General features: G+C 38.6%; 3 protein-coding genes across 3 annotated transcripts; 2 read left to right on the top strand and 1 right to left on the bottom strand.

Moving 5' to 3' along the window:
- Positions 1–14,819: 14,819 nt before the first annotated feature.
- Positions 14,820–204,602, top strand: LOC118789364 (glypican-6-like). The gene is made up of 9 exons (XM_036545752.1): positions 14,820–15,281; positions 47,481–47,639; positions 99,829–100,220; positions 120,432–120,597; positions 157,641–157,771; positions 161,307–161,450; positions 198,452–198,588; positions 200,916–201,091; positions 203,361–204,602. The coding sequence occupies exons 1-9, from the start codon at positions 15,131–15,133 to the stop codon at positions 203,564–203,566; spliced, it is 1,662 nt and encodes a 553-aa protein (XP_036401645.1). The 5' UTR covers positions 14,820–15,130; the 3' UTR covers positions 203,567–204,602.
- A 7,465-nt stretch (positions 204,603–212,067) lies between these two features.
- Positions 212,068–220,869, top strand: LOC118789510 (integral membrane protein GPR180-like). The gene is made up of 9 exons (XM_036545974.1): positions 212,068–212,247; positions 213,918–214,058; positions 217,031–217,231; positions 217,570–217,750; positions 218,214–218,263; positions 218,528–218,685; positions 219,241–219,432; positions 220,064–220,141; positions 220,255–220,869. The coding sequence occupies exons 1-9, from the start codon at positions 212,109–212,111 to the stop codon at positions 220,405–220,407; spliced, it is 1,293 nt and encodes a 430-aa protein (XP_036401867.1). The 5' UTR covers positions 212,068–212,108; the 3' UTR covers positions 220,408–220,869.
- A 19,242-nt stretch (positions 220,870–240,111) lies between these two features.
- On the bottom strand, positions 240,112–242,029 carry LOC118789443 (transcription factor Sox-21-B-like). Its single transcript, XM_036545865.1, has one exon. It carries the CDS (start codon positions 241,547–241,549, stop codon positions 240,806–240,808), a length of 744 nt encoding a protein of 247 aa, XP_036401758.1. The 5' UTR covers positions 241,550–242,029; the 3' UTR covers positions 240,112–240,805.
- Between the last annotated feature and the right edge of the window lie 46,329 nt (positions 242,030–288,358).

Below are 288,358 nucleotides of genomic sequence, written 5' to 3' on the forward strand. Positions count from 1 at the left end.
GCCACAATATTCTCCGTATATACCCAGTTTTCATGACACAATACTACATCAACATGGAACATTTTATTCATATTTTACTCTCGCCAGATATTCGAGTTTTATCCCCTTTGGGAAATGCAGTTGTGTTTTTTGTCTTAAAAGGAGCTATTCCAGCAAATTGCAAGGGTGGTGGGATCCCCAAGTTAATCGGTTTGAATGATAGAGGTATCAATGTGGAGTAGGAGTCAGAGTATTAGACATCTGTCCGAAAGGAGACATGTTCAAATCACAGGTCAAGGAATCTTAAGCTTGACCCTTAAGCAAGCCACTTTACCTCAGTCGCTGCTCTTTTTTTGCCCACATCTGATGCAATGTATTGCTATCTAAAACCATCACAGGAAATTGCAACAAAGGTTTTCTTTGCAAGCTGCTAACAACTTGATTTGCATAAGATCAAAACAAAAACACTGAAATTGCAATATCTGTGAAATGATCTTACGATCGCATTCTCTCCTCTGTCTGTTGCAACACTCTTTTGAAACATTTGTTAGTTGTGATTTAATTAATCCCATGTTAATACAGTTCTTGTCTGACAACAAACATTATTGCTCATTTAACAGAGGAATGTCTGGGGTGACTTGAGTTTAATTGCTTCTCAATTGACCTAGCCTGCCAGCAGACAGATTTCTTGTGCTGGCATCTTAGTCTGGACGTAATGAGAATCACCCATTTTCAGTTTGGGGTAGAATGTCGTAATGGTTCAGCATAGTATGGCCCTTTAGAGCCACGGTCTGACCACAACATTCAAATTTTGCAGCCCTTGCCAAGATTTGCATGTGCCTAACAGGAAAATAAACAGTCAGATACTTCTCATGAATACAAGCATAGAGCAAGCAGGGAAGACAAACTGAATCAGCAATGACATCATGATGTCAGTAGCCCAGGCTACAATTGATCTACATCCCACAAATTGGGATGGAAATTTAAAGATACAGGAAAAACCTTAAGAGTGACAAACAGCTACAGATACATTTAAAATGTATTTAGAAAATGGCACAGCTCCTATTTCAACATAAAATGTTATCATGGAATTCACTGAAATGTAAGGCCTGTGGACAGCCTTTTTTTTCTGAGTATTTGGCCTTCTGTTGTCTGTTTTTTTGTAACTGCAATGCTTTTGGTATTGAGTGCACATTTTAACACTTTGTATACTATTTTGTATTCTTTCTGTGAAGATGCTGTCAAACCTAATGAAAGGGTATATACAGTATATTCATAACATAAGAAACACCTAAATTATTGACGTGTGAATTACGGGCGATGACTTCATTCAGCAGTAATTGAGTTAGAGACCACTGTTTCAAGTTAAAAATCATGATGTGAGCTGTGTTAACTTAATATTTCCATCAAAATGCATTGTAAGATACTGAAGGGGGCAAAAGGTTCTTACATGCTTCAGAATTACAATTACCTTACAATTAGTTACAAATATGGTTAGTCACATTTTAAAATGGGCTATACATATAAAGTCAAAACAAATACACTTGGAGTGGGGGTTAGGCTGGGTTTCTGGAAACTAGAATTGTGATGCTGTTGTATGCTAGCTATAGTAATTGAACCCATTGTCCTAGCACAGGATTAATGTACATAAATGAAGGGCATTAAGAGGGTAACAATTGGGACTACAAGAGTGTACACAGCTGGGAATTAACACAGATTTTTGAGTGGATTTCTCATGACTGAAGAAGTCTGATGTTCATTAGAACTGGGATCAGGCGTGAAAACTTAAGTAGAAACTAAGCTGTGGGTGATCCATGCTAAATCACAACACACAGATGGGAAAAGGGTCTTTGCTGTTGCCCTCAGATGTTGCTATGTAATCATATTTTTCTACTGCATGGCATGACTGCAGCTTTGTTTATGCTTTTGACAAATTATTGATTCCCTTTAGATAGAAGGAATACTGAACAATTATCCTGAAATCACTCTGGGAATCAGTCATATTATTCAGCTTAACACCATTTTTAGGTGTCCTTAATTATTCTTCTGCAAATGAATTTGATCTCCAAGAAGACTCACCCTTTTTGTTCCCTTAGGTCATTTTTAATTCTGACATTACGAGCAATGAGCTCAGATGAAGGTTTGAAAATGCATTCTGTTCGTCTCTGCCGACTGGCGCTCTCAGAATTAATGATTCCACATGCTTGGTCTCTTTTTCTCTTCAGGACATAAAATGAACGTTTTAGGTAAGACAAAAAATTGCCTTGAGGGTAAATCTGCCTCATGGGCCCTGCCGTCCTCTGACAATATTGATTTAAAAGGGGAGACAGAAGTCTGATTTTTTAAAGCACCTTTCACTTTTTATTTTACCTTCAAGCAGGGCTTCTAATTTTACATCAGATATAGGTAGAATGTTGGGAAAGTCCTGTACTTCATCAATTCAAATATTGTAAATATTGGACATATGATGTACACTAAATGGATTATATGCAAAGTCATGAAAACATTATACAACTTCTACCATCCTTGGATCATGGGACCTTCACTCTTACCAATGGAGCTGACTCTCATCTGAGTCTCATGGGGGGTCACAATGGACATGGTACAGAGGGGTATTTAGAGTCTCCCACTGAAAGGTTTCAGTTTAAGCTCTTGCCAAGTCAGAGTAGCAATGCAAAAAAAAATTTTAGTTACTTTTTACTCACTTACTTTTCTTAATATTATTATATTTTTACATACTTTATGTCAGGGCACTTCAAACAGCCATCTGATACTGTCAGATTTTAAACTAAGTAAAAATACTTAAAAAATTTACCAAATGGCATATCGCTACAGTGAAGTAAGCACTACTTGGAGAAATACAGTAGCTCCTTTAACAACATATGAGCAGCTCATTGGTACCTTATGAGTTGCAGGGTGCCTGACAGTGGTCAAAATGAGAAAACCCTGCCAACAAACCCATCTCTATCCTGGCAAAACAAAACCTATTTGTATCACTGCTGTGGAATTCTGGTCATTATTAGTTGATGACAAGACTGAGAGGCTGTAGACTTCAGTCTGCACTCAAAGTTGAGTGCCATACCAACTTGGGAGTCCTTGTTGAATGTTCAAACCCATTCCCACTGTCTCTACTCCCAACTGTTGCAGTAAAGGTGAAAGTAGCCTGCTTCTTTTATACCACAGGGTCATTCCAGCACATTATGGAGTCGATGGAGTCTAAAAAATGAGCACATTAGCTTTCCTGTCTCATGCAGCATACAAGAACAACTGAAATGGGAGATTATGGCTGTGAACCTTTCCCCTGTGCTATTGCCAGTACCCACATGCATTATAGTAAGTACCTTCTTTTTCTGAACATAGCATGTGAAACAATTATTTTTCATGCCTTTTGTAAAAGGGAGACATTCAAAGACTGGTTCATTCATTTGTGGTCTTTCACATGCAGATGACATCTTTTCTTCGGGAAGGATGGGTGGGACATCAGATTGAAGGGGATGTAGGACACTATGTAACGTAAAGTGGCATACATCCTCATTGGCCAGCACATGATCACACCTTCCTCACACCTCCAAATGAGTAAAATGACTATTTTTTTTCCCTCAAGCCAAATTCTGCTTGTGGTAGTGTCTATAGCAGGTTGTATATCAAAATACCACAACTGCACCAAATTCCACCTCTTTGGACCTGTGCTTGACCATTGATTTTGGAAGTGAAAACTGTGTTTAAAACTCAGAACTCAAAATTTGACTCTGAATTACCTTTTTTCTTTAGAGGTTGCTGCCACAGTCTATAATGAATAAATCCAATTAACCTGCAGAAATGTAAACAAGGACTCTACAGACCAAAGTGTCTGCAACCATTGGAATGACACGCTATTTGTCCCTCTAAGGAGCTTCTGTGCTGTGCTGCTGCAGCTCAAGTTGTTAATTTCAGTGTCCAATCATTGAGGGCCACTTATCTGCTGCTGCACAAGGGGACCAGATGATGATTATTACTTCCAGGTATCAACAACAACTAGGTAAGAACAAGCTGGATGGACAGCCAAGAGCTACAAAAAAAGTTTATTACACTGCAAATTAAATTAACACAGAAAAGGGAGAACAAAAGGTAGATGTAAAGGGATATAAAATTGAGTGAAAATTAAATCAGGGGGGTGAAACAAACAATGAAAACTGCTACAGAACACAACGATCAAAAACCAATGTTTAGAAATAACATATAACACTCAAAAGAATAAAAGAATAAAAAAATTCACACTGAAATCTTCGCATACAAATGTGCAATTAATCCCTCTGTATTTTGTATCAACTGTTACCAGCACACAGATTGAATGTTGACACTTACTATTGTGCACTTAATAGGCAAATTATGTTCTGTAACCGCTTTTCTGTCTCCAGTCTTTCTTTGTATGGTTATGGTATGACTCTTTCTGCATAGACTGGGCCCTTACTCTGTGAGGTTTAGTCATCTTCATTGGTGTTTATGTTGACCAAGACTGCCATTTTCCATCCGTTCCAGCTGGACATGGGGACTACACAACCTCTTCACATCTCTCACAGTTCATAATTTCTGACATTCTGAAATTTGCGTTTGGGAAAGAGAAAGTTTGCAAAGCCTATACATATACTATACATATATGTCTATACATACACATCAATCATTGATGTGGCATGCCTGATTCTTTTTTCCATACTTGATCACATTGAAGGGTTATCATAACTGATATTTAGCTGTGTCATGGGAGTGGCAAGTCTTATGCACACTGTTAACAGTAATATGGTTGTTGTAACACAGACAGTACACAGTATAATACTAGACTGGAGATAATTGGAAAGTATAGTCAATGTGCATCCTCTCTTGAAAATTAAAGATTTCAGTCTTATGGATTTTCTTTCCTCCAAGGGCATGAGATGCCGGTATAACATGATTCAGGCAGAGATGTATTATAATTTGTGCAAGCATGTATTTTTATCAAAGCAGTCATTTTAGCACAACAACAGCTGTACAGCAGAAATCAGCATGTCATCAGAGGAATCCTGTCATGCTGTTCTGCTTAAAAAGACCAGTTTTGGGCACAAGTACAATCCAATACTCAGCGGATGTGGGTGTAACATGCAGTGGTGTGTAAGTTTCACTTACCCCTTTTGGTCAAATTTGATTTTTTTCTCCACATTTACATATATTTTACATTTACATTTACTCATTTGGCAGATGCTTTTATCCAAAGCAACTTACAAGTGAGGTACAATATAACACAAGCAAAAAACCATACAGAGTCAATAATATTAGAAGTACTGCATGACGAAGTTCCAAAGGTTGCCCAGGTGTGAGGTACCAACTAGCAGGTAAAGCTAGCGAGTGTGTTAAGCCTTTACAACCAAACCTTTATGTTTAAACCATTACAACCAAGCCATTACACTGAACCATTACGTTAAACTATTACAGCCAAACCATTATTTATTTATTATTATTATTTTTTTAATATAGTTTAATAGGAGATAGGGGGAAAGTGTTTCAGGTGCTCAGGTGAGAGCAGAAGAGCTGTGTCTTCAGATGTTTCTTGAAGACAGAGAGGGACTCAGCAGAACGGGTGAGGTATGGAAGTTCATTCCACCACCAGGGGACAATGGCAGAGAAAGTCCTGGATAGTGATTTAACGCCACGATGCAACAGGACCACCAGGCGCTGTGCGGTGGCTGAGCGTAGCAGTCGGGAGGGAACATAGGGTTGCAGCAGTGAGTTCAAGTACTTAGGTGCAGTTTTGTTGGTCACCCTGTACACAAGCATCAAGGCCTTGAACATGATGCGGGCAGCTACAGGGAGCCAGTGGAGTGAGACGAAGAGGGGTGTAACATGAGCCCTTTTTGGTTGGATGAAAACCAGACATGCAGCTGCATTCTGTATCAACTGCAGAGGTTTAACAGTGCAGGTAGGCTGGCCAAAAGAGCATTGCAGTAGTCTAGTCTTGAGATGACCAGTGCCTGGACAAAGAGATATATTTATATATTTATATATTTCCAAAGCATTACTTCAAGTCAATAACTTCATCTGTAACATTGAGTTTAAATCCTTTTTGAAATGTTTAATGAGACCAGTTCATAATATTTCAGTCAGCATTAATGTAAACAGATAACAATAATGAGCCGTGAGAATGTGTAGTAGCTTTCAAGGTTACATGCAAATAAACTTTTAGTACAAGTAAAGTTTTCAAATTCAAAACCTGAGCATTTCTGGTAGGCAGTGGGTTATGTTCTGCTGAAAAATAATACTGTAGAAAAGTTTACACTTGTTCACCAGCAATACACCAAAGACCTTATACATGTACATGCACACATGCTCACAAGCATGTTTTGAATGTTTTTTCTGCTGCTGTATATACCATGAAGTGTTCTTATGTTCCCAGAAGTAGACAGTCATGTGACATTGTTTCAGTTTGGTCATATAAAGGGATGTCATGCAGGTGACAGTGGTGGCCAAATCATAACCTTTGTGTCCTCGTCCTCTCGCAGTACGCCTTCATGCTGTGCGCACAATGACGCTATCCTGTTTTCCAGTGCTTCTGAATTGCTCTGCCTACACTCAGGAAAGGTTTAAAATTAGTCATGCATTTCAGGCCAGAATGCATTGCTCAGTATAGATAAGTATTTCTTTATATGGTGAGTAATTCCTTTTGATTGAGTGCAGTATATTTCTGGTGGAACTGACCAGTTTCTTGTTAACTTCAGTGTCATTCCCATTTCCTTTTCAGTACAATATGGTGTGACCTTAAGCTGTTTTACAATGTTTTTTTTTTTTTTTTAGTATAACATGTCACGATAAATCAAGTCCATTGGTCTGAGCCCAGTAGTAAAACAAACCAAGTGTTTATTTTGTTGTTTATTGTTTTTCATTATTGTATAAGATTTGCCAATGCCATCAGTTTTTTATGGAGACATAAACAGAGGTGTAGGTATGCTTGACATATGTGATTTTTTTTTTTTGGTGATTACAAAGACAACATTTTAATGTAATTAAATTTTATTGCATTAAATTTTATATTTACACATATTATAAGCAAGATTATTTTATACTTAATTAATTTTCACACTAAAAAAGCAAATCCATTGTAATTTGAGGCTGCTTGAACATTGGATTTTATTGCTGCTTTAAATTTAAAGGTCAATATGACTTGCAGTACAACGTATGAACCTACCGAACAGAAGTCATATAGTTTGCAAACTCTTATATATGCGGCAGATTTCTTTGATTGAAATTCTTACTCAGTTGTTTTAAAACAAACATGTTTACTAAATTGTTCATACAAGTACAATACTTTGCATTTAGCATTTATACGTGTTTTATTTGATCTGACATATTATATTAAAGGCATAATGTATATCTGAGGAATTTAATAGTTACTAAGAAAAAGTAATGCATCTCCCTACCTCTGCACCATCCTTTAAATGGATTCCAACCAATAGCTTCACAGTCAAAGTCTATGAGTAAATGCTGGAAGTGATATCATCCCAGTATGTGAGCAAGCTCTGTTTTGGTATTGTAAAAAAGGTTCCCCACTTAGACAAAGATACACACACAGACCCACACATTCACAAACAAAAACAGGTCTCAGACTGGAAGTTCCCACAACATGTTTCAATGGTAATACACATTTCCTTTGGAGAATGTCACTGTGTCACACTGCAGCTACTAAACAGGAAACATGGCAGCCTTTCCTTGACATCAAAATAAGTTTAATTCAGGCTGTTGGTGTATGCCAGTTTTATTGTGCTGGTGCCAGAAACCATCCTTTAAGGAGCTATTGAAAGAGCTTTAGTGGCTGCAGTCTTAGTCTGGGTGTGCAGCCATGCATGGCATCTTTACCTGTTACACAATGTAGCCTGTTTTTCTTCAGCATTATTTGATTTATCAGAGTAACACTTCCAGAACCTCTGCTTTGTCTCATTCTTGGATTCAAGAGTCCAGCCTCTAAATTTTCTAAATATTTATTCAAATCTTAAAATGCAATGCAAGTTTATGTTAAACAACTACTCCAGACTTGCATATTTATGATGAGCACATGACTCATAAGGAGCATATTGACTGAACATACTCTTTTAAAGTGGGCTGAAAAAAATGTGAACTATAGAAAGCTGCCACATGTTGTATCGAGTCTGTTATCTTAAAATCCCTAATACAACAGATACTTACAGAAATCTCAATTGGGTAACATGGATATTCACAATTCATTAGAATTTTTTTCTGTATTTTTGTATGATAGCATACCATTTTGTTAAGATGTTCCTTTCTACTTTTGGAATACAGTTTTTTCCTATTATGTTTTCTACCAATGTACATATTATATCACCATCACACACAGAAGTTGAGTCTTGTATGAAATATTAGGATTACAGTGCAGCGCTGTTTTTAAGTTAAACAAGTTTGCTGCCATTTTTGACAGTGATTTGTGCATTTTCAGCTCACCATGTCCTAAAGCAATTGTCCACGCCACCAGCTGTTTACATTTCACTCTGCATCAACTTTGCAAAATATGCAGTGTATGTTTCCATGCTATTTGTAGCATTTTAATGTGCTGCTTACTACAGTTGCCTTGGCTCAATGGCTGCTGGGAACTTCACATGTGGTAATGAGTCAATGGTATTACCACATCACACTCTTGACATTTCATCTCCTGAGTATTCTGAAGAATCGTCTTCAGAATAAAATGTAAAATTTATTGTGAAGACTCACTCAATTTTATATCCCTTTACATGCACCTTTTGTTCTCCCTTTCCTGTGTTCATTTAATTTGCAGTGTAATAAACCTTTTATGTAGCTCTTGGCTGTCTGTCCAGCTTGTCCTTACCTACTTGTGTAAAATAGCTGTTCAGTTTTTGATTGTAAAATATCTGTTGCATTTTTGATTTGTGTGTAGAAAACATTCTGGTCATATCAATCTGTAATGTTTATGGCTGTTCTCATTCTGCAGCATCTATTCAAGTTGTCTTTAAAGCTTTGCCTTGGGTTGGGCTCAAAGGGGTGTAAAGTGCACTTATGTTGTGTTTTAAACCTGACATCATTAAATATTATGTAACATGAATGCCACATTTGTACGTATTTTAACCTTGTATTGCATTTGTAAGCTTTCATTGGTGTACAAGGCAAGAGCATGTCATAAAGTTATTAAACTTATTGTAAGGTATTGTAAAATTTGTACTCTCTTTAACCTTCTTTGCAAAATAAAAGCACTTCATCTGTGTATTACGCAGTCAGCTCAAGGAGAGACAGAAGTGCATATATCAAATATGTGTTTCACTATTGTATTGTGTCAGATCCTTGTCATTATCCCTTTTGTAATACGATGTTTTTTTTTTAATATATGAAAAAAATGTTGGGCCTTGAAAATAATTTTGTTGAGCCTGAGGAGACACATTAAATTAATAACATCTCTTATGCAATCTTTGGCAAGGCCAGGGTAATGTTATTGTAGTAATTGTTATTGTGGTAATTGTTATTGTAGTACAGTATATAACATTTTGCATATAAAAAGATCAGTGCTTAGTTTTATAATTGTGCGTGTTAAAAGGTCAGCCTTGAATCCTACTTCCAAACACATAGAAAAATCAGTAGTGTTAATTCAACAATATAAGTGTTCACTTAACTCTGAAAACACTTTTACGCATATAGTGTTTAATTAACAGCATTGGTTTTGCTATGTATCACATAGTTATTCGATAACACTTCATAATAATATTTTATAAGGCATGATATCTTTGATATTGCCTGATTAAGAATCAGTTCCATGGAAAATCGAATTACCATATGGAGCACACTGACAACATGGAAGCAATCAAATGTCTTTTGTGACATAACCTGGTAGAGACTGAATACATGAATGAGCTGTCACATGATCACAAAAAAAAAAAACACATTCATTGTGGAGATGGAGTTGTAACATTTTTCGCATCTAGTTTGTTAATGGATTGGACTGCTAGCTAGCTACCTAGCAACTTAAATGGTCTGAGTAGTCTTCTAACTGACAGTTGTGTCAGCTGTAAAATGTCCTGTCTGGAAGGCACTTTAACCTTTTTTTTTTTTTTTTTGCACAAGCCTTTATACAATGGTTTTATTGTGATCCTAAGTACAACATATTCACCATAGCTACCATTTATACACTAGTTAAGGTTATTATATGCAATAGGAGTCATTGAATCAAAATTTTGCTTGCCCCTGTCAAACATGACAGCGTTAAAAAGAATACAAATTCTGCACACTTTAGTTCCATCTTGTGTCTGTATATTTACACTGGCTAAGCAGGGTCCACATAGTCTGGAGCACCACATTCCTTTCAGGTAGTAGGATGAAAAAAATGCATTTTTAATGCTTCCTCTTCTTTTTCAGATTTTTCAGTCACCAATTAGGCTCTTTTCTCCATGGCTGTTTTTCACTGTGGAGATCCCGCAGGGCAGAGTGAAGTAGGCTTTCACTGAAGGATTGGTGCCCACTCCATTGACATCATCCAAGCAACAGTTATGACATAAACATAGAGTATGCTTGCATTCAATTTATGCACTACTTAAACCAGAATATTTATCATTTTAACTTTCATCCAAAATATATACCAGCAGACAACCATTTATGTTATGGATATTAATTATCCATTAGGCATTTTATCCAGTAAATTTGTGTGTTGCCACGATGGGACTTGGCTTTTTCTAATGTTTGCCATAAGAATTTTTTGTACATCTGACATTATTTGAAAATAATAAATAATTTATTCTGGAGTCTAAAATATTTAATATGCAATTAAACACATCAATTTATTATCATTCTTATTCAGCTAGGGTCAATTAATAGCTCTGTGCCGTGTCCAGAGTCTGTATGCTAATTAAGGAGAGGTTTTGCTGATAAAGACACCACCTTCATGCTAGGATGTGAACTGTAAGTGATTTCTCATGCCATGAACAACAAAACAAATGTATTACTTTTTTATTTTGGCAGCTGATCTGTATTTTCACTGTGGCAGGTGCATGTTTCTGTGTATGTGTGTGCGTGTGTGCATGTGTGCGTGTGTGTGTGTGTGTGTCGGTCTGTCTGTCTGTATGAAAAATAATTTCCTTAATGTATTCTACATCCCCAACACTTTATCTCAGTTACCAGAATATTTTATTGGAATCATTAGTAAATTATAGTGAGGTGTAACCTCCCTTTGGGCAAATTAATTTTACAGAGCACCTTTACGCATATATAAGCTGTCATAAAGCCTAGCTGTAGTTTTGTCATATAAAAAGGTGGGCTAGCCTCCACAATCCTGTTACCATGCGTCTTTCCCTCGCCTGCACTGTGGTATGTTGTTAGTTGTTAAGATGCACTGCATGACATCCCTCTTTTAGAAGGTCACTACTGTATTGCTCTGTAGTTCTCATAAGCTAAAACAGTTTTTCAGCCCTCTCTGCAGCCCAAGGTGTTGTGGTGGACATACTGTCTGACACATAATTACACAATATACCATTGTTACACAAAAGCTGATGGAAACACAGATGCCAAAAGACAAAATGCCCCTGTTCCTAATGTAGTGATGCATAATGATATTGCAATTAACATTTATCACATGGCCACAACTAGTCATCTGGTACACAAACCTTACATCTTATGTGCTTCTTGCACTAAATCTTCAAGGTAATTGATTGTTAACAGTACATGAAAACAGCTCTAACCCAAGTAAACAAGGATTAGCATAGCCACTGTTACTGAACACAAAACACAGGGCATTTTTTTTTTGTATCGGTATTACTTAAGGTACTTTACATACTTTAACACTATGCTACACACACACACACACATCAGGATTGGATGGATGGAACGTCAGGATTATTACTTGGTTTGCCATGTTGATCTTCCTTATGTCCCTATTGAGTCCAGGTAGTTATTTTGTTTCTTTTTCAGAGTTATGGAAAAAACAGCTTTGGCAGCTTGATACTGCAGGGTTTATGCATGCAATCCATTAATGTACAGAGAGACAAAATCTGATTTTACAACACGCTAACATCAAGCAGGTTTTGCCAGGTTGTCTGACACCAGGCTATACTGTATTTACTCGAAAAACTCACAAACGGTTCTTCTGTTTTGTTTGTTCTTACAGTTCCTGCTCATTTACGGTATGTTTATTCATTACTTTTGTGTAATGCACAGTTTGCTGTCTGTGGGTGGCAAAAAGGCAGACATTTTAAGATACTGAACTAGCTGCCCAAGGGTGGCAGTGCTGAAATCCAGGGTGGCGCATCACTGCTGTATCCTGAGCCGTATACTTAAAAACTCATTTCAGTTTATGTCTGGTGCTTAAATGGATAATAACCTGTGTAAGATGCCTCAGATAACAGCATCTGCTAATCAAAAAATATATTCTTAACATTTTTTTTTTTCTCATGAATACTGTCCTGTCAGGCATTGCTCAAAAATAACTGACATATTAATAGGATTACAGGTGAACTCTCCTTCCCACCCTCACCCTGTAACCATCACAAAACCTGTCTCCGATTTAGGTGCCACACTCTGAAAATCCCGCTTCCCCTCAGCACAATGAGAAAGTGAGTCATGAACACCTAGCCGAGATTTCCTCTGGCTCTTTATTGATTCCGTAGAGGATGTCCCTCCAGCTGGGCGCTTACTTTATATTAGTGTGGGCCTGGCTGCCAGTCTGTTTCAGGCCACAGCCTGAAGGGCTGCTCACAATCACTGCACTTAATTCACACAATAACACACAAGCTCAGATGTCAGGCATTGCTGCATTTGCCCTGACGCAGTGGGGGTTTGTGTATTTCAGGCAGTCTGACGCATTGATCATAATCACACATGGATATGACTGTGCTCAGTAGTATTTAGTGCCTCCATGTAGTCACCACAGGGACCAGAAGCATGGACACTTTGTCTTAGGAAAGCCTTTACTACAGCGTAATATTTGCGATCACCAACTTCCTTGTGGTAAGGGACAAGAGAATGATTTGTCTCCTGTGCCCTTGCTCCAGATCAGCGATCTCCAGGTGATGGGCCTGCCTTTTCATTCAATCAATACTTTTAAGACATTTCAAAAGCTTTTTACTGTGACTTTAACGTCAAGTCGCACACATGAATTGCAACTAGACATATTTTCATACGTTAGTTTTTTTTCTGAGGTACTCTGGAGATTGGCTGGACTCAGGATGCCCCAGTGTGCAACCAGCTGGGTATCATGAACTGAGGCTCCACACAGTGTCAACCTTAATTAGGTTTTTTTGGCTATCTTTTGACATACCCCACAGGGATCACATTACAGTACTTTTCCATCTCATTTTAAAATCTGCACAAAATGTCTTTGTGATTTTCTTTAAAATGCAGTACTTTGTTACAGAACAGTATACTGAGAGGAGTGTGCTCTGACCCAAAAAAAAGTGTACGTCTTTAATGCCTTAAGTTAGGCATTAAGTTAGTTCTATTTGTTTTTGATGCCCTGAGTTACAGTGTCATACTGTAATCAGCCATGATGAAACTAGACAGCCTGCTCTTTATGAAAGAAGAAAAAAACACTTTAATGTGGATACTTTATAAATGTTGGTGCTGATCTCAGCGATGAAATTTGTTATGAAGGCACTGCTATAGCCAGTGATTTTCGATGTTCTCCTGCACGTGTGATTGGTATCTCCTCTGGACCATTTTGCAGTGATCAGGAGGGTGAGTCTCCAATAAGATCCCCAACCAGAGAACAGTCCCGTGAGGAAACGAAGAGTAATAAATCACGCACAGCCACATGCAGATAAAGGAGGCTATTCACGTCTGCTCTCTAACGACTTGCTGTTCATCACAGAAGATACAGGTATGTATGCTGACTTCAACGGTTGAAAAAAGAAATGAATGAAATATGAAATTCACACAATTCCCACGTTTCCCCCGAGGGAAGCATGTAGAATATAATAAGAACGTCTATAATTTCCAAATAACATTGGGAATTCAATTAATAAATCAAGACGTTTTCTTATGTTTATTTTTGAGAACGCAGTTTTTTATGCAAAAGTACAAATGTACGATACCACTTTGTCTTGGAATAATGTAAAACACAATCGAATTCATTCAAAGACAGCCACACAATGCAGCTAGTCCATAAAATCCAAACTACTGCTGTAGCTCTTCTAATATCAGTCATTTCATGTTTTTGTCTTAATAATGTGCCCAGTGTGAAAATAAACATGATTGTGTTTCGTCAATAACCAATTAAATCATGAAATTATTCACCACTTAAATTGTCTGAGCCAGTAATACATCATAGTTAACGGCATTGGAACTTCAGGTTCAGAAGACACGGAAACAAACATAGATCTACAATGAGGTTACATTGAAATGTGGCCAAGCTCAACATTTGACATGACTTACGGAGATGCTGCAATTGTGCATTAGCGTTGTAAATTGAAACCCTGACGCTTGCATGCGGGAAAGTGGCGTGCTGAGAATACCTTTACTAAGAACGAGTACAACATTTGCCACTTTACATGTGTAAATAGTTTCGAACTGACACGCTTTTTCCGTAGCTTTGTTATGTTCCAACACATTTTCATGTTCGGGTCATAAGTTTGAATGTCCCTTTTAGAAAGTAGAATTCATAATTGAATATGCCCATATCTGATAGAAAATACACCCAGTATAATAACACTTTTTTGTCTTTTTAATTAATCGAATTAGGCTTAATGACATAAATTAAGGCTGTTCTAACGTGCGACGTAGCAAACGTGTGTCAGAGGAAGAGAGCGGTGTGACATCTAAAATATTCCATTCCGTGTTTTGCCTAGCGCTGTGAGTCGGTGCCTTGCTAATGTGCAGTGTGTATATAGTTCTCTCTGAGATTTCTGCTTCCCCCTCGCAGATGGTAATACAGTATCTCTGTGTGTATGAGAGAAGTCGACTGGACATATCATACGGCGCTACTGCCAAAGCCGGATTTACGTGTCTGAACTTGGGCTCAAAGCGTGTTTTCCGAGGAGAAGCGGGAGAGTGTTGTGTTCCTTGCAAAGTAAAGTGATTTCTCAATCGGCAGTGGAAGAAAAGTGGAAACTACGGGGCGCTGTATTATCTACGGAGTGCTTAGCCGTCTGGGTTGTTTAACGGGGGATTCGCCGTCGAACGTATACGGATTAATCACAAGTATACGATGTTGAGAATACAAGCCTTGTTTTGCACTTTCTCGGTGCTGTCTCTTTCAGTTGGAGCTGATCTGAAAGCACGAAGCTGCAGTGAGGTCAGACAAGCGTACACAGCCAAAGGCTTCAGTCTCGCGAATGTCCCTCACCAGGAAATCTCAGGTAGGGTAAGGATAAAATTTAGCAGGATTTGCCTGCTAAATCTGACTGTCACTTTCACAATGTTTTTTTTTTTTTTTTTTCGGCCAAATTATTATTATTATTATTATTATTATTATTATCATTATTATTGGCGTCTCAATCTCTGGTTCAGACAGAAGATTCATTTTCGGAAAGTATTGTAAATTCTATGAAAATGAAAACCGTGATAACAGGTATGAACAAGGTATAAACAAAGAATTAATTAATCAAGTGTACAACTTGTTACATGGCAAGATCATTTGCAGGGTATTCTACTCAAGAACACAGAACAAGACTTGCTTTGCATCCAAGCAGAATACACTGCTGTAGAGAATTGATTGAAGCTCCGTTTCGACTGGAAAACACAGAACGCATTTAATTGCTTAAGCGTCACACGATCGTTCTCTCCTGGTTTCGTTTAGAATTAAGTTCAGCTTTCAGGCATTATCCATTTTCCCTTGTGACATTTTACTTTATTTCCCCATAATCACATTCCACAAAGCTGATGAAAGGCCATTTTGAACTTCATCCTCTTTATTTTCATTTAGGGCAACAGTTTGTGTGTGTGTGTGTGTGTGTGTGTGTCTTCTTTCTTTTACATTGCATGGGTTATCAAATCTGACCATCTTTTTATTTATCACAACTGCCACAACTGAAGTTTGGCAGGAGAAGCCAAAGTACTACATTGACATGCATATTCATTAGTCCTGCTATTGGCACCATAAGCCACTTCACCGACCCACTGTTAATCATGGTTTATGGATTGGTCCATCAGTAGAATTGTTGCTTTGTCAATGGTGAGAGAACAGTTGTCAGTGTACTTAGCCCCAAAGGGGGGAGTGGAGGAAGGGAGGCCCACTGTGAAGTAATATTACACTCTTACATGGAATAAGAAGTTCAGTCCCAATACAATGCCAGTGAAAAATGCCCACATTGCTCCCCATTAGACATGAAAAAACACTATATAGCATAAGAATGCAAGCATCTCTCTGCAATTGTTTCAATAAAGTATTTCATAATGACCGTATGGTTTAATAGCTGTTGGATAACTATGCTGCAGCCTGAAAAGATCTCCTCAGATAATTACAGAACTTAGGCAAGGTAAATTCTGTGAGTTTTTGAAATTATTTTTAAAGGCCATTAAAACCTGAACATGTTTTCAAACAATGTTTAATATTTCTTTCACTGTAATTATCTTGAATAATGCAATACATTTTTGAATATATATTGCATTTATACTTGTAGTTCTTTGCACTCATAAAAGATTTTTGTTTTTTAATGTCACTTAAAAATGGCTTGCAAATGACACATTCTATGACAAGCAATCAAAAAAGTTCTCTGGCTGTGTTGAAAAGTACTGACCAGAATTTCCTTTCTGTGAGTAGAATGTCTGAAATCTCTAAGCAATATCACATTCTTCTGGTATTTATAGAGAACAAGACGTACAGTACTACATTTGACAACTTTGGAGTTGTAGATAAATAATAAAGCATTTTTCTTACCATCATTGCAGTATGTTTGGTAATAAGTTATAAAGGAATGCAGAAAAAGCGTTAGGTCCAGTTGTGTCACGTATATGCAAGTTCATAAAGAAGAATGGAGCTGGTTCAGTGTACCATTGAGAGCGAAGGCAAATTGTATGGCTAAAACCAGACAAATAAAAATAATAAGTTAGAGGCAGTTTTAAAACTCTATACAATACATTACAAAGTACACCATGCTTTCACCCCAACTGAAATATTGAGGATAAATATCATTGAATAAATGCTTTGCAGGCACTCTTAATTAATACTTATGGTTAATACTAATATTCTTTAAAGATGTGTAAAAAGTTATGCTTAAATAATGAATCATCATAAATGGTCAAAGGTTTTAAACAGACTGTCAACTTTACCTCACAGGAAAAAACATAAGGTGTATTTGTTACTGAGCTGAGCTGCAACATTTGATAGTTGTTATTCCTGGAAAACTTTTTAAATGCATTAGTTTGCATGGGCACTTATCTGTCCAGTAGGGGGCTCTGTGTCTATAGTTGGATAGACTGCTGTTTGCCATACACTCCTTACAGCCGCAGCTGTTCATGAATGTGTTGCAACGTGTTGCATGTAGGGGTTTTATCTGCCATGTAGTAAACACATTCGTGGTTAAACCAGGATCGGCATGCCAGTTGACTTTTATGAGCAGATAAAACACATACTGTAGCCTCTACTAATTCAGCCATTGCATATATGTCAGGAATGTAGAATGCAGTGACAATTAATATTGCATTACATTGAATATGAGAAGTGTAGTCGTTAATGTTAATTAAAATAGTACAGAAATTCTAGTCCTTTGTTGGTGATAATGTTTTCCTCTATGGTGCACCCTGTAAGAGAGTGTAATTATCTATTCCTAAAGCCTGGTAGCAGTAGCTTTCCAGGGAATGAGCACAGATAAAATATTCATTTTCCAGAGACATCACCAATTCTCCACAACCAGTGCAGCTGGAGTTGTAGTAGTTGTCCCAGAACAGAAATGATGTCTGTTAAAAATGCATTTAAAAACAAAATCCATGGAATGGTAATTGATGCTCTTGGATTTTTGATGGGTAAAAGGCTCTATAATAATGAAATAGGGGTAAGTGTTTTCAAGTTGTATTTTCAGGCAGACTAAGTGCACTAAACAAATGTATTAAACAAATGCATTAATGTGGGAACAGATTTAAGACAGATTTAAGCAATTAAACTGCATATAAGGACATACATTTTCAATTTGTACATTAGAGTGAGCTGCATTTCTTGTCTCTCATGATGTTATGTTGTTAGTGCAGAGAGGCAGAACAGACAGCAAATTCTGATGGCTATTTCAGACTATACTGGAAAGTGTTACATACAAAACAGTTGACCCATTGTGAATACAAAAAGGCAAACAGATTTCCATTTATTGACAGGTGGGGGCCATTTTGCTCTTTGAGGCTTTCTGTTTCAGGAAATTACCTTCATTGACTTTGACTCGGCATTGATACACTCTCAAGAATGTTTTTGAACATGATTACTGGTGTATTTCACTTATCAGAAATCTATCTGTGGGAAAATAAGCTCTTTTTAAAAAGATACTGTAGAAGTGCATGGGATATGCCCACCTAGGTGCCTATAATCAGGGGTCTGTGCTGGTCTGAGCTGTATCAGTGTATTCCAGCACTGCAGTTTCATTATAATATACACTGATACAGCTTTTTGATTTCATCTGTTTTCAAACTCTTGAACATTTGTATATGTCTTTCAGCATTTGCCTACCTGCTATCGTTCTGTAATAATCTAATGTGGTATTTTTTTTCATTGATACCCGGTCATTTGTCCCCGCCAGCTAAAAATCAGCTGTTGAACTGTCTGCTCCACAGTCTGATATTTAACTTGCTGTGCAGCCTTTGTATTACCTTACATTATTGTGATTTAGCAGACAGTCTTGCCCAGGGCACAGTGCATCTAATAAACTGGCATGAAAAGTTGCACAAACATGGCACCACCATGAGCCATTGTTAAACATTGTGTTGAGATCACAAATGTCTGCCTAGATTGACATGTAAGTGCAAAGGAATATGTACAATTTATGAGTCTATCGTTCCAGATATAATGCTAACACATACTACAAACATGCAAGTAATTCTCCACATGCCCAATCACACAAAATTGCACAGCTTGGCAGACTTAGTTAGGCCTATTTGTCATGAGTTTCCTCTATAGTTAATACCATGCTATAAAATTTAATGCCACTTGCAGCCTTCAGTTCTTGAACTCAAATAATAGAAATTTCACGTATGTATGTTTCAGCTCTGGAAAATTTTTTGAACTGCTTTATCAACCCCCAGGTAATTAGGGAAGATGACTATTGGTGCATTCTAGTTTTTATGTTTTATTCAGTGCATAAAAACAGGCATTAATGTGCATATAGTATGCCTGGATGGCCTTATTTATAGCCAGGTGTGCTGCTTTTATTTTTTGGTAGATCCCTGCTATTCACCACTTCAGAATGACAAGAAAATTCTGTGGCTAACACAGAGTGTTTCAAAGGATTATTAATTGATTTTTACTTTTGCACACATTATTGTCTTAGAATAAGTATTATAGTTTTTTGAGTGCATTGATTGAACCCATGCTTTCTAAATTTTCTAATCTGGAAGTTGAGCGCTAGGCTGGAAAGGCTGCATTTGATTAATTGTACTTCTGGAATGCAGAGTCAGTTGGGGCTGTATACATCAGTGTCCTTTATTTCTCTTTGTATCAGGGTTAGTTCATGGCTGATCACTCTGTGGAAGTATGACTGTGAGCCTGTGATTTCTAAAGCTTGCTAATGATATTACTCTGTCAAAGCTGACATTTTGAATGCTCATTTTGCTTGCCTTGTCAAAGAGGCCCTACAACCATAGTTGGCTACAGAGCTGAATTTGGTGGCAAGGCGAACTGAAACATTGCACACGAATCATTGGAATTGACGAGTCATGCAGATCAATGCTTTAAACAGTCTTTGTAGCTAGTTCCCAGGTAACTTCTAGCTACTTACATGGTTTAATTATGTTAGGATTCCACAGACATATTTCTAGTCTTAACAGGAAAGCAACTTCTCTGCCAGGAAAAGAGAAGTCAGCTTTTTTCATCTTATTTTATTTCCCTCGAAGTATGGGTTTTTGGTGATTCTAGGAGTCTCAGGTTTATTATTCATGGTATGTTGCAGTGTGTACATTTCAGATTTACTGTTCATTGTAATTCATTGTGAACTGCAGTTGCCCTTAAATTCTGAAGGATAGTCATATTATAACTTCAATCTTAGCAATGATAGTAAAAGTTTTATTATTCAAAGATTCAAATTTTTTATTATTTAAATATTCAGCCTTTATATCATTGATTAATTACATGGATTTCTTTTGAATAAGTAGCTATTAGTGTTTAGACTACTATGCACCAACAAATTGTTCCTAGCACATTACTGGATATTAAGGCACTGTCAAATAAAGTGTAATGAAAATAGAGGAACAAAAAAAGAAAATATGTAAATAAACAAATATCCACTTTCTAAATTTGCCATATTATGACATGTTGGTGTTACTTGTGTAGTATTTGTGTCCATTTCCCAATAAGCATTACTTGATAAAAATGTCTGGAAAGATGTGACATTTAGATCTTGCCGTTGGCTTTAGGCAAACCTAACTAGAAATCACAGAGCTGCCACAAAACGTAATTGGATTTTTAATGTCTCCAGATAACCTTTATATAGATACTTCAGAAACTAGTTGTTGCCCCAGGAGAACTTGTTGAAAAAACACCCAATTATAGCTAATTAGCAGTACCAACACAAGCAAGTCAGGTGCCACACTTCAGGCTGTGTAATAGTTTGTGACATGAATATTTATCCTTTCATCCTGGACCAAAAAGTTCTACCTTCACTATCATAATAATTTCACACTCAAAATTAATAACATTATTAATTATACACAGAATTCCCTCATTTGTATGGGTCTGTAAGTTAGAGTATTTGGGGACCACACTTCTGAACATGGCCATGTTAGAGTAGGTTACATGTAAATTATCTGGTAGGGTAAAATTAATAGAACTTCTGGAAATGACCACAATGGCTGCTGCATTTTTGTGATAAAATGCCCACACCATTCATGTTGTACTGTATTTGTTGTGTAAATTCTGACATCACAGCATTGTAATACTTTAGCAAGGGCTTTGTTTTTAGTATGTGTCACACACAGGGCTGCACCAATTATGAAGGAATTTGAAAAGGGAAACATAACCCTTCCCCAACACACACACTGAATCAATAAATAACCAATAGATGGAATGTCACAACAAATAATCACCACTGAAGTGTACTATGGCGGTTTAATCTTTTGAAACAAATTAACTGTCAAAATTTGGCATCGTTTTATTAAATATTGACCTTCACAAACAGCCAACTAGATGTTTTCATTTTTAAATTCCTTAGAAACTAGAAATGAGATCTCAGTTTATTGAAATAAAATTGGAGGTGATTCTGTACAAAATCAAGCATGTGAAATTGATTATTATGCATTGTATGGTTATTTGCACATGGGCCCAGATGAAAGTGGCAACAACTAAGACACGGTATATCATACATTTATTGACATACATACCATGTATTCCTTATTTGTGTTTACGTGTTGCATATAAATGAGTACAGATTAGTAATGTAGAATTCAGTAGTTTCGGAACATTCTATTGGCACGAGGGAGGCTGAATTGGCAAGTAAGCACGTGCGGGCCTGAATCAGCCAGGCCAGGCTAAATGTCAGCACTGGAATCAGTCCTGTTGACAGCTGTGCTACACTGAGTCTGGGCATAAGGGCCTGGGAATGGATCAGTTGGCAAGGTGAGACTTCAGGACCCAGCTTGCACACTTGTGAGGTCCTGGACAAGTTTGTCAGCATAAACTGTAGAAGGGGCTAAAAAGGCAAAGAAACTGGAAGGCATTCCTGCCTCCAAACCTGGGGCAGAGCAGCCGCCATGAGTCAGGCACATTTTTTTTTATTCTTAGAACTGAGAATTTTCTTAGCCTATTAGTCTTTGAATTGCCTGTTATTTTGCTTAAGCTCAAGGAGCTGGCTCAAAGTAGTTCACTTAAATGACTTAGAGGACTTTCCTGTGCTCTTTATAGAAGAGGTACTATGGAAGATTCCACATTGTGAACACCTGCTGTTTTTAATGAATGAGACCATCAATTTTACAGCGTCTTTGTAAGGAAAAAACGTTTTAGAGCAGTACAGTGGAGCATGTTAGGGTGCCAATGAGATTGAACAGGTATTCTGGTTTCAGCAGACATGGTTTAGGTGTTCTGATGGCATCTACAGCATTTAAAATAATAAAGACAGCACTCTAGACTGAAACGCTAAGATGAGCTTGCATTATTTGACAGCAGGAGGGATTCAAGTGTTAGGTTGAGTCTAAGACTTCCTCTGATGACAAAAGCAATGTTATTAATGCATTCCTAACAGCAACATGAGGTGAGAATATTTTTGTGCGGTTTGAGGCCATTATATTTCAGAATGTACACACTCTTTTTGGACACTGGCCAAGGGTTCTTTCTGCCTCTCATCTCTCAGGCCCATGTTGATCAATCAGTAGTCGGTGAGTTCCTTAGACTTTGGCATGCTGCCAGAAGGGTTGTCTCTGAGCTACTGTGAGACCCACCTTCATACTTTGGGATGGGCACTGTCAGAGCCAGACTCTGTTGTAAGATGGACAAAAACGGGGGCATTCTGCAGGTAGTGAAATGACATAGGATGAAATTATGACACATTTAGTGTTTTGCAAGCAAAAGCTGGATTTCTTATGATTGGAAGACGCCCAAAGGTTTGTGAGGTCAAATTTGCTGATAAGCCTGACATGCCCTCTCCATTTCAAAGTTGCTACACAGTTGCTATTAAAAATGTTTATAGTGGAGCTCCATTAGGACACACATCTTTGGTCTACCATGACTGTCCAGTTCCTGGCCATAGACTGCTATAGAACTAAGCATGCTGATGTGTCACAGACCACACAAACAACCTTATTTCTTGAGGTGAGCTAACCTGAAACAAATCCTTACCAATCCTGTGGTGAATCTGAATTATTGGGGTACAGAGATGTCTTCTTTTTACAAGCCTCTGCAGGATCAGTCATGGACAGTTCTCTCTGATTGAATGGATTGAATGTAGACATGGAGAATTGGCATCTATGAAGATCTTCTCATTGCAGATGTCAAGGTCCAAATGAGAAAAAGAAAGGCAGGGAACAGGGGTTGAACACTGGTCCCAGTGGGAACAATGCATCTCCTTGATTTAAAATGGAGGTCTCCCATAAAGACACACACTGGGGGTCATTGCAAAGAGAGCCCCCATCTCCTCCCCATTAAGCTCTCTCATGAATTTAAAATTGCAGCATGACGGGCCCTCTCAACAGGCATCCCCTGTCTGTGCGGGGAATAATCACAGAGCAGTGTTTCATAGCATAGTGTTAACATGCTGAGCCAAATTGTGGAAAAGAAAAACCCCGAAGCCGAAATCCATCATCAAAGAGCTTGCCTGACAGGAAGGTACTGTGCTATTTGTTTGTTTTCATCCCCTTGTGATTAGAGGACATATGCGTGTAATTGATCACTGCACAGAAACAAGAAATGTTTGCTTTCATCAGAAATTGTCTTGACATATTGATGGTTACTGTATTTCTGCTCCAAAGATCACTGCATATGCATATCTCCACTCTGAAAAGCTCCAGGATCCCTGTCAATATGTTAAATCCCATAGGCACCTGTTGGCATTTTCATAGCTAAAGGGATGTGAGTGAACCACAGACTTTTTTCCTCAGAATGGAATTTTATCTGTTGTTTCCAAATCATGAAAAATAATTACCTGGTAAGTGCTTTGCATTCATTTGTTCTGTTGAAATAACAATGTTCTTTTGAAATACACATCAGTAATGAGGAAGTGCAGAACCAGATTTTGGATGTTGAAAGTTGACAGTCACTGATATCACTGAATATTGTTATACATTTGATTTTTTCAATATTATTATACATTTCACCATGTCATAAGTGAGGATCATACACAATACTAAATGACAGTCAGTAATTGGTTTTATGGTCATAACTCTTTAGTCTATTCATCATACCTTATAAATTGTATCAATGCAGATAGGCATCAATTATTTTTTTCAACGCAGATAGGCATCAATTATTTTAATTCCTGTGTAAAAATAGGGGGTTTACAAACTCTTTATGGCCTGGCAAACAGTTACACCCCAGCTGCAGGGGGAAAGAATGAAAAAAAAATACCTGCGAACAGGTGAGCTAATAGTAAGAATGTACAAATGGTAACTTTCTTGTCTTCTGCATCATCTTTTTTTCTTTTTTTTATTTAACCCTTTTTGTAGAACTAGCCATTGTACATTATGTCCCCCGTCACTGCAACAGCCTCTGCACTCACGCAAAAGCATTGAATCAAAATTAGTGCAGTCCTCTAGTAGCCCATCAGTGGCTGTTTTTCATACTTCACATCACAGTGCACCAGGGTGAAGTGGGTGCTTGCTGGAGGATAGGTGCTACTCCACCGTTGTCATCCGAGCAATTCACAAGCACTTGACAAATGACAGTAAGGGCAGAAAATACTGGAAGTCCTACCCATCCCCAGGGGAACAATCCAGTTTGGTCTGCCATTGTGGGATCTTGAACATTGGCTCAGCCTGCACTCAAAGCAAATGCCATACCAACTGAGCCACTCAAGAGCCGCTAGGTCTGAATTTCCTTGCTACAGTGTTAAAATTGACCAAATGTTGGCACAGAAACCGGAATACCTGCACTGATAACGACTTCTACAGTATACTCTAATGCAGAAATTTGAATATAGTTGTCTACAGGCTGGGTATTTTCAGTGAGGGGTAACTAATATGAAAGATATTGATGACTTGTGGTAACCATTTCAACTGGTCTCAAAGGAAGAAAAAAAAGAGGTTGTGTGAGATTTACGTCTGCAGTACACGGTACGTATAAAGCCAGATGCTGTGGTAGGAAAGACGGCAGGCTTAAGCAAAAACACAGGGAACCGTTTTAGAACTTTTTTTAGTATTCTTCTAATGGCATGGTCCAAATGATGTATATAATGGCAATATCTGATTACAGTACCAGCCAAAGTTAGTATTTGAGTCTAAAGGTGTCTATTACTTATTAATTATATACTATAAATTATAAACAAGTGTATAGGTACTAACCTCCATGGGTTCATATAGAATAAGCTCTTTTTATGGTAAAACTGTTTTTTTTTTTTTCCCCCCAGAGCATATGTGTATATGGCAGCAGTCTATGAATTATGTGAGCTATAACAATGCTTCCACTGAAAGTAATCCGCTTAAAGGTTTTTGAAAGCATAGGTAGTGCATAGACATTAGTACTCCATTTGTTGCATCCTACACAAGCATAATGTTTAAATAATGTCAAGGCAATAGGCATAATAGATCATGCAGGTTTTAAGTGTTTTACATAAAACTCAAAATGGCTGACAAATCACATTATGTTGTATTCAGGTGAGGAGAAAATTGAGGAAATACACACATTTACCCGGTCTGTGGTTTTTGTAAAGATGAAATTCTGAACTGAAAAAAATGCCTGTTTTAAATGCAGTTTTTGCTAAAAGGTGTATGTGTGTCTGTGTTTGGGGCATTTCAAAACAACATGTTGCTGGGGCTTTTTTGAAGGCTGGCTGTAAAATAAATAGGCTAATTGGTTCTAGTGTACAGAAGAAAACAGGTCAATAAAACCTTTGTAAGGTAATAAATGGGGGGCAACTGAAGCAATTGGTATCATTTGCAACCATGGGAAGGATAAAATTCTGTTATATAACATTACTATTTTTTTTCATGGAGAGTTCCAGCTGGACTTTTAATGACATAGGTTATTTTAATCAGTTTGAGCTTTCTCTTCGACACTTGGCCAAAAGTGATGGATTAAAGCAGATCCAAAAATTGCCATATTAAATCTGACAAACTTCTATATGCATCCATGTGTGACCTGCATAAAACTCTGAGACCTGCTAGACATTTTCCTTTATTGTTTTAATGGTACTCTGTTAGCCAACTGCAAAGGCTTTTGTGAGTGCCGGCTCAGTTATTTAATAATTCCAGTTTTCAGCCGCCAGCTTATATCAATCATGGTGCATGGCATGAAAGTATATTCACCATTCACCTTTATTCCCTAAAATAATGGAAAAGGTAAAATAAAGGATATGGATGATTGTTATAAGGAATTGGATTGGTTTTTAAACTGAAGGAACATCATAGCCAGTTTTGGAAACAGAATAAATGAGTGGGCTCTCAGAAGTGGGCTACTGTGATGCCTACAGTGACCAGGTCAAAATATGGATTTAGTTTATTTGATTATCTTTAAAAAAATGTTCAACTGATAAAGCTGAGTTAAAAATCATAATGTTGAAAAATGACAGTGCTGGAATGCTAACATAAAACCAAATGTCTTATTTAAGTAGAACAGTGGATTCATTAATAATTTATCTCCCCTCCATTTTTTGACAATTTTTCAAAAATTACACATTTTTACACATTGCGGGGGAACCCAGAAACTTAAATGCTCTGGTGTGACTGGTTGCTTGTAAAATCCAGACTAATATATGTGTGTGGTTTCCAGTTTTCCTTCTGTGCTCTCCAGATAAAGTACTATATGCTGAAAGAAGGTACTGCATACCCATATGATAGGCTTGATCAAAAAGCTATAAACACTGGTAAGTACAGGTGTCTTGAAGACTTCTAGATTCATTTTTTTTCTAATATGACAAAATGTTTGTAGCGGTATGTTAAATTATTTTGTTATCTGTACAAAATTATAGATTAATATACATACAGACAATTGTAGACAACAAACTAATACAATATGGTATTCTGTTAGATAGGAGTAGACAATAACAAAAAAGTTGAAAACAGCCATGTGGTTTTAAGTTTTGATGTGTCTTTTGAATGAAAGTACAAAAAGAACATGAAAAAGTCCTGCTGACCCACAGAAATGGTTAGTACAAATGACATTTCTTAATTCGGCCTCTGCCCTGAAATCTTAGCTCAACAGAGTTTGCTGTCTGTCTGCTTCTCGGATAACATGAAGTCACAGCAAACGCTGTTATCATTTTGGAATTTTACCAACAAAATACAATACCCCACCCGCTGGGAACTTGACATCAGACACTACCTGAACTAATCATTCCTGTGTGATTGACATTAACTATAACCCCCCTTTCAAGAGCCTCTGCATTATATCACTGTACCATAACAAATTACATAAAACCACACTAAAGGATGACAATGATTTCCTTTGAGCCAAGGCTTGATTCTTCCCAAGGAAAAGTACAGGGAAGGCCAGACATCGTTAATACTTAGAACAACATTCACAGTTAAATTTAATTGGTGTTGTAACTCAGAAGATTGACAGGAAATAAGATGTTATTTATCATTTCCTGCCTTCTGTGAACTGGGAAAACACATTTTAGTGTAGTGTATGGCATTGTGAAAAGAGAGGGTCTTTGATTGTCATTTCCTTTTACACTCACTAACAATATCTGTTGTGTCTTCTGGGGCAGTGTCAGTTGAAATGCTGGCAGCTGTTTGAAAATTTAAAAGAAATTGAAGTGAAGAGCTCAAACTTGCCAAGGTGTTTGAGAGTTTTGTTTTAGGTTTTATAATGCAGGCTCATTTGTAGTGATTTCAGAGCCACTTGGGAAGTGAACAGAAGCATGAACCTGAAAATACATGAACCTGAAAATAAGTAACACATGCGATGGATGAAGAACACATATCAGTACACCTCTTAAGACTTTGGGAAAAGGGAGTGAAAGGTAAAGCAAGACCAAATGAATTCCTTTACATTACATTTTTTCACAAGACATCAGAAAGTACAATACTACTTAATCACATTGCAGTTAAGCCCAAATGGAGCAGAAAATAATCCATTACTGAGATGGGAAAATTATGGCACAAAACATAATGAGTTCCATATAAATGAGCAGAAATGCACTATTATTTTCACATGTTCAAGTTTAGTTCTGTAAATACACTTTTGCATTCATTTATTTTTGCTATAAAATTGACCATGAGTTTTTAGGTGTTTCTCTAAACTTTGCAGATGAAATCAATTTGATAATATTTTCATATTGCTCTGGGTAATTTTTTGAGTACCTAAACAGTCAGCTTTGCAATAAGTATAAGTAAATTTGTGGCATTGAGCAGACTGCATGTATTTTTTGCTTGCTGGAGATAATTAAAAACATGCCCATTACTAGCTAGTAGCACAATTAGGCATGTCACTGAATTCAGTGTCCTGACTACATTTTTATGGTGGAGTAAGCCTTAATTTTTCTATTGAGGTAACACACCAAAGCATAAGGTGTTTTTCTACTTTCCAACCTAATTATTTGTGTTGAAGTTTTATTGTAATTCAGAAAATTACAGTATGTCTAAAAGATCAAAACAATTGCCCTTCTGATATTCCAATACCCTGAACAATGCCTACTGGTTTTGCCCTTGAAGAAAGTGACTAGTGGATCTCTGACAAAAAGTACATTAAAAAAATCCTAATAAAAGCTCTGACCTATGTTCTCAGCCATTTAACTCAATCATATTTCTCTTTACCCTCTTCAGCCTGTCAAAACAGTGTGCTGTCAGGAAATGAAGCCTGGCCCAAATGCTGTCGTTGTTTCTATCTTTAGCTGTGCTTCTGTCATCTCACTCTTGTTGTCAAGTTGAGCTGGACGAGTGCACCTGTAGACACAGCCTTTTAAGAGCTCTCCTGAAAGAGGCGTTAGAGTGCCCGTGGTTTAGAGGCTGTGGAGGGTGTTTGCTCCATCGCTGCAGGTCTTCCCCCCCTCAGCGTAAATCAGCATGTGACTTCTAATTATTGTTTAGAGAGGTTGAACCATGCAACTGTAGAACATCCATAAGAGCGTGAACATATGATAATGGACTTTGAATTAGAGGGTGGTGAAGTGCTGTGATATATGTCGGAGGCAATTCAGGTCTAGCATGAGAGAACGGGAAAATCAAATTGTGAAATGCCACTGAGTTGCCATTGCCTGTAGGTTTTGATGTCCAAATTCAGTGGACCATGTGCATATTGAACTGAATGCTTATGTTCTCTATATGAACTGAGAATTCTGCTGAAAGTCCTAAGCTTGTGGCAGTAAGTCCCTACCACTTTCACAAATGTCATGTAAATTATTAACATTCCTGTCGAGTAAGGTTTTGCCAAGTGTTTTCTTCCCTCATTTGTAGTATGTAGAAAGCCTACATCAGCCATGTTGCATTTTGTAGAAACAGTTTTACAACTGACTGTCATCTTAAATGAGTTGATTTAAGATGAGTACATTCCAGATTATCTCTGTTGTAGACAATCAGCAGACAGAATGATGGTAATCAACATCAACAGTATGGTGTAATTACTGTGGGAAATTGTGTTTTATGTAGCACAATTTTCCAGAGAAACAGCAAAAGGCTTCTCAAAACATTGAATTTACAATGGCAGTCCAGTTTTCCATGGTGACAGTAATACAGAGATGGACAAAGAGTGAAGTTTAGAGAAGCCTGCTTTTTTGTGCCCTCCACATGCATAGGACCAATGTTTGGTGTGAATGCTGGAGCCAATACTGGGAGGGCAGTGACATACATATGAGATGTGAATGGGCTTAAACACAGGCTGTTTCTGATAAATGTGTGAGACCCTCAGTGCATTTCCACGTTGCTGTCCAAGGTTCTGAATGCTTTTTAGTACAATTTTTTATCCTGCTTTCAAAGACTGATTGTCGCTTCTCTCACAATAAACCACATTCCAGAGTCATAATGTCATGGTGAAACACTTTTCAAAGCTCATGTTGCAGTGTACAATTGACAGAAAATAGCATTTCAAAATGCATACATAGCATCATTACTGTTCCCCACGTTTTTATTTCACATGCTATTATGTGTCTTTTTTATTTTGTCTTTTTATATTTTCCATGTGGTGCTAAATCTAAATCAATGATTGCTTTAGGTTGCAAGGTTACCACTGTTGCAGCTCAAAGAGAGTGAAATTCCAGCTCTGGATGAATACTAACGCCTGATTCACCAGGGCATCTGTAATAAGATAATACAAAATTCACGTCAGTTAAAACATTTACCTTTATTCATTTGGCAGACACTTTTATCCAAAGTGACTTACATAGGTTATAGTTCTTTTTACGGTGTTATCCATTTATACAGCTGGATATTTACTGAGACAATTGTGGGTTGGGTACCTTGCCCAAGGGTACAGCAGCAGTGTCCCAGCGGGGATCAAACCTTTCGGTTACGAGTCCTGCTCCTTAACCACTATGCTACATTGCCACCCCGAACCAGACAGGGGTTATGTGTTAGAATAGTACCAAAATGTATGTTCCTGACATCTGTGATGCAGTTCTGCCTGCATGCTCTGCTTTGTCATGCTGATGTGACTTGTAGAAATATAGACACAGTTAGTCAAACAGAGTACAAGCGCACATCCACGGATTTGTCGGTGCTGGACAAAAGAGAAGTCAAGGTTAAGGTTAAGGTTACTGTTGCTGGGTTGGTCAAGCTTTGCTGAATATCCGGATGTTACCATGGCACAGATTATTGGACTGAGCAAATTTCATCAGGATGTAATAGATAATTTTCTGACTCATTATCACCTAAGGATTAACACCATTAACACCTAAGTCGACAACAGGGCCTTCAGTATGCAGTAAAGGGATACAGTCACAACGTGAGTATTACAAACACACCCCTACAAGGGAAAAAATAAAGGTGAAGCCTACCATTCATAGAGTAAACAGGAAGAACCTCATCAGCAGTCAGTCGAGACAGAAGACATCATCACAGAGCAGTGCAATACCTGCCCTACTGGGTAGGTTTATGTGGCTATCTAGCCAGATGGTTTATTGGTTTGTTGTACCACTGTTTTACCTCTGTATAATTTACATTTACATTTATTCATTTGGCAGACGCTTTTATCCAAAGTGACTTACAGGTGAGGCAGAGTACAGCACAAGCAAAAAGCCACATAGGAAATCAACAATATTAGGATGAGTTGGAAATTGAGTACAGTTAGCCATCCCTCCTAGTATACATGCACATGCATCTTCAGGTTACAGCTCTCTTGTTGTTGGTCTGATGCATATGTTAGATCACCCATCAACAAGGTGCTTAAAGTGAATGTAAAACATCAGACAAGATTCTTAATAAGCTAGCATTAGAGTTTTGACTATAGTAACTGAGTAATCAAATAGATAGCTTGTTAGCTAATCAAATAGATAGCTTGTTAGCCTAACCTAGTAAGGTTAAATCTAAGACAGCACCAACAGCCAAACCTTAACCCATGATGTGATGTTTGCGATGGCTTGTAAATACCTGAAGTCAATAAAGTAAATAAAGCTTTCAATTAGGGGCAAATAAATACATTAAAAAAATAATTTGCTTTAATTTCAGTTTGATGAATAAAATCAAAAAAACACCCCCCAAATGTTCAGGGAACCTTCAGTCTCTTCTGCAAGCTCCCCAAGCATACCTTTTCACTGTTTCTTTTGCTGTTGAGAAGTTATACTGGACAACTTATATATTTCTCTTTGTCCAAACTTGACAAAGAGGAAGCTTGACAGAGGTTACAGTCGTTAGTTACAGTTGCTAAGCGTGACTGAAGGATCAGTTGTAACCATAAACACATGAATCCCCCTGAAGGCTGCTTTTTATTAATGCATACTGCAGAAAAGGGAGACAAATGATGTTTCTGTCTACATGGTCTCATTGAGGTGAATGAACTGGTTAGATGGTGTGTGTGTGTGTGTGTGTGTGTGTATATATATAAATACATACATACACGCACACACACACCTTGTGCATGCATACTTGCATGTATGTACAGTATATGCATGTATAAAGTGACATCATCTCTCTGGTAAGCCTGATTGTGTGCATACAGATAGCAGACTGGTATGTGTTCTGGCAGGGGCATATCTGATGCAGGATCGATGTCAGCGAAGGTGATTCATTCATCAGGAGTGTTTACCTCAGCGCCAGTATTGAGCATGGTTTTTGTGTGACGTGAAAACACAAGTTTGCACGGAGGGGCTTGACTTGATTAGTCACGGAATCGACATCGGCTCAGGTTCCGAGTCTGATCCGCAAATTTGTCATGGCATTGTCTCCCCACAGCACGTAACAGGAATGCGGACTGTGGTCCCTCCTCTCAGAGATGAGCTCCCTGTGATTAATGGCCTTCTTTTAGTTACACGCACAGCTTCCCCATGCAGCTTCTGTAGAACAAAACAAGTATTGCAGCTTGTGTTCTGCCCCCCACCCCAGCAGGGTAAGTAATATGATGGCAATTCATTCACCCAACTGTTGTGCATTCTGGGCCAGGGTAACCTGTCAAAGAATCACATAAATCACTCATTTGTAAGCAGACTAAACACAGGCAAGCCTGAAATTTTTGTCTTCTTTGGTATTGTTCAGAGGATTGTTGTGAGCATAACTCCTTAACAGGAAGGCAGACTTTGGCATGCATATGGCAAGTAACGCACCAGACATCTGTGCAAATGCCCTGTGTGCCACCTTGGCCAGGTGCATCGAGTTCTGATTCATGCTGATCTAGCTGGGAACTTCTGTTCCCAAAACTTTCATCTATGAATTTCAAGTCTCTTTCCAGATAGGATGAGAGGGTAGCTCCCACCTACATGATGACATTTCCGATGCTCAGCACACGCTTGCAGTGAGGCATTCAGGATTTCAATAAGCCGTGCAGACTAACGGATGATTGGATAACCAGATGGGTATTTTGCCAGGACATAGTAGTCAACCCCGTGGGCAGTGAGTTAGGACCTCTGTTTCAGGTCTCATCTGAAAGAATGCTTCTCCTGTGAACACAGGGCATTGGTTTCCGCATGATTTGAAAGGAACAGGACCCCCTACTGGCTCAAAAACAACACTTCCAACAACTCCCTTGGAGAATTTCCCACATGTTCCCCAAGACTTAACCAAGCCTGTGGCACACATCTTGAATGGCATTTAAATCCATCAGAAGAAGTTAGATTATACTTGCCCAGCTGTCATTCCCATATCAAACTCCTCAACAATATGTATCATTTTTATGCCTGATCTAATTTGCCCTAAATCACTCGTACAGCATAGTGTGTGAGTGTAGGATGTATGGAAATGAGAAGGTTTGCTACATTGAGAGCTAGCCCTGCAAGGCTTTTCTTGTCTTCCTTCTTCATACAGTGAACTATGAACAAGTCAGGGGGAAAACCAAAGTCTATGCAATGAATACAAATAAAGTAAAATGTTTCTCCTTTAATAGGCAACATGAGAATGCCCCTCCAGCAGTGCTAATGGCGTGCTTTCACTTTGCCTATTAAAGGAAAGTGCTATGATCTGGAGGTGCGGGCTGGCACCTAACTTGATTATGGCTTTAGACGTGGCAGGGAACAAATGTGACTCAGGGTGGCAGCTGGGGGGAGGGGGGGGGGGGGTACCTGCAGATGGGACTGATTATCGCTATCTGTCCCTGTGCAAATGCAAGGCTGCAAGGAGAAATCTGTATGCCCACCTGGAAATGTCTGTTTACGATGAAACTTTGAAGACAGATCATTTTGGTGTTGCTTGATAAAACTTAAATCCAAGTAATGCCACTGTATTTTTCCACATATTTGTCAATAATACTCTATTATGTTTCTTTGTTGCTAGATTTTATGAACAAGACCATATTAAGCATGCAAGATGCAACTTTTGGGGGAGGGTATTATCTCTCTAATAGTTAACATGCAGGATGTAAATATGAATCGTATAAAATGCAAGTACTTAATTGGGTATATATAAGCAATGCTCCCCTAAAAAAGTCTCCTCAGCAGATACCAGTATCCTCAAAGAGAACATATACAGCCTGCATTTAATTTATTTGGTGGTAAATATCATCTCAAAACTGGGCATTTGCTTACCTACATTGTGCTGTGCTTTACTCAAGGTTATACTTTGACTGTTGTGAGTCAAAGTGTTTAGCATTTTTTAAAGTTTAGTGTTGAATTCATTGAAATGTAATGTGTTTTTATTGCTAACTTCAGCTATGTGTCCAGCTGAACTATTTCTTTCTCTGACTTCAGTTACAGTCACACTTGTCGGTATGGCACACATTATGCTTTTGTAGAGGTACTGTGGAAAATATACATCAATTTAATTCTGAATTACATTCTAGACTCCTGATATGACTTTTCCTTAGCTTCTAGTCCTAAGGTGAAATGGCTAGAATGTCAGATTTAATATGACTGGGACAAATACCCTTGAATTCTCAAATACACTCCCTGCATGGTGGTCTTTGGCTGATGCTAGCATTTGAATGAGCAGATTTAAAAACCTCCTAACATCATGTTGTCCAACTGTTACTGGAATTGCCTTCATTTTCTATTGTCAGTGAAAATTTTGACTTTCTCTCAAGTAATTATTGTTTATGCACAGTCCAGGCTAAATGAATGTTCAAACTACGGAATGCCAGCTTTTTAATTTTTGAAGAATTTCAAATGTCAGCTGCCTAAGGACTGACTGGCCTTTGGCAGTGATATTGTGATATATTTTAAACATTGTATTCATTTTTCAGCTGACACTTTGTATTGAATGTGTCAACTTGGTTGTTTTAGATGAATGAATTATTGACTAAGGGGTGGAAAACACATGAACGGGGTTATTATTTCAGATACATCTCTTTGATAAAGCCATTTATAAATTGTTGTCTCAATGAAAATGTTTGTTAGCTACCTGCTTCTTAGTATTGTTAGTGAATAATGAACAGTGAATAGTGAGCTTTAATTCTGCTGATATTACTACTCATCAGATTTATGAGGTAAAAATTAGAGACAAAACAACTCTCCATGTGTATTTTGATTTACTTTTTTCAATGAGCTTTTGCAAAAAGGCTTGTCACAGGTTAGTCTGTGTGGAGCCCCCCTACTGGTCTCTTGTGCAGTGCAAAGAATGCTACTATACAAGCGTTTCCTGCGATGGCATATCTCAGAACATGGTCTGTGTGCTTCATGATGGGGCCAAGGAGTCAAGGATGTGCTCCGGTGGCGAGATGCTTTCAAGATACAGACACTGGGGGGAACTTTTCTGTAGCCTTCCAGCACCAATAATGAAGCCAGGAGGCTGCATTGTGCTACACCTCGCGGGGTCATTGTGGCTCGACCGTGCCTTGTTACTGGGAGGACACTGTCAGGCTTGGTGGTGGATACTCTGCTGTGTTTTTGCTGTTGGCTGCTGATGGTCTGGCCGATACTGAGAGACAGATCAGACAGAAGCAGCTTCACCTGGCTCTTGCTGCTGGAGGGCTGCTTCTCCATAGACCCCTGACCTGATCCACGCTAAATTTCAACCATTCCATGTGTATTTGTGGAGGCAGGGCACACTCAGAAACCATGAAAGAAGATCCTCAACCGGCATATTTTAAGATGGAAACAGTGACTGTAGTTATTTATAATGGTTGGAAAGACAACACCAATCATGAGGCTGCTGGTCAGATTTTATATAATGACCAACAATCTGAATTTGAGATGATATAGATTATGAAAAACAGATGTGAGGGGCATTAATGGTAGGAAACTAACCTACTCTGTGAGTTTTCTACAAAATATATCATTAACAAAATTTTGTTTTGCATTTTTTTTTTATTGTAATTTGTATTCCTCTAATTGGTGGGGCAATGTTATCACTGATTCTCTGTCAGTTTTCAGTGAATGATAATGCACTCTCTCACCTCACCTCTGTGACATCTGTGCCACTAGTCTCCTCATGTTCCTCTCTGTGTCTTTGTGATCCTGTGCCATGTGATGCGAAGGCGTGGTTCAGTTCAGAAACAGCAAGGGCGCAGGTGCTGTGTCCTAAGCTCTGTGATAAAAGATAAGGAGGCCTATCACATGTCCTGTCACCTTGTTTTACATCAGCGGCCTTCCTCGATGTCCGAGGGATTAGCCAGCGGGTAGCCCCGAGAACAAAGGCTTTAATGGCAGGATATTAGCGGGAGAAAATGTCCTCTCAGCCCCTCAGGCAGGGGAGGATTGCAGGGAATCACAGGCAGACCAGGTGGAGGAAGAAAGCTGGGGGCTGACAGTCTATTCTATCTTTGAATTGTGTATCGCATTACTGTATATTTGTGCCTGTCAGCCCTCTTCCACTCTTTTTCCAGCTACATGCACACCACCCCTCCCTCCCATGTACAGTGATAGGATATTCTGTCAGTGCCTGTGTATTCCCTCCAGATAGACAAAAACGTTTTTTTGTTTTGTTTGTTTTTTTTTTTTTTTTTTGGTATTATAACTCAAATTAATGAAATTAGTTTAGCGCTCAGGACTGGAATTAGAATGACACCAGAAATTACATTACATTATTGGCATTTAGCAGACGCTGTTATCCAGAGCAACTTACACCAGTTACAGGTTTTTACAATGTTATCCATTTATACAGCAGGATTCTTACTGAGGCAATTGTGAGTTAAGTACCTTTCCCAAGGGTACAGCAGTAGTGCCCCTGTGGGGAATTGAACCAACAACCTTTCAGTTATGAGTCCTGCTCCTTAACCACTATGCTACACTGCCAAAATGTGTCACATGTCTGGGTGGTGCCAGTCTTACAATATTAATCAATTATGCCAAATAGGTTTACATTTTACAAACTGTGGTATTAAGAAAATTTAAATTCCAGTAGTGCCGCACTGCAGGTTCTGACCAGGATTGTGTAATTGGCCAGATGGGGGGCAACCGGGTGTAATAAACCAAGTGCATTTGCAGGAGCTTATCCACGGTAAAGCTCTCTGATAAGGACCAGACCCATCCAGGCTGCAGGGCTGAGTTCAGTTTCATGTGACCTAAAAGTATGGTAATGGCTTTACTGATAAATATCTTGCTGAATTTCTGAAAGACTAAGTTGCTATACTAGGGGGGCATGGATTCCTTGGTGAGATGTGTGACTTCTGCAGTAATCACAAAAGTCGTCTCAAACTCAACATATATGTCAGCATTCATTAAAATGGACTCAAAAAGATTGGTTTTATCTTATTCTGTTCCCTTATGGATAGGAGGCTTCTCACTAATAACATTGTTGCATTGTTAGGTGGTTCAGTGAATTATGTATGCACATTCTTCTTGTAAAGTAGTGTGTGCTTTTAATTTTTATACGTGCTACCAGATTCCGTATACACGTGTACTTTCATATAAACTTCATTAACACTGATTATACTGTTTTATACAAAATACTTTTATAACTTTGATTATAGGAATTCAGACAAATGCACTTTTCTAACATACATGCTACCTTTGACCAATGCACAAATGCAGTGTGATTCTGTTATAAATGAATTTTTTTTTTTTAATTCCAGAGCACAGTGCAGACAGTACAGAAATGATCATATTATAACTATTGTGTTTTCCCTAATCAAGTGCATTTTAAGGCATTTAAAAATAACTTGCATTCATGGTACAAACGCTCACTATCCAAGCGCCCGTTCGGCTTGAAATTAAAACCACCTTAGTTTTTCACAGGAAAGACAGCAGTGGTCTTGACGACAGATGTTCTCATCCTTTTTTCATCATTGCTTCAGCAAGACATATTGTTTGATATTCTATTCCTTCTGATTTAGTTCACAAGGCAAGGTGGAGTACTCTCAGGCTATCGCTAATGAAACCGTTCTATAATTGGACAGTGTGCATTTTGTGCTGAGAGCCTGCTGAAATGGAATCATTTCTGTTGTTCTTCTAGTCCAGTTTGCCTTCACTCAAATCACTGATGAATTGAAAATGCACTGTACATTTAATTTAGATGGGGCTTTCAAAGCACTCCAGGGGATGCAATTTAAAATGTCTCTAGAAATTATATTATACTCTTCTGTACAACTAATGTCAATTGTGCAAATGTCTTGTTCCTTATTTTTGTGATTTTTAAAATTGTTTTCAGTCAGAAAAATATTTTTATATAAATGTAAAACACAAAGCCAAGTAAGTGCAATTTGACTGTGTACAGTATGACATGAAAAACAGAATATTAGAAAGGGGCTGGGGGCAGCAGGACAAAATGTGCTGTTGGTTATCATAGTGTGATGCTGAGATGCACATCTGTGCATTGTGTCTTTAACAATTCAATGTAGTATTATTCAAGTATTAGAATTATTCAACGCAGTATTAACAAAACAATGTAGTATTCCGTAATTAGCAGAGTAATACATTTTTCATTCCCACCCCACTCTATTGCAAAATATTTTTGGCAAATTGTTTAATACTTTCACTGTAAGTTTTCACACGATTCATCTTGCCAAAATATGTTGGCGTCACACAGTTAATCCTTCTCTCTTCTCCTGAGGATGAAGTTGGATTTCTTGTCTCCAGATCAAATGAACTGTGCCTTTGGTGAGCAGCCCTGGTGAAGCTGAAATTATCAAGGTTGTTTTCAATAGTTTCAGCCATATTTGTAGAAAATGCTTCAAATGAACATCCCCCACATATGGTGACATGTATAAATAGTTTGCGATGTAGCCTTAATGGAACACATTACTTTTCAGATAAACTTGACATGAATCTTGTCTTTATAGTCTAGCCAGTATGTATTCTGTTATTTATTATTAAAATGCATTTCTGGATAGAATAATATATGGTTTGTGAACAAACGGTTGTTGCAGTAGATGATGAACACCCCAGACAATGAAGTAGGCCTGCCATTATAAACCAAGTCAAACAAAATCATAGGCTGGCTCAAAATGTTATGGGAGTACAGCCAGCAGACCCAAGTGCTATGCCTAACTATTAGTGTTGCTTCAAAGTGCATTTCAAACGAAGATCAAAGTTTCAAGCAGATGTGCCTTTACATAGAGGGACTCATTTTCATTTTCCTTTTAAGTCCTAAAAGTCATGCGGACAAGCCATGCGCTGCTGTCGTATACTGGCATCTGATTTCACACCAAAATGTCAAACTCTTCCTTCAATAGGAAAAAACGCTTCATATGATAAGCATCACAATTACGCACATATATAATCCTGGGAATGGAGAAATCCCTGTGGCCTTACTGAGGCCTTTACAGGCTGCCACAGGCTGTTTGTTTTATATAATATTGTCATATTATTCCAATACTATTGGAAGTATATCCAAGCTATTTTTTAACATGCATATTAAGGCTAGGAGATACTATTAAGTTTCTGTAAAAATCAATAAATATTTCAAAATAACCCCCAGGGGGAAAAAAAGATGTTCACATGTATGTCCCAAGTATGCACCAAGTGAATAGCCTTTGCAAGGCTGGTTTGTAAATTTGAGGTGTGTCTAACCAAGTTATTTTCTCATACTGCCACCCTCTGTGCCTTTTAAGCTGTTTTCCCATTAAAGCTTTCCATCACATTCCTCCAAGATGTTTTCATTCTATTTCCACTACTTATTGCTTCTGTCAATCTCACCTGTCTCTAACCTTGGAGATGGAGGATGCATTGGCTCTTTGGGAACTGCTCTTGAAAGCAGTACTCTTCTGTTGCCTAATTTTGAGAGACACAAAGCCCTGCTGAGACTCCTAAAATGTTGACTGTATGTATTATGTACACCAGGAGGAGTGACCAGCTCTTAAAATGTTATTAGGCTTTCAAGCCAGAATGGCTGCTTTCTCCTGCGTGTTTTATATTTTCCTTTTTTTCCCTTGCACCTGTGCTAGGCTTGCTTTAAATTGGCACACGCACTTGTTGTAGTAGGTATGGAGAATGTGCATAGAATACATTTCATCTCTCTTTTTCACACATAAATAAAATTTCACCTCATTAATTCATTTGAAATGTATTTCACTGATAAGGTCTGTGAATCTGCACAGACTTGTAACTCTTGGTTTCTGGCAATGCCCAGCCACACTTGGTATAGTCTGTGTTGTTTTTTATTATTATTTATTTTACATCGTTGTTTTATTTGGCTCAAATTTTCACATAGTATCTATGAGAAAACTATCCACCGGTGTATAAGTCACCTCACGTTCCTACAACATTCTAGGGATATGAAGCCAACAAAGATGCCATGGAGCCACATACTGCCATGGAACACAACTCACTAGCTGCTTGGATAGCTATCACTAATTTCTAGGGAATATCAGATTTCTGCCCACATATCACTGGTTTTCAAGCATGCTTGAAAGGGAATCTCTGTTATTATTGTAACGTACAGTACCGTATACTTATTTCTTGTTTAAACGATAATGATTTTTTTTTATTCTATTCTTTCTGTCTGGGTAAACAGACTCTGTTGTTGTTGTTTTATTGAATGCAGTGTTTTTAACAGTCCAGGACTTGTTTACACCCCTGAGCGGGGCCTGCCACAAGCGACTCAGAGTGGTTTAAGTGATGTTGCAAAAAAGCTTCTTGAAAAGAGGGAGCAGTAAAAGCCATCTGATGTTTGTTGAGGCAAGGTCCCCCTGGTGCTGAGAGAGGCTGTTTCGCAGAACCAAGAGATGTTGTAGGTCATAAGCGTTACCTTCTGCAATGCTTTCCCACTATCAGTGCAGCGGAGCTGGATTTTTTTTTTTTTTTTTAACCAGTTCTAATGGGATTTATCTATTTAGAATTGAATTTCTGAGATGTTGATAGACACAATTATAGCTTCTGTCCTCCAGCAAAACATTTTTCCTTTAAAATTCAAAGATTAGTGTGAAGAAGTGTTACATTTTTGTCTCATAAGTTTCCGCACATTCCTGTCATTTTTCAAGATTAAGTGGCTGCAAAGTCAGGAAAACAACTGGTACCCACTTAAATTTGATTTAGATTGTTATATTCCAAGCAGGGGTGTGATTAAAACAGGAACTGAACTGATCTGAACCTTTTACAGGAAATACTTGTGATTTTTCCAAATAAATGTTTGTTGGTATCTAATTGCATCCATAACTAGTTCTCCCACCTGACAAAAGTTGTGGTGTACTCTTTTAAATAAAACTTCATTGTTACATAGGTGATTCTTAGCTCAGTGTAATGTGTAAAAAATATCCGTGATTGAGAATAAAAGTTGTGAACCAGCTTTTATTCTCAGTCAATAATGCTTGGTAGGAGTGTTTTCTGTGTCTTTCCATCTTGAGTTTTTTTGGTTGGGTCATTTCCTTTCTTCCTGTTTGTGCGAACACCGGGAGCTGTCAGCTTGATATACAAGTGTCAGTTGCGGGGTGTTATGTAATGATGTAATGTCCTGTTTGTGTGTGTCCAGGGGCGAGTGGGAGTGGGGTTGCACTTCAATAATGACCTTGCTCCAGAGTGACTTACTTTAGCATTTCTGAAGGCATGCTGTTTTCTGTACTTATCACCACAGATAAGACATTTCTTTGTATGTGCCAGGGATGGCCAATGACCATTAATAGAGTGTCTTTGTGCTCTCCGGGGGGGGGGGGGGGGCGGATTCAATCAAGCTTTGTCACATTAAATCGGGCTTTGTCATTGAGGGTCATGATTTGTGGTGAGGAGGGCATGTGGAGGTGGTTGGAGAACTGATGTTTTAATTGAAAGGACTGACAGTTACATACCCAGGGACCTTCGTTAAAGACATCTGCTAGAAGCCAGGCCCCCATCAACAACCGGGGTCCTGTCTGAATGATGTGTTTCAAAATGACAAGGTGACAGCGAGAACTCAGCACTCATTGTAAGCGGCGAGCAGCGCTGTGGTATTTAAAGTAGCTTTGACTAATCTGTCCATCAAGGTGGCATCAAGACGTCTTTGCTGTGCCTCAGTCAGAGGGCTGGAAAAGTGACAGTAAAATGTTTGTTTTATAGCAAACAGCCATTGTCAAATTAGCTTTGTTTCATCTATCCAGTGATCTTTGATTTGATTTTTAGCCACAAATGCAGGAAGCATCCCCAGAAGTGGTTATGTCTCTTGCTCAAGCACTTTGCCATTCACTCCCTCAGTGAGTAAGTGCCTCCCTCAGTAGGGAATGGCAGTAATAGGGTTTTGACACTAGAAGGCAATAAAGTCAGCAAGTAGTTGCAGCTGTTCAACAGCTTCTGGTTTTTTTATTTATTTTTTGCAGAGTGTAAAAATGAAGACCTTCGGGCACTCCATTTAACAAAAAACAGAACAGGCACACTTGCACCCACATGTGCCTAGCCATAACCCACACATAAAAACTCACATACAGGTAATGCCCACATACTGTATATGATTTGGTGACTGAAAGCGAGACGTGAGACAGTCATGCCTGCATAGTTGTCACAGATCTCAGATAAACCATCACGGAAGCTTCCATTAGCCTCTACCACAGTATGCAGAGGTCCATGCATTCGCTCAGAAATGCTGTTTTTTTATTTCCAGCCTCTTTTCATAAGTACAGAGTTATCCCAAGAGACTTGGCTTAAGATTGGGCTTAAGATAAATCATACTGTCATGTGGATGTCACAGAGGCAGGGATGAGTACATGGGCTCCACGTTAATATTTCAAAGCAAAGATTGAAGGATCCCCTGGATGATGCCGTTGGGTTGGCTGACCTGGTTATGTGAGAGAAAACTGGCACATGTTGCCAAAGGTTATGCTGCAGGTGCATGCAGATTTAGAAATATTTATTTATCTACCTATTTAAAAGGAAAAAGTGAAGCATATGTCATAATTTGTTGTTATCATGCAGCCTTTTGGAATTTGAATGGGCAAATACATAGTATATGGTATTTGGTGCATCACAAAAATCTATTCTTGATCAATTATTTGAAATATTAAACAGTAGTTGCTATATTAGTGCATTATTTACTAAACCAATCAACACATATATTGATTTCTGGATTTCTTCATCTTTTAGTTTTCATTTCTTCTGATTGACATCCCTCCCCAGCTAACTGCAGTGAGAAGAAACTGGCACTGAGAATTTGTCAAACTAAATGGCATCATTATAGACTGCCAACAAAGTATACATTTACTTTATGACAAAAATGTGTGATAAAATTTATATAAGCTTCCTTTAGGTACATCTCTCATATCACAGTCAAAGCTTGTGAGATGTCATGATGTATAATATGTAGACTGTCATCAGAAATTACCACAATTGTGTTTAGTCTTAACGATTAATATTATATCAGTAATGAGGTGTTGAAATCTAACGTCTGATTGTCCTTGTGTCAAATGTTGCGTTCATGTTGGCTGCTGCCCTTTGATTAAAAACATTCACACTTGTGCCAAAATATTTTAATAAACATTTCTAAAGATGATTACCATTTACCATTTGTTACAATTGTTTTGCCTTCTGTAATTATTTTTCAGGTTCCACCTGCAATCAGTCCTAATAGGACATTTGTTTACCGGCTTTTTCACATCTACAGTAACAGAGGCTAAAACTAATACAAGTGCCCGTGGAAGATGGCACTACAATGATGTGAACTGCCTGAGACATCCTATTGTTGCTGGAATTTCTAAATTTGATGCATTTTACCATGACAGTGTGCTTCATCAGTATGAGTAATTGTGGGGAGCTTTTTATGTTTTATTGATTGTCATGTTCTATCATGGCTAATTAGAGGAATGAAATTTATGTTATGTTTTTCCACTTTGAGTCTGCTTCCTTTTCTGTTTTATTCTGCTAAACCATAATGGAGGAAAAGGTTTAGGATTTTCCCTAATGTTCTGCAGGGATGTACTTTCTCTACAGAAACAGTATGTTCCTTGAACCGTATGAGGTGCATATGTAGTGCATAATTCAGATTTTACCTTGTACACACTCACATGAAATGCTCACACGCATTCATGTGAAACCTCACACATTGATCTTAAACATACACACACACTTAAAACCCTTGCACATTCATATTTGAAACTGTTGCTACTCTTAAGTTCAAGTATATTCTCAAAATATTATTATATTTATCTTTTTTCTCAAAATATTTCTACCTTAATCTTGAAATACATACCGAATAGATTTTCCCACTTATCCCTAATACTCCATATGTTCCATATCAGCCCACACTGACCCTGCCCCTCCTTTCTTACTTGTGTGTACACCAGATAGAATTCAGTTCATTTGGAATGTCTTGTACATGTATATGGAAACACATGCACTCAAATGAAATGCTTGCACATACAGGTGGGACATATTTCATATTTCCGCTTGTGTGCAATTCTGTTTCACATATAGCTGTGCACGTCAGAAGAGTAGATATATACGTGCAAGAATTTGTGTGTGTGTGCAGGCATTTCATATGAGTGTGCGAGACTTTCATATCTGTGTGTAAGCTCTTCAGATGAATGTACAAAGTTTTTGGAAGTGTGTGTGAGCGTTTCATATGAATGTGCAGGGTTTCATATGTGTGTGTGAGCATTTAATACTACTGTGTAAGGTAAAGTTTGGATTATGCACCACATGGCACCTCATAGAACCCGCCCTATTAAAGAAGGCTAGCCTCTGAGACAGCCTTTATTTTCAGCTGCTCTTTCCTTTTTATTGAGACTGCATGCTATACCATTACTTATATGAAGAAGCACTGCATTTTGAACTTGTGGGGGAAAAAGCATGTCATATGTTGTTTGAAAGCTAACAGGAAGCAGAGATGCATAAAAGGGAGAGAGTGAGGTGAGCACCGTGGGCAAGAAGAGATCTTGTTCTTTCTGCCAAAAGGGTCTCAGCAGAGACTTGGTGTGCAGCTGCAAAGATTTCTGCAGGATGAAGTTTGTTTTCATTCCCAACGGTTTCTCACGGAAGATGTCTGAAAGGCTGCCTGTTGTAGATATTTTTTTTTTTTTTTTGTGAAGTCTTCTGGCTTTAAAGATTCAATGGTATGCATGCACAGTGACTATCTGAATAATGGCGAGGTGTCTGGGGATATCTGTAAAGGCAACCTGAGGAAAAGCATGTTGGTCAAAATGCCTAATAGTTATTCTGAGTGAGGACATGAAACATTTTTTGTCCTTTACTGTTGCATATTTTTCGACACTATGAAATGGCAGTGTAAAAAAACAGCCACAAGAAGTGTAATAAACTCACTTTACTATCATGAGTCTCAATTCTCTCCTTGTAAAAGTATATGCATATTGTGCAGTTTATCTGCTTTACTACTTATAGATTTTTCTTAAAAAGTTTTATTCATCTGTCACCCTGTGTTCCACTTTATTTTCCATGGCACAGGCACAGCATGGCTGATAAAGGTATGCAGAATGCCCTGGTTGATGTGTGTGTTATGTAAAAAATAAATGGGAACCTTTGGGTCATTTGGAAATTGAACTGGCGAGACTGAACGTCTTGTGAGCATTGTGAAGCGAAGCTGTGAGCAATGTCACTTGTTTTTGTGAAGCGTTCTTCATCATAGTTATTCCTACCTATACCACGTTAAACCTGTGGGTAGGACACAAGAAAGATCATTTTCAGTCCAAGTAAATGTCCAGATTTATTCTGTTTGTTATTGATTCATGGAAATTGACATGTAGCAGAATGTAGCATTGACATCAGTGAAAACATCTTTCATGGTATTGTCCATTTCTTTGTGAAACACTGGATGGTCCATCTCTTAGACTTTGGTAATATCTGGTGCCATCAATTCTTCAGTGTGCTGAACTACAGTGTGTGAAACAGGATGCTCCAGAGATTGATTTCATTACAACATAGGCGTAAGACTATTCACTGACCTCTCAAAATCTTCTCATGTCCCTCACTGTTTGGCAGTACATGCACCACAAATTCAGAATGTCTGCTCTTCTCCAGTTTCTCACAAGGTAACTGTAGTTCACTTTGCAATGTGTGGCTGTCTGCATGCACATGCTGCATTGCCACAGGGTATTCTTCACAAACTGAGAACCTTTCTCAAGAAAACACGATGCAAAAGACAAGGCAATCAACAGGAAAATGAGGATTGACAGTGACACAGTGCAAAATGATGTTTACTCCTCATGTAAGTTATTAGAGACAGAGCTGCAGATCACACTGGGCTGATGCAACACCCTACTGTTTCTTGTGTAAAGGGCTCTGGTTGCCATGGCTGTGTATATACACTTCATGTGCATTTCTCTAGGGGTCCGCATTAGCAATACAGTTGTGCAAGTTGGCCTACAAGCACATTATAGCATGTGCCTTTATTGGAGCTTATCTTTTTTTCTGTGCATGCCAGTGAGCTCAGTGAACCATTAACATCAGCTTCATTTTCAAAGGCAGAAGATTGGAGTTGTATTGTCTCATTGTGACAGAAAAGAAAGTGCCATCAGATCTTCCTTTTCTTTGAGGTGCAAGGTAAAGCAACTTCCCCATCATTAGCTGGGGTTGGCGCATATTTCATGAATTAAAATGTCCTAGATTCTTGGTGTTCTTCATCTGCCAGTACCTGCACTCTAGAAACTAACACTTGCATTACAATTATATTACTATACATTTGCTTAGCATTTTGGTTATCCAGAGTGACTTGCACTGCTTTGTCCTCCACCCCCTCCCCCATGTTTTCCACTAATATAGCTCAATATTTACTGAGGCAATTTTGGGTTAAGCACCTTGCCTGTGGGTACAACAGCTGTGTACCACTGGGGAATTGAAACCATTGGGTTATGAGCCCTGCTGCTTCCTCCAGGGCTACTGATGAGTCCTTTAATCAATGGGCAGTTGAGAGACATGAATTGAATAGCATTAACTGAATGGATACAGCCAAAAGAAGAACACATGAACGCCTGTTAATGGGCACAAAAGTGCCAAAAATGAAATCAATGGCAGGGCCATAATGTAGATATTATCTTGGTCTGGTTTTTCAGCCACCTACTTCATTTTTTATTATTAGATAGATAGACACACACACACACACACACAGAAAGACAGACACATATTTAGGCAAATAAAATACTGTTTTTTCCATTGATTTAGACCTCCCTTTCTGATAATACTGATGAGCTATTCTGTAAGGACTGCTTTTTCACTCCTGTGTTGCTAGGTATTGTGTGCCTGTGCCCTTGTGTACCCTGAAGTACGTATCTTACTGAGGTGGCTTCTAAGTAATTCTTATTAAGAAGGTCTGCCGAATGAATGCAGAGTAATTACATACATTTTAAGAAGCTGGTGAAGTTGAAGATGCAGCAATAGGTGTTTTGAAATGCAAATTGTTTTGCTGATTGTTATGTGCATTTGTTTTGTTGTTGAGGTAACACTTCTGAAGGTGTTTGGTGAGACCCCCTAGTTTGTCTGGCTGACATAAAAGCCCCCTGTCTGTCATGGTCTGAAAATAAATTGATTCAGTGCATTCATTCTCTGGAACATTTTCAGGTTTTCTAACACTTTTCCTGGCTAATGCAGCATTCTTACTTATGGCTGACACATCTTTCAAAGGATCAGGTTCTCACTTCATCTAGGAGTTTAACTCCCAGCAGAAGTGCTGCTACAGATTTAAATGTTAGCAGTTTGCTGCATCAGGTTCACGGTGACAGTCACAGGTGAGAGTCCATTTAATTTCCCATAATCCTTAGGGTGGATACTGCCAATACACCGGTTTGGATACTTTTTTTCATTTTCAGCATGCACATCAGCCATCAATCCATATGATGGATCCTGGAATGCATGCTTCTGGAGGGAGAAACCACACAAACAGTTCCATCAAATGCTGTCTCTTGTTCACTAGTCTGACGGGTTGCATGCATAGAGTCCTTTTGTGCTCTCTTCTAAAGGTGGATTCCCCTCTGTCTTTCCCAGGAGAACACCTGCGCATCTGTCCCCAGGGCTATACTTGCTGCACCTCAGAGATGGAGGACAGGCTGAGCCAGCAGAGCAAGCTGGAGTTTGAGAATTTAGTGGATGAGGCAAGCCACACACTACGGACCACCTTTGTGTCCAGGCACAAAAAGTTTGATGGTAAGGAATGTTTATTTTTCCCATTTTCATTTTTAATCACATGCTTGCCACGCTAGTCTGGATACATTCCCCCCTCCGCTTTTAATTGGAAGGTCTGTCTGACAGTGACGTGTGGTGTATTTTTTTTTTCTAAAGCTATATGCATTTTCAAATAATATTGTGATTATTTGTGGAGGCGCAACACCATGTTAGGAGAGGTGTTCCCACCTGTCACTGGGAAAAACCAGTGTTGAAAAACGGTGCTGTTTAGATGTTCCCCGTTATCACTGATGTATTCATTGTTGCCTTATTAATCAGCCCTGGTGAATTAAAGCGCTGCACAATTCAGTTATTTGGGCATCTCAGTTTTGATGGATTCCTCTTTTGACAAGTATAATATGAAATGAAATGGGGTAGCTTTTGTAGAAAAAGGGCGTGCTCTCAGTAATTTTCCATTATTTCTTAAAATTATGTAAGTCATCTATTCAGACATGAATATTGAGCAGTTTGAAGTTAGCACTCTATATCAGTAGTCCTACAGTAGTGCTCCCTTAAGTAAATTAACCTCTCATCTTAGCTTACAAGTTCAGCTCTTTGTTGGCTTTTGGCCAGTTTGATTCTATGCATGTTATCCTTCAGGCTAGAAAGCTTTGGTAAACATATCTGGATTGCCCTGCCCTAACACAGGAACATATTTTCTGTGCTACATGCAATGGTATTGGTGAGATAATAGCAGTTCTGTCAACAACCAAATCCAATGCTGCATGAGGTCCTTACAAAGAGTGCTACAGAGAATCCCACCAGTCATCCACTTAAGAAGACAATTCAACCCATTAAATGAAATTTTAAAAGGTTTAATTGTTTGTGTATACGTTTCAAGGGCTTGTTCATGGTATTGAGTGGGCCGTACAACTGATGTGAGTGAGTCAAAGGTCTTGGTGTAAGTCATTCGTATGTTTATGCTTACATTTAGGCAGAAGTTTTTACAAGTAAAGCTTGCTTTGTCAATTAAAGGCCAAGCAAAATGGGTGGCAGTGCTTTAACTCCTTTTAATTGGTCCTGTATATCATTGTTTATCACAAACCTTGAAGAATCACAGAGCAGAAAAGGCATTGGTGGCCTGTTGAAGGCTTGTTGAATAGTGATTACTAGGCAAATATTATGCTAAATAAATAGTAGAATATAATATGAAATATTTTGCCAACACTGACATTTAGAAACATTAATCTAGGGATAAATCCCTGTGTTTCTTTTCGTGCATAAAACTCTTATTAGTTTTTGTGTCATATGAGGGGATATTCTCCTAAATGGCAGGCAGACAAAATTGCTTGCTCCTTGAAGTACTAAAAGTTAATACGGAAATATAAATGAAGAAAAGAGATCTTTCTACATCTTTCTACAGTGCAAAGCCTAGAGATGAAGTAAACCTTCCAATTCAGTTCTTAAAACAAAAGTGAGAGAGAGTGCACTTTACCATATTGTCCGTTGTAGTGTATGAATACAAAAGTACACCTTTTGTCATTTATTTGAAAACAAAACTACAAAGGGTCTCAACTTTTTTATTGGAAACATTCTATCAAATTCAGGATAAGACTGACTCTAGTGGTCAGGTTATAAGTGAACAGGATATCTGAAATCTGTGGTCATAGTTAATCCTGGTTTTGTTGATTGAAATGTGAAGAGACCAGATAATATTAGAAATATGTTGATCCTCATAACAGTGTATGTGTACTGCCGACATTCTTTTACCCCATTTGACAGAAATTGAATCCCCTGTCTGTAATCCTCTAGACAGTCATATAAATTTATAATGACCATGGTGTCGATCTTTAATCTTCCCACAAGTTATCATAATAATATGCTGTTTTATTTCTGTCAATATGGATTAAATAGGCCAGTGTCTCTGATATGATCTATGGGAGAGTCGTTCTGTTCTAACACTCCATGCACTTTAATTTATAGAAATTTAATTTGGTGAACCTGTAAAAACTAAAATGGGAATTTCATAGTAGTAACCAAAAGTGGTAATTTTATTTGGTTGCGTATTTGTGTAATAGAATGGTTCACAGCTGTGAAAGTGTGAATTTGATCACGCCATGGCTTTCTGCACTGCTGACCGGGGATACAAAAAGCCTTGGGAAGTGTAAGAGTTTTAATCTTTGTGCTCTTTTATAAGACTCAAAAAAGATTATCTGCATAATCATAATTTTTCACACAGAATTATGCTATAAACACAAAACAATTCTATGAACAGAGAAGTCCTGGCTATGGGAATTGTGGTGTTTCTGTTGCTATATATTTATAGCAGGAAGGCCAAGTTACTGTCTGTTTATACAGACACATGACAAGAGTAAGACATACATTCTACGTTCTCACCTACACTTCCACATAATTCTACTGGCCAATTACTTATCTGTCATAAGTATACAGTGACATTCTCATACGTTTACCATCCTGATGTATTGTTTTCTGCCTAGAGATGAGGTTTATTTTTAAATAGGTTTTGCGCCCGTGGTACATATTGTGTATATTGTGTAAGCTCAAGTGAAAGACAGCTCTAGCCCTCCTTTGACATTTGGGCTTTTGCAGGTTCCATCCTGTCCCTCATTTTTTCCAGTTACTATTCCAACCACAGTTAAAACAATTCATATGTCACACTTGTTCACCTTTTAGCTTCTCTGTTCTGTCCATCTCACATGAGATTTTTGCTTAGAGGACCTTACAGAAAACTGTTAAAAGCACAATAGTATTACATTTAACCATTTCAATTTGAGAGAGTTTCAGGGTCACACTCCTAATTATACAATATCGTGTCCTGTTACGGCTTACAAAATCAGACAAATGGATAAATGTCCTGATTCCTCATATGCACTTCTTAGCACACCTACTCTCCCCTGCTGATTTGTTTTCATGCTTCTCTCTGGATCATCAGTCTCTCTTGTTGCCAGAATCACCCATTCCGTCGGCTACCTCAGCCTCAGCTGAAAAGCTTATGGTCAATTCGGCAAGACTTCCCAGTTGCCAATAGTTCATTTCACAGTCTGGGCAGCCTTGAAAAAAAGGCTTTCAATCAAACATCTCTTCAGCAAGGGTCCCACCTCTGCGCTCGAGGCATCAAAGCTGCAACCTCTCTGTGGCAGAATGAGTTGTGATGCTGTAATCTACATTTAAATTAGACTATAATAGTTTCACTGGTGGAGGCCTTTTGGCAAAATGTTCTCATCAACTGCATGTGGCCTGCATTTATTACACTTTCCTGGCATAGAACAACTTGATCTTAATGTACCGGCTACCTTATTGACCCAAAGTGAACCCAACCAAGCACCTCTGGGATGCTCTGGATTGGTATCATGACCACGACAATCAGGCGCGCTTGCTGAGCAGCACTTCTCACTGAGTGAAAGTGAGGCATAAATGCTCGTGTAGTACTGATGCCACATCAAGTGCATGCACTGCTAGCAGCAAGTGGAGGATGCACAAGATGATGAGCTCGTTCAGCTTTAGAGAGGGCTTTTCTCGTTCACTGTTTGGATTTTAATATAGGTATTAATGTTATTTAAGTTAGTAAAATTACTGTATAGTTATTAAAGTCCAGCAGTTGCTGTACATTTTCTTTTGCCTATGAAAAAAAATCTCTGCAGTTTGTTCATATTTTGTTAAAAAGTCCAGAATTATATACTTCATGTTGAATGCCTCTCAGAATATTTTAGAAAGCAGAAACCAAAACTGAAGTAGTAGCACTCGGACTAATGTAACTGGCGATTAAGGCCTGTAGGAAAGAAAATTAAATACAATTCATCGTCCACCAGTGGCAATCTGAGCACACCAAATTTTCTTATCCTAATAAGATGAATAAGTGAAATGAGTGGTTTGGAATTCTTTCTATTTGTGGTTCTACTAGAAATGGTCAACCAGTGTTTCTCATCACTGAAGTTCTCTCAGACATCAATTGCTGCAATTCATCATATCTTCTGTCAGGGGATGTGATGCGAGTTGAGTTACTCATTGAAGCATATGAATAATTTATTTAATACATAATGAATTTGCAAGGCATGTGAGGAATTTTCTGCCTTGTTTATAACCTGACCTGTAATATGTTGCTTATATTATGAAGACAAATGTAAGCATAAATATAAAATTTCAAATTCTTAGATTTTTTGAGTGCTTGTTAAATGGTAAAAATTACCCATGAATATTATGATTCTGAACTGCTTTGTGTTTGTCGGTTGCATTGATTGTGTGCTCCTTTGACACTCCAACATCTCCAACATCTCCAGTATTTGCACAGTGAAATTGAATGCATAGAAGTGTACTCTGTACAGACTCTTCAGGAGCAAGGCTCATAGGACCTTGGTATCAGAGATATTGTGGACAGTAGAAATTGTGTGCAGAATTTTTATCTTAACTTCAACAAAACTTCTTTGAGAAAGAAAAAGAAGTTGAAATAAATGTACCCATTTTTTGTATCTGGTGATGGTTGCTTGGTGAACAAGTCCACAGTACTGATCTGAGTATTGAATTCTTAAATGATTGTGCTGCATCCTCCAGAAACACCATGTTTGTGTTTTACTGACATATCATTTGGATGAGAAGATGCTGTAGGCAATAATCATGAGAGGCAATGAGGCCATCATCAAGCAGTTGTTTCAGTATCAGTTTTGTGGGATGTTTTTAATAATGTAGTAATTAAGCTAATGAGTTGGAGATGCTTTGATTGTATAAAATATTGCTGTGTTATCATGAACATTCTGAAGAGGAGGGAATAACTGATTCTTCAATCAGCTCCAACAAACTACTTGTTTAGCAGAGGTTGTAACTGTATAGCATAAGAACATTGGTTACTGCTGCCACAAAAAAAAGTTGAAACTTATGTAGCACTGTGCCATTACTATCAAACTGAACACAGTGATAAATCAGAATGCAGAGGAAATGTAATTACAGTAATTTGATTATGGATATGATGTGAGGATCACTGGCTGTCACATCGGGAATTAACCTTGAGTAGCTAAATTTTCATACATAATAATAAAAAAGAATCAATAACGGACAGGCTCCATCTGTAATTATCCTGCCTTTAGAAATTTATGGTTTGTTAGGCTTCATCAGTTTTTATTACTTTGTGTGCTGTATGAATACATTAACAGAGGAGGACATGGGCCAGCTTGCACACAGCAAGAAACTGCTTAGCTTCAAATTGACTTTCACAAGGTTGCTGTGTTAGAGTTGTAGATAGAATATTCATGTAGCAATCAGGATGCATCATGAAAGTCAACTACAAGCATTCCATGAGGAAAAAAGGAAGTGTTTGGGCATAACACGCATTTGTAAATTGGACTGGTTAGAGTCATTGACTCACTGTGTGCTTTGTAAGCACTTTTTCATTGAAGTTCATTTCCTTTTTTTCTGAGAAAACAGAAAAAAAATATGTACAGCCAAGATCCTAGTAGATATACATTTTAATCAGTAACTGTTAGATAAACTACTGAGCAGTTTCTGGGTGTGTGGTTGGAGATGCCTTGTAAGTCCTGTTTGCATGAGGCTTTACATATTTATGCATCTGAGGGAAATACGGAGTGCTGTGATGTGAAGATGTCAATTTTTTAACGCATTTGATCTAATAGTTCCCATTCCATAATCCATGACGAGTGTGTACCAAATGCAAGTTACAATGCTGTTACCCGATGCCTTGTTGAGATTAGTCTTGGTATGCTCATTCAATTGCTCTCTACCTCTTCTAGAGGGAAAATCAGACTCCCCCTTAGGTAAAGACACTTCTCCAAGACCTCCATAATCACATCCAATCCCAAGGGACTGGAATGGAGTACGGCATCCAAGAAAACGGAAAAAAAGAAAAATAAAAATGCGATATCTGTCAGTGAGGCACAGCAGATTACCAGACTCATCAGAATGTCTCCTGTCCCTCGAAGGGTGAATATTGATCGGTTAGAAAAGTCAGAGTCATTGGCCTATTGGAGATACTTTGAAGGATGGCCTGTCTTTCCTGTGTACGCATGTTGAATATGTTTGTGTCTTATGCCTGACATTAGGACAAAAAAGACACACGATGCCGTGGGTACTGTTGTCACCCTTTGAAGCGTCTCGTGTAATCGTCAACTTTCGTCTGTCCGTGTCTTTTTTTTTTTTTTTTTTTTTTTTGAGTGACTTTAAATATTTAAAGCACAGCCCAGGTCTCTCTTTTAAATGTCACAGTATAGACACAACATGTAACTTTGAAGTCCTCTCAATCGCTTTTGCAAAAAGAAGATAATTCTCCCCAAGTTGTCTTTGAAATAAATTTATGAGCGTTACTTGCTTTGAATTTTGTGTGGTAAAGCACGGCACTCTTTCAAACTCAGTTTTTGCATTTATAACAGGCGTCATGTTTTATTAGGTCACTGAGCACTCAACAAATTTAAGCTATGAGTGTAGAATTGAGTTTTAGTTTATCTGTGATTACCACAGACTTTCTCTTGTGGTTTCCAGAATTCAGTTGCGCTTTAGCATCCTTACATGCATAGGAGAAACTAGTGAACTTTGTGTTTTAATATTTTTGTGAAGAGCACTCTGCATGCCAGGTTGAAGCATTTCTAAGACAGCTGTTGTAAGAGTAACTGTTGGTTTGATATTGTGAAACATACACTCCGTTTCTCCATGTGTGTTAACAAAACACCCCTCACAGAGTGGTTTTCACTGTTCGAGGATGCTCTTTATGATATTGTTATAACACTCACAAGTTTTATGTTTGTATACATTGTGCCGTAACTCTCAGAAGATGCATTTCAGTTGAGGAGTGGATGCTCAGTGGCTTGAGCATCACATTCCGTTCCTCTTGCCATGGTCTGATCTGCACCTGACTGGTCTTAAATCCACTCCTCATCTATTTTACATACTCTTATTTCTGTACCACTTTACTGTATTCATACAGTAGGGACCTATTAAGAAATCTTTAATATATCCATTTGTTTACTGGACACCTCTCCAAGGCCTGTTTTGATGCATTATTGAATAATCCCAACGCTGTGTGCTCCCATCTCTGAGTCATTCCAAGGGCACTGGGATTAATTCACGCAGAAGGTTAAGAGTTCTGCTCCACACCAGCCTGTTTTTCCTCTGTCTTTACATCCATCTTATTCCCACAGAGGCCAACTTGTGTGCGTTTTAATAGAATGGTTACCCTGTCTCACTTACTCACCGTGCCACTACTGCTCAGTTAATGAACTACAATAAATACACTCCCTCTAGATTGCCCGGCTCTTTAAAGGTATTAGTTGTATCTGTTTGCCAGAAGCCATCAGGAGTCTTGCTCTGACTCAGTTTGAGTATAGCATGAAGTATGTTTTAGTCCTCCAAAACAGACAAGTGTAGTCACCACCAAGGTAAGTGAAACATGTTGGCTCAGTGGGCCCTGAAATGATAAAACCTTCGGGGACAGACTGCCATCGCACAGCTTTGTCAAAGCTGCTCATTGTTTTGGTGCAAAGCGTGATTCCGACCAAGCCCCAGTGAACTTTCCCAATGGATTACGACCTCTTCCTGTCAGGGCTGGTCAGGGAAGCAGGGTTGTTTTTTTTTTTTTTCCTGAGCTGTGATTCTCAGTGCTGGCCCGGCCTTCATACTTGCCTTTCATCCTCCCCACTGAGCATCTTCGACAGTTAGACACGCCAAACGGTGCTGGTCAGTTTGCCTTTTGGCTTGCACCACTCAACAAGGTTTTGTGAAAATGTAAGTGAAGTTATTATTGTAATTTTACTTTGGTACTCAGTCATCAGTTGTGATCTTAATTAACTTATTTAGTAATAAGTGATACGGTGAAAAGTACAGGCTTTGGGTTCAAGATAAATGATATGTATGATTTGGAATCTCAAATCCTGAAGTATAAGTGTTAAGTAGGGGACAATTTCTTTTTCATTTCTGTGATTTCAGCTGGCATGTTATTGGGAGGGTATCCACTTAGTTAAAAAACTGTCAGTGTCAGCAGTGTTGTGACCATTTCCCTGTTTATGCCATACTGCTTTAGTCTTAGAGAAATTTGTGCCAGTTTTAAACGGAGTTTGACTGTTATCTGGACAGACTCCTGACCTCTCCTGCTATGAAGGACACCCCCTCAAAAGCTTGTAAGGGTTGAGGAATTCAGTGCTCCCAGTGAGGTATCAGAGAGGGAATGTTCTGTATTTTAAGACCTCGGGACCATTAACACATTAAATAATTGAATTCTTCTAATGTCTCTTGAGCTGAAATCTTTTTCATCCCCCTGCGAGGGTTGAGATGTGGGTTGTGAAAGATAAATTAAATCAGATGAATAATTGCTTCAGCCTGGGCAGCTGAACTGAAAAAAGCATCTCTCGACTAAATTTTGAAAGCCACAATTACTGCTGTGCAGGACTGTGCAGATGGTAAACATTGCAGACATCTGTAGCTAAGATTTTAAACCATTTAAATCCATTTTTTATGGGATGTGTTGCAGTACATCTCCAGTGACAGCATCACAGCTAGGCTTAGGCAACTGCTGAAAATTTCACACCAGAAGCCACCAGTGAAATAACTGGGACAGGAGATGGGGATTTGGGTCTTTCAGGACCAACATTATTATACCAATGTACATTATACTGATAAATCTGAAAAGAAATTGAACTTGCAAACTATTTCCAAATATATGGATACAAAAATAATATTAATGAGTATTGAATTATAAAAGCTGGTAAGTGCCATGTCACTTGAAATCACAGATCACAGTTGTGTTCCTGTATAGATGAGGTCAATGTTAGTCTCATCTATGACCCCATTTGTAATACAATGTAATTATTAAACCAATGGATGGTACCTTACCAGTGAGTGTAAAACGCCAGTAGCTTCACTGACTTCACATTCCAGTTGATGGCTACTGTTTGACTACAGGACATACCCTGTCAGGTGACACATGACATTATGAGTGTGTCATTGCATTTCACTGTGGAGAGAAAAGCAATTTGGTTGGGTCAAATAAGACAGTGATTGACATCTCATGGTAGCTGTATGTCCTGTGTTGTTTAATGAGACCTCACTCTGCCATCACTAGTGATAAGCATCCGTAGTGTGGTAACTGTCCAACTTCTATCCAATTTAATATGTTCTAACAAAAGTCACACCCCTGTTTTTCAACAAAAAGGTAAAATTGTAGAAATTTCATGTGCAAGTTCTTTTCTGAAATGAGAGGAACTGTGAAAATGACTGGTTGAGAGGTTTTGCAGCAAGCTGTGATATTTGGTTTTCCACCCAGAAGTAATTGAAAATTGTGTCAGAAGAATGGAGAGAGCACTGAATCATAAATGAACAGGTGTATAGGTTTAACAAGCATTTATTCATACAGCAATGTCTGGCATAACACACACAGGCACAAGCTGGATCACACCTTCAGTTGTAGAGGGTTATCTAATGTTATATCAGAATCTTAGAAGTCTCATAACAGTGCTGATGGTAAACAACATTGCACCCCTAGGTATATGGTGGAATTATAAATGGCAAAAGACCCTCCAAGTAAATGAATGACATACAGTATGTGGGCACTGTTACATGATTGTAGCAGAACTACAGTAATGTGAACTAAACATTATTGTTATCCATTGAAATAATCAGAATATCACCCTTCAGTTTTACAGAACAAAATTATTGTAGCTTTCCAAGACAGTCATATCTAACAGTAACATCTAGTCTTATTTTTAGATATTGTAGCTCCTCATGGGTAGAGATTGATGCTGTGTTTAAAATTTCAAAACTGAAATGTTAAAAAATTAATGTGCACATTTTACATAGGCAAGGTGTCCTCCTTTTTATGTGTTGTGATAGACAGTATATTATAAAAATACAAATACATAGAAATACTTGGAGCGGAAATGACGAGAGACCTTGACATATTTGAGCTCAGTAGCAGCTAAAATACAACAGTAATAACAGTTCATAGTATCTCACAGGCATAGCTTTCTTTTTTTATCAAGTAAAGATCACAGTTGTTCATAAGAAGGTATGAGCTATAGCTACGGTAAACCTTAAATTTAATTTCATTTCCAACGCCCAAAAATAGGCTCCAACAAGCCACGAAGGTGTTTAGGCACAAGTATGCGCTCTGAAAGATGAGCTTTGAAACATGATTATGAGTCAGTGAGGAGCCGGTCTTAACGCACGTGCGATGCGAGCAGAATTGGCACTTAAGAGCTCCTGGCTGCGTATTCGTGATCACATGGGGACAGAGACCGGTGCAGTGGAGAAGCAAATGAACCTGGCCTTACTTGACTGGCACATTTAACGATTATCTGCACCAGCAAACCTCACTGTGCTTCCAAACAACAGCGGAGAGCGTGGCGGGCAAAGCCTTGATGGTACACAATAACGACGAGCCTCGGGCTCACACTGGGTGCGCTCTGTGTGTGTTTACCTGCACATCTACACATCTAGACTCTAGTTTATTTACCTCTCGGCTAATGTGATCTCTTTTTGTGTCTTTGGCCCCTTCTCTTCTGGTCTAGTGAAGGTATATTTATGTTCTTCACTAGCCAAGTGTGTACAAAGAGTCTTCTTGGATATTTACCAACATACAGAAGACTGTGTGGAGTGTGCTGAAGTCACTGGCCATTATATATGTTGTAAATGGGTGTGTTTTGAAATATCTGACTCCACCTTAGATTTTGGAGATTTTTCATTTTTCTCCTCCACTCTGAGCTACCCATCCTTGCCATAGACATTTTTGTATTGTGTGAAAAAGAGAAAGGCTCTTCACCAGCTTCCTCTGTGCACTTTGTTGGTGAACTCTTGTTAGTCCCTAGGTTCAGAGATAAAACTTTCAACAACCTTGCCGTGTACTTTCACATCCAGTCTCATTCCCATTGCGTAGTCTTTGTTAATGTTTTTTCAGGGCTGGTCTTGTAATGCAGCTCCCCAAAGAAAGGCTCTGCCTATCAGCAGTGAGTTGAACTAGTGATGCGGTGTTGTCAGTGTCCAATTGAAGTACATATCTTTGAACTCCAGCTCTGTTGTTTCTGTGTTGGTGCACTTACTGATGTGATGAAGACTGAGTCGCTACATTGTTTGCCATTCAGATCAATGAGTGAAGCATATCCTGTAATGTTCGTGATGTGCTGTCAGAAACTGACCTGAATAAGTCAATGCATTCTAACATAGTCAAATCAAAGCAAAGCAAAAGTGTTAACTTTTTTATTTATCTTCCACTTTAAAACCTTAGACCCTTTTTACACTGATGAGGGAACCCAGATTTTCCCTGGGATTACCTAGGACCTGCCTTTGGCGTAAATGGATATTTCTAGGTTGGATATCGGTTGGATAGATATTGATCCTTGAAATGGTAGCGCCCTCTGGAACTAGGTCCTACCTGCTAAATTCCCATATCTGCTTCAATGCAAAACAGGATCCTGGGATTCATTATTTGCATACAGTGCACCCTTCACTTTCAGGCCTACATTCCTTTATTGTTGGTTTCCCCCCTGCGCTCACAATTCTTGTGATGAAGGACAGAAAATCTTTCTTCCTGTGCCGATATTGTCACCACCTTTAAGTTCAGGGTCCTCAGGATCCTGCTCAGACTGGAGGACTAAAGGGAGATTATATGGAATTGCATTGAGATTAACACCATATATTAAATGATACAGTGAATAACATTTTTAAAAAGGTGTCTTTCAATAGACACTGTTCATTTAGGCTACTGCCTTTTCACCAGTCATGCACCAGTCATGCAGATTTTTGGCCTACAGTGTAGAATTATATAACAGAAATATCAATGTAACTCCCTGTTTCTGAGTCTTGAGAGTGAAAAAATTGAATCTATTAAGATAGCTATCAACATAGGAAAGCAAGTTAGTTGGCAAGTGTGTAAATGATTTGCTAATATGGATAACATTGTTCACAAGGAAAGAATAAATATGATGAAGGAAACGGAGGAGGATGCAAGTCTGTAAGTGCCCAGAAAAAAAGAAACGTGTACATCTATATGTCCTGTTTAAACTGGCTATATTCATTCAACTGTAACTAAAGGCAGGATGGATTAGGAAAAAGGATCAGTTAAAGCAATTGAAAGTAAGTAGCTAGTGCACAGTTTAAAGTTTTACGCACTACAAAGTGTGCAAACGTACATTGATTGAATATGGCATCACTTTAAATATAGCTCAAATGCAGCCACATGGAATGTTCATTGCAACTCGACGGCATCAGCCGACGTTGATGGTGCACAGCACCACACTGTGATGGGAGGCAAGGCACTGCCAGTTTGTCATTAAAAATACTTTGACAAACTACTAGTGTAGAACTACTCGCTGTATGTGTGGCATCATCTCTGCTGTGCTCACAGTGGTGTGCTGAATTTACAGAAAAATGTCATTAATAATTAATACAGTTTTGTTCATAGCAGTACTTTTCAGATACTATTCTAACTGCCAATCAGATACGCTTTAAGCTGTGAGCGCCTGTCTAACAACAGTGGCCCTCTCACATGTTGCTCCTGTAAATGGAACACTTGTATCTGTAAGCTTTAAACACAGGGGGATCTGCCCATATCTCTTTATATGACTGACTAGTAAACATTTTCTTTGAATACCTGCCAATTTTTTTGATGTAGGACACTGTACTCTTTTCTAGACTATGATCAGGAGATATGCTGCATAGAGGTGCATTATACACTTATATTTGCAGAAGAAAAATTAATTTATAAGAGGAAGCACAATTTTAAATTATTGGATGGTTTGATGACATTGTTTAGAATATTGTTTTTTTCATGAGCAAATGCTAGTGAACAAGATATTGGCAAGATAGAAATGTGAAGGATTATTTTTTAATTATATATATTTTTTTTAAAAAAAATAATAATAATTATTATTATTATTATTATTATTATTATTATTATTTGTATTTGTTTTCAAAGTCAAATAATATGAAAAATATTATTTTGAAAGCCTGGCAACCCCCCCCCCCCAAGAGAAATTATTCCAGATGAATGGATATACAGTATGTATGTGCAGTTGTAAAACACAGTTACCATACTAATGTAGAGAAAAATGCAATGGTATTATGCTCATGTAATGTACAGTGATATTCCCAGTAAATATCACCCATGGGTGCATGCATGAAAGTCGATGAATTTCTCAGCTAGGAGTAAATGGAGTGATGTCTTGCTGTCTGATTGTGCTATTTTGTGTGTTTATCTGTAATTCTGGAGTTATAATTTTAAATTTGTTTAGAACATAACAGCCTTGGTGGCTACCCCCATCAACTACATATTTTATATACTGTATATGAGACTGTTTACAGGTAAGTGAATACAGTCTGTTCTATTGCAATTTTCAAGTTTTAAAAGATGCATATTGAATGTGTATTTGTGTGTGTTCTTGTTTAAAATATTGATTTTGGAGCAACTACTGTACACATGGCTTTATTTGTTCTCCACATGTGTTGTTTCAGTGGCCTGTGCATTGTGCACTTGAAAAGTGTATTTTCTGCAACATAAACTGGCAGGAATCCACAACCACACTCAAACAGATAGTATACACATTACTAATTTATGTTCCCATTCATGTAAGTGCAAAGAACATTTTCAGGAAATTCTGAACCACAATGCCTTGCTCACTTGAGATGAAAACATCAAAAAAAAGACCTCAAAGGTCCTCATTAATCTTGCTCCAGTTAGGCTCCGATGTTTGTGAACAGGGATTGCAATTGACTCATTATGTCAGAGCAGGCGTTTGAATTGAAGAACATAACAGGGAATGTGTTTATTTTATACACAGTGTGACATTTGTTTGAGGAAGCAGCACCATTAATTGGAGATCACTTGAACTTGTACATATTGTAGGAGATTATACATTCATCTCCATTTTTATTGACATCTCTCTTTACAGTAACAAGAGACTAAATGAGTATACTTTTAAACACCCACTTGTTTTGTCTCTCTGTGTTCACTGTTATGTAAAAAAGATACAGTGCATCCTTGCACTGCATTAGGTATGTGTTTGAGCCAGTGGCTATCAACACCTACTCAATGCCATTCTCAGATTATAAAATATGCAGAAAGGCCGGAGTGTTTAGATACTGATCACCTGACCTCGGGTTTACTTAGCATTGCATTTTTATATAGGAAAATGAGAAAAAAAAACATGAAAACATGAGATTCCTGGAAGTGTACATTAATAAATAAGCATTGTTTTGATAGGCTGGTGTCAGGGAGATTGAACGTCATGAGAAGAGGCCTCTTGCGAAAGGGGGAAAATGCGGTTTGGCCAGTACTTCAGCTCATGCCTCGTGGCGGCCACTTCCATGGGAGGGCAGGCCACCACTCCGCCTAATTTTATCAACGTCAGGAAGGATGCTCGGCGGGGGCCCTGATACCGTGGCTTAGTGCCGCTTGGAAGATTTCAGGAGACAATATGCCTGGAGAGGGTCTCGGCGGACCTGCTGAAAAGGCAATATGAGATCCATCGCAAACTGATTTCATTTCTTGCCGCTGTTTATTTATTTATTTAATCGCTGTCTTAAGTCTGTAATTCACTTTGTTCTGATCCCTGAGTCCTAGATATTGAATTCTTCGGGCTACAGCTGACATCACATTCTGGCATTATTTCCCTTTTTTCAGTTTGGGATGAAATAGATTCTCTCCTGAAAGAACTTGATCGCAGTGAGAGGCTGAATTCTGGGCCCTTCCCTGACCTCAGACATAATGGTTATGTTAATCTGGTGCCAGTCGTACCGAGGACAAAATGGTTAGCAATTAAGCAGCGCTGTGGGATTAAATGTCTGTCTCTGTGGTGTTTGCATGTTCTCGCCGTGCCTATATGGGTTTCCTCCAGGTTCTCCGCTTTCGCTGCATAGTCCAAAGACATGCTAAGTGTGTGTGTGTGTGTGTGTGTGTGTGTGTGTGTGTGTGAGAGAGAGAGAGAGAGTAGATATGGCTGTTTGTACTAATTTGTTCCAATACTAGTGTGGTTCCATCTTATACTTTGGACCTGCTGGGTTCAACACAGATAGACTGATTTTTTCAGGATACTACAATTTCTGTAAGTTGGTAGATGGATAAAAGAAGTTCTAATGTGTATTTGATACCTTGAAAGAAGTCCATTGATAAGCATCTATGCCTGACATTGAAAAATAGTAACTATTATTATTATTATTATTATTATTATTATTATCATCATCATCATAATTCTTTTTGAATAGTATATTAAACTGAATATCCAAAACATAAAATTAACTAAAATAAGAAATAAAGACTTTAAAATGTACTTTAATCTGCAGTCTGAACCTCAATAACAGTCCTGAAATGTTGTGAGGGCTGGTTGTGCTGCCGACAGACTTGCCACCAGTGATCTAGCGGTAAAATTAAACTCTTTTGAAGCCATGGGTATTTTGAAAACATAACCTCAACAGCATGCCATCGTGTGAGGGGGGCAGTGGCTCGTAGTCTGTCTGGTGGTAACCCGACCCCCTTTCCTCCAGCCCAGAAAAAGCCCCTGTTGATGGATTAACCTGCCAGACCTCTCCATGTAAGCCTTCCAAGGGTGCACCGAGAGGCACTCAGCCGGCAGAGGCGAGCGCGGCTCCTCAAACCGTTGGGGCTCCTGAAACATGACGCTCTGCGCTCCTACCTGTTATATGGCAGGGAAGGGTGGCCCACGTCAAAAGGGGGAATGCCTGAAGATTTGATTGTCTTTCAAACTGGAAGAACATTATGTGGTGATTGACTATGAAATGAGTCTACCATGAACGTGAACTCAGCAAATGGTCAGATTTTCCTACGTTGTAAGGAATCTGCAAGAATATAAGGACATAAATATTGCAGCAAGAATGCTTGCAATCTATTAAATGTAAAAAAATGATACTGATAAAGAAATTCAATAGTGATCTGCTTCATGTGTGTGGTATGCATGCAATGTCCCATGTCTGTTAATGCTTGTCATATTTGTAGTTGTGCTCACCGATCAAGGGAATTGCAAAAAACTTAATGGCTTTCCCTCTGTATATCTCATCTTAGCTGTGTTGTACCGGTAGATAAGACATCAGCAGGTTACAATTAATCTCATTTCCCGTACTGCCATCTTCAGAGGGGCTCTTTTTCAATGGGTGGAATTAGTATGGTAATCTACTGAGCGTCAGTGCGAGAATAGCAGAAGAGAACAGTGGGTGCAGGGGAATTGGGAAGATTGAATCTTGACACAGTTATCCAGCAGCATTTGAACTGTGTTGGAATGAGGTCAGTGACATCACCCGGGCCCCCAGTCTGCGCTGCCAGGTTTAGTACCCTGACAGTGTCCAATCTTAGCTTTGTGGGGGCTGAGGCATGGTATGGAAAGTGTGGGTGGAGCATTCAGACATCCAGAGAGGAGTTGGAATCAGACAGCATAGGCTCTTTTTTCTATATGCTGTTAAGGGCCGTGTCAAACGAAAGCAGGGTGGACAGGGTAGAGAGTGTCCAGAAGGCCATCCCCTTGGTACGAGCAGAGTGGTCCTCATGTACTGTACAGCAAGGACATGACTGGAAAGTTAATACCAGACCATATACAGCATAAAAGGTTAATACCAGACCATATACAGCATTGTTTCAGATGAGACTGCTTGATTGATTTTATTTAGGACCATGTGCAACAGAGTAAGAAAGAAAAACAGACAATTTCATTGAGGCCTAGCACATTTATATGTTAATACAGAAGGACATGTAATCTGGATATTGCCAGATGGGGAAATCCACAAGTTAGGCTGTTCGGCAGAAAATTGCAGTGTTTATTCGATGATGACAAGACAATAATTTGAAAAATGTGAAAACAAGAAAAGATACTGCCATACAGTGCCACTTCAAAGTGCCACTTCAAGGTCAATGGATTGTACAAGTCCAATGAATACGTAACATACTCTAGCTCAAAGGGTGAAAACTCTCTGCGACATTCAAAGGAGGTTATTCAGGAAGAGGAGATCTTTCAAAAGGCCATTTTACTTTATCTTTAATATACTTTATCTAAATCTTTGTGACAGTCAAACAGCAGGAGTTATACCTCGAAACAAGTGCATCACCAGTGATCACATCAGAATTTATTCAAACAACAAAAAAATCAAATGTCTAATGCTCATGATCAGATCAGCGGGTCCTATCAGTGTGAATGTGTTAGTGACGTAATGCCAAAACATTGTCTTTGTCCAGTCAAGGTGACACTCTGAACAATACATTACAAAACATTACTCTGGAACATTTCTTCATACGCACTTTAAATAAGGATCCTGGCCAACCAACATTCCTTTACATGAAACTGAAAGTCAAACTAAATATGGCATGGATAATGTGTTCCCTCAACTCCCAAACCTGCACTATGTAAGGTCTGGCAGGGGCCCACTTTAGGTTCCCAACTTTTTGATGATTGAATTTACAGCTTCCTCTCGGTCTAGTTGCCCTTCACTGAAAGTATCCTGAGCGCTCCCATGGAGGATATGCAGGTGCAGTTTTCATCATCTGGCCTCAGAGATGTGTCTTCTCCTTCTTGGATTTTATTTCCAACATTTCCTTTGGGAAATAATGTCTGCTTAGTTTCTGTGAGAAATATTTTTTCTGGTCTCTGGCAATGTGAAAAACTAGGTTGTCAAATTGATGGTCAAAAGTTGCTTGTTTGGGTTTCTCAAGCAGTGTGATTACTTGAATAATATTAATAGTAATAATAACACTGAAAATATTAATAACCGCTTACAACCACACAAAAAAGAAGTATGTGATGATAATACTGAAAATAAAGACTGATGTCGCAACAAAGTTACTGCTCTTCTCACAGTTTTCCACTGAAACAAAGCTGGCCCCCACAAGCAAGAGGGTTTGATTAAATAGGTTCTTCTGCTTATATAAACTACACATGGGACAGCAACAGCTATGAGGACAATTAGAAATGCTTTAACTATGTAGGATATTCATCTGTGAGAGAACACTGTGTACAGCAGTCATCAGTGCTTTACAGATCTTGCGCGACCTTTGTAAAAAATCATTTTTGGAATGGCTCTGGTAGTCTGTGCTGTAAAATGTTATGTAGGCATTTGTCATTGGGAAGATGAATGGGGTCAGTGGTTGTGTAACCCCAATTCCGGTCTCATGGGAACTATTTTCTCACACCTCCCAGGAGGGCGTGTTGCCTGTTGAACTTTCACAATGTGGTGTGTCAAAATCAGTGCTATCAGGAGTTCAGTACACACACTTTGACCTTGAAATCTTCATATAGCCTGCCAAAAAGCACAGCAAATCTTAATATAATATATTCATATAAGGCTCATCAGTGTATAGTACATTTTTATGCATGTATTTCATTTATTTATGTTAAACTCAATCACTAGACTAAAGAAAGTACAATTTGGTTCAAGCAACCACAGGGACTCTATAGAGAGTATAAACAGTATTAAATGTTATTTGATATTTCTTTTGACATTAGTCACCTCTTTGCACTAGGATTGTCAGACAGACATACCAGAATGTAGTATAAAAAAACAAAGAGAAACAAGGGGGCCATGTGACTTGATCAAATGTAAACACATATACACATGCAGTATATAGATATGTGAACGAACAATCATGTCTTCAAGTCAGAGGCATACGGACAAGTAGTATCCGTCCAGCACTTTTATCTTTGAGAAACACTGTGAGCCAGAGTGAAAGTGTAAGGCAAGACTACACTTTGAACAAAACCTGAGTCCTTTGTAAGCAACACACGCACACACACACACACACACACACACGCACACACACACACACACACTCACACACACACAAGGGACAGTTTAGCAAGGTTAAAGAAGCTACGCAGAATTTGTTAGAACTGTTGGTGGAAGATAGAGGAAAACTCATGCAGACATGAGGGAAACATGAAAACTTCACACAGAGTCAAACATGAACCCGGGGTCCTGGAGTTGTGGTAAGGCAACTAACATCTGTGGCACTGAGCTGACAGAGGGGAAAGCGATTTGATCTTTATTTTAATCAATAAGAATAATCAATCTCTTTGAGCGGAATGTCAGTTTCTCTTTAATTGAACAAGACTCTTCAGCTACTGTGTGGTCTGCCATAGCTACAGTAGATGTATTGACATATCGTAACCAGATGGGAGACAATAGAATGCAAAAGACAAGACGATGTCTGCTTCATCGTTTTACTGGCAGGAGACGGTCAGTGAGATCTCACAAATATTGGAATTGGCTTCTGAGTTTCCACATTGATAAACTTGACAGAAGAGCTGAAGGTTATGAGAGGGATGCATTTAAAACAATGGGCTTGCAATTTGTAATGAAATTCCTGGTAATTCTATTATTGTTCATATCATTACAATGACTACAACAAGGCCATGGCTTTTATCATGCCTCTAACACTAAATAGTTGTGGCAGGTGTTGTGCTTTTGTTTGAATTAACATCTGATTTTAAAAGGACAATATGGCATTTTAACTCCCCTTTCTTTAGGGTAGAGAAAGCCTTTCAATTCATGTGTGTTCATTATGTCCATCTTGTGTTCAGTTGCCCATTGATATTTTGATTAATTGTGTTGGCTTACTTGTTACTGGGGCATGTTGTAAAAAAGTAAAAGAAGTAAACATAACTCTTCAAAATAACTTTAAAAACCAGATTCTCAATGAATTATCTTGTGCTTTTTTAATATGCCTGAATTAGCTGAGAGACTCCAGAGGCCAGTGCACTGTCAGAGGTCCACTCTTTAATATTCATCAGGGCACTCATGCAGCAAGAATGCGACAGGTGAAGTCAAAGGCCCGGTTTGAGGCAGGCAGAACGCAGGGGATGTTCTGCTACTGGATGCGGAGTTCTGTGGAAGGAGGAGTGCCCTCTAATTGCAAACTTTTCATTCCGAAGAGTTAAATCAGTTTACTCCCAGGCACCCTGTCATGCACTGTTAGGCAACCCTCTTCAGGAAATTAGCTAGAAAGAAGTATGTCTGTGATGGTTGTTGATGGAGTCATTCTTACACTATCCTAACTCACACATAGTTCATTATATGTCTTGAAAGTTGAGCTAAACAATGTACATGCTGTAGAATGTAACATGTTTTGTATGATGACCAGCATAACCTGAGAGTATTTTCATTTATTACATTATTTTGCATGAGTGATTATGCTGCTACCCATTTTAAAATAAAATACCAGTTGTGTAGTTGGAATCTGCACCCTGGTCGTATGCTGTGCCGCTGTGACATGGCATCCATAAGATACTGAAATATCTTAATTGAAGATTTATATTTACAACTTTGAATTTCTGAACTTTGAATATCTTAATTGGTGTAGTGTACTGAAACATGCCTGTAAACATACCTGTCACATTCTGACATTCTGAATAGATAGAAATTTTTTGATAGAAATTAACATGTCATCACATTATCTACCTGCAACAACTGACAAGGCGCTCTGCCATCCATATAAATCAAAGGATGCAATGCTATTTAATACCAAAGTGCTATTGTCTCACAAAACAAAAGTGTTATATTTACAACAAATGTCGTGCTGAGACTCAGTGAATTGATACTTGGCATCAGAATTTAAGGACCAAACAACTGAGACAAAGACGCTTTTGTTCTTTCGGATGGGAGACATCAGCTTTATTTTGATTAACGACACCTGCAAGCGTAGCTAAATTTGCATCTGGGCATCTGCCTCGCAATCACCCTGGGGTGCCTGAAAGGTAAGAGCGTTCGAGCGCACGCTGCTCCATTTAGCTCTGTGCCGGTGTCCCGGGTCCCTGGCGCCAGGGTAAAGTCAACAACGATGCCCTGTCAGCGCTGTGTCAGGCGAGCAAATGATATTAATTTGATACCCATCTGTTCAAACTTTCACTGCATCAGTAAACATCCCACTTGCTGCCACTTTTCTTTAATTTAAACAGTGGCGCTGAGAACATCTACATGCGGACAGAGGGTTGCTGTTTGTCAAAGGAAAGAGGCACAAATTACCTTTGGATGTTAACGGAAAATAATGTCAAGCTCTCAGAGACAAATAAATGGGAGCTCTGCTCTGTACATAAAGTCACATCTTTTTCTATTAAAATCATCTGGTATAATGTTTATTTAATTGGTATTTGCTGTGCAGTGGATGACACTAGCCAGAATGTGTAAAGGACTGGATTTCCAGTTATAGGTGTGACATTGCTGTTCAACCTTTAGCAAGGTACTTAACCTGTACTAACCTTAATTCCTTTAACATAACACCCAGTAGAATACAGAGATAATGAGTAAAGCAAACCATGTCAGCTTGGAGAAGGGTCTCTGCTGCATACAGGGCCCTGATTAGACCAATTTATTGCAATAACCAAGTGCAACCAGCTGGGACATCTAAAGTCTGGAAATTAGACAATGTTAGCATTATGCATTATGCATTGTCTTTAGTTAATGTTATTACTAAATTAGTTTTAAATACAAACCACATGATGATTGACAGTGAATGTGTTTTCTGTGAGGCATTAAAATATGTGAATATTAATTTCACAAAAGTGAATTGCACAGTACGTTTTGCATTGAGATGCTTACATTTTCACTAAGGGGTGGTTGTCGAGGGCGTTATGCCCTAAGCGCAAAGTTGGCACGAAAATACTGCTTTTCACTGGACCACGCCCTCGTTTGCACTGGATATTCCTCCTCTTCCTGAAGAGTGTAGGCACTATAATTTTTGAAGAAGTAAATGACTATATTGGTGCAAGAAAGATATAGTGCTTTTTTGTTCTTCCCAGTGTGAATTTAACCATTACAACAGCACTCAGTTGTGCCATATAAAATCATCTCATAGTCTGCAGTGGACAGTGGACTGCACTGGCTAGCACAGAGCAGCCTGCATAACAGTGACTACTTTGCATCCATCTCACCACAGTGAGAGTAGGATGTCATAGAGGGGAATCTGACCGGTCCAACACTGATGGCCAGGCACAGCCCCAAGCGGCCTGAAGTCCATCTTCTGCAGAGCACTACAGCTGTGACTGATTCCTGAGAGGAGGCATCGCTTGGCAACAAGACTCACACTACACCGTGCATCTGCTTTCAAAGTGTGAACACCCAACTGCTGCCAAACAGGAACACAAAATGGCTGCGATAATAAAGCAGTGCTGTGTAAATGGTGTGAGGAATGCTGTTATTAAGGTAGAGTCGTGTTTAAAATGTGCCATTTGTTACCATTAGCTACATTCTTACACCGTTGCTGTAGTATCCTTATGCAAAGGAACAATGCAATACAATATAATGCAATACATAAAGCAACTACAATTCAGTTCGAATTTTCAAACCAGATTTAAAACCATACTGTGGAAATACTGTGTCCCTAGAATGTTCTCTACAATACTGCAGTTGTAGAAAACACCATTTTCAAATTGATCTCATGGGATGCACAGCATGGTGGGGCCTAAAGTTAGTGTCATCGTATACTCATGCCTAAGCTCCTGACCAAGGGTTATGGTTGTGTGTGTATATGGGGCTCCATTAGTTTGACAAGGTGGAGAGAGATATCTCAGACAAAAAAAATACAGTGCACCATAAATTGTCAAAAAAGGTATTTGAACAAGAGGAGTCCCTGCACTAATGAAATATTAAAAGAGAGTGGTTCAGTCAGATCAACATGTAATGCAGGATAATTGAAATATTGAATAATGACACTCTAATACACCGTAATGGATTTCAAAGAACAGAGGTTAGTGAAAAATTGTTCTAGCTCATACTATCAGTCATCACTGACAGAGGAGTGTGAGTCATTTTATCATCCGTTAATTTAAAAATGCCAGCGTGGTATGGTTTTAATGACCTTTAGTTCATTAGGCAGTGTGGCGCAGATGGAGGTATAAAACTTTTCTGTTCCTTGGAGATGCTGTGGTCAATTAGAAGTACTTAAGAAGTGTTGCATTTTCTGATTTTCTGAAGTCATCTTGAGTGCATAGCAATGAACTGAACGGTACTATGATGTGAAGTGTGTGGTGGGAGGGGACGGTCAGTTGCGCCTACATAGGTAGCACGTCCTGCCATATCACATGATGTGTGAATGTCGCTGTTCTTTTTTCATTGCGGTGGGCATAGTACACTGGTAAGGCATCAGGACAAGGGTTGTCACTTGTTTTTGGCTGCGGTTCCATGTCTCCACTCCGGCAGTCAGTTTGCTGGATGCAGTTCCATCACGCTGAAGCAGAATAGGCCAGTTCAGTGCCTTTTCACCCAAGATAAGGAGGTATTAGACCAGTGTTTCAAAACATATTGGCTGCAACTTATGATTTTTCAAATTAGTCAAGGGGTAGCCTTATTTTGGAGGATTTTATTTATAAACCTGTCATATATTAAGAGGCCATCTGTTTTTTGAATCCCTGTGCTTACTGTAATGGCAGCCACCTTGAGCCCCAGTTACAATGAACTGACATTAAAAGTGTTCCTTTCCAAACCAAAATTTATTTTGTTGTTAAATAAATACTGTTTCTTTTCAGCATCCAGTCTTTACTCCACAGCTGACAGCTAATAGCAGAATTGGCAGCTCAACTGTGAAGTCAGGAGATGCACATCACTGTATGCATTCAAGGTTTCACTGTACAGTTAATTCAGAACATTGCTCAATAGCTGTGTGAAGCTTTGCACTTTGTATTCTCTGTTTAGAGCAGTCACTGAGGGAAGTTTCCTCCAGTGTCTGACTTTTATTTAATTAGGAGGGAAATATAAGATATTAAATTAATCTCATTTTCATAGTTATTTCATAATCTGAAGAACACAGCAAGGAGAGCAACCTGTAAACTATCATTATTGGGTTTATTCATCACTCACCCTCCAGTAGATACTGTGACCAGTGAACTTTGACATTTGAATGTGCACCATGAGTAATCTCTGAAAACACTATACATACCAAGAAAATGATTAATTGGACACACTAATCAGTCAGGACCAACTGTTTAGAGTGTGATTGGTAAAACTAACTGGGTATTTTCCCTAATTTTCAGGTATATGCAGAAGCTAAAGTAGAGTCAGTTCAACAGAGAACAGCTCTGCCTGCCCTTTAAGCATGGCTGTACTCTAATTAGACGTACAATTTCACCAGTTGTGTATGGCTTCAATAATAAATTACATCATCTGGAAGTGGCAGCATAATAACAGACCTCAGATCTGATGGGACTGTCACTGAGGTTGAGCAAATGGAACTGTAGGTCTTGCTGGTATGGGTGAACTGTGAACAAGGTTGAATCTGACCTACAGCAGACGGGTGTGTCCACTTTTCTTCATCTCATAATCATCTCTTAATCTTCCCACGGCATTCCCTCCCAGCGGGCAGCTCCCTCAACTCCACTTACTAACACACACTTCAAAAGTTCCACCACTTTGCCCTTAAAGTCTCTGCATCACAGCAGCCTCTGGGGGACTTCTCTCAGTGGGTTTAACGATCTCTTGATCTCGGGCAGTGTCCACCAACCATTGGTTTACGTTCTGTGCATTTTGTCATTGATGCAGATGATACTACTACTACTAACTTAATCCGAGAAGAAAAGTGAAACATCACCAGAGACTAAGTAGGTCACAACAAATGCCATCAAAATGCCATTGAAACAAAGCTTGCCCTTTTGGGTTTCTGGCATTGCCTAAACCTCTGTGAAAAGATAGCTGTGACGTGTGAACATAGGGATCTTTCCCAGGGCTGAAAAGGTCAGAGCCATGAGCCATTCCTCATATCAGAAATAACTATTATAATATGTTCATTGAATCCAAGTGGCATTCGCCACAGGATTCTTTGTCAAACATTCTCACTCAACTTTTAAGTTTTAGTCAAAGCATGATGCTTTTCTGTGGTGTGTGGTACAGTTATCGATGACTACAGGCAAGAGACAAAACCAGACAAAAACATTTAAGAAAGAAATAAAGCAAGAAAGAAAGATAAACAGATATACATACATTTGTCATTCATTTCAGAAACCACTGAGCTCATTCATTTTTATAGGAAATAGTCATTTAAAAACTGTAAGTGTCAAACGGTATAGCGGCTAGATTAAACAAAGCCCGCACTCAGAGTGACAGAAACAGATGTTTACTGACATAACAGAATCTGATTTGACATCTTATGTCCACACCTCACAGGGTGTTTGGAGGGGTTTATCTAAACCATGCAGACAAATGAATGATGACTCAGACCTAGATATAGGCCAGAGGTTAGATACAGACTAGACGAGAACTAATGCTTTTTAAACCTGTGTTATCAAATCATGAGAGTGTCCTTATTCTCTTAATGAACAGTGAAGCAGCCATTTACCAAATAATCACCTAATGTATCTAATCGAATTTTGAAATTAACCTTGTCTGGAGGAGTTCAGTAAGTACAGAAAAAAGAGTCAAAAGGGATTAGTAGGACATACCAAATTCACACAAAGTAAAATGGCTGATTCAGGCATCTTTTAGTGAATTTTTTTCATTTCTCAGGGCATACAGTTATTTAAAATGGATTGTTAGATAGTGGGTAGGGCCATTATAAACAAACTTAGTTCATGAAATGCAAACACGTAATTCATTAAATTCATATAATGTTATGCATGTAGGAATACAATATTATAACTTTTTAATTATCCTGTTTTCCAGCATTGTCACAATTATACTGAAGGTATTCATTGTTGAGCCTCTGGAAGGAGTTAAGGATGGAGCAGACATCTTTTTCAACATCAGTCCCCTCGGTTTGGATATGGCACAACACAAGTAATTAAGATGACTCTTAAGAGGAGTAAGATTTAATGCTCGTGTGGGCCAAAAGGTAAACAGTGAATTCACATCGGTAAACAACTAAATTGGTTTCAGGTGGTTGAGTTAGTTTGCATGGCCTGTTTTAATTTTGCAAATGAATTCATTTTGAGTATACGGTGGATTTTGTTTGTCAAGTAAGACCAATTTTTGTGTTGTGTCAACACTTCTGATGAAATATGTTTTTTTTCATGTTGTTTTCGTATCAAATGGTTTTATTTTTTCCATTAATGAAAAGCACTCATCATACCCGAACTCAAATTCTTGCTATTTACACTCACATGGGTGCTCATTTAATTGTGTTATTATGATTTTAGATACAGCAGGTTAAATTAAACAAAAGAATAATAACTAAGCTTTTGCTTAGTTTCATTACACGTGGCTCTAGGTCAGTGCATTCACCTTAAAGTCAAGCTAAAATACGTGACAATTGAACTTGATAGTGACAACGTGACCATTTTGTGCTTTGAAAGGCTGTGATTTTTCACAGCTTGGAGGCCGTTAAGGATCCAGTGAGGGGATTAACACTATGCCCTCTCTCATATACAAAAGTAATCACAATCTGTTGTCGTGTTAGAAACATTCACATAAAGTCACACAAGCTCTACAGAAGAGCCTTCTCTCTGTTTGATGGAAGGGTGTAAATTTTTTGAAGACAGACAAGCCAAAGGCATCTGTTTGCTAGATTAGCAAAGCTGAAGCATGACTTTAAGTCCAGGGAATTGCCATAACAGAACAGGTTACTGCTGGTTGCCTCATTTTCTTTTTCTTCCATCCTCTGATCCAGAAGTAAACAACAAAATACCTTTTCATCCAGCCACTGAAATTACATCCAAGGGGAATTCTTAATTTTCATTTCAGCTCAGAGAGCCCATGGCAGAGACTTAACTGTGGTTTCAAGTCATGCACACAGACAGGGTTAATAGCCACAAACCTACAGGCTCACTTAATGTTTCAGCAATACAGCTTGCATTTCTCAGTTGCACATATACATAAGAGCCGACTGAATCCAATTACCCAGAGTTCAGGCAAGACAGGTTGTGTTGGTTGCCAAAGAAGCCAGGTGAAAAAACAAACTCTGTTGCTTTTTGCACTGGTTTTTGAGTAGATGTTTCTATTTTCAGAACTACTAAGCAAAGCAAGTATCTGTACAAATGCATAAAATACAGAAGTTTTGTCAGGAAGAATTAGTAATGGATAATCAGTCCACTAATGTCTTTTTGTACAAGAATGGATTCTGACACATTTTCTGCATCATATACTGTATTTATGGTGCATTGTTTGCTACGGTTGTTGATTTCAGATGCATAGTTGGCTGCAGTGACCAACTCTTTACTACAGCACAGCACCTGCCCGTTTTATGCCTCCAGGAAGTGGGCATGACTGGGTCTCTCGCTCCAGTTCTCCTGGAAGCAACACCCCCACTCAGTCCTCTCAGTAACAAGAGACAGGGAAGGGATCGTAATTACCAGTCAATGCCTGGGCCTCCACTGGTTACTGATGTGATGAGATTGGGCACCTGAGCTGAATGCTAATGCAATCTGACATGAACCATTTTATGAGGAGCTCTTGTGTTTCTTGCAACCATATCTGAGAGGAAAAAAAGACTGTCCATATATAATTATAAATCCTAAAAATAATATTGTATTTTATTTTATGTATTTTTCTCTTAATGAAGAACACCATCTTATTTATTCATTTTTTAGTTTTACTTGTTGTTTGCTTATTTTAATTACCTTCATTAAAAAGAAACCCTATTATTACCCTATTATTTCTATTACCAGTAATTACTAATCATTTCCAGAATTATCCTCCCTGAATTATTTTTCTAGATCTATATTCTTTGTTAAATATAGAAAAAAAACATTTCCATGAAACAAATATATATTTATGGTAACCTACTCATTTCAAAAACACATTTACACTGTTTAGTGACAGCATAGTGTTTTTAAATGCTAAATAGTATGAATGTATCTTAGCAATGTAACCTCATAGAAACTGGGCTGTAAAATAAAATGATACTTTTAACCTGGCTATTGCCCAGTTGAACAGCAATTTACTGTAGTTGTTCAACTGTCAAGCTTTTATGGCTGTCTTGTGTGTATGTGTGTTTGTGTTTCTATGTTTCTGTGTATTTCCCCAGCGCAACTTTCCCATTGGGATAGCTTTTTATTGTGCTACTTCAGAGTCTAACTTTGCTTTACGAGTGTTACTTGGTGATGGATTGCTTGGAAATTACACAGATGGATAAAGACATAATCCAGGGTCTTTAGAGTAAACAGCAGTACTGTCATGTCTGTCCAAATAGGAACAACATGTGAATAAAAGAAACAAATCTGACATTTCGGGGATAACATTGTTCATTTCTGGAATGAAACTCCTGCTTGCGTCAGCCATGGCAGGTTTTAACAGGGAATGACACTAAGATCCTGGAAGCCCTGAACATATTTGTGAAGCAAGCTTCTTTAAACAGCGGATTAAAACTTATTTTAACACTTCCTTCCTCAGGTTGCTAAACTGCATTTACAGAATGGCTTATCTTGGAGGCTCCACTTTGAACATCGCAGAATTATAGCAAAAAATATGTCATACTTCTACAGCATGCTACAGTTTTTTACTCCTTGCTGTGTGATGTCATTGCTGTTAAAGTTGAACTCCAGTCAAAGATCAGTTATCAGAACACTGAACACTCTAAATTTCCTCCTGGTCTGACGAAGGACCACAAACCACCATTTAAATGATCAAGTCCATCATGGTTTAGAAACTATTTATCATTAGGGAGATAGAACACGATATATTCAATTTGTGTGGCAGAGGCTTAAAATTGCTCAGCTGAGAAGTAATGGTGATGCAACCTTTGGTTCTGTGAAATTTCTATTGTAAAATATATAAAGACTTCATAGAAAAGAATTGAACTTTTCATGTTCCATTGACCAAATGTGGCAAGTGCATGCAATAATTAAGGTATTCTAATTACCCTCCAGAAACACACATCTGTTGAGTGTAAGGTTATCTAGTCTCCATCATAGATAGCGGGATTCAGGAGGTTGCCAGACACATGTAAAATTGTGCCATGGGAACAGAGTAGGATTTCGTACGCCTGAACTCACTCGTCCCCCTGCAGCATGGTGCATTGTCAATGTGATCTGCATAATATCTAACAAATTCTCTGCAGGATTGGTGATGCATTGTGGAATTGGTAACTTGCAGGGAATCTATACAAAAACAATGCATTGAGAATATATATATTAGATCAGTTATTTTTTCAACTCAATGTATTTCAATTATGTGAATTGTTGCTGGTTTGATATATTACAGTATATTTCTACTTTGTATTAATATATTTTAAGTGTATGTGCCAAACATTCTCAGGCTGAATGACATACAGTATTTATCAATATATTATTTTGTTTCCATACATTATCAATATAAATATTTTGTTTCCATAATGGAAGCCTGGCAAAATCATTCAAGCAAGAATTTTGCTTTTGCATGTTTGTTCATTTTGTATTATTCTTGTGCTGTTCCTTATGACACTGCAAAATAGTTTCCTTTCTTAGTTCTATCATCTCAGAAGAAGAATACCTGTTCAGTTCAGGTAGCTGTAGATGACCAGTGTATTTCAACTTGCCTGCTTGTTTTCTAAACCTTTTGGCTCCCCATGTAGTATCATAGTAGCTCTGACGGATGCACTTTTGTTGATTCTTAGTTCGGTTTGGTACTGTAGATCTATGACATAGTTTTGCAGAATTCATTCTTACTCATCTCTAAAGCTTTTTACACATTATCCTATAATGGAAGTGGTAAAGTGGTATCAGGAAAAAGATTAGAAACATACTCTTGGTAAACAAGTAGAGATAGTTTCTATTAATGTTCCATTGTGGTATACCAGACAATCAGTTGTAGGGGAAAAAACTCCCACATTGGCAAGGTAAACTATCAGTGATAAGAAGTACACAGTCTGATATAGCAGCATCTTGATGGCATCACATGCATAAATCTGTTGGTCTAACCACTCAACTTATCTCCTTGCTTTCCTCAGTTACTCTACATGAATGTGCTTTTAAGGTTGACACAGTCTGGCAGTCAGGCATATTGGATGGTAGGTGCTTCCTTTCCTATGTATGCAGGGCCAAACAGTCATGATTCATCTTTGCTGCTACAGAGAGCTAATTTCCTTTCACAGAACAAATGGTTTTACCATGTTTCCTCCACAACCCATTCAACGTTACACCCGAGAACTCGCATGATGTGTTAATCTGGCCAAGGCAGACTTGTTGCTAGACTTTTTCCAGACTGCAGTATGATTGGATGTTCAAATGAAAGGTGATGGTTAATGTAATGAAAGGTGAATCATGTGTGGGTCAGTCTGATGGTTATGGAGCATTTTTTGCTGCTCATTTTTATAATGGTTTTCTGTACACAAGGCAGCATTGAAAGGAGGGCATAGGGGGTGTTCATGCCATACCAAGCCAAGGTCTTCCCAACACGAAATGAATGGATGCAAGAGGTACAGAACATGAAGGTGATGTGCTCACAGTTTATTTACATGTGACAATCACTGGAGAAACAAAAACAGATGCCTGTGGGCAGTTGGTCTATTGCCTGCATTTAGGCTGATGAAAAGACTCAGATATGAATATGTTTAAAAAGATGATGATTGTCAAACTGTGCTACCAACATTTTAACAAAAAAAAAAAAAATCAGTAGTGCATCCTGAAATTTTTAGCATCGAGTTCTCTGTAGCTCATAAGTCTCATAAGAGGTTGCCATATTTGTGTTAGAAAGAAAATAGAAAGACCTGCATTTTTTTTAACCCCGGCCAAAAAGCATTGGCTAGAGGCTGAATTCATAACCGCATCCACACGGACTGTTTGCTGTATAGAGCAAGCAATATAAAGGTGTTTTTCACTCATCATTTGCTTTTTCAGCTGACATTCAAGGTCTTCATTCCTGAAATATTAAAGATGGTGGTCAATAAAGAGGGAGCTGTGTGCTTGTTCAGCTGTTTTTTTTTTTTTTTTTGTCTCTAGTATAGCTCATCACGGCAGTCATGGATGTGATCCAACAAAACGTCTTTGTTAAGAGTCCTGGAGTAGACTCCCATCACTACAAATTGAAGCTTTCTGGAATGTTTTGCATAAAATGTTTTGTCCAGCTCAGATTATCACCTAGAAGCTTAGTACCAGTGAACGCAATTCCGTAATGCCTACAAGATATGTCATTACCACCTGTGAGTAGGTGTACAGGGGTATACATATGTGCAGCTGAACAGCGATGGAGGAGTGCTGAAAATTAGCATGGTCCTCATGAGTTTCATCTAATAGAAGTGATCTCTGAATGTGAATGATCTTGTCTAATATATAACCAAAGGACACAGTCAGCTTCAATCTATTATAAACTGTCCTAAAGGCATCTATGGTTCATTATTCTTTTTACTACAATGCAAGTTATCATTAAATGATGTCTTTGGGAGTTGTGTAAGAGGGTGATGTCTGACAGAGAATTTCATCTCTACAGTTGCTGTAAATATTTAAATATTTTAAGCAGCCTCGTTTGCCCCATATCACCACAAAGACTATGGAGCAATCACAATATCATTTGTATGCATTTTATATTTACTGTGAAAGTAGAATGGGGACAGTGATAACTTTTTTGTGACTTAAAAAGGATTGGAAAATTAGTGTTTTTGAAAGGCACACTGAAAGAGGGGTCTACAGTTGAAGGAGAAAAGACGTCAAGGAAGATATGAGTTTTAAGGCATACAATTCATTTATTAAACAGGTAACACACATTCACACCACATAGTCGCCGTGGCGGTGAAGCTATTTATGATCAGTGTTAAGGACATATCTGTTTTTTTATGACAGCATCTGGAAAAAAAACATTCAGATCGAAGTGTTCAAGCTTTGGAAAGCTCTTTCAAATGTGCTTTCAGCTGAAGGAGAGAAACAATAAAATGGTTTAGACTTTATGGTGAATTAGTGACTGAATGAATTCCGACACAAGAACTGCTAAATGAATAACCACTCTGCTGTCTGAATTTCCAGTGCCTCCAACCTCTCTGCTTCCCTGTGGTCAAAAACAAATGACCTCTCCCTAAGCAGCAACACATTTACCTGAAAAATGAAAGCTGATAACGGGATAAAAAATTCTACTGCTTCCATTTAATTCACTTCAGAATCAGCCCAGAAAGCTGCCACGAGCATGAGTAATTAATTTCTCAAGGTCAATTATTTTAAATCTTTAAACATGTCCTAAGGAAAAAAAAAACAGGAAAAAATGGTGCTATTTTAAAAGAAATTTCAGCTAACAAATGAACTCGCCGATGAGAACGAAATCAGTTCATGAGCTCATTTGTTCCACATTTTGATTCTTCCACCTTGGTAAGAAGATCACTTTGTGTCGTAAGTAGTCCAAAGCTACCATTAACAGTGCAAAGAGCAGTTCCAGCTTTCTGGCTGGATACAATGACAGGTAGCAGGCAGAAGAAACAGTGTCAATAAGAGGGGCAGGGTGAGATGTACTAAAAGATTACAGGCATTAGGGTCTGAAAAAAATGTCAGACACACTCAAGAATTGTTTCTCAAGGATAGTGATACCATTTTATATATTTGAAATTCTCCATATGCATTTGTATAGACAGTAACTTGAACAAAAGTGATGAATCTAGGATTTTTGAAATAGCGTCCATATATTGGAATTTACAACAGCCAAGGTTCATATTTGCATAGAAAGAATGCAATCATAATACAACTCTAAAACAAGAAGAGCAGACATTAACTCTGGTAGAATATATAGGTGGAAACCTTTAGCACTATGAAGAAGCACAATGGATTTTCATCTTTATTATTGCTGCTGTGTGCTTTTGTTGAACTTCATCCATGAACTCCTCAGAGCTCATAACCCTAGTAAATATGGCTCCCAGTGTGTTACAGAACCAAATTTGCAAATCTGATTGGTGCAGTTTGACTGTAGTTCAGTCATTTGAATGGAGTCTAGAATTTTAGCAGATGCATACATGCCATAAGCACAGTAATAACCACCATAAGCAAAAACACACATTTAATATGAGTTAATGTGTATAAATCAGAATGAATAAGGACAGCTCATTTCCCCTTTAAAATGGAAAAAATTAAATTAAAATGCCATCTTTAAGCGGTGAATGTGCTACCCTCAGCTTAATAAGTATTAATTTTCTGTTTCAGTTTATAGCTTTGTAATTCACAAGTTCCTGGGGTGAAATTACTGGGATCACAGTGTGGGTATTAAAAAGCAGAGCGCTACCACAGACAGGGCCGTGTGAATGTATTCTCATTGCATTGCTGGTGCAACTTTTTCTGGGTTTTTCTTTTCTGGTGTAAATTGCTGTCAAAACTGATATTTTGGTATTTTGAAAGATGTGCCATTTTCCACTTCTACCTTCTCACGGTGTTTCTGCTGCGCTGTCATATGAAGCTAAAATGACTTCAATCACACTCAGTACATTTATATCATGGATGCTCTATGAGCAGTAATGGAGATGGTGGACTCCTGCTTTAAGTAGTGGTATGGTGTTGTAACAGTGCAGTGCGCCTGGTTTTAAGAGGGTGGGATGGGAATAAGCAGTACAAGCAGCAAGTCCCCTCGTCTCTAACGCCCTGGATAGTGTGTATGACATGTGCTATTCAGCACTGAGGATTGCGCACAGTATGTGCTATTTTCAAAACTACAATATTTTTACCACAATTAATACATGGATAAAATTAATATTGGCATTTTTAAAAATAACAGTATACATTCAGCTCGTGAAAAGACAAATCCCATAACTAATTTATATTTTGGTATCTTCATATACCAAATTGTATAATAATTCAATTGTTTAAATATTTGGAGATTTGTGTTGTTCTGTTAGAAAATTAGTTACAAATCTAACACAATCTGTAAAAGATAAATATATTTATAAACAATCACAGGTTTAAAAAACACTGCTGAGCAGAAGTCTCCTTTTTATAACTTAAAAAATACATAAATAAAATACAATTGAATAATTAAACGGATGCAAGTGCCTATACTTTAGTCTGGTACTTTCTAGAGTACTGTGCTACATATTGGTGCCAACAGACAGGCCTAGCAGATAATCACACCCCTGCCACACCAACAGAGTGTAAGTGCTAAGAAAAGCCAGGAAGGAAACAGCATTGTACTGAAGCACATGTGATCGCACTTTTGCATGTTTTGCTATCTGCTATTTGCATCCCTAAATGCTGTTATTCTGCTAACTGTTTGCCACTGATCACCATGCTGTATTTTTGCACCCTGTAAGTAGGGCCCTTACAGTTATGTCCTTGCCACTGTTGAACCAAATGGTGAATCACTTGGAAGTCCTGTGTCCAGCCGTTTCAATAGTGAACGGAACTCCTTAGCCAGACTTGGACGTAACTCAGAGTCTCGATAGTGATTAATGGTCTCTGGTTTCATAGTTACAAAATGGTTTCTTGTCCAGTTTCATAAATAATGCAAAAATATTGTTTTTATCTTGTCCATATTTTACTGTAAATAAAGACAGGGATCATTTTGTTCAGCCTCCTTGCATTACCATTGCATGAGCATATTGATTGCTATTGCCTCCAAAGGAATATAGAGAGGAATGATCAATTTGCCTGGAAAGAATTAAACAGGAGCCTGCACCATGCTTCTTATACAGTGGCAGGCTTGTCTCTCTCCCTCTCTCTTTCTGCCCCTCACACTATCTGTCTTTAACACTCACACATACACACACACACACACACAAAACGGCCTCTTTCCCACACATCCTGTACTCTGGCACTGCCGTACCAAAATCCGTGATGCTCTGCTGCAATGCTCATGAATATTCATGAGGCTTGCATAGGGCAGAAGGTCAGTCGGTCACGTTATCTCTCCAAGAACACATTTCAAACGCACTTTAAAAACATTCCACTTCCACACACAGTTTCTTAAGGCCGGATAACAGACGTCTCTCGACGGAAAAATGACTGGCAGCAGGAAGTGCTTCCCCCGAAGGAAAAGTGAAGGTTACATGTAGAAGCAGTGCAGATAGAAAACCAACTCACCCGTGTCAAGTCTCAGCTCCAGAATCCTGCCGAACCGATAAGCGCTCTATGGAAGGGGCCTCGTTGGCCTTCCATGAGCTGCTTCTTTTCCTGGTAGATAAATTCCAGTCTAACGTGGCCAAAATACCGGCAGCACCCAGGAGAAGTCCTTGGTAAGTGTCTCATCATCATGGTGAGATAATGGGATCCCACATAGACACATTCCATGTTGCGTAGAGGACACTGGCCTTGAAGGGTAGCCCAGTCTCTAAAATGATACCTGGAAGACATATTCCTGTATTGACAAGTATTTCTATCAGAGTGTAACAGCATACATTTTTATTTACACATTTATGTTACATTTTGTGTTTGGCATGTAGCAGACGCTCTTATCCAGAGCGCCTTACATAGGTTACATTTTTTTTTTTTTTTTACATGTTATCCATTTATACAGCTGGATATTTACTGAGGCAATTGTGGGTTAAGTACCTTGCTCAGGGGTACAACAGCAGCTCCCCCACAGGGAATTGAACTGGCAACTTTTCGGTTCGGTTCGGTTAAGTCCTGCTCCTTACCACTATGGTACACTGCTTCCCTGCTAGAATGTTATGCTAGCCAAGATATTTACTTGCATGCACACGTTTGGCTCTGTTTCTAGTAATTAATTAAGACCTCCGTAAATATGGAAGCAGTGTAGATTAGCATTGTTTTTCAGAACAGTGTAGAGATGTCCATGAATGAAACATGTGTTTTGTCTAAGGGCCAACACAGCTGTCTAGCACAATCAAGTGCTGTGTTCCTCAGTATTGTAATCCTGTTTTAAATTCATTCTGGAAGATCTGGGGTTCTGTGAGCTTGCTAAAGGATTTATTGTTGTATACATGGCAGGAGGTGAAGGTTTCAAGGTCAGAAGAAACATGTCACAACATACAGGTCAGAGTTTCTGAGGTGATGTCTGGGCAACCGTTTTTCATTCTTGATCTTTCTGATTCTAAGTATAAACTTCTCAGCTGTTAGATAGACATAAACAGTCTGTCTGAAAGTGGAGGATAAAGCACAGCATATACAAGTGCCACATAATTTTTTTTTTTTCTTTTGAAAAAGACAAACACAATTTGTTAATTCTGAAATAGCTCTTGTTAAGTCTTTATTAAGTGTCTTGTTGCCATTGTTAAATCCAAGCTTTCAAAATAATAATTCATGTTAGCTCACCCAGTTTGCCAACTTATGCATCTGTTAGATTGAGGTTGTAACCACAAGGTTGCAGGTTCAGCTGCTGCTGTATCCTTGAACAAGGACGTTAACCTGCAATGCTTCACTAAAGTAGTCAGATTGATGAATCATTTTTTTTTATTTATAGATAAGCAACCAAGCAAATAAATAATGCAAAAATATTACGGCACTGGGTTGTTCATTAGTGAGTAGTAGGTGCTTCAGAGATTTACGATTTAGTTCCCACTGCAGGGTCAGTGCATGAATAACCATAGACCATCAATGGTTGACCTAAAATAACCACCTCAACTAGCCCGCTTGTCCTTGGGTGTTTGCAGGGAAATAAAAATACTTAGAGACACACTGTGAAAACATGGGGAGATCATGTTAACTCCGCCCCAGACAGACACCCGAGACAGGCGTTGAACCTGCAGCACCGCAGCTACAGTATGAGTCAGCAGGGCTCTGTGCCTGCCTCTGAAGTCATATGGAGTTACCGTCTCAGTTCACCCTGGGGAAGGGGGGGGGGGCACTGTAATATGTGCTTTAACAGAAACAAGTCAATGTTTTTGTACCTATTTATTCGGAGCGGTAGATATTTGAAAACGATAATCACCGCAATAAATTTCATCGTGAAAGAAATATATGATTAATCTGAGTTGACAGGCGCTAAAGAGAGTTGAAAATGTGATATTTGCAAAATATCTTCTTACAGATCAACTGAGACAAATAAAGTCCCAGTGATGCTCCATGTAATTCCACTCATCAAGATCGTGTTTAACTGTATAAGCATAATTAATTAGGTGGTTACTAGACTGTCTGTCTTCTTTGCCTGCTCTGTTCACCATCGCCACCCATCAGGGAAACACTCTTCCTCAGCTTCTCTTTTGAATGTCAGTATGATTTAATCTAATTTTTCATTATTTAATTGATTAAACATATGAACATATGATTTTTAACGTAATAACGTTTTTACTCACTCAATAATCGTACATAAGAATAGAAGTAGATGACATAATCACTGTCGTTAGCACATGTGTAACTTGTTTTCAGCTGATGATATATTCAGGAAGTGATTAAGTGCTATGTGAAATGACTAACCCCTGGATTCAATTAACACTTATCTTAGCCCACAAATAACAGTACACATAACACAAATCTGTAAGAAAAAAATCTATTAGCCCTGAAAAACACTTCAATTTATTTATAAGTAGAGATTGGCACTGAATGTTTTTTTTTGGATGTGAGAGTAAATGCTTTGAAAAATGAACACAGCAGTAGAATATTATGGCCTTTTAAAAGGAAAAACAAAAAGAAATTGCAGCAATTTATGTATCAGACTATTTGTATGTAGCAAGGAACTGAAAGAAAAAAAGTATGTAAAACCAACAAAAATACCCAGATGCAGCTTCAAGGGTGAAAATATTAAAAAACACCAAGGTTGGTTCTATGGTGGTAAAATCAAGGGAAAGTCTTAGATTGCACAAAGTACGCATCGGGTTTAAGATTTATGTCTTTTCATGTCCAACATCTTTTGCTGAAATACTTTTTCAAATACCTATTGGTTTTTATTCCATGCATTAATTTCAAGCTCCAGTTTCACATACATTATACATGTTAACTGTAAGTTAAAGCATGTTTATTTTTTATCGAGGACCCCCAGGTGCTCTTTAAACATATGTGGTGTTATGAAATGTATGTTTTATTTGTCTGGATTAGTTCGCTCCCCTGCAATAAGAAGGTACGCTTTGCATTTGCTGGCGGTGATCTCATGCTGAACAGGAGAAGGGTGAGAATTTAGGAGAGACAGACTGTCTGGCTGAACTCTGGCCTAGGTAACAAGAGAAAGGCCTCTGCCACTGTTGTTGGCAGTCATGGTCCTCACATCGCTACTGAATACATAGCATAACCTACAGTATAGCTTTTAAAGTCAAACTGCCCCTGACGATGAGGTTTCTCCAAGGCTCATTTTATAGTTTGTTGACTAACTTCTTCAGTCTGATGTTGCAATTACAATGCCTTGCCATATGATCTGAATACATGACTTTGAATTTTGGTTAAATATCAAATGATCCCATGTCTTGAATGTTACGATGAAGGTTCCAACTCACACAGTTTGAAACAAGACCCTCTTCTTTATTGCTTGACTTCTCAGTGTCAACCGTATTTCATACTTGGCATTTTACAATCAGCTGTTGCTCACATGGTAAGCAAATTGTGACCACATATTCTGTAGAATACAAAAGCATTCTTAAGTATTGGAGGTCACTAGTGTTGAGAGCCATCTGAAACAGATGCTTTTTGTGTTGAAACATGAAATACAGGTAGAATATCCACAATTACTTCAATGAAAAGACAAGTATTCAGCTGTGAGACAGATTTGGTGTTTACTTGTTTGGAGGGTCTCATTGTTTCCTGGATCTGTTTATCATAATTGCAGGGAGTCTGAAAATAAAACAGAAACGCATTGTGTGCCACAATGGCAAAGAAAATTGCAGGCGCTAATTGAAAAGAAGAAAAAGGAGCAGATGGTCTCTTCACAGCTGGAAGCATCGGAACGGCCCTTGTCACCGTGACAACTGATGCCCACCTTGCCATGGGGATTCACAGCTGTTTGATTGACTTTTATCTCTCGGGTGAAGTTTGTTTTGGTTCATTTCCTTAAAACTTCGCCTCAGCTTCATTATAAAGGCTTCAGCCATCTCTTGCCAACCAGTCGGCTAACGGTTGCAGAGTATGTGTTCTTAATTACAGGGGTTTCATGATGCCGTTGGTCATGTCACCCTTTTTTTGTTCAAAATGCAGTGATTAATAAATATGACAAAGATTGTCCTTCTCAGAATTGTGGCTAATTAATGCACGAGGTGCCTTTATGAAACTAATTTCCTTTGATTTACAAAGAGGCCTCCTTGAATTTGTACATTTTGTCAAATGACTGAGCATACAAATTAAAGGCTATGATATAATTGTGTTACTTTCCAACAGCACTGTGTGTGTGTGCATGCATATCTTTTTTTGTTTTTACTGAATTTGTTTTTTTTTCCTGCATCATGTGAATAGGACACACACCTGGGGGTCACCCAGAAAAATGTTCCACCATCTGCTACCTTAGCTGTATTCCCTGAGAGGTCTCACAGCACCAAAGGTCAAACTAAGGTGGTAAGAAGGAGGAGGAGGAGGAGAAAGAGCAGGGAAGAGAGGGTGGGAGGGAGTGGGGAAAGAGGGGGAGATTGTGAGAGAGAGATATCATGTCAGAACATGCCTAATGAGTATGCTCCATGTTTACTCAGTGATTGTAATATGCAGATGTCTGAAAAGGCAGTATGTTTACACTATCCACCTGTTCTTGTGAGTATAGCATTACAGAGGTAGTAAAACAGGAGTAACAATTTACAGTAAGTGCTGAAGTGTGGCCACAGGATGGACTATTTTTGAACTGAAACATTTTGAAAGGGAGGCTATACAAGCATGATTATGTTACCCAGATCCTCAGCTAAATAATTACAATTATGTCCTTTCGCAATACACTAATTAAAAAATTTGTAGGCTTTGCATACTGGCGAATTCCCCTCTAAATCAATGGTATGCAGTGGCACAGGACAACATGTGAGGACATTTCATCACAGGATGGCCCATACCACCACCTCCATGACTTGCAAATTAAGCAACATCTTCCCTAAAGTTCAAATCCATTGGAATCTGCACTTAGAAACTTCAAATGTTAATTCACCTCCAAACAGCAGGAACTGAGTTCACTCGTTTTCAGCTGCTACACCAGCAAGGCAACTGCTGGGTCCTACCTCCTGATTTGTACACACTCAAATGCAAATGTACAGTGATTGGTATCAAATCTAAAACAAGGAGATGAAGAGGCATCCTAGTTCACAACTCCGTGCAGTAACATTCAAAACCCATTATGTTGTGCAAATATTTGTGTTCTCTGTCAGGGCCAGATTGCATCAGGTTCAGTGCACTCAATGTTAGCTTACCTGGAGTGGTGAGGAGGTCTTCCACTTGATGTAGCCTGTTGGCTGTTTGCTTGGAAGTGTCGACTCAACTTTCTCATTAGACTGAGAATTGTGGCCAGGCTGTCAAATAATATCTTATTCTGTAAAATCACAGTTCACTGCCGCTTAATTTTACAGATGATACAAATGAGCTGCCACTTGATAATGGATGCATGCACAGAAATTGTCTCCTGGTATTCCCTCACTTTGCATCCTTTTTTTCCAAGGTGGGTGGGTAGATTATTTGACTGACGTACTGTCCCTGTCAACTTAACTGTGATGTTCTCTCTGCTCTGAGTGAGGGATGATTTCTTGCTCCATTAAGTCCATTTCATGATAACTTGTTGGCCAAAGGTAGCCTGCACAGAATATATTTTGAACTGCAGTGTCACTCAATGAGAATATCAGAAAAATTTGCTGGGGAGGTTTGTCAGAAGCTAGAGGGTCTCCTGCCACGGTGTGCTAGCCGTGTTTCAGCAGCTACCCTGAAGGACAAGTAGGGGCCATTCCCAGTCAGGGGGATCCCCTCGGTATTTCACATTTGTTATCTTGTCTCAATGTGGCAGTGGTTGAGGGTTCATTTAAGAGCAGAAACCAGACAATCTACCATCGGTCAACATCTCTGGAGAGGTGGCAGCAATCAGATGCAGCCCATAGCGGAATGGCTTCTCTGAACGTGATCACAGAGTTACACAGAAACTCACTGTTCATTGCAGCACAGAGCCGATGTTCAAAGTAATGGTCCAGGCAAAGACTTGCTTTTATCGCATTCTTTATGTCTGGCATTAATGGTAATCCTGGAGCATATTATTCTTCAGTTGGTGAGTTTTCTGGATGAAGCATATAAGTACAGGTTTATAGGAAACAAATAGCTGAATGGATCAGAGGTCATTCAAAATAAATGAATTCTAATGCAAGGAATTCTGTTTGACAGGCCCAAGCCAACATAGTTTAGACCAGATACTGTACTGTATCTGAAATGGATGTGGCTGTCACATGTCCAGTGTTCTTGCAAGCCAAATTTATTTGAAAAGAAGGGAAATCATATTAACATGTGAATACTACAATAGTGTAAATGGCATCTAGCAGGATAGAAAGCCTTCTGAAAGACAGCCTGTCTTAATAGATGTTGTTAAAACATTTGCTGACGACTCTATCCATTAAACAGTAATGAAGGCTTTTCTTAAAGATTGTTTCTCTGAATACCCGTGTTTTTAAAAAGATTTAGATTTGGAATTTAATTGTTTCTGATCTGAGCTGCTGCTCATGTTATTAAAACATTACAGCAACTATGCAATCTGATCTAATACGATCTAATACGATAAAAAGAGACGACTGAAAAAAGAACATTTTATGGCAGTATTAATTATATTGTTTACTGGACCATTGCATTAAGTGGTACACTGATTTTATTAGTCTCTCTCCATTTTTAAATGCATATTAGATTACTTTTATAGCTTGTGGTTTGTCTGCCAGAAGTAGGCCAGAAAAATCTTTTATCAACATGAAGCTTGCTCAATATTTTTTGTCATAATTCTGCTCGGGGGTTATCCTTTAGATCACTGGAACAAAGAGTTCCCTCTTTTGCATTGTGGACTCACAGCAAATAGTCTTCATTTCTACATGGCTTCAAAACTTTGTCTTCAAGACAAGTGGTGCATCATAAAACAGTTTTTGAATATATTCCCATGTTAAAAATGTTAAAATGTTAAAAAAAACAATGAGATGGCCACAAGCGGCAGCTTAAGAGGCCAAGCTCAGACAGCAGGACTACAAGCTCCTGAAGCAAGAGTAAAATCATGTTTCAACTGATCTGCCGTAAGTCAGGTCAGCTATACCTGAGGTGAGCCGGGACATTTCAATACAAAACAGACCACATTAAATACCAAAAAAATGCTCATACTACTCTTAGTTAGGTGATGTTGTCATGTTGATATATCATTGTTACTTTAGTTCATGATAGGAATAGAGTAAATAAATAACTTCCCTCTGTGCTGTATACCAAATACAAATGTAATCAACTCTTCGCTCTGACCTGCTGTTGGTGTAGCCTTTGCAAACATGAATAAGAAAAGCAAGGACAAGGATTCCTTCCTCATATGTTTGTGCTCAAAAGTACACATTTGGCAAGGGGTGCTGCTTGTTTATTTTAGGTGATGTGCGTGCACGTAGATGTGTCTGTGCATTTTCTACGTATGTTCCATCACTGAATTTGAAAGATCCACTTTGGCCTGATCTGACTATAACGCAGCAAGTGTTTGCAAATGGAAGAAACTGCATGTGAAGCACACATTTGGGTTTGGCAAGAATCCATAATCTATTATAAACCAGTGGGAAAACACTGTGGGGAGCCTCTAAAGCAAGTCCACACTTGAAATCTAAGCAATGTAGCACCTGTGAGAAGGAAGAAAACTGTATTAAAAGGGACATTTTGCATGTGCTTTTCATAGTATACAGGTAATATTGTGAGCACAAACCCAGAAATACTGAACATGTCTGAATCATATCAGGGCTTCAAATGACATTTTAATTGATTGGGTCAAAATAGGGATGTCTCCTAAGTGTAAGCAGTCATTTGGTCAATGACTAAATTGGTGTCTGCCTCCTTTCAGGGTCCACTCATCCAGCATGTATGTGTTGGTCTGTCGGGTAAAATGCAAGCTTGAAAGAGATGTGAGATATACCACTTCTGTTCATTTTCCAATCAAATTCTTATTTCCAATCAAAATGATTGTTTAATAATATATTAATCACAGTATTTTAGCAGCAAAAAAATCTTCACACAAAGATGGTTCTACCGTTTTGATCAGAGCTGTGTGATCTCATACATTGAGTATCTTCTCAACACATACAACACTAGGTGGTCAGCACGTAAATTTGATTGCAGTACCTTGCTAGCTTCAGGACATGGCCAACTGGTGAACTCCGTAGATATCATTAGCCACCTACAGTGCTGAATATAGTGCTATATGCCCTCCTCACATCTCTCCTGACAAGTGAAGACGTGTGAAGCAATAAAAAAGCAGTGTAGAGTGATAGCTTGCACTCCCAAGCAGAGAGGTGTGATACTGATTTGTGCTTGTCATGTTTGTGAAAATAAGATCTATTGGAAAGTGGAAGAATCTGAGACCGCTGCATGGATGCACGTAGTTGGAGCTGCAACCATGGGCTAAAAGCCCTCCTCATATCTATAAAAGTCTGAGAAATGAGTACACTCCTGTTGACAGGGGAGTCCGACACTTATGTGAAAGTGGCTAGTCAGCAGAGGGGCACATACGCACATGTCAGAGTGACATTGCAGATATTTTGTCCTCAAGTTCATTCAGTTATCTAAACTGATGACTACAGTAGTGAGCTATGTCAACAGACATTAATTAGCTATACTCTGTGTGGATTAGGAACATGAACACTTCTCTTGACCATGATTTCAAAAACATTGTCCTTAGAGTTCTATGCTCTTGTTATATCGTACTGAAACTCCATTGCCAATTAATTGGATCTATTGAGACCTTAATGGAGCTATGCTGCTAATTAGCTACTTCAATGAGACCCATATGATCCTCTTTAGGTGTTGTCTTGCCATGACATTTAGCAAAGTGAATTCTATCCTATCAGTTATTCAGTTATGAACCAGAGTGCATTCATGATATTAATTAGAATATTAACAATCATTCCAACTGGGCTTGGGAATTTAGGATATAAAACATGGCAAAAAAATTTAATTTTAATTTAGTAGAATAATTTAATTCAACCGCAGACAAGGTATGCCTGAAAGACCCCATCCATGAGAAGGATGGGTTAAAAGATGTACTTCTAATCTTGAATTTGTTCAGAGCTCAAAGCACTTTAACCATTATATATATATATATAATGGTTAAAGTGCTTTCATATATATTTGATATTTGATATATATATCTCAAAAAGCACTATATATATATATATATATATATATATATATATATATATATATATATATATATATATATATTATAACATGTTAGAAGTACAGGGGAACAAGAGACATGTATATATATATTTCTTGTTCCACTGTACTTCTAACATGTTATTATATTTATATATAGAAGTTACTTGAATTTTTTTTAACCCAAAAGGTTTTTTAACCTTTTGTCTTTTGCCTGCCTTTAAATTATTCTTAAATGCAGTTTTTTTTGTACAATGTTGAATTTATCTTGAAAACTATTGTCTCGTTCACTGGTGCTATCTGTATTTGGATGCCTCCTCCATATGGTAAAAATAAATCTTCTTATGCTCTCTGTATAAGACAGGGCATAGTTGGAACTATGCATATAATTATGATCTGCATTATTGCCAGTCCACCACCAAAGAAAGGTCATATCCCTGTCATACTCAAAAAAGGAGAGGACAACAGTAATTTCAGCACACGTTTTCCTTTGAACAAGATACAAATTTGAAATTGAATACCTAGCTTTATAATAATGTAATGTAAAAGCTTTTAATAATGGTAGGCTAAGAAAGACATAGATACAAACCTAATGAAGATACAGATAGGCGTATTAGAATTATTTAAGAGAAATTCCCTGTTGAAAGGCTGGCAAAGTTTATTTGGTACCACCTGCCTGGAGAGATGTAGCCTATTACTTCACATATCCTGGTGTTGAAATAGTGCTCAATATGAATAAAAAAGGCTTACTTAAAATAAGAATGAGGCAGAATTTGCTGACCTCAGTCTTACATGACTCTGCTCACCTTGTTGTGCTTGAAGGAGGAGGCCTCTGTCATCTGTTTTCAAAAATAGACTTGTGTAATTCTAGTCTAATGTGTGCCATGACAGGGATTTACGGTCTAATCCCTGTAAGTGGGTAAGTTTTAGTCCAAGGCAATTCTCCCTAAGTGAAAGAAGGCCACCATGGTCAATCACAGTGATGGGTGTCCATTTTTGATGGACAAATCGATAACCCCGGTTCACTAATTTATGACAGCTTGCTCAGCCACGTAGGTGTACAGTGTCAGCGGCCTCTACCGCAATTTATTGCCTCCGCAGCAAAATATTAACAGACATTTATGGAGCCATTAGAATTAGAACACTGCCAGGAGGTTTATGGTCGGAGAAGATGGATGAAGCTGAATCAGTGTGTCAGTGCATTATTGTTGCATGCAGTGTAGACAGTGCCCTTCTTAATGCAGTTGCATCTGTGTTGATGGACATCTATCTTGTATTACAGTATCATCAGTATCAGTATCATGTATTTATTACAGTGGTATTTTTTCCCAAATCATGGCCATCATGAGATGGCCACAAGCCATCAAAATTCCCCGAATGCATTTTCATATGCGTAGACATTTAGTTTTTCAGACATTCTCCACCAAATAAACCCCACTCACTATTAAATTCCAAACACAACAGCAAATGTTCAGTTGGGTGCCACAGAATATTAATAATTCATTAATTTGTTCATTTCCCCTCATTTGTTTCTGTCACTTGTATTACAGATTCAGATTTGGTTGGATCTCTATTAAAGATTTGGCTCTTCATCATATAACAATCTACAATTTAAAGTCATCATTGATATAAAAATTTTGATAAAAGTTGAAAAAAAAAAATGAAATTTCTTTTCTCAGCAGATACCTCAATATACCCCTTTAAAGTTAATTGCCTTGGTTTGGAGTGAACATGCAGGCTAAAGAAAGATGATGAGATTGTATGTGACACGTGGATAATGACACCCAGAATAATTTCACTGCACTCAATTAACCTATTCAAAGTGCAATTAATTATCACCGTTGACAATGTTCACCTCTGTGCCTTCTTTCAGCTCGTTCGGTCCATTGCTACCATTTCCAGCTGTGACCCATGGCATTTTTAACCGGGAGATGAAGATGCCCTCATGGTATTTTATGGACTCTCATGGAGTCGTCTTTTGAGGATGTATTAACACCTTTACAGTAAAAGATTGTAAAAAAAAATATAAAAAGATTGTAAAAGATTAGCAGCTTTCTGTAAACTGTAGTATATATTTTTGACTTATTTGAGTTATTTGCTTAACTTACACACCCACATATCTCTTAAAACATGTGCTATAAAGTTGCATGCTGTGAATAACTGTAAATTGCCTTAGAAATCCAGCTGCCTGGAGCCTGGTGGCCAATAGATTTTCACACCGAGTTATTAGTTCTCATTACGGAACATGGTCACAACATACTCGCTTTAATTATGAAAGCTGGGCAGATACCTCTAAGAAAACAGAGCAGTTCCAGAACCAAGATCATCCTTTTGAATATTTTTGCAGGAGTGATACAAGTTAAAAACATCAGTAGGCTATCACATATTTTTTTATATTTTTAAAAAGGTAAAACAACATAAATTCAACATGTACTTCCTTCAAAGTTTTCTCTTGCATTGTGTAGATAACACAGCCAAATCAATAGACAATTTTGGAAGCTTGTGCATAAGTTCTAGCTGTATGAATTACAATAAACTGTCAATTTAAAGTGTGCAGGGAAATTTTATGTTGCCATTTGTGTGCTGTAACATTCAACTGAGGAACTGGTGAAGCACCTGGACACTAATGGAGAGGAGGTTGCCTATGGTCTGAACTAGTGAGTGGTTCAGACTAGCTAGCTAGCTAGCTGTCTTGCAGAATGGTCCTAAATGCTTTCTGTTTCTCTCATGGCACTGGGCACTGTCCGTCAGGCATTTCTGGAGTTTGCAACTGTATCTATACAATGGTCCTGTTATGATTTTTATTGTGCAATAGACATAGAAAATGTATTCAATGCAGCTGAGTTAGCCTAACTAGCTACCAACTAGCTAGCACATTAAAGTAATAAAACTAATCAGACGGGTTGTGTTGAACATTCATGAATGAATGTGTCTTGCGGTCTGTGCCTCCATGTTTCAGATGACAAAAAGAATATTATACCGTGTTTGAAGAAAGTCCATATCTGAATCTGCTTAGTAGTAACAGAGACACGCAACTCTCCATGGAAGCACTTAAACAGGGTTTACAGATGCACATCTCAAGTCTGAATCGGCCCCTTAGTGGATAATATTGCGAAGACAAATGAATTTTAGAATCAGTTCCTGAATGATTGACTGGCAGTGGTTTTCATTTTGTAGTATTTTTTTCCGAAAATCTTTTGTTTGCAAAGCATCAGTCAATACTGTGGTGCTCTGAAAAATGACATGGTAAATATGATTATATACTGCTTGTCAGTGTGCTAACAATGCACTGAAAGTTTTATTTTTAATATCCAATATTATTTTCTCACACTTGAATTTCTGAGAGAGAAATGTGAATGAGACAGTATTTTAATTATTTAACAGCAGACTACTGTTGTTTTTCCTTCTCAGAGAAATATGATAAAATATTTAACACAATCCTCTAATTAAGTCACTGAAAACAGTCTCTTTTCCACTTTTCTCTGAGTTAAGATAAATTAATAAATATTGGTTCTGTCTTTTATTCCCAGGTTAAATACTCCATGCAAGCAGATTCAAGTATTTGTATAATGAGCTATGAAGGAGGCTTGGATTCTATGGTGATCAACTGTATACATGCACACACATATACTATATATGTGGAAACATGGAAAATCACACTGCAGTGAATGGAAACATACTGTAAAACTAGAACCTCGTTTACTGTTAAATGTTGTTTAGTGAAGTGAGGACAGTGGTTATCAAAAGTTCATAATAATACAGCACAGTTTTATGTAATTTGAAAGGTTGTTTGAAATATTTTCTGAAGGAAAATAGGACAAGAGAAAATAGACTGCATTTCTGAAATGAAAGCGCCTGAAGGGTATTATTATTTAATAAATGAAGGTGTAATCATGGGTCTTTCAGCTGCAGTGAAAGTAGAATGAGTGACTGGGGACCTGGTTCCCTGTAATAAGAATATTTGATATACCTGCTCAAATCTGGTTCAGAGTAGCCACGGAGAGCTTGCTCCATGAGGTGCATTTCTCTATGGTGTTGAGAATCAGGGAAAAAAAAACTGTTTCTAATATGATTTTAATTTTGATGGTGTTGTGGAGTGCTAATGAGCACTTACGAAGCCTTTTAAGGTTAATAAGACCCATTTGATTTTCCTCTGGTAAGTAACTGAAATGTAAGGTTACATAAAGTGATAGCAGCAGAGGGGATGAGCAATTAGTCTAAATTGAGTGTCTCTGAATAGTGTTGGTCTAACCTTGAAGGGAGGTTGTTCTGGAGAATGTCTTTGTTGTTTTCTTTTTTCTTTTTTTGTTCTATAACGTAGTTAATGTATGTACATTTTAATGCAATATGTGTTGAGAAAATATAGGCCTAACTCTTTGAACAGCCACTTAACTCATTTAACATAGGCTGGCCTGAGCAATACATGAGATTGTCTTGGCTTATTTTTGCTGTCTGAGGCATTTAAGGCACATTATGAACACTTGCTTTAGATTCCAGGGCAAAACATAAACACTTGAAATGTATTCTCACATCTGCACTGAGCCCTGAGGGACAGTGTAACAGTATATTTTCCTTTAGTTTTTGACACTTTGTCATTGTCTTATTACACTCTAATGACAGACTACCAGCCACTTTGACAAACAGGTAGGTGGCATCAGCTGGCTAGATCACTAGCAATTCAGTACGAAGTGCTAAATTTCAGTTATACACACTTGCCCGCTGTAAATAGCTTGGCAGACAGGGTTAGAATCATTTTATTCATGTGACCAGCTTGGAGATTTTCAGGGTCAGTGAGTTCATAAACCCCATTTTGGGTGGGGAAACAAGACAGGTATTAAAGCAATCTATGACATGTGTTTATTCGAATCCAAGAAGGTTCATGCCATCTCATGTCTCTAAGGCAGTGAAAGTTGACCCGTGCATCAGTGGGAGCCAATCAACGAAGTGAAGATACTAATAGCTATATATATATATATATATATATATATATATATATATATAATAACTATAGCTAATAGAAGTCATTCCCATAGACAAAAAGCACAGGTTTGACAGGGTACAAGAGGGTTCACTCGTGTCTGCAGGAAATAGGGTATGGTGAAAGGGCACCCAAGAGGAACAGTCATCCAGTGTATCCAGATAGCTGTTTTTGTTTGTTTGTCATCTGTTTATACAAACAGTATCCCAACAGACATGGGAATGTATATTGATTATAAACCATTCATATATAACCATTCAGTTACAGTTAAGTACATACTTATGAGTACAATCAATTGAAGTAAATATAATACCTATGAAATCACAGTCTCACACATTCTTGTGAATGCACCATCCTCTACATGGTAAGTTTGTTTTCGATTTCTTGTCAGCAGTACACTGAAAATAACTTCACAAGTCAACTGTAAGTTAGACTGGCTGAGATAGAAGGGCTAGCATTATGTCTAGTCAAGTCAAGTGATACCCTATCAAAAAAGAACCATATGAAAAAAAAGTCATATGAAGTCATATGAAAAAAAAAAGCCTGAAGAAAAATATGGAATGTCCAGTCCCTTCCCAGTCTCATCCTCTGCAGGTAGTTCCTATCTGAGGCAGACAGGTATAGATCAGGTCATTGGATCTGCTCTGGTTCCCGGAACCTGATTCAGTTGCTGTGATTATAGGAGTCCTTTAACCAACAAAGGCCACAGTGTTGTTTGTGGCATGCAGTACACTTCATGAACATCATCAATATAAAATTCAGGGTAGGATTTTTTAATTTGGAAACATAGTAAGGGAGAGATATATAGATGTAGACAGAAATATTCTACCTTTAAATGTTTTCCTAAATATTTTCCCTGCCTAAATTGTGGCATAGGGTTCACACGGACAGTTCGGTTTCTTTACTCATTTCATGGAATAACGGTATAGTTAATTTTACCTGCATTCAGGTAAAAACAAGCATTAGGATGGTCCAGTAGATCGCACAGCTGTCTGAATAAGAGTATACTGTGCTTATGTAGAAACATTAATAAATTATTCAGCTTCTGTCTAAACCAATGTCAGAGGAAAGAGTACAAAAATATCACATTTCAGTCAATTTTACTTTGTATTTGCCAGCTTGCTCATGTAACATAACGAGCAACCAAGCAAAGCTATGATTTTCAAAAAGTCTTCTGCTTGATCAGCCATGCTGCAAGGCTATTCACAAAATTACAGGAGGGCAGGATCAGAGAAGAGGATAATGGATATCTCTTGACAAGCTGCGTTAAACTCCTGTGGTTTCACACCATCACCATCAGAGAGAAACAGCACTCAACTTTTAAACACGGAGGGGAAAAGTTCTTTCAGCTCTATTAGAAGGCATGTCATACATTGAATGCTTTGATTTGTTACCAGAATGGACAGGTAGAGATGATAGGCCTTCACTAGGGACAGCTTTATGATATCTTCTGTTTATTCATATAGTAGTGTGCTAAAAACTGTCTTTATATATGCATATACATACACAGATGAGTCATTTGAATCTTCTGAGCACTGGGGATTGACTGCTGGCAAAGAGAAAAAGACAGTATAGAAAATAATGGGGTAAAAATAGCACATTTATTATTAGGAAAAAAATGTAAACAAATTGCCAGGACTGTCACTGATAAAGCTACACAATATGCTGCACCCTGGAGTATTCTCATCCTGCTAACATTGTTGCCTGTGTGTGTGTGTGTGTGTGTGTGTGTGTGTCTGTGCATGCATGCTTCAACATCTGAGTTTTTTTTTTGTTTTTGTTACAATAATCAATAATGGAATTTTCCTATAATACATAATAATATTATTATAATATATGATAGAATTAACTAGGTGCTATTATTATGATCATCATGTTAAAATGTGCTTTCAGAATAAATCAATGACAATTTTAGGCTTTTTGCTGACACTAATGTAGCTGGAGTATATTAAATGCACTCTCTGCAATTTATATTTATATCCACGCAAAGTGCATTGCTAATGGCTCAAATTGTATTTTCCTAGTCATGCTTAAAAAGGAATTTATTTACAGCACTTAACAGTTCAAAAGCACATGTATGATTATTATGACACAACCATAATTTTCTGTGATGCATAAAGTGGTTACTCATTTACAGCTGGTTGAATGTAACCAAAAAAGAACAGGTGTGTAAATAAATGGAGCAAGAAGGAATCACAGCAGCAACGGGCCTTTATTTCTGTGAACATTTTTTGTGTCCAAAAGCAATGAGAACAATTTTATATATTATTAATGACAGTGGTGGGGCTGTCATTATTTCATTAAATCAATTATTAAGGGGTAATATGCAGATTCCAATCCATAACCAGGTGCTGTGCCTTAGCAGCCTGAAAACGGGCAATGCGCATTGGCATTGTGAGGGCATCACATTGTGATTTTGAACATCATAATGGCTAAATGAATTAAAGATTGAAGCCACTCTGTAATTCTACAGCGAGTGGACAGACTCAGTCACCCTCCTGCTTGCTAAGTACTTTCCTTGAAACATAAGGAGGACAGAGAGTGACAGGTCAGTTTAGGATTACAGATCTGTCCAGTCATTGAGGCTTGTGTGGTGAAATCTAGAAGTAAATGGCAAGACGACGAGTCTTGGCCCGGCTAGACACTGACGATGCTGACCTAAAAGAAACTGGAACGTTTAATGTTAGTAACAGAATGTGATTTGAATGCCATATGGAGGAGGAGCAGCCTTACAAAAGTACAGACCCCAATAGAGCAAATGATTCCTGGAACCATTTATACTGAGAAAAAATAGTCTGATGTTAAACTTTCTTTCCCCTGGACACTGAACACTTTTCTCAATTTGGTAACGTAACCTTTTCCCATTAGAAAGTAATAAATGTTCAAGGCACCCAGCGTTTACTGTATTTCAAGGGAAAATGAATGAAATATTCTGAGTAAAGAACAAATAAAGAAATTCTTCTGAACTGAAAAAGTGGGAGAATTGAAATCCCAGCTATATCCTTTTTGGACAATGTGCATACCATGTGTTACATTAAATTGAAACGTTTGTAAATAAAGGCAGTGTTGGCAGAATATGGTTGTAAATACAGTTAAAATCCTATGCGCTCATTTGCTAATAATCTGGTATAAATGGGATGTATGGTCAAACCGTGCCATTCTGTCCTGGAAAAGATGTCAACTTAGTAAAGGAAACAGAAAAGGAATTGCATCTTTGTGTTCCCATTTGATATTTGAACCTCAAAAGCACCATGATGGGAGACATCAAAAACACTGACCATGAAAGTGACCTTGCCCTGTCTTTATTCTCCCGATTCAGAATTCTTCCTGGAGCTGCTGGAGAACACGGAGAAGTCGCTGAACGACATGTTCGTGCGGACGTACGGGAAGCTGTACATGCAGAACTCCGGGGTCTTCCAGGACCTCTTCACTGAGCTGAAGCGCTACTACACGGGCGGGAACGTAAACCTGGAGGAGATGCTCAACGACTTCTGGGCCCGGCTGCTGGAGCGCATGTTCCAGCTGCTCAACTCCCAGTACCACTTCACCGATGACTACCTTGAATGTATCAGCAAGTACACGGACCAGCTCAAGCCCTTCGGGGACGTGCCCAGGAAGCTGAAGGCTCAGGTGACGCGGGCGTTTATCGCGGCGCGGACGTTCGTTCAGGGGCTCATGGTCGGTCGGGAGGTGGCCAATAGAGTGTCAAAGGTAAGGCCCAGTGAGGTGTATGTGGCAGATCCAATGCTCCGCTACCTCTGCTTGGTTGGTGGAGACTTTTGGTTGATATCCAGTCCTCCTGAATTGTTGTTCATCCTTCATTTTTCTAGTAAACTGATTTTGAAAGCACTTTTTTTCAATACAGCATTCTGAATTTGACACTCAAAGACACACACACACACACACACACACACATATATATATATATAGTGTTTTGTAAATAACAAAGTAAGTGTCATATGCTAGCGATAGTTAAGAAGCAATCTCAAAGCTGGAGGGATGAAAAACCATCTTTACTTTAACTGCAAGAGCAGTTTGTTGTGAGAAGAATATGCTCCCACATTGTACGGAATTAGAATACAAATGTATGTCAGAATCGAGACTCTTCATACTGGATTCATAAAGATGTGCCGAGTGCTTCTGTTTTTGGTGCAGTGTGTCCTTCAGTGGTAATTAGGCCTAGTTGTTCGATGCACGGGGTGTCACTCGTGTCTCAGTTGTCCCTGAACTCATTAAAGTGGCTCAGCTTGTGGTTTGGCCTCTGCTATCCTTACGGTACCCAGGTAGCCACTTTGAGCACGCAAATGGTGCCTCTATAAAAAAGACATCTGAAGCCCATTAAACACATTATGCAAAAAATATTGCTCGGTTTTGGTGCCACTAATAGATGTCACAAGCTACTTACGGTGATTCTGTACAAAAATAAATCCCAGATAAAATGTTTGGTTGGATGGTTTAAGCATTCAGCCATCAGCTGTTGACTTAAATGTCTTCCCTTTTGAATATTTATTGACCTTTAAATACATTTAAATGCCATTAAGATTTATATATATATATACATCTCAAATTATTTTTTATGTGAATACACCAGTATGCCTTTTAAATCATTCTTTGAACCATGTGCTGAGCACTGTTATCTGGCTGACTCTCCAACCCTTATTCCTTTCTGCCTGTGAACCATCAGGCCATCAGAAGATCCCTGTTCTTGTTAGTATTTTGTAGTGACCCCAGGTCAGATTTTGTTTTAGTATTTCCAGAGGCAGCCCCATTTTATTAGATGACCTTAGGCCTCAGAACTCACTTGAAGGGTGGAATGTTCCGATTGAATATTTGCATCTCCCTTTCATGACATTTGTTCTGTATATAGGGTATCCATTAAGCCTAAGTATTCTGTTTGATGAAAATGCAAGCTTACAGCAGAATGTATTGGGTATTCTGTGCACTTAATGCCTGCGGACCGCCAGTGTAGTTCCAATCGTGTGTAAAAAAAGAGATTAAAGGAAAGCCAAATAAGCCACTTTGAAGTTTCTGTGAGATGTTCACTTGGTGATCTTTCTCTTCTCTCATTTTTTGTCATATGTTGAGTATCCCTGAACACTGAAAAATTAATGAGTAAACAACATGAGTTTGCAACAGAAGACATGTTAATTTACCAGATTTCATAAACATGTGTTCCATGAATACTTTTGTGAGACTTATCTTGGATGCTATCGTTTATACACGTTCATTTGTTTGCCCTTTCACTTTTATCAGTGTCACATTACAGCAGAGTAGACTCACAGCGCAGGCCAGTTCATAATTAGTGAGCATCTCCTTTCCTCCTTTGGAGGATCATAATAAAGTCATACACAGCTGTGAAAGCAGGTGGAGCTGAGGTATCTGCATCCCTGTAACAGATCTATTTATCCCTTCTGTGTGTGTTAGTGACACAGCAGACGGGTGTGGCAGTCAGGACAGTGAGATCCATTTTTCCTTGTCAGTCACGTTTATATCCGCAATGCCTTTAAGACAAAGCCCCTTCATTGAGATGTCCTCCACACAAACACACAGGAAATGAAGGTCTGCAAGGTGCCTTTTATGATTCATCCAGTAAAGGTTGGTGTGGTCTGTTGATGCAATTAATATGCAAATACCACACGTCCATTGTAACGAAATGGGCACAGTCTTTAGTACTCATTTGTAAATCCTTTGAAAGACTCTAAAGGGATTTAAAACCCTTGATTTGACATCAGGAGAGTCCAGGTTTCAGATTATTTGTGCAGCGTGCCTTTGAGAGATGCACACATCATCCAGTGTATTCACAATGACAAATGATCATTTCACTGCTGTACCTCTGCTGCAACTCCCTCCAAGAGGCAGCAGTATTCAGAACTATTGGGTGTGGGGTTGAATACTGCAGATGTAAAAAAAAATAAATAAAAATAAAAAAATCCTGGAATTAACAAAAGAGATTTTAATCACTTATGTTTAGTCTCCACCAGCGGCTGAATATTCACATTTTTTTCTTTGTGTTAGAAGTGAGTGGAAAAATGAGGTTTATCACTGTCCCAGAACTCCATGGCTGGCTTAGAGGGCACAGAATTCCAATAAATCACACCCTTCAGGATAAACAAAGGCATGTTAGAATAATTAGTTACATACATCCTTCACTGCATGGGACAGGCACATCACAGAGAAGCTTATACCTAATGCCATCAAAGACCTCATGCTGTGCAATCTTGGAATAAAAATATGGAATATATAACATGAAAAAGGCACGTAGCGCTTTCTTTTAGATTGCTATTATCATTATATTTTATGTGATACAATTGGTCAGTCTGGATCTTGGGTCTCAGTCTCCTGTCACCATGCTCAGGCTGATTTTAATGTTGGTCTGGGTCTAGTCTTGACTTCATCTTTGATACTGAGCAATTATAAGCAAACTTTCAGCAAACACTTTCATCTGCCCTTGTGTTTTAGTCTGTTCTTGCATAGAATTAGACTGAATGGTAATCCTTTCTGTATGCGTATCCTGTAATGTGTGCGTTTGCTTGTTTGGAATTAAACACACTTTCAGATGCATTAGTTAAAGATTAAACACACAAGTGACAGGGGAGGACAGAAACACTCTCCTTCTCTTGCTGTGCATACAGCACATTCTAAACACTGACAGCAAGTATTATGAAAGAAACAAAAGATGGTGTGTGCAAAAATTTCTGTTAACTTCATATCACTTCCAATCCATTGCATTCCTTTTTCGCTTAAGGGGTGTTTAGCTATACTTGTATGACTTACATGACTATAATTATACTACACTTACATGTATTACATTAACAATGAAGGCAAAGTTTGCTGTTAGTCTTTGCTGGTATATTTAGACATTCTCAACACTATGGCATTCTCTTAAAAGCATTAAAACAGTGCACTGCGTACAATCCTTCCTTCACGCTGTTCTGAACAATATGGATTGCTCAGCTACTTGATGCAATCCATGTAGAAATTGAGTTAGCAAGGGTTTTCCATTTACAGGCTATCAATGTTTTCAACTTGAAATGTGATCACATGGGCATGAAAATTGTGTGCTTGTGTGCCAAAACAGTGGTTATTGCCTGTTCCGTTAACAGCGTGCTGCAAGAGTTAGCAAAATGGCAAAATGGTGGTTTTCACATAAATGAGACTGAAAACAAGTCAGACAGTCCCCTGTATGAAGATCAGTTTGCGAATTAAGTGGTGAACTTTGGGCTTTTGGTCACATCCCTTACACATCCCACATTCCTCTTACAATAATTTATGAATTAGGAAATATTTTGGTCAGAGTTTTGGTGACAGAAAGTATGTATTCTTAAAGCCTTCAAGAAGTATGTGCAATGCCTATATTAACATGATGCAGCATAGCCATGTGTTAATGCATAGCATTTATTAAAAAGATGTAACAGTCTATAAAGGATAGCATAATACATGGTATGCAAAGTTGCATAATTCATGATTTTTAATGATGTTATACTGTAGTAACATCAGGCATGCTTAATGAAGGTTTTCCAAATAAATATTGTGTGTAAAGCAGAATATTGTGTGGATACATTGGGAATGCATGCTCTGTGTGACGCATTGGATGCATATTTTATATGTACAAAATATTGCAAACACAAAGACATTTGAGAACAGAGATTCTGCAACAAAATTCTTTCCATTAGACAAGGAAAAAATAGACAGGTGCCAAAAGCAATGAAGGCTGAAACAGCTAGAGGGACAAGAGTGAGGTGAAAGAGTCAAAGTCCAGGCAACAATGCTCTGGTACATTACATTTTAATAATCAGAGTAGCCTTCGTGCCTCCATTCATGTGTTCTGTTGCTTTCATCAGAGAAAGAAAGTTAGCCGGCTCCACTGTGTGTCATTAGATGAGGCGGGCACCATCTGCCTCACTGCCTTCCACCCTCACTTGAACTCCAGCAGGAAATATTAATGATTGGCTGTCAGTAATATTCCCTGCTTCGTGCCAGCAGTCTAACGCTGGAGCTGGCTATAAGTAATATTCCCTTCTTCAAGCCAGCAGTCTACGCTGGAATTGGAAATCTATGTATGAGCCTCTTTCACAATAAAACACATAGACTTCTGAGAAGGAATTTAGCAGGGCATTACATTACCACAAGTATATGAATAAAATTATGTACACTGAGATTATCTCAAAGTCCATACCGTATTTGTCTGACCCTCCATGATTAAGGGCAATCTCCTGGATTTAAGATTAATATGATGGGTTTTATATGTCTGTATTTTTTCTTAGTTCTTACGTATGAGAATATCCTGTTTTTAAGAATTTTTCTTAGGGCTTAATAATTATTTTCTAATTATTTAAGGTTATTTAAGGAAACTGCTTTCTGTTGTGTTGAAATGACATATGTATGTCCAGATATGGTAGTATGGCATGGTTTAGGATAGGGGTATTTCAACCTTCCAAATACTATTTCATTAAAAAAAAAGAGATCCAGGGTCTTCAGCTGATTCTCATGCTGTTGCATGTTCATTCCTGAAATCTGGGGCTTGTTTTCCGGTGGCTTTGGTATTTGTCCACATAGACGGCTCCCTGTCCCTGAGTTACTTGCTAGTAAAGTCATGCATTAAAGGACATTGTTATAGCATTGCTTTGATTTTAGCACCTGGTCCCGTGTAAGTAGACAATAAAGAAATTTTTTTTTTTAATTATTTAAGCCATAATAATGGAATCATGTTTAAGGATGGAATTATTATTATTATTATTATTATTATTATTATTATGTTATTGTTGTTGTTGTTGTTATCATCATTATCATCATCATCATCATTTTAGAATCCATAGTTGCTGCACACTGGCACTAATGCTTCAGATTCCTCCCAGGACTACCATGGTTAGCATTGTTACTGTAGCGTAATATGAAACATGGAAACCCATTTCTGCCTGCTAAGGATGACCATGGCCCTTTAATATGCATTTGTCCCTGATGTTAGTTTATTTATAGTCCACTGTGTACTTTAAATACCCAAAGCAGATGTGTAAAACACAGAGGTCTTTCTTCTTTCGCAGTGTCACTCTTCTTGTTCTTGTTCACAAGAAAACTGGGGAATTATTTTTGTGCGTCACTTATTTTAAAGTGATGGATAATAACAGCTTCAGGAGCTTACTGCATACTGCAAAGGTTTATCCATGTGTGTTTATGTTTGAAAACCTTAGTTTTCAAAGCAATATTGTTGCTACTGCGTTTAGGTATATAGGTACATTCCTTTTTATTTGACCCCTTACAAACAACAGCATCATTTGCTCCACTATGCACAAATAAAGACAGTGCTGATATTAGTCACTTGTCACATTTTTGACTGCAATTCACCTAACATACACCCAGTACAAATATGACCCATTTTTTGTTGCTAGTCATCATACACATAGCTACTTCATTCAGTGTGGGCATGTCATAAGACATCCCTTATGGTGCCCAGGAGGTCCTTGTCCCATGATGCACCAGGCAGGGTGGACTCATGGTGCACTCACCATCTCTCGCTGTAGCGTACAGATTGGTGTCAATAGGGCACCATCTTCAGAACTACAGGAGACAGATGGCTATTGGCACTGAAAGACAAAGAGAAACTCTGCGACTGCCCATGTTTTTGACCAAAGATGTGGTATGTAATGGAACATACTTACATTTTAGTCATAAACTAATGATGAAACAAGAGAACACTGTACCTTATCTCTCACAAACAGTATGAGGAAAGAATTATAATTTTGTTAAGCATTTTCTTTGCAACCGCTGCCTTTCCAGATCCACATAAATTCAAGAATGTTAAAAGCACATACAGTATTTCACCCCATGTTAACAGTTAACAAACAAACTGAAAAATCCTAAAGTTTCTCATGAATCACACAGGGCTTTTACATCTTAAGAAAAATACATGACATCAATGAATGGAAGTCATAATTATGATCATGACTAAGCACCATGACTGTGCACTCTTATTTTTCAAACATCAAAGTACTCTTGTCAGATAGAGCCATAGCCATTCTCTCCCTGTCATTTGTAGTTTTGTGATGTGTGTGTGACAACTTCCATTTTCAGACAGCCTGGCAGTATATGTGTTCCTCTTTACAGAAGAGTGACCCTGATTAATATACAGAGGCTGTGAGTCATATTTTGTTCACTTAGCTTCACTAAGGTGTCCTAACATCCCAGATTCTTAGAAAGGGAATAATAAAATCACAATAGAAGATTAGGGCAGCTGAAGTATTCCATCTAACCAGACAGCCTCACAGTTTTTCAGAACTGAAAAAAATCTCAGTCTCACACTCTCGCACATTTGTGCAGTGAACCCTTCAGACAGATTTTAAACCCTTCAGATTTTAAACAGTAAATCACTTCAAAAAAAGGTGAATTACTTTTAAAAAGTGTTTGATTTACAAGTCTGTATTTCCACAGAAGGACAAATTATTGTTATACCAGAAAAAATCAAAAGCATTGCATGAGCCCAGTGGTTTAAACATTAGCTTTCTTCAAAACAGTGACCCTGTCAATAATGAAGAAATATGGAGGTGTGGGGATGGGGTGGGGTGTCACGTAGTCAACACATTATGTTAATGTTATTCTTTGGGAAAAGTTAGGTAGTGTTCAACTTAAAAAATTACATTGAAAACTTTTCTGAAATGAACAAATTTCTGTTGGTAGGGGTTACAAGGGGAACATTGTAATAGGAAGCCATGTGACTGACATCTCAAATGCTAAACATAAAATTGTCCGTTTGGAGAGAGCAGTTTGGAGGGATTGTGTTTTTGTGAGATAGCGGATGATTTTAGAATGTTCCTCTTTTTTCTCTCTGCAGTTCATTCTTGATAAGGCTCATTTCGGGAGGACAGTCATTTTATCTCTAGTACATCCAGACAAAAAAGGGCCCACTGCAATGCAAAGAAATATACTGGAACAGCCCCTATCTTTCAAAAACCACATAAAGACTTCACAATAGTCTCATCTGAAAAATCTGCAAATTCGTGCTGCATATCTTTAAAATAGTGTGATTGGCGCAAGATCACACCTTCACTATCAGACTGGAGAATGAAACAATTCATTTTGCACATTAAAAATGTATCATATTCGTGCTGTTTTCAATGACCACTTTGACCCACATCATTTTGTTTGGCGGTTTTCAAAATAAAACACGATGACAAGCTTTTGTGTATGACATCAAGCCAAAAACTAAAATTTAGTGGAGTTTACATTATCAACCAAAATACTTATATGATTGCGTCATCATTCCATGCGGCCTTATTCCCCAGCATCCCTATTCCATTCAGTTTCATTACAGTTCATTTAGCCATAAACATGTCAGGTGCACAGACCGTGAATCACAACTGTGTTAAAAAGTCTGATCAAAATTCCACATCACTGTTTGTGTAAGTAACGGGTCACACCTGTTTCAAAATGGCAGTACATTATAACATGCTTGGACCAGGAAATGATAATGAGGTGATAGAAGGCTTGGAACCAGAGAGTTAAAGGTTGAAATATGGTATTTGACACTCTTGTTGAATCCTTAGGTTTCTGTACAAAACACCCAGCTGTATTGTGCTAAATATAAACTGCAAATCACCATGGGTAAGAGCATCCTCTAACCAAATCAAGTATCTAGTGTAACGCAAACAGCGAAGATGCTTAAGTCCCGTTTGGGTGCTTGCATTTTGAAAGTGTGTCAAGATGGCCCTGTTGGAATGTTGTTGAAAGATCATGACCATTTCTCAGCTCAGCCTCATCCTGGGAAGATGAGGAAAGGTGTTTCTTGATTCCACATTTTAATATGCAGATGACCACCATAGGTAATGCTAGACTGTCTGTTTTCCACAACACACTCGCACATTTATCTACCCTAAATATTTGAGGGGGTGAAAAAGGAAGTGTTTAGAAAGCAGTGTCATCTGACTGTTGACTGGTGGCTTTCTTCTGTGTACTTAGGGAGAGGACCCACTAGTTCTCTGCTGTTTTAAAATATTCATTAATAAACAATGCAACAATGACTTCATCATGTATTCATTTTCATACTCATAGAACCTGCTTTTATTTCCTCAGGCACCACTTAATATGTAAATAATGAGACTGATCAAAACGAAGACAAGCATTCATCACTGTGTCTTGTACTTTATTTTTCTCTGTCAATATGTTGAATCCAGTTCAGAATGACCATTAAGCCTTGCAGTTTCCATTTTGTCTTCAGACAGTTTTTCAGTTTCTGTTGATGCCTCACTCAACATGCTAACCAAGTCCTAAGCTTAAGTGTGAAGTCCCTTTTTTAGTTTTATTTTGAATACAAATGTTTTGTTTGAGTAAGTTGTGCCAGAAAGTAAAAACCAATTGGTATTTAAAAAACACCACATAACTTAAAGAGCAGTGCATAAGTCATACGAACATGCAGTGCTTAAGTAATATTCACATGCCAGCCAATCAACATGCAGGGACATGCCAGTTAACCAATTATAAAAAAGAACCTGTTTTGTGTACTAAGGAGTAATCACATCCACAAACTTCAGAAATGATAATATTGCAAGAGAGTTGCATGTTAAATTCATGGATGTATGTGTTTTGTATGTATGTATGTTTTATATGTATTTTGATTTAATTCTTGTCTAAAATTCCATTCCCAGTCTCGTCTGGACTTAGCACTGTATGTGGGTCATATGAATCTTACTTTAAATCCTACATGCAATCTGAAGTTCATTTCCTGCAGCATTGACATGTTTTCCAATATAGTTTTGCAGAAGAAAATCTGTTTACATTTATGAGAAAAGATAGTTAATAAAGAATAGTTTCAATCATAACAAACATCCAGATATGCAGCACTGTACTAGGCAAATAAAACTCTACAGCAACCATTTAACACATTTACAGTGTATGATTAACATTGTAAAACATGGCAGATTATCACACATGCCGTGTACCAAATAAAATTATGGTAGTAAACAGAAGAGCATAAAATAAGAAAATAATTCAATATGAGTATGTTAGGTCTTCAGTCTTGAAGTTGGACAAAATGTTTATACTTGTTACTGTCAAGAATCAAGATATATATTCTCATAGATAATTTTATATTAAATCAGTCAATGTCATATTACATTTGTTGTGCATCCAAAATCATTATGATGATCCAAATATGCAAAAGAAAACTAACAAACATATTCTCTGCATCCGTCAGTGTCTCTTCAGAACATTTATGTGACATGTACACTGAGTCAGAATTGGTCCAGTATTGAGGGTGGAGCAGAGACATCTTTTTTTTAATGAGCACTCAGAGTGAATTGTTAGCATCTGTGTTGACATTTGCCCCGGGTTTCCTGGCAGCCAAAGTGCCCCTGCTCCACCCCTGACATTTATGTTCGACCCAAGACGTGGGTCAAGTGGGGGTGGCTTCAAGCGCGGCACTTTTATCCAAGGGGTCATAATTCAGCTGGAAAGTCGCGGTGACGGGGTGACGGCATACGACACTTGTGTCCCTTGGAGAAAGGGAGCCCTGGACGCCACTCTGATGTCTGGCTCATAACTGTGGCTGCTCTGAGTGAGATGTGTGGCACTGTAAATCACAATGGGCCTCCGTCTTTCCAAAAGCAGACGTGGGCTAGTTTGGCTTACTCTAGCCACACCTGCATTGCAGTGGCGTTTGATGAAATCCATGTGAAAACAGATAGTTAGCCAGTGAGCTAGTCTTTTATTAAGATCTGCACACTTTATAAAAACAGACTTCTTCTTTTGCCTTGGTGGCATTGCCTTTTTCTGACTGATGCAGGGATTGTGCCCTCCATAGTGCTTAGGAATTGAGGAATGGACAATTAGAGAGGTCCCACTCATCAACTGTAAAATTTCTGGCCATGCTGAGCATCCCAGCTAAACCTCATTCATGTACAATTTCCATTTAAGGCTGTCAAAGCCTCAAGCCAATTAATGCAGTGGTCACTCATATTTGTTCCCTCTTTTCTGCTGTAGTTCAGAATAATGGCATTTCTGTCTCACCTTAGCTGACATAACTGGTATTCTTAAAATGAAATTCTGTTGGACTGAAAACAATATTTTAAGAGTGACAATATACTGTAGTGTACTGCCAACTCAAATGGAAACAGCCGTCCAAGTGGTTCAGATCAAAAATAGGTAAGAACAGATTTAATCACAGGTGCATTCATCATACATTCACATAAAAATGTGAAAAATAATCAAATGAAATTAAGTATGTGTTGAAAGTAAAATATGAAGCTCATGAAGTTCCTTGAGGTTTAGAATAACTGGCCTTTTTGCTTCATGACACATGATTCTGCATGGAACAGTAGTTGGCTGTGTGCATTTGGCTCTTCTAACGCTGCTCTTAAGACGTCCATCATCACACTCCTACTGTTGCCATATTGCGTGTTGCTACACTTGGCATTGCTCGACTCTACAGATGTGATGTAATTCATATATCTTTGGCAGCCTGAGCGATTTTCATGGTGGAAAGTAAAGATTTTCCTACAATACAGACAAATTGCAGCACAAGCAAATTGCAATGACTGGAACAAGTATAATCCAGGGCTGTGTGAAATAACATTTTCTCAGCAAATGGCTCGGGTACAGGGTGAAGTGGTTCCTGTAATTAAGAGTTATGACAAGGATGACCCAGTCTTAGCAAAATCACTGATATTGGTGTTTACATTGAGTGAATGTAGTTGTGAAATACATAGGACCTTAATATGAGGTTCTGCTCCTGAGTTTTGTCTCAGTTGGGCACCATTAACAGTAGTGTGTGATTGTCTTTATTACCTTTGATAGGTGTTGCAAATCCTGCATTAGAAGTAGATGGCCTAACTGAATGAAGGAGGAGAGGGACTTCCTGATCCAACAGCTCTGCTGCATCCTATCTTAGAGCAGAGCTACCAGGAATTCAATTAATTTTGCAAAGTTTATGTGCCTTACAAACTGGGAGAACTCAAATAAAAGTTTTCAAAAGTTTGGCAAGCCCTTACTTTGCAGCAGAACCAGTGTACAGACTATAAAACTTTCACTGCTGATGTCAGTTAAAGCTAACATAACACTACATTAAGGCTAATATAACATTTTTCACACATAGTACAAATGTGCTTTTGAATACTTGAATATTTTGCAGTTTTTCATGGCTATTACTAAATGTAACATACATCTAAATAAAGCTCCAGATATGAAGCATAATGTTTCTTACCTTTGTATGAAGGAATGTCACAAGCAACTGTATGCTCAATTTATTTATGTTCCACTATTTCAGAAAACAGGATTATGAACGAGATAATTGCCATTTACGGTGATGTTGTCTATTGTGTCCATTTCGACAGGACAGTCTCAGGCCTTCATAGCAGAGTTGTGATTAACAGCATGGTCAGTGATCGTCTGACAGGGAACCCTTCTCATTAGTATGATTAAGGAACAATGTGTTGAGACTCAGGTGTATAAAAAACATTTCCTACAATCATTTCAGTGGCCTTGGGCCCTGATGGTGAAAGGTTAGTTGGATCAGTAATCAGCCAAGTCATACCAACGAGCATAGGCAACCACTGCTTTTTTCATTGTGCACTTAGCAATAAAACAGCACTGATTGGGAAAATGGTCCAATGTCCTGTCCAGGAGGTATGTTTGGACATTAAGCTGCTTCACAGAAATCAAATGTGCCAGGAACCTATGAGGTATTTAGACTGTCAGTTTTCATAATTGGAACCACGGCCAATGATTGTTGGCCAATGTATGTTTCATTTGGACAGAAATTATATAGAATGTAAACTTACACACAACTGATGGAGCCCTGTCCTTAAAGCATGTGCATTTCTGCTTTGTAATTTAAAAGACCATGACATAACATCACTATGTCTTTCTCCCTTATGCAGACACCCAGAGCTGTCACAGAGTTGAAGCCATTGGGCTCCATAATGATAGTGTTTAGCTACTCTCCATTAAAGTAGACCTAAGAAGATATTAGCAGTGACTGAATTTTTCTGAGACAAGATTAATCCGCTCTAAGTGATGTAAATCAGTGGTTAACAGATGTCTCAAATTGAAATTATTTTAATATTGGAGGGGTGTTACTTGTTAGAACTTTGTTAAAAGTGTTATTTTTGTCCCCTTGTCACTACCAGATCAACTTTAAGTTTTTTATTTCCCATTCTACCTATTCTGAGGTCTATGTATGCTGTTTCTACATATGACTGTGATGCAGTTCAGTTGGTCCTTAAGATTAAATTTAGCTGCAGTGTTTGCAGTAACATTGCCATACTGATATAAAAAAAAAGAAAAAGAAAAATTATTGTCTTTGCAGACAGAGCGTGGCACATGGAGCAATGCACCATTTTTGTATGGAGCCTGAGAGAGGAATAAAAGTACATTCTGACCTATTGTGATTATCCTTGGATTTTATTTCATTCAGAACTGTAGGTGGGGTATAGTAGTGCACACAGTGACAGGTTTCTACACTGAAAACTTGGAGAACAACAGAAGAAGGAGACACAAATCTTCAGAAAAATCATGGTAGATGTTGCAGATTATCAGTTTTTCCCACATTTAAAATATTTCTCTCACAGTCTAGACTTCATTTTCATTGGACATTCATATACTGTATGCTGTGATTATACATTTTCTGTGTAGAAGCTTAAGTTCTGTGTAGCAGCTTAAGTTATATTTTTCCATATGACCCATTATACCACTATATAATTACTGAAGCAATTCAGTACAGACAAGGGTAAAACAGCAATGGTCCATATGAGAATCACATCTGCAAACTTTTGGTTTTAAGCACAGTTCTGTAAGCACTCTGACATCCAGACTATGGGTGCTGTTATCAGTAGTGTTCAATGTGGACAGTCTGCAGTATATACTGAGATATATGTTACCTCTGAATACATCCAAATCTTTCCCCTCCTCTGGGGCTGCTTGTTCTTGAAATGTCTGGTGCTATTGATGTTATCTGCCACTTAAATGATACCTACAAAGCTACTAGTGAACCACTGGGTTGAGCATATCCCGTGCCCAAAAGCAGGAGGTTGGATTGTAAAGCTACTCTTTGCCACATCCCATGGTGAACTGCAGCTCAGAGAGAGGTAACAAGTCCTCTGAAAAGCTGTCAGAATAATTGCAAAAAAGAAGATAAATAGAATTTGGCTTGCATTGATCCCTCTGGCATTCCCTTAGTTCAGCCCTGGTGGCTTGCAATTTCAGTGCCATTTTTCACAACTCGATCACACAATGCAATAAACAATTCTCACACACTTCGTGTTCCCCTCCATCCTCCAGGAAATGTGTTGTTTGTCTCACTGGATTCTATCTGAAATAATATCATCAGCATATCCCAGAACAAAGATACTCATAGCACAAAAAACAGAGATTATCATTTGTAAAATGTGAGAATTGGACAATTGGGTGAGAATAGGGTTTGAATACTTTTGGAAGGCACAGCCTAGGCCCTTTATCTCCAGTGAAGGGTAATCTTAATGCTTCAGCATACTAAGACATTTTGGACAATGCTATACTTCCAACTTTGTGGCAACAGTTTGGGGAAGGCCCTTTTCTATTCCAACATGACTGTGCCCCAGTGCACAAAGCAAGGACTATAAAGACGGTTTGATGAGTTCTGTGTGGAAGAACTTGACTGGCCCGCACAGAGCCCTGACCTCAACCCCATCAAGCACCTTTGGGATGAACTGGAATGGAGATTGTGAGCCAGGCCTTCTCGTCCAACATCAGTGCCTGACCTCATAAATGCTCTACAGAATGAATGGGCACAAATTCCCACAGAGTGGAAGCTCTTATAGCTGCAAAAGGGGGACCAACTCCATATTAAAGTATATGTATTTGAATACAATGTCATTACAATGTAATGGTCAGGCGTCCGAATACTTTTGTCCATATAGTGTGTATATATTTATATTTATACATTATATATTTAATGCTGTACTTCAGTCTCAATTGCATCACACAATGTTATATTGTTCACAAATAAGGGTCATATTTATTTGCACCCCTGTAGTAAATACTCTTGTGGCATGCATTACACTGACAACATAGAGATTTATGAGATTTAGGTCAGAATTTAGGTCTTTTCTCTAGATAACGTTTTCAGTTGTGAACTGCTTTCTTGAATTCAAAACATAAATGTTCAATTAGATTGAGGTTTGGAGATTAATATGGCCAAAAATTCAATAGGAATATGACTGTGTCTGATTATTCTTAAAGTAGTAATAAATCAGCTTTATCACTGGTTGTACATTTGTATTTACCCAGCTGCCTGCATTAGAAGAAAAATATTTATTATAATATAATCTCTTTGTTTCCATAATCAAATGTCCACCCATATAATCAATCAGCGTGGAACAAGAATAACTACCAATGCGGGAATGATGACACCAGCTTTCCAAATATGCAGCTGTAACAGTTATGCTTTAATACAGTTCACTGCATTTTCAAGGCTCCATAAATCAATGCAACACCAACAGCTGAGAAGAGGAAAGAGGACAACCAAATGCATGGCGCTCATCACTGATGCATGCTGTCCAATACTGAACCGCAGTACAACACTGTACAATACTCAGCAAACAAGAAGATCACCATGCTAATGTTGAGCTGGAACTGTTACAAACCATTTGTCTGGTATCTCAGTAATTTCAGCAAGCATGTTGAGAAATACTCAGCTTGCTGTAAATGCCAGGTAGCAAGATTCTTAGATTACCTGCCTTCAGGCTGTTAGCTACTGAATGGAATAGCAGTAGGATTTTCTTTTTGCTACTGCATGTAACTGGGGAAATGGAGCTTAATAAGCCCTGTCCCTCTGCATTGATCCTGAGGTTAATGCTCTTCTTGTTTAGTTCTGAAAGCAGTTCTTTATTAGCCCTCTGAGTGTCCAGAACTAACAAGATTTTTTTTTTTTTTTTATTATTTGGCTTGATGAAGTCTTGTTGATTATTGTTGTTATTACTATTAGTAGTAGTAGTAGTCTTAGTAGTAGTAGTGGTTGTATTATTTATTTATTAAATTATTTGTCAATCCTGTTGTTCATGACTAGCATGCAGAACTGTAAGAGTTATAGAGCAACCTGAATTAGCATAAAGAGGCATCAAGGTAGAAAGCAATTCTTGAATAATAGCATACAACAGTAAATACATAATGTTACTAATGAATCCTTATATATACTGTGGTAAATCAAACAACAGTGAGTGTAAAGCTTAACAATATGGAACAAAATGTAAATGTGTGGGAGGTGCCGAGTGGTTCTGTAGTGCTTTTCTGTCAGGACAAGTTATGGAGTGTATCATACTTATTTTCCAAAAATGCAATAGAAAAAAAGAAAAAAATCAGACATTTATCTTTGCTTTAATGAGTTGAACAGTTACAACTGCTTTTAAAGCTGATGATGCTGGGTACTGTTGAGTTGTATTGTAACTGATGGCCAGCCAGAAAAAGGCCATGTCATATGCAAAATAAACCATACCACTCACTGACCTTTTTCGATCTTTGGTCTCAGCATTACCAAAATGTAGGAAAATAAGAGGGGAATACTGGCAGGTGAAAAGCAAGCCTGGGTGACAGATTTTGGATGCAGTTTCATTGCTGATTAATTCGTTATCTGAATCTGGTGTGTGACATTGCTGTTGATCAGTATGCCTTAATATGCCACTCTGTGGAATAACATAAATACATAAATAACTTACAGCTTCACTGATATACTGTCTCAACAAAATGTTTTCAATGTACTAGAACACCAAGTTACTAACATGCACAAAATTAGGTCAACCATGAAAAGTATTAATATGAAAATGAAATAAGTTACACTAATCAATTTGGCAAGTGTTACTTCACTCAAATCAAATCAGCACTATTCCAAAGTAATGCTAAACAGCGCTTCCCTAAATTGGTTCATGTGACTTGGCCCTGCATTTTTTTTTCACCTCAGAAATATAAATGTGTCATACCTGCATGGTCTGATGCATTTATAAACCTGGACATGATACAAAATGCATTTTAGAAATGTATTTTTTACAAACTGTTGATTATATTGATACTTCATATTGGTAATATCCACACTGACATCATTAGATAGCCAGCCATCTACCTACAGTACGTGCACCCGAATGTTAAGAAAGTACTGGAAATCACTTTACGTAAGGATGACAGTTTATCTGAAATGTCTTCCTGCCAAACTGAATCAATACTGAATCTATTTAACAGTGATATTTTTTGATGATATTTCAGTGATGTTTTATTTGGGTTTTTCTTTGTTTTTGTTTTGTTTTTTCAAAAAATACTTATTGTTTTAGTTTTTATGGTTGTGGTATAGAATAAAACAGCTGTGGAGCTGCTTCATATTTACTGACAGCAAAAAGATGTCAATAAGCAGATTCATTTCCTAACAGAGAGAATGTCATTCCAATTTGTACCAATTATGGAATGCCTTTGAGGTTGGCAGTCCCCAGTGAGTCAGCAGTAAGCATATTTCTCACTCACACATGTCTAATTAAATACTGGAGTAAGTGTATTTTTCCAATCGTATTTTCGCATGTTGCTTTCCTGTGGGTTTTAAATAAACACTTTAATTTCTGTTTATATATTTAATTTTACATTAATGCTTTATGGTAAATGTAGGCAACCTCCATATTCTGTGAATGTTTATTTGCCGCTTATTGTAAACCATTTTAAATAGAAATACTCCTCAGAACTGGACCATGCAGTCATACTGCCACTTTGGTCTCTCGTAATGAATGTGAATGAATGTACGAATGTATTGAAACACATGAATTTTGCAATAAGTGATCAATGCACCACTGGGTTAATTTAACCAACCACCTTTTTGCAAGGCAGAAAATGCATTTTATTGACAGCTGTGTTTGTGTTCATCCCTTCAGCTTTGCACTGAATTGTGAGGGCAACTGACACTCTTAACTACCCCAATTCAAGTAATTCAACAATATATACTGTCTGCTATGTTTTTTGCTTTCAGTGGTCTGTCAAGCTACATCTATATTTCAGACACATGTAAATGTTTGTGAAGGAGAATGTCACAATGCCCTCATTATTTCTGTGTGGAAATGTGGTTCAAGAATGCCTTACAGGGAACCACAGAAGTAGTGGTTAGAAAACTTCCACACGGAATCCCATACATTCTTATAGATTCTTATTTTAAAATCAATGCTGTTGAAATATCAAAAAGAATAAGGAGATTCCCAGTGGTCAGTACAATTGTAGGGGTTGCTGGTATATTTAAGGGGGAAGGATGGTCTCTCCATCGATTGCTATCATGTGATCCTCTCCGATCGGCTCTTTTATATAATTAGACCTTTACCTGCACTGCAAATGATACCCTACTTATCATGGACTTCTTTTGGCTTTGAAGACAAAAGTTCAAGCCATATTAATTCAGAGGGGAAGAGATGGAAGACCTCGCAGCAGCAGTCTGAATGTTAAACAGCCACAGACCATTTACTGAAGGAAAAAGTGTTGTCAGCTGTTTTGAATGGTCAGAAATATTTATCTGTGAACTTCCCCTGGAAAAAATGTGATGTAAATTGTGTGGTAGCAATAAATGGAAACATATTTATAACATATAGAAACATTATAACAGATAGAAATGTCTTCTGACATGATTTGTCATCAGCATGTTTTTGTTAGATTTGAAATTAACATCATTTTGCAGGTAAATTTTGATAGATTCCTTCCACAATCCCTGCCACAGTAAATGTGAGCTCGTGCCCTTTCGGTTAAACATTCATGAATTAGCTAGGGCTTTCTTATCATATCACTCTCATTAGGGTTGCAGTGATCCATGTGAAAGATTTCAGAGGAGAAAGTGTGGTCAAATTTGATTAATAATGTCTCCTGATCTCAGATGACCCCTTTGATTTCACAGCTGTTAAAATGACTTGGTGTCCCCCACCACAGCATATCCAAAAGAGACAGCAACAACAAAGGCCTTGACTCATTCCCTGTCAATTTTGATATACAATAAGACCTGGTATTTTTAGTTCTCCGAAACACATTTAGTCACGGCTACCTGGAACTCATTTGAACACCCAGAGGAAAGGATATGCTGAATGTCACAGGCTGATTCTGAAGATAAATGGAAATATAGAAGCTGGCATTAACTTTCTAAATGTTACATTCACTCTGAATTTTCGCTTCTGAAAGGGACACTCACACAAAAGTCAGTTCGGAGCGGAAACAGGATATCTCAGCGGGGACACTGTTGCCGTAAGCATTGAGGCTGTAAACTTCATCCTGCACAGTGTCTTGAAGTGAATTTCTTTTATCAATTTACTCTCATTTATTCATGACACATTGCTGTTGAAGGTTGATTGTTCATGGAAGACTGCTACAGTTTGAATAAGGAACTACTGCATTCATTTAAGAAAATGTGTGTGTGTGTGTGTGTGTGTGCGTGTGTGTGTGTGTGTGTGTGTGTGTGTGTGTGTGTGTGCAAGAGAGAGAGAGAAAGAGAGAGAGAGAGAATAATCATTTGTGTGCACTGCAAGTGCAGCAATAACCACCCTATGTTAAAAATACTTTCCCACAGATCTGTTAATACTAGTTTTTAATGGAGGTCCACCAGTCAAAAGCATGGCCTTGACACAACAAAGGAGGCATGCAGTTACACTACCCACGATCAGTACGCATCTGGGATGAGATGCAAGAAGCTAATTTACTTGACACCAAGTAAGAGTGGCTTACACAGTGGAGTTACACATAAAAAAGAGGCCATTCTTCTGATAAAAAAATGAGAAAAATATTTTAACTTCAAGTTAATAAAATTATACCTATATGTAATTGATATAGCCAGACTCCTGCCAAAGGTGACTACAGGCAGTCACAGGACAGTTAGCAGGATAAATACTCCGCACATAAGTAAATCAACCCAGCTACTCACTCTTTAGTGTTGGGTCCAGTGGATAGATGATGCAGCAGCAAAGTGCTTCAAAGTTTAACTGGCTAGACAGTTTTATACGGGTCAGAGGAAAGATAGATGAAGAGATAGCAGTGCACAGGAATTTCAGAAAGAGTGGTTTGAGAGAGAGAAGAGGGTAATGTGGAGTAGAGAAAAGATGAGTTCTGGAGATCGGTGCACGAAAGAATGAAATAAAACGGTGGGGACTGCATGTGTCATAAATAGTCTACAATAGACCGTCGGACTGGTTCCACCATCCTACCCAAAACAACAAAACAAAAACCAGAAAATAAACGCGACAAAATGCATCACCCTCTCGCAGACTTTATACATACAGTTGCACATAAACTCTAAATGAGAGAAAGACTTTATTTGCACCATATACCATGCTGGTACTCACAGTAATTTCCCGATGACTGTGCTTGCCGCCATAGACATTTAAAATATCAGAGGTGCACACCTTCGTGCACCCGTTACCCTGACGTCACGTGACCCATAACCCCTATTTCCGTGCACCCTTTACCTGACGTCATGTGTCATACCCGTAACATAATCCATAATCTTACAATCTATAATATAATGTATAATCTTAAAAACAGGTCTGCTCTTCTTCTGGCCACACCCTACTATTTAACAGCATAGTGTCCATTACTGTTCAGAGGAACGAATACCAGTCTGACATGCTTGTATTATACACTAAATCGTAGGGTCATCTACTATGCAGTTCCTAATAAGCAGTTACATTTTGTCATAAATATTCCTATCATTATTTGTTGTATTCATGTGGGATGATTTATTGACACGGTTTATATAATCAATAATTTAATTATGTAATATTTGTCCATTTTTATAATGGATGCCTCCAAATCTTACTTGTTCTCAAGTATTCAAATCAATACAACAGGTAAAATGGTGTTATTATGCGGCAAACTAATCACATATGCCATTCATTATGTGCCTCAAAGCACAAGAGCTACTATTAGATGTTAATGTGTTACAAAACCCTTTTGCTCCTATGTCTATAGGTCACCGTGACCCCATCATGCATTCGTGCTGTAACAAAGATGCTGTACTGCCCATATTGCCGAGGCCTGCCAGCAGCAAAGCCCTGTGGAAACTACTGTCTGAACATCATGAAAGGCTGCCTTGCCAACCAGGCCGATCTGGACCCAGAGTGGAACCTCTTCATCGGTAAGACCTGGTCTTCTATTTTGGATCCCTTTGAAGTGATGCAAGTTATCAGTCTTCCGTTTCAAAGGCAAATATTTAAAGAAAGAAATGAAGTATGACTTTGATTCTCAGTTTGGCATAGTGTTCCCTTCGGTAAGGTGCACGTCTTGATTTGTTTGTAATTTTCTGACTTAGATAGCTTGACAAATAAGTTGCATATGTGTGTTTGCCTTCAGTCTTTTCATCTTGAAAATGTGAACTTTATTTTTCATGCATTGATGTAATGCAGATTCTGAGCTTCCTGAACCACTTATGAATCCCTGTCAAGCTCAGGCTTCTGCTGGTTTGCATTAGTCCAGGAGAGGGGTTTATTACAGTGCTGTACATGCTGCTCAAAATATGGACCCTTGTGGGTAGCAGGTCAGTTGGGCCCTCTGTAGCTCTTGTGATCCCTCCTGTTGAACACTGACTGAGACTGAATCCATAAATATAACATCCCCTCTTATTTATTTAGTCTAATACTTTATTTAGTAATATGGGCACTGTTGAGAAATCTTGCAGAAACTTCACTGGAGCATGTTAGCAAGAGGCACTTCAGAGGTGTCTGACATGGATGCTGTCGGAAAAAAAAAAAAAAAACAGGAGACATGGACTTATCTTGTGGTAGATGCGAGACATTTCAGAACAGCAGTGGCCCAATATTCTGAGTGAGATGTAGCAGATGATGTCACAGATGTGAGAGGGTGTGCATTACGCAGAATGGCACCTTTCTTTGCAGGTTGAAGAATGGGGTGAACAGTTTTCAGACAGAGGACATAAGTAGGCATGATCTTTGTAGAACATGTAGTAAAGTCAATCATTATTTAATACAATTGCATTTTATTTATTATTACATTCCATTGTATATTAACTATTTCTTGGAAAACCTGTTACTCTTGTCACTTTCAAAACATATTTCATGTGTCAAATTTGTAATAAATGAAAATACAGTGACATTATCCCTCATTTTGATTCACTGTTTACCATCTACCACTGATTTTTATCCTGGTAAAAAGTGGCCATGTGTTTTTGAACTGTATTTTTTATTCTGTTTTCAAAAGATTTTTAATTTTATTTGACATTCAAATGACTCCTTATGCCTTTAACTGCTGAACTTAAAACTTAAAATTCCATGTGGTCACCCTTCGATCTATTTATGTATGCATGTATATGTATGCACACACACAGTCAGTCAATCTCTATTCTGAGGAAGTGAACTCTGCACCCGAGGGTCTTTTGCTTGTTGAATACATTTAGGAAATATATGAATCTGTCCTCATTTGTCATTTCTCATTTCCTTAGTGGTCGTTTACATTTTGCATTCAGTCCATAAGTGTCACTTGGATTTCAGCGAAAGTGTTGATGGTGAAATTGGTTTGACGTTTGAGGCATGACGTTTGATGACTGAGAAATGTAAAATTACTCATGTTAAAAATTCAGCTATATGTATATGTTCATCTTTAGGATGAAATCTTTGAATACACCCTGTGTAGGAGTATTAGCTAAGAAAAAACGGATTCTTTCATCTTAAGTCAGTTGTACTTCAGATTTGTCCAGATTGTTGCAGGGTGCCAAAAATGAGACCTGAAATAAACCATTACAAGCTTGCTGTCAAACTGATATTCTCAGTATTCTAGTAAACTAGAGCTCTGTCTTTTCATGTCTGGGAACTTCCCTCCATCAGTATGTATTAATATGACAGATTAAATACCATTTTCATCATCATAATTTCGAAGCGTTGACATTTCATATTCATTTTCATTCTAAAGGCTTGGCTTTTGGAGAGCAATTTCCTCTATTGTAAGTATATCTTAGGTCAGCGACCACTGAATTCTCATCTTTGTGTTTTAAATATTCATCAGGCTGATGTTGACCCACCTGTTTTATTGTGAATATTCTAAATATCACACAGAAGATAAGATTTGGTGTATGGTATAAATGACACACCTTTTGCTATGGCCGTGGTATTTACCGGTCACACTGCTGAGGTGCCTCTCTCGTACGATATGAGAGCAATATCTTATGTGACATGAAGGCGCAAAGAAAATTGAAAACACATGATTCAGATTTTTTTGTACTAGCCAGCCCATTTTATATTTCAGGATGTGTAAACTCTGAAATGAAAGCCTACACTCTCTTCATTTTCTTTTTGCTTTTATTTTCAAGAAGATCTCAAAGTCTTGTGATGAGGAGACCACTCCAGAAGCAGTTTTCTGAAAATGCAACTAGCTAAATAGTTGGCTAGCAAATTCCAAAGGTGCTCATAATGTTATATTATAGTGTAGCACTTTCATGTGTAAAAGGGCAGAGTAACCTGTCAATTCAATTCAAGCAGCAGTATTTACAATACAAGTGGTAGTTAGCTATCTGCGTGGTAGCCAGGTTCCTCGTTACATCAAATGCTTCCGGTAACAATGTGATGATGTATAAACTTGTAATTGTCAGATTTAACAGCAGTTATTTCACTATAAAACAAATAATTATAGTCATGCTTTTATGATGTGTTCTTGTTTAGTTCTGTCTAGGGAAAGGTAAATTGTTTACATTAGTTAATAGTACAGTGTGACTATTTTAATCTCAGTCATGTTTTTTCAGTGTTTTTTTTTCTTTCAATTACCAAATGTTTATCCTGTGAAAAAGGTTTGGGAACCTACAGTGTTTTCAATCAAAACCAGATCATGCTGACTGCAATGAAGTGTGAATAAATGCAGTTAAAAAGTTAAGTAGAAGAATTTTGTATTCACAGTGTGTCGGTATTTCGGTATTTCGGAGTTTAGCGTGAACAGTACTACATACATTTCCAGGCCTTTTTTTCTTTTGGATCCCCAAATGGCATTACTCACAAAGGGCATTCTAACACTACAATTACTGCAATAAGTTGATTATTTTTTGATGATATTTCAAATTCTGATTGATGCTTTTAATATTGAGACAATTACAAATTGTCCTTTCTATGAGTTCCAGATTCCTCTGCAGAAGCTAATTTCACTTCCTAATTTCAACACCCCTGGAGTCTTGTGACAAACTGACAAACATGGCTTTGGTACAGATATGAATCTTCATACCAGCAGCAATAACCCAAACCATCAGCAGATGCTTGCTCTGTCAATCATAGCTTAGGATACCAGAAAAGAAAAAAAAGCCCATTCTACTAAGGAGACCAAAATATCCCTCTCCAGCTGCAAGCTAAGCCTATGATCCCAAATTTCTTTCCCTTGGCACCCCATATGTGCATCTTTCCATAATGGAGGAAAAAAAAAAGCGCTCTGACTAGCAGATCATTTTAAATCATTCAATGTAACTTAAACAAAAATGCAGCCATTCATATTACCCTTAATTTGACCTTCATTCATCCTTAGCCGGGGTGTTTAATGTGAAGGCATTCTCATGGCAGTGCCAAAAGCGGGCGGAAACAGATGTTCACTCTCCCTAACATGAAATTCTCCCCAACATTCCTCTCCTCTCAGAATAAATCATTTCTGATTCCATGTGTCCACTTAGACACAGTCGGGGAGAAAAGGAATGGGCTGTGAATGCAGGTCCTTTACTATCTGTCATGAGGCTTCATTTTCATTCTTGTTAAGTTTCCTTTTTCAAGTCTAATATTTAATATCATTAAAACATAGATAAAATTAATGCTGCAGACCCTCCTGAAAAGATTCCATTGGTATTGAAAATGCACTCTATAATTCAGTTCGCTTCTGACCAGTTTACTTCTGATACGCTGATGCACACCCACAAACACACAAACACACACACACACACACACACATACATCACAATGTACATTTTTCTGTTACATTATATATATTGTTACTATTTAATCAAAGGATTGAACCTGGAGGGAACTTTTACTGTACATACTGTCCACATGCACACACACACACACACACACACACACACACACACACACACGCGCACACACACACACACACACACACACACACACACACCACTTCCTGCTAATTATCCCATCATTTCTTACTCCCTGTACCTAATTACTAATTTATTTCATAAAATAAAACAGTTTGTTTTATAGCTCTGTTTTGAGTCAGCACTGCTGCTACCTTCAGCAGTGTCTTCTGCCTCAGGCGAGAAGCAAACCTCTAGATTTTATAAAATATAACTGACAGAGATATGAAGGGCTCCCTGAATGAGTGCTACTAGAAATAGTGAAACTCACAGCCCAAAGTCAAACTGGCAAACAGGCAGTCTTTACACCTTTATCCAGGGCTGCAGGGAAATGGCTGCATGAACAAGAGAGATGCCCCTTGGTACAGTACCAGCCGCAGTATGATCAGTTGTTTTTTAGCACACAGTAATTGTGCTGGCTGACTTGTAATGGATGAGGTCAGAGTGGCATAGCTGATTACTTTGCGCATTCTTCTTTGTCGGGTGTGCGAGAGACCTCTAAATTACATCTGAAAGCCTTGTTCGTATTGGAACAAATGGGTGTCATTGTAAATCCGCATGTGATGGGGAACCGGTGTGTGTTTCAAATTGCCCTGGCTTTCCCTTCCTTTCTGTTTGTCTTACATGTTGTTTACTTTTGTTTGACAGTTGTGGTTGAATGGAAAAGACTATAATTTGTTAGATATTTAATACATGTTGATAAAATGGTCTTGGGTTGCTTTCAGTGGTTTTGAGCATTTGTGGTTTTTGGTTCTTAGTTTGAGGCTTAGCTTTCATTTAGCTTGTTTTTATGTCCTTGCATGACAGTGCAGTTATCCACAAACCAAGCATCTGATCAAAGCTGAAGTGCAACTGCTTTGCCTGCAAGTAACTAGAGATAGCCAAGTAACAGACATCAAGGAAAAGTGTCATTTTTTTCCTTGCAGATTGTCCTCCTTAATCAAAGTTCTTGGATCTTATAGACCCGGTTTGTTAAACTGACAATGATTTTGTTTTTCTCTTAGCCATGACTTTTCACTTCACTTTTGTATGATCAAGTTAATTGTGCATGTCAAGAGCATCGGAGGAACTATGATAAAAGTTTCTGCACTCAAATAAAGCATAAAATTTGAATAGTTGGGTGTTGTGCAGATAAAACACAACACCTCGCTGTCCATGTGTATCCTATTAATATAGTCTTTTTTTTCCTGTTCAAGTATAGTCCTTTTTGTTCTCACAGAAAATTGTGTGGCTTTCAATAACTTTCCATTGTGGAATTACAGTCCTCCAGAATACATTGTTTGGCCGTTTATATAAGCTAGTTTTCGAACATGTCTTTAAGGAAGCAAACTATATGGAAGGCTTGTGGGGGAGTTGACATGGAACAGTTTGTGGGATTTACGTTGTCAAATACAAGTGTCAACCACAATGACAGCTTTTCAAGTTTTGAGGAGGTGGATTTCATGTCCTCTCCATCCCCATCAAGAATGGAAGGGTTCTGCTGGTTCTGTTGGAGCTAAGGGTGCTGTTCATGATATGTATAATTTGACCGACAACCACCAGATGTTGAGGCATTTTAAAATGTATCCCCAACCAGTTAGTCCTGATGTTACTACATGCAAATCTGTAGCCATGTTTTTTTTTTTTTCAAATCTGCTTTGTGTACCAGATTTTCTCTATTGAAATCAAGATTGTTTGCCTGGGAAAATATTAGAGTTGGGATATCTGTGAAATATATACAAAGTAAATACTAAAATGTGAAGTGATCCCATGGGAACCAACTTGCAGAAGAACCATTTGAATCTGAATTTTTAACTTTAATGACATAAAAGAGGTGAGGTGTTCTTTTCGTCACTTACATTGTCTTGATCATTAAACACGGGAAAAGATGTTGTTGCCGGCATTGAGTATTTCATTTAGTATTTCAATAAATAGTAGTTGAGGAGAGACTAAGCAGTATAAATTTCCAACATATGCCCCCCAGGATGATGAGTTAGCCTGGACACTTCTTACAGCATATCTGTATCCTCATGACACAAGAAGACACCTAACAGGCGTGTCTGTGTGAATACCAGCTGAGACAACTCATCCATGTTAAGGAGTAATTCGAGCTTTGATGAAAGTGTTATGTAATGACTTTTAATCCTGTGTGTTTCGGAACTGGCGCTCGCCGTAGTAATAAATCTTTGTTCACGCGACTCCATTTCCTCTCGCTTTCTCAGTTTATGTTGAAAACTTGCTGTATTTAAAAATGATATGACAGAAATATATCCTTTCATTTTCAGAGAATCCCACCCAAAAGGGAAAGGCAACAGTTTGATTTTGTAAGACTAAGATTGTGTTTATTCTAGCAAGTAAGCAAAAGGGGGAAAAAAAACGTGCATTTCACTTGCTCCATGGAGTTTCTAACCTCTAATCTGTTTGTTTATAAATTGGTCTCCAATGGAGAATAAACCTTCACTGACCTCTCTGAGAATTTCCATTCAGCATTAAAATGTGATTCCCTCTAAGAACAAGATGCTTCTAACTGTTTATGAATTATGGAAGCAGGTGGCAGCCCTAATCCGCTCTGCAACTTGCATGTTTCAGATATATTTATTTATGCAGTGGAATTACAGCACAACTATGAAATTAGAGTTACAGGGAGTCTTTCCATTGGTATAAAGTCAATATAACGTTTTATTTTTGATGAATTGGGTATCAATTATTAACAAAACGGATGTTATCAACATAACTAGTAATACAAAATAAGAATTTTGTATTTTGAATGGTTCAATATCAATTATGATACCACAGTTTAATTTTGAGATATATGTTTTGTTTAAATTTTGCCCCTGATGAAAAATGCATAATATTACAGGGTAATAACTGAGAAAGGCTTTCATATTACTTGTGTAAGGCTATAAACTAATTTTAATTCTCAGTGAAGCTGTTCAAGCTCATACATGAGTTTTTTTTTTTTCCCCATTCAGAGAGCAGAAGCCAGCACAGTGGAATAGGGGGGCTCTTGTGAGTTGGAACTTATTTCATTAGCATATGACTGCTATTAGGAGGTAATTATCTTTTTTTTCATATTTGAATGATCATCTGCATGGAACATCCCCAAGAAGAGGCAATTACATAATTGGGAACATAATGTTTTTCCAGGTACACTTGGCCCTTAGAAGTGAAGAAGTGCTGCTATATTGTAGCTGCGTCTCAGGGGGAAGAAAGGAGAATGTTTGTGTTAACAGATGTTAATTTTGCATTAGCATTGCATTATTTACTTGCTTGGCAGACACCCTTACCCATGGTGACTTACTTGGTTTGCTTTTGCAAAAGGAAACATATTATCCATTTGTACAGCTGGGTGTTTTTGCCGAAGCAACATTTTTGTTCAGCAACTTTCTGGAGGACACAACAGTGGAGCCACACCTGAGAATCAAACCGAGCTCCTTAACCACTCAGCCACACTATCCGTATAATTATGCATTGCACCTATGCATTAGAAAAGATGGGGGAGGGAAAAGTGAACAAAGCATATAATGAGGTGTAAGAGAGTTTGAAACAATATCTAAGGAAAATCTCTATACATCTTCATGGGTTGTACCCCAAGGTGATGTATATTGTGTGGATTTTTGTCTAATGGACTGTACTGATGGGTCCCCTCTTACCTCCCAAATCCTGAGTTCTCATACTAATGAGTACAATGTTACTTTGGCAACTGAAGCTGTTTAGCAGTAACAAACACAATAATGAAGGTCCTACCTTATCAATAAAAAGGTGTGAGAGCTACAGTCTTGAAACACTCTCTTTAGAAATAAAGCAAGATTATTTTAAAGATACTTAACAAAATGTTAAAATGCAAACATAGTTATGATACCTTCCTTTAACAGCTGTGCATACTTAATGCACCAGCATGAGAGCTTATGCTTTCTCAACATGGCTAGAATCATTAGGATAAAATCTCTTCTGTTTAATCCTGAGAGTTCCGGTCCTTGTTTCACTCCACAAGCCAGGTTGCTTACTGATCTGGAACAACATAATGCAGTGTTCATGGAGGTTATGACAACTGAATAAAAATTGTTTCAGCGAGACGACAGCTGGCAAATTGAAAATTGCTTCGGAGGAACAAGGGATCGTTTGTGTGGAATATGGGATATGCGAATCCCAACAGTGTTGAGCAAGTGTGAAATAAAGGTGACTCACATTTTGCTCAAACTCTGTAAATGGTGCAATTCACACAGTGCATAATTCTCAGTGCACAACCCCTCCCCAGCCATCTGGAGACACTGCAGATCACATGTGGATGTAGAGTGTCAATTCGCCTTTCGTGGTTTTCTGTCCCAGTAAAGACAGTGTTATAGTTTTAAATTACACTTTTAATATTACATTGTAATCATGTGGTGGAAAGACACTTGCTGTATTTCAAATACAGCTTTTTTCCATTTGCCCCTTTCCTTGAAATTCATGAAACCATCTTGTCTTACGATCACTTCCCTTCAATTGTGTGTGTAGGCTAGTATTTCCCCCCTCAGTGCAAAAAATCCAACAGTGGTCCAAGCTCATGGCTGCTCTGAGTGAATGAATTGCCATCCAGTTCAGTTAATTAATCAGCAGTTCTAACTAGACGTTAAATCCAATTTATCAATGACATTTCAGCTGGATGAATCCATGACAACATCAGCCAACTGGAGCTGATTGTTCTCCATTGGTTCAAATGTCTTCAAGCATAATTATTGCAGAGTAAATTAGCAAGTGCACCTCTTGGGCTGTGTCAGTATCAGACCAGTATAGCAATGAGCTAAGCCCATTTTTCTCCTTGTCCATTTCTAAATGCACATATATCTCCTAATAAAGGGGAGTGGTGATTCATGAGTTAGACTTTAGCATTCACCTCCACAGTACAACCATTAACTGTTTTCATTTTTTTTACTATAATAGAAGTTGTGAGAACTTACAGTATTGTTTCAATTAACAGTGAATGGTCAGAGCCATTCAAAAGTGTGTTGACAATGTTGGTCAAGTTCATGAAATGTCAGCTTATTATTACATTATCCTTTACATATACACTTGAAATAGAGCATATAGTTTGTTTAACATACTTTTTGTATCTCAACAGTTACTTTTGATCAGGTAATGTTGACAGCACTATTGTGCTGACAGTATGCTATTATGGTCTACTATTTTAATCATTGTACGTCGTAATGGCTTTGCTTTAGTAGTACTTAGTTTCACAGTGTTGTCATTGAATGATGTGCTGAAAGGTCATCTAAAAAAACAATTCATCAGGAAGCATGTCCATGGGTTGTCTGGAGGGATTCTTTTTCCCACTGATGAATCGCATCAGAACATCCGTCTCACACTCCCTTGACAAATTCACTCCACTCTAGATTATGCCCAGCATGTCATTATCATTTCTCTTTTTGACATCTTTGTGGGATTTTTTTTTTTTTTTTTGACAGAAAAAGGTGGCAAAGTCCTTAGGTTTACGCATTCTCTACCAAACATCAACGCAAGGTACAAGAAACCTACATGGAATCATGGAAACATTTTCCTCAAAACCTCTGTCAAAACACACACACACACACACACACACACACACACACACACACATACACATGCACACACACCTATCCAAATCTTTGATTAAATAAGAAAAAACACTACATAACAGAAAGAACTGTGTAAAAATAATTGTCATGTAAAAAAAATACAAATAAATAAAATAAAAAAATACAATAGCATTTGCTTGTGCCTGCACAAAATTAGGGCCAAAAATATTACAGAATAAAATTTTGCATACATCATTGTTTATTTCAGTTGACTTTGAAATGTTTACATGTTTTAACAAAAATGGGAATTATCTGGCTAACCATTCTGTAGCTGTGTTTCTTCTGCTCTTTTTATTTATACTCAACATAGCAATCACAGAGCCTCATCATTAATTAGTTGTCTTTATTTAAGTGTAAAATGCATGAATAAACACATCACATAACATTATCACCTACATCATCCTTTGTTCTCACGTTTGGCAGTGCCATTAGATGCTATTGGAACCTTGTTAAAATCACACTGCTTAGTATCACACTCAGAAATTTTCCAGTTTATACACATACACAGAGTTTTTATTGTTTTTTAAAAAATGGGGTTTTAAAATGGGGTTTTTAAGGGTTTTAATTTGGTTCTGCATTCCATACTGCCATTATTTTACCCTAATTGAGATACAGGCCTGTGTTGTCCTTTGTTGACTCCTTTGTCACCACAGTGTAAGTGATCTGCATTGATTTTCCTTGCTCATTTCTTTTTAATTGCACGGTTTTGTTTAGCTGTGTAACAAAATCTAGCCACAACCTCGCAACTCATGAAAATTCAAGGAAATAATATTCCTATCCCTGAGAAGGCCTGCACATGAATAAGATATAGCTACAAAAAGTAGGTATCCATGGAGAATAGTCTTTATTGCTCATCCCAGAAAAGTGGGAAATGCTGTGACCCGATGTCACCTTGCACGATGGGTTTTGTTGCCATGCAAACTTCATCCTTTCCTAGGACTATTGTCTCTCTTGGCAGCTTTGACTCAGAACTGACTCAGAGACCAAACTGTTTCAGTGAATACCCCTTTACCCATCAAGCACATAAATGAATAACCTTTGACATTTTACTGCAGGCTGTTGTTTTTGCATTGATATGAATGATGACTCAGTATGCAGCACATACATCCGAAAGTGTCCAATGGTTACATTCTTCATAATCAATATTCTTTTGAGTGCAACCCTAAATAAATATGAAAAAGGTGATATGATTTTGTCTTTGTCGCTCATTACTTGCACAGCTTTTTTGTTTCTTTTTGCAAAGGAAATCATTTTTGTTGTTTAAGACCTGTGAACGTGTAGAGATGGTGCAATTACAGAAATTGCTGCTGTGGCTAAATATACATATGCATATATCCTTGTTATTCACACATTCAGTGATGTGAACATGTGGTATATCTGTGATGTGATCTTTAAATTCAGATTGTCAAAAGAATTACAGTGATATGGGGGCATTCAAAATATTATCATAGGGTTAAGGTTTTAGTCCTTTCACCACTCCTTGCACCACTCACACTCTGACGTCCTTATGTACAAAAACACAGTAGCTACTAGAATCTAAACAATTGGTACACGTTTTGCAATAAAGCCAATTTATGCTTTCGATTTGGTATGCAAAGAGTTTGGTATGCCCAAATAAAGAGTTCCAGTTTATTTCCTTTTCCTCTTGAAGCCCTCTAGGTGCCTTTTGCATATCAGGAATAATGCCTTGCTAACCTACAGTGCTCTATAGCTGTAGCAATTACCTTATTTCCATTTTTTTCTGCTTGGCAACACAGGTAGCAGGAAGTTTCCATCTTTCTCCATGCTGTAGGAATTGTTGAGTAGCAGTCACTAATATGACAGGTACAAATAAGAAAACTTGTCAGACAGTAGAAGGGTTGGATGCAGTAGTCATCTTTTAAAAGGGAGTTCACATGTTCTGCACCTTACTCTACGATGTCTCTAATCTCTACTGTCACATGAAAGGTTGGCTTGTGCTGATTTTTGAAATGTGTGGGAGCTGTCTTGTCATTCTGTGCCATGATTTGTCAAACTAAGATGCACGTTCTGAGTGGTATAGTTGCTCCTCCTGTAACTCGGTGTGCACTGCAGATACAATATTGCAGTAATGTCACCTGTTTGTGCTGAATCCATAATAAGTAAGATAAAGACAGCTTGTTTGCATGTACATAAACATATCAGCAAGAATGTCTAAATCAGCAAGCAAGGTCTAATTAAGAAACAGCAGTTATTTTATCAATGTGATGATCATTTTATGTGTTTTGCTTGTTTACTAAACAGACACCCCTACTCCAGGTCATATCTCTCAGATTTGCATGCTAGGTGGACAATGGTATTGCCCCCTTGGGGACGTAAACAACAAGCTTCTGATTAAAATCCCAATTTCTCAATCATAATTGCACAAGGCTGAGTTAATTATTTAATCATTATCTCAGCACCGGTAAAAATATAGTCCTTATCTGAGATCATATTAACACAATTTTAAAACAAAACAGACCAGAAAACTAGGTTTTTAAAAATATATATATAATTAAACCGATTCACTGTTGGACCTTTTAAAACCTTGCCCTCACTGATTAAATGCAGTGTGTGACATCATTATTCAACATGCTCAAATCTGGAGCTTCTATGGAGGTGTGTCTGCTTATTGTGGATTTGCAGATACAGAGGTGACCCAGACAGATTTCAGGGAACCACTGTTTTGAAGAAACTAGTCATAGTGTTTGTGAAAGGGAGGAAAGGCCTCTGATTTGAGTTAATATTTTTTTAGGGATTGAGAAGGCACATCTGCCATCTGCCATGTAACATGGCAGGACATAGCCCATGCCAGTATAGCACCAAGACTTAGGCCTTTTTGTAGGGTTTCTACAGAAATACCTGCAGTACAATCATTAACTTCTGTGCTACCTACCCTCATTTAAACATACATAACTTAAATGTACTCTCATATGGCCAGACAATAAATATCTATTTCATTTTCCCCCTCATCTTCCTTTGCTATGGAGTGATATTACACAAAGACAGAATGTTATGACATCTGAATATCAGGCTAAGAATTTGGTCAGTGTTTGGTGTCATGTCATGGATCAGGTTAACTGGCTTCATTAAAACTGATATTGTGCCCATGAATAAATATAACAGCTCCGTAGTATACTTGTGTTAAACATGAGTTATACTGTGAACATTGTCATAACTATCAACTAACAGCTTGCTAGTTTGCTAAAAACATTCACTATTGACTGTGTTTGCTAACCAGCTAACTAGAAAATAAGGTTGGAAGTGGATTACTCTTCCTTGCCAGCTACCTGTCTTATTTTCTTTTCAGTCAGCCAGTTGGCTTAATCCTTCATTCACAAACATCAGCTAGATGCACGAAGATTAGAAGTAATATACTTTGATGTCGGAATATCATGGTTCAGTCTCTAGCTGTATGATAAGTTTGTGTCATGAGTCACATCAATCACCAACGTTGTAATGATAAATGTCACTGTGCTAGTTTATTCATCTATTAAACAACAAAGATACTCCTCTGTGTATGAGGACAGCCATGGCATAAACTGAAAGATTATTAGTTAGATAAGGCTTCTTTGCATTGCTGTTCATCTTGATAGTAACGCATGAAAGAATGCATCCCTGTCCTTATATGCAAACATTCCCCATTTTAGACTGTGAAGTGACTAAACAATATTGTCCCCATTACCCTGTTACCCTACATAATTTCATATGCATAGTGTCATTATAAATAATGGCATGTGGTATCAAAATGAATTATATCTTCTCAAAAAAAAAAAACATTTAAGCATATAAAAATAACAGGCTACTAACACATGCTACAGCACTTCTAAACACTTGGGCATGTGAGACATGGATGTATGACATGAAAACCATATTCTCTTCAGGTGGTGAGATAAAAATAAACACAGGATCAAGTTCTTGCACCGAATAGTGGTTTTCCAGTTTGTGTGAAGTATTGTTGACTAAATTGTCTGGTAAACTAGTATGTGCTTCATTTAATGTTCCAAGACAAAAACTCTGCAGAACAGAGTGATCTGGCTGATGTATAGGGTCTGATGATGGATTGAAAATCCAAGAGCAAGCTGTTTCCCTCACTGGTGGGTAGGCTAACACCAACATTTTGAAAGAGACACAAGCTGTTACCAGTAGTCACTGGAGGGAGATCAAGAGGGGTGAGAATTTGGGGACATTGTGGACCAGCCAAGCAGCAGCGTTCTGAATTAACTGCAGGGGTCTGATCATACCATGGGTCTGAGAGGATCAGGGAAAAGGAGCTTATTTGAATATGCAGTGAGGAAAGGTTGGATTCTCCTGATGTTGTATAAGAAAAATCTGCAGGCCCTACTGACCACTTCTGTGTGGTCCACGGAGTTCAGTCCACTATCATGTGTCGCACTGAAGTTATTGGTTGTCAGGAAGACTGACACCATGGTAACAGTCCTGGAAGGGAGAAGGCTTGGCTAGGGTATAGAGAAGCTCAGTTTTGGCCAAGTTCAGTCTGAGGTGATTGTTACACATCCATGAGGAAATATCAGCTAGGCAGCCAAGCTGTATGAGGCATGAGTTTCAGATGAAGTCTGAAACAGTCAAGTGACATCAGCATAAAAGTGATACAAGAACTGGAGCCTAGCAATCTTGCTTACAGTAAAAACAGAAAAAAACATTTCCTTAACTTGTGTGCTGTATTTCACATGGCTTGATTGTATAGTTTACTGAACCGTGTAAAAGTGCCAGTTAAACTAAAAAATATATGTGAATTGTATATTTCAGTCTCTCTTTTCAATTTACAGACTTCTTGTATCCAGAACAAGGGATTTTTTTTGCTGGGTGCAGAGGAATCAAAATAATGAAGTCATTCTGTAGCTTTGAAGCGCAGCCTAGATTTCTACTGTTGGAGAATAAAAGGGGGAGCTTTGATGATAATTAAATTGGTTCAGCTACTTCTTTTGCCAAGCTATGCCACTTCATTCTGTTGGAATAATGAGAAATGGAAAGACACATTTGGGTGCCATGCTTCTGTTTGTTTATTTATTTATTTATTTGTATGTGGGCTTCAGCTGTGACAGTGGACTCTGTGAGCAAATAATGAAACTGATAAACTATCAAACAGTTTGCTAATTAACATTTAACGGTTCAGCTGAAAGGTCAAATGAAAAGTTGCATCTTTCTGTAGTTTTTGTTTTGTATTTATTGGATAACTTAAATAATTACTCCTTGTTCCCAGGTAATTGGTGCATCGTAGCGATGCTTTTTTCTTTTAAAATACATGATGAAGGTGACTGATGACAAGTGCAAAACTACAGTGTACAAAGTAGTATCCACCCCCTAAAGTTCCTAAGGAAATGTTTCCACACAAAATCTACTGTAGAAATCCTGAGCACTGGGCCTGAGCCAGTCTTTTGTTCCCTTATGTAAACATGACTATATTTGCGCTCACATGTATACCTGCAAGCGTTGCACATATTTAATTTCTTGATCGCTTTTTTAAATTTGAATTTAGTGCTTGCAGTAGCAAAGTAGCCTGTTTCACTGTCTGGATTATTCATAAACAAAAGGCATACTTTTCTTGTGTGAGCCTAGTTTTTACATTTTTTTCTACTCTTTTCTGAAAAGCAGCTCATTTTGGTGTCATGACCTTTGACCATTTTGCATACGTCTAAAAATGCACTGAGGTACTCCACCTGAAACACCCAGTTTTGATACTCTGAAACTGTAACATACATACATGTCCATTTACAGAGGCAGTCAGCACATTGGCAGGTAGTGCCCCAAGGCCACTGATTGGCATGTGAACCCAATCATAAAGTGTGCATAATGTGCAATTATTTAGATGGGGGAGATCAAAACGAGGCCCTGTTCAGCAGTCCTCATCTTCACTTGTATCCAGTCAGCATGGAGCAGATATTGAACTTCCTGGAGGCCAGGTCCTGAGTGTCTGCTTAACCTGTTTCTGCCCGAGGCTGGCCCTGACCTGACCCAAATAATCACTAACATGACAGCTGTGGTGCATGTGGCCCTTTAGGACTCAGTGTGGCGTCGTACCTCAAAGCAAGTAACTGCTCAGCGTCTGTGTGCCATGACTGCTCTGTGCTGTGGATTGGCTCATTTCACAAAAATACTGCACAGTTGCCCTCTTACCCATTCAGTCTGCAAGCACTCATGACCCAGTTTGCATACTGCATTTTATTGGTCGCTAATGGGAAAAAAGTTTATTGTGAACATCTTGGCAGCAATATGTTTTATGCATCATTTATATCGTTGCAGCATTGCTTTTATGAATTAATTAGTCATAGCTTATCTAGAGAACTTTACAGTAACACTTAATTTAATTCATGTAGTGAATTGACTGTGTGTCATACCATCCTTTTGTATTAGGCTGAAATAAATGAGGTTTTAAAAAACAGTAATCAGACAGTTGTAGTATGTGAAGCAGAATGAAGGCAGAAGAAAAATAAAAAATAAATATTATTTATTGTTATTTAGAAAAATGAAAATATAGAAAATATTTGAAAATAATTAGACTTAAATTTGAGTTAAAACTGAAAACATAGAGTAGAGCTGTATCATTTTTATCATTATTTTTCTGTGCAAATCTTACAAATGGTTACAAATGCAATTCTACAGCAACATAACCCATTCTCTTCGCAGGCAAACTGAACCTGCCATATAAACCATTTTCAGATGGTTGTTTTTCGTTTCAAAAATTGGATGTTATAGGAAGCGATTCTGTTTGTATAAAATACAACATATCAGGTGGTATTAAGTCTTAAATTAAAGGTAATTGTGGCTATATATATGGTGGTTAAGATGATTCTCTGTCGTTCCCAGTAAAAAGAGGTTTATGTTTCAATATGCATCAGTGTCTCATACACTGATTTATTGTCCTTTAGAATGAATGAGGAACTGAGATAAAGTTTACATAATTACAGTTCCGTGCAGTCAGAAGGACTATACTTATTTGGAGGCATTGTTATTATTAACTGTTAATGATTTGAAAATATATTTATGGTAATGTAGCCAAAAAGTTTGAGATTTGCACATTAAACCATTTTATTGAATATTATGCAGCTACCAGGATGAAATTTGGAAATTTTGATGAACCTAATTAAGTTTTCTTTGTTCTAATGTTTTGCAGTATGTATGTATTTCAGTGGGAGCCTCTCCGAGGAGGAATGGGGAGCCAAGACTCCTCCGAAAACGAATCAAAATGTTTATTTTTTATTCTCTTTTTGTTTATTGTTGCATCATTAAAATATGTAAATTTAAAGCAATGATGCATGTGCTTAAGGCTGTCATTTTGACTTGAAATACTTAGTGGGCTAATTAGTGCCCTCCTCCCTTGTCCAGTTCAAGTCAGCTGGTGGAAGCTCAGAGGGTTCTCGCTGCAGTCCGCAGAACAGGGCTGCACTGATTGTTTGGGAGGAGCTGGACCATCCAGCGCCGCCCACATTTGTTGTCATTGGCCAACAGATATGAACTACTCACATTGCCATTGACCTATTCCGATTGGTCTGAAGAATTGGTACAGTGTGCATCCGTACACTACACAGCAGCATTTCATCAAAATGTATCTTAATGACATTAGACCATGTATAAAATTTTACATAACCACTTTGGAATCTTAACTACTGTGTTGATATCAGAATATATGCATATTTTTAATCAGGTTATATTTTTGATTTAAATTGCAGGCTATTGAGTCCTGCATATCTTCATGCAGGAAAACAATCAGGATAATGGAGGAAATGCACTGCTCTTGTAAAAGAACCTAATAAAATAACTCATGTTCATAATTCATTACAATTACCTGGATGCTTAAATAATTAGATTTTATACTGTCATTTACATTTTCAAGAAATGGTTTCACTGAAACCATGCAGTCCAAGGGCATTGATAGATGCTGGAATTTTATTATGTTGCAAGACATAAAAATAAAAAAAATGAAACCCTAGGAGATGATGCAACTGAGACACAAGGAGCAGCCGTTGTGGATTACATGCTACATGAGCACAGCATTGGTGAAGTCACATCTCACCACCCAAGACTGACTCAACAAATTCAGAGAACATCCAAATCTCCCCTGACAACCCAGCTGTTTGACTAAGGACCAAAGTCAGTCTAACACAGTGAATTTGTTCCTTACAGTTACAAATGCATGTTATTATTATTATTATTATTAATATTATTATTATTATTATTTCTTATATACATACACAGAAATTACCAAAAAAAATTGTGAAAGAAATAAAATTTTGTGAAGAAATTAAAAACCCTTTCTACTCAAGATTAAGGAACAAAGTGAATGACAGTTAGATTAAGTTCGAGTGTCAGATTCATCTCTGTTGTCTGCTCCCCAAATTTTCTGTCTGGGTTTCAGAACCATGAATAATGGTTGTTCATCGTTCCAAATCCCATGTGTTTTGTACTCATGAATTGGTATAAAACCTGCTGGTACACCTATGAGGAGACAATTGCCTCTGTCAAGGGCTATCAGAATCTTAAGCTGACAATGTAACGCCAGAATGGCTAGCCATGTTAGTGAAGTACCGTGGAAGACAATCCAAGAGTGGGCTGCCTCCTGTGAAAACATGCTTTGTTTACCTCACTTCCTCCCCTGGCGATAAGGTAAAGCTGTGAGCCGGCACAATTTAGCCAGGACCCTGTCAGTTACCATTCCGTCCCTCCGTGAACCCCACCAGTAAATAGCTTTATAATGGCTGTTTGCTCTTCCAGTAATCTCACTGGCCCGTTTTATTGCTCTAGAACACAGGGTTAAGTAAATATAAATAAGTAATCTTATATCCCTTGTGATATGTGGCCGTCCTTTGTGGGTGGTTCAGAAACTATTAATGGGGAGTCATCATATGAAAGGTGAGAGTTGGGAAGCCTTGGTTGTCATAAAAATGAACAGAATAACTCCACTCTGATGTTTTAGAACAGCACACTATACTTTCAGGGTACTGTATTTTTTATAATACATAAAAAAACATCTACTGGACACATTAGAAGAGTGATTATAATTACAGTACCATTTTAAACGGGGATAGTCACAGTTACGTTAGGGTGCATTGAACATTAATTCCCAGAAATATTCTTTTTTCACTTCTCATTTAATTTTTCATTCTGACATAAGCAGTCCTGTAGAACAACTTGGAAGAATGTTCACCTTGGAGTTATTATCGCAGGTTTATTATGCAGCATCTGAGTTATATTTTCATTCAAATTTTATAATTAGTGCACACATTGTTGAGTTGTTGATGCTATATTTTTGATGCACTCAAAGCTGGATTTTTGCTTTATTTTGAAAATACATTAAAAGACAGCAGGAATGTAAGAATTTTGTTTTGCAGATTGTGCATTATGAATCTGAGTATTGCATGTTCCTTTACTGATGCTGTGTTTTATTGTGAATGCCTTTTCTAAACACAGTCTGTTTTATAGGTATAATTTATGGGTCAATTATCATCATACAGTGTGCCGCGGAGGTAGTTATGCAGAGATATAAAGATGATTTGCAGGTTGGATGGGACTTGGCTGTTTTGGTTCAGCAGGACCACAGAATGATTTACCCTGCATCGCTTGCATTATACATACATTTTCTTTTAATTGTCAGGGAAAGTTAGTGTACCATACCACCCAATTTATATATGTGACTCCATGGAGTGGTTAAGTCTCTAAGTTTATCCTTTAAGCAAGGAAGAAAGAATAATAATAATAAAAACATTGACTCAGTCTGGTTTGGAAGATGTTTCTGTACAGTTAGAACCCACTGGGTTAGAAGTCAAAATTTACTGTTTCTTTTTTTGTCATTCTTTGTGGAAAAAGAAACCAAAAAGAATAAAGTATCTGTATTAGTATTAAAAAGGAGGTATTGTAATTGCACATATTTCACTGTTTTCCCACTCTCCCAAAACCCTTCTGTACACTACCTATGTTCTTCTGCCTCTCTTGAGCTCTCTTAAAAAGTGAAGGGTTCTGACAGAATGAATAGTTGGACCAAATATCTGCAGGATGACCTCATTCTCAAATAAACCTTGTTTACCATTTCCTAAGTTCAACTCAGCAAATTTATGACACTGTTTTTAAAATATGTTGTTTGTGTTTTCAAAAGTGGTTTACCTGCCAAAAACTTTGGATTTAGAGACAAGGGAGGGTGTTGCTTCCTTCATGAATGCATTTTTTTATAAAAAGATTGCATAAGGAATGTATAATTATATAAGAAACTGGACCTTTATTGAGTAGTCCATCTGAGGGAGCTGCTTTCAGATCACTATTGGGAGTTGTGGTAGGAGGTTGTTCCAAATATATTGCTTTATGAAGTGAAAAGTGATTTGTTGGCTGAAAGGATTTTATCATCATATTTGTGGGAACTGAATGGTGAAATATTCCCACTTTTCCTTGGAAATATGTGTGTTTAAACATTTGAAATGTTTGCACCCCTCCTAATTATTGAGTTCAGGTGTTTCAGCCACACTGATTGTTAACAGGTGCATAAAATCAAGCACATAGCCATGCAATCTCGGTAGACACACCTTCGAAGTAGAATGGGTCGTACTGGAGAGCTCGGTGACTTTGAACGTGGCACCGTCATAGGGTGTCATCTTTCAGTTCGTGAAATTTCTGCCCTGCTAGATCTGCCCCGGTCAACTGTAAGTGCTATTATTGTCAAGTGGAAGCGTCTACGTGTCTAGGAGCAACAACAGCTCAGCCACGAAGCGGTGGGGGTGGGGGCAACTCCATATTAATGCCCATGGTTTTGGAATGGGATGTCCAATAAGCTCATATAGGTGTGATGGTCAGGTGTCCACATACTTTTGGCCATATAGTGTATGTTGGTTTATTAACCAAAAAGCATATCAGTACTTTGGACATTTAAAAGGTTGTATATCTGCAGTTTTGTGTTTGTAGAGGAGAGTTGTTTTGTCAGCATATGCAGTGATGCTGCACTCTCTCAGTGTGTGTTTATTCTTGTCAGATAGCACCACAGATTCGCAGGGAATAGAAGCAAAAATGTAATGGCTGGGTGAACATTGATCTTGCTTTAATTTTGAAAAATAGACATGCTGACAAGAGGAATCCAAATGCCTTATTTAACGAGATAGGATGGCTAGAATTTCTTAGTCTTTAAGATAAATCACCCAAGTGTAAGTGACGGCTTATCTTCTGGGATTTATTATGCATTCCATGAAAGAAAAGTTCAGTTTGCCTACAGAATGCAGTTGATTGAAGGAAGCTCAGAGAGTCTGTACAGTGTAGTTGAACATTAACTGTTTCTTCAGTCTTTAACTGAAGTGAGTCTGAAAAGATGCTTCAGGTTAGCAATACCTTGGTCCATGAATTGTTAGTCATTTTTCAAAACTGGTACTAAATTACTTTATACCTATGCATTTTTAAACCAAATAATGTCATTATTATTATTATTATTATTATTATTATTATCATTTCATCAGTTAATGTATTGTTGATTGACTGGAGACTGGAGATGCCATAGATAGATAGCCATCTACAGCAGCGTGTCTCAAGCAGTTGATACTTTATGCTGACTCCAAGAAAAATGAATGCTTGAAAATACTTAAATAAACAATAATGAAAGCACATTAAATGCAAGTTGTGCACTGTTAACTGCAAAAAACAACTACAACATATATATATATATATATATATATATATATATATATATATATATATATATATATATATATATATATATAGTACCCTCCACAAAAAACAGCATCCAGAGGCAACTTTGTTGTTATGTACAGGTGAACTGCTGCAAGGTCAGAAGAAGGACACCTGTTTGTCCTAGCCATTTCAGTCCCTGCAGAGGTTTTCTTAAAGGGAAATCCACTAAATTGCAAATTGTGCTTCTCTCTGATCATGTTCATTTTTTTCTTTTCTTTTCTTTTTTTAGAATGAGAACATTTAAGACTTGATTGCATGCTGCTGACCATTCTAAATTCCACATTACAATTATTTCTGATGTTCCATAGAGTGATTGTTTAAGGTTTGTTAATCAATGGATCCCACAATTTATCATGATTTTAGAAGAAAACTGGTGACAAAAGCAGGCTTGAGTAAAAGAATGTTGAAAGAAAAGTGGATGATAATTGCAAATATCAGAGTCTAGGGCCCATTGACTCTGAGACAAACAGATATGAAACAGTTGGGTGTTAAAATGTAATGTATAAAATTGGGTTATAATGCTATTTTGTATTTTGTGGTGGTGATGGGCAATGCTGAATAGTTGACCATTAGTTCACAGTGACCATGGACTAGTCGACTGTTTACTTTCTTTTGCTTTTTGCATCCTTAGTCACTATCCAGGTTGCAATGCATCCTTAGTCACTATCCAGGTGCAATGCATTGATCTCATTAATGTGCGCACAATTCATCTTGCTTTTCTATTCAATTGTTATTTAAATGACCAGTATTATATTTAAAAATGGATAGGCTGTAGTGCATTTGAAAATCAGTATTGTGTCTGTTTTGGTCATTGTTTTTAAAAAGCTACACCAGAATCCAGAGCTTATGTATGTGCTCATACATTCAGGACATTTGTTTATATATAACTAGGAACAAAGCCACAACAAATGTGTTGATCCTCTATATCGACCGTAGATCATTACATATAAGCATACAGATCAAACATTAGCCAGGATTCCATTGAGTAATCAGTCACTTTGCTCTAAAGCTTTTAAAATTCCTCATTTAGAAGAATAATTGAAAATGCCTTCAAAGACCTGCCATTGATTTTAATATGACAGCCATTAAGTGCTTTTGGTAACCACTTTGTTTATGCAAATTATATTTCTGCTGTTTGCTGTTTTTATAAATTGGAGATTTTTGCATGATACAAAGTTGCAATACTAGCTATATTAATTGGATTTCATAACTGCTTTTTTTCATATATCTTAGTGTTCTGTTTTTTGTATGTTGAAAATGTATAACACAACAAAGGTAACAACCTCCAGTAATTGCTGCTATATCATTTCATACTAATCCTGCTTGTTCTGTTGGGGATTTATTACAGTTGTATGTACGAACTACAGTATAGTGCAGATTCGATAAATGTTTCATGTTTTCACAAAATATTATAGTTGCAACTTTTTCAGGTGTGAAATGTAAGAATTGCAGTATCTAAGAAAAAATAAGAAAAAATAAGCATTTCCTCATGTAGTGCTACTCCACATCCTTGCTCTTTGACCATATGTATTAAAAAAAAGGTCACAAATAAATCCATGTTCTTCATCAGAGGTATGAATATTCATACCACTAAATCTTTCAGTGAGGTGTAAACTGCGATAACCAAATCCTCACTGTAATGTTTGCATCCACATGTACATCATGACACATGGGCCGGCAGTCTGGTCTGGAGTGGTGAGGAGTAGGGCTTGTAACCAAAAGGTTGCTGGTTCAGTTCCTTGCTGGGGCACTGCTACTGTGCCCTTGGGCAAGTTACTTATCCCAAAATTGCCTCAGTAAACATCCAGCCATATAAATGGATAAAATTGTAACCAATGTAAGTCACTTTAGATAAGAGTGTCTACTAAATGAAAACAATGTATGACACAGTGAATATTTTCAGATTCGAGTTGAGGTTGGATGGAAATTAGTTAGGCAGTTATGCCTACAGAGAAGCACCATCCTGCTATTGAATCTCTAACTTCTGACTCACAAACCATTTATAGTTTAAACGGCTCACCTAGGGTTATTAAAAATCATGGTTGTCCCCCATTGTTGTTATTATTATAATTGTCCTGAATTAGCTACTCATTACCTAGAGTTTGGCTGACTTTCAGTAATCAAATGTCATTTACATCTCATATACTGCACTTTGGAGTGCAGCCCTGACTGCAGGAGTATAGCTGTTTATGAAGGCAACTGATGCAGCACAAGCTCCATTACAGTCATACAGGTGTCGATCTTATGGGGTGGGCAGTAAAGGTTGATACTACTTAACATTAAATACACTGAAATTGTTGAAATTCTTACAGCAGAGTTGTTTGATAAATTTTAGAACACAGGAACTTTAGTATATACATGAACTTCAGAGTGGCCAGATGCATTGGAATACAAGTTTTTATGTTCAGCAATGAAGAATGTTGTTCGGCTGAGGCCTTCATTTTGTTGAGCAGGTCAGAGGAAACTGAAGGCTCTTGTGCTTTTAAGTTTTTTTTTATTATTTTTATTATTATTATTATTTTTTGACAAGTTTTAAAGTCTGTTGATCTGGTGTCACCTTTAGATTAAAGGCAGAATGCTTTATAAATATTAATGGAAGCCTTGGCTTCTTTTTTGCTTTTTTGGCTTTGAACCTCTCTGATTGGGTTGACAAGGGTAAATGTTTTTGACCAAGTCAGGAAAGAATGTCTCTGTACCTGTATTGGCTCGTATTCATATGCATGTTACTATACAGGCTATACTGAATATACTGAATTCTATTTAGCCCTATGAGGAGTGACTAAAATTGATGGATGTGTAAATGAGTTCAAGTTTTGTACACTGTTGTTATAGCTTGATGAGTGTTATACTGTACAAACCAGCTTTGCATTCAGTTTGGCTAAATTCAAATTCAAATATGTTAGCCATTTCACCACGATTTTGCAGTGATTTTATACAAACCCTGACTATGACAAGCAACAAATAGTGACCATGGTTGGGAAAAATCCGTGCAGCAGTTTTCATAAAGACAACACAAATAAATGAGCATTTTCATCAGTGCTGTCAGAGTGTGTCAATGTAAACCTACATTCATTGCAACATTTTCACATCTTCATAGTAATTCTAAAATGTTTTCAGTTTTGAAATCGGTTTTTGGATGAATTTCGGTAAATTTTGTTTCCAAAGTGACAGCATCACATTTGATCACTCATAATTTTAAAATAATATATTTATGGAATTTTACACACACACAAACACACACAGACACGCATATGGATAGGCACACTCAAAAATGTGTTAGTCATATTTCTGATTCCAGATTTTTAATCTTGAAAGAAGCTGCTTTTGCTTTAAATTGCTCTACTGCGATATTCACGTGGACCATTCCTAAGACTAGAGACGATAATGTTAAAGACCACAGATTGCATAATAAAGTGGTTCCATCACCAGACACACAGCAGAGAAGTAGATCTCCGGGCTTTTTTGCATCAAAGTCAGCAGTGCCTATTTTTTATTTTCAATTTATTTTATTATTTTAAACTTTATTTATAGTTCACTTCATGTTTCCACTTCCTTTTTAAAAACCCCATTAACCTCTGGCGCCCGTTCTCACATGTAGACTTAATGGAGAGACAGTTTTTCTTGTGCTCCTCTCTTCCACAATGACACAGACACCTTGGTGTTTAAAAAGCAGTTGCAATTGAAGACATTTATCACCCACCCCTGTCATCGCCAACAATGCCTTCGCTTCGCCTGAAGATGTGAATGAGGAGACTCCCCATTTCTGAGACTCGGTGCCTTGACCTACCAGTCACTACCAAACTCCCCTGCTCGAGCCATGTAATTTATCCTCAGGCACATATGTAGGTCAAAGAAGATCCATCGATCAGAGCACGCAAGTGCATTTTTTCTGAGCTTGCGAGAAGCGGGAGAAGTGTGAAAGCTCACGTGCCACAACTCTTGTCTTGATACGCTTGCTCTTGCTTTGACAGTACTGTAAGAGCATTGCGTTGGTCTAGCGTGGATCCGTCTCTCGCTATCAGACATGCTTAGAATATGAGTACCGCAAACAGGATTCCTCTCAGATAGTCAGTCGATTTTGCTGCATGTGTTACATGCTGTGTTACTGAATATATATGAGAAAAAAAAGATTAAAGATCCATCTGTTCCAAATGTAGTCAGTCTTGAATCTGTTGACCCAATTTCTTTCATCACCGGGGACCTATCTCTGAGTATTGCAGCCCTGAGACATTTCACACCAATCCTTAGCTGCCAGAGATGTTTATTATTCATTGTTTGTTATTCAGATTTTTTTGTTGAGTTAAACACAACTCGTGCAATTCATTAAGCTTCACAAATGTATTTTTTTTTTTTTTGCATGACTTGCATGACTTTTGAGTATGATGGAAGCAAAGATTAATAGAAATAAGTATGTGCTCATAACTGACCGGTGAGTGGTGGAGACCCAAATTCCTCCCCCTCTCCCCGCTGTTTTTGTTCCCCTGAGATGACTGACAGCAGCATTGTTTTTCCACCATCATGGCAACATTTCTTTTTATGTACAAATTTGTACACTGTGTAGTATAAGGGCTATACTTTTTTTACTGAAATGTGCTGCAGATGCTCCGAATACAATGGAATTTGATTCAGAGGCATTAAAACATTGTAGTCTGCATGATCAAACATATTGTCTTCAATGGGTAATGCCTGGTTAATGTCCACCATTGACAATGCTAGCATACCCTTCAGTTACTTCTGAAGTAACTCATTTGATAGACTTGTTTACAATGTAACAAACTGTTACTCCTTATGTCCTTTTACTACTTGGGCATGTAATTCTGTCAGTCTGATTGTGTAGCACTGTGAAAAGGCCTCATTTCCACTCACCTGTATCCAGCTGGACTTTAATGCAGGCACACTGAAAATAGCAATTCCATTAAATTTTACAGCCACGTGTGGGTGACAAGTGTTTGAAAGAGGGTTACTGTAGGTACTAGTAGTGACTAAACAATGGATGTGGTCACTTTATAATATTTACTAATTTTGTTAATATTACACACAAAGTGATGCAGGGTGGTGTTGGAATCAGCCAAATTGACCATATTTCCACTTCCAGCTAGCCAGGTAGCTGCTAGTAACAAACCAGGTGCAATTTTTTAATTATCCAGCTACAAAACTACAAGTTGTGCTAGTTGTTTGTTGTCTATTTCTGTGAGAGAGCTGGAATGGGAAAGGAGTAGATGTCAGACATTGTTCCAGGGCAAACTTCACGACATGGTAAATTGTGCAATTGTGACTACCTAAAACATTTTGTTCCAATGACTTATCCCAACTGTTAAGACAGAGGTTACATTACATTATTATCATTTAGCAGACGCTTTTATAAAGAGCGACGTACAATTTTATATTTTATCGTTTTATACAGCTGGATATTTATTAAGCCAATTCTGGGTTAAGTACCTTTCCCATGGGTACAGCAGCAGTGACCCAGCGGGGAATTAAACCAGCAACCTTTTGATTATGAGCCCAGCTTCTTACCACTGTGCTACACCGCCTGGAAAATCTTGTTTATGTACTGTTCCCAATACAAAGGTATTCATCATTAAATATTGATGAGTGTCTCACAGTATGGTTTATTCCAATTTAGAATGTTTTGAATGAGGAGCTTAGATACAACTTTGAGTCAAAAAAGGTATTAGGTTATATAGTATTGTCATATAACCTGTTGCTAGCACAGAGTGCAGTCATAAGAATTATTCACAAAATTAGCCGCCAAAATTTATTTTGTAGGCATTCTGATGCAGTGTTTGCAGTTTTAACCAAGAGTGCACCCTTTTATTGATGATCATTATTACGTTATATTTGCTCTGATGTCTTAAGCTGTGTGTGTGTGTGTGTGTGTGCTTGTGTGTGTGCTCATGTGTGTGCGCATATGTGTGCGTGTTGGGGTGGATGGATGTACAACAACACCTGAGACCTCTCCCAGCTTTGTCTGTTCAATGCTTGTCTTCTTTCTGTTCCTTAAGGATTCTGTCTTCAAGTATTACTCTTAGACAGCTTTTTGGGTTTTCCAGTCTTAGGCTTTTAATTATGTATGATGTTTCACTGTGCTTTTTTAATACGTTACAGATTCCAAACCTTGAAAATGGAGTGAAGCCAACTGTTTCACCCAATGTTTTCCTTACTTTGACATGTGGACATACGTAATTTAGAAACCACTACAAGTGAGCCCTGAGAAATGTCACCTTTTGCACTCTGAAAGCATTTTTGCTATTGTGTTGTTGTGTTTGTTTTTGTGCCGTATTAATATGATTGACAATATGTGCTCCTGGAAATGAGTGGCAGTTGAACTCATTGCTTTGTAAGACATTCCCTCTTTCTGGTCCTTATCTTCCAAAGTGAAGATTCTCCAAAAAGTATATAATCCCAGTCTAGTAAATCAAGTAAACCCACTGTGATGCCTTTATTAAGATGATGTGTTTAATTCTCTTCTCATCTGCAGAATAAGTCTAAGATGCCAAATAACCATTGCAATTTGTTCTTTCTCTTCACTTTGACATAATCATGATTATAGAAGTACCTCTTAGGATGCACATGGAGACCTGATCCTTCTCTTGGTTAGGCTTTAAAAATATTTTTAAAAGCATTACACAAGCAAAATCTTGTTTAAAATTGGCGCATTTATGGTAAATCCTTCCATAGGTGTTTACTCTGCTGTCAGGCCCAGAAGTGTTTCCACAGTGTTGCTCATTAAGTTGTGTTCTAAATCCAACTAAAACATACACTGTGTGACCAGATCCTAGTGTCAACTGCATCTCTCTCACAAAAAGGTCATTTTACACCTCCAGAGGTTAGTGTTATGGTCAGCTACCCTCTTTGACTGACAGTTTAAGTTAATAGTGAGTCCTTATTCCAAGTGCCACTCTAACGCTCAGTATTGTGTAAATGCCATTGGTCACATCTGCATGAACATTTGCTTCAAGTGTGTCCCTCATATATATATTTTTTTTAATATTTATACCAGTTTTTAGGTATATGTATTATAAGGCTGCCTTTTTGCCTTTTAAGGACAAAATGTAAGCCTGGAAGGATATGTGAGTCCTTTTCCATTTTTTACAGTGCCATGTAATACCTCTACTGTAGTTGCCTGTCTGACCTGCAGATGAGCTATGCTTTACCACATCCAAATTATTGGAGCAACATTTTTTCATTCAGGATCCATAGTGAAAGGAAAAGACATGAACAAGCACCTCATTTGTGCTTGTTTCTTGTACGAGTTTTTCCTGACCTTAGCTCTAGTGGCTATCTAACAATCTGGGCATTGTGGAGTGTCCACAGAGCCTGCCAGTGTACACATTAAAAATGAAGAATGAGCCAAATTAATTAGCTCATGTTTACACTTATTCAAAGCTCCTTAAATTTCCCTCTAAAATCCTCTTAATCCTCCTTCTATGCAAAATCTTGTTTATAACTTCAAAGTTATTGGGTCCTTTACTATTTTTGTAATTATGCACAGTATTGGGCTACATTATTGTCTTTGTTAAAAGGAAGCGCTCCATCATGACATGTGTGTGTTGTAGAAAACATGGTCAAAGTAAGCTATTTCCATTTCCTCCCTTGAAACAAGGCATAATCAATTCATTTTGCTTTGGCTCCCCGCAGCCATGTCATAATGCTGTTTGCTGTTGATAACCAGCTTTATCCCTGTTGGATGTTAGCCTATCTCCATGCCACACGAATAAACGGGGGTAATATTAAAACCTGTTAGACAGCCATCCAAGAGAGCTGGACTAGGTACTTCTCGTTATTGAAAATGCTTAATCACCCATGTTTGGCTAATTATTCTTGCTGCGATGGTACGGCTGCCTACAAGGCACAGGAGAGGTGTGGTGGTCGCACCTCTCCTCGTCACGCCCGATCCCCATGTGAGCCCCGCGCAGGGGTCTGCCCTCACTTGACCGCACTGTTATCAGCACCTCCATCCCTCTTTCCGGGCCATGCCTGGCACTATGCGTTTTGGCAGGGGAATGTGCAGAGAGAAGGACAGTCAGAGCTCAGCCCGCGGAGGCATCTGTTTGCCCTCCGCCTCCCTGTTTGTCTGCTCGGCCCATCTGATAAACGCTTCCAGTCAGCGTGTGGCTCTGCTGACTGCAGCCGGGAAAGATTGTCATCTTCGCTGATGCGTGCTGCCGGTAATTCCATTTGGTCTCACCGCGTCTCTCAGTGTCTCTCGGTTTTCCTGCCCACTTTGGACAATCTTTGACTTCCTAGAGGGCAAACCTCTGCTCAACTGCCCAGAGCCAGTTTGTTATGGACGTACTTCATGTTCTGTGGATTAGTGGTCATCTTTTTTAAGGTCAATGAATAATGCTCTATGTAGCTATGAATGAGTTTCCTGGCACTTAGGAAAGCTTCTTTCCAGAAAGTTTACTCTTGCACACTTCTTTCACCTGAGCACTTGTTGCACTTTTACGTAAGCTGATGAAATGAAATATTTTTGATGGACCTTGGTGTCTGATTTTTTGTTCTTGTAGTGTGAAGACAGCATTTCTTTTCTACTCTCTTGATTATTTGGCGAGATGCACGTGCGGAAACTTCATTTGTATTTCTTTGACTGAGCATAGACACTTTCCTTTCAAGAGAAAACAAATAATAGATGGATGAATGGGTGGAAGGGTCATTTCTTGTGAATGTACGTTTTTGTAATTAGTAAGGCTGAGTTGAAATATTGGATGTGAGAACGAAAATATGCTTTGCTGTGAATGTTTTTCTTCATTCAGAAATTCTGCAATTTTACCTGAAAAATACAGTGCCACAAGTCCAGACCCTTTCTCTCTACTGACCGCCCCTGCCCCGTGTCCTAATGGAAACTATTAAGACCCAGTGTAAACAAATGTAAGTGTTCTTCAAAGACTAAGCCACCAAGAAAATTGAAAGGGTAATGGAAAAAGACTGGAGAAGTCATTGCTTACCATCTGTAAGTGCGAGTCTTCAAAGAAAGCGCACGACATTCTAGTTAAATGCAAGGCATGCAGATGACCCAAATAGCTTTTCATTTAACTTAACTTTATATATATATATATATATATATATGTATGTATGTATGTATGTATGTATGTTCAAAGAATGAGCAAAAAGGAGGCAAATGTGACAAATGATTGCCTTGGAAAGCTTTGATCATTTTTGAGGATTCATACAAGATGATACCATTGCATCTCAAAAGGATGTGATATCATGATTGAACAATACAACAACTAGTAACAACTTACAGAAGAATGTACCATGTCAAATATGGAAGGTGCTAAAGGTTCTCAGCCAGTGTGTTTGGCAAGCTATATATTTTTTTTTAATTCATTGCAGTGGTTTTTGACCTCAGGTGCTGAACTGTTTCTTAACCTGAAATTTAATACAATAACTACTGAATATCTATAATTGCTGTATATTACAAATAAGAGAGGAAATAGCATCTGGAAGCTGAACTGCAGTTTGGAATTAAAAGCCTGAAGCCAAATCCATGAACCAAACTCTCATGCTTTAGGAACTGAGGACAGGAAAATTAAAGTATGGTGCAGAGGCTATTAAATGGGTAACAGAGGCTATTAAAATAATGTATGTGTTTCTCAGGTTATGTTGGCAGCACCAATGACTGTCTGGAGTCAAAAGCAATAAACGTGCATGGTAAATATTCGGAAGGAAAAGCTCAGATCCAAAATGATGATTTTTTAATGGTGGGAGGAGAATATTTTCACAATTTTTTTTTTTTCACTCATATTGTCAAACCATACTATGCAGTGGGTTTGCATCTGTCTGACCAGGAGTGTCAGTGAGCATCGCAGAACATGTTGTAAATAAATGCAGTGCATTTCAGTTATACAAACCAGAATTAGCTGGCTGTGCCTCCATTTTCTTAAATTTACATTGTAGTCATATATTATTATAATTACTGCAAACCATACATTGCTCCAGTGAATGCTCTTTTTTTCTTCTTTCTTCCTTGCTTAAAAATGTTTAGTTACATTTGTCATCTGGTCAAGTGCGATTGAGGGAATGTGTCATGCTGTGTGTTTGTAATGGCAGCAGAGTATAAATACGGATTATTTTGATTGCAGAGATGTCAGTTCTTGATTCAACACAACTCAGCCTGCCAAGTTTTTAATTGAATGTATTGCTAGCTTTGTCTTCTTGTTTCACACCGTTGGCTCACTCACCTAAGAGCAGATTTGTGACTCATTTCCTCACATTACTTGACACTGGGATCCCAGACGTTTGCTTTGCCAGTGTCACCTTTCTCCACCTTGGAATGGGGCACAATAGCGCTACTTTCATGTCCTGGAGCCTTTAGAATGTCCTGCTGCGACTCAAGACAAGGCCTGCTGAAAGGATTGAATGCTTTTTTATCCTTATATTTGCCGGGGCTGAGACGATCAATAGCGCCATCTTATCTGGAGTAATGGGTTCCATATGAAAACAAATTGATTACACATCGTTTTAGAGATGAAAATATTAAATCGGTGAATCTCTTTTTCTCTCTCTCTATCGATTCATGCCATCCTTCATGTACAGTAATTCAGACAATGGGAAGTGTAAAAGTTTCAGATATAGTGTACCTTTTGTCCTTGCTCCATGCAGTAGCTTTGCAGTTATATATTATTTCCATTAAATGCATTAGGGTGTGGGACAACAGTTTTGTGTCATGTTTTGTGTCTTCCATGATGCATTTAACAATATAAATAGGTTTCTGTGAAAGTCATCTGGGGAAAAGAAGAGGTATAAGAAAGTATTACAATATGATACAGTGTAACCCCCTTGATGTTTACTCTGCTATGCCAAACATGTGCTATTAAGTGGGATGTGATTTTAACAGGGTTCCAGTAATATCCCATGGCGCTGCCACGTGGGAGAACAAAGAAGCTGTTTAAATTATGGCCATTCATGCATTTTACAATTGAATAACAAAAACTATTTAAATGGCAAATTGTGCGTTTTATTGCTGTACTGTACATCTGTGAAGATTTTGTATTGTAATTTATTGCTCAAGTCCATTATTTTCAATAATTAAATAATTTGCTCACTCATAATGCCACTATTGATTATTAAAATACATTGTAATACTCTAGAGGTATGTCTACCACTATACAGGTATTCTTAGAATTACATTAACTTTTCTCAATTTAGTAAGCAATATTATCAAATAAATAGGGTATACAGTGTTATTGCTTATTGACTGCAAAGGTAACCTATGAGAAACAGACCGGCACCCTTTAAAACAATAGAAGCACTATTTAGGCTTTACAGTAATTTTACAAAGCATAAAAAGTAATTTTAGATCTTTATAGCTCATTGAAACATTCCGACATTTTTAAGACAATTGAAGCAATTGAATTGGCTAGGCAATATACATTCAATACTTTTAAATGGTATCTTCTCAGGGGGAAAATTTGGAAAGAAGTTGAAGCTATTTGACTAAAATGTGATCTACATTTTTTTCTGTTTATCTTATCACACTGTTTTGTCCACATTGGCTCTTGGGGCTTAACCTGAAGACTACTAAATCCTACAAAATAGCCATAACTGGTAGTATTTTACACAGCTAATGCTATCTCAGAAGCTCTAAATTCAAAGTGAACATTAGCTGTACTTTGACCTTGTTCTGACTGCTAATATTAAATTAGTTAATTTAACAAAAAAGTTACATTAATTGCATTTTGCTGCTGACAAGGTTTATCTGTTATTGAAAATATTAGAAAAACAGCAAGTGTTCTAAATCAGTGTTTCTCAACCCTCTCCTAGAGGACCCCTCTGCTCTACATGTTTTAGATCTCTCCCTGCTCCAACACAGCTGATTCAAATGATCAACTCATTACCAACTCCTGAAGCTGCTTAATAACAAACTGATCATTTGAATTGATTGAGAAACACTGTTATGAATCATACACACTGTGTGAAATGTGTTATATTGTTGCAGCCTGGCAGGTACTGTTGAGTGCTATAAAATATATATATATATATATATATAACTGACATTCAGCGAGCTTTGGATTCTGCTTTTTAAGCTACAGCTGCAGTGTTCAAGTGACTTTGATAATTAAGTATTTAACAGCAGTGTCATTTGTGGTGCCATTTATAAATTATCAATGTGCTGTGAAAATTAATATCTTAGTAACATTTGATATTTTCCAAATGTGAACTATGTGTGATATTACAGAACCTCATCAATAATGCTGTGAAATCAATCCTTATCAAGCTTGCACTGTAAACACAGAACTGGTAACAAAGGGGGGGGGGGGGGGTCTATGGAATACATGAGGGGAGTGTTGTATACTGTGCCTGCATTAGCAGGGTTGTGTGAGCTTAAATGTGCAAATATGACATTGAACCAACATTGTGTTAGCAGTGTTTGAATAACTACCTTAATTAATTTCTTAATGACTAGCTATTCAAAACAAATAGTCAAGTTTAATAATTAGCAAGGATGGGATAAATGATTCAGATACTTTATGGGTTACAGAGGCACTTTCATTTCACAGATTGTGTGTTGACGTAGCAGTGGATCCAGTGCTTTATCATAGAAGAGACAAAGGCAATGTACTTTGTCTTCAACTTTGAATAACAAATTAAAGGCGGTTTTCCGTTTTTTTGTACATTTAACACATTAATATCAGTGCCCTCTGTTAGGGTGTGAATAAATACATAATAAAGTAAATAAATAAACAAGTTTTGCATACAGGTAGAAGTTCAATTAAATCTGGTCAGTTAAATAAAGTGAGGGTACTGAACATCTAGATCTGAGAAAAGAATTTCAAACATATAGATGCAATGTTTTTGATGTTACATTCCTTACTGGTTCTCATATGAACAGAAGTGATCCCTCTGACCTGTTGAAGAATGTGTGGGTGTGTTGTAGGATCCCATGCACTAAATTATTATAGCCGAAGTCGTGGACACAATCAGTGGGGTATGCTTAGGCATTACATTATAAAAATAGGCCAGAACCCTGTTTGAAGTGGAATTCTACTCAGCACATACATGGACTTGTGCATCTTGGCCTTAAAACTTTGTGTAAAAGAAAGCTATATAAAACCACAAACACTGAGTAATTGAGCTCAGGCTGAATTTGGAAACAGTAATATAAAAACAATTAGGCTGGACTTTCCCCCCTATCCCCATGGGCAATCTTTAAAGATTTTCCCCCCTCTGGCACAGTCTTGCAGTGCTATTTACTTTACAGCCCTAATTTAACATGATTCATGAGCGTAGAGAAGTGATCTACATTCCTCAGATCTTTATTTCTTTTCATACAGTACTGTTAAGATTGACTTTTCTCTAGAACTGTTTGTGTTACATCCTGCCACATAAATCCACTTAATTGCTCTGGATTGAATATTGCATTCATATAAATATTTAAAATACCAGTTAGATCGGTTTAAAATGAAAACAAAACTTGGAGAATCTTTTTTTTCTCTGCGTTCTGTGTTATTTTTCCATCCATCTGAATTTTTGTGTGGTACAGTAATGATCCGATGTAATAAAAGGCATTTCGGTGAGGTGTGCTCCTGAGAGGCTTCTGGGGTCAAGACTCTGGGTGCTGCTGAATGGCTGTCCTTGGAGAACCTAAAAGAGCGCTGATCTTGGCCTACGCGCACCCTCGCGGATGGTAGAGTGTCGTGAGTGGTTTTTTTCCCGCTCTCTGGACCGCAGCTTTACCCTCAGGTTCCCTCCAGACAGACGGTCATGCATTAGCCTGCAGCATCCCCTCGGATGGCGCGGGATATCTCTCTCGCTTGACAGCACCAATTCGTCAGTCCCCTGCTCACCAACGAGAGCCCCAGCGCTGACTTTGCATTTTAGTGATTTGAGAGGGCAGGGAAAGCAGTTTGTTTCACATTGAATTAAAATAAATGGCCATTGTCACAAGAAGTAAGCAAAGGGCATACCAAGTAATTCTTTCATATTGAAAGGATCATTGTACACTTGTACATTACTGATTCTAGATACATTATGAGCACTTTGATAAGCTTTTAAATTGTGACAGTTATGGTACCAAAGGGGGCTGAGGGAATATGATCTATTTAGATTGTGCTGCCATTCAGCAAAAAGTGTTTCCTGTTTTCATCTGGAAAAGTTCAATTTACATGTAAATAAGAGATTTACATAGAAGTGTGAAGTAGATGAAAAGTACAAAGAGATGAATTGATTAGACTAAAAAAGGGAATGCCATCACAGCAATGCAGACAAAAGATCTTGACATATGGGCTTTAGTAAATGGCCATTTTTCTTCCTCAAATAGACCCTCAGGTTTGCAATTTTTCAAAGGTCATTAGTGGAATTTAATAATAACATACCTTATGCCATCCCCACACATGGTCCAGGTTGTCCATTATTATGATGTAAATAAAACTAGCCTTTCTTCTATGATTACCCTTTCATTTGTCATCACAGAAATGTGTGTACTGCACCTCAATGTTTTGTTTAGAAGAGGGTTATACAGGATTAATATTAATGATATGCTAAGTCTAACTGATGAGACATTGCCATATGGTTTTGTCGATATACAGAAATGAATGGAGAGTGTCCAGTGTAAGATCTCAAGTTGAGCTAATGTTTTAATTACCCTCAAGTAATGGCTAGTTTGCCTCCCTCAGAATAATCAGAATTATTCTTTGATGATGCATTGTACAGCGCTGAATCCATGAAGATTTTCCTTTTTTTCAAATTTGCTTCAATTTTACGTACACAGTAGTTAGTGCTTTGTTAACAAGCATGTGGATGCTTAAATTCGATATCTTATCCAGATACAAATTAAAATCCTGGAAGAAATCTTGGTAAGAAAATCATCCATTTTAATAATGTACCTATTTTATCTCCCAAGGCCTACTTCACCTTCTCACACTATGATGAACAAGGTGTTTTCTTCAGGTTTCACAATCAATTAAGAAAAGAATTTGTAGCTCATGAGCCTTGTCAACTCTGATGATAGTGATATGCTAAAAGGGTTCATTTATTTATTTATTTATCATGGCAGGGGCAGCAGTGCCTCACAAGAATTAATTATTGGAAAATCATTGTGGGACATGCTTTTTGCTTTTGTCCATACATTTTTTCATTTTAAAAGCAATCACTTTTATCTTTATAATGAACACAATCAGATTTGGTAAGCCTTAAGTATATAGCTCCACAAGCAGTAAGGATGTTTTTACAATCATTTATATATAATATACACATCTATATTTCATTTATTGCTTAAAAACATTTAAGAGTTTCAAATTAAATGACAATAGTTTATTCAACATAATCATACCTCTATACAAATAAAAATTAATATTAGACTCTCCATTGGTGTATGTATGCATATCAATGGACGTCTAAAGGAACAGAAGACGTTTATAAGATGTCAGGCCTTTTGCTCCTTTCGCATCTGTAATCCATTATTAAGCCTGAAGATTTTAAATTCCAGGGTTGATGTGAAGCTGCTTTCAGCAGGAGCTTTAGACCCTGCCTGATAGACAATGTAGCAGATTACAGTAGGTCTTCTTTTTTTCTTTACTCACCGAGTGCTAGGAGATGACAAGGATATGCTGGTACATTTTAGAGCTTCACCTCAGATCTCCCCAAATGAAAGTAAAAATCCAAGATAATATGGTATAAAGAGGAAAGACAGCTTGGCAGCTGTGTGCGGGGAGTTGTCCTTTGAGTTCCTTGTCCCCTCTAGCGAGTCACCTGTGCCACTACGCCTGAGGTGAGACCTGAGGCTTGTCTGCTCTGGCCACTCACGCACCTCTCTGATGGGCCAGGGCCCTGGACACTGTCATCTGTGTGATGCGTGGGTTCGGGTCCCTCTCTGTGGAGTCTGTGTTGAGTGCTTCTCTCTCACTGTTGTGACAGATGCCATGCTACTGGTGGCAGAGAGGCTAGAGGGACCCTTCAACATTGAGGCAGTAATGGAGCCCATCGATGTCAAGATCTCGGAAGCCATTATGAACATGCAAGACAACAGTGTACAGGTCTCAGCCAAGGTGAGTTTTGCAACCATGTTGTTTCCCTTTTATTTCAAAATATGTTGACGTATGCTGCCAATATTATCACTTATTTGCTTCTTACTAGCTGTTGGATAGAAGCTAGATGGAACAAAATGCAGGCTACTGCATATTTTCTAGTTAGGTATTTTATATTAGAAGTATGAAGGATCCTATAATAGTTTTTTTTTTTTTCCATCATACTCCTTTAGCTACCAGCTAACTACAGCTGTCATGCTCACTAATGAAGGAAGGAAAGTTTTGAAGCCACAGATATAATATATAAGCAACTCAGTTCCTGCCAATTCCCACTTCCTCGGAATGACATTAGAAAAGGGAAATAAATATTTGTCATACTGCATATACTTTTTTTTTTTCACAGGAATCTCAATCACAAAAGCTGTGCACATTTTATATATCCTAAAGGAGGAATAATCTGATCACTTAAGTCAGTGGAAATGTCAGAAAGATCATCTATCTATCAGTATTGGTTAGATGAGACAGCACACTCACCCCATTAGAAAGTTATACTATACTCTATACTTTTCGGCAGATAGTAAAGGAAGGATGTATGGATGACATCAGAATGAAATCAGTATATCAAAATAGCAGACACCCGTATGCAGGGTGATTTGTAGGACTCAGGTGCACAATGGTCCAGTGCATGCTGGCATAAGATTACAAGAGATGTGCACCATGCATTTTTGATATTCTTTCAGGCATTGTTTGAAATCAGTCCCAGGGGGCAGCAGCAACTTGTTCTGCTGAAGGTCTGCCTGGTGGAAATCACTTGGCTGTCTCTGAGATGTGCTTTAAAATAGCAGCAAGAGTCTTTTTTTCCGCTTGTGTAATGCCACTGTGTATGTAAACACACTGCGCCCAGTTCTAGCCCTTTGTATTTAAATTATACGTTTGTTTTTGGTCAGATAATCTCAGTGTCGAGTTAACTGTGCGTAATGCATTCCCTGATTTACTACATTTTTTTCGGTGCCTACAAGCTGTAGTTACAGCAGGAAGAAAAATTTAAAGCGGTTGCTGATTTTAGTGGAGACTTCAAAAATTCCTCGGCCTACACTGTCTGGGAGGTTTTGCCAAGGTCAGGGTCATAACTGATGGTTCATTCCACATGAAAGGGAGGATGTGCAGTCATTCTGCTTATGTGTGCACCTGGGCCACTCTTCCTGGACTCTAGTGCGCCAGAGCATTAATGCAGAGCATTAATAAAGAGAGTTAATCATTGCATATCCCTAACAAGCAGCCATTGACTTGTTTGGGTTCTCTGGGGCTGTTGTGTTTCTCCTTTTTGATAACCGAAGAGCACAGACGCTTAGTTAGCATCATATGTTATTGAAAAGGAATTATTTTGTTTGATGTTGCCCATCTTCACAAGGACACAGACCATTTTCCATTAGAAAAAGAAAAACAGAATTTTTGAGTTTAGTACTGAATAAGCAAAGGTCAAGGCACCATGCAGCAGGACAAGTTTTTAAATTTTATCACAATGTCATTGAAGGAATTAATGTAGTGATCTATAAATTAAACAAGAATAATGAAAGTTAAACCATGGCGAGCCAATCTCATAGCCACTTCAAAGCATATTACAGGTGACTGGGACTGGTGCTTAAAACCATGGTCCTCCCAAAATTTTCATCCAACTCTCTAATAACTTGTTTAAGACCTTGATGTAGAAATACACCACCCTAACCCATGAGACCTTCTCTCATGTGACATTTTCTCAAAACATCTGCTGCGGCTCTTGTGTTAATTTAGTAAAAAAAAAAATACAATGTGAAAATTGGTTGATGGTTTCTGTCAGGAATTCGAAGTGGTAAAATCATCCTGTGCACATGCTACATGGTAAGATATATATATATATATATAAGAGTTATGACTGCAGCCGTTATGACTGCTTCTTATAATCCAAAGCACTTGGCCTCCATGTGGGGCAAGCAATCAACAGAGACAACAGTCAAATGTCACCACATCATTAGATAATGCCAGCAGAGGAAAAGTAGCATATAAAGGACTTAAACTAACATTTTAATTAAAATACTACAGAGGTGAAATCTCTGTGATTTCACATGACACATTGTGTTCAGAAAACAAAACTTCTGTCATTCAAGTTCAGTACCCTTGAAACTGGAATATTGCCAGTGTGGTGCATTGTTTACTTCCTTTTTCATTTATTTTTCATTATGACACAAGCAAGGCGAGTAAGCATTCCCAATTGATACATACAACTCAGTGAATGGTGTATGAATGAATTGGAACAACATTAAAAGTAACAGTCCAGAGGGTGTTTGTGCTGCACTGTATCCTCAGGCAATGTAACACACTTGAATTCATCAGCCTAGTACCTTGAAAAGTTTGTTTTCCTATATGTCTTTTTTTTTAAATCAAGGCTCAGAGAAGATTTATGGGGAGTGAAATTGAGGTATCTTGTCACTGCAATTATCTGCAGTTACTGATAAGGATGCATGCGGCATTCACAGTTTTTGTATATCATGTTTCAAAACCCCACATTGCAGGAAATCGATGATTGATCTTATCTTCTACTGTTTAAAGAGTTTCCTGCACAAATTATAACACTGGTAGTGCTGCATGCCACGTGCTCAACACGTTAAATAATCTTTTGAAATCAAGTACTTCACGTCAGCACGACTGTAGATCAGAGGAGGGAGGGCATTGGATCCACACCCTTTAAAGTTACACACTGCAGTGTATGTGACAGTAATATTTCCTGTCCAAGTGTTATTTCTGTGAAAGGCTAACTGAACCTCACTGATGGCACTGAGGTTTCAATAACACTTCAAAATGGACTGTTTTAATGAGTCTTTTACGACCTTGCTTTTCAGAGGGGGAATTCCCCATTTCTACTTTAAGTCCATCAAAAGATACTGTGCTAGTATTGAATTTGAAATTGCAGAATAGAAAGGATGAAAACAGTATTTCAGTTACATATGCAAATGAATATAGAGATGGATGAATAAATAAGAAAAACACATTGCTTTTCATAAACATATTTCTTGCATTCTCGCTGCACACTCAATGATGTATTGTATACATGATTAGAATTCCCCTTGCTGTCATTCAGATATCCTTATCTAATCATTCAGTCCATTGTTTTGATAGATTACTGACATTAAGATACAGATATTCTCGCTGTCTGTTGTTTCATTTTGAATAAACATACTTTCTGCAGACCAGTAATCTTTTTCTGATTTGAAAAAAATAAATGCACAATAGTATCTGTGTGAAAGACAGAAGCTTACTCCCATGTATAGTTAGAATATTTTCCCTTGAGGTCTGTTGCAGCAAGATCAATACAAAATAAAAAAAGAAACATGGAAAAAAGCATGACTTTGTTGACTGTTTCTTTTTAATCCTGTGAAGTATATGTAATGAACACTCTCTGGCTGTTCCCTCTCTCTGGCCCCAGGAGTCTCGCAGTTCCTTTCTGATGACAGGTTTGCACTGTTAATTCTAGCTCTCACTGCAGCCCAGCAATTGGTCGCATATCTTTTCTTAATCGTAGGTTTTTCAAGGATGCGGTCAGCCGAAGCCGTCTGGAATGGGCCGGACCGCCCGCGGCATCTCGGACGTGTTCAACGCCCGCTTCCGACCATACAGCCCGGAGGAACGGCCCACCACAGCGGCGGGCACAAGCCTGGACAGACTGGTAAGGGAAATGGGGTGCTTGCAACGAGGGTGGAGGGTTACACCAGCGAGTGAGTGACCTGAACCTCGGTGTAAACATTGTTAGTCACCGAGACGTTTCGCATGGGTTGACACTGTTGATTAAAGTGTGTGATTTGCTGTGGTAGCCATCCAGAGCAGGGAATTAATCCTTTGTGCCCATCTCCCGGTCACGCTTCGCTATTGAGTTGCCTGTCGTCATCCATGCCGTGTGAGAGGGAGGGAGGGCTGTGCACTTCTAATATGCCCTCCACAGTTCAGACGGTTTCCCTAGATCTCTGCTGCCCAAAATGTAAAGATATTACATGTAGTTTCTCAGCTGTAAACATCCTTTTATAACCTAGTCAAACATAAATCCATTTTTGGTTTAATCACCAAAACTCTTTACACAAACAATTATGGCAATTATAGTGGTGATAGCTTAAGTTCGCACTTAAGTTCGCATACTTAAGATCATATGCTTAAGGATGCAGGAGGCTGAGGTATTGATAAACAGTGAGATATGCTGGCACTTAAAGAATTGTATAGGGGTGATTGCTGAGCAGCATAAGTTTTTCAAATCCAATAGCTGTTTTATGTAATAGCAGGTAACTTATATTTATTAAAATTTACCATTGTATATATACACATATATAATTGATTTAATTAAAATAATTGAACAAGATATACATAGATATAAATCAGGCTATTCTCTAGGTATAATTAATTCTTTCTCTACTGTGCTACTGCATCAGCCTTGTCAATGAAACCAATGTCTTTTCTGTTTTAATGCTGCTTCCCAGAGGATTGTATGGAGGACAATGCAACACAGCGTAAGCCTGGCATTCCTACTCTTAACCTCTCACCCATTTCTTTTCATGGTTTCCCCATCCCACTCCACATCCTTGCCCAGTGGCTTTCCATTGCTGTCTCAAAGTAATGTGGAATTGATTTGGTAAAACTGTCGTCGTGTTTGGTGCAGCATCGCATGTGGCATCTGAAAGGGATTTAGTGTGGTCGCCTTTTTACTCCAGGGCCTTGTTTTTGAAATAGCATTAATGGCTGTAATGTATAAAAATGAGCTGATGGCGAAGGAGAGCCCAAACCACACTGACACCTCAGGAATATATGAATATCATTTAGATAAGGTTATGTGTCCTGCAGGTGTGATGTATTTTTAGCAGAGCAGAGTTTGCTCCTTTGGCTCTCCCTAAGTCTCCATTATATGCTTGTTAGTTTTAATAAGATAATTCATCGCTGAAGACAAAGGTAGTCAGTGGTAGGCAGCCAAAAAAACATCAGTATAAAAACTGCAACTTCAGTCAGAGCGACAGAACTGTAATTATAATAAGAAAATATTGCTCCTTGTTCAGCCGGAATCCTGTTATCGCTGTAAGACTGCTGAACATATGGTTCGAAATAAAGAGGATGATAGACCATCTGATTACATTTTGAAATAGCACGTGAGTGTGTGAGGATCAGGGCATGTCTTATGTCCTGAGCTTGGGATATCAATCATATGTGTGATCACATAAGGCAAAGCCTTCATGTACTTATGTATCACATGCACAGTGTATCCATTTAGATTTTGAGATGTTACTGAATCGGCAGTCATACTGTATATCCTTTTCCTACTGGACTGCCAAATCTCTCATAGATAGATGTTTCATGTAGTAATTACTTTTAGATAAATACAGATTGTGTAGAATTACAATTCAGAACAGATACTGTAAGTAAACTGATTTTCAGTTAAAACCATCATATATCTGATGTAGTGACATTTTTGGTACGATTAAAAAAGATGCACATACAAAAAATAATATGTCCATACATGAAAAATAATGCAGGTGATCTTTCAATTAAAAAAAAAATCCACATTTCAGTTATTAGCAGCATGCCATTCTATTTTGATAAGTCTTTGCTTCAAAAAAGCAGGAACACGATGACTTTGTTTTCCCCCAGTTCATTTTCCTCTCAAGGTTTGCATCTTGTTAATTTGAATAATTGCTGTTTAATATGGGGGTACAGGGGGGAACATCGCTGTTGGCCACTGCCTAGTTAATCACTCTGTCTATTTGTATTTCCTTAGCTAATGCTGATTTTTTGTGGGAATATTGTTCATATGGTGGCTGGTGCCTCTAGTTTGCCGTTCTTTTGAAGCGCCTGTCTGATTTATTTCATTAGCTAGTAAAATGGGTCAGCTCTGTGTGGTGCGGCTGCTGGTAGTTGCCAGCCTTCATCTCTGGAGATCCTCCCCATGCTTTTTGGCCATTACCACCCAGACACAACTGAGGCCGGCACATGTAGATGCAGTTAATGGAAGTCAACTCCTCGAGGACCACAGTAGCCAAGTGATTCCCACATCCACGCAGCCCAGCCTGCCCAGATGGCAGTGTGGAATAACGGCCGGCTTCTCTCTGTCATAAACACACATCTAAAAAAGTCACTGGTAAGCCTGCTGGGAGATCATTATGAGTTGGAATAGAATCATGCAGATCTCTGCCAAAAAATGAAAAGGAGGAGGAAGAGGGGTGGGGGTTCAATCACACACTTTGTGGTTTGTCTTTTGCGTACCAACAAACTTAAGTAAGTGTTACTTTTTTGCTGTTTACACAAAATGTTTAACCTAACTCACTAACTAACTAACTACTTTGCCCTGGAAAAAAAAAAGAATCACCTTTGTTCAGATTGGGAGTTCGGGATCTCCTGAAGGGTCTTTGGATGTGGAATCTGGAAAAAATAAAGAAGATTATCCATTTATCCCCACTATAGGCCATAACAAGTGTGCTTAGTCTGCCTGCTACACATTCCTTTATTGGAGGTGTCCAGTCAGGTGCCTCAAAAGCATGGCAAATATAAATTTTACAAGAGCTTTTTGACATGTAACCACTTCTGTGTGCGTAGTTTTCTTTGTGAAAGGAGCTTATCTGCTGGGAAGTCACCTTAAATCTGAGTCAGGGGCGAAAAAATAAGCCTTTTAAAATGCCACAGTATATATATGGAGAAGCATTAAGTCATCCTGGAGACAACAAGCATGGTGCATTTCCTGTGCTTAGCTATTTTCATCATAGTGTACCTGACGGGAGCTGTAAATGTTCTGCACTTTCCTGTGAATCACAACAGAATAAATGAAAAGAGGAAATCACCTGTAGTGTTGTCTTTTGGGAAATCTACGAAGCTTGCAGAGGTACATGCTGTTTTTTGTTTTCATCATTTCATCAGTCGATTTATTCTCCTCAGAAAATCTACAAATATAAGACAATGTGCTGTATATAGTATGCAAAGTATGTGTTATATGTCTTCCTAAAAGGGAATGGCAGTGTCTGTCACTAGTGCATGCATGTGAAAGGATGATTCGTTAGTCTCACTTTCTGCCCCTTGTTCTTTTTGACAGTGTGATGTGAGCATTCTTTTTTGTGTGGATGTATTTTTATTTTTCAGCTCAACATCACTTTCTGTTGAAAATCCACTTTTAATATTTCATTTTAAGCATTCTGTTTACAAGACAGGGCAATTTCTTGTGTTACCATATGCTGTGTGTTTAGTTCAATGAAATGAATGTAATGTAATGTTTGAAAATAGTCAATACAATACTGTGTATATATTTTATGCTGTATTATGAGCCAGATTGTGTGTAATTTCAGAGCAATTAAGAATGCAGTGCTGTTGTAGGAACAATGACAAAAAAGAGACAGATTCAGACCTTACCTGGCAAATTAGAGCAATGGAGCTTTGCTCTTTCTTTCGAAAGAGAATCGCTTGCATGTTGTAACAGAAATACATTTCCTTCAATGCTGATTTCACAAATGTGACCCCTGTTAACACACGCAGCAGAACAGATATTCATTGATGTTAGTTTGACTGCAGAATTTAGCTTTCCATTGCAAGAGACATAAATCTAATAGAGCCGTTCATTCCCCTAGGGAATGGACTAAAATGTACCACTTGACAGGACAGTGAAGTAGACTATCAAAATGGAAATACTTCTGAGACTATGGAAAATTCCCAATGACAATCAATCATTCCATAGCTGGTAAGTGTGTGCCTGATAGAAAAGTTCAATTTATTGTACAACAAATTTCTCTCTTAAATTCCTCTTTTACTGTCCTTGGGCCTGTAGCACGTTTCCATGGTCCTCATTTGTCCACACCCCCCCCCTCCCCCACTGCCCCTTACAAATCCCATTTTGAATGTGACAGCAGCGGAGACTCATCTAACAATCTCATAGGAAGACTGAGGTGAACGCTGTGGTCTCGCTCATGCCTCTCAGCACCTGATCTGATGTGCCGAGCAACAGCAGTTAACCTGTCAGCCTCCTCAGAGTACACAGCTGTCCTTTACACTGAAGGATAACAGGTGGTGTAATGTGGTTGGTGTCTTTCTATCCTTGCTTGAGTGTAATCTGCCACCGAAATATATCAAAAGCATGTTTTGCACCAAGAAAATGTCAATGAACGGCTGGAAATCTGTCACCAAATCATAATAGCCCCTATTATTTTTATTTTTCAAAATTCATCAAGGACATGGTTCCTGTCTAACTTGTAGCTTGAATTGCCTAGACTTGCTCTGTCTTACTGTAGCCCTAGAATATTTTCATGAATAATGTATCCTTCTCTATCATTGATATCATTGTTCTGAGCTTAACGATATTCATTACAAAATGCCAAATGCATTTAAAGGTCAACAGTGGAATATATAGCAATATAGTAATTTAAACATGGCCACAATTGCTTTGAATGTGAAAGGTGCTCTGATTATGAGTACAGTGATCAGATTATGGTTGTGCGTTTGTGCTTGGAATTCAACACGACAGTCCATGTGTTGAGCAAACTGGTGGCCTCCTGGCTGAATCTCATTGCCATGGTCCATCTGCTGTGGCCAAACTGTCTCTTCTCGTCAAGTATGTAAATGTTCCCATCATATACATATACCTATATTGGCCTGTACACCAACACAATTCTTTGTTTCTTTTTTATGGACAATGGGTAGATTGCCTCAACTCCTTTCCACAACTCATTGATTGCTATACTATCTGGGCTGTGTCTGGTCCTATTTAAATTAAAATACCAGTTATGGGGATATTCTTGCTCACTGTCAATATTCTGCTGAAAATACCAAGGAATTTGGTTAGCTTGATTTTCAGATGTACAGTCTTGGCTGTTTTATTGTATGGGATCCCAGAATAAGCCCAGGGTTCCTCTTAGTTTCAGCAAGATCAACCTTGGTTTCAGCTGTAGGTGGATGCGATATACCAAACATGATGTATGAAGTCAAATTATTCAGTAAAAAGCAAAGTTCATCCAAAGACAAATCCCTTTCTAAATAAGCAACAACTGTCTCATTTTTTTTTTTTTTTGGGGGGGGGGGGCGGCATGATATTGCACTTGATTATGCAGTGTGAAAGTGACATTGTGTAATTGAAGCAATCAGGTTTCCATGAGTCATCCAAGCCTCAAAGGTATGAATCACTGTTGCTGTGTCAGTGCCTTACAAAGGCTCTGGCATTGTTTAGGAGGGATTTTATTGTCTTCTTGGTTCAGCTGCACAAAATTGCTGCTCACTTTGAGATGCCAGTAAAACAGTAGTCATTTTGGCTGTAGCAGCTCTACCTCACTCACAGCGCAGTATCCTGCAGCTCTTTGCCTGCATCTCTTGTGTAGCCGCCTGAATTCCCAGTGGAAGCTCTTAGCTTCCAATGCCTCTTATCCCTGCTCACCTTTCTCTTGTTTGTACATAATCTGCTTAATTATTCATGTTTATTTGTGCCCTGTAGGATGTTAGCAAAACGTAGCTTTCCTTTGGTGAGGGTTTAATATCATCACTGGAATAGCCGGGGAACAGACACATTTGATCAGTGGTAGCATCAGCGCGCATTGCTGCCGCCGGAGGTGCGGGGGCCAGAATCGGCTGGCCCACCTCCTGTCACAGAACAGGTCTGCATAATTGCCCGCCTCGACATTGCCATACAACGGCACAGATGTTCTTTGAAGAAGGGAGAATAAAGGGCCACCATTTTCAAAGACTAATGCAGGTGGGAAATGAGTATACTGCAGTGTCTGGCTGCACTGTTTTCCACAGTGGTGTCATTAGAGGGCTGGTCTGTGATGTGCCTTTCACAAAGTATATGCAAGTTCCCATTTGGTAGAATTCATACAATATTTCTGTTCTGGACTCCTTCTGTTCCCTCAACTGATGCCCCCTTAAAGAGACAACTGGATTTGCCAGGCTTAAATAATGTGCCTAAGTGTGTGTTTTTGCCATTCTGAAAATCTTTTGGAAAAATAATAATGGTCAAAAAGGTCCATTTTATGTATGGAACCTCATTCAGAAAAACAGATTTTGTTACATATACGTTCAATGTTTTAAAGGAGAAATCAGATGAATTCAAAGGATGAAACTAAAATATGTAATATAATTGTGTTATATAAATGTGTTTATAAATACATAATTGATCCAATATTTAATTTCACTGTCAGGCGAGTGCAGAATCGAAGCAAAAACTGGCTTTTAAAAGGCTGCCAACTAACTTGCTGGATTGGATTATTTGGATCATCAGTTTATAAATTGCTTCAGGTTACCGCCATTTGATCTGCAGTTATCCATTACCCTGCACTCTTGTGTGCATTTGGATTCCAGCCTCGATCCTCCTTTATAGATGGAAATTAATTGTGCTTCTTGCTGATTACATTTGGGAAGTTGAACTCCTCTGGTTCTGGCGCCTCACATTAAAAGGGCAACTGGATAGCTCTTTTGGCACTATTAAAATGAAGGGGAAAAAAATCAAGCTGCATTCTTTCATTAGAAGTGAGGCTCCATCTCATAAGAGGAACGCCCATTGTTGCATTCGCTGTAAGCCAAATGAGCTGAAGCATTTCAAATATTCTGTTCGTCATAACAATATCTGCCTCAACATTTCAGTGTCAGAACATTGTTTTTATGATTAAAATGCTTTAAATGTCAGGCAGTTACAGTCTGTCAAAGTGGACATTCAGCCATCTGGTCCCTCTGTCATCATGTTTAAGCTTTCCAGTGTGTTTTTATATGTGAATAATGTCCATATAAAGGCATATCTGATCCATTGAACACTTAGATATCACACAGTCTTATTTTCCTCAGGCATGAGGAATATGCCACTTCAGCGCAAGGTTTATGATGTTTTATAGAACAGCCATCAACCATCAAAATGACTAACTAATGACCCATATAATGATCACCATAAAAATGCTGTCTTTTCCAAGTTTAGTTAGTCTAAAGGATTACCAGAAAATATTGAAGAAAAACAGCTGATTTTTTCAATTAAATAACGCATATATGAATACGAAAAATGCCAAAGGGTAAGGTGAGGACACAAAAAAAGGAAGAATAGATACAGCTACAGCACTTTTTTCAGAGAAATCTTGAAACAGTTCCCCTGTAATTGGATTTCTAGACAGTACTGCGCTTAAAGGAGTGCAACCATCTTCTTACATTGCCACATATATGTAGTAGCATGTACATATGCATTGCTACATATTATACATTAATAAACATACCACAAGATTTACATATTTGGATTATAGTCACAAAGTAGATGTACAAAGAAAACATATGTGCATTCTGTATTTTGCAGATGCATTATATGCATTAAGAAGTCTATTGAAGAACTGACAGTCCATATATGGTTTGCCCCCAAAATTAATTTATTTTGGTGGTGACACAGGACAACATTGCACACACAGGATAGCATTGCATATAAATACTCAGTAAAGTCACTCAGATATCTGGAGAAGACTGACTACCACCACGACATGACAAAGTTTCCAGTATAATAAATAAATAAATAAATCTAAGATTACTTTTTAAGGTTTCAGGAGAGTAATATCAGTTCAAACTATCGAACGTATTTCATGAGAATTATTGTGGAGAGGAATTCTCTTAAATACTTCCCAAAGATTTATGTGTACTTGCAGAGCAGAGAGTTGTTAAAAAAAAAACATTAGTTCACAAATTTAATTTGCAGCATTAATGCGTAGCATTGGAATGAGTTCTGGTTTCATCATTTTGGCTTTGTGCCCCAGGCCTTAGGAGAAACGCCCTGATTTTTAGCAATTTGTGGTCAACACACTGTTTTGTTATGTGTTATGCACATTGAAGAGCAAAGAGGAGGTTGGCAGGACCTCACTTCTGGTGCAACGCGTCTCTGGTCTCTATTTCCAACATCTTGGCCCCTACAACTGCCAATTGTAACCGCCTTGTAAAGACCAGGGTCATTTTAAACCTCTTCCACATTCCTTCTGATGGTTCAAGTTGCAGCCTAATGGAACCAAGTATTCGGATTTCCTCTCTTGCAGAAGTGGTTTTACCTTTTTTATCCCCTTAAAAACCACAATTACAGAGTGTCTTGGGAAAAAAACAAATGAGTAATCTCATCCTTGTGTTTGCTTAAATTCCATAATATGGAGTCATGTTATTATGTAGATTCAGCAAATCTGCCTATGTTGAATACGCCAAGTCCCTGAAACACATAGGAATCTTTTCATCACAATGGTAACTGTAATGATGTTAATGTCGGGCAGTATTTTTTTCATCCTTGTGCTTATGAAGTGCAGATGAGGAATGGGAAGTGAGCCAGTTTTGCTTCATGGTGCAGTATTCATTTATAGAACATTAATGCAGCGCAGCAAATACTGGCAATTATGTAAATAACCTCTTGACACACTGGTCACAAATAATACACAGAATCATAATGTGCTCAATCAGACTGTTTCAGTCACTGAATCAAATGCTTTAACATTCTGTGGCAGGAGAACTGCAATGAATGAAGTGCTCCTCACAAGCAAAATGCTGTTTTTGCCTAATAAAAGTACTACATTAGTGATAGAGTATGAGTCTGACTTATTATTGGACTGCTAGTAATAGAATCTTTTGCAATGAACAAAAGTACTTTTTTTACTGATCTTATGAGTATAATGTGGTCTGTGCAGTGTTGAATTCCATTTGACTATGTTGATTGAGGTGATTGGACCAGGAAATAGAGGTACTACCAGAATAAAGGAAACATCACCATAAAGCACCTTAATAGGGTATTGAGCCACCACGGGCCACCATAACAGCTTCAGTGCACGTTGGTGTAGATACTGCAAGTGTCAGCTATATTGCAGGGATGTGGCACCATTCTTCAATGAGAATTTCCATCATTTAGTGTTTTGTTGATGGTGGTAAAAACACTGTTTCGGGCGCTGCTCCAGATTCTCCCATAAGACTCCCATAACTGAGCTTTCGACCACAGTTACACCTAGTTCATTATGTGTTTCCCTCAGAGTTCCACGGCAGCATCAACTTAGCCATTGTTCCTCATGCAACATCTGCAGTTTGAGCAGTCTTTGATCCTGAAGCTCCTGCCAAACGTGCTCCGACAATCACCCTTCTCTCACTGACTGTGATCTCTTCTTCTAGCTATGGTAGCCAAAATAATGGACAGCTAGGTCTGCCCAGCATGACAGTAAGCGTGATGGGATGTTAGTCGCTTCATTAACTCACACCTTTAACTAACACCACACCTTTGTGGAAGCGGATACTTTCAAAATACTCTGTACCCCTCATTTACTCTAGTGTTACCTTTATTTTGGCAGTGACCTGTATGATGTACCTGCTCTCTGTGGTAATGGTGACAGTGAGTTGAGAAAATGCAAGAATAACATACTACGTAGCAAATCACTTATAGAACATCACTTACTGTGATGAAGAAAACAGGCAGAATTATTTAGTCTCAAACCTTCTTAAATCTTCTGATATCTCACCACCCAGCTCTCTCCTAAACTCCTGCTGCAACATGGGTGTGAACGATAATTGTATGATGTCAAATTATATGGCTCACACAGTGATTTTCAAATGATCTCAAATGGATGGAATGATAAATTATATATAAAATACCACAGTATGTAATTATTCACAGACACAGGGCTGTAGAGGAGGCTAAACACACGTAAACAGCATTTACGCACCTCCTACATTTCTGAAATAGTATTTACGCACCCCTACATAGAGTTTATGCAACTTTAAAATTTGTTAGAGTTTCCTATTGTTTTACCGGCACAGCCCATATTATATTCAGAGTTGCACTGCGCTATCAGCATTTACGGTATCTGTGACCAATCACATCATCTTTTGCAGCAGCCAGGCTCGCGACAGAGCTGTAGAATGGGGCTTTCTAGCCAGCTAGCTATCTGTCTAAGGTTGACTAGTGTTATGTGTCTGGATTCCTGTCATTGGCAAATGGGTATACAGCAGTTTCTTAAACATGTAAAAATCAAGCCTCCTCCTCGATGCCGATGTAAACTGCTGCTGCTTCTACAGCTTCTATACTATATAGACATATGTTACATCAAAATGTTCAGCTTCATCTACTATCACTCACATTTAGATATCTAAGCAATGTGATTTATAGTCTTTAAACTTTAGCAATTTGTTTGAGAGTCATGCTCCCCATACACATACATTGCAGAATGTTCAGAATTCATGCAATTTGTAATTTCACATTGTGTACTACTGGTTGCTCTGGGTTGTTTTCAGGTTATTATGGGATGTCCTTTGACTGCCTCATAGTTTCATACTCTCTTTATGGTGAATGTGGTTAATATACTTCATAGATGTTATATTTTTCTTTCTTTCATAGTTTTACACTCTCTTTATGGTGACTCATGCACTTCATAGATGTTATATTTTTCTTGCTTTCATACTGTCTTTCATAGCTTCATACTGCCTTTGTGGTGATTAATACACTTCATAGACTAACTATATATATATTTCTTTCATACTGTCTTTCATTGTTTCATACTTTCCTTCTGGTTATTAATACACTTCATAGGCTTCAACTATGTTTATTCCTTCCATAGTCTCGTTTAACAATGAATTCCAGCTTCACTTTTTAAATTTATATAGGAACCACATAGTACGGCCCCAGGAAACACCCAGTGATGCCCGGCAACACCCTAGGAACCACCTAATGGTAGCCTATAACAACTTGTATTGTTATACAAGAGCTGTATTGCTCAGGACCCAAGCATTGGGCGATAACCTCCGTGTAGCAGCTAGCCCACCTCACATTTTCTCCAGGAAATATATGTTCTACAAATAAATAAACAAACATTCTGAATATCAATTTTTTACCGTTTTACCATTTTTTTATGTCGTGGTCCGCCTTACCTTGATCACAGATTTCATAGTTTACCCACCTCTTTTTTACCACTACACCCCTGCACAGAAGGAATGATATAAACAAACATGATGTGCAAACATTAAAATGTATTTATTAACCCAGTTATAAGTGGGTGGAATTATTCATTTATGAGCCGGTACATTTTCCCTTATTGAGGAAAATAAATATGAAAACATTAAAAACCAAACATAAACCAATAATAAAATGTGTACGTTCCCTATCTCACAACATGCAGCTTTGTTAATGTGGCCGACGCTGTTATTTAAAACAGCTTGATAAATTAATTTTGCATAATTGCACTTTGCAACTCCCATCGTCACCGAGATTGAAAGAGGGGAGCGTGCGGACGCATTCTAATGCCCCCTGCTCTTTCCCGTGGTTCATCATTATCATATCCACAGAAACGCCTCCGTGTCCCAGGGCAAAGACCATGAGGGAAATTACCCCGCTTGCAATGCCGCGTGTGTCCCAGGGAAGCAAATCCGTTCATTAATCCCTGTCAACAAACCGGGTGGTGTTCCTTTATTCCTCCCTTTGTAGATCGACCTATCTCCTTTTCTTGAACTCTTGTCTTTGCCACAGGGAACGGGGCAAGCTCGCTGGTTCTCCCTTCACGGTAATCCTCTCTTTAACTTTCGATCTTTTCAGCTTTTTTTTTTTCTTTATATCTACTCGGAGGTGAACTTTCCATCGCCTCGGTCTCCAGTGCATTTTAGGTAAGACGTGCAACGATACGGCGAGAGGAGTGTGACTCCTCTGACTCACGGAATCAATTGTGATTATCTGTTCCAGGCCTCCATTTACTGAGTGATGTCCAGGTGTTATGTGTTATCTGGCATGGAGTGAGTTTCTCATCATCCCAGTCAATACTGAGGTGTTTTTGACACACACATGAGCTGTGGTGACAGTCTGATCACCTGGATTCAGATCTTTTTCTGGAAAGCATGACGGAAAACAGGAAATGGACAGGCTGACATCGGGCAGATTTACCCGTTTCAACATAATTTGATATTTTGATAAAATGATAGCATATGGGTACTAAATTCACTACATGAAATTTGCCTTTGGGTACCAAATTGTGGAATATTAATGTTACAATGAAGTATTTCTATAATTACGTGTTCCTTTATTTGGAGTTGACATCGTACTTTGCCTTTTGACCTTGAGTTTTGCTGACATATTTGAAAGATGAAGATGTGTGACGTTTTGAAGGTGGAAGGAATAATCTGGTTTTCGGTCCTAACTTTTTGCTTGTTTAAAAGTTCTCTGCTCTGTATCTGTCCCCCCCAAAAGAAGAGACAGACTGGCTCAAGTCGTCTCACGCAAAGAACATTTGAATTAAACTGTGTTTAAGACTCAGTGAACTTATGTTCCCGAAAGCCCCATTCGAGGTCTCCCTCTCGCTAAGTGTTGGTGCCCGGAGAACACATGTTTCCACTTCTCCACAGCGGAGATTACGGCAGTCACTCAGCGTGGTACCAGATGCAGTGGCTGTTGCTGAAGGGAGCTGAGGCTCATCTGCATTGCAACAGCTGGCTACTGTGAGCCTCTTTCAGTTTACATAGTTGCTTCACAAACATATGGTTTCATTTATCTTCTTCGTTGTAAATCAAGCATTCCATCTTGGAATGTGCTGTCTTATTTTGACCGGCAAGTTCAAGCCATGCGTCCCTTTTCAGCTAGTTAGCTCATTTATTACGTGCTTACATATTTCCCACTTCATCCACTCTTCCTCTCATTTTTTTTCCGATGGAAGCATTTATCTGGCTGCTTTTCAGTTAACAGATTTCATCCAGTCACTGGCTAGCTAGCTACTGACACTTTACAAAAAAGGGAAAATCATTATGGTTTGCACACAGAATACATTTAAAGGTGCCTATCATCTGACTTCACTGGTTTCCTTTTTCTGAAATGCATAATGTTGAACCTTAATAGTGCACAGCACAAGCTTTCAGTCATCTGACTGTACCTGGTACTGTTGTGAAGAATATGTTGTGAAGCTCTCTCGAGCTCTTACGAACTCATACATAAACCCAAACTTTTTACAAGCTATAGGTGTGAAAAGGTAGTGACACTCACACTCCTTGTTCTGAGTACAGGGAGCTGGTTTAGTATGGCATACCTTAATGTGGCCAAAGGGAAAGAAGCATAAGAATCACCCTGACAGACATAAGATTGCCCTGTATTCACTCAGATCTGGCCTTGACACTGTTGATTCCTTGAATTTCTAGAGTAAATGCTAATATTACTCTACATCACAGTGACCTCCCTTCTGCCGTGTACATCCTCAGCTGCATGCAGATGGTGCCAGAACTCATAAATATTTACGGTAACCGTATGGTGAGGGAGACAGGATAATGTCATATACTGTAGTGCACTTGGTAGTGTTTTGCTTTTATGATTCTTCAGCTAACCTGCTAGGCTGGCTGTTTTTCATTTAAGCTGAGGGATGTGTTTTAATGCCTGTCTTTTTTAAACAAAGGAAAATAAATTACTCCCACACAGCTTCATTTATAAGATATGGGAGACACCTTGAGTATCGAGCTGTAAACGTGGCTTCCCATAGATTATCTAAAAGAACCACAGGTTGATACAAGAGAGTGAATAGACGAGCCTTATCTTGTTCATTCTTCTTTTTCCACTTATTCATTGAATTATATTGGTTTCATATGCCATGTATGCTTTTCAAGCCAAAATACGACTATTTCATCTCTCACTGCAAATAAATAGTGTGATATTGTCACTAGTTGTGAATAGATAAAGTATTGTGTCAGCTTACTTGTTTTTAAATGTGCATTATTTGGGCATTAATGTAATCTCCATAGCATCTTATTAACAAAATAATGACCCCAATTAAAAAAGCAGATACATACATTAAAGAAAAATGGTTGTATATAAAAAGGCATAATGACTTCTTCATAAATGAAAAAACACTGGCATTGTTTTTCAGACAGCACTGAGGTAAACAGCAGACCCGCATGTTTCTACAAGCTGCGCTCTGTGCTGGAGAGTACAAGGGAAGTGCTGTGTACAGTACCCTGGGACACCATTCACATCGGCCAGCAAGCATAAAGGGCAAGGCATTAGGCGGCTTGTTGTGTTGAACAGGATTTTCTCCGGTATTCAAGGGAGGGTTCCACATAATTCCCTTTCTGGTGACGACCACCGACAATCACCAGCTGAGCCCCTGTATAGAGAGATATGCCATGCGGGGTTACAGAATACATACAAATACACAGATGAAAGCATGCCGTTGTCTGTAAGATCCATTACGTTGTTTTCAGCTTTCTTCTCAGAATTGAAATTGCGCCACTGCTTAGCACTCAGAGAATCTGAGACTCACCATCTAATCAAGCTTTCCTCTCTGTAGGATCTAGAGTGTTCTGCACTGTTTCATTAATAAAACCAGTAATACACAGCTCTCTCTATCTTTCTCTGAGTCGGAAAACACCACTGCAGTAAAAGTCATCAGATAATTTGTGGAGTGCATGGTCCAAAAGAAGCTTTGTTTTTTTTGCTTTAGAGCAGGCATTTTATTTCCATATGTGAGCTTTAGCATCTTATTCTGACTCTTAATTTTGTACCTCTTTAATGCTTTTCCCCTGTCATGCAACTCTAGTTGGAGCTGCTAATTTGGGCATTAAGCTCATCTCACTGTGACCAGATGTGCATTCATGCAGGAGTTCTCAATCCTCCACTACATTCACATCCAGTCAATGGCTATTTTTTGGACTATTTTCCAGCACCAATAGGAGGATGTGTTACTCCACTGATGTCATCTGACGAGGTGCCTGACAAACTGCAGGGTGCCTTAGAATGAGGAGACTCTGGCAGCCTCTATCCCCGACAGAATGAAATCACTCTGTTCTGCCACTGTGGGTTTCGGGAAGATGACATGGCCATTTTCCCCCAGGCTATGGGGCTCAGCCTGCACTCAAGATGAGTGTTGTGCTAACTGAGCCATCCAGGGGCCCCCAAGTTTTAATCTTTTTTCTGATTTTCTGTTTTTTTTAGAATATAGTCCGCCTATCAAACTAAGATACTGTTTTTAAGCCATTTGCACATCAGTGTTAAACAGAACAATTAATTATGATTTCATTTAGCTTCCACTCATAGATTAATTATTGCCTAGCAGTCCATTGTACAGTTTTAACAAACAGAATAAAGTAAAATAACATTATTTAATAATTCAACAATAATACAGATAACATAATTATATAATTTATGAAATAATTTTCATGAAAAATGAAACTCTAATGTAAATGGTGTTATGTGATGAAATTATTCTCTTTTTCTCAAATTCTGCCTGATATATTGTACTCCTAACAATTTGTTCAGGGCATCAATCCCATCAGAACAAACAATTTTGCCAGTAAGGAGGCCCGCTTCTAGAAGAAAAAAAAGCATTGCTACTCCTCATATCTGTCAATACATTAATGAGGACAAGTGGCCCATTGAAGCTGGTCCCCTGATTTCCCCTGGTGACCTGAGACAACCGCAGCTGGGTGGGACATGATTGCCCTGTTCCTCCGAACAGCGTAGAGCATTCTTCAAATCAGCTCCTCATTCACCAAACTCCAGAGTCATTGCCTGGAGCAAATCACAACCACAAACTTTAAACCATTTAATCAATATCATTTCATTTCTCTCTAGCCGAGGTCCACTGTTTGATAAATTAAGCGCGCTATGATGAACCATATCGCCTCACTGCATATTTGCCCAGAGACTGAGCCCCACAGCAGCTGATGTGAAAGGGGTCATTGCAAATAAACTTAGAAAGCAATACACCTTGTAACCTACTGCAACAATGAAAAACTGCAAATCAGAGAGCTGGAGAAAGACTTCAAAGGCACCCTATGTTTGGAGCTATTCCTATCCCCCTCTCTGCTATTGATAAGCTAAATGAAAGTAAATAAACAGGAAGCTAAAACCATGGGGGTGTTTGCAACAGACCTAGCTTAGCATGCTCCTAACAACAGGATTTGCATGGCATCAAGACAGGATTACTGAAATCACAACACCCATGAGATGACCACATGGTCCCACATGGTATTTGCAATTACAAAGGCCTTTTTGAAACATTGACTCGTGGTTTAGTGAAAATGCAGTGCTTTTTTCTGTGACATTTTTTTAGTTGCTCACTTAAAGGAGGAATGTTCTGGATGAGCAGCCATTAACTGTTTTGGAATATTTAAAAAGTAAGGTAGCAGCACTCATTTTATTAAATGTCTTTTATTTATTTATAAGTTTTCTGCTATTTTTTTTACTGTTCGAATACATCTCAATGTTGTCCCTTTTCCACTGTCCCATTTGAGTAGAGCCAGGGCCATGCTGACCATAGCCCTGCTGACACGACTCCATGTCCATTCCTGTCTGGCAGAAAAAAAACCTTCACTTTTTGTATGCATTGTATATTGACGTTGCTAGCCAACACTGTTAGAGGCTGCAGCTTGTCATCCGCTATCTACACATGAGATCACACACACACTAGGTCGCTTAAATATCTCAGACCGTAGCTAACCTATCTACCTGCAAGATTTGCAGGTGTTGTGTTCAAATTCATTCCCTGTCAATCAAGAGTTGCTTCAACCACAGAGCTTGATCAGCTTAGAAGATGGCTAAAAAGAGAAGTTAGCAGCTAGCTAAAAAGCCTAGAGTTACTATCTAGCAAACAACTTGTTCTAACTACCAGGTTACCTTATGATAAAGCAGCGTAAATTTACACAAGCATGCTTATGATTATGGAAAATTGGCAGAGATGATGTTCCTGTTCTGCTATGAATTGCACCTATATATTTCTGAGGTTTGAAGATGGAGGGGGTGAGCAAAACAAAGCTGAACACCAGTGATGTATGATGTCATCATGCCCCCTTCTCTGATATAGTATGTGCTCTTTGGTATTACAACATTTTGTTGTAATAATGATCAAGCTATTGTTGCCTTTGTAAGACTTAGTATTAAGCCAGTTCAAGTTGAAAAAAAAAAAAATTCACTCCATGTCCTCCCCCTCTGTTTAAATACCGAGAAATCAGCTGTTGGGATTTCATAATTTAATGTAATTTATTTACAGCATTTGTATAAGGTCAGTGCTTTCAAAAGTGATGTATTTATTGAATGAATTGTATGTGTGTAGTACTTGGTTGTATACAACCACTTCCCTTAATAGTAACATTTTTGTTATTTGAGGAAGCTTCGTCAGGAATTAATGCAACATTTCTAGAATGTCCTCTCCTCTTTACTATCCATCTGGGTGAAATTAGACTATGGATGACAATGAACAGATTTCCCTGTGATGGAACGTGAACCGCAAATTGCACCTCAGAGAATGAGACTATTAACAGGTAATTATGCAGCCTTTGAAACAGCTCTATTTCAGCTATCACAGGTTTCATAGAGATCTTACATGGTGAGGAACATACGGATATACAGATGAAGAGTGAATGTGTGAATAATCTTTGCACGTTATACATATTTCAAATATAACTATAGATATACTGTAGAGTAAGGTCAGGTTAAACATTTACTATTTTTAACTTTATATAAGGATTTGAATTGTTTTGAATTGAATTTCAAAAGTAAATGCTTTAAATCAGCAAATTCAGTAAAAACAGGGGAAAGTGTCCTGCACGCAAGTCATTTTAAACCAAAAATGGCAGATAAACGATTGGTCCATATGTTTAAACTGCAGCTCTTTTTAAAATCCAGTTTATTTGGGGTTTTTTTGCACATAACTGATCATTTCTTGGCAGTACTGAGCCTCACAGAGGGCTACATTGTCATAAAATGCCAAGTGAGAACGTCTTGGATTAGCTCACACTTCAAGGCATTTTTATGGCCCTTCAGTTGAGTGTTTGGCCCTGAGTGTTTTTAATAAACGGGGCTCGGTTAGCGCAGATGAGTGTAGGACTGTTAAGACTGACATGCGATGAAATCCCAGGTGTGGCTCTCTTGATTATTGAAATAACCCAGGCTGTTCACTTTACAATCTTCTTGTCTTGTAAATGGATGTGTGACTGTCTTCTACCAGCTGCACACTGTCAAGAGTGTCGAGCAGCGGCAGTAAGAGCACAGGAGGTGCCCTTATTGCAGCATAATGAAAACAGAAAAAGAGATTCAAGGTTGATGATTCCGGAGTTGAGCATTTTCACCCCTTGGTTTTGCACTAAATCATATTTGTATCAATGTCTAAATGCTTTGTTTTTACCCCACGTTTAAGACTCAAAAAATTCAAAATGATAAAGGCATTGCTGTGGCGATGCCTTTGTGGCGTTAGCGTTTGGCTGTGGTTACAGATGTAAATGTGGTAAAGTCACTTGTGGAAAGTAAGTCATTTTTGTGGAACGGCAAATCCGAGGCATTTGGTAGGCTTTTTTCCCCCCATTCATTTGGGATTCTGCCGTTGTTGGAAAGGGAAAATTGAAATCTCTCGGGTTTGGCTTAGATCCTTGGCAGATCGCAAACCACAGAGGTGGGGGTGGCATAGCGGGAAAAATGAATGCGGTTTGTTTTTGTACATCGCTGTAGACAGAGCAACCGGCCACATGGGGCAACTGGCCGCGCAGGGCAAAATAATATTAGATGCCGCCGTCCAGCAACTGTAAGAAAAACAATCATTTTAGGTGGGGCAAAATATGCGGTGCAGTTTCCCATTTTACACAAGGCTACACAGCAGTTCCTCCATGGCCCACTTGTCTGGACTGACAAATGACCTCTTACAGGAAAGGCATCTGGAAACTGCCAGTTACATAGCTGTTTGTATTTTCATAACATTGTAATGTTTACAGTTCTTTTCTACATTTTAACATTTGAAATGCCTTCTGCAAACATGGCCCCATCCAGGGATCATATGACAGCACTTCATGGTGAATAGCCCGATTATTTCCAAAAGCAGAGGTACTTGAGAAAACTGAACAGGAGGATAGTACTTGCAGAGATACTTAGACACCAGACTGTTCTGTTATTCCTTATCAGATTTATCCCTTTGGAAAGCTTTGAGGGAATGGTGCAGGGTTGGATTTGTGTGTGGTTTATGAGCACAGTGTGGAACCAGGCAGGCTCAGATGAAAATGATCACCCAAGATGGTGGTCTTCTGCTGAAATGTAGAAACAATGACTGTCAGGAAGCGTATGCCTATGTGTGAAGGGACCCCCCCCTCCCCCCCGACCATGTTAGCAACTGCTTATGCTGGGCAGCCATCTGACTGTAGCTTTCGTCTTCAGGGATTGTAACCTACAAAAGCAGTCCCTGATCCTCTGCTACAGTCCCCTTGTGTAACTCTGAGCTGTGACTCATAGCTCACCTCTGCACGGTGCCAGTGTCAGGTGATGACATGTGACACTGTTCACAGGTCCCCAGCACTACCATTATCACCTCCAGTGGCACGGAACTGACAATGGAACAACTCTACAGGGGATGTTCTAATGATGTCAGAACCACCCATTCAGTTAGGATCTTCTTCAGTTATAAATAACTTTAAGTTTTCCCATATATGTGTATCCAGTGTCCTGTATATATGTATGACTTCATTCATTACACTGATAAAAAGAACAGGAACAAAATTTGATGCAACAGAACACAATGTACTTGTTGGATCTTTTTTTTGTCTGCTACTTGTTCATGTAATGTTTTTACATTAACACACATACTCATAGGTATGCACAACATGTTAATGTCTTGATTTTTGAAAGAAGAAATTTTGCATTTCAATTTACTGATTTTCTGTGAAAATTGATTAATTAGTGATAGTTTGCAATATTACACATGTATTCTGTTATGGTGACATTTCATTCTGAACACATTCACATTTTACATTGTAACACAAGCAACACCTTATTACCTACTACCGTTTTTTGGGTTTTGTACGGTGTGTGTATCTTTATGAAAGGTACGGTGAAATCCTTCAGGATTTGTTCCAATCAAGGAGCGCATACACCAGAGTCTAAATCTTTTCACATGTTCACCTCACTCTCACATCAAAATTATGTGCAAATTATGTGCCCTCATAACAATTGATGTAGATGACCTTTCGTAAACCTGCTTCACCTAATATAGAATTATTCAAGAAAATGTCAGGATCAGAAGTGGTTTGGTCACATATAGAATGCTCACGGAAGCTCAAAGTCATCTCTTTTCCCCTGTATCCTTTGTACATCCACAACATTTCCAATGCATTTGACCACACTTTCAACATGCAAGGCAATTATCCAATCAAAACATTGCATCAAACAGTATTTGGCAGCAGGCAGCTAAAGATGGTTTGCTCGGAAAACCGTGACACTTATAATGAGTGTACTTTCTGCACTCTGATTACCAGCGTGAGTCTCAGTTGTTCGTCTACAGTCTCCAGACATAAGGAGCTGCCTCTCACTGCAGTGTGGGCTGTTTCCATGTCCCCAAGAAAAAAAAACCTCTCACACAGTGAGTTTCCATCCTCCACCCAGCAGTCCACCCCCTTCTGATCTATCAGCCATGCCTCCTCTAATTGTAGGAGCCTCGGAAATGACAGGCACAAACGTGATGCTGTCGAAACTAACTGGGGCACTTGTCACACACAGCTGCCGCTCTCGCCGCATACTATAGAAAGAGTGTGTTACTATATTTTTTGGTTTCTTCTTTTTACCTGAGACCGATCCTTGCCACATGGAGTAAGCTTGCTGTTGGTGAACCACCACACAAAGCCAGATTTAAACTAGCCACAATGAGGGCTGTCTTTAACTTTGAGTTAAAAGGCATGGTAGATTTTAATAAATAATAATTTCTTAAATTTACATACATTAGCAACCACTGTAGTGCAGTAAAAAAACTGACATTTGCTTAGGGATAACGGGCCATATTGAAGATTGACTGATTGACTGAAGGCCATTTTGTTGAGCTCACCATGTTAGCCTATTTCACTGGTAGGTATACAGCTGTGGGGTATGATGGGAATAACTGGGAGTACATTGCAGCCTGTGTTGCACTTTCACACCAGTGTCATGAGCTTCTGAGCGTGTGCTCTGAGTGACATCCTGGGAGCTTTCATTAGCACATCCGGCTTGTCTTTTCCATTACTGTGGGTGGGTGTAGTTGAGACAGTGTTCTCCCTGGGGCAGCAAGGGACCAGCACTTCTTTCAGACAGAATGATAGATATCCTTTGGGTTTCCTTTTTACAAAGGGTTTTTGAACTCAGTTCACTTGTCAAGTTCTATTAAAATGGATTATACATAATATGGTGTATGCATGAAAATAACCTGCCCTCAAATTTGTTATTTGTCACCTTATTAACAAACAGTTTGTATGAAATATACCCCAGGTCTTTCTGCATACCAAAGGGATGACAGGACCATACAGTACATCATTTTAATATCATTGCGAATTGACAAATATAAATGTTGTAACTGATCCATTCTCCATCACTAAGAGCAAAGTTTCTGAAGATGGAAACATCTACCGTCTCTTTTGAAAAACAAGGTGCTCTTGTAGTTTGCCCGCAATTAATCTCTACTGTGTAATGTTAATAGTCTGTTAAATAGTCAGATATCACAAAAGCCAGTTTGTTTGCTAGTTCACTCACTGGCCAGAAATAGCTTTGTATCGTGATCTTCATCTCATGAAATGACCTTCTCCTAGTACATAACAATGTATATTTGCTTACTAGATCCCCTTACCTTGGGCAAACCTGAACCTTTATTTGACAGAATCATTACAGAATTTTGTTCAAATTAATAAAATGAATAAAAGTTTTAATTCACTGAAAAATCTTTCTATAAATTTTTCTGTAAGCAGTAAAATACACACAGCTGTTCAACATAATATAAATTTTGTGTGAATTTCAATTACTGCAGCCAATGCTCTACATCAATTGTATTATAAATATGATATTCTGTGTAAATATTATGATTGCATTAACAATTTTTCACACAACATTCTTGAGTTGAGCTTGAGTTTTTAGCAGTATTTTTCCTAAACTATTTTGTGCAACTGTCAGTGCAAAAGAGTGAAAGCAGACAGGTCACCCAATCTAAACTGATGGGGGAAACTGATTTTGTGTAGGAGAAACAGAACCTGTACTGATCAGGAGCCCCCACAGGGCCTAAAAAAATTAGCATTTAAATATTTCTGAATTTAATCCATTCGGGGGGAAAACACAACACATTTTTGCTGCCTAAAATAATCTTTGCTTCGCTGCTGTCATCAGTGGTTAGCATGCTAGCTATAGATGTACTGCAGACTAGATATACTTACGTGTGAATACACAGGGCTCTGCTTTGAATTCATATTTCAGTGGAATCCAAATAAATCCAGGCATATTAATGTCCTTTTTCTCTTTGCCAATTGCTTTTGCTGAGGGAGGGCCACAGGAGATGAAAGATACCTTTCACCAAAATGAAACTTTTAATACTTGTGCAGAAGACATGGAACATTGACGTTCCTCTGTCTTGAGATGCAGTCTAGATTGAGCTTTATTAAGTGCATGGTTATGCTGGGCAGGATGTCAGACATAAACAGGAAGTGAAGATCCACTTATAGGGTTTTGTTGTTGTCACATTTGTACATTTGTTGTAGTGCTAATGCTTTGGCATCTGGGATTACAGTACGGAATTTTAGGAGTTAGAATAACTGGCTCAAGCCAATGTTCCTCTCAAAAACTAGTGAAATAATGAAGAATCCTGGCAGTCCTCCAAACCATTCAGGGGTCCATTTATTTCCTCAAAGACACCAGGTAGTGTAGAGCAGTGTTTCTCAACCCTGCTCCTGGAGGCCCACTGTCCTGCATATCTTCTGCCTATCCTTGCTCCTAACACACCTGATTAGTGTGATTAACATGCTCTTGATTAAATCAGGTGTGCTCAACTCATCAAAAGTGCCACTGATGAGTTCAGTCAGGTAGGTAGAGCAGGGAAAGATGGAAAACGTGTGGGGCAGGGGGTCCCCAGGAGCAGGATTGAGAATCAGTGGTGTAGAGGTACAGCTTTGCAAAATTTGAGATAACATCTTATTTCTAATCAGAAAAGAAATAGTGTTCCATCACTTGGTTTACACATGAAGGAGATGCAGGACAAACATCTGAGGTGCAAAAGCTCCTTTTATGCCTACCTTTGTAATGTACACCTGAAATTTAAACAGTTGGTTGAACTCACACAGGTCCCTCCCAACAACAATAAACAAAGGCAATAAACAATTGTGACCAAAAATTACCTTTATTGAGAGAAAAATGAGCCCTTGTTTTAAGCCCTCTCCACTACCTTGGACACAGTGAAGACTGTCAATGTTAAAGCAAACAATGACTCTTTCCTCCTTGAAACCAATCACCAGATTCAATTGGCTGAATGTGAGGTAAACTGAGAGCAATTAAAACTCAAGACAGGAAATGACATCACCACCTGAATCACTGTGAATGCATGTAATAGACTAATAAAAATACTTTTCATGATATTGTCTGACTAGATAAGAGTCTGTCTTCCCTCAGTAGGTATGACCTTACAAAAACTTGTGCCTTTTTCTTATTAATACTTGGTAGAGTATATACAGTGTTCCTAAGAAGCAAATGGGCAAACTGTGATTTTGAAAAGCAAAAGCTTATGGGCTGCCAAGGTCAATCTTCTCTTAATGCCATAAAGTCAATCAAACAGACCTGACACCATTTTCCAGGTAACTTAAATACTGCTTCCCTTTTTTTTAAATGTTGTCCATAAACATGATTTTTCATGTCACTGTCTCCCATAGCTTATTTATAGCAGTTATTTAGTGCGCAGAAAAGAAAACAAACTTCTTTGATGTGTCTGTAGTATTCTGCAGGGGGATATATATATATATATATATATATATATATATATATATATATATATATAATATACACACACACACACACACAGTATATACAAAGCAGAACCCTGGGGAAAACATTGCTGTGGATAAACAACTAGTCCATTCCTGAGGGGGACTATCCCTTTAGGCAGCAGTATAAGCCAAGTAAACAGCCAATGCATGGCAGAGAAATGTGCATAACCTCTCGTGCTGGATCCAGCTATGTGTGGAATATGCAATCCAGGCAATATGCAACTGTACTGAGGACACAGAATACAAGCCAGAGGCATGTGATTGTTTATAGGGAGAAATATACTGGGAGCACTCACACAGAAAAAAAGAGTTTTCTCTCTGTAAAGTTGTGACCTCTGGGGACTAATAGGCTTAGCTACGCTAGAGTTGACCCCTCTTTTCAACAAGTTTGCAATTTCCAGCATGAATAATAGATGAGTTGCAGCAATTCAAAGGAAGATTCTTACTGCTCCCTTTTATGCAAGTGCTGCACCTCTGGGATGAGACTACGCTGTGTGTACACACTCGTGCCCAAATGACTCTGGCACTCGACGGCTGTTCTACAATACGTCAGAGCTCACGCATAAAGCTCAGAGGCAGCCAGCAGCCAAAGTCGTAATTCACAGCCATTACAAAAATGAGTGATACATAAAAATAACATCTTGCTCCTACCGATAATGGTAGTCACACCGTCATTGCAGGAGAAAAAGGTCTTGTTTTATACAACATTGTTGAGCTTATAAATAACAAAGTAGCCTATAAAATTCTTAATAGCACCAATAATGTATCCCACTCATCCAGAGAGCAGAAACTGCTCTGCATAGCCCATGTTCATCCAGGCTTCCAGTGACCAGGATAATCTTGTGAGTGAGCAGCAATGTAGTCATTGTTTACTTGATTTTTGATCATCTTCAAGTAGTCATTACTCCATGAAACATTTATATGCCAGGGGTAATATGTTTTTATTAACTCTCCACCTGCTTAAAAGCAGATGTGGCCAGGTTTTTAAATATTAACAGTAATATAGTGGCATGTCCTCTTTTGCATCACATTAATGACACGCTAGTCTGTAAAAACAGCATTTTTGTTAATTTTACTATTTATCAAGGCAAATGTCAGTATGGCTGGGACCCTTACCCATTACACTTCTGTGCATTGCTAAACAATGGTATTGTAGCTCCATCAGGTTTAGGGTCTTATTAAACTTTTATACAAATGCCCAAACCGTTTTTTGTGGACCAGGCAGCTTTGTTTAAGATCAATTAACCACAGCAGCATGGCATATTTTGTGTTTTCCCCATGTGTACCACCATGCAGTGGACTTTTGAGAGCTACAGCAGTATGTAGGTACTACTGTTATCTCACTTATTCATGAAAAAAAAATCATAAAAAGTCCAGCAGGACTGAAGACGACTGGACTGGATGCAGTGGATATTTCTGAGAGCTGAATGTCACAGACAAGGGTGGGAAGTGCACCATCATACCAGGGATCTAGTCATGTATGCCTGTGGAATCAGCCATTATTCAGTCTCTCAAAGTAGGTCAGGCTGATTTTAGGGAGACAAACACCTGGCAGAGAGAATGTAAAGTTATGAGCTGACATCCTGAATCATGGAAATCCCTGAGGCTAAACTGCATGAAATGACACATGATGACATGTTATCCATTGAAGCCATATTGGCATGCTATCTTTTTTATTTAGGTAGTTGTTTTTAGCAGATTATTTTGGAGCCATATGACAGTGGGTTGGCAGGATGTTATATTGATGTTTGTGTTATGCAGTGCCAAGTAAAGTATCTGAAAGCATATGGCAGCTCTGAAGTGGTAAGGTAGCATGTGTGAAGCTGGTAGTTTAAGGGGGTTTTTTTGGTAAGTAGTTTAAAGTTGGTAGGTAAGGTAAAATGCTCTGCAAAAGCCTCCTTGTCCTCGGATCTCATTATGTTTGGTCTCTCTACGGCATTCGATGCAGTTGACCATCAGTTCCTTTTGACAACCCTGCCTGCATTGGGCATCTCAGGCAATGCTCACAAATGGTTCTCTTCATAACTTTCTGAACACTCCTTTCAAGTAACCTGGAGGGCTCTGTCTCAAAGTCCCACAGCCTTACCACCGAAGTCCCCCAAGGGTCTGTTCCTGCTCCCCTTCTATTTTCTCTACATACTACATCCCTTGGCTCAATAATATCCCCCCATGGATTCTCTTACCACTACTACATTGATGATGCACAGCTTTTTCTCTTCTTCCTACTCACCAGTGCCTCATGCATCAAAGCTTGCCTCAATGACATTTCAAACTGGATTATCGATTGGCATGAAAAAATTAACCTTGCCAAAACTGAGCCACTCTATATATCTGCTGCATCCTCCCCCTTCAAGGATCTCTCTGTTATCCTTGGTAACAAGATGGTGTCTGTATCCCAGACTGCCAAGAGTCTTGGTGTAGTCCTGGATAACAGACTGACCTTTACTGAAAAAAAATAATGAGTTGCCGAATCTTTCTTTATAATATTTCTTTATAATATTCCTAAAATCTGTCCATTTCTCACTATGTATGCTATTCAGTTCATTGTCCAAGCCCTTGTGCTGTCCTGACTCGACTACTGCAACTCTCTGCCAGTCTCACAGCAAGTGCCATCAGACCCTTCTAACGTATACAGAATGCTCCCTCTCATCTTGTGTATAACCAGCCAAATGTCCTGCATGTCTCACCTCCCCTCATTTCCTTCTACTTGTCACCAGTTGCAGGCCAAATAAAATTCAAATCTCTGGTCCCAGCTTACAGGGCAGCAAAAGGAACTGCACCTTCTTACTTTCAATCTATTATTAGACCTTACACTGCTGCCAATCCACTCCAATTTGCAACCTCTGGTCGCCTTGCCATCCCTTCCCAAAAGGGTTTATCTTCTCGGTCACGTCTCTTCTCTATTCTAGCCCCTCAGTGGTGGAATGAGCTCCTCACAACATTAAGGACAGCCAAGTCGCTGTCCCTCTCTGGCCGCAGACTGAAAACTCATCTGTTCAGACTGCATCTTGGTTCGGTTAATCCTGCAATCTGATCATTCATAATATATCCTCAAATATATTTGCTAAGTAAAAGCACTGTATTGTCAGACTTCTGCTATGGCACTTAGGAGAATGCTATATGTTATATGACTCCCACTATCGGTTGCATTATTGATGATTTGATATAGTATAGTATCTTATTTTGTATGCACTTTTATAAGCGTGTGTGTGTGTCTTTGTATGTACATGTGCATGCATGCATACTTTTGTCTGTGTTTGTGTGTATCATTAGATGAAAATAGAGGCGATATCTATTGCTGTATGATGACTAAAAGATATCGATGCTTTGGTTCAAAAATCAAAGGAGCTTTTATCTCTGATAAAAATAATATAAGATAAAGCAATTCATCAATAAACAAAAACCTGTTGGTCAAACGACTAAATTAAACACAGAGCACATATTACGGTCACTTTGTGGGAGGAAATAAGCGATAGCAGAAGGATTATGCATGGGCAAATATCTGTGAATGTTGCAGAATGCTGCAATCTTATGAACCAGCTCTGTACTGGAGGAGCAAGGATGCTCTGATGGCCTTGTGAAGTGCATTCCAGCAGAGAAACAGACTGCACTTCACATGTTTCGGAGTAAAACTCTAAATGACAGCAATAAAGAGGCGCCAACTTTCTGCAGTCACACTTCCATTGCCAAACACAGAGAATTTTCTACTTTTTCATGACAAGTTTGTGCCTGAGTTCTTGCAATATGGCGGTAAATAAAAGTTTAATTTTATGGATCGACAACTTTATATCAGACCTATCGCAGTATGTATGCCCTTGCTCAAAATGTCCTTTTGCAATTTGCATTAATATAGGTCTGCCACAAAACCTCATGCTGTCATCAGCCACGTTTATCCTGTACTCAAAAGACTGAAAGTCACTCACCTGACTGCACAGTGGTGAAACAGCAGCTGACCCAGGCCTAGTGGGCTGAAATGAAGCAAGTGGGATTGAACTAGGTATTTTGACTTGAGAAGCTCACTGCTTTGTGACAGTTTCACTATTGCTATCAATTGACTGTCTTAAGCCTTTGAATGCATGTGTACCTGTTATCCAGCTGTCACACAGGAAGGTGTATTTAAACTTAGCTTGTCAGTAGAGTTTGTACTTTGCTGTTTTACTGCGTTGCGTAATGACTCTAGTTCACAGCTTCCATCTGCTCCTCAATGGTGATTGTCAGATCAGCTTGGGCTAATTCGAAATATTGCAACAAGGCAGTTCACAGCAAAAACAATTGCAGTGCAAAGAGTAACACAAAGCTTTCATTCTGATTCTTACTTCATATACCTCAAAGTAGACGCTGTGTAAATTGGATGTAAAATGCTAAATTTCTATAATTTTTATGTGTGCATACAAGGCATGCTGTTGCTGGTGCATGAAACACAGCGTATAGGCTTTTGTATGTAAATAAAATTGCCTACAGCTTGTCTGTGCACAAGGGCAAATGGAGTTCAATTCAGTTCTCTTCTTGATGATTTTGAGCTCGTATCGGTGGCAGGACGTGTTGGCGAGCGTTGGCAGCACAGCTATAGAGGTGTCATTTCCCCGGGTGGGTAAATGAAAGGTGGTGTCTTTGCTGTCAGACAGACAGTTTGTCTCAGTTGTTCAAGCCCGAGAGACAGATACTAAAAGGGAAAACAAGTAGAATGTTACCCGTCACACTTCCTGTTGAGATCCTATTGCAAACACTGGCAGGGACCGTGCAGAGCAGGCTGTAAAAACCCTGAGTGTTGCCATGGACCCTGGCGGAAGACTTGACTGTCTGGGATCATCCATTGAACACAGGGTCTGACACACTAGGAGCGAGGATTGCTAAAAAAAGCTACTTCTTTAAAATAGGTTGTATTTAGCTTACTGTACCTTTCTTGGGAAAGTAAAGCTTTGTATCCTAGATGTTACTGTTGTGCCTCTGAAACAATCTTTGAATCAGTTCAGCTAGATATTTGCTAAAATTAATTAACATTCCAGGTAGTAACAATTCAGTTCAGGGTACCTGTTATTTTTTCAGTAAATGTTTTGGATTCATACCATTCTTTGATTCTTTGATTCTAGTTACACAAAATCAATCCCTAATTCTTATCCTTGACCCACTTAACAGGCATTAACAGGAGGTATTTTCTATGTATTCCCCATTCTCTTTGCTTTAAATGCTAACATTGTGGCCTATTAACAATTCAAAGGGACAGAATTTCACAGCACAGGGGTCAAAACCATGTTACGTTCTTCCTCACCTTATTATCAAAATCCATCTCTCTTTGGTCTGCATGCTAATCTTCATAAATAATGTCCACCCATGGCCCATAATGTCCTCTAAGGAGGGTAGTAGATATGACCAGGCATGGGTCTGTCAAAGCCTTTTGCCTTAAAGTGTCACCAGGGCATCAGAGCTTTTCTGCTGTAGACAGTTAAAAGGGATTGAGCCCCCTTTGCATCGCAGAGCAGTCGGGAGTGTGACTTTGGCATCAAACCAGGGGAATGCCATCATTTGATCTCAAAACAGACAAGGGCAACCAAGCAGTATTTAATGAGACACAGCGGGCTCTCATGTGTATGCATAGTTAAAGAAAAAATGTTTGCACACTGATTGATACGGGCTTTTTGCATCACCTCCAAGAGAACAAAACTCTAGAGGCAGCTGAAAAAGAAGCAGTGCTGTATTTCAACGTAAATTGTTAATCCTGTCAGCATTCTGTATGTAAACCATCAAACTAATTTAGGAATCTGTCCAAGTGAAATGGTGAAATAGCAGGATCAATGTGCTGTTTATTCGTAGTGCTTCATTCATTCACAAGACTCTGAGCTTCACTATTGTCAAGTCAGTGTCAGATGAAGGCCCTGGGGATAAAGAGTTGGTCTTGTTATTGCCTAATCGAATAAAGGTATGAACAACGAGAACATGAGAAAAAGAATTCCACACATCAGTGGAGATGTACCCCAGGCCTTTTGTGGAAGGTTTAGATACAGATATATCCAGTACATATGTTTGCTACCAATGAGCTGAAATCTTTCTAACACTGCATGTTTTGAAGCACTTTCACCATGAGGTCTGCTTCCATACAATTTTCTCTCTATTTACAGCTGTGCTATCTTTCATTTAGTGGCAAACCAGTTTCATTCAGTCATCAGAAATGGCACAATGAAAGATAAAAAATTAATAGTACTGCATCCATACAAGAAATCAAGATTCAAACATACTGTGTATACATACACATGTGATTCTTCACAATCCTCATTTATGGTCTGTGTTTAAACTTGCATGGGCTGGTAGTCATTACCTATGACACTGTGTGTAAGCTTTTGACAGGCATCAGTTCTCATAGGAAGTAGCTGAAGGCTTACAAGGCAGCCATGCCCATAGACAGTACTACCTTGTATAAGTATACATCAGGACGCTTTTTAATGATGTTTACTGGGGAAGTAACTCACAAAACTGCTGTTTCTTTTGATTAGACAGACCTCCTGTTTCCCACAGGTATAACCCCTCTGCATTCACATGTCAGAGAGGAAATTCCAGATGATCACAGCATGATGGAAGGATATGTAAGACCTTTTGTTGTGCTCCAGTACATGTGGATTTTATTATTTGCAAATGGTTTAAAACATATAAACACTTACTACCACGATAGATACATCTTGCAGTAGATGACCAGAATCCCATTTAAGACCAAAGAATTAGTTTATGTTCCCCATTTTTGTTATTTATCATTAAAATTCACATTGTAGCACAAAGTTACCATTTGAAGTCTTGCAGTAATGAATGTAGCCACACACAGGATTGCTATCTAATCTCTGCACAACAGCAACTTCCATTCTTCAAAGGGGTGCGAATTGGAAACAGGCAAGGCTAAATAATGGTCCTGAATGTTAAAAGACACAGAAAACAACAGTCTGTGCGCATTTCATTTGAATACAGCAGGATAAGGGCCAGTTGTTTTTATGTATGCTCTGCTGAAAATGTTGAAGGTATAACTCCCACCACTCCCCAGACAATTATTCCTCTATGAATTAGGATTTTTCCCATGTTTGGGATGTCCTCAATCCATTTGCATAAGATATAATACAGCAGTCTTTTCAGTTTGGATCAGTGCCAAGCAAACATCTACCAGAGGCATGCTATAAAGTTCCATCATTAGCTCAGGAAATCAAACACGGCCCTTCAAAGGGTGATAGATTACAGATGAAATAATTTCATATCACAGACAAATAATCTTTTTGGAGATAGAAATACCAGAGCATATTTAGTGGCACAAAACCATCATCTTGACCTGAGCAGAGGCCAACGTTAGATAAGAAGATTAAGGTATACATGGAGGTGATTGTGCAAGACAACCGAAAGAGTAAAAAAAAAAAAAAATCAATTACTGGATGTAGTTTGGTGGAGTTCTTAAGGGATGCATAGTCAATGTTGTGTTAATTAGTCCCACTTTGAGATAGAATCTTGTCTTTTAAAGAGACTTTGACACATCCTTTTACTATGACTTCCTGAAACAGAATAAAAACACGGAATTTTATGGTCACATTTAGGCAGAATTTCCTGCTGCAGTACATGCCAAGTTAAGTGTACTGAAGTCATCTTAGAATTCCTTATTGGTTTAGGCAAGATGTTATCACTTCATTGTATTAATCTCATGTTTGACTGAAACACAGCTGCAAGGAGACAGCAAAATGTATGGATAGACAGATAGATACAGGGAGTAGAAACGGGGTAGATAAAATAATGGAAACACCAAATGAAAAAAGATTCATATTTTGAAAAAACTAAATTACAATTAAAAAGGAGTCCACATACATGTTATATTAATGTCATTGTTAACTAAGACTCGCTGTTCTTCTTATTCCTTCTTCTTCCTCCTCCTCTTATTCCTTATATATGATTTTCTGTACATAACTCTTCTTTCAGCTTTTCAGCAGGACTCACGAAACTTGGCCAATACCTTCAGCTAGTGTGGGATTGTGCTGCTTGTGCTCTTTGTGTTGGTACCTACCTTCTCTGAGACATACATGGTTTGACATTGAAAAATATCTCATCGTAAATAATGGAATTACAGGTGTGTCAGTTACAGAAATGGCTGAATTTTTGAAGGGGGGCAGCATCCAAAATCATGACTGCATATGCCGAACAAGGAAAAATTGTATCCAGAAAGAGGTACAGTGGTTGCAAGTGGAAACGCACTGGCAGGGATGGATGGACACTTAACAGGATAGTTCCTAAAAACCGCAAAGAACTGGAGGCTTTCCTTCTCAATTAATTGTCCAATATTCCAATATTCCATTATAAACAGTTCAAAATTTGTATAACAGCTTTCTAAGAAGGACTGAAGCTTTTCTGAAGGCAAAGGGCAGCCCAGAATCTTTATCAGTTAATAAATATTCATACATGGATAGATAGATAGATACACCAGATTAATGGTTATAAAACAGACAGATACACCAGATTAATGATTATAAAACAACACTTTACTTTTTAAACAGTGATTATTAATTACTATACTTGCGCTATGCTTTTAGCCAGTGATTACCAAATAATGACTTTGGATGGAGAGTTCAAGAAAAACCCTGGCACTCGCAGTGTTAATCGAAGGTGGAGAGGCAGGGCCATTTTAATCCATTTCAACTACCTGCTAAACAGTGCATTTTAAAATTTAATGTTAATTGCTCCAATTTTGTGGCACCAGCACATGTGGAGCTGCAAGGTCAGAACACATTAGGGTCTCTCTCTCTCTCTCTCTCTCTCTGCTCGTGTCTCTCTCTCTCTCTCTCTCTCTCTCTCTCTCTCTCTGTCTGTCTTTCTTCCACATTGTCTTTTTCACTGTCTCCCTCAATTTTATTCAGACTGGAGGTTGCCTCCATACCCACCCTTCAAGCCCTCCTAGTAGCCTGCCACATGCATACATCATGCAGTAGCACGCTGACTGACTGCACCTGACTTCACCAGTATCCCTCCTGTCTGCAGACTGTCTGTGTCTTGCATATATTCTCAGAAATGCTGGACTATTCCCTGCTCATGACATTGCTCCAAACATTTTATCAGTAAAATGAAGGCAATGTTCCTCTTGTTTCAATTGGGTTTTTTGTCTGTTTGCATTTTCCATTTCATTTTTATATGCAATTATTTGCCATGCCTTCCAGAAAATGGTATGCTTTCATGTTTATCTCATTATTATGTTGTCCATGTCTTATTTCACATTGTCTTTTTTATTCCATTTTTAATTCCATTTGGTTCCTTCTTAAGAACACTGGCTGTGAAAAATTTTGTTGGAAGTTTGTTGGAAGCCCTTGTTTTCATTAAAATGTAGGCTTTATAATTTCACGAAGATAACTGAAATGCACAAAGTACTGATGGCAATTGCTGCATCAAATCACATTTTTCAGGTTTTGCCTGGGTATCTGAAAAACAAATGGTCCAAGACCTAAACTTTACTTAATTAGTTATAAAATTGTTTCTGTAAATAACAGTGAATAATATAGTATGCTGTGTGCTTACTTTAATACTAGTCTACTCTAATATATAATTTATTTGGTATTTTGAAGTATACGGTGAAGTAAATACATAGCTGTATTATTCTTTATGAATGGATTGAGTTACAGATGTAACTCAATCCATGCAAAAAGACTGTACAGCACAGAGGTGTGGCACCATCTAGTGGTCGTAAAATACGCTTATTTCAGTTTCCGTGAGCGGTGATTATGTCAGTTATGTTTTGATGTTCATGGATATGAACAATAAAGAAGAAGAGCAGTTCTCATTTATATTTTGCCTATGACAGACAGCATGCTACACAGACTGCTGTTATTCTTTTTATGGACAGAAACATGAAGTTAATCAGTTTTGCATATTGCTGTCTCACCTTCAATGAGTATCAATTTGAAAGCCACAGTTATATGTAAATGGAATAGATAAGGATAGCTCACTGTGCACCATGAAAAATCTAAATTAATATGTTGTGTTTGTGTGTGGTCACTTAGAAAAAATGTACCCCAGTAATCATTTGATGTTATTAAACCTCAAGGTCAATTGAACATCAATATGCAGCATGAGTGACTTGTGACTTGTGGCTCAGCAGTAACTGCATTTCAAAGCTTTCTACATCAGTGATGTAGTAGTCATCTCAGACAAAATTATGGTACTGTCCTTCTCCAAACGCACTCTCACTTCATGAAACAAAATCTTTTCCTTTAAAAGCTCAGAAGCCCCTCCAAGCAAGTGGGATTTGATTAAGATTAGTAATCCTGGTCCCTGTGCCCAAAAGTATTACTCTGGTATTTGTTCTGTAATTATGGGACGGGTTTCAATATGGAAGATTATATAAGTACAGTCTGTCATAGTCTGAACACATCTGTTCAACAAAGTTATTGTATGTGCTATACTTTATTATAGTTAAACATGCATTAAAAGGTTTGATATAGTACGTTATACACTGCATATAGGCACTCTGTGTGTTGTATTTACAAATTATGTACAAATTATGTACCGTCATTTATACTGATAAACATATCTAAAGGCATTTAAGGTAGCTCTATGGGAGGAGCTGTATGTGCAAAACATTCAAAAAGCACAACTGCAAAGGCCATTTACTTGGTGTGTGCATATTGCATGATAATGCACAAAGTGGTAAACATGTTCAGAAAACCAAAAAAATATTTTATATGCATATAAATTTAAGGTTCAATTATATACATGTTAAAAGAAACTCACAAGCTTAAGTGTTCCTGTTCATCAGAGAACAGTGCCACATGTCCTTTAATGTATTCCATCATTCTGCTAGGCTCTGCTCTGTGGGGATGTCTGAAAAGGTCAGCGATAGTGGGATTATGAGAATTAGAAACACCGTGCTGCGCCGGACTGTGTCAAAACTTGTTAAACGGCTTTGGTGTCCATGTGATGGGTTTACGACATCAAACGCTGTGACAGGACTTCCAGCAGGGCCGGGCTGTCAGCACGGCCCCTTTCATGCCGCGTGTTGAGCTCAGTTCATTTTCTTCTCAATCACCAGTATGTGACAGCGATGCCCAGACGATGGGATCACTCGCCTGGCTCCGGGCTCAAGTTTTCCCAGAGATCTGGGCTAGAGTCTACTCAGAGGAGCTACCCATAAAAGACTCGCCCACTAGTAATCACGGCACATAGCACTAATGGCAACCCGCTTTGTTGTTAGAGAGCTGCTGAGTCCATGCCAGAGCTTGTCTGTGATTGGCTGATGTGTTTTATATTAAGGCCCGTTTCTCTGAGTCTCATTCCTTTATCCCCTTTTCCTGTGCATTGCAGCGGTTTTCTAGGCAACAGCAGGCCTTTTTTTCTACTGACATTAGTCATTTTGTTATTTTATCATTGTCAATAGCTGTATCGTTTGTGTTAATAGAGATGTGCTGTTGAAGATCAAATAAGGCATCAGTGCAAACAGAGCTGATGCATAACTTTAGCTTCTGGAAAAAAGGCATCTTCCCCAAACATACACTCATTGTGAAAATGCAAGGCTACCACTTGCCATGTTTGTACAGTAACACTGCAGTGCGACAGTTAGCATCATGCTTAGGCTGAGGAAAGTCACATTAATTTCCCTTGAAACCAGTGTATGAGCTAAAAAAAATGTGCTCCCGTGGTGTCTGCCATGAAAATGTCTGGGACTGTATGGTGCTGAATTTAGAGCAGGGGAAGCCGACCTCCCCCAATCACGTTGCCCTTTCTGTAATGGATCTGTGTTACTGCACTAATAAACATCAATCTGTTTGTTTTTTGGGTGTTATGCAGTTCATTAATATCAATTAGCGCCCTTGTGCTGTTCAATAATAAACAAACTGGGTTGTTAGCGTCGGAAAATGGCATCACCGACAGCTGTGTCCATGAGCTGGTCTCTGAGAATTCATCAACAGAACCACTCGTATCCAATTAATGAAATCTGCAGCTACACAACTGAAGCCCTCCTCCTGAAGAGCACTATTGACATTAGAAGAAGGGCTTTACATACCATAGGAGTTTCATAAGCATTATACGACTCCAGATTCATTCATTCATTCTCTTTGCTCCTCATGGCGCATAAGGCATCCACAATTCTCTTCCAACTCTGCTTGTCTTTTGCAGCTCTTTGTGCCTCTCCCCACGACATTCATTTCTTTCGGTTCCTGCTCAATGGTCCTCTGCCAAGCGGTCTTTGTGCATCCTCTCCTTCTTTTACCATGGGGAGTCCATTTTAAAGCATCCATGGGTATGCGGTCTGGTTGCAACCTCAGAACATAACCAAACCATCTTAGGCGGTGGTGTTTGATCTCTTGAACCACACTAAAGCATTCTGTCTTTTTGTGGAGCTCTTTCTTGGAGATTTTGTGGGGCCAGTAGATTCTGCAGATCTTCCTTAGGCAGCTACTGACTACAGAGTACAGAGGAAAAAAATCTGATCCCAGGGTGTAACTGCATAATGATGTCATCGTGATGTCCACTTTTTTTCATTCATTCTTTTCAGAGTGGTGTGTGCTGCAGTATAAACAACCAAGGAGTTGGTGCTTTGTTTATAAGAGGTTAAAATGATAGCAGGGTAAATGCCTGGCTTTCGTATACAGCGTTTCAGGAAGCAAAAATGTTTCCTCAGATGGGTGGAAAACATCGTTTAGTTGTTCAGTATGCTGTGATGTGCTTGAAGCCTTCCTCATCAGAACAGTTGTACCCTGATTAGCGAGACCTTTACAGTGTGTGGCGTTCGTGAGGGCTTGTCGGAATTAAACACAGGCTGGCAATTCGATAACTCCTCTGGCCACATCAGTGCCAGCCGTGAGGCGCTAATTGCCAATAAACAAGCGCCAAGCCTTCGTGCTCTTCGTCGATGTTCACAGCATCCTTCGACGCTGGTTCCTAATAGAAGAAAGTCAGGGGCTGTTTATTTCCATTACTCAGCGCTAGTTCTCATTTCCAAGTCAATTCATTCTAATTAATCTCCCATTTCCCACCTTTGTCCAGGTGATCGACATTAAAGAGAAGCTGAAGCAGTCCAAGAAGTTTTGGTCCACGCTGCCCAACGGCATATGCTTGGAGGACAAAGTGACAGCTGGCGAGGCTGATCAGGAGCAGTGCTGGAACGGTCATAGTAAGGGCAGGTAAGGGCACCGTCACAACAAAGCGTCTGGAACCTGAGCAAAGGTCAGGATTTGTTTACAGATAACTCTACAGACTGTGTAGCGCTGTATCTTTGCCAAAATAACAATAAATGGTTGTAATAATGTGTGAAGCCTGAATTAAGGGGAACTCCAATTAGATGTGTGCACTGACATATTTAGAAAGGTTAGGGATCTAGAGATCTAGAGTGTGAGTGTGAGAGTGTGTGTGTGTGTGTGTGTGTGTGTGTGTGTGTGTGTGTGTGTGTATGTGTGAGTGAGAGCGAGAGGGAGAGAGAGAGAAAGAGAGAGATTTGCATGTCCTCAATTGATTTTGTGAAACAGAAAAACCTCAGGGCACAACAGCATTTATTTACTGGTTGTTTTAAATTTATTTTATGTTGTATAACCAACATGACACTACAGGGTGGTAACTTACCGATGTTATTCATAGCAAAAATGTTTGACAATAAGTTTAAATCCTGCTATTTTCCATTAAGGCAGAGTTTCCACATCTGAGATTCACACTTCAGATGAAAAATACTGAGAACATCTATATACCGCATACAATATGAGACATACAGCAGGATCAAGATGAAGATATAATCTGAATTTCAACCTTTCCAATGAATTTTCATTAAAGTCCATACAAGATTCATATAGTGGCCCTTTCGCTAGACCAGAATCCAGTGATTTATGTTTCACTTTTTCAAGCATGTTGCCCAAGGAGACAAGAGCAAGAAGAAGCTAACCAACCTCAGCATCACTGTCTGCTGTTACTTCAAAGGGCAAAAGAAGCACCTACTGAGAATCTAGTCACTCACAGGTTACTTTATCTTGCAGTGGGGTGATACATTCATATTTTCTTTAACAAAACATCTCAAATAATGACACCGTCGGGATGGCAAACTAGAAGGCAACCTCTGAACCTGTAATCCTTAGTCTGAGGTTAAAGGTTTAGAGAAGTTTATAAGTCCCTCATTTGAAGAAGTCCCTGTGGCTTTCTTCTGCTTTTTGCATACTGTCAATTATTTTTAATGATGCAGAAGAAAAATGGAAGCAAAATCAGGTGCTTCCACATCACTGAAGAACTTGAGGAAAACTACGCTTGTCCTCAGTTTGAAACTACCAATATCACTCAGCACCACTGAGCTGTGTATATGGACATCTGGTCCCCTATCTTTAACAATGTGCCAGAAGGCTTGGCAGCAATTTGCTGCCCCCTTGCTTTGGCCCTCGTGAAGTGATCATATCACCAGATGGAGTAATAATTTCAATTCCTCTGTTCGTGCCATGTGCTCTGAATTCTCATCTCGTTTGGTGTGAACAAGCAAGCATTTCTGAAGTTATTCCCGCCTTGCTAACATTGAAAGAATAAGGTTAATCATCATTCTTTTTTTTTATTTTGGAGGAGTCTTTTTCCATCATGATTACAGAAGTGATGGTGGCGCTGATCAGTAGTGTTCATAAGGAGGTTTTTTTTTTCCAAGTGACTTTTTCTGCTTTAGTAAGGGCTGAATTTTTTTAGCCTTTAAGGTCTTAGCACTAATGGTTTTGTGCCAGGGATCTGATTCGCAAAGGTCAAGGTTTCTTGATTGATCAGCTTTTTGAAGTTGTCTCTCTACTTGCTAGCCATTCCTGGAGAAATAGTACAAGTAAAAGAAGAGTAAAAGAATAGTACTGCAGTTACTGCAGGTGGCAGATGCAGGGTCACTGTTTGAATAGGAAGTGATTGCAGGCAGACAGCCTCCCAGAGAGAGCGTGTAGCTGGTTCTGTGGGAGTTCACTTCACTTAAATGTGGGATCCCCACCAAAGAGAAAAGAATTGTAAAAGGTATCATGGGGTACCCCCAGTTCAGTCCAGCTCTGACCCAAGTCAGGGAATGTATGAATTTTGGGGGAAAGAATTGAATCTGACAGAGACAGCAGGCTCCAAATATACCACATGACCCAATTTTAGTAACTTGATGAATTGCTGTCTGTTTTTTAAAATGCCACTATTTTCCTTAGTGTTAAGTAGTAAGTGTCAAGTGTTCAGTAGTGCTCGAATATGTGCATATTAGGTTTCCGACAGGTAAATCTTTTATACACTTTGTTGTTAAACCCTGTTCCTTCCATGGTTCTGAGAGGAAGTTTATGAGAAAGCTTGATGATTTTAAGTATGCAATGCAGAGTTTATGCTGAAGCCTCAAATGTTGTTTATAAAATTTCACCTCAGAGAGTCACCCTGCATGAGGCTGTTGGCAAGCAAATAAATCATTATCAACCAATCATACTCCTCCTTGCTCTGTGCAATTATGGGACTAATTTGTGACATGTTTACCCTACAGGTATTTTCCAGACGTTCTGAAAGATGGTTTGACCAACCAGATGAACAACCCAGAGGTGGAGGTGGACATCACCCGGCCAGACACGTTCATCCGCCAGCAGATAATGGCTTTGAGAGTGATGACCAACAAGTTAAAAAACGCCTACAATGGCAACGATATCTACTTCCAAGATTCCAGTAAGTTGCCAGTGCTCAGTGACCTTGCTTACATTACATTACTGTCATTTAGCAGATGCTCTTATCCAGAGCAACTTACATATGCTACAATTTTTAAGTTATCCATTTATATAGCTGGATATTTACTGAGGCACTTGTGGATTAAGTACCTTTCCCAAAGGTACAGCAGCAGCGCCCCATGAGGGACTCGAACCGACAACATTTTGGTTACAAGCTCTGTACTTTACCACTATGCGACACTGCTGCCCCAACATTACATTACAATCATGACATTAATTTAGGAACACTCTTATTCAGATCGACTTCCAGCACAATAGAACATAAGTGTATCCATTCAGCTCATTTAGGGACAACTGTTGTGTTTCTAATGGAAATCAATGTGTGATGTTATCATGGGTAACGCTTTGTGGCAGAGCTTACCAAAGAGCATCAGTGAGACACAAGGTGAAACTCCTTGGTTAAGTTATTCTGAGTCATCCTGGGCCGCGTTCAGTTCTAAGAAATAAATGAGCAGATTGGCAGTGGTTGGTCCTGTGAGTCATCCAGGCAGGGGTTACTGAAATACCAGCGTGCTGATGTAAGCATCTGGACACATCAAGATGTTTAAGTTTACATTTTCCAGTTAGCAATTTTTACAAACTAGAATGCCAACATGGCACCAGCAAATGAAGGAAAACATTATTGCACATCTGGAACCATAAAACATATTTAGAACTGCACAGTCTTTGACTGTATCAAAAATCATTGCTACTAGAGTAACATGCTCTTGTGCCTTAAAAGCCCTTAAGTGGTTTAACCATTACCTTTGCAATTCAGACACAGAATATTTTTTACCAATTTCGGGGATACATTACATTTTCTCTGCTCTAAATTTGCTTTTCTATATCTCTGTTCTTGTATTCATTTTGGTTCCTATTATGAAGGAGTCTTATGGCTCTTACAGATTCAGCTAGGATACAGAAGAACAATCAAAGACACTAGAGTTAAACAAGAAATAATAAATTTATTAATAAGTGCAAAGTTCCCATGCGGTTTGCCATTTTACCTCTGAATAAAAGCAGTGCTCCCATTTATGTGAGGGAGCATTCCCATGTGTCATGGATGTATAAAAATTAACATAATTGAAACAGGGGCAGATTTATTCTCTGATATAATGTTGCTCTAACAAGATTAATTGTGTTCCCTGTTGCAAGCATATGGTATTGCATTATTAAGCATGTGGCAACATTTAAAAAGGCAAGTCTCATTTAAAGTAAAAAAAAAATATTCATTCTATAGTATTGTATTTGTATAAGAGAGAGAAACTATATACGGTGTGCTGTGTGGACACTACTTGGCTAAGAAAAAGCTCTGTTCAGACTGCGCTAAATAACTGCCATCCATTTCCTCTGTTTTGGAGAAATCTGTCTTTTTACAGTGTTTAGTCATTATCTGTGCCAGATGGTGAAGTTGACATCTGTGTATATGTGTCTAAGAGATCGGAGAGTTTATACCCAAATTTATGTATTGAAGTGCTTCTTCACCACAACTAGTGAGTTGAGTAAAGCGGCAGTGTTAAGAAGCCTATAGTAGGGTTGGTGTACGGAAGTCTCAGGAGTCAGTGAAAAAAGAAAGAAGATTAGCTACAATGTGGTTGAGATCAGGAGCCATACCAGCTCTAATTATTTACCAACAAGCAATGCCATATTGAAGCCAAACTACTTTTTCTTTCTCTCAAGAGTAATGAGAACTCTAATACAGATCACTGTGAGACACTGCACCATCTGTCTGAACACAATGCCACTCAGTATAAGCAGCTGAGAACCTTCATTAATTACTGAAATGCTTCAGACAGTACTGCAAACAACCTAGAACAATCACAGTATGCTGTGAAATAAAAGCACACCTGCCACTCTGGACCCCCAGCGGTACATGCTTTAACTCTGAGGAGCGTAAGGGTCATCATCTGTACAGTAAACAGCAGATTGTGCCACAGAGTGGCAGAAAGTGGAGTGATGGGGGCTGATAGAGACTCAGTTTCCAGCAGGACAAGTGTGTTGTAGAGTGCATGTGCTGCAGAGTGTGTGTGCTGCAGGGAGAGTGTGCTGCATGGAGATTGTGCTGCACGGAGATTGTGCTGCAGGGAGAGTGTGCTACAGGGAGATTGTGCTGCAGGGAGAGTGTGTTGCAGAGAGAGTGTGTTGCACAGAGAGTGTGCTGCAGGGAAAGTGTGTTGCAGGGAGAGTGTGCTGCAGGGTGACTGTGAGTGCACTTTTTTCTGTTTTTGCAGGTGACGAGGGCAGCGGCTCAGGCAGTGGGAGCGGCTGCACGGAGGCCTGTGTCACCGAGTTTGACTTCGCCAGCACAGAGGCGCCAGTGGTGGGCGCAGACAGGAGCGACGAGCGGCCGTCGTCAGCCACACACATGCGCTCCTCCCTGGCGTTGGTGGCTACCCTCGTCCTCACAGTCCTGGCACTGCAGAGGCAATGGAGATAATATTGGGGTGGGGTGCTTGCCTTGAATAGTAGGCTTTCACTATGATGCTCCCAGCCAGACAGAACTCCAACCTTGGTGACTTAATGAGAGGAACTTGTACAGGAGAGTTCAGCACAGCAACCTTGCTAAGCCCTTTTTCCAAAGAATGCTTGGTGCCATCACAAAGCAACTTTCACATGCCAAACTGCATTCTCCTTATTCCAGAACTTTGTGAAGAGGCCGTCCTGGAGAACTTACTGTTCAAGATGTTTCAAAGGAAAAAAATATGTATTTTTTGTATTCTACAGCATAAAAAATGACATCATAAAGAGGCTGAAGCATTGCTCTGAGGTCTTTCTCATCCCCTCCAATCCTGAAACAGCAAGAGAGAAAACTTTCGTACCACTGTGAGAATGCATGAAAAGGTCAAAGTCACAACTGATGAATGAGCTCTAATTTCAAATTTCAAACTTCTTATCGAGCCATTAGCCCAGCTTTAAATAAACACACAATGCATTTTTCTTAACCAATCAATAAACCAATTGATGTAATCAAATTTTATTTGTTATAGCACATTTGTACAGTGGAAATTGAAACACAGCACTGAATGAAGTGCATTTTCCAGAAGGAAGGAAAAAAACAGAAAACCTAGGGCCTACTGGGAAAGTTTTTTTCACTGACCCTTGAACAGTGGAATGGCATGAAGTGTCTGCTAGTTCATTTAAGTAATCAAATCAATGTTTTGAGACAAGTATTACATTTGTCTATTTTGGACACAATATTTTGCTTTACTTCCACTGACCGCAAAGCTCTTACCGGTTTGATGTTTCAAAAAAAAAAAAAAAGCTCTTTCTTTAAAGTTAAGGACAATATTGAATCTGGGCCACATTTAAAAAAATAATATAAAAAATGACTTTCTCCCTTAATGAGGGGTATTTTTCCTTTTCACAATAACTCTGCAAGTTCAGTAGGCCCCTAAGAGCAGCATAACAATGTTACAAAAGGAATTATTTCTTCTACATCATACTACATAGACTCTTCCTTTGCTTCTATTTGCTTTCACAGGAGTAGGAAATTCCTTTTTATGACTTTTTTAATAACAAGAGAACTATATCATTTATGAATAAATTATGTTTTAGTTGTTATACTTGTTTAAATGATTCATTTGTGGTAAAAGACAATTTATCTCAGCTACTAATGACTGCATTCTTTTCTTTCAAATGCAAACAGTAATAAATTTACTGCTTGTACTTAATTTAAAAATGACATTTATAATATATTTCTATTCACCAAGTAGCAGTGTTATATCTTTTTGAACTCAGAACTGGGAAAGGTCCTGCTTTCAAAAAGAAACCTCTTTAAAAGAACACAAATTTCCAATGATGAATTCTGTCCCCAAAGTTGTCTCTTATGTGTTTTTCCTCAAGATGAAGGAAAGGGTCATGTTCTCCTCCCGCCCCCTCTCGTCCCTGTGCTGACACTGAGCATGCTCATAGCAGTGGGAAATATTGCAAATCGGATATCCTTTTCATACACGTGTTGTTTCAAGGGGAAGTGTGTAGCTGGGATAAGGTAGGTGTACATCTGTTATCAAAACAAAAGCAAAAAAAGAATGATTTCTCCTTTTTAGTGTAGTATTAATCATCTATTTTTATAATCACAGATTTTAACTTTTATCTATTTGCTCAGGGTTGACATATCTGTAAACATATAAGGTGTTTTGTCAACCATTTATTTCTTAAATTGCACTTGCTAAATCTGTTTTTTTTGTTCTTAAGTTCATGTTCAGCTTGTTCAGTTTTCTTCAGTGCTTATATCCTATCCTTATGTCCTCTCACTCATTGTCCTGGTTCATGGTTGAAAGAATATGTTTTTTTTTTTTAATATACAAATTTCGCCCTTAAAATGATGTTTCTGAAAACTGGTGAACCAGTTGCAAATATTTGGTCCTATTGATAATCTTGGAGATATTGTTTACAATCAGTGGATATGAGATGATGACTAATTACTCCTTTTATCGTTCATTGTTTAGTAGAACAAATTTATTTCGCCATCACAAAGGCAACAAAGAATGTAGCCACAGCACTTTCTTTTTAAAGAAATGATAAGTATCAGTCCTTTAGAAGCTAATTCACACTCTAAAAGGCCATGATGAAGGGACAGCATTTTGATAACCATTGCCTGGCATTTTTACAATGTACAGCATTTTTACACTCTATGTGCTTGACATTTACCTCAAAGTAAAAGAAATATGGGAATTAAAATTTCCCTGAAGGATGAAACTAGAGGACACACAGTGTGTCAGTGTTAATGTTTTCCATATACTGCATTTCAGTCTTAGAACTGTGATTTGGAGTCACAAAATATATTGCCGGACCGTCTCTTGAATATAATGTTGCAAAATGTTGTCTCTCTGCATTTTAAAAGCTAGAGGCACTCAAAACTTCTGCTTCTTTGTGTATCCATATCCAACATTCTCTTTGCTTTTATAAGACAGTGGCTTTACCTCATTAAATGTTAATAAAATAAGTGGACTGATAAAGGTTTAAAATATTGTCAGAGTCTAGTTTGGTAAGATTTGGCTTGCCATACTTTCTTCAGCAAGTGATGTCTTTACACAAACACATTTAATCAAAAAAGAAGTCAATACAGAGGAAGGAGTGACTATAGTATGTGTTGCATAGTGCAAATTGATAAAAATTGAAAACAGATAAAAATGAGGAGGGACTCACTCTGTACGTATACCCCCTGCAGTCTGGATAAGCCTTCCTTCCCAGGGAAGGGCAAAGTCAGCCACAGCAATCTGAAATGAGGAAGTGGCAAAGTCAAGGTTGACTGCAGTGCTAAGAATTTCCAGCAGAGGGCAGAGCACAATGATGCGTTTGAATAACAGGATATCTTTTATTCTACAACTAAAAGCCAGCAGAAAAAAAAGAATCTCAAATGTTGGATCCCCCTTGCTAAAAATGGCCTGTTACTACTGGTGATCCAAATGCCCTTTATGCTTGAAACTAGAAGAATTTATTCAGTCTTAAATATGCTGACACCTTTCTCTTATCAACATCTTATATTGTAGTTTATGAAGTCATCACCATGAAGTTAAGCACATTTTATGGCAAAATCTTGCTTTGTTGCCAGTTTTTGTTTTATTTTTACAGGTCATTGGTCCACATTGTCTGAATGCATGGCTGTTATATATAAGTACAATATCATCAAGAGGAATATTAAATGAAACATATTTATTTGTAATTGGATTTTTTTTCAAGCACACCTGGATTGGAAGAGTGTGCATATGATGTTCAGACTTAAAGAAAATGGAAATTGCAATCTTCATTTTTATTTCCACAGAATATTGTAATGTAATGATGATGCAAGAGGTCTTTTTTATTCTTTTGTTATTGTCATCGCACTTTAAATATGGGTTTTGCAACACCAATGTGTATTGTTAAAATGTAAGTTTATGTGCATCAGCAGAAAGTCTTGAAAGCCATGTCAAAAATGTTAGTGTTAAATTCTAGTGAAGAGATCCATATAGCTGAATTTTACTGTACAAAAGAGTATGAACAGCACTGTTTAAAGAACAAAGCTTAAAGTTACTGCTGGTGAAAGCTGCTTTAAGCATATAAGGTTGACGTGTTACACGACATATGAGTCGTTCAAGCAGACATGCCTTACAATTTTTTTAAAATGGGTAAAATGGTTTGCATTTTGGTTTTCTTACTCTCTCTTGTATACAGACAAATAATGGTGTGCAAATAAACATTTATTAAAAAGAGCTTGGCTGTTGCTGGTGGCTTCTATCTCACAGTACCACACAGAGGTGTTTTTGTGTGACTGACTTGTTTTGTGTCTATAGTAGTGTTCTCTCCCTATTTTATCATAACATTTAATAACATTTGGGGAAATTTTCAGCTGAGGGAACAACAACCAAATATATTTGCCTTTGAGTGAAGACAGGAAATCCACCAAAACACCATCTTACTAGTACAGTGCGATATTACTTCAAGAAGAGATGATTGTCAAAATGTGATAGTAATGTTTGGTGCAATAATCACACAGATGTGTAAAGCAAAAGGCATTAAGTATAGAACGACCAGCATCATGACGCATTGTCAAACAGTACTAATAAGACACTCTAGTATCTTTTTATCAACTTAAACGTGCATGCTAAGCATTCTGCCAATAAAAAGGGTGTATTTGTCAGCCAGATTGGAGTAAGCAGCAAGCAGCAGCCAAGGACAGGGCAATATTTCAAGAGAAAATGGACATTTCAATTTCCAACTTTATCATTTTAATAGAGGACACGCTATTTCCTCTGATTTTTGTGAAATAGTTAAATATAAAAATAAAACTATTGGTCTCTGAATGAAATAAAGCAATCCAGGTTTAAATAAAATGGTGGGACAGCATCAGTTGTAACATGTTTAAACACAAGCCTGCAGAACATCGGTGATGGGTACTGCAGCTATTTCATAACATCTGGCGGGAAGGCAGGCTTCCTTGCGTATGGAGGCATGCTATAACAATACCCAAAACTGGAGAATGACCCGATTAAATCCTTTATCTCTCCTCTCATCTCTAAATCAAGAACAATGATGAAGAGAATAACTAATGAAAGACTCATCTATTCTAAAGAGCAAGCAGCTATTACTGAAGCATCAGAGTAGTTTCTGAAAAGGTCAATCAATTTGGGATCTGGTGATAACAGTAGCAACAGAAAGCATTTCTTAATAAAGTTAATAAAAATGAAAGCACAGTAGCTGTATTTTCCTTTTTGAGTTCATACTGTACCCATACTGAGAAAACAGTCTGTCGGTGTCATGTGGGGCCGACCAGTGATGAAAATATATTTTGCCTTTGCGAGGTAAATTGTTTTAGTGTATGACACAGCTCAGTGACAGAAACACTGCTAAATATGTCTATTCTTGTATTGTCACAAGCTCTGACAGTTGCTCTGGGACAACACAGTACAGTATTTAAAGCTTTGAGCTGGAAGAAATGACTTCACATCCCAGAAAGTTGAAGTTTTGTTTTGGGTCAGTCTAACAAGGGCATAATGACAGACATCTAGCCAAAATGGTTCTGCTTAGACTGCTGGGAATACACCAAATGGAGGACACAGTGTAGCTGGCCCGGTAACATTAATGGCTGATAAAGTGCTGCTCCCATAGCTTTAGCCTTATCCTTGGAGTTAATGCATATTTATGGGAGAGACACTGAGACACTGAAAACGATCCATATTGAAGGATCTCTTCTGTCAACCCATTTGTCACAAAGCTATTACTCATGTCTCATACCTCTGGAATTGCTGGTGACTGTGTTAGTGCCAAAATCTATGACATAATCCGGTAGTGTTTTGTTCTGAATCTTTATCAGCTCTTGAGAGCTTCCAGGTTGACTTCTTGTTGACAAGATCTCATAGCAGCTGTATTTCACTTCCTGTGTTCTCTGGGAAGGAGCTAGATTAATATAATGTTTTTATGGGTTCCAATGCATGTAAGGGTGCAAGGAAATGAAATTGCTGATCACCTGGATAAGCAGGGTTTTAAAAATCAAGAGGTACAGTTATGAGGTACTCTGAATAGGACAGGCTACAGTTCTTATTAAAAGCCATGAAGTTAAAGTGATGGTAGTTTTTCTCAGACAATGAGGAGCAGAAAAATCTAAACAGGATTCAAAAAGATATCAGATATTATCCAGGTGGCTATAGAGTATGAGCTCCTTAGTTACTCTATGAAGAACATAATTTTTTCCCCAGGAACTACAGCACCAGAAGATAATAGATGATTGCATATATGGAGCACTATTTCTTCAAAGAGCCTTCAGAGCAGTGTATAAGATTTTTTTTTTCATTTTTATTTTCCTCAGGGGCATGATGTTCCAAGGGCAGAGCACAACATCCGGAGATTGATGCTGGTTTCCTAGCATGAAAAGGGCAGAGAGGTTACCAGACGAAGGCCAGGTACTGTGAGCTCTTACTGCCATTCAGCCATACAGACTTTTATAGAGACAAAGCCCCGCGTCTCAATAAAAGGGACACATACCCTGTAGTCCCATGTGCTTGAAAAGACTTTTATTCAGTCTTGTAATGTGGTTACTGCTTTTTCAAAGACTTATATGGGCTATTACTGTAAAGTCCTCTGAAATATTTGTGTGCGCTTTAGGAAAGAATACCATGTTTCCCTTTCCCTATCATTTTGGTTACACAGATTTAACAGCTCAGTTGACAGCTTTGTGTCACGAATAGCAGAGCTGTTGTTAAATTATCAGTGGAATGTCTGTCTTTGTCCTGTCTCTCAGATGCAGGACAAAGAGTTTGCTGACCTGGAGATCTACAAGCAGCATCTGAAGTCAAAGCTGCAGGAGCAAGTGGGACTGGCGGCACAGTTAGTAGAGCTGACTAACCAGTAGAGGGAGTAAGAGAAGCCTTGAGCTCTGCACATAAAGGTCTCCCATCCACACAGAGACAGCTCCCAGTCCCACTAAGATCTTGCTTTCCCAACTGGATCACCAGGCTCCACCCCAGACTCGTGGACCTTGAAACTGACGCCATAGGACCCTTATATAAATGTTAGGTTTATCTTGTGTCTGATACACAGAGCCTCTCTACATATGAATTTCTGAAGCTTCCGGTTTGTTGAAGAATGTGCAGAAAGTTGACATGTATGTCCTTGATAGATTTCTTTTTTTTCCTGTATGATTCATCCAGCACACAAAGCACTGTAGACACAACACACAATTTCTTGGAAGATGATGACTACAGTTACAAAGACAAATGACACACAAAAAAATCACTCAGGCTACTATAAGTACACATGGACTGCAAGGGTATCAGACAAGTGGAAAGAGAGTGCAGCAGTAAAATGGTACAAATTTTCAACAGTAGATTTTCATCTCAATCAGTAGAAATAGCTGAATATGATGATGCAGTGCTTAAATGTGAAGGATGTTATTGGTGGTTGAGATACAAAACTCACATTCATGGTGAGGGTGTTCTTTGTATCATTTATAGCCATTCCAATGTTCTATCATTATAATCACTGTGATAGTCTGAAATGCCTTATAACGCAGCAATGGTATGAGTGTTGATTATAAGATTGTCCACCCTGACAGCAAGGATCATTTGTTTGCAACTGAAACCCAAAAGGTAGCAAAATCAACACTTACCAAAAGGTGAAAATAGCTGGCTGGCTAATCAAATGTTTGCTTTGATAGATTAAAAACCAAACGTGCACAGTGTTGCAGTCTAGACGTGGTATGTGCTGTAGAGACTGCCTATGATTGTCGATGCTTTTGTCTTGTTTTAAGAGAGACAACAGCAAACAAAACACATGCCACATACACCATGAACAGTGCATGTAAATAAATAATAATAACAATCAATAGCTATGTTAGTAGTAGCTAGTTAGTTCATAGCTAATTCATTACTTCACTGCCAAGCGTTGATATAAATTCACGAGTCTCCACCTTATTTATTAATACTTTGCAAGTGAATTGGCTACCTGCTAATGTTAACCGAAACATTGCATCACAGCGAACTGCCAGCTAACCTCAAGGAAGGCTATAAGGCTGTCACTAAACTAACAGACAAAACTGTTACCCTATAAAGTAGCAGTCTGGTGTACTTTCTCGGCTTTGGTTTATTATAATTCCACAGCAAATTATTACCCCCATTCAACTGCATGTGGCTGGTTCTTCCTTAATGCTTAATAGCCGATTGGTTAAAACAGCCTCCACTGACAAATAGACTGGCGCGTAGGTTAGTCCCATGTTAAAATGGTATGGTGAGCTCTTGACACCGAGTGACTACGTTTATATTTGTAAATTTACTAGGAGGTGTGTATATACATCAATCAGTACGTATTACTTTAAGTTTTTACAATTTACCTCTCTCCCGGCTAAAATAATCTTTTCAAACGCGACTCAGAAGGAGACTACCCACAGTACATTCGCAAAATAATAGGTTAATTCCAGCCTGTACGGACCTCGTCGGGACTGTCCGATCATTAATTTCCGATCAGTTCAGTACAGTTATCCAATAAAGTCAACTCCCATTGCTAACAAACCCACACACCTGGACCTGTTCTGTGCGTAGAATACTCCAAAATTGAAAATGAAACCTTAACTGTTCAATTCAGATGACTTCCTTAGCTTCCTTGGCCGGTATTTTCTGGTTATAGTAATTGAATGTGAATCAAGTTTTTACTTTTTAACTGGCTGAGGTGGGTAACCCTGGACATACATACCTGGCTAGCGTACAACGTACCCACTGCGCCAAAACATCCCCTTAATAGTTAAAATCTTCACGACAGCCTTTTTAGTTTACGGCAGTGGTGACACGTATGAACATGCAGCATGCGTTGGCCAATTTTAGCTTCTTTTTCTTCATTTCTTATTGGCTTAATAATTTGACAGGTCGAGAAAGGTGCTAAGTGATTGGATAATCCACGAGTCAATCAAACTGTGCAGGGGAAGAGAGACTGTATGTGCATATCCCATTCAATGCCACATATTCACGAGGAGTTGCTACAAAGAAGCAAACGTACACAAATTTAAAAGAACAATGTTTGCATTAATGGTGCCGTTCATCGTGTACTTATGTAATGTTCCCGTGACAAGCGGTAAAACTGTATCAGGACTTTTCAAAAGCGATGCTGCAAGGGAAAACAATGGACAGTACATAACGAGATTCCTGTTTCATGGTAAGAGTATGGACTATTTACCTATCTGTATAGGTAGCATACCATAAGACCGAGATGTTAGTAAGAGGTTGTCTTCTTTATGAATACAAGGTGACACTATCTTGCCACCCAGACAGCGTTTAAGAAAGTAATAACCTAACATGTCAGTTAACAGTAGCTAAACATGCTAAGATTAGATGGTAAGCTAACGTGCCTAGCATCCAATGTTTAGATTGTCTCAAGTTCTCATGTATATAGTAGCGTGAATAATTTAAAACATACATTTGTATGTGAAAAATAGTACGCTATGTGGCTGTCCGTATAGGTGTGCCCCGCAGGAAGATAAATTAGGGAGGCATCTTTCTAGTTACCCAGCAGGTTGGGTAACTAGCAAGCTGCTGCAATGAACGCTGTACTTTAAGGACCTAAAAGTGGAATCTTTAGATGCTATCATCAGCCTGATTGAATGAGCTAATGTTCAACGTTTCCGTCGAATACCCTTTGGTTCTGTTTTTCGACCATATATTGACTTTTGGCAACCGCTCGAAAAAGTGTCTCATCTTTGTAACATGATCATTTGTTACTGGAGATTGCATGTTTAGTGTTCACGGTTGAGAGTTTTTCACATCACCTTTCACTGACACAAACAGTCGTCACCATCTTCTATGAGTAGAATGTAGAGTTTCATTTAAGAGTTTATGTTACTGTCTAATTTAACCCATACTGTGCCTAAGCTCAGTACATATTTTATTGGAAGCTGTGTCCTCTAGGGATACAAGGTTACATTTTCAATGAATGAGTTTCTGCACTTCATAGTACTTCATATATTGTTCTCCAGTTCAGTTCAGTTCACTGACAACTGCACATTGTTCTGTTCATTTCTCTTAAATGCATTGGGGTATTTAGATTTTTTTTTTTTGTTGGTAAAACTATTTTCAGCGCACAGATTAGATAAAAACATAGACATAATAACACATTCCAGACCCACTGCTTATATGATTAGGTACTGCAGAAACCGCAGCTCATACTGGTAGGAGGTGTTGTTTCTCCCAGGTACAGTGCCTTCTTAACAGGTATGTTAGCTCTTTTATATTATTCTGGCCATGACATGGGTTTAACAGAATAGATAAGCAGTGGGTTGTATCTGACTCTGAAGCTTGCTCAGTTACCATTAGTTATTTTCTGATAAAACGTAGACCAGTGAAATAATTCTGATGTTTAAATGTATTCGTTGCAATCAGTTTTGTACCAACAGTTTCCTCTCAGCTGATTTTATAATTCTTGACTGAGGAGAGTGGATTTAAAACAAAAAAAACTTTCTCTAATGAAACAGAGGGTGGTGCTACTCAGCCATCTAGGAGATATGTGCAGTATTTTGTATGCTGACTGTGAAATGAGGCCATGTCACATTTTTTAGTACAGTCTTTGCTTATTGGTAATCGCTGTGGTGCTTTCTTGTGTCCTCAACACAAGAGAGCACCTCTTTATCTCAACACTCATGACAACTTAATTACCTTTAATACTTAAGAGAAATCTTGAGTTGTATGTGGTGTGATGGGGGGTGTAAACTACCCATGTTTGAAAGAACATTGTTAGTCTGTGTGGTTCTCATTATTTGATCTTCACTGTGTTGCAGCATCTGTGCATGGTAATTGCCCACTAATCTAAGACCTCCTGTGTCTGTTTACCAGGGAAGAATGCCCTGATGGTCTACAAACTGGATGATGTGTCCACAGCGATGCAGAAAGAGGCCAAGCTACTGCTCTTCCAGACGCTAGAGGGTTCAGACAACCTAAGCTGTCTGGAGTACCTCTCTGCAGCTCAGCTTTCTGGTGAGTCCCATGCTGGCTTGGATGAAATGCGGGTCATCATGCCAAATGCCACTCTGTCTGAAACCTACTCAACACTTGCAAAATGCTTGAGAGAGGCGCATGACTGTCTTGAAGTTTACACTCAGCCTTGGAATCTCCCAGGGCTAGACTGCATAACTAAGCATCTATAAAGGATCAAAGATGAGAGCAGACCTGAATTAAATTCTCTTAGCTGTTAAATTCTCATTGCTGCTAACTTGAGAAGCAGAGCAGTAGATTAGATCTGTGTCTCTCTCTGTTAAGACATGGATTATCAACAGATCAATAGCAAGGAGATTTTTAATCATAATAAGGAAAGTATGAAAACACATTTAGTTTTGCCCTGTCATTGTGTTCCTTGGAATATAGGTGGAAGGGACTGGGGGCTGTCATGTCAATCTATCCTCTTATTGAGTAAAACAATGATTTTTTTGTGTAGCAATGTTTGCCATAGGATCTTGATTTCGGTCTTGTGACAAGGGGAAAGCATCTTCTACTTGTCCAAAGCTTCAAGCCAGTTGTCTGAAACACTCACAATGTAGCTTGTCATCATTATGAATAAGTATAACTGATATGACAATGAGAGGCTATTTCATGAGTCAGGAAATACAATTATAAGATAACATTTCAGACGATCAGGAAATTAAGGCAATGTATGCTCAGCCACAGATTATGCTGGGCGTGTCACTGGCCATGCCTTAGGGAACCTGTCCTCTATCTTTTTTTGGATTCTCTGCATGACTGGTGGAAGTGGTGCCTTTTCTCCCAGTAATTATATTTCAGATTCTGCCTTAAACTATGTTTTTAAACTGTGCATTTTACTTGCAATCCATGTAGCTGTAAATGATTCATTTGTATTACATCAGAGGCTGTGCATAATTAATATTACATCATAATGGGACCTTTCTTATATTAGCTACATATAAGAATTTCCCTGTCTTATTGTTTGCATTTGATTCACTCTGTTTAATACCAAATAAGTGCAAGGAAGACACATTGCAATGTAAATGGAGAATGCATGTCAGTATTTTCATCTTGTGTAGTCTGATCATACACCATTAAAGAACACTTGATTTTTCTAACTCCTCATCATTCTGAGCTGCTCATTTCTCATGATAGGTTCACACAATACTTGAATGTTTATCATGGGGGTGCTATTGAGCTCACAGAAATAGGGAGAGTCAATGTGTACTGTATGCAGCACATTTTAAGCCAGATATGAGAGGGTTAAAGCCCAAAGTCCAAAATAATAATAAAAATTATTTTTAAAAATGCACAGGCTCTGTAGCTATGGCTAGGTACATATTTTTCCTACTTCACTGTAGACTAGTGGGTGGCACCATCTTGCTCCAAAATTGCTAAGGAGTCCTGAGATAGTGACAGTTACAAGCCACTCAACAAGCACAAAACAGTCTGTCTTTGTTGGGAAAACAGTGGACAAATTTGTGAATAAAGTCTCTAAAAGTAAACAAATAAAAATGGGAAAATTCAGCTCAACAGTTCAACAAAAGGAACAGTCCTTTTGGGGAAAATGGAGGGCAAAAATAAATTCTTCCTGTCTAAATAAGTATTTTTTCCTCCATTCAGGCTTGATGTGTTTGGTAGCCTTAAAGACATTAATTTCTTTTGTGTATATGGCATTCTTTTAAAAGGTTTTTGCCAAGAATTTAGACAGCGGTGCATTCAAAACCTGACATCCAAAAATGCTGAACCTGATTCAGTTCAAACTTGAGTGCTGAGTGAGTGAGTGAGAGATTATTTACCAGTTATGAAAATAAATATATCGTTTACCCTTCTGAGCTGCTAATTGCACTAGCATAGCATATGTATGCAGTGTTGTCCTCCTTTGTCTCAGAAACAGAGGGCCCTTGTTTTTGTCCAGAGTCCTAGACAGGGGCCTCCATGGACATGTTTTCAGAATTGGAAGCACAAATCCAGTCTTGTGTGCAGAAAATAAGAATTCTCATCTTCCTCAACATCATTTCAAAGGGTTACTACATATGAAACTGATGCTCATTTTATAATGTGATCAATATCCCATGTTGATGGCAAAAGGCATCAATTTTCTTAATGACTTTATCATTTAAATCCTATTGTGTTCACAGTTTTTGTGCAACAGGGGTTAAATTTTCCTGTGAAAGGAATGCATTACTATTGCCTTTACCTTATTGGGTATCTTTATTGAATGGTCTTCAAGTACATGAGCTAATTTAAATTTATTTATTTATTTTATGACAAATGCTGCCTTGCTGTTTAAGAAGGCAGTATGGTACCATAGATTTTTTTGCTATTCTCTGAGACGAGTAGGAAGAGAGTTATACTGGACAATCTGACTGCACATACAGAAAAATGCATGGGTGATCCCCTTTTTCCAAAAGCTAAGATAGAGGCAATAGATGCTAGGTGCTCAGGCTTACCTGATAGATAGGCTTTTGGCTCTCAGGTCTCGCTTGATTAGGCAGCCCTCACTAAAAAGACTTCTCGTGCTAAATCATCAGCTATCAAGCATCAATGCCATGCTTGATGCAATCAAGCATTCCAGTGAGTTTCATTCAGGATACACAGGCAATCTTATCTGTTAACCTTAGCACATAGACCTTGTGTAAACACCACCAGTTTTCTGTTGCCTATTGCATTCACTGTTTGGCTGGCATAATTCTACTTAACAATTATAAGATTTACTGCTATGTTAAGTGTTGAATTAGCATTCTTGTACCTTCTCATTAACAAAGTTAAGGAAAATGACCGTTCTGCAGTGGTCTCTTTATGTTTCAGGGAGCTGCTGTGTGAAATCAGTGTGGCCCAAGGCATACAAGGCAAAAATTGCTTTTGAAGAAAAATGCGCTTAAACTGAGTTCCTCAGCACTGAAAAGCTTTGACCACTCTTGATGAGATCTGACCAAGGCGTACAAGACATAACCCGAAAAGATGCAAACATGGCTTGTATTTCCCAGTTACTCTGAGTTCTGAGGAGCACAACCAGACCATCCCTCACCAGCCCTTCCCGCGGAGGTGGCACGTGATATACGCCGACCGCTACACCTGCCAGGAGGGCGACATCGACGGGGTTCCGAAAGACATCCGATTTCAGATAACCCTGTTCAACCCTGACGCCGCTGGAAACCCACTGGACCACTTCAGCGCCGAAGAGGCAGGTGAGGCGACCTGTGCGCTTGTCGTTAAGCCATCAGCAGGAGCATGCTTTCACATGCAGCACGCTGGCATGGAGAAGGCTATGTCAAAGATACTCTGTGGACAGTCTACTTAAAATCGGAGGGTGTGCATTGCTGAAACGTCAGCTCCATCACACAAGCTTCCTCATTCAGAAGTTTAAATGGCAACCAAAATGCCGTAGCCAGACCAGGTAGGAACACTGAGTGCACAGTTGCCTTAATGATAAACATTCTGTCATTATATTGTCTGCAACAATGTGAAATGCACAGAGTTTACCACTGAGCTCCACTGCAGGATTCATGTCCTTCTGCTCTGCCAGGTCTGCACAGCTTCTATTTCCTGCTGATCCTGGCGTACTTTGTGGCCGCCTGTATCTACGGCCAGCCGCTGTGGCAGGCACTGCACAAGGGCGGGCCCATGCACACGGTGCTGAAGGTGCTGTCCTCCGCCCTCCTGCTGCAGGCTGGATCAGCACTCTTCAACTACATCCACCTTGCAAGGTGGGTTACCGGCGGGTCACAGCACTGCTCTGTCAGTTCCTCCTTATAGATCCTCTCTTTGTACACTCACTGTATGTGATACGGTTACAACACCAGTAACATTAGTACTACAGCACTGTAGTCTTCATTCTTGATATGAGAAAAATTTCCATGATTACTGAAAGATGTCACATCTAAACTTAATTTAGTTTAATCAGTGTGAACTTTACCCTACAGTTTAAATGTTTGGGGGTTATGTTTTGTAATTGTAATTTTTAGGTAATTTCAGACTGCAGAACTAATGGTTTTAATGTTTTATTCTGAGTTAAGGGCTGAGCACATTTGGGTTAGGTTGAATAGATAGATCCTTGGCACTTTGGCATGTATATGTATGTACCTATAAAGATTTCACTGCTGTTTCCTCTGTTCTAGTCCCCCTTTCCGTTTGACGAGTTACTGCTGAACTTCCACACTTATTTTTCAGATACTCAAGGGATGGAATTGGCTGTCCTTTGATGGGCAGTTTGGCAGAATGTGAGTCTCAGCCTTTCATCTTGCATCATAACATAAGTCTGAAGAACACAGTGCAGCTCAGCTACTCCATAGCATTTGGTACATGATGAAAGGAAAGCCCTTGCTTAAGAATAATTCCTGTCATTCCATGCCTTTGTGTCACTGCCGACTGTCTATCTCTCAACTGGGAACAGTAGTTCCCAGTAGAGAAATATCAGGAATTTGAGTGTGATGGTGACACCTTTTTGGTTGTTTTCTTTGTGTTTGTCTTGGTGACCCACACAGTCTGTGACATGGTGTCCCAGATCCAGATGCTATACATGCTCCTGAGTCTATGTATGGGCTGGACCTTGAACAGAAGCCGGAAGTCCCAGGTCAAGCCGCTGCAGTGGGACACGTCACCTGCCTCCACTGCCCTCGCCCTGGGAGGGGTGGCCACCCAGGTCAGACCCAGCCTGCTTTACTTTCTCAGTAGTTTTATGTATAGCCCAGGCTGTAAATGCTCACAGGTGAACTGGGCAAGGATGTGATGCAAGATTAGATGCAACACTATATCAGCAGTTAAATATGGTTTCTGTTACAGAGGACAATTGGGGCCATTTGGCAAAGATTCATTGGCCATCCCTGACCCAATTATAGATTCAAGGGACATACTATATGTGGCACCAGTGACATGTGTATTGGGTGTAGTTTGGCATTCATTTAGAGAGTTAAAGGTTCAGCTTCTGGGAGGGATGGTGCTGTACACTTGAACAAGCTACTTAATCCAGATGGCTTCACTAAATGTTCAATTGTATAAATGGATAATGTAAAAATCTACGCTGCAGTAGCCAAACTGCATCAGCATATAAATAAATCTTAATAGCAGGAATAGTGTTAAAAATGTTTCACAGTTCATTCTATTCAAAAATCAGATTATTGTCTGTGGGAGTGTTCCTAATATATCCTCCACACATCCACATGTCAGCTGTTGATTACATCTGTAATTCTGTCTGCAGGGGGCGCTGTTGGTCTGGGAGCAGTTTGAGGATGCAGAACACCACAGTTACCATGCCCACCGCAGCATGGCAGGTGTCCTTCTCATCACCCTGCGCATCATTCTGGCCCTGCTCCTCGCATCGATCCTCTACCAGATCATCACAACTGAGAGGAGCGCCCTCAAAAGAGACTTCTACATGAGCTTTGCAAAGGTAACCCACTGTTGTATTCTGCCCTTGGGTTTGGGTTAAGGGCTCTAGAATTTAGTTAATATGCAGCCTAATGTGCAACCAGAGTACACTGGTTTTCTTTTGGTCCAGTTTTCGTACAAAATAGGAGACACCTTTGCATGTTTTAATGTCCTTTGCTTTCACTTATAACATACCACATTAAAAGCAGCACATAAATTTTATTATTTTAAATTTTATACTAGCTATAACTAAGAGAAAGGTTCTGCTGTTGGGCTGTGACAACAAATCTTAAGTAGTAGGTGACCTCGCAAGCCATCAAGGCCACTGAGCTTTCATTTTGTCATCTGCATTGATGGGATTCGGCCTCTTTCATGGACAGCTGGTTCACCTGGTGTTACATTGTGCGCTATCTGCAGTCCCATTCCTGTCATGCAACACTGTTGTGTGCTCTCACAGCAGTTACCCACTGGTCATGTTCTCCATTTTTTAGTGAGGACTCTTGAGTAAGTGTTCTTATAAGAGAATTAGGACACTAACAAACAAGCCTGTTTTCTGTCTGTTTGAAATGAAATAAGTGATTGCGGTTTGCCTGTACTTACCTGGATCAGTGTTTAGCTGACCATGTCTCTAATGGTGCTTTGGGCTGTTTTAGGGCTGTTTCTTGTGGTTCCTGTGCCATCCTATCCTTGTGCTCCTGTCGGTGGCTTTCAGTGAGCATCAGAGAGAGAAGGTAATCTTAAAGACATCTGTCGCATATCTGCAAGTGGAGGGTATCCAATAGGCAGATGGACAGCTGTCTTTCTGTCTCCTCATAACTATGTTTTGTGCTCTTTTCAATGGCAGGTCATCACCATCGGTGTGATCCTCTGCCAGTCCATATCTGTGGTCGTTCTGTACAGGCTTTTCCTGTCACGGAGTCTGTACTGGGAGGTGTCGTCATTGTCCTCCGTGACACTACCACTAACAATGTCCAGAGGGCCCAGAAATCGCTATTGACTTTAAGCCCCACAAGGGGGCAGGTTCACTGTGGCACCTGCACTTGGGGCAAAGTGAGACGTTGCCTAAAGAGTGGGAAGCTCCAGGCCAGGGTGCTGGAGAGGAGGGTGCATGCCTGGGCCAAAAACATGCACAACTAAGGAATATTTGCACATGCACCTGACGAAAAAAATGTGTTGGAACATTTGCTGCTGGAAATGAAATGGATGTCCAGTTGGACCTACCCTGGTAGAAGTGTTCCCTGCTCAAATGTTGGAACAAGGTTACAGACTGCTGTACAGTTGCGAGGACTGACGCATGTGATTTATACAGCACATAAAAAGTGGAACTCCACGTATGTGACTCCTGAAATTAGTGTGTGCAGAAAATGTTAGGTCAGATTTATGTGGAGCACAAAAGCTTGTTTTGGTTTTGTTAAATCGAATACAGGTCAAGGCCAAACATAAAGTGGAAATCCTTTAATTAAAGCCACACTGCTGAATATTTCGTGATCACAGATTATTCTTGTGCAACATTAAAATTTTTCAATTTTGCCATTAATTTTTTTGACATTTGGTGTGCGCTGGTTGAAAATGTACCTCAGCTTAACACCTGAGATGTGCTGTGTGGTGTGTTGGGTACTACGAGCAATGATGATTGCTCTTTTTCACACCTTAAAAAGCTCCCAGTGGATTTCAGGCAACTTCTAAGTTCCTGAGCAGGGTTTCACAGCCATTGAGAAAGAACCATTCATTTATACTGGAATCTGCAGAAGAACCAGCTTTTTTCTGTAAGATGTTAGTGTTTCCTTTAGAGCCACAGCAAAAAGCAGCTGGTACCGTACACACAAAAGTAACACAGGAGCATAATACAATGCCAAGTTATCTTATTTTACAGCTTCATAAAAAAGGCTGTTCTATGAAGATTGATAGAAAAGGTAAGGAACAATCCTTACATTTAAAACGTATGAGGGGTCATTTTCGTTATGGTTCTGCAAAGTGCTTCATAACCTTACGTGCCAACAGCAGTGACCACTGGGTGGCAGTGTATGTCTCTGAATTTGATGCTTGAGGTGGTAACCCACAGTACAATTTCCCAATTTCAAAACTTGTGTGATGTGTCAGTCCTGGCTTCTCTCATTCTGTCAAGGCCCAACCACAGCACAGCACACTCACCTGTGATTATCAGAAATATACATTAAAGCCTAGTACACATATTAATATTTGCTATGTGCAGATTTTGCCAGTACAACAGAATTATAATACCATATCCAATATCTAGGAAAGAAAAATAAAGAAAAACCTGACACAAAAAACTATATATTAACAAATTAGCCAAAGGCTTGTTTCTCTGAAACTTATTCAAGTTTATGTTCATTTTCTATGCTTTTAGGGCAATGAAATGATGTTATTTCCTCAAATATTTTCTATGTATACTAACAATTTTCTACCAGTATGGGAATGGCAAAGAACAAGAGTCAGTTAATGAATGTCTGTCTTTTTTCTGTGGTCAAAGAAAGTATGCAGTACATTTTCATTATGCTTCATTTTCTTCTTATATTATTTGCAGCTTGTTTTCCAACAGTCTGGTTCAAAGCTAATACAGTGATCTTAGCTTCTCAGTGATAAAGGGTAACAGTTTCCACAACATGAGCAGACCAAAGTGCAATCCGTGTTATGTCCAAGTGCATGTCCATGTGTATTATGTCTGTAGATATACGGGTTTGCTCGGCTCAGTGGTTGCAGTATCATGGTGTCTGAGTAATGGACCAATATTTTATTTAATACTCTTCTGTGTGAAGACTGCAGCTTAAGTAATGCCACAGGGGAACATATATAATTACAGCAGCAAATGAGCCATGATGATCCTGTTTGGAAGAATTGTAACAATATATATGGACCTCTTTTATACCATGATTAATTTTTTTTCAGTATGAATAATTTGCTGCATTAAAGGATGCATGGAAAAAAGCAAAAAAAAAAACATTGCTATAATTGTTAGTTTTGTTATATACAGTATGGATAAAACTTGAATACTAAATCTGATGTTTTATTTAAAAGGTCACGTTTTGTTATAACTGTACAGTGTGCTATGTGTTACAATGTGCTAAGCTTGCTATAAAATCTTAAGTGCCTGTACGGTATAAAGAGGTTGTATAATATATGGACAATCATTTCGACTGGTGCTATTATCATCATCTTTCTTTCCAAATATAAGATTTTTGTGCCGTATGAAGAATAAGTATTTTTATTTATTATTTCAAATGAAAAGTTTTGTCAAGGTTACGTTATGCATGCTTTATATAGGTTTGTTCAAATGCATTGCTCTTAGTTGTAAATAAACATAAGATCATGCATACTGTTGTGATTAGTCATTTGTGTTAATTTGCTTCATATGGTGACATATTAAATGGATTATAAGCAATTCAGCATCTACTTAGTGTCTTTCGGTGTAGAATATCCATCCTTATCTCAGACAAGTCATGCTGGATATTTCAAAGATATATACCTGCATTTCTTCAGGATGTCTACTGTACTAGACTGCCTTGCATCACAGTAAAACTATTTCCATCCATTTCCAAGGCTGACTATGATCAAACATCCATTGAACTGTCAGCAGTGAATTTCTTACATTGATGTGAAATAATTACTTTGAAATTAACAGTAAGAAATTAGTGATTATGTGAAAACAGATGACAGTTGACTGATGATTTGAAAAGTGAGATGCTAAGTGGGGTGAGATGTTGAATTGGAAGAGAACCGCAGTGCACATTGTGGTGTCTAGAGGGCAATGTTGTTCATTGTATGGCTCAGTTTGTACCACATCACTTCACAGCCATTAGCTCCAGTACTGGTGCATGACTGACAAGCCCACCGAGGATGCCTGTGCGATGCTTTCTGAAATCCGGCATAAAATAGCAAAGGTATGGACCAGCGATTTACACCTGAAGCACAACCATGGAAATGAAGTTTAAATGAATGAAGATCCACTCCGTATACACAGCAAAATCTGCAAAATATCAATATCAAATTAAAACTAATGTTTCATCTAAGGATGTGAGAATGGAAATGGAAAATCCTGCAGACCTAATCTACACAATTACATTTCAGATTATTCTAAATATTTGTTGGAAATTAGGATTAAATGTTTATTTATTGTTCCCTTGATAAAGATCCTAATGATATTATCTTCTGATCTTGTCTTGTCACTTCAAGTGCATGAAAAATACCTTAAGTTATCACTGAAGGTCAACACACGCTCTGACTTGCAGATATTTTCTATTTTCACCATAATGAAATGTAATGAATATGTACACTGCTCATCATATAGTTACTTAACGTGTTTTTTGAACTTGTCACTGAAAAACTGATATTTCCAATACAAATACACCTGCTTAATACCATCTCAGTCAATATCCCAAGCTTCATTTTTTCAAGGCTGTTTGACACTCACCATTGGTTTCAGTGTTAAAATGACTTATTATTATTATTATTATAATGTGCCATTGTGTGTCCCATTTATTAACTTTTTAACTATTTATTAAGGTACATACTTTGGCTGTTCACAATGTTTCCACAGCTATCAACGTCAGCGGGACTGTCATCAGTAGTTAGCTGATGATATCCCTTCAGTCATAACTGCTGAAAATGTCTGCACATCTTCTTGTCTCAAAGCAGTTAAACAATGTACATTTTTTTCGAATAAGGTTAAACTATAGATAATCTTCCCTTTTCATTTTAAGTCCTGATATGACATCTAAAACAGGATCAGCTGTCTCAAACTATGGCCAAGTAGTGACAAGTCACAAACTTTACTATCTTTCTTGCTGCGTCACTGGTTATGTTTCTATCAGTGTTTCTGGACTCGAGTCTGAAGAGTCAATGTATGAGAACTGTGCAAAACTCCTGACATAGACAGGTGCAGTTGCATTTAACTACAAAAAACTTCCTACATGATAATCCCCAAAGGAGTTTAGTTTAGTTTAGTTTGAATCCACATTTGCATGCCTGGAAAGTTGTTTCAGTTGTCCTTAGAAAGTCTGAATGTATTAACCAGCTACAAAAACAGACAAGTAGTTGGACAAGCATTGGGTAGTGTTGTTCCTCGTGTCCTCTGCCTACTTAATTATCAACAGCATAGCCAAAATCGTGCCTATACAGCTTTCAGATCCTGATACCTTTTCAATGAATTTGTATCATGCTGTTCATTTATTTGATTTTGTCCCTTGCTAGGTTTAGCAAATTTTGCTTATTTTGAGGAATACTGTACAAGCTTTCAGATCCTTATACCTTTTCATTGGATATGTAGTCGTGCTGTTCATTTATTTGATTTTGTCCCTTGCTACATTTAGAACATTTTGCTTATTTTGAGGAATACTGTACAGACATTAACATGCTCTTATGGTAGTATTTACATGCCATTAAAGTCATATATTAATATCACATGGCATAAGGACATAAAAGGACATAAGTGGATTACACCAACATACTTATTAGCTTGAAAGTAACTAAATCAGGACATAATTATATATCATAAATTAGGCATATAGTATTCCTCAGACCAATCCCTTGAGGGGTTTTAAAATCAGAAATACTTTCAGCAGTAATACATTCCCATGGCATGACTCTAAACTACATACTATATGTTTTTCTATTATTAATCTTTATCTAGCCTCTGACACAAGTTAAATCATTCAGACTGAAGTGTCTTTAGTAGAGTAGTTAACAAGTTAATTACCAGTTAATTTCTCATTAATAATCTGTCCCCAGTATCATTACAAAGAGTGATGAGACATAGATGAAAGACCTTAGGGCTTTGCACATTTGGAATACATAAAAGTTAAGTTTGCATGGATTTGAGATGTACGGTGCATTGCTGGTCCATGTGATACTAGCGCATCCATGAGCAAGTCTGCACCCTGTCTCTGTTGCTCAGGTAGTCGCATAACATTTAGGGGAATTAAACAAACATTAAAAAACAATGAGGGCATCTTGATAAAATATCTTCTTGTTCTCCTGGGTTCTGCAATAAAACTCTTTTTTGGCTACCTAAATCAGCGTTGTGTTAGATAGACCGTTCGTTCTTCCTTCACAGTGATTCCCGCCCACTTCTCTGGCAGCTTAGTGATTTACATTTCAGCATAATGCTTGCATTACCGAAGGCACAAGGCAGCCCCGATAAGTTACAAAGTGCTGCGGGGGTAAACCTTGTAAGAGCTATTTACAGCATTCAAATCCTTCAAGTACTCATGGCTTGGGGAAGAGATCAGTTTTTTTTGCAGTTGGAGCTTTTCACACAAAAACATCCACAATGTGTCAAGAGAGCGTTGGGCTGCAGATCAGTACTTCTCAAACATGGTCCTGTGGACCCATTGTGTGTGCTGCTTTTCACTGTGGCCAAGATCTCAGTAAATTAGGTATGATAAAGCTGTTACAGGAAAACTGATATTTAATTCAGATGTCTACATTTAATCTATTACAACTTACTTGTTATAGCATCTTTGAGTTCATCCAAAGTTGTGTGTTCAATATATTTTTTGTTAATACGTGCCCCTTCAGTATAACTGTCTCCGCTAAGCTAATAAAATATATTTTTAAAACTGTATTATTAATTTTAAGGACCACAAATGAACATAAATAACACTGGCAATTTCTTCAACAGTACCTTAATAACCAGGTGATGATGCTACAAATGGATATTAACAATGTGCACTGTTTGAAGACAGCATAAATCAACATGTTGTGTGGACTGCTGTTCAGACATAGCCATGTTCAATACTTCTGCTCTGAGTTTGTTAGTTTTTTTTTTTTCTTTCTTTCTTAGTTGCATGGAAAAGCATTGTCTATTTAATCATAGCGAGTATGCAGTAACTCTAGTAAATGTTTCCTTGCATATATGTACATTACTTTACTCCAGAGCTCTGGTACTGCTATAGTTCAGTGTGATTGTTACTCTGTATTTTGCATCCATGTAATGAGCCACGCTCTGGGGAAGCTAATGTTATCCAGACATGTGTTTATAGGACGAGCAAGCCAGTGCACATGCTCAAAAAATGAAATGCGTACTTTTTTCAGCTCCCCCTCACAAGCTCACTGAAGGAAAATAATAGTTTTCATTTCAAAAAGCAAAATAAGAAAGACAGTACAACTAAGAAAGACCCTTTTTTTAGGATGTTTTCATTGACTCTTACTCTCATGTTGGTTCTCACTTTCCAGCTTCTCTCTTGTTGTAAATTAGGATTTTGAATGCTAAAACAGTTAATGCTGGTATAGTTATCAATGTCATAAACACACTGAGACTGGACCACAGTGAAACAAAGACTGCCTTATTCAATGAAAGAAATTCATTACTAGCCATTATCTCAGTTATTTCTTTATCATTAACAGCCTGGTATCTACTAGAAACCATTTTAATGGTAATTCTCTGGCAGAGCAAACACATTTCATAGAATACATATTTGTAACAAATAATTACCAGTTAATACTTTAGGTTAAATCCAGATAAAAAAAAAGTCAGCCAACACATTCGTCAAACATAATTAAGATGCTAAGCTACGATGAAATGAAAACCATAGGACATGGTAGATCCATAGGACCAGGTTTGAGAAATACTGCTGTACATGATAGGACTGGAATCACACACAGAGAAGGTGTATTTTATTGAAAAATAAATGTGTGATGAGCAAAAGTCCATTGTCTGCCATTCAAAAGCACACAGGTCTTTATCTCCTCTGGAATTATGGGGTTAGAGAACAAAAATTACTGCTTGTGTAACACACACCCCATATATCATGCTTAGAGAGTCAGAAAATGAAGAGAGAATGGACATCGTCAGGTACAGCCTGTGACAGTTCAAATCCTGTTTGAATATGCTGGAGCAATGAGACTGAACTGCTTCATTAAAGATCTATTTGTGTAAACTGATTCACAAAATATCCTCTGTGTCATTTGCACTGAAGGCGGTTGTCTGCTTAGTATATAATTAATGAAATATATGTGAGTAAATGAACGTATGTGTGATAACATCTTAAGACTGAAACAATATACCACTTTTACATACCCAGCTGCTAGCTGTTCAGATAATTCATTCTTTTAATGTGATACATTTCTTAATCTGTGGCTACTTTACAGACTCAGTGCATACTTATTATACATCTACATACTGTACATGTATAACGTACATTTTGATTGTACACTTCACATAACAGCAGGGCATTGGTGCCTACAGAATGGACATTACTTTTCACGTCAGGCTTAGGTGTGTGTATTAAAGATGTCATATGATGTTTCGAGGGTGTTAATTTAGTTAATTACACCGAGTTACACCTCCAACCCTAAACAGCCCACTCACCCACAGAAATGGATCTGAATGCCAGGACTTTTCAAACCACATACAAAGGGGTTTTTCTCTGTTACCATTTAACCTTCTCTTAAAATTCACAAATCGCATTCATCACCGGCTATCCTAAACGATGATGAGGACGCGGCAGAATATGATCATTTCTTTTATCTGACATGCATCTGTGCACAGAGATGGCGCTGCCAATGGTATGCCAGTCTTCTTGCCCGCATGATAAGCAAGAGGCTGGTGGCCATAGAAATTAGAGAATAGTCTGTCCGTGCCAATATCAGTTTTTACATTCCAGCCCTGGCTGCGAGTTAGTTCTTCCGTCTGTGTCGTAAGAGAGTGTTGCGAGGATTAAATGGCACAATATAGCTATCGTAGGACCAACCTGAAGGATAAAATAAACCTCCAGGGCAGGAGCGCCTGCTGCAAGCCTCCAGAAAGCAGGAAGATGTCTGAGAAAAGTGCACCTTCAAACTTTCCAATAGCACTGCAAACAGCCTCTACAAAGATTTATAAATGTTTATTCCAATCCAAATACCAATATGATGGGGAGGGAGAAGAAAGTGTTGGAACTGCAGAGGTAAACTATATGTAAATTCTACAAAGTAATAGACTTGTAGTGCAAATCACATCATTTTATCTTTAATTTTGCTCCCCCTCCCCTCGCGCACACACACACACCCTCCTCTTTCCTCTGGCTTAAAGGTGCATCAGAGATATGAATTTAAGCATATTCAGAACACCGGGCGTGAAATTAAATGTGTGGCAGAGTGAGAAAAATATACAGACTATGGAGGTACCTTAAAAATAGTCATTTATGCAGATGGAGAGGGCCGGAATCATTTGCAATGGGATGACCCTCTCTCCGAGCATTTCTCCCCTCACTGTTCTCTGCTAATCTCGCGCTGTATCTCGGTTTTTCATTGAACTCGCCAGTTTGCCGCTAAGCAGCCTTGTAGATAAGGCGAAGAGCTAAAAGGAGAAGGCAGAAGGAGCTCAGCGGGCACGTTTCTATTGCACTTTCACCCAAGGCAATGGGCACAATTTAACGGATTCCTTCCAACATATGTTTTTGCCAGATAAGTAAACAGTGTGTGTCGGAAATGAAAAAAAAAGCATTTGCAATTTAATGACATTACAGTTCCCAGCTTAGCCCGCCGAGCTGCGAGGCAGAGAGCACAGAACAGGAAGAGCAGAAGAATGGAACCGGGGGTTGTCAATGTTTTTTTTTTTTTTTGCCTCTTTTTCCTCGCAAGGAGCACTCTCAAATTCCCCCAATTCTTTTCGCCCCCTTCTCTGTTACATCCCTCTTTTCTGTTTTCCCCTCTCATCTTAGATTTTTCCTCCTTTATCGGTATAAAACTAGGCTCAGTCCATCTTTTAGTTCATTTCAAGAACTTTCTGTTGCACCCTAATCTGATTTCTCCTAGCTGAAAAGGTCTACTGACTGATCCCATATCATTATCACCTCAAGATTTTCTCACCATGCAACAGACCCAGACCCAGTGTCTGTCTACCAATTCCCTGTCAGTTCTCTTTGTCTGACCTGATCAGAACACAATAGCCAGCCTAGCATAATAACCCCACGGTTTAATGTCAGAACATTCAGTCTTAGTATATGAAAAATTCCTGGGAAAATCTGTGGAGAAACAAACAAAAAAAGCCTTTTCTAGAATGATTAAAAGATCCACTTTGTGTTGCAGTGGTTCCCCCTTTTCAGGCGTCTGACACCCACTTTATTATAGTAGACTAATTGTGCAAGAAAGCAGATTATGAAAGCGTTGGGATGTACTCCTTGACCATGAGCTAATGTGATGACAAGTTTTGGAGCCTCTTAGCGCTGGCTTTGCATGCCAGGACACATTTGGCATGGGCTTTAATATGCCTTCGGTATTAACTCAGATAACCGCTTTTTTTTTTTTTTTTTGGTACGGATCAATCGCTCGCTCATTATTTTTACCAGAAAGCCTTATGTTCAACACGCTTCCCCGGTTTTGATCTCTCATTAACCACGCTGTGTAAATGCAGCGGCAATCCTCTCTCTGTAAGGGATACACTGTCGCCATGGGCCCCGGGCTCAAGAAAGCAGGTTACGGGGGAAGAAAAGGGCTGCAACTTCGGGTTGGAACTTGAATTTCGGGTTTTGCCAAATCCCCTCACTCTCTTCTCTTCTCTTTCAGAGTGGTGCGGCTGGTGATGTTATGTTTTAAATATCAGCCCCGGAGCTGTCCAGCAATTCAGAAATGTCAATAAACCCATGTTTCAGGATTTGTTCCCAGTACAGCTTACAGCAGAAGTGGATGGAGGCTGCTATATGTAGACCCTACATCTAGTCTGCGCTCTGTTCAAAAAAACATTTTTCTTTTATGGGGGGTTGTAGGGGGTATGGATTATGTTGAGTGTAGGCATAAACATAGAGCTATGTGCATGTTGGTAATCACTAAGAAGGAGCTACATATATAAAATTTAAACATCTTTATAACCCTGTAATACTTGATTTACTGGGGTGACAAGCAGCATGAAAATGAGGAACTGCCTTTGCAAAACAAACTGGAAACATTTAAGAAAACACAACAAACCCTTAAGTAATCATTGTGAATTGAGCCACAGGAGGAAACATTTGTTTGAGGATTAATAAATGTGGAATTACAAGTTTTGTTAAATTACATCTGATCAAGTCACACTAGTGTAAACATGAGAAATATTTGTTCATTTAGAGATCAGACTGAAGTGGTTATAAAGATGTTGTGATAATGTCAAAATTTCAAAAAATACACATAAACGCAATAAATTATATGAGTGAACTCAGCCTGACAGAAGTCCTCATTTCCTGTGTCTCAACAGCACTTTACATTTGTACATCCTGTCTAATTACTTTCCTCAAGTTTATGCATTTTTTAAAGATTCAATTCTTTATGCATTTTTAATTGGTTGGTGAATAAATATCACACAGTCCTGTTGTGTCTCCAAGAAATGTGTTTCCAACAAATACAAATAATCAAGAAGAGGTACAATTGAAACCTGCTGTTCCACTAAAGATCCCATTACTAAAGCACAGTTGAAGAAATGCATTTCCACATGACTCAACTTAGATCATCATTTCTGTTCTCTAGACCTGGCCTTGAATCAGTATCAAACGCGCTACAGCTCCTCAGAGTCCGAGAAATGAATCACGCCAGCGACCTTTGCCACACTGATCGTTTCCACCCTGCAGTCTCTCCAGAGGCAGTGTAGCTGGATTATACCACCCGAAGAACTGCCCATCACTGACTTTGCCACTGGAAAAATCTCATATGCCTCCGCTTTCACCCTCTGTACTGAAACAAGAGGTTAAGGCTACATGACATAAACCTTTGTGACACAAATTGTCAGAAATGCAGACAGGTATTTGACAAGGTCTTTAGATGCCGTGGATCATGCACACACAAGGAAGAAGCCAGCAGAGCTTATCTGTCATTGTCAGTCCCGGAAGAAATGAAACAGATTGACTCACCAACAAGCACAGATAGAGTATGACAGTGTATCACACTGGCAAATTTTACTCCTGTGTAAGGTATCTGGTTTGGCATAATTTCCCAGCAATGCTATTTTGGTCATTTTTGATTTGAAGAGTCATACATCCTCATACATACATGCTGATATACCAAAGATAAAATAAGATAAAAAATTTTCAAAACACAGAGCACTTCCACATAAATCCATACTAATCCAAATCACAAGACAAACACAATGGGAAATTTGTGTATAAATTGCAATTATGTCCATAGAAACCATTGTTCATTTAAAAGTGTTGACTTGAGTTCAAGTGAGTCAGCTTGTGACAAGGACCCCTGTATTTCCACCATTACCATACTAAGAAAGTGGGTTACTCTATCTCTATCACATAGTTAAATTCAAACACTCTTACATAAGAATTTTTACTTATTTTTCTAACCTCATTTTAAAACTCTAGAATTTCAATGTTATATTTCAAATTACCTTTTGATTTAGGACTAGTAAATGGTTTAGCTTCTGTCCAGGTGTTGTCTACCTGCATTCTGGAAGTGAAAAATTGTGATTTCTCAATGTCAAGAACAGCTGCAAGCAATTCAGACAGAACAGAAATCAATGATTATCATCTGTGCATATCTGGAACATATCTTAAACATAAGTTTCATATTTAGCTTTAAATAATAATTTGATTTTCAGTGAAGCTGTGTAAACCGCAGATGTAAAGTTTACCCTCTAAAAAGTATAGGCTGGTTTAACTATCCAGGGATTAGCAGGGGAGAAACATATCATTTGGCCATGGTCTATTTTGCTGCTGTTTTTAATTTAAGAAAGTACACAGAATTGGAATACAAAACAATGATACCACAATGCATTGAGTGAATCCCAAATAAGGCTTTGCATATAATAATCCTGTTGAAATAAACCAAGCATTTGAATTAACATAGGCAAGTTTCTTTTTTTTCATTTAATAAATGCTGGGAGAAAGAAAAAAGAGCATTACATCTCACTTATTTTAAGTGGAGTCCCAAATACGTGTATTTCATTCCTTTCTCAATTAAAGGTGCAATCTTGAGCACCCCACATCTCTGGTGTAATAAGCAGCACAGTAATCTGCTTTATTGATAGACACATGTAGCCAAGTGTGTGCCAACTCCCAGGTACTTATCTTTGCCTGTGCCCCGTCTTATAGAAGGATATAATTCTTTGTGACTGTTCTTCAGGGCATCAGCTCTTCAAATTCATTATTTCTATTTCTGATAGATATGTTTTGCCCTAAAAACCTGGGAATTTAATATGCAGGCTGACAATCTCTGCCAGAGGACATTTTGGAGCTGGAACAAGAAATGTCATGGCAGATGCGAGTTTCTTTAAAGTGATGCACCTTCATTTCCATTTAATTTTAATTTCTTGATGGGTTCGTCCAGTAATTTACCATAAACCACACTTTACTTTGTCCACTTCAGGGAAAAGTGAATGCTTAAGCAAATGAATAAATAGCCTAATTTAGCAAACTAAATTACAACCCCAATTTCAATTCAATTGTCAATTGTAATTATATAATTGTGTTATAATTGTGCTTTGTGCCTTCTTGTTGTCTCCATATATTCCTCGTCCTTAACACAAGGTGTCGGCACCAACAATAGCAGAACAATTAAGTATCGGTTAGCGATCACTTTTAAGACAGACAGAGAAAAAACTGAGATGAAACTGTATATTTATCTACTATTTGAAAATTTCCATCTCATAACAACGCAATCAACCATTGCTATATATTCAATAGAATGGGTAGTTAAAGCAAAACTTCATTAATTAATTCAACTTGGAAACCACACAATTCTTTTGTTGGCTGTCCTTCCTTAACTTTCAGTCAAATCCCCAGTTTCATTTAAAGATACTCATTTGAGTTTTTTGTCAATCAGTGTGTTCCCTGAATGAATGTAAGATTATGGTTCTCAACTTTTCAGAAGTTAAACCAAATGTCAAAGATTACTAGTTTCTAGTTGTTGTTGTACCTACACCCCTCAGAACTGCGTTGTGGGCCTATTATGATCATTCATAGATGATCATGCAAAGATCCAGAATCCAGGCCTTGAAGAGAAATATTATGCTGAGGATGTAAGAAGTCATAAGGAACATAATTGCTGGAATACCGAGTTCACTAGTAAAAAATTTCAGCCTCTAGAATCAGCCTCAAGAAAAAAAGAGTTTTATTTTAACCTTCAAGTTTCACCTTTGTCAATTCTGGTTTGTCAAGCATGAATGTAATGTGTAGTCTATTAAATATAATACTTCTGGGGTTTCATCTGATGTGAAGGATTAGTACTGCTATGATTCAGTGATGTGCTCTTTAAGGACAATGGCCAACAGAGCATTACAGGGTATTTTAGGTCAGGAAGATCAAGATCTACAAAAGCCATGTCCATATTCTTCAATAACCACTCTATATTATGTTTTCCAAAAGATAAAATCATAGTTAATGAATACAGAAATTCTGTAAATGTAAAAAGTCCCAAGGATAAAACATTTAGTGCAGTTATAAACATGTCTAGCGGTAGAGAGATGGTATTATGTAGAGGAATGACACAAAATTTTTGTGTCATTATCTTTAAAGTTTGAAATCTAATTAATATTTTTATCTTTTCTTTTTGTTAGGTTGTAAATATATTAGAAATCAGAGAGTGTGTTTACCACTGTCTGAGCTGGTCACATCAGGAGTGTAAGGCTATCTACTTTGTGTGCTGAATTTTAACTCAGTGTCTGTTTTTTTTATTGGTCAGGAGGAAAACTTACCAAGTCTATTCAGAATCTTTTTTTTTCTTTATATATGTGCATGATAATCAATTGAAACGGGTAAGACAACAAACAAAACTACGTTAAACATGACAGACATGTGAGTGTACAATGTTATGTATTTTAATAGACATGCCACATTTTTGTATCTAATGTCACCATCAATGTGACATTTGTCTTTTTTAAGGTAGTAGGCACTAATCTGAGGGCAAACAGCTTTCACTTAACGCAGCAGAGAGTAAAACACACTTCAACTGCGTCGGGTGCCAACAAACAAACTTAGTTCGCCTTAAAAGTAGCAGAAGACTTCAGAGAATCTGGGATGTTTGTGTGAATATATACAGACCTTCTCATTTCTCCTGATGACCTTGGGCAAACAGACATATATGGTTTTAAAGCTCTGATTTGATACGTCAAGGTGTTTTGGAAAAGGTGCAATGCAAGATAATTTATTTTTTTCCCTCCTGGGAGCATAAAGAATTAAAAAAATATATCAGGTCCTTTTTTTGAATTTACAGGTAATACAGTACATGGCGGTCATAAACATTCTTGGCACAGCCCCACGTTGGCGAGATTGCTCCAGGAGAGGTTTTTCACACTTTGATTAGCCTAAAATGAACTGGAGACGTCAAGGACTTTGAGGTTCTTCACACATAAACCTGCCATTCCCATAGATCTCACTTTGCTCCAAAAACACATGGACATAGGTCAAGGCCTGAATTTAAGCAAGTCTTACTTTTTGTTGTTGTTTCTTACAAAATTCTTTTTCAAATTTTTCAGCAGCCAAATACAAGAAAATAAGCACTCCTGTAAATTCATTATTTGAAGTATAGGACAACGACCATGGCTGTAAGATTGACTGAGTATTTCATTGCTGATCATGGCTCAGTCGATCCTGTTTAAGAACTGGAAAGCCATCACGAGCTGACCCACAAAAAATGTCAAAACTGGAATCTTAAACTCACTGCTTAACTGTCCTGCCTCCCAGATGTGTGCAAAGTGATCATTAAGATACTCTGACATACGGTCTCATTTCAATCATGAAAGTCAAGCTTGTTATTGTTTCAGTTATCAACTGAAGGATCTCTGGATTGCTCCTCGCTGTTAAATCTTAAGTGGTGTTTATATTGTATGAAACGTAATGCCTTTATTAGGAAATATATTTCAGAACATAACCTTAGTGTGCAATGCCCAGAAAGGTAGAGTTTATGAGATTTTGCAGGCAACTCTGGTTAAAACAATGACAGTGGAGGAGAAGGGAAGTGCAAAGCACTGACTTTCAAAACCAAATTGCCAGCTGAGTGGTACTTCATCACTCACAAAACCTTTTCCTTTCAGATGGGAATCAAATTCAAATATTAAAAAAGAAGAAATGCATTCAAGAAAACTTGTGCTAAACCACTTAATGGTTTGATGGAATTGTCCCCTTCCTTATTATATTTTATCATTCTTTAACTGACAGATGAACAATCATCCAAAAAGGGCACTTGTTTTAGAAAAAAAGAACTGTATAACTTCTAATATCATGGAGAGAGCACTAGCATCCCTGATTTCGGAATACATCCAATTTCATTTGAAAAAATACTTGATTGGAGTATCAATTATATGTATGTTGAGAGTCTGTATTTTTTGCAGCTCAACGTTCTGAAAAGCACAGACAACATATTAACGCTAATTGGAACCCTTAACAAATGTCAGATTAAAGTTCATGAGTGTCTTATTTGAGGTAAATTTGTCTGCATTCAGCTGTATCTAAAAGAATGCCTTCTATTAGCAACGTGGAGGAGTTCATTCAGAATTCAATCAGTTCTGGGAACAAATTGCAGCTGAATTCAAGGACCTGCGTTGAAAAGGCTCTGTCTGGGGCAGCAGTTGGTTATGAAGACTTTCCTCCTGTAAACAACTATACTATCTTTGTATTGTTTTAATTTACATAACCAAGCAGGATATCATATTGCAATAAATGAATAAATATGAGATGAAATATTATAGTATATATTATATATATATATAATATCAAGTATTTTTTAACAATCATCAAACTCACAATTCTTTCTAATAATGTGAGCACAGGAATACTTGCTTAAATTCATTAAGCACATTGTCCTTTGATTTTATCTGGGCCCTAGTTACACTGCCACAAGGCAAAAGGCCCACAGATATCCTTAACTGAAACCATAAATCTGTACCTTTCAGTTACGATGTTAAAGTCTCAGACAGGGTGGTTGTGAGGAGCACGCTCAAAAGCCCTCTGGATATTCATAATCTCACACGACAGGTAATTTTTCAGCGTGAGGAAAGGGGTTTATCTTATCATGGCCAGTAATGTGGTCAGTGAGCAGGGCCAAAGAGGCAATAACGCAATGAGTTTAGCAAGACAGCTAAGAACCCAGGCATGTAGTAACTAGCTGACAAGCCGGCATCCTATTCACTTCAAAGATTATAATGTCTGATAACCCCCCAGTTTTTATTTGAAGAATTAGCAATCTTAACAATTATTGATGTGTATCTATTTGTTATCTCAGTGCCCATTTGCAACCTACCCTTCCTTACATCAGGTGCTGTTGTTCTGTTTGTAAGAGTGAAAATTGAGCTGAAAACTGAATATGTACGTCAACCACCAGAAACATATGACTCTTGGTCAAAACAAGATCTGTATTGTGTTGGAAATGTATATGCATATATTTTTCGCATTTTATCTCGAAGTGGTTGATCTTCTCATATTCGGGGATCCACGCACATCCACAGGTATTGGTGAAAGTCATCTTAGCTCTTCTTAAGTCAAAGTGATTCAAGACAAAATAAGTAAGAGTACATGCACAACTACACCAATGCACTTGGCCATGCACACACAAACACACACACACACACACAGACACACAAGCATGCAAACACATTCAAATGTTTTACACACAACTTTTCCTATAAACAGCAATGATTTCAGATAACTAACAACTTTTCTCTAAGTGAACACCTTTATACCTTCCGTCTTCTTATTGTAGTTACTGGTTTGGTTTAGTTTGTGAGTACCAAATTTACTTTCACAAAACAAATTCTCCACAAGAAGTTCTTCCAGAAGGTCATCCTAATTTTAACCAGGTATTTAAAATGCCAATTTAAATTTAGAGTGACTGGCAGTGCAGATGATCTGAATCTTATCTTAGTGTCCAACCTTGCGCTTTATCTGTGTTATGGAAACCAAGATATCAACAGTTTACCAAATCATTGTCATCGCTGTGCAAATAATATTACAGCGATTGCATGGTCAGTGGATAAACCTGTTGTGATCAATCAAGGTCATTATCAGTGTGTGGTTTTGTATGTGTGTGATGTAATCCATGACCCCAGACCAAGGCAGCGTAAAAAAAGGTGTAAGTTAAAATCTTCCCTCACTGAGCTTCATGACAATCCTCACACACTCTCACTACCATACTTATACATTACTAGCATATGTAAAATTTCATTCAAGCTTTTTTTACATCCTCTGTTTCACTGTATGTAAGAATTACTAAAGCTGATTTTTTTTTTCAAAATCTAGAGACTCAAAAGTCATCCATCTTCTACAAAGAAATGACACATAAATTATTTAAATTTGTTCCAGTTATCAGGTTAAATCCAGGTTTTAAATGCCATTTCTACAATTTCAATTATTCGTACTAATACATTGGCAGACATCAGAAATGTTTTTCAAAATATCAACATTTGTCTACGATACCAAAATCCCTCTACCTATTTTGTTTGCATAACTGCCGAAAAACGACAGCGAACATAACATAGCTATAACGTAAATTATTTGTTTTCAAAGTGTGGTCTTGCTTATTACCAACATCACCTATAAAAATAACCAATATAGTCAGATTCCTGGCCTCCAAGTTATACTTCAGCATCAGCAAGCAGTACAGCAATGTTTTCAGCAAAAAAAAAAAATATATTAAAAAAAAAGTTTTCAATCATTTTTATTGTTGCGTCCCCACCTTTACCATTCTGTCGGGTTTCTGTACGGAGAAAAAGCATATCTATTGAAAAGCCATTTAGTCCATTTCTTTCTTGGCCGGTAAACCTATTCATCAATTGTTCTGCCTTGTAGATCGCATTCTAATGCTAATCTAGTGTGTTAAATATCTTTTTTGTTCCCCTTTCACCGTTTTGTCATTCGGTTTATCCAGTTTTGGTCACCCATTTTATTTATTTATGCGCCGGCTTCTATTCACGCGCTCATGTATTTTTTATTATGTTGTTTCACTGTCATGCAGTGTCAACTCACTCCATTCAATGTGGGCTACTTCAGGGGCTTGGAGGGACAAAGCGTGTACACATTGCAGCGGTATTCACTCGGGCCAGCTGGATCGGCTGAAAAAAGACCTTGTGAAAAGAAATCCTCCACAAAGGACACAGAAGAAGTGCACAATGCTAACAGTTTTCCAAATACCACTGATTGCTTCCATCACAATGACGGAGAGCAGGCGCTTTCTCCTGAGCTCCACTTCAACAAACAACACTCCCACAAAACCTCCCAGCCCGCGTTTTGTTCCCAGACAAAACCTCCTCGACTATCTAAATGCTCCCACTGAAGAGAAAAAAAAGTTCTTTTCAGATTTCCTTCCCATTTTCCTTAAATAAAAAGGGCCAGGAGAAAAGGAGGGAAATGGTCTCGGAGCTGGCAATATGCATCATTTGTTATAAATCTGTGCACAATTTCAGACGTTTTGTCAGCAAACTATAGGTTGGCAGTTCTTGATTTCCACCTTCTTTCAAAATAACAGATTCACTAACGTTGTGTAATCTATAAGAAAATTTCGAGCCCATGCGCATTGTGAAAGCGGGGTTCATTTGTTGTCCATAAACGATAAGGTGTGTTTAAGTTGTGGAAACGATAACATCTATTTTAATTGAAAACCGATTGCTAAATCGAATTCGTTTGTGTAGTATCAACAGGACAAATTAGGAAGTTTCGTTCGTAAAGAGAGGTGATCGGGGTATAGCAAGAAAGAATGCGGAGGAGTGAAAGGGTGTAATTAACCGTGTCGAGGATAATTATCCCTGGACAGTCCAAATTAGTTTTGCATAATCACTCTGATCCACGTGAAACAACTTTTTAATATGATTTAACAGCACAGTTTAGTTCATTGGCTTTTGGTGTAAGCATTCTCTTAACTATGTATTTTCGGTACATATGTAATTTGAAAAGATCTAGAATACAAGACATAAGGATGACATTTTAACAAACACACACACACACACACACACACACACACACACACACACAGAGAGAGTCTATATGCTTGTGCTCGCTTGACAATATTGTTACCACTAGTCTTATGGTTTTATTTATGTTAAATGTAGACTACTTATAATTGAATATTACGCAGCAACTGTGCAGTGCTTATATTTGTTCAGAAAGAACAGTAGAGTGAATGGCCAAATCAGTCCATGCATGTATGAAATCAATGCTACAGTCTACCTGCTGTCAAGTATGCGTACCTAAAGCGCTCCTGTTTGACGTTCCCTGGATAGTTTCGAAAGAAAAGGCTTATTTAATGTTCTTCCTTTTCACGAATAAAAATGTGATGAACTAGGTTTCTGGCTCTTGGTTACAATGGACTGATTTAGATTTCCGAGTAATTCTATTCAAAGCCTGAACAAAAGCGTCTTTTAGAGGATACCTTACACTTCACCTGGACTCAGCACTTAAGGGCAATTCAGATAAAAATCTTGTAAGTGATTCAACAAGAACTTGTCCGCGTATGCTTTATTAATTCATAAGCCCTTCCTCGGCGAATTTAAAGTATCCCGTTAAAAGTGTCATTTCAACCAAGTAAATGTTTTTTAATCATAACCAAACTATAGGAAATGCGTAATCTGTTTTACTGCACATAACTACTGGTCATAATTACCGGTGAGATTTTTTAAAACTGTACATGGTAAATGCAACCTTGCTGTTAAAGAAAACTGGAGTAAAATCAGATTTTAAGTACATCCCTAGAAATGAAAAAGTGTGTTCCATCTGAAATAAAGATTAAATATGACATACTATATGCACTTTAAGTTTATTGTGCAAATATTACTGGACAAATTCAGCCCTCTAATCGACAGGGTCACCATGATGCTTCCAAACAATAAATATTGCGGACATCTATAAAACAGTACTGAAACCTTAAAATATACACTGGATTTCTAGACAAACAACCCAGCCAACTTCAGGTTAAACCATTAACTAAACAGCAAACGTCATATAACTGTACACATTTACACGTCATTTTTTAGCTCAAATATCGGCATGATATTTGTTTAGGTGGATGAGTAATTTCTTCATTGATTGAATACCCAATGTAAAGTACATTAGCCAACATAATTTAACAGTTATCTAGAATTATTTAAGTGTTTTCCCTAGCAAATAATTCACTTTTTGACATCGTCAACCACCAACGACCGTTTGCGGATTCAAACAGGTCCGCCTAGCAGGTGCACTTGCAACAGGTGGAAATACAAGACGGTGTCTTTTGTAGTATTCAAAATGGTAAGGGGATAACGGTTTCCAAAAACAACTTCACAGTACAGTTCTACATATATTAGGCATAATAATAGGCATACGAGTTTGTCATGTGTTGTAGCCTATTGTTTTAGACTTCTCTTGATAGAAATGGCCTTGTATTAAGGCATTTACTTATATACATACCCATGTGATAGGCCTATTTAAGTCGACTCGTATCACATGTATAAACTTGTGCATGAATCTATTAAACCGGGAAGTACAGTCTTTATACATAAAAAAACTCTTCTGCCCTGCGTATCACAACGCCGCTGCGTAAGCAGGGTAAGGTTCAAGCGGAGCTTTGCCCATTCCCGGTAGCAAGATGTAAGCCAAAGGAGGTTGGAGACCTGCCGAGGGCCAGCCAGTACAATTACAGGGGATCATATACCCAGGATTGCCAGGGGAAGGATGGGAATGAGTGTGAGTGTGCGTCCCGCCTCCAACAGTTCCAGTTCCGGAGAAGGCAGTTGCGCCACTGGGATACCCGAGCGAGGAAGCGTACGGAAATGATGGCGGGGATATCTCTGTCATCTTCGACCCAAAGTCGAACAGAGAATAAGGGTTCGTAGACACAGAAGGGTTGAAGAAGACCCTTGCAGCCGCCGCTGCAGCAGCTGCGGCTGCTTTTTCCGGATTCCCAATTAGGGATTCGGAGAGAGCTCCAGTCGGAAAACTGCTTGCTTTCAACGCGTCGTGATCTCCAAGGCTGTAGGGTACCGGGAAAGCAAACTTATCTTTTTTCATTAACGTCTTTGGCTTCCGCCGAGGTCTGTATTTGTAGTCTGGATGCTCCTTCATGTGCATGGCTCTCAGTCGTTTTGCCTCGTCAATAAACGGCCTTTTTTCCGCCTCGGAGAGAAGTTTCCACTCTGCTCCCAGTCTTTTGCTGATTTCTGAGTTGTGCATTTTAGGATTCTCTTGAGCCATTTTCCGGCGCTGGGCTCGGGACCACACCATGAAAGCATTCATAGGACGTTTTACGTGATCCATAGGTTTAGACATTTTGATTCAAGGCACTTCTACCCGACCAGATTAAAATCTTCAAACAGTATTGTCAAATTTCCCTCAGGGTTTCTGTTCCTACAGGTAAACCTTCTGGCAGAGTTCACTCAATATACATGCCATGCAAGCTTGTCACCTAGCATGGATATGACTGAGTTGAAAACACGTATGTGAGACTTTAGAATGATTACTTCTGGTCATAAGTGCTTTGTTCACTTACTTCAATCTCAGTTCTTCATCACGTTGCTGGAAATGTATCCGTTTTCAACAGGGATTAGAAAACGCGCAGTCTAGTTCGCAGAGACTCTTGAAAGTTCGGTTAAAAATGTTTTTTGAAAATCCGAGTAATTAAGTGCAGTGTAAAAGAAACAAACAAATGTTATCTGGTTCCGGAAAAAAAGCAGGTGTTCCTTAACCTGTTTCCCTCCCGGTGTCCGTGCTTGTCAAATGCAAGTCTCCAGTAACCAGCACGCACGCAAGTGGCTGGTATCTGAAGTCTGCCCCATGTGAAATAAGACTCGCTTCAAAAGAAGGCTCCGCCACGCATGCGCAGTATGTATCACGCGAACTGGCGAGGTAGAGTTAGACATAGGGAGAAGCCGCCTGTCAACGCTTGCAGTTTTTGCTTGAGACTCTCCAAACATTTAGCAGGGAACTCGGGGACCGAAAGGGTATGCCCATACATAAGTAATCATGTCTGGGAGGAAGATTGTCGCTGTCTGTTCTTAGCCGCTGTTAACCGAAAGGTTTTACTGACTCTTTGTATTATTATTATTATTATTATTATTATTATTATATTAATATTTCGTAACAATAATGATGGCTCTAAAAAGATTCTGTAACATGATAATTATATTGGTCTCTGCTGGCCATTCTAATTCATTCATTCATTCATTAATATCCTTCTTCTTGTACAGGAAAACCGTTCTTTAAAATGAGTCAAACACGTTCTAGGTCCGAGTAAGACAACAATTGGGATGTGCGTTTCGTTGTAATGCTATCATATATTTCACACCTGTGTTTTTACGGTAAGAAAAAAAGGTAAATGATTTATAAACTCATAATCAGGGGTTATATATCATACTTCTGTGACCTTTTCGTATAATTTCAGATGTGTGATTAATACGTGATAGTATGACCTCGAGTTAGCACAATGAAGGAGATAACAAAACCTAATGAAAAAGAAAAAGGAAAAAACAGAATGGTGGGGTTATCGTTAATTCTCTCTCACTCAGTCTCTCTCGCTCTGTGTGTGTGTGTGTGTGTGTGTGTGTGCGTGTGTGTGTGTGTGTGTGTGTGTGTGTGTATGTGTGGTAACAGTCTAGGCCTACAGTATGGTTGGCAAATTCCGTTGTAGCCTACTTTGTTGAAGATCATCAGTCTATGTTCTCATAAATGTATTCTTATTTCTTCATCATTCGGAATGTAATTGCGATTTCTTTGTTTGTGTAGCTAAAGTGTTAACTAATGCACTAGTTAATAGCCTATTAGCTGTGAGTTCTGGAATCAACAGGCAGATTCCTTATCACTTAACCAACTACGTCGCTACAGTTGCTAGTTACAAAGCCGTAACTTGACTTGTATCAGGTATATAATGTAATTGCCCTCTATCAGCTCAAACAATATGCATGCACATACTGCAATTCAGTTCAATTTATCGCATGGTTGACGTTAATTTCAAGTACAATCTGTAGAAGATACGATCAAGAAGAACTCGGCAAGATCATTTTTAAAAGGCTGCTTGTATTCTTATTTTCCACACTCACTTAAACTTTCGAGAACGTGTCACATTTTCGAATAGCCTATTTCCGATATTTAGCATGGGGTTTGCTCTTGTATCTCGTAAAGCACACACTTCTCCAAGGGAACAGTAAATCAATTTGGTGTTGTATGACTGATTCTTAATTGCTGCGGAATCATCTCTGTATGTGTTTTTACTTAGTGACGTATATTTCAGTCATATAAACGCTAAACGTACAGGTACTTGTCACATCTATTTGGGAGAGAAGTCACTATCAGGTTAGGCAATGACTGCTTTTGCTAAATGAAAAAAATATCGAAGTAACAACTACGACTACGAGGAGGATCACAGCATACCACTGTACTACTAAATAATATGAATACCTTTGTACAATTCAAATACTTAAAATGCTGTCTGAACTCGCCATTTAATTGATATGGAAAAAAATGTTGATCAACCAAAATATTTTTAATAAATGCCTTCTTCAAATATGTTATCTGTAGGCTACGTCAAAACCGATGGGGAGTCAAAGTTGGATAAATCTACAACCAACGGTATGAGGACTCCAAAAGAAGACACGGATAATATCAGATAACACGATTCTCATAAATCATTTATGAGAACAATTCATGTAAGAAAAGTTATCTGTGTTTGACATGTAGGACGTTGGAACAACTAAACCGGATTCGCTGCGCGGAGAACACTTCAGGCTTCATGTTGCGCTCTCCCTGTCCTTCGTTTTAGAGTGATAGACATTTCCAAAATTAATCTTAAAGAGAAACGTTAATGTCGCCTTGTATCGTGGAAACTGCCTTCAGCTTTGACATCACTCTGTTTCTCTTTTTAAAAATAGTGGAAGACGTCTGATAAGGTGAGAGTGATGTGTTGGATCGTTCCTGATCGATGGCATAATTAAGCATAATTAACTTCTGTCTTTAACTGTATTTGTGTAATTCGTTGCACACCTTTTGTGGCTTTAATTGTAAAAAAAAAAAAAAAAAAAACAGCGTGCTATTATGTAATAAATGTATTTAAATCTAGGAGCCCGGGTCCTTACTGAAGGGAAGCGCCTAGCTTTTTCTAAATAATAACAAAGGTTACATCGCACTTTTATTAAGATAAATAAAAAAACAAGGATACTAGAGGTTTATGTTTTCGATGAATAGCATATTTGAAAGCAGTTGCTCAATTATTTTTATACCATAAGGGATAATACTCAAATACAAAACTATGTCAACAGAACATATAATGAAGCTGTAGAATGTGTAATGTGCTCGGTAATAGCTACAATGATATACCCTTTCATTACAAAGCACATTACATATACTTTTTTTCTGAAGTACAGCTACTGTATTTCACAAACTGGATGTCCCAGTTGGTCGGAAACACCTTTACACACATTACAGTTAAACATGTCCTTACAGATCAATTCGTAATACTGAACCATCATTACTGAGTGTATACCGATAGACTAGCAGACACGTACCTACAAACACTCCATTCTCAGAAAAGGGATGCTGAGTGAGCTCTTTATGCCATTAGTATTGTAGCCGACCTCTTGAGCGGCTCTTGCGTTTAATTACTTGTAATATTCACTACTTTGAAATGCACACTGAATTATTCCACAGAAATACAATTAATAAAGAGTAGGCCTATATGAGCATGGCGCCTGTGTCTAGTATTTTCAAACGGTTTTATTACTTATTAATGAATTCACACTGTCCCATTGTGATGTTCAGGCAATATACTGTAATGCAACAACACAAAATGTAATTCATGATTTTATTTCTCAAAGTTCAGAATAAAGAATTCTGCTCATTGGCTGAATCTATGCCTTTTGCCTTTTTTGTGAAACAGTTACAGAAAACATCAATTACATCTGTTGTTTTAAGCTGAGGGAAAAGAGTACTGTGGGTATATTGAATCTAGACGCAATTATGAAAGGGTCTTTAAAACAGTCAAATATCAAGCAGGTTTATTCTCACTCAAGTAAAAGAAGACTGAGAGCTGACACCAACGTGTCCTAAAGAAGCCATCCAATAAAGAATCGATTTCATTAAAAAAATGAGACAATGTATACAGTAGAAGATTTCTGTTGCTGTTTCTTCATATCAGTGGTCCCACAAATGATACCTTTGCTGATGGGAATGTTTTCTCTTAAAAGCTTCTGGAGGAAGTGGGAACAGCTTGAGTATAACCATGCGATAAAGAGAGATTCAAACCAGTGAGATGGAGCTCCAAATTCCCAACCCACAGCACACTGTAGCGATAAGGCTAAAAGTGAAATAAATGACACGGCAGGCGGCTCTCTCTGTCTAAATCCTGGTGGAGTAGGAGGTAAGTCTACATGTTTAATACCCTTTCTTGGTCAAGACTAAGGCCTGGATTAACTCAACACCTTAACCTACAACATAATCATCAAAACACAAGGCCAAACAAATTTTTTATTTATGGAGAGCCCAAGCTTGTTGTTTGTCCTCTTATGTTTCCTTAGTGATTTCAATGACGGATACTGCACATCCAAAGTTTTACTGCACTGTTTACTTATGTCTCCAAATGCAGGAGAGGAAAAGATCCAATCATTCACAAATAGGAAATCGTTTTCAAGTACAGAGGGACATTTACCGTCAGTGCTTTTCTCATTTTTTATCACAGAATCTTGGAATCTCTGGCATCTTCTATTTTATAGAGTCAGCTGAGAGGAGTAAACACCAAGCTATTAACAGCCTCTTCAGACGCAGTGATCATTGCGTATTGAGGAAACGATGAAAAGGTTTTACATTATACTGGAGGTCTTGAGATGAGGGGGGGGTCAGATGAAGTTCCTGATCAGCCATTGGCTGTTTGCTGGAGGACATTGTGTGTCCCTGACCTCTGACCACAGTATGACCCTGCAAAAGGAAGGTCCTGCTTCCTGTGTGGCACCATATGAAGGTTATAGCACGTTTGGTACTTTTATGAAAGATTCATATATCCGTGAGCATGAGAGGGTGGGAGTGAGAAAGAGAGAGGGGAAGAGAGACAAATAGAAGAGAAAAGCGCTAACCAAAATATGACATTATTAGTTGTAAAATTTACCAACTGCAAATCAATTTTCTACCCAGATTATTCATCTCATACATTCTGGGGATCGAATGTGGGTGTCGTTTGTGTGCATTAAGGATTACAGGATGCAAGGTGTTATAAATGCCAGTGATTTGATATCATTTCATATCGCTTTTAAATAATCAAACCACATAGCTCTTAGCACCCTTTGGTCTTAATTAATGTGTCTATTTTGCGAATGAAAATTTCAGTTTTCATGTCAGCATGGAAAATTTGATAATCTGGTGTCTCATTGTGGAAAACAGAGTACTCACTTTAATACCATTGTGTGTTGAAAAGCCACATCACTACAATGGCATGTTAGTGTGTACACTGTTTTTAGTAATGACACACCAGATTATTAATTGCTGCAAAACAGCACGCTGAGCCTATCAATAGAACATTTAAATTACTGTGAATGATTACATGATGTTTTTATGCACAGAAATCATTACATGAAACATACTTTGTGTGGCTGCATAAGCTTTATGATGCATTGCACTTGAGCATCTCAGAGGTGTCAATCTACCTGATCTCTGCAATGCTTTAAATGTGCACTGTAACCCTGTGAATTTCTATTTAGAGTATATGATGGACAGGACGATGTTTCTAAATATATGTACATTGAAAGTGTGAACATAAAAAAGTTATTAAGAAGATATTTAAATTCAAATGACAAATAAATTGTATTGGGTTTAACACAAATTGTAACTTCATTTGTTCACTGTACAATAATTGTTGTTGAAGTCAATACTATCCTGTGCTGTCGCTGTTTGAGTAGCCCTATGCTTAATATAAAAATCTTTGAAAAGCTATTACATTAAATATTCTTTAGAATTTTTTGGCCTTCCATCTGATTACATATAAAGTACATGTAGAAGTGATAAGTACCTGACTGAAATATACTGTTTTAATCATACATTGTACTAAATTATTTTTCTATTTATGTCATGTAAAGAGGTTTAGAGTGAAATATTTCACAAAGAATGTTCTCTAAAACATTCTCATAGCTACAAACATTCTGAAAACAGCCGAAAAAGTAAGGATAAACGTTTAGGAATGGGGTCTGAGCAGACGTAGAACAATGCATTGAAGTGAAAAGTGGCTTCCCGTTATCAATTTACAGGCTTCCACTTTCGTTGCTGTGCTAATTATGATTATTTCAACAATTTGTCTCTATGAGCTTAAAATTGTTCAGATGAAAATGGTGCATAAGCTAGCATTCTAAGATCAATAGCACTGCTCTTTATTTGAATCCCCTTGAAGAATTACTTCAACACATCCGTGAAGGTTGCTTAGCCCAGCCTGTGAGTAAATAAAATTTAGTGACATGGAACCGTGTTGGTCTCTTCCAAAAGCCTGCAGTGAAGAAAGCAAATCCAAAACACATAAGATATTTTATGCTTCCATATCTTATTCAAATACACCTAGGAACATATGTAGCCTTGGAGAAAGTTATAATGACCTCAATAGTTTAGTCAGATGTAAAACTTGACTGATTGCTGTAGAAATAGGCTTGTATTTTGATTAAAAGGCTCTTTATTTCTTGTTAAATATGCTTCTACAAAGCCTTGTAAGTGAATCCAAGTATTAGTGGAGAAAATAATGAGATTTGCAAATGTGTTCTGTACATGTTAGCGATATTGAGTCACACTAAGAAGTTTGTAAATAGAACAGAATAAAAGAAAGGAAAAACTAAAATTTTGACGTGCTGAATCTTCTAAACACTACATGACCTATTTTGCACAGTGTGTGGTTTACAAATTCAAGAACTGCCAAATTATTTCTCACATGCTTAAAATTATTCTAATTACACAATCTTATATTTTCCCCAGGGTAGTATTTGGTGTCTTTGTTCCAATATGTCTCTTTGAATTAGAATCGTAAAGAACCCCCACATACAAATCTTTGTGTGCTAGATCTACCGCATACAACTAAAGATATAAATATACATATACTGTAATGAGAAATAATTTGTCAATCCCTTCAATCATGATGACATTTCAAGATTAACAGATCAGAGGTTTCTCTGCATTTCAGCCAAATCCACAATAACCCCTAATACAATGATTCTCTGGAGTTGGTGTATTAATGACATTAATGTGGTCCACAAAAACATGTTCCATCCATATCCTCTACTACCTATTTTAGTTGGCTTGTTGTTTATTTTTAACAAAAGGTATGAACTTAAACTAAAAAATGCAACCTTTTCAATTTTGTTATAGCAGTTAAGGACACGGGACAGGCATTTAGATTGAATGGGGGTCACTGCAATAAACGGAGGTTTTGTCAGTTTTTTAGGAGCTGCATTTAACAGGCAACAGATAATATCCATTGTACTTTCTAAAAATCATAGTATGACAAAAGAAAAGCAACACAGGAGGACAAGAAAGGCAGATAACGGCTGCATCTTTCAACATTCTGAATTAAGACATGCTAGATATCTATAGTAAGTAGTATCGTTATGCCTTTAGGCTAAAAAAAAAAACATGGCAGGTAAACATACTTTCCAAGGAATATGACCTCCATAACCAATTGTCAAAAAGTCAGATTCACTTTATGGTGATGTGGTATCTGCCAACCCCCAGCAGGCATTTAACACTAAAATTGCGCACCCCCACCCTCCACCCTCCACCACCACCATAACTGTAACACTGTAACTTTGCACAAGGGGAAATAGCTAGATTCCTCCAGGCCCTGAAAGGACTTCTGGTTGCGACCTGCATTTCTGAAGCAGTTAGCGGGCGCATTATCACTGCTGCTTTTTCTTCATTGCGCCCTGCTTATCACCTTGGCATCGCTGCCGGGCCCAAATAAAGAGTTGTATTTATCCAGTCGGCCACCTGATAGTGCCCCCCTACTATCAGCAATATCGCACTGGGTCTTGCTGTCTCATCACAGGGATAGAAGAAAGCTTGTGACACAGTCCCGGATAATTAATCTCAAAGATACATTCATAGCTCCACTGAGGAGTAGAGGGAACCGATGTGCCCCGGCAATTTTTCATCCACCCTTTTTTCCCGTCATCACAAAGGCCACTGTCCTTCATTTCTCTGTTAGCTCCTCTCCTTCCTTGTGGAGGCAGAATTAAGGCAGTTTGGCACAAAAAAGAGATATAATCTTGTTGCACCTTTGGCATTTTGCTGACACAGACCTCTCTTCTTTGGGAGCTAATATTGAGTCATTGTCCTTCTGACAGTTGAGAGTGGCTTTTCACCTCTAACTTTTAGCACAAGCTGAAGGTACAGAAAGGAGCTCTGACCTCTTGGCTTTAGGGTTAAATTAATGCATGTTTTGGTCCAGTATGTAGGTTTCATTAGCAGCACAACGGCAGTACTCTCCCCAAGCAAGGTTATTTACTGGAAAAGTGAGGTTGAAATTTATGCTCTTTGCCCTGAGCTGTGAATGAGACAATTAAACAATATTTTTTGTTCCTTGCACATTTGACAGTTTCAGCAAGAACAAAACTTATAATGAAACGTGGCATTTTGCAAGCAGTGTTATATGAAGTTAAGTTCAAAGTTCTATGATTATTTTGAATCTGGTCTAAAGAGTAAATTTTTTGTCATTAAACATTTCGGAGTCAACAGTGCTACTCAAAGGAAGAGTTAAGAGGATAAGGTGGCAATCTTGTTTGTGACAGTAATGAACTTAACCATGAATGCTAGACCGCATTAATATGACATCAGGTGTCAAAAGATAATGTATAAAACCAGTACATACTCAAGAGTTGTACTTAGCTCTGCTACTCTTAACTGTATTCATTCTGAAGGCAACAAAATATATCCTAGCACCAGTACTTTGGAACCCCAGACAAGGAAGTAGGAAACAAAGACAGGAGAAAAATATATGGTGAACATATAGATCATTGTAGAGATGGCTATCTAATGTGACCAGGGCAGGGCACGTCATAGTATGTCTGGTGGAAGTAAGTGTGTTTATGGTACCTTGTCAAGCAGAGAACATGCCCAAACAGATGGACACATTGTTCATGCACATGTACTGCATGTCTGACAGAGCCTTACTCAAAATTGGGGTTTTCTGTGAAATAAGTAGTAGGCCTACTACAATTGGGCAGCAGTATAGCATAGCAGTGAGAAGCAGGACTCATAACTGAAAGGTTGCTGGTTAAATTCCCCATCAGGGCACTGCTGGTGTTAAAAGCTCTGTAGATCATCTTTTTCCACCTAGCCTGCTTGGTGTTATTATGCAATTAGGTGCTAGTTTTCGAGATAGCTGACAGCAAGTAGCTGTGTATGTGAGTACCACAGCGAGAGATGTATAGAGTGTTAGCTTGCTACTCAGAGTGGCAGCATGCAACATCCATGAAAGAATGCAACTGCTATGCATTTACGGTTGCAAGCTGTTTAGCAGCGTGAAAGAATGAAGGCAGGTAAGGGCTTGACCCACGGTGGCCTTCCGGAGCTACCTGCTCCTCAGGAGAATGTCATGGAAATGCACTCCGTTGTTTGGATGGATCTGAGCCTGCTGGAGCCAACCAGCTGAGGGTGAACATGGCCAATGGAAACGTGGCATAATACCTAAAGGCAGTAACACTGCCTCTGAACTGGCATTAAACGGCATCAAGATGAAGGAAATAAATATAAATTTATCAATACAATAAAACAATTCCAGAATAAATGAAATATGCAGACCATCAGTGTTCTAGGTCCCTCCTTCTAGAGTGAGCTTTGGCACTGCCAACAAAAAAAATAAAATAAAAAATAAAAAATCAAAGCAACTAACAACTATACTAGGATTAAAACAAAGCAATTACGTGTGTTCATTTTTACTCCTCGCCATTGTTGCTTTCATGTACAGCAAAAGTCACTGCCCATGCAGTGTAACACCCACATGGCCAGCCACACCAAAGGAGCAGCTATGAATTTAAAACAGGCCCTTTCATGGTCCAGTTTTCCATCCTGTCGGACATGCTTGGGTAAAGACAAGATTAGAGTGACGCCCATAGAGCAGCGTTGCATTACAGTCCCTGTATCCCATCTCACCACCGCACACTTCAAACACAAACCCGCAGAGATGAGGCACTCTGGCCACAGCCCTGCCGAGGGGTCAAGGCAGATCAAGAGGTTAATCCATAAATTGCCCTTGTGATCATTACCACTTGAAGCTGTAATTACGATGCACGTTAATTAACTTCTTAGATTCTGTGCCAGTGGTGCACTTCACATGTTTTTTAACTCTTTATCAGGCGCACAATCGTGAGAGGAAGTGACTCTCTTCAGGCTGAACAGTTGTGTAAACAGCTGTTACAGAGGACTCACGGTCTGAGAATTATTGTTTCTCCTCGAATTTCTGATGGGTTTGCGTACCTCTCCCCTGTGTACTTCAGGTTCAGTTTGATCATTCTGTGCTCATTGTTCAGAAATAACAATGGTTACAGTGTACAATACATCCCCATAAAATGCCTGGGACATTTGTTTTTAATTAACACAAGCTCTTTTCAGACAGCTTTGTTTAAAATCTTGCTGTTACCCCCTAACTTAAACACAAAAGGGATTCATTGAAACAGCTTTGGTGGAGACAGTCTATACATTTAGCACCTTTTCATCTCATCTACTATTTTAAGAGTTTTGTAACTGTGCAAATGCTGTAACAACCACCGTTTCCTCAGCCCCTGATTGCAGCTGGTCAACCCCTTACTGCATATTGCCAAGTGTAAGGAATGGGGCTCTTTTACCAGAATGGAACAAATATGGGCTAATATGTCTCCTCTAAAGAGTCTCAGAGAGCCACAGTTTCTCATTCTTTGACCATTCCTCCCACTCCGCTCTGCTCTTGCACTTGGGATAATTGCAATTTAATTGGGTGACTAAAGATGAAAACTGTGTCCACATTATCCAGGATTATCTCTTTCCCCCCCCCCCCCCAAAGCCTGCCATCGATTCAAAGGAGTCCATTTATCAGAGCTGGGAGGCTGATCCTTGGTCAGCTACAGGAAGGCTGTGAGAACCCAGGGGCAAAAAAAAGAAGTGAGCGAGGGAGTGAGGGAGGGTAGGAAATCTGACAGCAGAGAAAAATGGTTTCAGTTACTTATCATAAATGTGCATTCATCTCAGAGATGCATATCTTTTATAATGCTGCTAATCAATACTGTACATATCATATTTATGTCAAATACAAAGACTAAGTATTAAAATTTAGCAGATCTGTATAAGAATCCATACATCGCATTAAATAAATTACCGCTTTTTGCAGAAAGTGTTTTACTAACTGTAGGTTATAATAAAAAATGCTAAATATTGCCTTTTGCATGAATATGAAAGCAGTTATTATAAGCTTAAAGAAACCTTGGTTTGGATCTATTAGTAAATTAATGCCAGAGAAATGATATGGTAGGATCTACCAGGCACTTGATACTGCATCCCAGTGTAGTGTATACGGACTTCCTCTAGCGCCTACCCCTTCCACAATATTTAAGGTTCTTCCAGTGCTTATTATGAGAATTTCAGTTTTATTTGATCCTTGATAAACCACTTCCGTCAAGCCAGCAACTTTTATTGCAATGAAACATGGGGTATCCCACAGTGCTTTGTGATATATGTGATTCAACTGCATTGGTTTTGTGCAGATGTAGATGTAATTCATTATGTGTTTTACAAATAGATATTTAACTGCTTGTTTTACATTCCCTTCATTTTTGTAGAAATGCTGAGTGACACTACCATGCGGCATTTGATTTCATAATGTATTGTGGTAAACAATATGGCAAAGGTAATCTCTGGTTACACCTTTTGGCTGCTCATATTCTAAAAGTGTGCTCCACTGAGAATCTTCATTAACCACTTTGGTTGTGAATCCTTCTCCACTGAACAGCCCTCACACAGCAACACATGACACAGTGAGCCACTCACAGCAAGGGTCTAGAGGCTGTATTGGGACACAAACCACAGATCAAACTCCAGGTAGAAAAACATTATAAATGATAATTGTGAGGCAAATTATTGACATTATTATTGGTTTTTCAGAGAAAAACCATAGATATCCTTATCACAGATAAATACTGTAAATACTTGAGGCTAATACAACAGAGGCAAAGGTGCAGAAAACATATTTCCCTTTGTTTTCTTTCTTTGTAGTGTATTTTTCCTATAAATAACGCAGAGTTTGGATCTCTGAGCATTGTACATACAGACATGCGTCAGTGGAGGCTGTTTCTCTGTCTAAAGCGTCCTCAGACTGCAATCTTAAGTAATGAACCTTGAGGCATTCTCTGTCCTCTGCTAACTATACTGGGCCTTTTTGTCAGCTCTGCTCGACTTTAAAAGCCCCATTCAGAGGGGATGAATGCTCTTCATTTTCTCTCAAAGAACTTTGCATTGATGGTGAGAGAAAGGAAGGTGGTTTTCGAAAAGGAAAGAGAGAAAATGAGAACAAAGGGAGCAAGCTTTCGGATTCCATTCGAACATCGCGCTCCATTCTACTTAGCTGTTTATGCATCTTCGCCACAATGATGTAGCCTTGCTGAAATATGTTTCCCTTCTTTCAGCACTTAAATCAGACCTCACATCAGGACCAGAGTGGTGAATACTAGAGAAACGTAGCAGACATTGAGGTTAGGTATTCAAGGTAACACGTACAGGCCAGAAAATGGATAAATGTTCCTGTCTTTTTTCCCCCAGATGCTGAAAGAGGGAAAAAAAAAACATTTTAGGTGCACTAAATACCAACTCAGGTCCAGTGCATTTGGTAAATATTTAAGATGTACTGACCGTTAGAAATAGCCACCTTTGTGATCAGTAGAAACATCACAATCTTCCACCATGGAGCATCTCTGCTGAGTGCTGTCCATTCAGAGTGCAGTAGGCAAGCTTAATTCTATGAGAACAATGCACATGAATGTGGCAGAGAATATTGCGTGCTTAATGGTGAGTGTTCACATAAGGATTTTTTTTGTATGAACCAAACACTGCAAAAAGTGTCTTCATACAATAACAAGCTGATTTCCTGGATTTTGAAATCTAAACCCCAGAAGTATCACCATCAGCTGAACGTCACAAGACAGACACGCTATATACCTCAATCTGTATTTAGAACTTGACTATCAGCCATTTGTTAAAAATTATATCATTTTAAGCAGGAGTGCAAATATACTGTTTGCCTAAAATAAAGTCTTCCCAGACCTGACCTCTGCTACTGCTTGATATAATTTAAATTAATGTATAATTATGCTTTTCATACTAGTACACTGTCGTACTACTAGGGCATACTATTTTACATAGCAATTCATTGTCAGTGAGTTACAATGCAACTGGATAGAAAAGCTGGTAAAAAGGCTGTTGGGTTATTTGAGGCATGTGTGGCAAAAACAGAAATGAATACACATGATTGCACAGAATATGGAACAGACACCATTCACTTACAGGCAATATGCAAAACCACACATGGACACGGAATTTAAAAAGGACCAGCAAGGCTGGTGGAAGGCTCCATCAGAGACCAAAAACGTAACTTCTCTGTGCGTTATTAACATAATACTCCTTACAGTGTCAGTATTTTTGATGTGGACTCTCCATTTTCTGAAATAAATAAAAATATCTAATGTAAGGGCTTTACCTCAGAATCAAACTATATGGTAAATTCTTGAAGAAATCCCCTTTTTCTATTAAGCATATCTATTAAACATACTGTATGTGTCTGAGATGAATATTAAACATAATCAGCTGAAATACACAGACCAAAAACAATAATACAATAATAAAATAAACTGAAAAAGGCAGAGGCAGACAAGACTGAGCTCAGGTCGGTGTGCTGCTGTTTGGGATGTGGACCCTGCCTATGTGTCCGAATGACAGATTCAGCCGGTGTGTGTTAATCATTTTTACACCAGGCAGTGGTGTAACATTTCCAAAGGGAAATTGCTTCAGTCTGGTCAGTGCAGGGATCAGTTTGTCTAATCAGACGGCAAATTGGGTTTGATCACCGTCCAGCTTAATCTACTCCAGGAGCGGCATTCGCAGCACTGACTGGAGCGCAGGGGAGGCTGCAGGCGCCGTTTCCCAGACAGAATCCCCAGGGGAGAAGACAAGGGAACAAACAGCAAATAAATATGAGCACTGGGATGGGGATGAGCAAGCTAACCTGCTGCAGGGCACTTTGGAATTATCCCCCAGATTCTTACGGGAAAAAAAAAAAAAAACCCGTCCTGCTCACGTTTCAGGCACAGACGCTGCTGATGTGGTCCTGTTGCAGGGGTGGTGTGGCAAGACGCGCATGGACATCTGCTTATGTGGAAGTGTGAGGTGGGTGACTGTGGGCGTGGGCGCACAAGGGCGGTGCGCTTCATTATGTGCAACTACCACAGCCAGCGTGCGAAAGTAAGAGTATGTGCATGTGTGGGGATGTCAATGCACCCGAGTGTTTTTCTCACAGTGTGTGCGCCTCCGCTTCTGTGTTTTGCTGTACAGTTTCTCATTGTGGAGATCACTCATTCTTCAGAGCGCGTATCTGAATGAATGTCCTGCGTTTCAGCGCGTCTTTGTGAGTGTATCGGTGCGCTCTTACGCTTGTCTGTGCAGCTGAGTCTTCTGCCACCCTCCACGCCGTCCTCCTGGGAGCAGACTAACGTGTTGACATTAACAACATGTGCATGGTCCATTTCTTTCAATTAGAGCACCCAGCGGCAGGCCTCACACACAGCCATGTGCAGAGAACCTCCCCTCTTATCATGTGATGCTTGTGACTACTGACATTTTGTTTATTGGGAAATTAATTGTGGTCTGTCTGCATGTTTTTCCCTCTAGATAATACATTTCAATTTTTTTTTTTTTTGGTGACGTTTCAGCAATCTTTAACCTAAGACTGAACTAAACCTCATATATTAGACTGACCCCACTTATCACAACTAATTTCACACTTGTATGTTTCATTATCCTTTAACACATGCGCGTGCGCACGCACGCACACACACACACACACACACACACAAAAACAACATGCTTACAATGTGCATGTCGTTATGCTTTACAAAAAGACATCAATTGATTAAAACAAAGTGATTTCTTGTGATTTTTCTGATAGAAACATAATTACAAATAGGTAATCAAAAGACAGATGTATTAAATATAATGTCACAACTGAGCATACTGTATTAAACAAGTAGATATTTTGTGGTTCACATGATGACACAGACATCATTTGCTTACAAAAATCATTAATATCACTGAGCTGTGAGTATTCTTCATGAAGCAGCACAGAATGCCTAAATGATGTAGTAATTAGTCTTGGAATTATATCAAAGGTACAGCACATCAAATAAACACGAGCAATGTGTTTAAGGAAAGAAAATAAAGAGGGGTTTCGAGTTAGCCACCTCTCCCAACTTTAAGCAGAACATTTGCTCTGATAACAGCTGTATTTAAATGCACTTGTAATCTGCCACAAGCAATGCTATCAGGGCTCCAGAGCAATACAAAGCACACTCTTTTGTAATTGTAAAATTAGCATAGTATCTGACTACAAAGCTTTTGTGCACATGTTTTAAATGAGCTATTTCCTTTGTGCATTCCCTTTTGTTTTCAAAGCAAATCAATTAACGTGTTACAGAGAAAAGGTAGACGGCAAATGCTGGAACCCTCACCTTAAACCCCTATCCCTTTGTTCCCCATTATTGTAAAAAATAATTTAATTGGGTCCCACTGATTGTGCACAGAGGATGGAACAGACTGCATTGTGTGCACCACCAAAAACTACAATGTAGTATCAAATTCAAATCCTATCAAAAATGTACGGCCACTAGAAAGCTCATGCTTTATCATGAGATTAAAGAAGATTTGTCTTCTTCTACGCAAAACATTGGTTTGAGATGTGATGTTGTCCACACTGAAAAGCCCGTTCACAAAGAACGGAGGTATTTTGATTTTTGTTTCTATTTCATATTCAACAGGTTATTCTGACAATATAGTACCCAACAGAAAAGGAAAAAAACATTTTTCATACCATCAAGGAGTGACAGCACAAAAAGCACATTGTGATCTCCTCATGTATTATATATAGTGATCACAGCTGTGATGTGCAACCAGAAAGTAAGGTTTGTTCAACAACTTTTGTACTAATAATATTCATGGCAATATCTGACACGGACAGGGATTCACAAAACGAGTCTAATGTACATTTTGGATATTCAGGTGCAAATCGCTGTATGTTTTGAATTTTGCATTGTCTGTATTCATTTATTAGGGTGACACACTCATCAAGAATATCTTACAAGGTCATCATGGCTATATTCTGCATATATCAACAAGAAAAAAAGCACCAGGTTGATCAAAGCAGCAAAATAAAGGTATCTTGCAGATTCAGAATATGCCTAACCATTATCCTTATGAGCAACATGTTTACCTGATGCCAGTACACACAGAGAGCTTAGGACTTATCTTTTATGGAGTAACAGCTGTTACTTCTACTATTATAAAAACAACAATTACTCCTACTAGCAAAACTAATAATAATATATTAGCGTATTTCCAAAAAAATAATTATAATTGAATCAAAATTAATGGTAAAGGCCTAAATCTAAAGTATGAGTCATAGTGTCAGCCCCCTCCTACACCCACATGCACTGACACATTCTCATGTAAAATTCAATTACACTGGATGCTAATTTACTTTTAGAAAATAAAAGTATTCCTTGCAGCATTAATTCCTCTAAAGTCTTTGTCACCTTGGTTTACTGAACAGCAATGCATACTTAACGACAATGATTCATCAGATGTTCAAAATGGTGTAAAAAAAAAAAAAACGCTCTTATTTCTTAACAGAATTAAAGGCGCAAAACTGTTTATCATTCTAAACTTTCAGGACATTTTACCCTTCCCAAACCCAATACTGCACTGCAGTCTTTCACATTCTCTGCATGGCACCCTCTGTTCCCTGCGTATTTACTTAATTTCCCCGGATTCATGGATGCTGCTCGCTGGACCGGAACTTTCCAGCTGCCACCTGAGCATCTCATTATTTTCGGAAATATCAGCCTTGTATCTTCTTGATAAATAATTCCTACAAGTATAATGTATCAGACTAAAACATATTTTCTGGGGGCCACCGAGGTTAAAGTGCCAATCTCACCTTTTTTTAATTTTTCTGCCCCGAAGACAGTGATTTCCATATATAGAGTAGCCGGGGTTTGTCTTGAACACGGGAAATGGGGATGAAGCGCTTGGCGAAACATATTGCTGTCAGAGATTGGAATGAGGCCTGCTAACCTGTAGGCAGCCTCTGAGAGCCAATCAGGTTCTCCCATTGCCAATGCATTATCCAACACCGGAAAAAAAGCAACTAGCAAGTTTTTTATCCATGTCATTGACAAACATTCCTCTTTAATGCAGTTTTGTAGAAATGCATTCTTATCCCTCTTTGCAGGCATTTATCTACTTGAAACCTGCAGAATCATTGCCACAGGGAAAGATTCCTTTTAATAGACCACAATAGGCTCAATATGGGACATATTCTGATCTTTGTGTGTGATAGGGCCCCACCATATATTCATGGCATTTTTTATCTTCAGACAGGAATAAAATATACATTATGAAGGAGACCTTTGAGTATTTTGGCTCATTTCAAGGTATTTTGACTATTTCTGTCTACAATGTATTGCTGTTGCTTAATATGTATCTTAACGTGTATATCAGTCAAGGTATAAGAACACAACCCACACAAGTGAAAATAAAATTTGGCTGTTCAGTGAAGCCTAAAAGGCCATTTAAAATATCTGAAATAAATAGTTATATGTCATCATAACATCTTTGCAACTATTGAAAATCAAAGTAGTCACACAGTCCATAGCTGATACAGATTAAATACTGCTTTTTCACATCGCTACACCGTGCACAGAATTCTACACACAGTATCAGCCTAAGTAAATGAATAAGCCAGCAAACCTTTATCAGCATAAACTTCTAAACTTATAAACATACATGCACAAACACACACGCACACACACTCGCACACAAGGCTTAAAAAGAAAATTACGAAGGCCTTAGAAAAGCCCAAATTTCCCATTTGATCTGTGCATTAGACACTCTACAGTTTGTATTCCTGTGCAGTAAACCGGGGACCTCTCTCACGGGGCGCGTCTGATAGAGCAGCGGGGCCGACTTCTCTGTCAGAGCTCGCTGTGTGGAGGAGGAACAGAAGAGCAGTGAAACAGGGGGCCTTGTGCACTCTCAAAACAGCTCTCTGGAAGCAGGAACAATATATCAATAGGCTGTCCCTTCCAGGCAGGGGCCCCATGTAAACTAATTGAAAAGAATCCAGAACAATGCAGATTGGTAACTGAAACATGCTGGCTCAGTGGGGACTCCTGTGATCGGAATGCTATTGTGCCACTTAATTTTCGGCAAGGACTCCTCCAGGCTCATACCGTACCTCCGCTGCAATGCTTACATAAGTAATGGACATCCGTCTAGTTATTGTTTGTTCCTTAAAGTATTTTTTTTTCCTCCTCAGGAAGTATCAGTAACAAAATGCATTTTGTAAAAGTCTACTAATGTCTAATGAGGGTGTATACTTTTGAATAGTGATAAGTGGTTCTCTCTGGATCAGTAAAGCGTTGTGCAGTTTCAAAATAAAGATTTAGAGCTCAAATCACTGAAGAGCCAACAGGTGTCTTGCAACACGTTCTGTGTAGACAGGCTATAGCTACTCCAAGAGAGCTTACTCGTTATGTGCACTAACAAGTTCAATGACACCATCGTTTCCTTTCATTAGTACATTGCAGTGTGGGGCAGCAGTGTGGTGTAGTGGTAGGGAGCAGGATTGTGGCCCAAAGTTTGTCAGTTTGATTCCCCACTGGGGCACGTCTGTTGTACCCTTGGGTAACCCAGAATTTCCTGAAAAAATACCCAGCTATATAAATGAATACTATGTAAACATCTGATTGTAACCTACATAAGTCAATCTGAATAAGAGCATCCACTAAGTAACTAAATGTACACTGTAAGCCCATATGGATACACTACAATGCACTTTCACAAACTATCATACGGAACCAAAAACTGCAAACGAACAGGTACTATATCACACTACCTCAATCTACCCAAACATAAATCACTGTCCCAATCACACACTGTTTTTCAGTTTCTATTAGTGGAGCTACCACTAAAACAGCTCATATTATAATTATAACAAGATCATTATTATCACAATATTATTAACATATTTGGTGATTGATAGATACATTTAATATATTCCTTATGGCCAAGACATTTGATAAATCCCATTCTAGTGACCTGTATGTTTTAAATGAAAAAAAAAAAAACATTCCTACTCACTGCATTTTTTTGTTTGCTAGTGTTACAATTGCTTATGTTAACCACATTTTCGTAATAATATGTGGTACACTGGGGTAGCAGTTATGACAACTAGTACAACTAGTCCTTAGCAATATCCCACACTGCTGTCTGGAATGCCCTTGGCAAGATCTTATGTTGAGATGATTCTCTATCTGCCACCAACAGGTCTGAGGTGTATACAAGCTTAATAAATTAATTTGTAAGTAGCTCCACAATGGGCTCCATTTGTTCAAGAAAACTGATTGTCACTCTCTATCAAAGTGCTACGTATTTCAGTGAAGTGGAACACAGAAACATACTTGCAAGCCTGAGCTAATGCTCTGTAAATCTGAAGTAATAAGCAGCCCCTTGAGGCTTCCACTCAATATGACTTTACAGGCATTTCCAAGGACCTGTAAATTGATGTGCACATTGTGTACATTTGTTTAAAGGGTTTCTTTTTATATAAAGCAGGCATATTACAAATGATTCCTCCACTTCCTTTAGTCATTTTGAATTGTGAAGAATGAGGAATGGAAGTTTTACAAATACTGATCAAAGGCTCTTTTGGGGGGGGGGGCTATTTACAGTCACCAAATCTACTTTTCGATTCATTTGCAAACTAATGACTTAAGCCCCCACAATCTGTTTGGGGTCAGCTCTTGTGTATTTCGGATGCGCTTGCCTATTAGCGTCACCGAAAGCTTCAGATGTGTCAGGCCCGCTCCCCCCTCCAGTGGTAGTCACCTACTTTAATTTCCCTGCAGGCTTCAAGGGGATGAATTCAGCTAAAATCACAAGCTGTTTTGTTGGCAATCCTTTGTGGCCTATAATGAATCTGATGAATATAAAGAGAGGGAGAAGGAGGGGAAGGAGAGAAGGAGGGAGGCGTGAATACATTTTGACCACGCCGTGTGGCTTTTAGCCTGACGATTTATGACCCCAAACAATGGGACAATGGTGTGTGTTTTTGCACCCTTAATTTGTCTTTGTGTTTAGGCTTCATCACTTTCACTGGGACGCATTCAGAGTCATCAGTCGGAGAATAACTGCTGACTGCACTGTCCCCTGGACAAAAGCATGGATTTAAGACGAATGCCTTGCTATCATCAAGCCAGCAGAGCGGAAAGGGAGAGGCACAGCAAAAAAAAAAAAAAAACAACAGAAAAGTTAAAAGTAGCATTTGGTAGGGTTCCTAAATAAGCAAGTTCCACTCCCCCAGCCTATCCAACAACAGGAACAGTGTTGTCAGTTACTCAGTCATCCTTATAAAACTCTGTAATACATTCTGTGGAACCTCTGAAAGGGTGTTAGCAGTAGTTTAGGACATTAATTAAAGCTGTATCTTATATCAGCGTCACTTGGTTAAGCAGTGAGGTGTGTAGGTGGAGGCCAGGCAGAGTTTCCCAGGAACTGTCAGCACAACCGCAGTGATATCACAGGCCCTTCAGGTGGCATGATTGAATTAACAGGTTCATTGTTCAGCTCCGGAACAGATATTCAGGTCAGAAGCAAGCATTTACCTCAGGGAAAAAGAGTGAAAAAGAAAAAAAAACCTTCATCAAAAAAAATTAAACTAAAGCTGGCAGTATATATTGGAACACACTCCACTGAGAAAAAACTACAAGTATCTTGACTACAAGTACTGGCTAAAAGTTAAAATCTGTATTACTGGATGGATCCCCCATGGATTCATGTAATTCACTATATGTATATATGTATGTGTGTGTGTGTGTGTGTGTGTGTGTGTGTGTGCACGTATGTACACCCAGCATTATGAGGGTACTTGAACAGGCAATAACTCTTTCCAGTTTAAATGGTCACATATAGTACAGAAATGAGTAAAATTTCAACATTTCTATCATACACTTCAGATAGGGATCTTGAGGGGAGAGACAGCTAATCATCATCGGTCAAAAGTATGCCTTTTGAACTGTCTTTTGAAATAGAATGCCCATATGATCTTTAAGGAATTTAAGGAAACAGCACTTTAATTCAATACAAAAATGACACCTCCAGCTCTACCAATCAAATTGTGGTAATGTGCATTTTGAAAAACAGAACATTTAAGATTGCCTGTCAAACTTGCCAGGTGGTTTGTTCCACCTGTAGCTAATTAACAGGAATTACAACCTGTTACTGATGGTGCTTAATATTAACATCCATCAGTTTACTGCTAAAGCCAAATTACCTGGCAAGCAGGTGACAATATAAGTGGGGTCTTCAAAACTCCATAAACTCTATCGAGGGTAGAGCTCTCAAGTATTACAGAACTGGTGGGTCCGAGGTATATTCCTCACTGAAATATATTTGGATTTTTTTATTTTATGAATTTCATATTGCATACTTTAATATATGTAGTTAGGCCACATCAAATTCCCTGATGGCTCTCTGTAGAACTGCTCTGGAATTTAGCATTCAGCTAACAACATTGTTTTTAACACTGCACACAATCTGCCTCTATTTGTGACTTACAAGCTTCCTGATTGAGATCCACCCAGTGTCACTGTGGATACAAAGCACAGACGTTGCCAGCAAGCATCTTTAAATATTATAATGCATGAGGGGATAACATTCCATTATAGGGATGAACATATTTCTTCATAGTTTCCTTCTTTGAGTGCTTTGAACTTTGAGTGTGCATGTGTGTGTTTCTGTCTTTCAGGCATGCTTACATTCAGTGTGACGGAAAACTCTCTGTGATGGTGATAACCACCTCTCACAGCTGGGCAGTCCCTGTGATCTTGAGCCTATCAGTTGTACATACTGGGCCTTTTCACTGATATCTGTGTCCCAAGGAGTACAATAACTCATCCTACGACATCAACTCCATTATCTCAGACATTTATATATAATAATATTTACATTTACATGTATTCATTTGGCAGACGCTTTTATCCAAAGTGACTTACAAGTGATATGTATATAATAATAAACATAAATGATATCATGCATACAATAAAGTTACAAAAAACCCCAAGTCAAAGGCTGAAACACACACTATATGGACAAAAGTATTCAGACGCCTGACCATCACACCAACAGGGACTGTAATGACATTGTATTCAAATACATATACTTTAATATGGAGTTGGTCCCCCTTTTGCAGCTATAACAGCTTCCACTCTTCTTGGAAGGCTTTCCACAAGATTTTGGAGTGTTTCTGTGGGAATTTGTGCCCATTCATTCTGTAGAGCATTTATGTGGTCAGGCACTGATGTTGGATGAGAAGGCCTGGCTGGCAATCTCCGTTCCAGTTCATCCCAAAGGTGCTCGATGGGGTTGAGGTCAGGGCTCTGTGCAGGCTAGTCAAGTTCTTCCACACCCAACTCATCAAACCATGTCTTTATAATCCTTGCTTTGTGCACTGGGGCACAGTCATGTTGGAATAGAAAAGGGCCTTCCCCAAACTGTTGCCACAAAGTTGGAAGCATAGCATTGTCCAATATGTCTTGGTATGCTGAAGCATTTTGCCCTTCACTGGAGATAAGGGGCCTAGCCCAAACCCTGAAAAACAGGTGTGGCCAAATACTTTTATCCATATAGTGTAAATAAGGCAAGAGTCATCCCCAAACATCTATGACTTATAAATCTCAGCTGTGGGGCTCACAGAGCAGCATTGTAGAGTGTCCATTAGAAACTGAATACTACAGTGGGATTCTGCTGTCATACCCTTGTATTGCTTCATTAAATGTTCAACTGTATAAATTTGTATGTGAAATGTAAGATATTCACTATGGGTACTCGCGTGTGCTTTCCACCAGATCTGCAGCACACAACACAATGAAAATGAATGAATGCCAATTCATCCCTACACATGCTCACATCAAAACCTTTGAGTCAACACATTACACTACCCATAAAACACACTTTAGAGTTCAGCTGTGTACTAATATCCCTCAACTATAATGAAAAAGTCGGTTGTTAAAATGGAGAGGTGCACTACAATTGCTGTCAGCAAAAACGGATTAAAATGAAATATCTTACCTCTGATTAAACCTATTGGCACTGAAAGGGAACCCGCCATTTGGCGCCTATCCTGTAATCTCAATCACTAGGTGGAGTTGTGGTTAATGCAGATATAACCTCAGTGCAATAAGTATTAATAACATTACTATGAGATACCGGGAGTGATGCCACTTAATCAATGAAAATAAATCATGTAGCAATGACAGCATGCTGATTTGGGACAGTATGAATATTTATGCAAACTTGTCAAATAAATGGAGAAGCTGCATACATTGTCCCTGCCATGTAATCACTAAGTTGTAGTTTCCTTCCATATCTGTTTCATTCCTGACACAGTGAAAATCAATGCTTGCAAAAATAGCATACTACATGTATGCAATGGTCATTGCCTTACATTAAAAGGAACTGTATTATGATATCACCATACCACAAACGTACGCATTGTTATGATATTAGCTAGTATACCATGTTTGATAAAAACATAAAACAAGCTAAAGGGGAAGAATGACATCCATTGTACCGTACTGCACAGGAGACATGACATAACAATCACAAAAATACAAGTAAATCACTACACTTAATTAGTAAGGAAAGCAAGAGGTTTTCAGGAGAACTTTTGAGCAGGGAGGTAATGACATTTCCCTTGGAATCAATTCCTCATTTCATTATTTGATAAGAATGAATTAATTAAAATATCAGCCAGGAGCAATACAAGCTAACACTCAGTGCTTGAGCAAATATATCCTTGCTTTAAAGACAGGGAAATGCATTGTATTGCTACACTACTCAAACTCATGTATCAATTAAGAAAAATCTGAAACACTGGATGGTTTGAAGTATATTAGCTTAAGTCAAGTCTGTGTGTATTGCTTTTAGACCACAAACTTAAAGACTCACAATGCTTTGTTTCAGCGGACTGACACAGACTGGCCATTTAATTAGGCAGAGTATTCCAGCAAAAAGGCTACTGATTTGTTTTTTGTTTTTTTTTTTGCTTTTTGCTGGAACACTCTCTCTAGTTTGCATGCAGATAGAGCCTCACTGTATATATCTCAGTGTCCATGAAGTCACTGAGGAGAAGGAGAATATGTAACATTCCTTTCCTCAGGGCCTAGAAGCCAGTTGGTAAATTTGCTTGGCAGGAAGATGCTTCAGGGGACAGAGGAAAAGTCAAGCACACCAGATCCCGCAACAATAATGGGGGTCCTATCAGTTACATCTTTAACCTACAATCATCGGCCTGCATCAAAAGCGTTTTGTATAGAGAGGAGCTTGGCATGCCTTCTTATGAATGCTTTTGAACTAGGTATAATGTAATCCTCATGGCAAATATCTCCTACTTTTGTTTGCCCGTCCAAAAAGAATGTCAAGCCCTATCGATTACACCCCAGGGGCGGTGTATACACTTTAGAACAATGCCACAAACGGATGAGACAGAGGGCGAGATATGACGCCTGTTTGCTCAACACATTCAGTCGTGTACTGTGTCAACCTGTCTACCTTCTAAGGTTAAAGCCCACCCCCCCCGAATATAGTCCCTTAACATGATCCCGCTTACTCTTCAGGGGCAAAAAAACACAAGCTTATCTTTCCATCCTAATTGTCCCAACTGAAAAGGCATCATCTCGCAGGTGCTGTGATGTGACCTCAGGACAGCAATCCCCTTCACACGCTGGGTTCACTGCGCAAACATACAGAGGACTGTGCCTGTTCACTTAGTTCACTGTGTCAAAAGGCCAAAGCAGAAGCAAAGGCCCAGGGAAGTTTAATGCTTTACCCTATTCCAGTTGTCTTACTTGTCCCAAGACAGCAAATATCAGAAATACAATTCACGTTTTGACTATTTGCTGTGTTAGCGTTTGGCTATGTTTAAAAAAAAAAAAAAAAAGAAAGCTTTAGAATGGATTACAGCATTTTTTTGCACTCAAAAATTCCAATGAAAAAATTTAAACATTTCTTTAAAAACAGGTTTTCTTCCTTATCACTCTCTCTACCATTAGACTAGAATTATGTTAAGATGCTTAAAATAGAATCATGCTACATTTTAAAATGGTGTTTTGGAGAAATTTCATGAAATGTCAAAAGTATAAACAAATACTTAAACAGTTTATAATGATTCAGACCTCAGGGTCATTATGGTTATTTCTATAGTAAATCCCAAAAAGGGACCTAACTCCGTGTGCTCTGTATGTATGGAGTACACCAAGCCAACCTTTAACCTGATGGATGGTATACCTGCCAATAATTTTATGCGCAGTTTGCAATGAATAATATAAGAGAAAGCACAAGGAAGAAACAGAATCAAAACTACCATAATGTCTGCAAGTACTTTGTTCACATGTAGTTGTAAGTTGATAAATGTGACATCTTCTTAATTGTAAGGTTAATTTTTCATTACCAAACGAATATGAAAAATTGTGATATGAAAACATTGTTGGTACACACGTTGTGCGCATCTACTCTGGCCCATTTAAAGTATTCAAGCATACTTTTCAGAAATCTAAACATGTGTTTATGGTAAATTAACTTCTAGACTGACTGTTTACTGGCTGAAAGACAAAACACCAATCAGGGAAGAGTATGTATCCAAGGCTACAAAATTCAACGAATCACTGTGCATTTAGACAGACTACACAAAAGGCAACAATGGCTTGCATAAACACTATTTAGAGCTGTTCAGATGGCATTGAGGAGATGGGCGTCCAATTGGTATTGCCGCAAAGCCATGGCATTGTGTGGAGTTGAAAGGCAGTCTAATGAACAGGAAGGCTTATTTGAGAGGGCTGACAGTGACCATACAACGGCTGCATTGTGGGCCTGCCATCAAGTCTGTGGGTTTCTACATTAGGAGAGACGATGAGAAAGTAAGCTAAAGATTCACTGGGTCCTTTGCCCATCAGGTTTACACCTCAATGGGTTATGAGCTGCCTGTACCTTTATGCAACCAACCATGTTTACACGAGGAACAAAGAGCTCCTGTTAAAAGGTTTATCATGGAAATACCAATGTACTACAAACCTAGGGTAACTGAGGTGAATTTAAAGCAGTCCGTAGGAGTATCAAGGGTGCAAAGGCACATGGTTGCTCGTGAGATTTTTCGTCTGCTGTTTCAGAAAAATTAATCTGTTCATGAAGGCCATTCAAGACAATAAACCATTTATAAATTTTGTGAAAAAGTAGAAGGTAAAATTAAAAGGTGAAATGGACACACACACACACACACAATCACAGCTCCTTCCTTTAGCTTCATTGATCCCTAAACGGGGATGACATCATCAATAAACACTGCTTCCTTAAGCTTTAGGCAATAAGTTGGCTTATTTACTGATGAGATAAGCTCCTCACTATTGTTCAGCGTTCCATTTTGCCCTTTTCTCTCACAGCAGAAGAATTGGAAGGGCATTTGACTAAGGTGATGGTGCATTCACTGGATTAAAGCGAGCAACTAGCTTCCTATTTTCTTTCTGTTCACAGTGCCACAGGCTTACTGATATCAAAGAAGAGAGCTTAGACCCAGCTCTATTCTTTTGATTCCCTGTTAGTTTTTGTAAAGTGCCTTTTTCTTATTTTATTCCTGAAAGTTTTTAGAATTAGCACATTGCATGATATATGCTGAATGACTGGATGCCTTTCACCTTTTCTCCATTTATGAAAAGCTTATCATAAAAGTTCATAATATTCTAGCTATTCTAGTGTCTGTGAGTATGCTACAAAGTAACTGTGAATAAAGAGTGGCACACACCGTACAAACACAGATTATATAGAGTAAGTGAAATAAATTGTATAACAAGATAAAAAGAATAAATGGCCTGATCACACCAAGTAGTAGTATGTTGTATGCAGAGTGTACTATAGTACAATGCATTCCAGCTCGTATTTCATGAATAAAAATTTCATAAAGCATTCAAATGAATTTCATAAATAAAAAAACTTTCTCACGGCTCTAAATGTGCTGGTTACCTAGGGTTTGTGTAAGTCTTTAGTGAATTACAACAGCCCGATCTACCGAATGTAGGCGTGATCAATGGGCCAGGTAGGCAGTTAAAACCACATTTTATCATCTTAGCAGGAGGGCTTACCTTGCATTACAGTCTCATGCACCTCAGACCCAAGCAATTAGTGGCGGGAGCACCCAGATCACTGTGAGGGCAGATAAGGGTGATTTCCAAACTGCTGCGCCAGCATGATGCTGCTGCATCACCACTGAAAGGAAAGACACAGAGACTTAACAGTGCGAAAACAAAAGACAAAACATGCACAAATTAAAATGGTACAGGTCACTGCTGTCATCTTTTTTTGTTTTGAAATGTCTAAACATGTCTTTCAATGATCTTAAGGCTGGATATTGAAAACAGGCAGTCAAAAGCACACTTGTGACTCAGCTTTTAAGTAAGTAAAGCTTTTTAAATAGGCCTACATGTGTACAATAAAACAGGATGGTATTTGATGAACATGGTGGCTTTACTTGAAACATACTCTAACAGTTGAACTTGCAGATCTTGAACTTACAGATTCAATACAAACACTATGTCTACGAAGAGGTAAATGAAAGGGCAGCTAATATCAAAAAGAGAAATGGTAAAATGGTAACTTTTCTGAACATGTTTTAAACAGTGGCCTCAGGCCCTGGGAACCCCTCACACAGCCAAGCTGTGGTAGCCAGAGAAGCGCTGAAAACCCTGTCATGGGGGAATCGCTGGAGACGAGCGAATCTGTTCTCCAGGACGGCCCTGCATAACAAAGCTGACACAGCTGTTCCTCATAATTCCAACCACAGCCTGCTGAAACGTTTCTTTCACCTCCTCTTCAAAGAGTACTTTATGCGTGAGGCAGTCGGGCCTGTCTAACCCAAATAACCTGAATCCCTCACTCGGGCCACCTTTCAACACATCTGACACACCGCGATGTACTGCTATTCAGCACCGTGTACCGCACGATGTTTCCATTCAAACCGCAGTATTCCTCCCCAAAAAATGTTTACACAATAGAAAAGTGAAATTAGCACTGCTTCAACAGCCCAGGTATTTTTGTTACATCACCACAAAGTCTACAGACTATAACAAAATCAGACCGGTGTTGAAAAACGACAGTGTCACCCTGAACACACAAGGTGGTGAATAACTACTGTGAAAAACTTTGTCTTTGTCATTCTAAACCGAGGTTGTCAGAACATACCCACACACTCTGGGGCAGATTGAGTTTGCAGGATCCCTAGAGCATCGGCAGCGTGCCGTGCCGTTCGCGCGTACACTCCGAATATGGCACAAAGCTACGTCAGGTGTGTTAGCGCCTGGGAGACCCGCGATGCTACATCTGCTCCACGCTGCTCCATCCCTCTGCCCTGGCCGACAGCCCTGACACCCGACACAAAGTAATCACAGATCACAGCATTTAATCACTGAAACAAGCACTCCAGAGAGCTACAGTGTCAATATCCCACTCTCTCATTATCTGTTTGGATTGCACATGCACATTGTCAGATAAACAGAGTGGAAAATTAAGATTAAAAATATGGTAATTTCATTTCAGGCAGCCGGCTCCACGCGCTGCCCCATTATGCTATTGATTACCTCTGAAATCAATTTCTCTTTCATTGCAAACTTTAATCTGTTCGTAACCCGACAATCCAGCTCCCCGGGGGCTACTTGAGAGTAAGTAACCATTTAATATGATGCTAACTGAAGAATTACTATCTTTAATGAATTGTGTAAATCACTCAGCTTTAAAGGACTGCATGGCCCCATTTAAGGACCCACGGTCCCCTCCCTCCTCAGTCCCCAATTAAGAGTTGAATATGGTAGTGAATGCTCATTGTGTAAAACATACAGTGTTCACAGTTTTATGAAAAATTACATGGTATTTGTCATTGCTCTTGATTTTAGGAATATATTTTTAATTATCTAGGTCTAAATAACCTAAATACCATAACAATTTTACATTATTAAAGTAACTCCAGGTATTGATAGACCTATAGAACACAATGTCATGGTGGTGTTTAAACAAATTAAAATGCCTCTATTAATATGGCGATGTTTTTGAAAAGACAGGCATATTAACACACTAAAATGAGATGATTTACTTAATATCCTAGGCTGCTATATACATCACTCTGTGGTGTTTAAAAACAGCTCAATCATATTTAATTTTTACAATTCAGTCTACAGGAAAAAGTGTGTGAGAGAAAATTAGTAGACTCACAGTTTAGAGGGTTTATGTATGCAATTTAAAATGAGTGGTTTACTCTACAGTTCACTCTAGCAATGGACACTTCCCATACACACCCCCTTTCTCTCTGAGGTGAGGCCTGTGCCAGGCCATGGTGACTACAAGTAAAGGGCTTTTCACGAAGACGTCTGAAAAATCACATCACACTAAGGCTATGATTATGGGATGTCCTACCATGAGAAGTGGCCTCTTGCTATGTTTCACAAGACACACAGTGCCCAGTAAATTTGTTTGTTGTGTACACTTGTCGTGGCTGTTATTCAGCATTTTTACTGTAAGTGCTTATTAGTTTGCTGGGTAGGGTGAAGTTGCTCTGAGATTTCGTCTGTCTGCCTGACATGCTGTCTGTTACAAACCACACGTTTCTAAACCAGTTGCAACGCATTCTTCTGAAACAAAGACAGCAGCCACTTAATTGATCTGCCTTTATCATGACAACAAATTAAAGGAACACAGTAGAGCCTCTACCGTGGCAGGCAGGCCACACCAGCATTTTAATATGATTAGCCTTAAAAGCAGACATGGAAAAGCTCTGCTTTCTTTGCTTGTTTTTGTTGCCTTTTCAACAGCTCACAATGCAGCCTCTTCAATATTAACCTAAAATTACAGCAGTCATTTAAATTATTGCACCTCCCTTACTTGAGACTGACATACACGTGCACATTTTATTGTTGTTAAATTACCCATGTGACCATTGAGTATTTTCAAATGGAGTGCACACACCTTTCCATGAGTTTGGCACTCACAACAATTTGCTAAACATACTAAGGCAGCAGGTTTTATATTGGCCTATATAATTGGGACGAGACATGCAGACTGAAGCTAGAAGCGTGGACTGAAGCTGGGAGTGTGAATTGGGCGTGCTCCATACTTGGTTAAATCAATGATCAAAGTGTTATGAGAAACCATTTTTCAATCCATTGGCTGTATTAGGATAAATCCTATTCATGCGTTTCTGAAACTGACATTTAAGCAGTGTCATACAAGCAAAAAATGAAATACAATGCGTTTCATGGGTGAGGTGAGGAGTTTTGGTGATCCACCCACAAAGTGTAAAACCTGTCTCAAAGGAAAGAACAAAAACATGCTTTTTAATCTGTTAGAAATGTGAGAAATATATGCAGAAATTGCCTGAAAGAAAGAACTGGCACAGTGATGCTTAAATACTGCATTTTCTTTGTTTCCCTTTACCCACTATGTTCTTTCATGGGACTGTACACCTTCATTGTGTGAAAGTAGCATCATTAACTTGCACACAGAATACAGCAAAAGGAATAAACAAACTGCAAGTTAAAAAAAAAAAACAATGCAGCTATGCAGTGTCAGTCATAAGAGTCTAAAAATTAAACAATCTAATCTGTCAAATGTGGTCCACTAGCCTGCTCAGTATTATATCCTATTCAAAGACTAATCCTTATGGCTTAAAATATTTACTTGCTTTAAGATTTTAAAATAAACGAACTACTGTAAATTAATAATACTTTTTTCCTGGAAAGGCCATCTTCATTTTTGGGAGAAACTGATAGACCTTGGAAATAAATTAAAAAAAAAAAATGTCAGGTTCAATATCAGATATGGTTCTAACTAAGGCTTTGCCCATTCAGATCCCAGAAAAGGACCTGGAAGCTGGTGTCTGAAGGTTTAATGTATAAACCTTGATTGGCAACTATAGAAACTTTGCACTCCATTTCTGAAAGGTCTCAGTATTTAATAAGGAGTTAGCGTAATCTGATCTGGGAACAGCACTCTACAATAATGAAAGGGAGACACAAGGGCCTGAACAATGTCCACCCAGCCACTAGTGTGCTGAGGATGGCTATACTAAATAAAAGGACAGTGTGCAGTCCTCCGAATCAGCATTTTACCAATTTCTGTCAGTGGCGGGGGCAAGATCATTTTTTACTGATAATTTTGTCACAGGAAGAGGGAATGAAATGATGCCCCTTTCTTATTGTCACAAAAACCTGTTTGAAGTGTCCGTATCGTAACGCCAACTGATATGCACAAACCTGGAATTGAATGATGAATATTGAGTGTTTATCAGGAATGTGGCTACAAGGGGAAATGCATCACAAATACATTTTAAAAGGAAGCTTAAGATGATCCCTATTACAGTAATCCCCGTAGAAACTCTATCCCAAATCCAGATAAATTCAACCAAATATTCCTCTGTAGATCAAGTGCAACAAAGCAACTCTTCTTGATCTGTGTTGAAATTACTCGGGAATTAGAATAGATTAATTAGATCCCAAAGCACAATTTCATCTGAGAGTATAGTTTAGAGCATCTGTGTGTCAGCAAGCTGCAATGGACAAGGACAGTTGCTATGATCAGGGAAATTGTCATTTCTCAATAACACAGTTTTCTTCTGCTAATGATCCAAAATGCCCCCAAATATTTGGCTGTATGAAAAGTAAAGTCTATTTCTATGTAAAATATTGTTCTCCCACATTAAAGACTGTAGAATGGACTGTCCGATATAGATAGTATGATACCTAGTGTGTGACAGCATAACAGAGTCTTAATTTCACATTGGGGACTTTGTCTAGGTAAAAGTCATTTTCTATTTATTACTAAGGACAAAATCAAAATTATAAATTAAATACAAACCAAACAGAAATACTGCTGCAAAGACTAATGCTGGCTGAACATTCGCAATCTCTCTTAACAGGAAAATATAGTTGTCCTCCTGAAATATAAGCAGTTTAACTCTGAAGTACCATTTAACATGTATGTCAAATTGGGAACTGAAAATGATTTTCAGTTTTCTGGAAAAATCTGTAAGCATGTGAAACACAGACACAAGTCCATGATCACTCACAGGCACAAGGATCAAAGCCAGGTGCATCCAACAAAACACATGTCCTGGGTTTTGACCCTTTTAGTACCACAGTGGGAGCGTTTGGCATAAACACTTTGCCCCTGTGCTTTCCCAGGCCATTCTGACAACACAGCACTGAGAGTTTCTCAGCTAAGCATGGTCACTTTTACACGCAATGAGGTCTCTGAGGGGTGCAGAATGTGGGCGTGGTCTGCAGTAGAGCAGCTGCCTTCACCACCACATGTCACCCGTCACCCCACCTGGACCATCCTGAGGAACACGCTCTCCTGGCTCTGCAAGAAGGCGCAGGGGCTTCTGAGTCCTTATGCAGCCCGCCTGTGGTCCACAAACCTGCAATCAGAACCAGCCGGAATAAACAGCAAGTGGAGCGCTCAGGATGGCTGCTCTGTACTTTCATTCTCCAAACAAGCAGTTCAGCCCTGCTGTGTGGCAAGAGAGAGGTGAGGAGGAATGCGGTACACAGCAGCTCTCCCCTGCTCTGAACCATCCATTTCAGGTGACTCACGGCGAAAAACACACGGCGGAGGCTTGCTGCTGCTTGAGCCTTGAGGTCAACAACGCCCTGCTGAAACGCGCTGTGAAAGTGTAAACTGACTGCTTTAGACGGGAGCATAGTAATCAGCACACTGTAAAAAGGAGGGATTAGGGCAGGGTTGTTTTTGTGTTTCAGCACCTCTCCGGTGGTCGCGCCTCAGAGGCAACAATCACATCGTCTGTCTGTTTAGGATAATAACGTGTCATCATGGTGCGAATCATTTCTCTCATCGGCGTTAACGCTGCAAAGGCATGCAGTACCTGAGCGTCTGGGGGGGGCTGGATACCGGCGTTCTTTCTGACTGTCAGAGAACAGGGAAAAATCTTTACCCACTCATTGAGGGCCTGAAGATTTCAAGTCAGAGATGGTAGAAACTCTACCTGAACGCTACCAATGGCCAAAATGGGAAAGATCGTTAAACTCTACACACTAATATCATCATCTATGAGAAATATGTTTTATTCTTAGAGAAAATTTTTCCAATCGCCATTTAACCGCCAGAATTAAATATGCACGCAACCTTTAGGGACTTGTTTAGACTACATTCAAACTACATTAAACCTGCAGCCGACTGAATGGATGGGGCATCTCCTTACAGGACCAAAAAGTCAAAAGTTTGGACACACATTTTTTTCCTTATTTCCATACTTGATGTAGTAAAGCCATCAAAACTATGAAGTAACAACTGGAATTCTGCAGAGATAAAAAGTGTTATAAACAAATCAAAACTAGCTTATATTTTAGATTCTTCAAAACAGCCAAAACTACTCTTTAAAATTAAATTTTTTGGAAAGAAATTCATGCATAGGCATCAACTTCTCTATTTATATTTTCTAAGAAACAAATTTCAAGCATTTAAGCATAAGTCTTTAGATGAAAATATCTTTGAATTCATGTTTCCCATTATCTTAATCAGGTGTGTCCACACCTTTGACTGGTACTGTATATGTAAACACATTCCTTCATACCACTCTTCCTTATTTGTACAAGGGGACTTGGGATGGTCCCTTCCATCAGGCCCATCAGCAGCGTGGGGGCATTTGACACCGGAGCGGGTGAGGAATGGTCTCAGCTGGCAACTGCTTCGTTTTAATCCTCACCCTCGCCTTGCGTCCGGACAGTTGTGGGGTCGGGCTTGTTCCCGCAGGACCGCGGGACAAATGACACCACAAATGGCACTAATTGGCACCTCTGCAGGCACCTGCTCAGAGAGGCCATAGATCAGGTGCTGCAGGTTGAGTGCTGGCCTCCTTGCCTCTTCGCCAGCCTGCTGCACTGAGAGGGCATGCCTCCAGGGGCGTCTGCCCGGCTGTCACAAGTGCAAAATACGAAACACTTCCAGCAAAACAGGGCCTCACAGGAAGCCCTGAATTTACCCTCTACACTGTATACTACTCCACCGTGACCTCGTGTACTGATGGTGTTCATAAAACCAGTCTGGCCCCTGTTCAGATCATCTACATCCTACAGCATACGCAACAATCACAACTGAAAAAAAACCTTCAAGCCGCTGACAATTACAAGATATTCACCCAATGATTCGACGATTCAGATACATAAAGACAATTCGGTGGACACAGATTAAACGGAAGCATCACAGCATTGTCTGATTGTTTGTACTTTTTTTTTTTTTTTTTTTTACTGAAGATCCAAGTTTGGAAAACAGCAGGGTTGTGCTTGAAGCTTCAAAGAAATGCAATAAAATACATAACAAAAAAGACTGAAGAGCACTCCCTGACCAGCAATTAGGAAGCTAATTTGATCATTACATGGTGGCTCTGCTTACAATGTAAATGTAGCCCTTCCCAACAGGGTCTGCTTGCAGAGAAGAGCTTGAAGCTGACTATGCAATGATGTTGCCTCTATGATGTCAATGTTTTTTCCATTATGTAGGTAGCTACATAACCTCAGTATATTTATATAAACCTTACCTCAGTATATATAATAAAATTAATTATATAAATAAATATGAACATACCACTGATGATTAAAAAAAAACAGTGAATGAATTAAGGTCACCGCAATGGTAGCTAAAACTAATTAAACCAACAGTTCTCTCAGTGTTCCACATTGACCTCCAGCCCTGGCCTCTCTCACACATCTGCATTTAAACTACAGCAATCACTACATGATTACAGACAGGTGCAGCTCAATTAACCGAATCAACTGCCTGGGGCCCACAGTACACAGCCACACCTCACGACGCAACCCGAAATGAATTACACATTTACTCAGGATAAATACCTAGGGGCAGGTGGTAATTAATGCTATTTAAACCAAATAGTTATTACAATAGAACAATAATGTACCAATCTTTGATAATAAGCAGAATTTTAAACAAACACAGATGTACACTAAAATGTAAACACAATTTTTAGGTTAACACCCTGCCGTTTTACGTCTATTATTTGCGAATATCAGCCGAGCTATTAATTCATATCAGATCCCAGTTAACAAATGCAAGAAATTGCATTACCATTACATTACAGTTGTTATTGATTGAAAATGAGAGCATAAGCGCTATTAATCCGTCACTTTATTTTCCCTCAGCAATGAGCAGATGGTTCATGACTGCAGAGTAGCTTTGGTTCCTGGAACTGCTCATTTGTAATGATCTACGTGAATTGAACGAGTTCCAGAAAAGAATAAGCCGCACAAAAAGTAAACAAAACCTTTTCAGCAGCACAGCCTACACTGGATTTTTACAACTGTACTTTACACCCAGAGTCTTTGTTCCAGCTTGTCCTTACGATGGCAGTAAACTCTACTCTAGCAGTTTAAAATGACAAACTGAAGACAGAGATTGATAAAACACCTCCACCTCCACTTCAAGCCACTCCAAGCTGAAATAATTTACTGCACACTAACCGGAGCCTCTCGCGCTGATTTTGAATGAAGGAGTTAACAGCCAGAAGAAAAGTACTGAGTTAGTTTACATGCTTTTCATTGCACTATTTGTGTATTGCTTTATCACTATTACACCAAAAGCAAACCATGCTGGGCTTGCTTCCTCAACAAACAGCACTTTTTATGACCCTTTAATGGACATAATTGCCATTTTAAAAAACATTAACAAGTGCATATTGGCTGTTTTGAGTAATATAGATAAAGGAGAGGCCAAGGACTGTCATGATCCACAATGCCCCAGGAAAATGTGATAAATCAAGCTCATTTTAAACAGTAAATCTGTCAACAGGTCGAGATAAGACTGTTTGGTTGGAAACCAAAAGAACAGGCGAGGAAGTGGAGACATGGATGGAGAGTTTGGCAAGAGCAAAAGTGGCCTCGTGCTGAGCAATGATCATTTTCATTAGGTTCAGGCATCGGGACACAGTGCAGGAGCTCACCAAGTACTGACCGCTGATGGGTCATTTTCAGTCAATAATGTGACCAGATCACACACTAAACCTTTACGGCAAATTGACGACACCACACACCTCAGGAAGCCCCTTGGGATGTCTTATATAAACTGCTAATAATAAAGGCAAATCAGCCTTATATTGCAGTGTTCATGCATTAAGGACCTATTATTTTTTAAAAGGGATTTTTTTCTTTACAAAATATATATAGCAATGTTCTCATACTCAGAAGACGGATGGCCCTGGTGCACAATGGCCTATTTTAGTGCCATGCTGCAAGTCCATTTTATGTTGAAATCCTTACGAAATGGTTAAAAGTAAAACGTTGCTGAACTTTGCTAGATTTGTTAAAATGCAAATGACTACACCCTCTGGACCCTTAAGGTAACAACGATATTGCTGGCAGTCTGCAGTAACCGTTCAGCTTTCCACACATCAAATAAAACTATACAATACAGGGTTAGCATTCAGATCTTGTCTCTTTAACTGTACAGCCTACCAAATTTCCCATCTACTTAGTTCTGCCTTCTTTTTCCTTTAGTCTGAGTTTAAACTAGTTTTTTGTGACATGCTTTAACTGAGGATTCAATGTAATTTTGGAAACAAGGCTTTCAAAAGACTGATTATGTGCTCCAACAATTCTAAGCCCGCTATTTGCAAAGGAATTTCTTACTTTGAAGCAATTTTTCCACTTTCAAAAGGACATGAAATAGATTGAGGTTTAATACCACATCCTCATAAAAGTTTATCATAATACAATCTGGAGGAAGGAATAATAAAACTATTCAGATCTATAAATGTAAAGAATACCACAGCGGCAGCTGTGGATTCTGCATCATAAGGTAAGGCAACACACGTCCTATGTCAAGTTATTTTCCATTTGAAAGGTTTAAGGAATATCACTTAACACGTATACTGTACATGGAGATGACTAAAGTAACTTTCCAATATATAATAGAAGAGATGGAAATCTCTTTGGTAAGAATAAATTGTGAATTGTATGTGGGACGGAGACATCCAAACCACACAAACAAGAAAGTTCCAAATATGCAAAGCTTTTAAACTATTAATGATACTGACCTCTCTGTGTGTTGAGTATTTTAGGGAAAATAGGACTGTGATCGAAAAGAAGTAATCATTCAAATACTTTCTGTTAATGTACTATATTGCATAAAGTGTTTGTTTCTACAATTACAATCTATCAATTTAAGACACATTTAAATACTGACCTGAAATTAATACATTTACCTAGGCTTCATTCTGCTGTTCTTTGACACTACTGTCAATGGCATTGACATAGTTCCAGCAGTATATGCAATGCCCTCCTGCATCGAGCTCTGCCCACAGTGCCAGTGAAACGGATCGGCCCCTGGCACACAGCACAGCACACAATGGGCGAACATCTCGTCCAGACAAGAGCGGCTTTATTCAGGTCCGAAACTCTATCTGGAAAAGCATTGATACCGGAAACCCACCAGGGCCAGGACAAAACCCTTAATGAACTTGTTTCTTTTTTTTTTTAAATCACTGTCCTAGTCTATGGAATGCTGAATGATTTTGGTAACATAAAAAAGAGAAGATGATGAAAATGATGATGATGAAGATGATGAAACTGATGAAGAAAAACACTCGTAAGCAGCTTTTCGGATGTTTGGGGGGTACGGGGATAATCTCCTGTCACTTAAGGGGAGCTCGGCTCACAGAGAGTGGCTGTGGGAGTCTTCAGTCCTCAGTGTTTCTGACACTAGCCCCCAGGGTGGCATTTTCTTAATGCGGTATCACAGTTTCAGCGAGCTGAAACTAACTTCAGCTGTCTTCAGGCATCCATTTGTCTCGCTTTCAAAAATCCCTAAGTGACGACCAAACTTCTGCGCATCCGTTTTCACTTTTTACACAAACAGGCTTGTAGAACAGGCCATCTGACGTGGGTGTAACGTTCTCTACTAGGCCTGGAAATTCACCTGACATATGGGCTGCCGGGCCTGTGGAGAGGGTGTAGTGGATAGAGTTAGGAAGCGCAGGGGCTTGTCCTGAAATCACACTGGGACACAGTCTATTTAGCGCCATTTATCAATTCACATTAAAAATGTTGATGCTCATTTAGGGTATATCCATGCTATTTGCAACCACGACAACAAACATGACTGAATGCTTGCTTTTAGTAGACAAGAAAGATGACTGACTGGTGACAATAACATAAAATTAACTGAATGTGTGTTAAAACAAAGATAACTGCATTGTCCATTGAAGAAAAGATAACTCACTGGTACACATTAACACACAAAGAGAAACCTCCAACGCTGTGACAGTGTAGAAGCATTGAGAGAGAAGATAGGGAACATGACAGGGTGGATGAAAGGACAGTAGAAAGATGAGGGTTGAACGACACTTTCTCATATAGGTTAGTTCTGATCTCCAGTCAGAATACCATCTATAAGGACTTGGACAGGCGGAGGTGGGCATTAACAAGGGAGCTTTCACCAACTCCAGTCATTCCCACAATGCTAACCTTAAACACAAAACATGATATGTAGCTTTCCTGATAAAATTCATGAAATTCTACACTGATTCTGTTTCTCCATTAAGAGTCTCTCTATAAGCTTGTATCTGCACATCAGAAGTTAAAGAAACAGTCTCAGAGGATAACATTAACGCTACATAATACCACAGTGTGTTGAATTGCAGAGTCAGATGCTATCGCCCATCCTTTTTCCATTGGTCTCCATGGATGCAATCGATCTATTTCCATATGATCGTTCACACTTTCCTAGCTCATCCAACACTGGCAAAGTCAAATTTTAAACAAAACACCAAACAATGAGCAACACGACAGTGTTCTCAAAACTGACGCAAACTTACACGCGATCAAAAAAACAAGGCTGGGGAATCGCCACATATCAACGGTGTAAAAGTTCACACAGAAACAGTAAGTGCAGTGATGTAATCCGGGAAAGGTCTATTCTCTCTCAGGACGTAGAAGGGAGGTCGGCTTTCAGGACTGTGCCATACAAAGCTAATGAACCTACAACCCCCAACGTCTAACAAACCTGTGCAGCAGTATCCATTACTTTCGCTGAACAACCATTCCAGGAAAGGCATTCAGAAAGCTTGCTCAAGAGCCCAACAGATTGATTGGCAAATATGAACATCCAATCCAGCTGCCGACCCAGTACAGATGATTTTTGTAGCTGGCACATAAAGTGGTAAAGAGTTTTCTCTTTATGCACAATGAGAGACCTGTCTGCAATGGTGCAATGGAAATACATGTGATATGAAGGAACATGCTGTTGGGACAAAAGGAGTATCTCTCACACAGAGTTGATACAAACATAACACAGGGCTCTGCACATCACCTGTCCACTGTCCCTGCCCCTCTTTATTAACACATATTCACTTCTTGGACATCCTTATCCAGCTTACATTCTAAAAGACCTCTATTAACCAGCCGAGTGTTTACTGAAGTGATTCAGGTACCTTGGTCATTGATGAAATGTAGTACACAAGAGTGGCAGTATAACATAGTGGTAAGGAGCAGGGCGGTGACCAAAAGGTTGCTGGTTTCATTCCCTGCACGGGCAGTATTGGTGTACCCTTGGTCAAGGTACTTAACCCAGAATTGCCTCAGTAAATATCCAGCTGTATAAATGGACAACATATAAGAATTGTAACCTTTGTAGATCACTCTGGATAAGGGCATCTGCTAAAATGACTGTAATGCAGTTGCAGCTTCTCACATCGGTTATAACCCTGAAAACTTGTAGTATACAGCAGCTGCTCCCTTTCCTGAACATGCTGACACAGTCTGTCTCAGCCTAGCTGTGTGTATCTTACCAATTCTCAATAAGCAGAATAACAAGTTATAACATTGGCATTGATGTGATGCTGACTGAGGGTGATAATTCAAATTTGACAAATTTTAATCATCTTTGACTGAAAAACTGACTTACTTACAATGCACGCAAATAACACTTGACCATTATTTAAGTATTGGCATGGTGAACTCACAGACCTCTGCCACATTTGGTTAAAATGACACCCCAGCTAAGCCCTAGAGGTATCTCCCTGATTTTCTCCAGCTGAAAAACACAATTTTATTTACAGGAAAGAATTAGGTCATACCGCAGAAGTCTCCCTGAAGGAAATGTATGATGTCATGCAGGTGTGGATGACTTCACGCTGAGGTACAACACAAGAACGGCGTTTTTAAGTGTTTGCTCTTATCTTTGCTCTGTTTGAAGTTCCACCTCATGCAGTCTGCGGAGAGCGGAGGAAAGGGGGACAAAGGCATGACCTTCAGCTGCAGTGAAACACACACAAACACATGCATGGAGGCATGCATATACACACACGCACGTACACACACATGCACACACACGCACACACGCAAAGCATCCTCTGCACTGTTGCCTATACACTCAGATTCCCTTTCATCCACTGGTCTTATTTTGTGTTACTGTGTCTGTGCTTTTGCACCAGTGCTTCGTTCATGTCTTTGGGCCACTAGCCCATTAGCATTGCTGCACTTGCCGCTATCATGCCCCCCTGGCATTTTCCGCTTTGTTTCTGACGTCTCTCCAATTTGTTAATGTGCAGCATTAGTAGTCATTGCACTGTGTGTATGTGTATATTTATGTGTGTGTGTATGTCTGTGTGAGTAGTATGCGTGAGTGTGAGCAAATTCAAGAGCCAATAGCACCCTCGCCCTTTATGCTTATGAGGCCGACCTCCTACAATGACTTATTTGCATTCCCATCTCTCCCTTTGTCTCCCAAACGAGCGGAAGTGCTTTGAGAGGTGTCCTGGGTGACTCTCCGGTAGGGTTGGGTACCGGAACCCGGTGCTACCAGACCGAATCGCAACACAGATTTCGGTCCCTCATTTCGGTGCCACTTAAATGCCTAAGCAACACTAAGGCTGGACGGTATAGTGCCGCAATACATCTTATAGCTATTTTTAGCAAAATAACAGCTATCCCCGGCATGTGGCATTAGGTTTCTTACCTATTTTTTCCCTTTAGTCATACCTGATGCGGGTGCACACCTCCAGTTTTCTGAGGCCATGTGAAATGCTTCCGGGGGAGATAACACCGCTCGTATCTATTCAATGTTGATATCACAGCAACAGCACTATGCTGCTTCCATGTGCTAGATAGAAACACATGGCTACAAAGATAAAGAGTGAAAACATATGCTATGTGTTTTTCAAAGCTAATACAGTAGGTAAATTAACCAACATATAGATACAGGTGATATTAGTAATAAAAAAGCCATTCTTTAATGTCGTCAACCGCTGTTTTGTGCTTTTTTTAAGTATCAGTTTGGGCACCGTTTAGGCACCGGTACCATTTTAAAAGTATCACTTTAGCACCGGTATCAAAAAGTATCACTTTAGCACCGGTATCGGAAGTAGGACATGGAGGTGATGAGGACAGGCAGCAACGACGCAGCTGAAGATCCAAGGGGGGGGGTGACAGAGGTTGCCGCAGCGATCCCCCAATCTGCAGGGACGCTTGTAACAGGGAGAGAGTGGGGTCGGCCCCAACTCAGCAGCATCAGCGTGACTTGCAAAGCCCAGCCTCACTGCTGGCCAATGAGGCCTGTCACTATGCTTCCACGGAATTACACAGCGTGTGGCCTGTCAGGGCAGAGCCACGGCGAACGCGGTGCGGCCTGTATGGTCAGTTTAAGGAGACGAGGGAGAGCATAGTGTCACTCTGTGGCAGGAGGGAATCTCCTCTTTCTTCTCTGCGGCTTGCCTTTAAGCGCCGCGAGCCCTTTCTATGGGTTTTGGGTTTCAGCTCTCCCCACAGCCACTTAAACTCACCCAGCGGGAGGCCCGTGCTCGGCGGGCGCAGTCATCCTGACAAGCTGTCAGGATGCACTCAACACCACGCAGCAGTCTGACAGGGCCTACCAAAACCACAGGCTGTCCTCAATAACACAATGACTCGTCACTTGTTTAATGGCCACCTGACACAATCAAACCGCCCATGTTGAACTCAATCCCCAAACCTGACTGACGGCCATGGCACTAACGCACATCCCCCAGACCCGCATTCTGACTCATAGCTGACAATACATTACTGAATGCTACATTGTGCAAAATCCATTTGAGGTACAAAATGCCATTGATCACTTTGGACATGTTGCACATTTCTCATTCCACATGTTAAGCAGCATCTGACGTGGTAAAATACCTTATGGCGAACCAATACCTTTTTGAGATTTACACTGTTTCCACCATGGAAGACCACTACTGCAAACAGCTACTGACGCCACTGTAGTCACGCGCCTCGTTTCTGACTGTCTCCACTGTCGCTGCCTCAGCTCAGAAGTCATATCCACAGAGCCACTACATTAATCAAGCAGAGTCACATCTACGAAACAGCGTAAAAACCTTAACATATGATTAGAGGTGTTAGGGTTTGTGTGGTAGACAAATGCTTCCCAAATAATCTACCTCATAGCTGAGGAAAAACAGAAGGGTGATGTCATGGGTGATGACTATTAATGGAGGCTTGTATGCGCAGAGCCATGACCATATTTAATAGCTGTGTTCCTCTGCACAGTACAAATTTATGTCAAAGCTGCATCACATTATTTACGGCATGCTGTTTGACAAGAAACTGTTTTCCCACTTAATGGTAAACTTAATAATAATTAAAGATTAACATCTTTAAAAAACATGTTACTTGAAAATGTTCTTTTTTGACGGTATCACTACGAAGACTTCTTCCTTAAAATAAACTGGCACGCATTAAACATTCATCGTATTCCTGATAAAAGAGAAGCCTCAAACCCTGAAATTAAAGACCACCTGACAATCCTGAGGAGAAATGATTTGAATCTCAGGTAACTTTCAATGGTCTCAGGCTTGCCTTCAGCGATGAAAATTTAATTTAGCACCTTAATTGCTGATTTTATCATGTCCTTAACCACATGTTTAAGCATGATCACTTTCAATGTAGTGTCTAATGAAAAGTGACTCAGTTCTGTTTACAGTACAGATAAGAGGGTATTACCACTTTCACCATCGCCACTGTGTAGAGTGCACAATCAACCAGCAAGTGGAAACTACAGAGCAAAACTGATCCTAAGACTTTCACAGTACACAAATTTCAATCTAGGGCATGCTGGAGAAATCCCAGACTGCAAAGGCCACACATATCTTACTGAAGCATGTATCACCTATCACAGGCGCTCACTATATATGTGTGTGTGTGTGTCTGTAAAATTATATATATATATATATTGACATACACACATACACATGTGTATATACATATGTGTGTGTGTATATATATGGTACATATAATAAATTAATTTTTCTGATTTATCAACTACAGCTTCAGTTGACAACTGATTTTTTGAGAAAATCAGAGACCGATGATGGTTATGATAAAAAAAAAAAAAAAATTGCCAATAAGTATTATTAGATATCTAGCTAGAAGCTATCTGGATTTAACTGTCGTCAAATTCTGTCTCTTATGCCTTATTCTGAAATTTTCAACTTCCTTTTCCGGTTTTGGATGGGGAAGAGAGATATTCCATTCCAACAGCTACAACAAACAGGTTTGCATTTTCAAATTTCTATTAAAACACTTTCTGCATGTGATTGGTCACAGTATCGTTACTATAGGAAACATAATTTAACTGACCCCCGCAAGGACTAGAATGCACACCAGAATGCATAAGGTGCCAACCTATTCCTCTAGGCCTGTAATTACTCGGCTTTCCTGACAGTACGGGTCATCTGAGGGGAAGGCATCCCAACAGAGTTCATTAGTGCTGAGCCCTGCCTCTACATCTCCCTCGAGCCTGTCGCCACGGCCCTCTCTGATGCGATCGGTGTGCCTGGTCCTCCAGTTATCATGTCCGAATCGAAGAGGGCCTCAGTCCACACCCAAACCACGCAGATGTGGTTGATAACAACAAACAAGCGAACTCGCACCCTTGCAACTTTCCCCAGACCCCCCCCCCAGCACACACACACGAACGGACAGCTCTTGCCTCCACAGCCGACTGCACATAAAAGTGGATGAAAGCTTCTGTATACAAACCATTTAAATAAAGCATTACCGCTAATTGCTCTGGAGCAAGAAAGGGAAGCTACTGAAGGCATGCAATTCAGCCATTCATGCAGACGGGGCACACTGCTGTACCCAAAGACCATTCACATCTAAGCTGACCCTAATTGCTTAGTTTTGTATGCGATACTATCAGGTCTTTGATGTACAAAAACAAATTAGAAAATTGAAGAAAATTGCTGTATTTGTGCTTGGCGCTGATATTGGCTGTTGTTCCAACCCAACATAAACATCTGACCACAATTAAACTTCCTCCAGGACACAGAGAATCAGCAGCTTCCTTGACTTCCTTTTCTTGCATGTTCTTTATTTTTCATTTATTTGGTGTTGGTGCACAATGACTCTGAGGTATGAAGTACTGTCGGGGGGAAAAAAACAACCTCCAGAATATTAGATATGGGGAGGAAAAAAAACTATGGTGCAAGAAAACCCAGGAATCACTGGAATTCTTCCTCTGCAAACTTCCCCTCATGAGGTGGCACAATAAAAGACAGGGGTCGGTGCTACTGAGACAACGGATGGCCGTTCCACTTATGCCTATGACAATGAGGGTGACCCCAGCCATTATGCCTCTTTTTGGGGGCTTTATTTAGGCTCCAAATGCCCCGATGAGGCAGCTATTCTTTGAAAGAAGCGACTGTGGACACATCCTTCACTTTTTCCCTTTCTGGGGGCTTGTCACTCCCTGAAGCCGCAGTCAATGTGTATTGTGTGTGTGGTCTCAGTCACTGTCTACTCTGGTGGCTCAAGTAGTGCCAGGATTAAGCCTTTGTGAACTGTGAAAAGGTAAGAAAAGTCACTTATTTGGGCTCAGTCAAGCTGCTGATTTCCACTGCTCGTTTGTTAGAAAGAGAAAGGCTGTGAAATGCACTCTTTTCTTGATAAATCACTAGTCCCTCTCCACAGAGCAGCTGCACAGATTTCACATGTCTTCACATTTGACAATAAGTGTGGGACAGTGTTGTCAGCAATGCAAAGGAAAATGCACTAACAGAAGGAAGGACGCTATACCCATGCCTATGCTCCTGTCAGGCTCATGTGTCTACAAACCATACTGATCATTTCTCCATGAAGTACATGATGCTGTCTCCTGGCAGCAGTGGCACATGGGAAAAGTTTGAGTTGGCAGGGAGGCAGAGGCTGGGTTTTCCTTAAGTCTGCCTGTAACTATCAAAGATATGGCTGTTCAGGTATGAGACATACTCAGCAATGCCACAGGGGACCACACCGACTCTGGACAAGTTTCACACAGAGCTAGTGTCCATCATACAACCACTATCTGCATTAACCTAGGTCCTCTATCCTGCTTACTCACACAAGAACATACGCACACTGATAGGCATGAACATACTTATATACAGAGACACACATGCACACGCACATATACACAAAACACATTACATAAACAACATAAAAGACACACAAACCGAAACCCGCTCCAGCGCTATCCAATGCTCACAACACACACATGTAATCACAGATCAGAACTGATCTTTTTCAGCCTATTTTCCAGCCTATTATCCCAATCTTGGAAACCTAGACAATGGCTGTGTCAGACAACAAAGATCGGTGGGAATTTATGGCATCTCCAGTTCCACACCAGTTCAGCTCTAGCGTGTGTGACAGTCCCACCGTGCGTGCCGCCTGGAGCCAGGACATTTTTCCCTCTTTCCGTCACACACCGCCGAAGAGTTGTGAAATCCCATCCTGCACCACTCAAGTATAACGTCAGCGTTTCTCATCTGCCACAAAGCAGCACAATGGGCCCGGTGCACAATGACTTCAACTATACCATCTCACTCTCAGTCACACCCACCAGTGTTTCCAAACAATGGTCATCACGCATTTATGTGGCTTCAGTGTTCAGTTAAAGCAGCGCTGGTATCACAACAATATGCGCCTGACGCAGAAGCTCGACTGATGAGGTCTTCCTAAAGATCATTGTTGGATAATAATAAAGCTCCAGAAAACTCCCCACACTTTCCATTTGCAGCCAAACAGACATAAATTCATTGATAGACTCAATTGGTAGCATATTTCTGTATCTTACACAACATTTTATTTGTTTTAATAACTGCCAGACTTAAAATATTATTAAAGCAATGAGAAAGAGGTAACAGTTTCACAAAAGTGCTACTTAAATATGAGGACAAAGCACATTGCAAGAAGATTCAATCTAGGCTTTTAATAGACATTGTAAGAAAAGGTATTTGTGTTGATATATTCAACTGATTATGGTCTGCTGATATTCCACTGAGTCCTCCTGATGGTGTGGAAATCACATTGGCGCACAGAGACCCTGACAGTGGTGGTGTGGCTTCGGTAAGGGCCTTCCATTAGAACCCTTATATTCTACCCCTTTTGTTTTCCACATCCTCTAATGCCCATTTTCTGAAAGCAGAGGCAGCCTCGGATTTAAAGGTCAAGTCCCCACAAAGGCCAAGCGCTCCCATTCCCTGAGGTGCTTTTAATTAACATTTACGTCTTTGTCCGTATGGACAATAAGGAAAGACAAAGGGCGCTCTTTTCAATGGGCTAAACTGTTGACAAATGAGAAGTGAGGAAAATATGACTTCAGAATGAAACAAGGTTCCCCCCCGCTTGGGGGAAACACCTTATTAAGAATATTTTGGGGGGCTTCTGAGGGCCCTGAAGTGCTAACCCCGACATAAAGAGCGCTACT

Source organism: Megalops cyprinoides, chromosome 14, assembly GCF_013368585.1.
Source record: "Megalops cyprinoides isolate fMegCyp1 chromosome 14, fMegCyp1.pri, whole genome shotgun sequence".
Taxonomy (NCBI): Eukaryota; Metazoa; Chordata; class Actinopteri; order Elopiformes; family Megalopidae; genus Megalops; species Megalops cyprinoides.

Coding starts and splice junctions, on each gene's coding strand:
- LOC118789364 (XM_036545752.1), top strand. CDS start 15,131: ATGTTGAGAATACAAGCCTTGTTTTGCACTTTCTCGGTGCTGTCTCTT. Junction 15,282..47,480: donor CCCTCACCAGGAAATCTCAG/GTAGGGTAAGGA, acceptor TGTCTTTCCCAG/GAGAACACCTGCGCATCTGT. Junction 201,092..203,360: donor TATCTACTTCCAAGATTCCA/GTAAGTTGCCAG, acceptor CTGTTTTTGCAG/GTGACGAGGGCAGCGGCTCA.
- LOC118789443 (XM_036545865.1), bottom strand. CDS start 241,549: ATGTCTAAACCTATGGATCACGTAAAACGTCCTATGAATGCTTTCATG.
- LOC118789510 (XM_036545974.1), top strand. CDS start 212,109: ATGTTTGCATTAATGGTGCCGTTCATCGTGTACTTATGTAATGTTCCC. Junction 217,232..217,569: donor CTTCAGCGCCGAAGAGGCAG/GTGAGGCGACCT, acceptor CTGCTCTGCCAG/GTCTGCACAGCTTCTATTTC. Junction 217,751..218,213: donor AACTACATCCACCTTGCAAG/GTGGGTTACCGG, acceptor CTTATTTTTCAG/ATACTCAAGGGATGGAATTG.